This window comes from Phacochoerus africanus, chromosome 3, assembly GCF_016906955.1.
Source record: "Phacochoerus africanus isolate WHEZ1 chromosome 3, ROS_Pafr_v1, whole genome shotgun sequence".
In the NCBI taxonomy this organism is placed as follows: domain Eukaryota; kingdom Metazoa; phylum Chordata; class Mammalia; order Artiodactyla; family Suidae; genus Phacochoerus; species Phacochoerus africanus.
In genome coordinates, this window is record NC_062546.1 from 150,022,759 (window position 1) to 150,268,334 (window position 245,576).

The following is a 245,576-nucleotide window of genomic DNA, read 5'->3' on the forward strand; positions in this document are numbered from 1 at the left end:
TTGCTGGATCTTATTTTCTAAATTTTGTTAACAAATCACCATTGTTTGATTCTGACCATGGCTGTGCTAACGTGTATCTTTAGAACAGTGATTCCCAACTGGGGATGATTTTATGCCAGGGGATATTTGGCAATATCTAGAGACGCTTTTGGGTGTTACAACCGAGGGTGGATGCGCTACGGTGTCTAGTGGGTAGAAGCCAGGGAGTTGAACATTCTATGATGCATAGGACTGTCCCCACAACAAAGGTTTATCTGGCCCCACATGTTAATAATGCCAAGGTTGAGAGACTCAGCCTTAGAGGGGTACACCAGGAAAACCCGTTGTCCTTACCTTTAAGTAACTTTAGTAAATATATACATATGCTATGAAACAGTCTTCTCAAAACCCAGGCAAAACTCAGTTTCCACATAGAAAATATTCTGGCTAATATACATATAAGTTATTTTTAAAAAAGCATTCTATTAAATTAAAAGAGTAGAATCTATTTATTGCCTCTATTATGAAGCATATGCATAAGCATGTTCACCAAGTAAAGCACACCAACAATACATCCCCTTGTTTATGGGACACAAAACAGGACATCAAATAATGATTAACTGCAGTTTATGTTCTAACACAGGGTGGCTGATTAGAAAGTTGTACTTAGTTTCTGTTTGAAAATATAGCTATTGCTTTGTCCTCTGGCTCACTTTGAAAATTGGTGGCTCTGAAAGCTTAAGGTACTATTTTTACATGTCTTATTTGGCTCTGACTTGTGTTACTATGTTCCTGCTTCTCATTTTCCTTGGTCTGGTCACACTGGTAGAGGGTATGTGTGTGTGTGTGTGTGTGTGTGTGTGTGTTTAGGATGAGGGGTGGGGTTGTAGTCACTCAGACAAGGCTCATATAATTTATCTTTCAGGATTATCTTCCTTCTGAAAATGAGAGTTTATAATTTCACAAAATCAGATTTTCCCTTTAGATATGTATTCCTAATTAAACAGAGATTCTCTTTCTATGAAAATTTTAAAAATGAAGAAAATGATATCTGAACATGTTGGGCACTTAAAAATATTTTTGTCCAGGCTTAAGTTCAATTTAGAAAAAAAATATGAAGTGTTCTAGTTGTAATTACTCGAAATGCAATAAAAAATATTGTTTAAAAAAGTGATTAAACACAGTTGTTTCTCCCTGACAATGAGCTAAAGTAGATCAAAGTGAAATCAAACAATAAATTTTTTTTAAAAAAACATTAATTTATAAAGCCATTTAGAAGAAAGCTTTAGAAATATGTAAAATCTTATTTCAAAGGAGAGTATAAAAGAAAAATAATTTGACTTCATTTCAATATAATAAAAGCTAAAATTTTGAAAAATTTTAAAAAGTGCTACAGTTTAGAGTTCCCACTGTGATGCAATGGGATCTGTGGCATCTCTGCAGCACTGGGATGTAGGTTTGATCCTTAGTCTGGCACAGTGGGTTAAGGATCCAGCATCGCCGCAGCTGAAGCATAGGTCTCAACTGTGGCTTGGATCTGATCCCTAGCTCAGGAACTCCATATGCCCTGGGGTGGCCAAAAAATAAAAAATAAAAATAAAAATATAAAGTGCTACAGTCTTATGAGGTTGACTATCTATGAAGTTCTACAAGATTCCACATGCTAAACATGTCCAAATAACTTTTTATGTTCTATTATGCTACTACATAACTTTATACTCATTCCACACAAAGAGGATGTTCCCCTAGGGTTGCATTTCTCTAGAGAATGTCAAGATTTATGCCGATTAACTTTCTCTTTTCTAACGTAGGGATGCTTCATCAACAACTACGTGCTATGTTCTCACTTATTTTACCCTTCAACTGAGTCATAGATGGCCAACAGCATTTCTGCATTAAAGGGCACTGAGGCTGGGATTTGGGGGGGTTGAATAAGAGCCTGCCTATGCTTGGTTATACCCTGTTTTTAACTGACTCTATTTGGAGTCCTACCATAATATTTTTCTTTTCTTCTCTGTTGAATAAAGAGAATATTTTATGACTGCCAAGTCTGTGCTATTCCCAGCAAAGAAAGTTCTTCTTTGCCTTCTGCTTCCCAGGGAATTTTCTTTAAATTTTATTCTAAAACTTGGCTGGCCTCTTGATCATTTGGCCCTCAAATACCAAGTCCTTGGTAACATCATCTGCTTGTTCTAATGAGAAAATCAAGGATGTACTTGTGTATTTAATACTCCTTAGAGATCAGTGAGGCCTGGAAGCACTTTTAGAGATGTTTTAAATTATACCATCATTCACAGGCAAGGAACATGAGGGATAGAGATTTTAGTTGCCTAAATCCTCAGAGCTCTTCTGCAGCAGAGCTAGGATTAGAATTTAGGTCTTTAGCTCTTCAAAATAGTAACATTTAAAAGGAGTAGTAAAGAGAGAGAATAGCCCATATCTTTAAAATAAATGCTCATTTCTATTTCTATTTGAATGCAAGATGATTAAAACAGGCTCAAATGTGTGACATATATTTTATAAACTCAGTGTTCCACTCTTTAAAGAAGCATTATTTAAGGATTTCAATTGACTGGTAAAAAGATACATGACAACTTCAATAAAAAAGCCTATATTTTCCAATTGAAGAAAGATTCCAATGTCTCTAGGTTTCTCAGAGCAACATCAATAGAAGGGCTGAGTTTTATCTCATCTGTTTTATATCAAAATGGCATTTCTAGATTAAAATTAAATTAATATCATCATTTAAAAATTAAAATGAAAGTGAAGCTTGGTTATAATTTGCTTATTTCCAATAATGTACTATACAGCCAATGTCATATAATTTATATATCAATGACACTAATTTTTAACATATGTATCAATGTTATTAAAACAGCCATAGAGACTTTGTACTATGAATGAAATCAAAAATATACTTTAATGCTAATAACATGAACAGCAAACTTTCCTTGGTAATCTCTATTTACAGAAATGGCAGCAATAGGTGTTAGTAATATTCTAAAATTTAATTATTTTATTGCAGAATGTTTAAGTGATTATCATAACTCAAGCTTTTTAGGTCACTTGAAATAGTATGCTCTGGGAACTCATTGCTAAACTTTCCAAAGGGCACTTAATGTTGGCATTGACTTGTTGGCTATTTATGGTTGTTGGTGGGGTATACAACTTTTGAGTAAATCTGCAAGTGATTCTGATTCCTCCCGCCCCCTCCAAAGGAGTTCTAAATGAGCTGAATATTTTCTTAATTCTGAATAAATCCTTGGCATATTTTCAAACAAAGAACTGTAGTCATTATAATCTGCCTGACCTACTATGGCCCTAAGAGATTTTGTTGCCTAGCACTGTAGGCTTAGAACATAGAAGATAGTTATTCTTCTGGAGCTAGTTTTGCAGTGTTCTTGGTAGCATTGCCTAATACCACACATCATCAAAATGATCTGATCAAACATGTGATCCCTAAATCTAAATTCATTTTAAAACAGAACTCTACAGATTCAGAAAGATCCCAGTGACTCTAACTTCTTTTACTGTTTCTACTGTGAAAACCTGGCAAGCTACCTCAATGTTCCTGTACAATCTTTTGAATTTTTCCATTTTGAATCTTACAAATTTGGAGCCCAGATGCCACCAACCTGAAGTTATTGCATACAAGTCTTGAACTCTTTAAAAACCAAGGTATTCTCCAAAACAATGTTTCTCAAGCTTTAATGTGCATAAAAATGACCTGAGAATCTTGCTAAGATGCCAGTTCTTATTCAGTAGGTCTGGGGCAGAGTCTTAGATCCTTCATTTTCAACAAGCTCTGATGCTGTGGGTCCTCTACAGCAAGGTTCTAAAAGACACATCAGAAAAAGTTAAGCAGTTGACTTCAGGCAATTTGTTCTTTAAGAATTGTAGTTCTAAAGTCGTTGTGAAAAATATTTTCCTCTTACTTTATATTAATTCTTCACTTAAAGAGAATCAATTATGAAGGGGAGGGGTCGTCAAGTGTGGATACTCAATGGAGAAATGTTCCTGTTTGCTACCAGTTGGAAACTTCGAGGACTGGCCCCAAGAGGCTAAATGTTAGAGGCTTACCTGCCAGTGTCTGCATACTGCACTGGAGGAGTCATGCCTGAATCTAGCTGGCCCCAGGAGCCTCCAGATTAGCTCTGGTGGAATGGTCCCATGGAGACAGATTAGGATGCCTGAAATGACCTTCCACACTGTCTTGTAAGATTTTCAGAGGACACGCATTATGGATGCAGATACATTAGATGCGTTTATAGCCAAGTTTGTAGATATACATGGATGTATACGTGTATGTATATTTATGTGTGTTTACTCTAAAACAGAAGAGGAGGACACTTTTTTTTTAAAACCAACACCACAGAGAAGAACAGTAACACACAACCACAACTAGGTTTACATTTCCTTCAGTGGTTCCCATCCTCCATCCCATTTGTCATCTCCTTATATTGCTAGAGTGATGGTTCAACATCTTGTCTTTATCATCTCACCTATTTATTGCCTTAGATAATATTTCCTGTTTGTGTTGGCCATGGAATTCAATTTCAGTGAATTTCACCAGCACAGTTCCATGAACCTGAAAAATGTTTAATATGACCATTGGGTTAAATTATGTATGCAGTATACAATTATTTACTTAGTGTCAGGCAAAGAAATTTTTATTTCATACTTCTAAACATTTTCCCATTAAAATTAATGACATGGTGAAAAAGCATAGGAGAAACGAATTCAACAGCTAGTTTCTTTTTCATGGTGAAAGATTATACCCTAATGAGAAACCAGTACATTAGAAAACTGTCTTCACTTGATTTGATTACTATCCTGATATGAACAGATCACTATTCTGCAATAGAATGTGAAATAGGAGTATATTCCCTATCAAATATCAAATACCATGAAAATTTCCTCTCTTGAATTAAAGCAATTGACTCTATTAAGAACACTGATGAATCATTATTTACATATGAACAAATGTACCTATCTGCAAAAGGTAAATTATAAAATCAGATTAAAGTTATTACCTTTACAAAAATTTAAAGTTAAATTACATTTTAAAGGACTCCTAGTGGAGCTATGAAACAGGCAATAAACTCTACTTTGTTTCTAGGTACTAAGTAGACATAATACACATTTCATTATTTGTAGGTGTAAATCATTAGGAATAAAAAAATAAATGAACACACAAAACATTTGTTCCTGAAATAATCATATATGCTTTAATAACCTTGAGAAATGAGCTGGGAAAATCCATCTTTAAGAACCCACAATCAATACTTCATACGGAAGATACAAATACAATGGCCAATGGATTAAAAAAAAAACCTGCTGCTTCTCAAGCAAGATTTATGATACTGTTATTACATTTAAATAAAAGTAAACTCGAAGTTATATTTAAAAGTGACTCTTTTTTGAATTGTGACATGAGGAAGTTAAATGGATTTATATTTGGAGTTGATACATTTGTATCAACAGTATTTCCCCTTATCAGTAATCTGAGAATCCTCTTTGAAATATACTGGCTTTTTTTTTTTATGTTGCAAAAATATCTTTTGTATTATTATTTTTTTTACTAGTTATTCACACATTTTAAAAAATGGAGTTGTGATGAGCATTTTATCTTGTAGGATGAACATAAATATATGTCTGAATTATACCACTGTTAAAATAAGAAAAGCCTATTTTTCCATTAACTCTTGGTCATCAGCTGCTTTTGGCACTAGTACAATTAAGAAGAGGTGTTTTCCTAACCTTACTACATCATATATCACTTGGGAATTTTATATATTACCTAATCTATACACATATGAACTAATACTAAGAAATAGGTACACAAACACATACATACACAAACACATATCACCAAGATACCAAACTCTTGAAATGGTTTTTATTAATTCATGATGATATTAATGACATGTGACACTGTGCTACATAACTGTGATTAAGCCAACCAACAATTTATCACATACAAAGAAACCATATAGATTTTCCTAATTTTGAGATTCTCTGTGAGATGGTACCATCCCTCTAATTTACAGAATTTTAACTATGATGGGTTATAGTCAGAGCACAAAAGAATGGGACTCATGTGTCAAGAAAACCAAACCCATAACCTAAGACCTGGGTCTCAACACACACAGGTATGCTCTGTGAAGCCTGGGTCATTCTTCATGGTGTTCATGATCCAGTTTTAACTGTAATAGTAAATCAATATTGCTGTGATTATATAATATGCTTCCATAGACTTTTACAAAACTACAATGAATGCTTTGCTTGCATATCCATTTATAAGTCCTGGACAGGGTTGTAACAGTGCTCCACTGTTTATATGATTATGTTTACACAGCTTTTGATGAAGTATATATTTAATACTTGGATTTGAAGTACCTTGGTTTTCTTTTAAATGATAATGTGTGATACAATTATATTTTAGACAAATGATGTATATGACCAAAAATTATCTATAAGAACATGGAAATGAAGAAAGCACTTATAGTTACCACCTCGAAAATACAAAACAATTGGCTTCATTGACGTTTCCGGTTAAATGTAGGTGTCAAAGTAGTCTTTTGTATTCCATCCTTTAATAGACCCAGATATGACTTTATGAAACTGATTACTTTTTAAAGTATAATATAATGGCTGACATATTTTAGCTCTGGTTTCTACCAAGAAATCTTAAAAATATACTAGTAGCATGTGTCCATTCTTGCTAATAGGAAAAGTACTTATCCATGTGTGATACCTTCATTCTTGCAGTGCAAGAATACCAACTGATAAATCATACTCTCTGGGATTTGATGTCAGAGACTAAAAGGACTCCTTTTGTTCTAATATTCATATGCTATTGTTGGAGAAATCTCAGCTCTACAACACTGTAATTACAATGTCTTTCTAATTTTTTTCTCTTTCTCTGATAATGACAATGGCAGCAAATGACCAAATTTGATTTATGTTCCACATCAAATAGTTCCTTGCTCTGTTGAGCATTGTCTCCTTCAAATAATTTACTTCTCTCAACCGCTCCCCCCCCCCAAAAAAAAAGAAATAATGCAGGAAGCTACAGAAAAATCAAGTGTGAGATACTGCAACTAGATTACAAGTATCCATGATGGCTGTAATCTATTTATGGAAAACAGGCAAATTCATGTTGTCACCTTTGCCTTGGCCTCTAAATATGCCTGATTCACTATGATTCATTTATTGCTAACTCCCTGCCTTTTTCCTGGATACCATTGCTACAGGCCTTTTGCTCTTGGTGAGCTCGCTATATTCATTTATTAGTTCCAAGAATTTTTTCAGATTCTTTGGGATTTTTCTATGTAGAAAATCATGCTTTTTGTAAATAAAAGCATTTCTATTTCTTCTTTTCCAATCTATATAATCTTTATTTCCTTTTCTTGTCTTATTCACTAGGTAGTACAATGTCGGATAGGAGTGGGGAGAGGACATTCTTACCTAATTCCCAGTCTTAGGGAGAAAGGGTCCAGTCTCCACCACTAAGTTGATGTTAGTTATAGGGTTGTGTTGTGGGTTTTTTTGTAGATGTTCTTTATCAAGTTGAGGAAATTTGTTCTGCTACTAGTTTTCCAAGTGTTTTTTTTTTTTTAAATTTTCATGAATAACGTATTTTCTCAAATGTTATTAGTGAAGCAATTGATATAATCATATGATTATTCTTCTTTTGCCTGTAGATGTGGAGGATTACACTGACTTTTGACTATCAGACCAGTCTTGCTTACCTGGAACAAATCTCCCTTGTATGTATAATTTTATTTATTCACTGTTGGATATGATTTGTTGGTATTGTGTTGAGAATTTTTGTGTCTATATTCATGAGAAATATTGGTCTGTAATTTTAGCCTAATATCTTTATCTGGTTTTAGTACTAGGGTAAGTCTGACTCATAGAATGAGTTAAGAAAGTGATCTTTTATTTCTATTTCTTGAAAAGATCATAGAGAATTGGTATTATCCTTCCTTAAATGTTTAGTAAATTTACCAGTGACACTATCTGGGCCTAGTGTTTTCATTTTTGGAAGCTTATTAATTATATGTTCAATTTCTCATACGGACATAGGGCTATTTGGATTGTCCATTTCTGCCTCTACAGTTTTGGTAGTCTTTATCTCTTAAGGAACTGATCTCTTTCACCTCAGTTATCAAATTTGTGGGCATAGAGTCGCTCATAGTATTTCCATTATTACACTATTAATGTCCAAGGATCAGGAGAGATAACCCTTCTTTAATTTCTGACATTGGCAATCTCTTCCCTCTCTTTACTTGGTTAGCCTGTGTAGAAGTGTATCAATTTTACCTTTTTTTTTCCTCTCTCAGAGAAACAGGTTTTGGCTAAGTTGATTTTTCTCGATTATTTTCCTGTTTTCAAAGTCATTGATTTATATTCCAATTTTGCTTGGTATAGGCTTAAATAGTTCTATTTCCTCTAGTTTCCTAGAGTTGGAGCTTTGGTTATAGATTTTAGTATTTTCTTTTGTCATACATGCATTTAATGTTATAACTTTCTCTATAAACACTTCATTTGCTGTTATCACACACATAAGTTGTATTTTTACGTATTTCAAAACATTTAAGACAAAAAAAAATAAAAAGTAAAAAAATAAAAAAGGAGTTCCCATCATGGCTCAGTGGTTAATGAATCCAACTAGGAACCATGAGGTTGCAGGTTTGATCCATGGCCTCCCTCAGTGGGTTAAGGATCTGGCATTGCCGTGAGCTGTGGTGGAGGTCACAGATGCAGCTTGGATCCTGTGTTGCTGTGACTCTGGTGTAGGCCAGCGGCTATAGCTCCAATTAGACCCCTAGCCTGGGAACCTCCATATGCCGTGAGAGTGGCCCTAGAAAAGGCAGAAAGACATATATATATTTAAAATTTTCTCTTCAGATTTACTTTTCAACTCATTTTATTTAGACGTATGCTATTTAAACATTTCCAAATATTTGGAGATTTTCCAACTATCTCTTTGATTTCTGATTTAATTCTATTGTGATCTAAAAACATACTTTGTATGATCATTATTCCTTTAAATTTGTTAAATAAGGTGTGTTTTATGACCAATTATGTGGTCTATCTTGGTAAATGCTCCATGTGCATTCTGCTGTTGTTGAATACAATATTCTATAAATGTCAAACAGACCTAATTGATTCATAGTGCTATTTTGGTCATATATATCCTAATATTTGACTGTTAATAGTACTGTTTATTGAACTTCTCCCTTACCCTTTCTTTTACTGTATCACACTGCATTTTCATTCTTTGGTTCACATTTCTAACCTCAACTTCCCTTTGCTTTTTCCCCTACTGCAGAGTCCATTTTTTCCTCACTTTGATTACATTTTTTTTGTTGTTCTTTTCTTGTTCATGCCTGTGTATCATCACCAAGCAAGTAGTAAATCCACTGATGGCCTTGTCTTGAAGGACTTCTGCTTCCTTTAGAACACCTAGAACCAGGTGCACTTTGGAGCAATGTTCACATAAAAGATGAATGGTTGCTGGTTGATTGAAATGTACCAAGGTGATTCCCCCAAGTTAAGAAGAGAACAGAGGCCTTGCAGCATAACCCAGATATACCCATTGGAAAGTCTTGTTGGTGTCTATTACTAGAGAAAGGCTTGTATGGGCTTCTCTCAAACATTTTGAATTGGTTTCCTGGGGCTGCCGTAATAAAGAACAGTTGGCCTTTGGTATCTGCTGATGAAGAACCTGTGGATAAAGAGGGCTCATGCACTATGCTATTTTATATAAGGGGATTGGAGCATTGGTGGATTTTGGTATCGGTGGAGGGGAGGGCAGGTGGTAGAGCCAATTCCCTGGGGGATACTGAGGGATGACCATACCACAATATGGGTGTCTTAAAACAACAGAAATTTATTCTTTCTCAGTTCTGAAGGCTAGATGTGCAAAGTGAAGCCATTGGTGGGACCAGGCTCTCTCTAATGTTTCTAGGGAAGAGCCCTTCATTGCTTTTCTCACCTCTAGCGGTGGCCACCTTTGGGCTCTCTGGCTGCAGCAGCTGCACGGCACCAATCTCCTTCCATTGTCACCTGGCATTTCCCATGTGTCTCCTCTGCGTCTATCTTATAAGAACATCAGTTATGGATTTAGGCCTCATCTTGATACTATTTCACTCAGTTCAGTCCTCCAATTTAATAACAAAAAAATGTCATGCAGACTCATTTTGTTGTGGCCTCTCTCAGTGAGCTCACCGCATATATCTCTTGGATCTATAGCAAATTTACACTGAGAGGGAGGATGAAACCCAAAGATGACTCAGTTTCCTTACCTTGATGGTTGGCTATTCTTTTCCCTCTTGTCATACAATTTCCAATGCTTAGTAGAACACAGGAGACATATCTTTTAAATTCCCACATAGCCCATTTTCTCACAGGAATCTATCAGAGTTTTGTTTTGTTTTGTTTTTGTGAGGGAAACTTTTATTTTATTTTATTTTATTTTATTTTATTTTCCCACTGTACAGCAAGGGGGTCAGGTTATCCTTACATGTATACATTACAATTACATTTTCCCCCCCACCCTTTCTTCTGTTGCAAAATGAGTATCTAGACAAAGTTCTCAATGCTATTCAGCAGGATCTCCTTGTAAATCTATTCTAAGTTGTGTCTGATAAGCCCAAGCTCCCGATCCCTCCCACTCCCTCCCCCTCCCATCAGGAAACATTCTTATTTAATCAGATAACCCAGGCCAGGATGTGATAAGAAATTCTATTATTCCTTTAGTAGGAATTTAAGAGGCATCTTCTGAAGATGCATTAACTTGAATCAAAGGTAGGCCTCCGAGGGTTGGCACAACAACAGCTGCTAGGAGAGAGACTTTGGAGCAGTTCATCATTTAACCTTTCTGATCCTGCCAGGTACCTGCTTCCTACCTTGTCTCCATAATCCAGCTGCCCTGTCTGCCAATAGCCTGTTTGTGTAGGGGGTTTACATAATACTTACTACAAAGTAAAGGAGGCTTTCTGGCATCATTAGAATATTACAGGTTAGAGACTATTAGCCATGGATAAAGATCCTTTATATTTCATCTTTTGAATTTTTATCTTCAAAGATTTTATTATATGATGGTTAATGGCAATGAAAAATACAAATATTACTTTGTAGTAGTTTGGATCAAGACAGGTGTTGGAAAAGAACAGTTGTTGAATGACAGAAGGAAATTTTTATTTCATTAGCTAGCTTTGGAGCTATTATTTCACAAGTATTGTTTAATTGTGGGTTCTAAATGGGAAAAGACCCACAACAGGGAGCCATTTGATTATAGAATGAAAACTTTAAATTATGTGATTATTATTGTTCTGATTTAAAGAAAAACCACCAATCTTTCTAGCTACTCCTATGGTTAAAATTTGTTTCTGTTTCACCTGGCTTTTATTACTATAACTGGAAATATACACACACAAACATTCTTATCTATACAATTCTTTCTATTCCCTTGTACCATGAGGAGGATAGGGTGTTAATTTTATGGTATAAAAAAAGGATCCAAAGAATTAGATTTGTCAGGTACTGGCTTAAACAAATGAAATTTCCATTGAACAGAAGGAAGAGCTATCTGGCCAAATACTCAACCTCCAAAATCAAAGACTTGTTCATCTGGAGGAGGGTCATGCGTCCAAACTTCACTCCCAATGCTTCGGTAGTTCATGATGTTATATAAACTCTCAGCAACACAAGGAATAGTGGTGTGGGGCTTCTTGAAGGAAAGCCAAATTAGCAGCTTTATGCTTTCTGTATGAGGTTGGATTCATACACGGCTGATAACATTCAAATCTCATCTCATGTGAAGAGAGCGAAGAAAATGAATTGTTGCTTTAAGCAGGACACTGTTTCATTTAGTGAATGCAAATCTTTTGGCTCTCTGATGCAGCTCAAGATTCTACTTATTATAAATGGAAAACAGTCCGTCATGCTTTGGCATTTGCATTGACACATACAATATCAGAGTGTCCTAGGAGGAGATATTTTATTTTGTTTCAGCTAACTTATTTCATGGACACACTTAAAATACTGTACCTACAACAGGAATATTAAAAGCTTCAGATGGCAGAATGGTCATGCATAAAAATAAACAAAGTGGAACAAGGTTTGATATATTTTTCCTTCCTTCATTTGGAATTCAAATAATCTAAGTTCTTGGATTTGCTTTTTTATATTTACACTTAGGAATGAAATGCCGGTTTCAAATAAGATCTGTTCACAACCAGATTACTGAGCCCCAGCTACAAGAAAATATTGATAATTTGTGTAGTGTTCTAAAGAAGTACACAAATTTCAGCTTTGGCAGTTTGGACATAGTCACTGAGGGGGGAAACACTCACTTCTACACTTACATCTGATGATGATTTATGCCTGATTACATCTGCTTTACATGTTGGAAGAGTGATCCTGAATTTTGCCTCTTCTCTCCTCAGTATTATTTTGATTACTAGCACCAGCACTTTAAGTTTAAATTTTCAATTGGGGTGCAGCCCAGGGGATCTGGAGGGCTCTCATTTAAGTTTTGCAGATTAAGTGAAGATGTTTTATGCATACTTTATGGCTAGAATCTGATCTGACTGGTTAATGTCCACAACAAGAAAGAATAGTCAAGTGACAAATACATCTTTCTCTTTTTACATCCCCCCACCCATATTTCCAAAAAAAGAAAAAAAAAGAAAGAAAAGAAAAGAAAAGAAAAAGAAAAGAAAAGAAAAGAAAAACAAGCTAGGCTTATCTTTGCTTACCTCTGACAACAATTCAAAAAATATTTCTTGAGTGTGACTACATCTCAGGAGCTGGGGTATGATGATGAACAGGGCTGTCACAGATCCTGCTAATAAGGATGCCTCACACTCTAGCTAGGAGACAGATGCTCAAACATGTGATGCTGATGCAACTATTAAGGGACATGACATGGACAGCTCAGGTGCTGACAGGGCATGTAGCAGGAACATCTACACTTAACTCAATGGGTCAGAAGGCTTCCTGGGGGAACTTGCATCTCAAAAGGACCTGGAATGAAAAGCAGGAGTTAAGCCACGTGAGGTTGGGTGGAATACAGTAAGGGAGTTCTGGGAAGACAGGACTGGAGAGAAGCAAGAGAATGATAGGGTAAAACCTGAAGTTGAAGGTTACTTGTAGTGGGGGTCAGAAGGGTTAAAACAGAGGCTGGGATGGGATGCCAAGTCCTAAAAGGCCTTGTGTACTACTTGAAGAAATTTAAACTTGGGTGAAGAAGTTAGAAGCTTCCTGCAATAACCTGTTTAGGCCTGTGTATTGATTATAAGTGATGGTTAGCATTATTGAATGAAACAGCTAAAATGTCCTGCTTCTTCTCCCAAATATTTTAGATATTATGGAAGATTGTAAAGATTTGCAAAGAATCTTTACCATGTAAAGATTCCTACGGTAAGTTTTTTCCTTGAATTGAATGTATTACCATCAAATGTTTATATATCCTTTCATTAGTAAAGCAAAACTGGAAAACCCAGTGATTTTGCCTTAGAGGAAGCTCAAAACACTTTTTGTGTTGCATTCCTTCAAGGTGTTGAGTACATATTCTTTTTTTTTCTTGTCATCTTCATTTTCTTGTTGAACAGTGTTTTGATGTTACTAACTGTACAGAATGTATTCTAGAAGTATATGGGTATAAATTATGTATGTATCTTAAAATAGAAATATCATATCCATTTCCTAGGTTTTTCACTTTGAACCAATAATTTTGTTTCATATTATAAGGGGAAATTTTGACAAAAAATTTAACTAAAAGGATAATCACACTTAAGTCTTTGAAATTAAAATATAACCAGAAGAATAACTGAAAAGCTAGTTATTCCTCATTGCTGTGGGAATTACTAGATAGTCAACATCTCAGAAGAATATTTAGATAGGTAGGTGGGTAGGGAGGTAAATGGATGGATGGAGGATGGATGATAGACAGACAGATAGATATATAGCTATCTGAAATAAATTTTAAAATCAGCATAATGCTTTTTCCCAATATTTGATCTCTATGTATATATTATATAAATATGTGATATTTATCACACATATATAAGGTATATATATCATATATGTTAACCTTGTGCCTAATATATAATTCAAATATATCGGGGACCTTATACTCTTTACTTGGTCATACACCATGGATACACACACACACACACACACACACACATCACATTCCGCTCCCCAGGGATAAACATTAACTGACACACAATAGGTAAAGCAAACCAATAATTCCCAGGCTCTAGCAACCCCAAACTAAAAATTCAATCAAACTGACAAGATGGGATGGAATATCCCATTGAATTAACAAGAAAGAGATAGAATGGGAAAAGAATTTGTTACCTGGTCCTACCTGCCCTCTTTGGACATAAATAGGTTTTACTCTCTAGCTTCAAATGGGAATAGCGATTTGGCAAGATATGCAAAATGCTTGAAACTGGACAAAAAGGATAGGAGAGTTAAGAGACTATAAATTCCCTAGGATGCTATAAATATAAATTTTTAATAAGTTTCTGTCAAAATTTATAAAAAAATTAAGAGATTAATTTTTTCATTAAATTAAATACATAGCACAAGAAAATACATGCTATTTTTTTTACTTAGTCACACATTTCACATCTTCAGATATCAGTATCAACTATTAAGTTGAATATATTAAATACTTTTATTATTTGTAGACTGTCTTTACAGTAAGATAATTCCTTCTCTTCATCAAAAAATCTATAATGAAGATTCTTTTAACTAAAGATTTCACCCTAACATGACAAAGACTATGGTTACAATCTAAAAAGAAAGCCTTCTCTTATACATATGTCTTTTTTAAAGGAACTAAAATAATTATCATTTTTCTGAATAATATATTTCAGAAAGACAGAACATTCTTCAATATTACAGTGATAACTGTAAGAATAGCGTTTGTCTTCAGTCATCCTATAATATAATTTTCCCCTGATATCGTACTAAATGTATCATCCTGAGTTTAATTTCAAGTCTTTGAAAAGGCTATTGTCTTAAGAAATTACAAAGGAATTTAAACTCCAATGCATAAAACATCATTTTCCTACAGATTTCCCATTCCTTCCATCTAATATTCTAAGGAGGCAACATTGAAAGAGAAATAGTGGGCGGGAGGCAGTGTGATGACAAATTATATTGAACAATATAATTACCCTAGTCTTCATAGAGGACTTTCCACTTTCCAGATCGTTACAAGACATGAAATTGGTCAAGAGGTAGATACCCAACCCATTTTTCCAAATGGAAACTGACACACTACAATGCTTTAACACAGGCTGTGAAAATGGTCAGCAGCCGAATCAAGATTAGAAGCAAAAGGAACTAGTTGCAGTTGCATTTCCATAGCTGCCCAAAACACGTCAATGGGATGACAGGAATAGCGTTGGTCCACCCCTGCAGCTGTGTTCCATCTTGCTCTGTGACACACACAGCTGATGGAAGTTTCAAACTCCATTTAAAGCTGACAGCACATCTTTTTCCAATGTCAAACCCATGAAATCAACACAAGGAATGATTATTTACGGCGATATCCTCAGACTCAGGAATGTAGGCTTTGTTGAAACTACATAGAATGTATTTCAACAAATGAGATCAGGACAGGAAAAGCAAAATTAAAGGACATCTTACACAGTCATGAAAATGACAACTTCAGTTCTACAGTTCTACTGTTATTCTACAAAGAGATGTTTATGAGTACAATTAGAAGTAGATTATCAAGCAAGTGGATTTGAAATGTAACTCACACCTCCATGCTGATGTGAGCCTTGATCTGCATGCTCTTAAATTAGGAGGGAATAAATGTAGTATAATTTGATTGTGTTTTATAGTCAACACATCTCTTCCTAGAATATAAAAACATATCACTATCCATTGCTAATGATTTACCAAGCTCTTCAGATACGTTTAAAACACCAAAGAAAATTTGATCATTTCACCAAGCAGTGCTATGAGCCAAAAAAGCAATATGGCCAGAATGGAGATACACACAATGGGGGTGCTTTGTGGGAGATGCAGGCAAATAAACAGCTGTACTGTTGTCCTTTAGGCTCATGAGAATGATGTCCATGGTACCAACCCCGTGGTCACTGTGTGAGTAGCCAGTATATCAGTGACACGCTAACATAGATGACACACAGCATGATCCAGTTTATTCGTGTGATTGGCGGCCTACAGTTACCTGTCACGTGGAGGATGACATTGGAAGACAGAATGCCACTAGAGTTTTGGGCCCGAGCCACATAGAGGCCTTCGTCTGCCTTGCATACCTTCGGAATGAACACCAAATGTCTTGTCTCCTTGTGTAAAACCTGCAAGTGCTCGTCTGCAGACAATTTCTGGCCCTTCTTGTACCTAAAGCAGAGAGTCAGTTTTTAAAGTCAGGATCACTGCAAATTCATATCATTTCCAAGTTCTGACAAACATTGCAATTCAGCCCATCACTACTGCAATATTCTCAGCATTAGCAGAAAACTCTGCAGCAACCACATATTCCAGTGTGGCTGTTTCTCCTGCAAGCAGAGGCTGGCAAATGGTGGCCATAGACTCAGACCCCATTTTTTAAAAATTGAATTTTGGGAACATTTTTTGAATTCCAAAATTGAATATTGGAATATTGCATATGAAAACTCAGATATTCAACTCCTTTTTTTTTTTAAAACAAAACAAAACAAAACAAAACAAAACAAAACAAAACAGGCCATCTGGTCACACGCAAATATCCACCATTTGCTCATGGTAACTTTATCCCCAAGCTGGAAATGGCACCTTCTGTTTGGCCGGCATCACTCTTTTGGCCATTATGACATAGCAGCTTGTGGCTTCTTGGAATCTATCAGAGCAAGATTCATCTGCCCCATGATACTCATCCTACAAGATGAGTATCATCTAATTATCATCTGATGGTGCCTTGGTATTTTCATCCATATGAGAATACCAAGGTGCCACTTTAGAGGAAGGTACTTATGTACCACTTCTTGAGGATATTAGTTCATTTCATTTGTGTGAATTAATTTCATTAGCAGAAAATAATTTCTAATTATAAAAAGCATTTATGCAATTAGATGATTACTGTTAATGACACATTTCTAAAAGTTTCTAAAAGCTATGAACATGAGCAGTTAGCTGCATTGTTCTATAAAACAAATAATTTGTTTATTTTGTATACTCTAGATTCTTGTTTATTTAATTGTGTGCCTGTTCTTCCACATAGGAAGTGGTGACAACTTGCATCATTTTCTATCCCCGCTGCCTAAGTGATAATTTCGCATTTTTCTGAGTGTCCCAAGAATGGTTTCCTGATAGCTTGTCAGTTTTCAACTGAGCAAAATTGTTGTGAATTCAAGGGTAAGATATTTTTTCAAAATATTATAGCAGTTCTTCAACAGTAAATACTAATCAAGTCATTTGTTATATGGACAAAAACAAGAAACACTTCAGACAACATTTTTCTTTGGAGAGAACTGATATTTAATAATGAATTAAATATTTTTAAAATTCATGAATATGAAATTTCTGCTGTAAAAAACATGCAATTGTAAAAACAACCAAAAAAAAAAAAAAAGCCTAAATGGCTGCACTGTAACCCATGTGCAGTTTCTTTTAATAAATGGAGAAACCAACATTTTCTCACAAATTTTTTAAGTAACTGATCCACACTTCAAGTATCATCAACAGCACACACAATAATGGAAACTAAGTTAATGTCTACTGAAACATTATGATAAATAAATTCAATTTTACTTATCTTGGTTTATAAGTATAAACTCAGGCTCAAGTATGTGTAAATTTGTCCTCAAATAAATATACTTAAGTTGAAAAATGTCTAAATGTTTAAAAAAGTAACCCTCACACTAAGAAAGTTAGAACAGCTTTTATAACAACAGCCATTTAAAACCTGTATTCTGTAGTTTACTTTTATTAAAAAAGATAGGCTAAAAATAATGATGTCTCTAGTAGAATCATATTGTTCACAGCTCAGTTATTATACCACCTTTCAAAAATGGATTTATTACCTGTCACTGGAAACTGTGAAAGAAATATCTTTATTCCATCTCTCACACTGAAGAAATTTATGAAAAGAAATCTTAGTGAAACAACAAATATTACAAAAGTGGCATATATGTGACTCTCTTTGAAGAGGGAAGAGATGAAATGGATAAATGACAGGAAAGGGAAAAATTCAAATGCTTATATTTTTAATTAAACATGGGATGTTAAATCAAGAACATTTCATGCTTGTATAGAAATAAATTATAGGAAAGAAGTTTAACCCACAGTCTTTGGAAATGAGGAATGTAAAACAGCTACAAAAACAAAAAGCACAGCTAAGTTGCAGTGCTTTTGGAGTTGTTTAAATTATTTTTATATGGTTACTTTTAATTAAAGGTATTAGCCATATGGCTACAAATGTGAGAGTTGGGGGTTTGACGTGAGGCCAAATCATGCAGAGTTGCAGTGACATGGAATATTAATCAGCTGTCCCTAAATGTTTAAGTTAGTACACACAGAATGTATTTGCTCAGTGACTCAATTTGTTTCTGCTTATGGCTTGTCATTGTAGGCTACCCACCATGTTAGTGTAGGCTCTGGAAATCCTGTTACTTCAACTTCCAAAGTCACTGGAGAACCTTCCATGACAGTTACATTAGACAGGAGCCTGGAGAAATTAGGGGCCTGGCCAGCTAGGCTGACCATGCTGTTCTTTGCTGATGTACTTTTAATCTCTTCTTGGGGGACCATCTGCCTCTGACAGGGCTGGCTGGGGCCTGGTTGAAACCCGAGGCCTGAGAATTCATCCTGGGAAGCATGCAGCCTATTTCGGGTTTTAGTGATGTTATTATCAGCATGCATTTTCCCCTGTATTTCTAGCAAACTTCCCTGCGCCTGGGGGTGCTGTTGCAAAGCTGGCTCATGCACTTCACTCGGCATGCTCTCTGGAGGTTTAGCACTGATTCTGTGGAAGGCAGTACTCTTTTCCAGAAATCCTTGGGATGCTAATGAGGGCTCAGATGGGAACTGGGGGTATGGCTTCTCAAAATGACTTGAAAATGTTTCTCTCTCATCATCACAAGCATCTGCGAAAGCAGCAGGTGGTAGGAGGCCAGATTCTGGGGCCTCCCCTGGACTGCTGGCCCCGGACTGCCTTCTGTGGCTTCTTAGGTGAAAGCGTGGGGAGGGGCTTGCAGGTGCTTCCACCTCCATGTCCAATGGAGCCAGGAGGGAATCAGGGCTTCCTGGGAGTGGAGGCAGGGAGATGTCGTCCGGAGAGACACACTCATAGTCTTCTGAAAGCTCTTCTGCAGGCAGAGGCAGGCCTTGGACAGCACCCTCTTTGCTGGGGGCTGGTGTCTGCATGTCCAGTGGAAGCTGACCCTCTCCTGCTCCATCAACCACCAAGATGTCTGCTGGAGGTGCCTGCTCCTTCAAAATAGAAAAGCCAGTTTAGTTTGAGTTAGCTGTTGAGTTTTCTTTTTCCAGATCTCAAACTCAACTTCAGAGAGACAACTTGAGAAGACCTGCAGTGATTGACAGCTTGGGGCTCTCGCTCAGGCATTATTGAACTTGAAACCATTTAACCCAAGCAGTATCCTGTCCCATGACTAAGGAATTGGTAAGCTGACCTCCAGCCTGAGTGATAGGAGAGATCTTGGGAAACAGAAGGGAGCAAGCCCTGGTTCTCATCTCTAATGATGAGGCTGGACTGGACTCCTGTCTTTCAAACCATGATTTGAGGCATTTCCTTCCATCAGCAGATTCTGCTCTGGTTTATTTGTCTACACTTCATGGCACACCTGGTTTCCAAACACTGGGGACTTCCTTGTTAGGTGATTCTCAGACCCCCCCCCCCCGACCCCCGAATAACCTTCTTCCTTTCTTAGGAAAGGCATTCTTTTAAGAAAAATTATTGTGGTAAAATATATACAATATAACATTTATCATTTTAACCTTTTTTTCCCGTTTTGGGGTCACCCTGTGGCATCTGGAGTTCCCAGGCCAGAGATCAGATCTGAGTCACAGCTGTGACCTATACCACAGTTGTGGCAATGCTGGATTCTTTACCCACTGTACTGGCCAGGGATTGAACCTGCGTCCCAACACTCCAGAGACATCCACTGATCCCTTTGCATCACAGTGGGAACTCCGGTTTTAACCATTTTTAAGTGTACATTTCAGTGGTATTATGTACATTCACGTAGTTGTGCAATGGTCCCCATGGTTCAGAACTCTTCATCTTTCAAGACTGAAACTCTACCCAGTAAATACTAACTTCCCCTTCTCCCCTCCCCCAGCCCCTTGCACTTTCTCTCTTAATGAATATGACAACTGCAGGAACCTTATATAGAGAAAGCCATTTTTTATGACTGGTTTTCTTTCCTGAAAGCCCCTTAGCTTTATTACAGTGAAAATATCTACTGAGCACTATTATATACTAGGTTCCAGACTAGGCACTGGGGAGATAACTGGTGAGTGCAAGCAAACACCTTCTCCCTCTTGGAGATGACAGCATGGTGGGGAGGTAGATGTTAAGGGAGCAATCCCACATTATGCCCTTTTCCAGGAGAACACACTGAGACACCCAAGAAAAATATACGCCACTTGTCTTTCTGCCCCACGTGGAGCACAGGTCATGTCAGGATACTGGGAGAAACAGTGACCCATGCCCTGCTTACACTGTTCTAGTAATTCTCCCTCCTCATCTGCGTCCATCTCTGGTTTGAGAAGAGGTACAAACATCCTTTCCGGCACAGTCTCAAAAGAATATGGAGGCTGAAAGGGATTTCATCTATCCCAACCTGCCTGTTTTAGATCTACTTCCTTCTTTGTCTTTCCTCAGCATTTGGGGTGCATTTTCACTTAATTGACGCTATAACTTACATGTGGAATCTAAAGAAAGGACACAATGAACTTCTTTGCAGAACAGATACTGATTCACAGACTTTGAAAAACTTATGGTTTCCACATGAGACAGGTTGGGGGGTGGGGGGATACACTGAGGGTTTGGGGTGGAAATGCTATAAAATATGATTGTGGTGATTGTTGTACAACTACAAATGTAATAAAAATTCATTGAGTAATAAAAAAAAAATTACTGGTTTTTGTCCTGTTGCTACTGGTTGCACATTTGCAAGTTATGTCTTGACTTCGAGTTCTTTGTTTTAGCCTGTAGTTCCCACTCCTGACATATATTTTACAAGTGATTTTTGAGAAACAAATGTGTTTTCAGGTTGAAGATTAGAAGCAAACCAAAAAAATATTTCTTCTACTATCCCACAGATACCACTTATCCTCAGAGAAAGCATAAACCCAGCTGAGAGAAAGTGGCTACCTTCAATCATTTAGTAGAAGTTTAAATCCTAGGCCTAAAGCCAATGTTCTTAAAAGTTTTTCTCATTAAAAAATTACTAAATAAACACATATCTATAGGGAATGTTCCTCCTTCTTTCGGTTTTCCTATTACAGTTGAGCTCTGCCTCTCTGTTTGTTTTCCTTTTTGTAGGAACATTGATCCAACAACCTTCTGTTTAGTCTAAGAATCTCCTCTATGACAGCATGAGGGATTTCCCGGGCTAGGGATCAAACCCTTGCCATAGCAGCCACCTGAACCACGGCAGTGACAATGCCAGATGTTTAAGTACTAGACCACCAGGGAACAAAGGTTACTTTCTTTGAAAAGAGTTTTAGGCTTTATTTGTATTAAGAACAACTTCCTATATTTAGCAGGGATCTGCCTTCCCTCAGTACCACCAGTGGATATGAACTGGCCTCCTGGAGTGACAGGGATGATGTCTGACTGCTCTCCTCTGTCAGCAGCCCTCCGACTATTTGGAGAATTGGTCCTGCAACCTCTCTGCCTTTCTTTGTACCAAAATGCTCCAGGTCTTCTTCTGTCTCAACTCCTGGAACATTCATCCTTCTGGTCACCTTCCCAGCTATCAGGTCCTTCACAGGAGAGCAGGGACATTGTTGATCTCAGAGTCATGCAGGGGTAGGCAACTCCTTAATGACTTCATTGCATAACTTGTGCCTCTCTAGAGAAGAATAATGTTATAAATTTAAAAGTTGCAGCAAGCTTAAGAGAGAAACTTGAATAAAAGTCCAGGCTCCTCTCTCCACTCCTCACTCCTGCCTGGGGAGGAACGGACTTAGGCAATTGAGGGTTTAGAAGAAGAGACAGAGCAAACTCAGCTCTGTTCCTTTGAGGCCCTCTCTTTTGGATCTGTCTTCCACCCATAAGCAGCATCCATGCTGGCTCTAAGGAAGCCTGTGCACCCAAGTGGCTGGGTTGGCAAGTCTGTCTAAATCGGAAATGAAGTTCTCAGAAATGCCCTACACAGGTCTGAGCCCTGTCCTCCAATCCAACTTTTACTGGTTACTGATTCCTGACTCCTGTGTCTCAATTTCTGATGGTGCTGGACTCAAGAAGGGGATCCGAGGATATTATTTTTTCCACTCTCTGTAATTCCCGAAGTAGAAAAATACTTTCCACGTAAAATAACACTACCAGATAACTTCTACTGAAAATGAGAGAGTTTTCTCAAATATTTTTCTAGTAACATTTCAACCTATTAATGTTCCTCCCTTAATAGGATTTTTCGAGGATTTATTTACCTTCCAGATGGAAGGTAATCAAAGGAAACATCATCTCCTTGATCTACATGGTATGTTTTTGTGAAGATGACTTTATCCAGTTTTTTGGGTTTGTTTTTATAAGAACCACATGGGACTATCGATTCATACTGAGTTTTTAATCAACTAAAATCTCCTACATCTTCATCCATTAATACCATTGATAAAAGTCTTGGACACTGCAATATTTAGGACAAAGCCAGATGTGTCCTCAAGGCAAGGCAAACTGTTTTCCAGGTCGACACTGATGAACTACTTGACATCCATGGGCATAATTATAACCTGACCAAACACTCATTCAGTTCACATTTCTCCACTTACCTTAAAAGAGATACTGTGAGTATGTTTTTCAAATGACTTCCTGAAATTACAATGAATTTTGCTTATAGCATTAACCTGGAATTTTCTATTAAATAATCATCTCAGAAAGCAAAATAAGGTGAATTTAATACAAGATTTTCTGAGTAAATCCATGTTGGCTTTTGGCATTTCCAACATTATTCTCAAATGCCAACAATCTTTCAGTTTTAAGTCATTATGAAATTTTATAAAAATCCCTTTTTGAACTCACTGAGCTATAGTTTCCTGGATCTACTAGTTTTCCTTTATAAAAATGGTTTCCAAACATTCACATATATCCAACTATCTTTTACATTTCTCCACCATAAAGCCATTTTTTTTTCTATCATTAGAAAAAAAAGGTGTGTGCGTGTTTTCAGAAAGATGTAGATAAATCTATATATCTCAGCACAGACAGGTCATATTTGCATCAATCTCATGAGTTTTGGGAAAGTGGTTGGGAAACAGATTTAAATCACCAAAAACAGCTCATTCTCAACTTGTTTCTTTTACAGCCTTGGCTGCTCTTTGTTGTTGACTTCTTTGTCTTCCTTTTCCACCTTCTAAATACACGAATAATGTATGGTCTTGTCTTTAAGTTCTCTAATTTTCTCTATATAATTTTCCCCTCAAAGATCTCACCCACTTGCATACGAATGATCAGTTGGTGATCAGCTACTGATCAATTAATGTTGAATTAATCCTAAGTCTATACATAGCCTCAGATCTTATCTGTCAGGATTTTGAACTTTCGTTTCCACTGATGGACATAATCACTTGGCCCTACAATCACTGCCATGTAGATGAACAAAGTGAGCATCTGGAAGAGAGAATACAATGATTTTCTACATCCATTGAACTAAATGTGTAGCACCAGTTCTCTGAGTCCATAGAGTAGGGAGCCATCTCTGGGATAAATTTAAGGGAACACCACAAGACTTTATCTTCTAAAGTATCTCCACGACAGACAGTCTTATCTTGGGACAGATTAGATTTACATGAAGGTAAGTAGGAAGTGAATAAAGAGAGATATTAAACAGAGGGCTTGGTCTAAGAAAGTCATTTATGGGAAAGGCCTTGATTTGGGTGGTCCAGGGGCAAACGTGGTACCTTTGAGTACTTGGGGAGAACAAAGTAAGAGAAGAGAACAGAAAAGTGGTTAAAAATACTTTTTTCTTCCCAATTTTTCCCAAAGCAAATGTCTCAAGAACATCTTACCCGCCTACCAGGTGATCAGGATTAGTGGGAGAGGATGCAGGCACTGTCCTCACCCACTTTGATAAGAGCACGCCACTGAATTGTTTGCAATGAAAGTACTTCCATGCTACTACTTTATTAGTCACCATCTACTAGATGAATGGAAAGAGGGAAAATAATTGGCATGGGAATCTACAGTATCACATTTATATGTAATAGGTTCTTGGAATCCCTCTTTGGTCTTGTGAAAAAAAGTTACCTGGCTGACATTCAGGAGAGCTGGGCTACCTGCCCAGTTCTGATACTACTTTCTGTGATTTTTGGGGGCAAAATATTTAATCTCTTTTGGCCTCGGTTTCCTCAACTGTAAAATAAGATTTGATCAAATGATTGTTAAATCCCTTCTAGCAGTAGAATACTATAATTCTGGCACCACAAGCCTTAAATAGTTCTGTGATTTTAGGCAAGGCTCTTAATATTCCATGTCTCTGTTTAACCTTAGGGTTTTCAAATATTATTGTGGATTTAGCTTTGGTGCTCATCTTAGGGAATAAAACACCATCACTGATGTGTTAGCAGTGCAATGGGCATTGCATTTACTGAATTGTCTAATTTCACCTGCTGTATTTTTTTGGGTCAGAAAACGAGAAACACTTTACTATCTCCTGGAGAAAAATCTTGTGATGAAAACATCCCTGTAATAGTTTGGTGGAATTGTTCTTTCTGACTCAAATAATTTTCTAGGGAAGAACAATACCATTTAGGGTATTAGAACTGACTGCAGTGACTCCTGGATAAGCTTTTAGTTGGTATTTCTTGCTATTTGCTGACATGGTATTTCAGAAACTCATTACATTTGACTTATAATACAAATGATAGAGACAGTAAGAGGGTAAATGTGATTGATGTATTTAAAAGTGAAGATTACTGCCACCCTTTCATTTTGCCAATTGCACCAAAATGTATACATGAAATTAGATCAATGAGATATCTGGAAAGTTGTAATTAAGGATTTTCACTTTAATCCTAAATATCTGATGATCTATCATGTCTTTTAATTTATATTAAAATAAAAGCGATTTCTCAATGAAATTAAATCTTGATTTTTTTATTTAAAGGAATCTATTCCTTTAATTTTTTTCTAAGAAAAATTAATAAAAGCAAGAGAAGCCATTTTTACTAAGTATAAAGGAGTGTGCTTGCTTTGGCAGCAACAACTTTTGTTCCTAATCTTAGTAAATGTGTGTGGTTGACAATGTAGAAAAATCTTCAGGGTTTTAAAAAATAAATAGGAGTTCCTGTCATGGCTCTGTGCAAATGAATCTGACTAGTATCCTTGAGGACGCAGGTTTGATCCCTGGCCTCGCTCAGTGGGTCAAGGATCCGGTGTTGCCATGAGCTGTGGTATAGGATGCAGACTCAGCTTAGATCTGGCATTGCTGTGGCTGTGGTATAGGGCAGTGGTTACAGCTCTAATATGACCCCTAGCCTGAGAACCTCCATATGCCTCAGGTGCAGCCCTAAAAATACAATGATGATGATGATGATAATAATAACAATAAATAATGTGATGTTGGGTTTAGTATGTCTTGTAACTTAGTTAAGAAAATGTGATGCATTTAATGTTACTCTTTATTATTTCTACTTGTCAGTCTCAATCAAGGCTGATTTTTTTCCCCCAGGGCACATTTGATCATTTCTACAGACATTTTTTGTCACAACTGGATGAGGGCAGGTACTGTTCGCATCATGTCAACAGAGGTCAGAGTTGCTGCTAAATACCATATAATACATAGGACAGCTCCCACAACAAAGAATTCTTTGGGTCCAACAGTGCTGAGGTTTAGAAATCCTGGTTTAGACAATCAGAGTAACCAAAGAATTTTTGATATAAGACTTGATATAACCTTGATATAAGATCAAGGTTTGGCAGCTTTCCTTTGCCTCAGAGAGGAATCAGTATTTAGATGCTACAAGGCCATTCCACAAAAAAAGTCAGTGTGCTTAATTAATGGTACTTGCTACCTGGTGGTTGTATAATTGCACTAGACCTTGATATAGATTTAACCCGCAGAAAAGGACCTCTAAAGAAGCTCTCAGAACTATATTTACTTTAAGGAAAGATAAGTCTTCCTCCATGAGATGACTGCAACAAGTGGGAAGATTTTTTTGAACTCTTAAGTCGTAAAACATATACTTTATTTATTTGGGAGCAGTTGAGAATAATATTGACTCTGCTTGTTTCTTTAGTTCCTTAGGAGGGATACAACATGGGGAGCAACCCTTGGCAAAACATAAAGTCAAGGGCTAATTATAGTCCGGAAGCTATGAATAGATAGTGAGCAACTTTTACCGAAAATCCATAATGATGTGATTTAGATAATGTTTTCCAAATGCATTTGCATTTTGTGAGTATTTGCAGTTTTTGCTACATGCTTAATTTATCTGTAATGATCAGGCTTGAAAGTAATTTAAACATCTCTCTAAACACTTTAGTATTATATTTCATTTGCATTCTATGTTTTAGTACATGTGCCCAGAAATACCATCTTAGAGGTAGAGTTCTCTGGAAACAAGATACAATCTAGTTTCATTTATTAAGATTTTCCAATGAGTACTGTAAAACAATAAAATCATAGCTTGGTGGTATGATAAAATTTGAAGTTGAGATTGAAAGGACAACGAGAAAGGCAGCTAAAGATGGGAGAAACAGAAAATAGTTTGGGACAACACTATGGTGTTTGAATGGCTGTCCCAGTGCCGCTGTGAAATGCTATGGTTGCTGTATTCAATAGGAGGGACTCAGAGGGAAAGAGCACAGGTGAAAGAAATGGACTAAGTAAGGGACAGAAAAGAAGTAAGGGATGAGGACTCTCACATTTATATTGGAAGATTCAATTCAGAGAGATAAGAAGGCTTCGGTTCACATTTTTTTCTTTTCTGTAATGCACAAATGACTCTAACTTCAAACAAAAGTAATGAATATCTGAGTGTACATAGTTTTCTTTACCTTATTTCTTCCTTTATCAAATATTGTCTGCTTATTTCTCGCTGGTTCTTTTAATAGGTCAACACAATCATTGTGGAAGTCTTCCAAACTCAGATTCATCTTTAAAACATCTTCCTGCTGTACAAAGCGATGGTTAGTGAGAACTTGGACCAGGAAAGTTGAGGGAACACTGCCACGCAACAACCACATGGAAGAAAACATAGGCTACTTGCAATCTTTCAGTACATGTATCCCACAAGAGGCTGATTTGATTTATAAAACTGTCCTTTCAAGCTCAGTTCCCTTCCTATCTCACTCCTTTGATAAAATTTATTGCCAGTAAAAACTAGTTGTTCAAAGGCCCAGCAGGGGAAAAAAGTCATTGTTACAATAGGAAGCACCTACAGGAGCATTCTCTAGAGAGAAAAGCTATGTTGCTTGGCATTTGAAACCACTGGGAAGTTCTAGGGGAGAAGCCATGAGGCAGAAATGATGGAAGACTCTGTTGGAGAACAAAGAAGGAAATCCAGAGAATTTATACAAGCAAAATGTTTGGGAGACTCATGAAAAGAGGAAGGAAATATCACCAAGTGTGGTAAAAAAAAAAATTGAGAACAAAGGGCACTTTGTGGGGAATGATATTTTGCTCCTGCAATTCATGGGGCTCTGTTTTTGTCATGGACGTAGACAGGATTTACAAACTGCTCTGGAGCCAGTATGAGAGCTGCAATGACATTGTGACGCTGACAGGAGCCACAGGCACACCAAGGGCAGGACACCAGTTTGGGATGAGGTCATATTGCAACAGAAGGTACTCTGAACTACCTGGGGCAGGCACATTAGATGGGCCTTAAAGAAACAGGCACGATTTTCAAGGTGTACATGTCACTTCAACTTGGAGGACTTGGGGAGATTCAACTTTTACCCTTAACTCTAAAACTTAAATTGGTTTGTGTTACTGAATAAACCACTCTGCTTTAATTGGTACCTAATTCCAAAGTGGCAGTTGTGGGCAGAGTACTAGATTCTGAATTACACCTAAATTCATATCCTAGATCTACCACTCCTGACTGTGGAGCCCCAAGCAAGGCATTTTTACCCTCTCTGAACTCCACTCTAAAACGAAGAAAACAACATCTGCCTTATCATCATCACAGAGTTATTTGGATATCACTGACGTAATATACACGAAAATCCTTTATAAATCTCAAATTGCTATATAAACAGAAAGGATTATTATTATGGTTTCAAACTTGACAGGGATTTCGAGGCATATTTTCAACAACCCCTATAAAAGAGAGTCATAGCATCAATCTTAAAAACATAAAATTTAGATATTTCTGCTCTCATACCAACATCTGCGCAGTGTTAGTCAGCATTCTTGCACAGGCTTTGGTTCAGGCTATAACTTGTAAGGGTAATGCTGATGCCTATTTCTTTTGCCAGAGAGGCTCTTCTTCATTTTTATTTTATTTTATTTATTATTTTTATTTTTAGGGCCACACCGCAGCATATGGAAGCTCCTAGGCTAGGGGTCCAGTCGGAGCTGCAGCTGGCATTCTACACCATGGCCACAACACCAGATCCAAGCTGCATCTGCGACCTACACCACAGCAACAACGGATTCTTAACCCACTGAGCAAAGGCATGGATCAAACCCTCATCCTCATGGATACTAGTTGGGTTTGCTACTACTGAGCTGCAATAGGAACGCCTCTTCTTCATTTTTATATCTACCCAAATCACACTTTTGAGCTAGTGAGTGATTCTTTTTTCCTGTATTAATCTTTTGAGCTTTAACTACACATGCCAAAACCCTTCCTGGAGAACCTGTTTTAGGCAAAGCATAGTGTTCAATGCTGTGTGGGGTGCTAAACTCAAGTATAGAAAAAGAGAGTCTAGGACATAATGGGACTTATGTGTGATGCTTATAGGTAGGAAGAAACACAGATGCTTTGAGAGATCAGAGAGGGGGTGACACAGCTAAGGAAGGAGCTGTAGAGGAGGTAGCATTTGGGTTTGACTTTACATATAAAGGTGTTCACTATGGTATTTTGTAAAATGGTAAAAAAAAAAAAAGTTGAAAAATCTAGATTCTTAAGCGAAGGACAAATATCATTTGAGTCAGAGCCCAATGATTGAAAACCTTAGCAAACTATTTTGAATGGGAGAGGTACTCAGATCTATGATATGGAAATTCACATAGAAAAAATATCGTTAGAAGTAAATAGAATTCTGCCCTGAACTGCAAGAACACTGATATGTCTCAATAACAACGGCAATCGCAACAAATAATCATGGCTGTCTTCACATCCTATCTTTACACTGTGAGTAGCTTCCTCTATATCCTCCATTTTATAGATCAGGAAACTGAGACCCAGGGCCATTAGGGAATTCATCCCAAATACAATTCCAATAATTTGGAGAGTTGGTATTCCTAGGTGGCTGTGTTTTACTCTAGAGCCTGAGCTCTTAATTTCCTTGCCATTCTTTCTGCCTAAATAACTGGTTTTTTCATCTTTCAGCCAGTTATAAAAATAGTACTAATGGAGTTCTGGTTGTGGTGCAGCAGAAAAGAATCCAACTAAGAACCATGAGGTTGTGGGTTTGATCCCTTGCCTCCCTCAGGGGGTTAAGGATCTGGTGTTGCTATGAGCTGTAGTGTTGGTCGCAGACATGCTTGGATCCTGTGCTGCTATGGCTCTGGCATAGGCCGGCAGCTGTAGCTCCGGTTAAACTCCTAGCCTGGGAACCTCTGAATGCCGTGGGTGCGGCCCTAAAAAGCAAGCAAACAAACAACAAACAAACAAAAAACAAAAACATCACTAATGAAATCAGTTTTGGCATGACAGAAAAAATAACACATATGTACACACACACACACACACACACACATTACATCTCTCTCTTTTAACTGGATTTTGCCTAGACCTAGTCATAAATGTATTTCCTCTCTATTTTTTACCATCAGTTTTTTTTATTCCATAAAAGAGGCTCAGGATCAGTTTAATATGTCTATGAAGCTAAAGAGTCAATGAATAATATACCTGAAGATTAGTTTTCTCTTCTCTGAGGCCACAGTTTGGGGGGAAAATATTCATTATTTATGAATGAAAACATAAGGTTACTTAATATAGACTTTACTTTGATTTTAATGACACACGTTTATCCTTTAGGATACGATCCATGAAAATGTAAACGAGACACCTTAATTGTGTTTAGCCCTCATTCTCAGCAATATTTTTCTCAGCAGTGATGGAAAAGAAACAGAATTAATTATCAGAAACACTCAGATAATTATGTTAGAAAGCTGTGAAACAAATGTGCATGTTCTGTCCCTTGAGAATTTCCATTAGAACATCTTTGCACCAGAAGACACTTGCTCAACACATTTTTATTTATATCACTTAAAAATTCATATTCTGGTAAGAAGAAATTACCTTCAGCTTTTCTTCAAGCTCCGTGAGAGAGCTACATAATTCAGTAACAGATTCGAGAATCTCCTTGTGCTTAGCCAATATTTTCTCGGTATACTTCTGCCCTTCTTCAAAACCTGGGGAAGAAAAGGGATAAAACTATTGTTAAGGGTCAAATCTTTAGGAGAAAAAACATTCCCAGGCATTAACTTATCTCCCCCATGTCCAGCATAAGGGTTGGTAGATAGCAAGTGCTTACTAAAAAATACTTGCTAAACAGACGAATCAAGGTGTTTTTGGAAAAACTAGGTATTCTAGAAAAATGGTTACATTTGTTATGCCAGGTCACACTTATGTAACCTAAATAGTTTTGCTATATTAGTATTCTTAAAGGTCCATTTTAATCAGTTTTTTCCTCTTCAGAGCATTCAATGGTTCTTCAAAGGCTAGAAAAGTATACATTCAAGGCCTTCCATAATATGGTTTCAAATGGCCCCTCTTAAAGAGATGTCACCCTAATTCTCTCACATATTTAATCTCTGACCAAACTGAACCAGTAACTCTTCCTTCAAAATCCTTAAAACCACTGAGTCTTCTTTACTGGGAATACCCTCCAATACTCCCTATTTCTACATGACAAATCCACCAACGCCTCAAGGTCTGCCTCAAATGCCACCACCTTTGTGAAAATGTTCTTAATCTTTCTCAACTGGATTTTATCTCTCCATATTAGAACAATAATACAAATAGCTACCATGTCATGAGTGCTTATTATTGCCTGTGGCTAGGCATTTTACATGCATTTGCTAACATAATCCTCCTCTGATAGGTCCTATTGAATTTTCCAAATGAGGAATCCAGGGCTCAAAAGAGCCTCTTTGGGTAACCCAGACAATAACTGGAGAAGCGGGGAGTTAAACCTGAAGTATTACCTGACAAAATTTAGGCTAAATTAGTATGGTACATTGTTGTGGGCTGAATTGTGTCCTACCCAAAATTAATATGTTGAAGCCCCAATCCCAGAATATGACCATATTTGGAGGTGAGGTCTTTAAAGGGTGATTAAGTTATAAAGAGGTGATTAAGTTATTAGATGGGCCCCAATCTAATACAACTGGTGTCCTTACAAGAAAAGGGAAAGACACCAAGAACTGGGGTGCTTGTGCACAGAGGGAATTTCATGTGAAAAGGCAGAAAGAAGAGAGAAACCTCAGTAGAAACCAACTCTGTCATCTAGATTTTGGACTCCAAGACTCTAGAACTGTAAGAAAATAAATGTCTGTTGTTTAAGTCATGCAGTCTGTGGTATTTTGTTATAGAAGCCCCAGAAAGCTAATACACATGTTTTATACCTTTCTCATTGAATTTACTGTACTGTGATTTTTAGGCATAGACTGTGGATTCTTGAATGATGGAACTAGATTTTATATGTCTTGATATCCATCATAGCGCCTAGCACATACTAGGTATTTAAAAAGGTTTTTTTTTTTGAGATAAATTTATTTACATTAAAATTCTAGGTTCAATAATGCCTGTGGCCTGTATGAGTTGATATAATATTCCCAAAGTATCCTACTTGATGAAATTTATAAAATGAATAGCATAGCTTCCATACTGAACAGATGAAAACTCATGCCACTCATTTATTCACTAGGTGATTCATTTATTCATTAACTATTTGTTAAGCACTTAGTATGTACCATTAAGCCTGAACTAACAGGCAAAATCCCTTCTTTCAAGAAATTTACACTCTGAGAAGGAAAGCCAAATAGACAAATAACTATACAGTATGTCAGCTGACGAGAAGGGCCAGGGATTTAAAGAAAGCAGAATATGGGATTGTGCATGTTAGGAAGGTAATGTAACTTTTTTGGGGTCTTTGTGAGTACTTCCATGTGCTGAAATTGAATAGGCATTGACATATTGGGATAAAATATACTTCCCTTGCTGTCCTCAAGGGGCTTATGGTCAGTTGAGAAGACAGATAAATGAAAAGGTAATTATGCTACAGGGTGAAAAATACAGTAATAGAGGAAAATATAAACCATTTTATGGGAGTGGAGAGGCTCCAAAACTTTTTAGTACACTTATACATATAGTAACAACAATAGGAATGAAACTTAACAGTTTCCATTAATTTTTCAATCAATATTTTATATTTTTATGTTTCTATCCTTTTCTTTTGGAAAATCATTAATAATTCACCCTCAATAATTTAATATTAGGTAGTGCAGTATATATTGTTCTATAAAATTTTTTATGGCTATCCGTGGATAGTGCTTCATGTAAGAAAAGAAAATATCCATCTGGCTGGCAGCAGCTGTGGGCAGCCAAATGAAGCACTTTGTAGCACCTGTTGTACCTTCTTTTGGGCTAGATTTGCCCAGTCACTAGGAATTACTCTTGGCCTCATAGTTAACAATGTCAGGGAATTCGTGAATCTTATTCCTCTGCAACCTCAAGGGCTGTCACCTCCAGGGGTCTTTTAAATGGGGGCCTCATTCAGATAAGAAGACTTCTTAGACCAATAGTCACCATGGAGAAGAGGGAAGTATAACCCGTGAGATGATCATTGGAGTTTTCCCATTTATTCCTCAAGCGAGAGGAAGACAAGGGAAAATCAGCCAGCTCTATCCTCTATCCATGCACCATAATCTTCATGGAAATGACAGGGCTGTAGGTTTCAGTCTTAGCTTTCTACCTAAAGTATCATGGGAGTTTTGTATGTTTTTTTGAGGAATCACTCCACTGGATAGCAGATTTTTTTTTTTTTTTGTCTTCATAAACTGAGCACTGTTCTGGTTTTATTGCCATGAAGATGAACAACAGGAAAGGGAGAGAAAAGAGAAGAGAGAAGGGTTTACAAATGGTGGTTAAAAATCCACAGACTTCATCTCCTACAGCCAGGCGTTCCTTCCTCTATTCCCTATTGTTCACTTTGCTCTTATCTTGAAACTTTTCCCTGAATAGGTTGGTGGAGTGAGGAACTTGAGGGCTTTCCATGCTGTTTTCTGCTGGATGAGATTCACTAGAACATTGTTCAATGGTGACTCACTGTGTATCTTAAAAGACACCTCACCATATAAGCGCTGAGCGAGGTCATTGATCTCCTGAATCCTTTCTTCTTGCTGAGGCACTGAGGGTGTGATAAACTTTTTGAACTGCTGGTGGAGAATTTCCACAGCTTTCTTTGTCTTGCATTCTGTGGAATATTTTCCAACTCTTACAACTGTGGCACTTGCATCTTCATACCAAAAGTGACACTAAATTAAAGTGGGACAAAGCATGACACTAAGTTAAAGTGGGACAAAGAGACATCATCCTTCCAAAGGTCTCTATTTTGACCACTGAAATATCAAATTTCAGTTTCCTCAAACTTTATTCTCACATGAGCGTGAATTCTCTAAGTCCTACGAAAGAAAATATTGCAACATAATCATATACTTTCTCACTTGGAAATTAGAGTCAGATGAGAAAGCAGACATATGGAAATTCATTTGGTGCCCTCTTGGATTTGCCTGAAGCATAATTCCAAAGAGGAATGTTGCAAACCTACAAGAACAGGCAGTATAAAAAGCATATGGCACTAAAAAGAATCCAAATATCAGCTAAAGGAAAGAAAAAAGCTCAAACACAAAACCCAACCTAATTAACTGAAATCATTAACAACAAATGGATAACATATTGCCCAAATAACACTCTAAGAAATAAATTCTCTTTTAGGAATAAGATTTAGTCTATATATTGAGGAAATATCATTTGAAGTGTAACATCTGACCTTTTCTTGGTAGAAGATAGTCATATTTTCAAAGCACAGAGGAGAATTGAGACAGTTTTTCACTAAAAATAAATAATGGTGATGGAAGAAATATGTCTGACCAAGGCCAGGAGCTCTTGTGCTGAGTGAGAAATGGAAACACATTGACTCAGCTAGGAGCTACTTTAAATAAGTGCCACAGAAGAACAGCAAACCTATATATCAGATATTGAAGAATAATCGTCTCAGTCTTCCTTAATGTGCTGTTAAGTTTAAAAGCTCATTGCATTAGTGAGAGAGATGTTTTGTATCTCAGAATAATGGGCTCCAAAGAACGTTCAAGAACTTCAAGTGTAGTTTCTTCAGTATGAAGTGTACAAACAATAACTTTAACTTGCCAAATTTCAAATAATTTTTGTATACTTTTCCATTGATCCTCTTGACAAAACAACACCAATACCAATGTCTATACCTGAAAAATCCAAGTATCACCTTCCTTTCTAAACATTCTCAAACTCTGTGTAGTAAATAAGTCATTTTGAGTATTTTATCAGATATCCAGCAGTGAACATATCACGATGGCTAAAAATCTTAAGTTGATGGGGTTATGGAGAAATAAGAACCTCTCCTTTGTTGCTGGTAAGAAGAGCAAATTAGTGAAATCTTTCTAAAGAGCAACTGAACAATACAATCAAAACCTTGTAAGCTGCATCCCCTTTGGTCCAGCAATTCTGCTTTAAAAAATTACCCTAAGGAAATAATCATGAAAAGGATCAGCTATTATTGTCATTAAATTCATGTATCATTTAAAAAAAACAACATTGCAACACATATGACATTCCAACAAGAAGAGGATACCTCCTCTATCAACTCCTGGAGATGCTCCGTCAGGTCCAAATTCTTCCTGTAGTCTGTCACAACTCTGTCAAACTCTTCCACATATTTCTGCAAATCCTTAATGGCTTCCAAAAGGACATTCACTTTATTATTTGGATAATTGAAGAAAAAAGTTTTATTCTCAACTTTTGCCATTTTCCTTTTCAAAGCCTAAGCAGAAAAATAAATTTAATGACATACAATTCTTATTTTACCAGCCTAGCTGGTGATTAAATATTGAGGGAAACACTTGGGAATATTTTTGTAGTGTCTTCTATTTAATGTTAAAATCATAATTATAAAAATACATTTTGAAAAGAATATTTTCTTCCAGATAGTTTACTGATTCAGCATTCAGTGAACATACAGGAAATTTACCATATACTGGGATCTATTCCATATTTTGAGAATGACGTTATGATTTTAAAAAAGACAATGATCGTAAATCAAATATTGTATTACCTTCAATAAATTCACTGCCTCCTGAGAAAGGCAATCAAATAATCCAGCCAGTATATGTGATAATCAAGGAAGGTATACAGAGCTGTAGGAGCGGTGGAGGAAGCTCCTGACAAAGGTGGGCACAAAGAAAGAAAGAGGGGTGTACAAGAGGTGTGTGTGTGTATGTGTGTGTGCATGTGCACACGTGTGTTTATGGTGGGAAGATTGGAAGCAGTAAGGCTGAGTAGAGTAGGTTTGGCAGAAATCATTCTGGAGCGGCTTCAAGAAAAAAATCTATTATGTATTTTACATGAAGTAAAATACAATTGTTACAAAAATTAAAAACTATCATTTGGATCCTAATGCTATAACAAAAGCCCAAGGGTTAGGCATCTAGAATTGAAATGCAAAATAATTTTGCAATAATTATAGTAGCATGCACACACACACACACACACACACACACACACACTCTCTCTCTCTTTCTCATTACCTGTAATTTCTCAGCATACATATCAACTTGTTGAATTTGGTATTTGAGAGCTTTCAGATTTCGAGCTTTTTCATTTTTCTTAGTGTAATTAAACTTCAAATTATTGAATTTCTTTTTGATATCTCTAAATGACTCTTTGAGCTGCAGTTCAATAAAAAGAAAGAGGTGATTTCCTTAAAAAGAGATACTAATATTCACTTGCAATAAATCAAAACATCTCTATTTCAAAATATTCATGATGTTCAAAATGTATTCAGAGGGATTTTCAATAGAAATCAAGTGTGCTAAATGAATATATAATGTAGATTTAAACATATCTCCAAGATATAGGGGATTATAAATTGTTCTTGGTACTTTTTGGTTTGTAATTTATAATTAGGATTACAGTTATAGAATGTCCTTTGGCCTTTGATCAAGAAATTTTTTTCCCAGCTATAAGTGATATCATATAGTATTTGTCTTTCTTCTTCTGACTGACTTCACTCATTATGAGCAAAGTGTAGATCTTGCTGTGCAGCACTGGGAACTATGTTTAGTCACTTATGATGGAGCATGATAATCTGAGAAAATAGAATGTATACATGTATGTGTAACTGGGTCACCATGCTGTACAGTAGAAAAAAAATTGTATTGGGGAAATAATTAAAAAAAAGAAAAGAAAATTTTTTAAAAAATAAAGTTTTTTTAACATATCATAGATTTTTGACAACTCTAATTTTCTTATTTGTATTAATTTGACATCATTTTCCAACCCACTCTGTTCTCTGTGTGCTAATATTGTCCTAGATCCTTCCATATTCCAGTGCTCTTACAGCCATCATGAATAAACTTATTAAGGCTCCAAGGAGCGGTTCATGTGGCAGAGGTCAGTGGAGTGTTGACATTTAGACCAATGAGGACATTGGTGGGGTTGAAGAGGAGACCCAATAAGAGAGTCAGTAGGAATAGGACTTTATTTGCCTAAATCCAGTTAAAAATTATTTTTCATTGGCAGTTTCCAGAGGAGATCTACTTTTTAGATATGAGCCAAAAGAAGCTGAGAAAGAATGGATATGTGTATATGTACGGCTGGGTCACTTTGTTGTACAGCCGAAATGATCACAACCTTGTAAATTAACTACAAGAAAACTTTTTAAAAAAGTCATTAACATCAGAGGACCTTTAAAAATGGCATGTAAAGTGACAGTTGTTTCCCCTGCTGGCAATGCTAACTTATGTATAAACAGAGTATATGGCTTTACACCAAAAACAGGGCATAGAGTATGACTGTCTTAAAAACAAACAGTTCAGCTTTCTCAGTGAACCAAAATTCTAAGCCATCTAGTTCCATTAACCATACCACTTTCTGTGCCCTTCTCCATATTCAAGAAGGATAAACAAATTGATAGGCAACTCACTCTTTATATTATCAGCAAAGAGGAGTACAGAGAAAACATAAACATTCTCAGATTGTATAGAAGCATTTAACAGCCAAGAATGAACAATGTCATGGATGATAAATTTGAGCTATGACAAGGAGAGTCAGAAAAACATTAAAATTCCTTTCAATGACAGCAAATAAATTATTTGGGAGGGAATAAAGGCTATTCACATGCTGGATTTTAGACTAATAATGCAGACAAATATATCTGCCCTAGAAAATGCTTGCTTTTTCAAAATGCTTATTTCAAAATCTACATATTGTTAAAACAAAACCTTGACCTTATCTTTAACGCTTCCCAAAGACAACGACCTATGAAGCCCCAGCCTAATTGCATACATGGAAATTAAACTGATGTAATTTTTGCACCTGCCACAACAATACTTAATCAGTGTTGTTTATTTTATATGGTAAACGAAATTGTTGAACATGAGTTTTAAATTACAAGCAAAGAGACCACATAAAACATTTAAATTGACAAATCAATTTAGCAATATTCTAAAGTAGAAACTTCAAAGTTTGGAAATGATTTCTCTATTAGGACTCAGGAAAATATTTAAAAGTATTATTTGGTTGGTATATTTATGAAATAAACAGTATTTTTGACAGATTATGTTTTAATATACACGTATTTGATATTAGTGGGAAAGGAAAAATGAGGTCAATTTTATAGGATTAAGATATAAAGGGACTATATCCTTAGTTAATCACGTAAATGTTTGGCAGGAACTTCTTTTTTCCTGAAGTCATAATCTGACTATAGGTGTAATAACTACTAATCTGAGGAAACCAGAGATTCTTGCATTAAAAACATGCCCTCAACATAGTTATTGTTTAATGAGTACAGAGTCCCTCTTTGGGGCGATGAAAAAGTTCTGGAAATGAATAGTGGTGGTGGTTGTACAAAAATGCAAATGTATCACTTAATCATTCCCTTAAAATGGTTAAGATGGTAAACTTTATGTTATGTGCATTTTAGTATAGTTAAAAATACAATTTTTATTTTTAATACAAATAAGTAAAAATAAAATAATAAAATGAAAGAAAAAAATATGTCCTGTCACTAACATGTATCCACTGCGAAATAAAACTTTGTATTCTTTTTTCCCTTATTGGACCCTGATTTATAAACTTCAGTTTAAAGAATAGAAGATTTGCATTTCTCTAATAATGACTGATGTTGAACATCTTTTCATGTGTTTTTTGGCCATCTGTATGTCTTCTTTGGAGAACTGTCTGTTTAGATCTTCTGCCCATTTTTGGATGGGGTTGTTTTTTTGGTATGACCTGCAGAAGATGTTTATAAATTTTGGAGATTAATCCCTTGTCAGTTGATTCATTTGCAAAGATTTTCTCCCATTCTGTGGGTTGTCTTTTCATTTTGTTTAGGGTTTCCTTTGCTGTGCAGAAACTTTTAAGTTTGATTAGGTCCCATTTGTTTATTTTTGTTTTTAGTGTCAATACTCTAAGAGGTGGATCTGAGAAGATGTGGCTGTTGTTTATGTCAGAGAGTGTTTGGCCTATGTTTTCCTCTGAGAGTTTTACAGTGTCTGGCAGACTGAACTTCTTTGCAGAACAGATGCTGACTCACAGACATTGAAATGCTTTTGTTCTCCAGAGGAGACAGTTTGGGGGTGGGGGGATGTGCTTGGGTTGTGGGATGGAAATCCTGTGAAATTGGATTGTGATGATCATTATACAACTACAGATGTGATAAATTCATTGAGTAATAATTAAATTTAAATTAAATTAAATTAAAAAAATAAAGAATGGAAGAGGGGCTCTGTTATAAACCTGATTATCACTGGGTTACATCTACCTGTTTAAACAGGAAAGGTCAACATCTATTTGAAAACTATGTGATGAATGATGGAAGGCTAATCTTTAACACTTTAATTCTAAGCCATGACACTTTACGTCTACTTTGGATTAAGAAATTTAAGACTGATAAATGATGAGTACAATTTTATTTCTGTTTGCCTCAGAATGTATGCACCTCCACTGAAGATGATTTATAAGGCCAAAGAATGTTCATGCCGTTATGGGTATGTGAAATGGGATCAGTTTCTTTCTGACACATGAGCTCCTTTGACAAAGTTGCTGGCACTTTTCTCTTTTGGTCCCACTGGAAACTCACTTTAAAATCCTGTGCCTTTCCCAGCTCAAATTCAGAATTATTGCAAATACAAGGTGGAAGGCAGAATGCATGAACTATCTTCAGCGATCAGATTTTCAGAAAAATCTAGCCTTGCTTAATTTTCTTACCTACACATTCCAATATGAAAACTTAACTTCCCATCTAATCCCCACATAACTTGTGATCATATTTTTAAAGGAACTGAGCACTGTGATTGCTCGGCTATGGTATCGTTGTTCACGCAGCTGTTTCTAACTTTAGTTAGCTTGTCAACAATGGGGAATGGTGGAGATGGCTAGGGTAACTGCTCAACTGGAGCTCAGAAGCAGGAAAAAACACCCAAAGCTGTGGGCAAGAGAAAGTGCACTATATTCAAAATCTTTAAATGGTGTTATAATTCATATTAAGAAAATTTCTGAAAATCTTCAGAAAATCAAGAGAAAGGTATTTTCCCAAAAGAATAGTGTGATTTTTCTATTTTTCCACTTGTTCAGCTCCTCCTTATTTGCTGTGGAATAAGCAGACTAATTTAATAGAGCTATAATTAGAAAAAAGTCATTAAGACCTTAAAACTGTAGTTCTTCTGAAACTTCTGAACCTATAGCAGAATAAGCATCTTTCTCAAATTTCCTAGGGAGCACTAAGGCTCTCTCGGGTTCAGGAATAAACAAAACTTCTTAGAGAAGAAGCAAAAGGGCATAAGATGGTTGAGAATGAGACAGGCTTGCTATTTTTATTCTTGACGAAGCTGGTTGAGGCAACTTTGGCACAAGAATGTATTATTTGTGAGGCAAAGCCAATTTATGTGAGGGACATAGGACATTTTACAGCTAAGAACATGTATTTAAAACAAAAGCCTTTCACCATAACTATGGCCCGTAATTGGTCAGAAGCAAAAAATACAAAACAAGCAGTCCATTTTTCTTAATGTCTATATCTTGCCCACCATTTTGCCTGCTCCAGATAAAAAGCTTTCTGATGCTCATTTTTACAGAGCAAAAGCTGCAGTTATCACTTCCCAGCCATGCTTGTATTTGAAATGAAGGGACTGAAAGTCATAATTTAACCTGAATGACTTGCTATAATAATTAATAATAGAATATTCAGCTTTAGTGCTGGAGAAATTTTAGGACAAGACTTTCTTGGCCTCTGTCCATTCAGCAACCACATGGCTATCTTCCTGTGCTTAGGACTAGCCTTGTAGAAGCAGGAAGTGGGGCAGCTCAGACGGAGAAGACAATGGCTCCATTTGAAATTGCAGGTGGCAGTATTTCTCATTAATAGTTATTTTATCCCTTCTGAAAGTTCTGTGTGTTCACAGTATATTTACATTTTATCTTCTGGAAAAGTTAACCATGATTTTAAACCTCAGCTCTCAGCAGAAATGATCACAACCTTATCAATCAACTGTACTTCAATCACATTTTAAAAAGTGAAAAAAAAGTCAGCTCTCTATAGGAATGGTGGTTTTGTAGATGTTAAACACCAAACTTGTAACAGATTTTAACCCTACAGGATGGGCATTTTCAGAAAAAACTGTAATCTCTCCTATCCTCTTATGTATACTGTCCAGACTCACAGAGGGGCCTAGAAATGAGTGGCTGTGACTGTGAATTCCCCTGGGCTTTAAGTTGCCCTAGATTCTTAGTTTCCTAAGGACTTTTGTGTTCTTATGGTCTGGCACACAGTAGCCATATAATGATATTTGTTGAACAATGATAATTAATTTTTTTTCTTAAAATAATGAATTAAGGTCATCAATCTGGAAAATAATAACTATCTACACTATACCACAGTGCTGCTCCATCAGGTGTTTTGCCCATCTACACCATCTTTTTCTTCTTCTTTTCCTGCCAGCCAGTGGCTGTCCATAGTCATTTTGTCAACAGCAAAGCACTATACAATATGAGAAGGTTTAATGCTATCAGTTGTGTATGTGTCTATAGCCATACCATTCCCATATCCTAATTTACTGCTGCTAATCTGCCTCATCTCCCTGGAACTTAGGTGACTGACCTATCCAAACTGACAAAAGAATCTGTGTGACTGGAACAAAAGACTCTGGCATATGTAGAACATATACCTACAGGCATGTATATATTGTCCACTTCTGTTCCCTTCCTGATGGGTAAGAGGTTGCTACAGTGTCAAAATCTCAGGCTGAAGTAATATAATTATACAAAAGCTTCCATTTGCAAAATTTATTTGAGAAAATGAATGCCAACCCAATTCCGTCATTACTATTCTTTTCAGCAAAGTAATTGTTTGTGACCCATAATGAGACTCCAGTGACAAATTTCCATTAACATCATGTAAATGTAAAGGTGATTTTTTTTCAGTCAGTTTGCAAGAATAAAACCTGCTCAATATTAAGTTATTACATTTCTAAAGAAGACGTGTAAAGAATAAGTAACTGATGAAGTTCTGTCATGTTAAATGGCAGAGAATGTCTATAGTGCTTTCTGTATTAACAAATTATTTGTATGGCCAGGCCAGCAAATGTATAGCGAGAGTCGATCTTCATGCATAAAAATGTACCTTTATGTGAAACGAGTAGAAAAAACTCCACAAAACCTGGCTATTTTAAGTCTGTTTTCAAGAAGACGTGGAGAAAATGAGGTTTTACAGTTAACTATGTCTTCTATACTATACAAATTAGACATAAATAATATTTTACCCAAAGACAATCAAGGCAAAAAAACCCCACAAAACACGTGGTTCTTTGTCTTTAAGGAATATCATATCACATTAAAAAAAATTACGCATAGAACACCTCACTTTATTTTGCCTTGAGGTATTGAGTTCTTTTCTAAGGGCCTTTAGTGCTGTTAAAACCATGTAAATTATGGCATCTTCAAAAAGTAGTCTGGTTGAAATAACCAGGTGAACTGTGGTACTATACCAGATCATAAGAGCAGTTTGCAAAAAAATACACTAGAAAACAAAGATAGAAGAAGAAAACATAGTTAAAGGATACATTTAACATCAGACCATGCAATAGTTGAACAGACTCAGGCAGTAACAGAATGATGAATTCTGTGTTTAGCAGGTGACAAGTTGGTGCCCAATAAATGTTGGTGCCCAATAAATGAGCTTCTGGCCCAAAGCCAGAAACACTATGAGCAGAAACTCTGCAGTCCTGCAGCACGCTGCTCAAGTGAAAAATGTGTACTCTTCAATTTTCTCATCTGAAAAATGAAAATCCTCCAAAATCAGTTTTAAATCAGAATCAGTGAAGTCCCAAGAAGCACTTGAAGCACATTGGAAGCAAAACAATATGTTTTAAAATCAACTTAAAAAGTCAAATGCTGTGCTTGGTCTAGTTCCCTGGTGGGATATTTGACTTTATTTTTTTATTTTTTATTGATTTTTTTGTCTTTTGTCCTTTTAGGACGGCACTTGTGGCATAAGGAGGTTCCCAGGCTAGGGGTCTAATTGGAGCTGTAGCTGCCAGCCTATGCCACAGCCACAGCAATGCCAGATCCGAACCATGTCTGTGACCGATACCACAGCTCACGACAACGCTGGGTCCTTAACCCACTGAGTGAGGCCAGGGATCGAACCCGCAACCTCATGGTTCCTAGTTGGATTCGTTTCTACTGTGCCATGACAGGAACTCCAAGACTTTATTTTTTTATATAAAAAAAATAGTATAACAAATTTCTTTTAATTTTAATTTTTAAGCACATGTACCAAATACTAATAATGACAATAATAATAAAAATGTCTAGGTGTCAAATATTACGACATAGAATCTGGCTCTGACATTCTCAGTACAAACTGGAACATATATGTCTTCTTTTTTTTCTTGGCCATGCCTGCAGCATGGCGAAATTCCCAGGGATTAAACCCAAGCCATAGCAGCAACCCAAGCTGCTGTAGTGACAATGCTGGATCCTTAGCCTGCTGAGCCACAAGGGAGCTCCAACACATATCTTTATTTTACTAAAGAGTGCTGAAAATATTCCTTCTGATTATTGTGCCATTAGGCTTGTGCTTGGAAAGTCCATGTTGTGCATGATATACTGTGACATGCCTTCTAAGTCTCTATAAAAAGGGATGTAGAAAAGGGCCAAAATTTTTCAAAGATCCTTTAAATAGGAAACTGCAACTTTCATCAAAGGTTAGTTAGATATGAAGTAGAAGCAAATGGGAAGACTCACTCTCTTAATATTTAAGTTTCCATTTAAGAGATATCTGATTCCTAAATCGAACCTGCAAGTATCTGGTTTCTTGCTCCTGTTACGGTACAGACAATCCTGGGGTATCCCTACCATGACTGGAAGGGACATCTGTCTTCCCAGCCGGCTGGCTCCCAGCACAGGCTTATCACGAGGCAGCCCTGTAAATAGAACCACTGTGGGCAGGGCTTGAACAGGGAGACCCAGCTCCATAAATGCCACAGCGCTTCAGGAAGAGGGAGACTGAGCCATAGGCAGCTGGTAATCATAACACTTAGCCTGCTCTCTTGTGCTTTCAATAAAATAGGGCTGCATATCATAGCAGGGAGAGAGATTTTCAGCAAAAAAAGTTCGCAAATGTTTATCCAAAAAAAGAAGATAAGGAAGAGGGGGATGGGGGTAGGAGAGGAGGAGAAGAAAGAAAAAGAGGACAGACAATAACTTTGGGAAAAGACAGTAAAAAAAAAATTATTTCTATGGCTGTGAATCTAAATTTTATAGCCCTGGGGAGAATTAAGGTTGTTTTCCTTAACGATACCTGGCTGAAGTGCTGTTAAAGGCAGCACAGACACTGGAAAAGGTTATTATCATACAGGCAGCAGGCTACATTAGGGGTTTAATGCCGAGTGAATTAATGACTCTGGGCCACAGTGACTCCTGGAACATGGACTCTGAGCAGAAACCCTCCAGTCTGGTGGTACATTGCTAAACTGAAAACCACTGTTGATGTGAGTTCCTGTTTCCCCCCTGCTGAATGTGATCCAGGCGGCCTCTCCTGCTCTCTCCCCGCTTTCTTTCCTTCCAGCCATGCTCCTTTCCTGCACTTGCCTGTGGGCTATAAAAAGGCTAGACCAGCATTCAAGTTCAGTTACTCAAAGTTAAGTCCATGCTCTAATGTTGTTTGATAGTATTTGATACTCGCTGGGCCTAGATTGTGTAAACTGAGCATAAACACAATGATCAGGGAGGTTTACCACTTCTTCCCGTCCACTCAGTTTCCTAATGGACTTGTGATTCATGGACTTAGAAACTTCTTGCCCTAAATAGAGATAAATCTGGAATTACGGTACCTTCAGGTCTGCTGTCAATTCCAGTCAAGAATCAGGACCCTTGTTATCCCTATATTTTCCCCTCAAAACAAATCAACCTTTGACTGTGAAGTTTAACTAGGGGAGGGTGGTGATGTGGTTCAGTATGTGTCTGGGCAATAGGAATTGGGGAAGGGGAGGTAGAATTACATATGTGGCCTCAGAGGAAAATCTTTCATCTGTTATTTCTTTTTCTCTGGCAGTTGTTTTGCCAGAGAAGTCACTCAGACTGAGTAAATATGAAACCAGCCACTTGACTCTGGTGATAATACTTTGCAGCCCTGAGGCAACAGGCCTATTACCCTGACCCTCAGCACCCCCTTCATCATGAGTCAACCTTCGTAAATAGAATCTCAGCAGGCTGGAGCTGGACACGTAGGGATGGTATCACTCTTTGCTCTGATAGGCTGTATTCACTCAAGCAAAACAACTGCTATAAGAGTTTACAGGAGGGTGAGGGTGGGGAGAGGGGTAGGAGCAAACAAAAAACCCTAATTCTATTTTCTAGGTTCTATGCGTTGACACCATACTGAATTCAACAAGTTTGGGGGTTTAAAATTTAGTCAAACTTTCTGAGTGCTGAGGCCATTGCTCAGTGGATTAAAGGTCAAGGGTAAAAAGAAAGTGCCCTGATTCACTGTGTGTGCGTGCGTGTGTGTGTGTCTGAGTGACGCACATGGACAACAGGGCACAAGCTTTAAGTTCAGAATGGCTTCAGGCACCATGTCAGTTCCCACCTCACTTATCTCATTCCTTGTGGTGCAGAGCTGGACTCTGCGGGCCAAGGCTCGCTCATAGTCCTCTGTTTGGGCCCGCCAATTCAGACCATCCGCCTCAAGGACGTCCAGCTGCTGCTGCAGGTTCTTTGCTGAAACGTTAGAGCAGTTCTAAAAATGAAAGAGAAGTGGAAGTGACTAAGGGAATGGGCAGAACAGCAAGGAAAAGACAACATGCTATTTACTTGCATTATTCAACTCATAAATGACATTAAAAAAAAACAGTCTCCTGATTTATTTTACCTTAAGCAGCTTTGAATATAATGATTTCAGAAAGAAGCCAGACACAATACCCAATGTTGGAAAAGACAAACCTTTACATTTCCAGCCTCGAAACTTAAAAAGTTTTGAAGATTTGCTCATCACATCCAAGTCCTCAGAGACGCCATTCATTATAAGGTATAATTTTTACTTCAAAAGACATAAGATATGCATTAGAAACATTTGGCTTTCCGCACTATAATTTTCCTGTCAACTTGAGCTTAACCTCATGTTCATTATGCAAGTGCTCCAATCTCTACTCAGCACAGAGGGCGGCCAAGGCCAAGGCCAGACTCGGGTTAGAGAACAATTTATATTACTTGTGCAAAGTGAGATGACTTACTTTTTTTCTTTAAAAAGTAAATTTATTAATACAATAAAACTCTTTAGAAAGCTCCTTCTTGGTAGAAACAGATTCTATTAGCAGCAACAGGTATTTTGTATTTCTATGTCTTTTCTGTTAAAAAAAAATACCTTAGGTTCACTGCATTCCATATAGTTTAGTGGATACCTTAAATGAATATTGAAATAAAATTGGCCATTATGATTTTTAGTAGTGTTATACATACTGGTTACAATTAACATAATCTTTTCTTCCCTCAAATTAAGAACTTAGAGAAGCCTTTTTTAAAAATGAGAGCCCACTGTGTTATTTATGAAAATTTGATCTGGAATAATTTCCATCTCTTATAGGCTCCTTTGTTAAGGTCAGTCCATTGGAATAAAGCAGATCCAATGATTAGTGCCCAGAGCCTTCAGGCGGCGGGGTGGGAGCCAGGATGCTTAGGCTCCTCCACTCTGAGCTTTTGTGGATGAAGCAGCTTCTCTGGGATCAGATTCTTCATCTATAAAATGGGAGTCCTGGGCCAGATGATCTCTAGAATATCTTTCAGATTTGACGTGCTACAGCAGCATTGTTCGAGAGAAATACAATGTAAACCATATAAATAATTTAAAATTTTCTAGTAGTCATATTAAAAAGTAAAACATTAGATGAAATTAATTTTCATAATATAGTTTGCTTAACCAAATATATCCAAACAGCATCATTTTAACATGTAACAAAATATTAAAAATATGAATAAGTTTTTTCATGCTGTCTTTGAAATCAGGTGCATATTTCACACTTAGATAATATCTTATTCTTTTTATTTTGTTAACATATAGTTGATTTACAATGTTGTGCCAATTTCTGCTGTAGAACAAAGTGACCCAGTCATATATGTATATATATATATGTATATATATATATAATATTTTTTCCATTAGGGTCTATCTCAAGAGATTGGATATAGTTCCCTGTGCTATATACTAGGACCTGTTGTTTATTAAAGCATATCTCAATTGTTGCTAACTATCTACCAGAAATATTTGATCTATACTTAAATTTCATAGTTTAAAGTTTAAAAAGTAAATTCACATGCCTCAATTGTTCCCAAAATGCTTAAAAGTTTTACAATAACTATTTTAGGTATCGGTTTTAAATTAAAATTAATTAAAATTAAATAAAATTTAAAGTTTAGTTCTTTAGTTGCATTAAGCACATTTCAAATGTGAAAATCAACAGTTATAACAGACCGCACAGCTCTATCATTTTTTTAAATTAGCATGAGAATAGATATATTAAACAAGACTTTTAAAATCAGAATTTTCTCCTTAAAATTTTTCTTTCAACATGGTAGAAACAACAAATGAGTATCCCAATGGTTTAATATAATTTTAAATATACACTAAGCAACCTCCCTGGTTTCTTTCACATTACAACCCAAGTCTAGCTATAATTAGGTATCAGTGATGGTGTTTTAAGTTGCTTACAGGCCGCTGCACTGATGAGATGACATCCACTCCCAAGGAAAGGGCCAGTTTGTGGAGGTGGTCCACGTGCTCCTGCTTTTCCCGAGAGCGACTGAGGAGAACCTGGGCATCATGAGCATCCTCCATATCCCTTGGCTGTTCTAGAAACTCCAGTTCTCTTGACGTGAAGAGTCGTCCCAGCTGGAATTTAGGGCATTAGCAACTAACCTGAGTTTCATGCTTTGATAAAGACAGATTTTTAAAATTGAAGTATAGCTGGTATACAATACTATATAAGTTACAGGTGTAAAATATAGTGATGCACAATATTTAAAGGTTTGGGGTTTTTTGTTTTTGTTTTTGTTTTTTTTTTTGTCTTTTTAGGGCCACACTGTGGCATATGGAAGGTCCAAGGCTAGGGGTTGAACTGGAGCTGCAGCTGCTGGCCTACACCATAGCCACAGCAATGCAGGACCCAAGCCCCATCTGAAACCTACACCACAGCTCACAGCAATGCCAGATCCTTAACCCAGTGAGCAAGGCCAGGGATCGAATCTGTGTCCTCATGGATACTAGTCAGGTTCATTACTGCTGCTCTACCACGGGAACTATGGACAATATTTAAAGGTTATACTCCATTCATGGTTATTATAAAATATTGGTTATATACCCTAAGTTGTACAATGTATCCTTATAACTTATTTTCAACCTAATAGTTTGTATCTATTAATCTACTCCCCCTGTCTTTTCCCTCTTCTCTTTCCCTATTGATAATCACTAGTTTGTAATCTGTATCAGTGACTCTGCTTCTTCTTTGTTATATTCACTAGTTTGTTGTATCTTTAACTTCCACATATAAATGATATCATACTATATTTTTCTCAAAGACAGATTTTTTCTTTTTTTTTCAGATTTTTTAAAAAGCTCATTTCCTGTAACACTAGACAGTAAACTGCTGGCAAGCTCATCTAAAGTTATTAGTGTATTAGTATTATAGACAAATAAATATTACAATGCTGCAAATCAATAGGGTAAAATTAAGGGACTAACACTGCCAGTTGTATTAAAGAAATTACTCTGTTTACTCATAGCCTAAAACCTTAGCAATATGTAGGCCTGTGATCTAAGTAAATTCAGAAGCTCTTTTCAAGGGATTTCAATGACTCCACTTTCTGTTAATAGAGGCTATTAACTATGAAGTTTTACTGAACACTCTACAATATCTGGTACTTGGAATATTAAAAAATTGGTCCCCATGCTGTATAGTGGAAAAAAAATTGTATTTGTTTTATTCTCTCAAATAGCTTGCACTTGAGTTAGGGGAACAAAAGTAATTAAGAACCAAAGCACTAAAAATGACAGATGTGTGGAATAAACTGTAAGAGTCTGAGGAATTTAGAAGAGAGAAAAATCCCTCTGAGGGAGGCAGGATTGTTATATGGCGGGACAGGGTTTAGGAGGTAGCGAGGAGAGAGGAGGACCTGCCAGATAATAGCAGCCCCAGAGTCAAGGCCTGGAATTAGGAGTGTGGGCACCATCTCTGAGGGACTGTGAAGAGCCCAGTCTGGCTGGAACATCATTGAGGATGGGGCACAGTGAGAGAAAAGGCAGCGGCCAGATTGCGGAAAGCTTCTAACATCAGAAGAAGCAATTTGGCCTTTATTTGTTACATAGTCATTTATTTTTAATTTCATGGTTTAAAACTGAGAGTCTTCCAGACATCTGTGATAGGTCTTACCTCTTCTCTGACTTGGTGGAACTGGATAGTCTTATACAGGATTTCCTCGTAATTTCGAATTCTCTCTTTCTGGTTTTGATGGAGGTGAATGAGGTCCTTCAGTTGTTGAGACCTCTCTTTCACAGGGGCTCCTTTGCCACTTAACTCTTCTGATTCTTTTATAATGTACTGAACCTCATCATTCAGTTGCTAAAAAGTTGAAAGCAATGAATGAAACATAGCTTTTGGAGAACCTTTTGATATACAACTGACTATATGAAGGTCTCAGTAATGAATCGCTCTCTGTTTATTAGCAGATGCTTATTGTGAGTCTCACCCTCCAGGAAAATCCAGGCATGTGCCTGAGACTAGGGATATATTCTTCCATCCCTATCTTCTCAGAATTTTTTTTTAATTATGAGCAATGCAAAAAAAGTGTTTCAAAATTAGGTGGTGAAATGGAACACCAGATATGCTAGTCATCTGTTAAGTCAATGTATTTTAGATACTCTAGGAAGCTGTGATCATCTTTGATATCTAACACAACTAGAATTAGGTGGTATGTTAAAAACACTGAAAGAAGACAAGTATAAAAATGTATTGCTTGTCCTCTCTGATGAAAGAATGATCGGAATGAACTACCAGCTGAGAAGCAGAGTAGCTATGCTGCCTTAACAAGTCCATCACAGAATCCACAAATAGCCATCACCTGTAGGGAGGGATAAACCCATTTCTTTTTATCTAGCACTGCTCAGGTATCCCTTAGACAAATCTAGATCCTCCCGGAAAGCTCAAAGAGGAAGCCACTGTTAACATCTGAATTGAATTTTATGTCAAAAGTAATGGAAATGATTTAGGCTAAGGAGACAGTTTTCAGAAGAGCGAACTAGTAAGGGTCTTAAAGTTGAAATCAAGCATGTGGGCATCAAACATACACACATCACTGTGACAAAGCTAAAGAAGCTTGAGAATGGTCTCTGATCGAGAGGAATTTATACATATGCACTTGCTCATGGCAGGGGTGTGCACACATGAAATGCAGATACATATGACACAGGGTATAATGAAGAATCTAACAGGTGGGCTACTAGGATTTTCTAAGAGTTTGGAGGAAAAAACTCACTGTGGGTCACAATGGTGTGTGCACTTTGTGTGGGTATGGGGGGTGGTGGTAGTGGAGAGGTATTACATCAGTCTTAAAGGATCCATGCAGGAGGATGACAGGACTGGCACACGCTTTCGTGGTTGAGTCAATCTCAAGAGGAGGGGGAGGTGGGGGTGTGGAATGTACTAGCAGTCAGGGCCTGGGAACATGACTCATGGTTTTTTCTCTTACATTCTGAGGCCTCCCTGAGAGGGAGAAAGAGAGAACACAGCAAAATTGCTGAGATGGTGGTAGGAGCCTGGAGTGCCAGTTGGGGGGGGGGGCAGTAACATCACCATGATAATTGGAGGGACAGAGGACAACAGAACCTCTGTGAGAGGTTACCCATCCTTGCTCTGAGATGTTTGAATCTAAAACTGTCTATACCTTTAGGAAAATAATTAAATATACATGAAAATATATTAATAAGGAAATAATTTAATATAATTTAAAAAAAAAACCTAAGATAATATATTAAGGACATTTTGTAGCCTGGTTGGCTGTGTATCATCAAATACATAATACTGTAGTAAAACAGAAAGGAAAATGTGGGGGGGTGTTCTTTTTTTTTTAGGGCCACTCCCATGGCATATGGAAGTTCCCAGGTAGGGGTCAAATAAGAGCTGCAGCTGCTGTCTTATGCCACAGCCACAGCAACGCAGGATCTGAGCGAGCTGAGTCTGTGACCTACACCATGGCTCATGGCAACACTGGATCCTTAATCCACTGAACGAGGCCAGGGATCAAACCCTCAGTCTTCATGGATACTGGTGTGATTTGTTTCCACTGAGCCACAATGGGAAGTCTGAAAATGTGTTTTTAAAATGGATTTTTAGACAAGCAATGCTTTGTTTTTTTAAAATAGCAATTCGTTAGACTATTAAAATTAATTGGGTAAGCTTCAACTGAACGGTTTTTAATTATTTTTCCATTCACCCAAGTCCATCAGTTGGTTTCTTCACCTGGAATTGAGGCTTCATTTCATTCCACTTTTTCCGTAGACCTAAAATGGTCTGGAGACTCCCTCCAAGGTCAAGTGCAGACACAGGCATAAGTGCTTCTTGAAGAAGTTTCAAGTTGTGAGTAGTCTGAAATACACATTAGATAGTTATGCGTATGTTTTCTTTGATACTACCAGCAAGTACATCACAATCATTCCAGTGATGACATGGTACATCATCAAACTTTTCAATTCCCGTGAAAACACGCACTACCTAAAGTGGGCTTGTGGTTCTAAACCACCAATGAGCAAATGCACAGCCCCTCTTTTTACTATGGTAAAGTATACAGAACAAAATTTACCATTTTAACCATTCTGAAGTGTGCAGCTTAGTGGCATTAGTACGTTCATACTGGTGTGTGGCCATCACCACCATCCATTGCCAGAACTACCCCGTCCTCCCAAACAGGAACTCTGTATCTGCTAAATACTAACTCCCACTTCCCCCCTTCACCTCAGCCCCTGGTAACCTCTATTTTGCTTTTTATTTTTATGAACGTGACTATTCTAGTGATCACCCATAAGTGGAATCATACTATTTGTCCTTTTGTGTTTGGTTTCTTTCACTTATGTTTCCAAGTTTCCTCCATCTTGTTGCATATGTCAGAACTTCCTTATTTTTTTTTTCTTTTCAGAGCCATACCCAGAGCAAATGGAAGTTCCTAGGCTAGGGGTTGACTTGGAGCTTCAGCTACCAGCCTATGCCACAGCCATAGCAACGCCAGATCTGAGCTGCCTCTGCAACCTGTGCAGCAACATCGGATCCTTAACCCCCTGAATGAGGCCAGGGATCAACATACATCCTCATGGATACAAGTCAGTCTCTTAACTCACTGAGCCACAACAGGAACTCCCAGAACGTCCTTCCTTTTTAAGGCTTGATGATACCCATGGCCTGGCCCCTCACCTTTCTAAGTTGCTCTTTGAACGCTCCCCACTGCTGTTTCATGGGCTTGCTTGAAGAGGCTTTAAGTTGCCAGGCCATCCGAAGGTGACTGAGTTCTTCCCTTTCTGCCTTCTGGCTCTCCATGGTGTTCTCCATAATGAGCACTTCATTTTTCGCATTTAATATTTCATTTGCTTTTGCCTGTTAAATTAATAATCTATATAGTAGCTTTTCTTTCCCAGGAAAGACAGCATTTTTGCATACAACTATTTTAGGGGCCAAATGCTTCATCATCGCCAAAGCAGCACACAGTTCAGATATCAAGACAAGCCTGAAAGGTCTTTGCAGAGGCATAGCTGGGCTCTCAGAACCCACACTCTAAGCTTGGACATCAGGTCCCCAGTTTTTCATAAACCCACTGGTGTTTAAATCCCCTCTTATTTCCTGGGGCTTAAGGAGCACAGGGATCCAGAAATTTTCAAATTGAGATTGTTTTCACGCATAAGTTTTGAAGTGGATTCCATCTTTTATTTTAACACACATTAGAATACGTCAAAAATCTCAGTATCAGGGAACATGAGGGGGTAGATTGCCCTGGGTCTGCTTTTCTTTTTAAACTATCACATTGTATATATTCCAATTAGTTTAAATTTTCCTTGTGAACAGTTTCTCCAGTTACTCCCTTTTGTGAGAACTGAAATGTGCATCTCTATACAGTTGTCCCTGGGTATTCATGGGGTGGTGGGGGGAGGGGGAGGAGACTGGTTCCAGGACTCACTGTGGATACAAAAACCAGTGCCTGCTCAAGTCCCATACTTGGCCTTCCATATCCACAGTTTCCACATTCCTGGTTTCAACCAACTGTGGATGACATATTATGTTTATATCCACCGTTGGCTGAATCCATGGATGTAGAACCCTTGGCTATGGAGGGCTGACTTTTTCTATTTGTATCTATTTCTTTCTATTTGTATCTCTCTATTTGTACTGTACTTCTGTGCTCCGGAAGCACAGTATCTCAAATCTAAGACTTTTCTTCCCAACTTTCATATGTTTTGGCTTTCTGACATGAAACTCTTTAAATAATGGTTTTAAACAATAGGAAATCCAGTTAGCAGCAGGAGGATAAGAGAGGTAGAGACTAAGACATCAAAAAATGCAGAAGGATATTTGTTTGGCAAAACAATAATCTTTACTTTGATGGCCAGCCCTTCGCAGTAAATTCTTGAATTTCTAAGAAGCAATTGTTCATGGATTTCTATAATGGCATGACAGTTGGATATGTAAAAGTCAAGGGATATTTTAGATTATAGTCAGAAGATGGTGCCATGAATATGCAACAGGATATTTTAAATAATAGACCATCTTATTTTTAAATTATTTTAAATAACATGAATACGGTACACTTATATTTTTATATTAATGTAGACATTATAAAGTGTCATTTAATTGCAAAAAAATCCTTCAGGTACTAAATGCAATTTCTCCAGTGAATTTGGAGATCTAGTAACAAAATGATGTAGTCTATAATTAGGATGAACTAGATGCACATGTTATGAAAGATATTAGCCACAGCAGCACCTAAAGCAAATAATATTTTTTATCTATTCTATAAATAAAGATAGGGTATCTTTTACATATTATTAAGAAACTATTCATCAAAATGTAAGATAATATATAATTGAACGTAAACTTGGAATTTTTGGCATGTTAATGACAACTTCAGTGAAAGGAATATACGATCTGAATGAAGTCTAGAAAAGAGAGCTATGGAAAGATTTGTTGATCCCTAGGTAGCAGGATTCAAGAAGAGTGATTGTGTATTTGGCAGACTTAGATATTTTGGCCACTCAGGAAGATTAAATAATTTGCTGAGGCTTAGCTAGTAAACACATTACTCATTCTACTTCTATATATGGTCATGGGAAATTTTGCCACAATTTGGTATAAATAAGGCACTAAATTTTCTATGTAGATGGGTGGTCTTCTGACATCTTGCTTTTCAGATATCTTGATGACTGGAAGGCAGTATTCCAGGTAGCATTCTTGGTATTCGTCACAATAAATTGGTAAATTGGCACTTTCATTAAGAGGTATGCCAGATTTCTGCCCTAAATCAGTTTCCCTGATCTAGATGATTTTCAGATGAACTGAAAAAATTTTTAATTTAGAGCTTGAAAAATATGAGCCACAGCAGCCCAATCAAGAGCAGAACATGCAGCAGAAAATGCCAGCTGGACCTCTTCCTTCTTAACAACCAAACTGGTTACCACATTGCAGCAATAATGTTTGTTTAAAAGATATAAAGAGGATAAGAAATGTTTTTACTTGCTCTACCAACAATTTCATATCTCAGAATGTCACTGGGCCAATGAAATTAAGCATTATGTAGACCTTATTTCTTATCAATAAAGAAGAATTTACTTATGACAGCGGTAAAGACCTTGGGGTAAAGTGGTCATGTTTATAATGTCAAGATAAAAGACCACCAAGGTATGTAGTAAAATACATACTACTTCTGAAAACTCATAGTGGGTATTTGAATATTACAAAACCTAAGTTTATTTAAATATAGATACAAAATATAATTTTGAATGGGTTCCTGCTGCAGATCTTAAATGCAAATCTGACTGTCCAATCTTAAACATTCTAAGTAATTAATTCAAAACTTTTGTTTCTTGGTAGGATGGCGTAGCCATTGTTTGAGAATTGCTTCAGCCTAGAACAACTAGAAAAGCTGGATAAAACCCTAACCCTAACCCATATTTGAAGGCAACAAGAACTAAGAGGCCAAGACTCCAGAGAAGGATGAATCTGAGAGTGGTGAGCTCACCTGTCAGCTCTCTTACCCCTGCCAGGGGCATTTCCCAATTTCGTGCACTGACAGGTGGCAGATCATGAGACTTTACTAGGGGATACAGAAATCAGTAGAGCTTTTGACAGACACTAGTGAGGGTAAGGGGCTTCAAGCACACAGCTGATCTTCATCTCAGAACATTTACAAAATACTTGGGGCTGTACAGGACAGTGGATTTAAAAACCTAAGCAAAAGCCTCTGAAAAGGAGAGTGGAGGTTTTCAGCAGTCTTCCAAGACTCCCCAGATTGGAGATCTGCCAAGGGGGAGAGCCCTCAGAGAATGCACCAAGCTCTAAGTTGAAAACACTGAGACCCCAAGGTTGATAGAATAGATTGAGCCTTGACAGGATTACACTCTAGATTCAACTCCACCAGCTCCTGATTGGCCTAAGTGATCTTCCACCAATATCCACCTAGCAAAAAAAAAAGAACACCATCTGGAACCCCTACAGTTTTTCATACATAATGCATGATGTTTAATAGCTATTCACTCATAATCCTAAAATAGGATGACATGACTGGAAACCAAGAAAACAAGCAGATAATAGAAACAATTCCAGGAGTTCCCATCGTGGCACAGTGGAAACAATCCAACTAGGAACCATGAGGTTGTGGATTCGATCCCTGGCCTTGCTCAGTGGGTCAAGGATCTGACATTGCCATGAGCTGTGTGTAGGTCGCAGACATGGCTCAGATCTGGCATTGTTCTGCCTGTGGCATAGTCCGGCAGCTACACCTCCAATTCGACCCCTAGTCTGGGAACCTCCATATGCTGAGTGTGGCCCTAAAAAGACAAAAAGACAAAAAAAAAAAGAAAAGAAAAAGAAACAATTCTAGATCCAGATGCCAGAATTACCTAAGAAACGCTTTAAATCCTCATGATACATATGGTCATGGAAATACAGAAAAGGAGATAAAAAAGCAAATTTCACTGACAATACAAATCTAATCAAAAGAGCCAACAGAAAATTCCAGAACTGAAAAATAAATCTTCTCAAAAGGAAGTTTGCAATACAAAGAATAGACAAAAAAGTGCAGTTTGCAAGTATGTAAATTACATTATGAGTTCAAATTGGAGAAGTACACAATCAAGAGACAGATGTAAAGATATACTGAACAAAGTATAAACATGTAAAAGATAGATAATATTCATTCTAAATGTTTTAAAAGCACCTATGTAACATAAGAATAGAGATAAAATAATCAGCAAATTTTCTCTGATGCTTAAGGACAGAATTAGATAAACTAGAATTATTTGATGAATATTTTATTTCCGTATAGATTTAAGAGGAACTGTCTTGAAACAATAAAGTTTGAAACAATTAAGATAAAGAGAAAATTGTAGCTCAAAATAGATGAGGATTGTTAGAGTCTAACTCTTCCAAAGGAATTCAGGATCTAGACTTAGATTCATCACTCAGTCAAGGTCAGAGTACTAAGGAAATTGCAGGTGTCAGTCATCTTTGCAAATCTATAGAAAAGTAGGAGAAGGGCTGGAAAACCAGAGAAAGGAAAATGCCCCATTTTTCAAATTTGGGAAAGGGATGGGCCACATAATTCACCGACCAGTAAGCTTTACACTGAAAACCAGTTCAATAAAGACAACTGATCAAGTCGATTGTGAACACTTTGGAAAGAACTCCTTGATCACTAGGAGTCCATCTGATTCATGCCAGAGTATATTTATATAATTGATAGGTTACTAGGTAGAGAGCCCTTCCTTTGAGCAGGATCTTCCATTATAGACCTACGAAAAAGGTTGTGAAATGTGGTTAAATTAAAGTACTATCAGGGACCATCAATGATTGTGTAAAAAACTGGTTAATCAGGAGTTCCTGTTGTGGCACAGCAAAAACAAATCTGGCTAGGAACCACAAGGATTCAATACCTGGCCTCGGTCAGTGGGTTAAGGATCTGGTGTTGCCCTGAGCTGTGGTATAGGTCACAGATGAGCTCAGATCCCGTGTTGCTGTGGCTGTGGTGTAGGCTGGCAGCTACAGCTCTGCTTCGACCCCTAGCCTGGGAACCTCTATGTGCCATGGGTTTGGCCCTAGACCCCCCTCCCCCAAAAAAGACCAAACAAAAAAAACCAACTGGTTGATCAACAAATTATGTAATGCATTGGATGTCAAAGTGGCCCTCAGACACTTTTTTTGTTTGTTTGTTTGGTCTTTCCAGGGCCGCATCCCCTGCAGAGTGTGGAAATTGCCAGGCTAGCAGTCAAATTGGAGCTATAGCTGCTAGCCTACACCACAGCCATAGCAACACCAGATTCTTAGCCCACTGAGCGAGGCAAAGGATCAAACACACGTCCTCATGGATACTAGCTGAGTTCGTTACCACTGAGCCACGATGGGAACTCTTCAGACACTTTTAAGTAAAGATCTAATTGCAGCCAGAGGAGACTGACTTATTGATGAATAGTATTAAACCCAGGCTAATGTAGTAGACAGCTGGTTCAAAATTAGTGTAACGAGATGCAATCATGAGTCAAAACTAACAAAATGACATGAAATAAGGATAAACACAAAGGTTCACATTTGTATGTAAAAGATAAATAGGCAACATGGATATAAAACGGAAGAGCCCTAGCTTGGCAGGAACTGCAATAAAAATGTAACAGGAGTTATATTCTATCACAAGCTTAATATGAACCAACAGAGTGAAATTACTACTAAAGTGCTAGCACAATCTTAGATCTCATTAGTAAAGAATGATAACCACTTTTGTATGTGTTTAAGTTGTACCTTACTTTTTACTTAGATTTTATGAAAGATTTTGACAAACCATGGAAAATTCTGAGAGGGTAGATTAGGATGAAGAGAGAAATAAAGCTACCTCCTAAATGATAGAAAGGATGTATTTCTAATTATCTGTAGAAAAGATTCAGGTTAGACATTGCAACTTCAAGGTTTGAAAAAATTTCACGTGTAAGAGGAATGAAATATGAATGCCACCCCACCCCAGCCCCATGGAGCTAGAGAGGGTTAGAATCAGATATGAAGACAGATTTGACTTAGATTAAAAAAAACCCAAAAACTCCTAGGGAGTTCCCGTCATGGCACAGCGGAAACAAATCCAACTAGGAACCGTGAGGTTTCGGGTTTGATCCCAGAGGGGTAAAGATCTGGCGTTGCCGTGACCTGTGGTGTAGGTCACAGACACGGCTCGGATCTGTCATTGCTGTGGCTCTGGCATAGGCCAGCAGCTGTAGCTCCAATTCGACCCCTAGCCTGGGAACCTCCACATGCTGTGAGTGAGGCCCTAAAAGGCAAAGCAAAGCAAAACAAAACCAAAAAAACACACTTCTAGTAACTGGCATTTTCCAACAAGAAAATGAAGAGTTTCATTAGGAAGAAACTTGAGTTATTGAAGGAGAGATGGATTAGCCATCTTTTAAGAATTCTGTAGAGAATTTTATACAGGTCTGAGATTGATATAAGGATTACATTTTACAGATATAACTTGACAACTAAATCTTAGAGAACATTTCTAAATGTAATGGAGCTTCATTATAAAAAGATCCGCTAGAGTAAGAAATTCTTCAAAATGAAGATTCATCCTAGATGTTGCCTTTAGCCTCTGGAAATTTTGTAAGAATCTTACTGTATTCTCTCAACACAACTGGGAACTTCTGGGTGAACTTTATGTAATAATAACAAGGTTGTGTTTGGAGTATAGTCACTCTTTCTTGTTAATAAAATAGCCTTCATGTGATAAACTAACAAGAGGTCTAGGACCAAAGAAGCAAAAAAAATGCTGGCCTTCAAGATTGTTGTAGGTTCAATGAAACTAAAAAGAACTTCCTAACCAGCCCAGCTGCATAACAGACCATTGAACTTTTGAATTTATAATTTTGACTTTGACAAGTAATCCTTACAGAAGGTGGGATTCATTTAATGTCGTTCTCACCATATTTATTAAATTAAGGCACTCAAGCCCTAGGTCCTGAGTTAAAAAGCTCTTCTTTAAAAATAGCTGCCACTGCTTCTCCACTGAGTCAGACCGACGCTTGGCTTCAACATTATCCTCTTCCTTTTGTGGGATTTCAGTTTGGTAAAACTCCTTTAGCCTCTGACATTGCTCCTCTGCCTGAAAAAAAGAATATAAATGAAAGTTAAGAACACTTAAAAAGATTTTTAAAGGGAAAAAATTCAGATTCCAATAAAAGCCTCTATAGAAATTAATTGGAAACTATGTTTCAGATTTCTTTAAATAGTGATTATACATTGTCAATTTACTGAAAAGACATGAAAATCTATTTAGGTTGTTGACAGGCCAGACTGACTACCACTGAGTAGTAAATGAGCTGACCAGTTTATTACCCATAAAACTTACTTACTGTAGCCAAAATCAGATTGATATATTATATACGTGTATGTTTTGCATTGGGGGATAATTTATGTCAAAAACCATTGTGGTGCCATTTAAAGCTGATTTTATAATTCAGAAGAAAGATAAACCTATATAATCAAGAAATACAAATCAGAAAGAAATGTAAGTTCAGTGAAAAATTATTCATAATTAGTAAATCACAACTTGCTTTTAATCAGTGGTGAACCAGAACAAAAGAGTACAAATAATTGTGAATTTTCCATATGGGTGTTAGTATTAAACTGTCTCCATGAGCTAATCTTAGAGGTACCTTACTTCACCTCCCCAGAATTATATTTTCTCATTTTCTAACCAATGTAAGTAGGGCTAGATTATTTTAAATTACTCTCTTCAAACAGGGTTTATATAAAATTAAATGTGCCTGTAAAACTATAGATTAACATGTAACTGGGTGTTATAGAAATAGATTTTTTTATTGTAGTTGATTTACAATATATAGCCAATTTTTGTTGTACATTAAAATGACCCATATATCTTCTTTCTTATATTATCTTCCATCATGTTCTATCCCAAGTGATTGGATATCATTCCCTGTGCTGTATGGCAGGACCTCATTTCTCATCCATTCTAAATGTAATAGTGTCCATCTACTAACCCCAAACTCCCAGTCCAACTCACTTCTTCCCTCCCCCTTGGCAGCCATGAGTCTGTTCTCTATGTCTGTGAGTCTGTTTATGTTTTGTAGATAGGTTCATTTGTGCCACATTTTATTTTATTTATTTATTTATTTATTTTGTCTTTTTGCTATTTCTTGGGCCGCTCCCGTGGCATATGGAGGTTCCCAGGCTAGGGGTCCAATCGGAGCTATGGCCGCCGGCCTACACCAGAGCCACAGCAACGCAGGATCCGAGCCGCGTCTGCAACCTACACCACAGCTCACGGCAACGCCGGATCATTAACCCACTGAGCAAGGGCAGGGACCGAACCCACAACCTCATGGTTCCTAGTCAGATTCGTTAACCACTGCGCCACGACGGGAACTCCCTGTGCCACATTTTAGATTCCACATAGAAAATCTTTGATACAAGTTTTATGCATAATACTTAATGGCCAATAGGACCAGAGTCAAAGAGTTCATAACTACTGAAGGCAAAAGAGGATAAGAAATTTTAGGCAACGGGAGTTTCCGTTGTGGCGCAGTGGTTAGCAAATCTGACTAGGAACCATGAGGTTGCGGGTTCAATCCCTGGCCTCGCTTGGTGGGTTAAGGATCCGGCGTTGCCATGAGCTGTGGTGTAGGTTGTAGACGCGGCTCATATCCCACATTGCTGTGGCTCTGGCATAGGCTGGTGGCTACAGCTCCGGTTCAACCCCTAGCCTGGGAAGCTCCAAATGCTGCGGGAGCGGCCCAAGAAATGGCAAAAAAAAAAAAAAAAAAAAAAAAGAAAGAAAAGAAAGAAATTTTAGGTAATGGCTAATCACTATATTTTAAAGATTTTAACATCATTCCTAATTGAAATGAGTGCCTACAAATGACATCCAGAAACAGAAATTCTTTCCTCTTTTCCTATATTCCATTTATTCATGCCTCTGGTTTGCTAATGCTTGTTTCCTCAGCCCAGAATGATCTTTCCTCATTTTTCTGCTTCTACTTATACTTCATGAGATAGTTAAAATGCCACCTCCTCCATAGGGTCTCCTAAGATTCCATAGTAAGGATTAAGCCTTTAATTCTTGGGTTCCCAAAGGTAGTTCTGGGAGAGAGAAAACAAAAAGTAAATTATTACAGCACAAAGACAAGTCCACGCCCAATGTCATGGGCACATGACAGAGAGCAAATGGGGATGAACTTCCCAAAGGAATTGATGCTTGATCTGGATCTTACAGAATTGTCCAGGGTGAGAGGGAAGAGGAGAAGGGTGGCCCCAGATGGGAGGAAGAACAAGAGTGAAGGCACAAGTGTCAAATATTGGCTGGTTCGGAGCATGATAAATGATCTTGGTATGGGTGAAGAATGGGTAGTAGCAGCTGAATGGTAACAAAGAAGCAAGAGTGATCACTGTGTTGTGATAAAACTGGCTGGTAGGTTTCAACTTGTTTTCTAGTATACTCAACATGATGTGACACATTCTTGTTAGCCTGAGACAACCGACAGCTATCACAATGACTCAGACTCAGCATGACAACCACAGTACTTCAACAGGATTGTGCGCTACAGGCTGGGGTGTCAATTTGACAGGCTGTAGGTTCTGTGAAATACTCAAAACATAAACTTTTATTCAACCTCCATTTCCAACTGCTTAAAAAAGCCTCCTTGAGCGTAAGTGAAAATGATGTCATTACAGGAATTCCCTTGAATTTGGACTATTTTCTTTTTTTTAAGTGAATTAACGAAAAACTGTAATACTTTATCCTATCCATTTTTTTGGCAAAAGTTTTATAACTTGCTTCACAAATTACATTTGTCAGGTAACATGAATTTCAGGATGTGACCTGATCAGATCTGCTTTAGAATCACCATTTTTTTGAAAGGCATGAAGGGGGGGATTATAGGAGGCAGAGAGAACATGTAGATATGATTTCTCTAAGTGGAGCCAGAGATGATGAGGACCTGAAAGGAAGAAGTGATGGCACAGATGAAGAGGAAGAGGGATTCAAAAATTTCTTAGGTGGTCTCTGAAGACAGATGTGGCATAGCATGGCCTTTGGAATATGAAAAACCAAAGGGAGGAGACTGGGGATTAAACGTCAGCTTTGAGGTTTATACCTGTTTGGCCTTATAAACCTAACTTCTCAGAGCCTCAGTTTCCTCTTTTGTTAAATGGGGATAATAGTAAATAAACATAGGGGTATTAGAATTAAATGAAATCAGGAATGAAAAGCTTGGGGCCCAGCACAAAATAAGTACTCATTAAGAGAGAGATTGGAAAAGACTCTGAACTTCTATACAGGACTTCTGAAAGACAGGGGGGTCATTTATCCAATGCCAAGATATGGAAGGAAAACATGTTTGAGGAAAAGATAGCCAGTTGCATTTAGTTGAGTTTCAGGAGGCATAGGTGATTAGGATGACTGGAAGTTGAAAGCAATGGCCTGGAGCTCAGAATACTTGGTGCTGAGGAACCAATTTTGAGTTATTGCTGAATTGAAACTATAGGTGTGGGGGGTTATTTTTTGTAGGGAAAGTAAATAGAACGTACAAAATAGAGGCAAGAACTCTGTGACGCGCCACACTTCAGGAACAGAGAACTGAATCAGGAAAAAGAAGGAACAGATAAAGACGTAGACAGACTTGTGTGAAATATCCAAATAATTCAATTCTATAGGGACAGAAAACAGATCAGTGCTTGCCTGAGGCTGGGGGGTGGAAACCAGGACTGACTAAACGTACCCACTAGGGCTCTTTTTAGATTGATGGAAATATACCAAAACTGGAGTGCAGTGATGGGTGCACAACTCTATAAATACACTAAAAGTCATTACATTCTAAAACAGGTGAATTTTATGCTATGCAAATTATACCTCAAAAAATCTGTTGTTTTTTTTTTTAAGTCGAAGGTGAGTGTGAGTAACTGGGTTAAATAAATGTGGCAGAGGGAGTGAGTGGGATGAATATTGAAAATACATTATTTCAGGAGGTTCCCTTGTGGTTCAGTAGGTTAAGAACCTGACATGATGTCTGTGAGGATGTGGGTTCAGTCCCCGGCCAATGGGTTAAGGATCTCTGATGTTGCTGCAAGCTGTGGTGTAGGTCACAGATGAGGCTCAGATCCTGTGTTGCTGCGGCTGTGGCATAGCCTCAGCTACAGTTCTGATTTGACCCCTAGCCTGGAAACTTCCATTTTCTGCAGGTGCAGTCATAAAAAGAAAAGAAAGGAAAATACACCATTTCATCTGTCAACTAGAAAGTAGTAGGTGTAAGCTTATAAGAAAATTTTCAATGGAGTGAAGAGGTGGCAAATGGCTGGATTGGAAAGGGGATAAACTAAATGGCAGTGGGATGAGGATTGGTGAAGATCAGGAGGAATAGGAAAGAAACATCATCTTATCATCCCAAGAGTCCAGATATGAAGAGAAGGAAAACTGTACAGTGGTAGCCTTAGTGAGGGCAAGACTGCTTGGGCATAACTGTAGACCAAGAAGGAGGAAGCAATGGAAAAAGCAAAATTTTTAAATTACTATTATTTTGTCTCTTCAGGGCCACGCCCACAGCATATGGAAGTTCCCAGGCTAGGGGTTGAATCCAAGCTGCAGCCACAGCAATTCCAGATCCTTAACCCACTGAGTGAGGCCAGGGATCGAACCTGCGTCTTCATGAATAGTAGTTGGGTTCATTACCATTGAGTCACAACGGGAACTCCACAAAATTTTAAAATTAGAGGATGGATACTGAAGCTAGATTCCCTATGCAGGAGCACATAGGGAAAGACTGATAGCTGATTAGTGCTGGACCCATGTCCACTTTATTGGGGACAGTAGAGGAAGAATGAATATGTTAGTGGGTTTGGAAACTGAAGGAAATTAAGGAAGTTAGGCTCAATGGACTCATTTGTTTTAGTCCCATATAAGGTAAGGACATAGACTAAGATTTAGGAATGGAAACTGTGGTAAGAAGTTTGAGAATTGCTATTGAATGGGCACTGACTAGGGAGCTTATGGGGGAGCTCGGCTGAGGCAAAGCCCCATAAATGCATAAGAGCACCAATCAGCACAATTGTGTGATTTTCCACAGGAGCATCTGGAAGCTTAAAAAGAGAAGCTAAGTAAACAGAGTGTTGGAATTATCTGGTATGGGGAAGTGGCAGAGTTAGGATGGCAGGCAGGGGGCTGAGGGTATAGGGAGTGGAATGGAATTGAAAAACCATGAGCTGGTGAGGAAAGAGGGAAAGCCTGAGGGGGTAGGAGATTGCCAGGCTGCGAGCACTGCCAAGGTTGGGCCAGAAGGCTCTGCCAGGTGAGAAAATTGACTGAGTGACAGCTGGGAGGAGGAAAGGATAGGCAGTCCCTCTGGGAAAGTGTTGTTTGCAAAGCTAAGGTTCCAGCCCTCACCCCAAAGATGTTGGTCCCAGAGGCCAGACTGGACCGTGGAAGTAGGTGCTGAGCTAGAAGCTAAGAAGTCACAAAGATGCAAAAAAAAACAGGCACTTCCTTGTACCGTCTCCAACATTTCAATTTCTAATAAAAATGCTCGTCAACAGAAAACCTATCAGTTGTAATACTTCTGCCAAACGCTGAGAGTTTGAGGCTAAGAAAAATTAACAACAAACAACAAACAGCCAGAATAACGAAAGATGTGGAGAAGGAGGCAGTGGTCCCCTGAGATTTCCTGGGCGTGACCTTCCTCCACATTGGCGAGAACTCAGAATATTATGGAAGGAGAGCTGACAGAGGCAATGTGAGCGGGCAGGATGGGGGTCATGTGAGGTAAAGGTGAGAGTGTTGGGAGGATGGGGGGGGGACAGAAACTGGGAATGCCACCTAACTTTGGTTGGCTTTGCCCCCAGGTAGACCTTGCCGGCTCTATCTCCCACTCAACCTGTACCTGCCTCCCTGAAAGGGGCATGAAGGGCATGTACCTGCGAGCACTGGGACTGGAGTTAAATGTGTTGAAACTCTAGCACTTTTCTATTACCGATGTCATCTTCGAGAAGCTGGGACCTTTGAGAGATGGAATCCTAGTCTACCAGAGGGAATGTTACAGATTATTTAGCACAAACCAGTCAAAATAATGCCTCAGAAAAAGCTCTCAGAAGAAACTTATTAAAAAAGCATCAAACCAGGAGTTCCCATCATGGCTTAGCAGTTAACAAACCTGACTAGCTTCCGAGGATGCGTGTGTGATCCCTGGCCTTGCTCAGTGGGTTAAGGAACTGGTGTTGCTGTGAGCTGTGGTGAGGGTCACAGATGCAGCTCAGATCCCCCATTGCTGTGGCTCTGTTGTAGGCTGGCGGCTACAGCTCCAATTGGACCCCTAGCCTGGGAACCTTCATATGCCGCAGGTGCGGCCCTAAAAAGAAAAAAAAAAAAAAGAAAAGCATCAAACAAGACAGATTTGAGACTGGACCAAAAGTCTTTAATTTCCAAGTCTGTATATTTTAAAGAAATCACATGAACTACTTGGGTATTTAAAGAGATTCATGATTTATTTTTGAATATAAAATGACTTTTTATGGCCACACCACAACCCAGCCCAGGATTGAATCTAAGCTGCAGCTGTGACCTGTGCCACAGTTTCAGCCACCCGGATCCTTCAACCCACTGCATCGGACCAGGCCATTGAACCCAAAACCTTGGCAGCAACCTGAGTCACTGCAGTTGCATTCTTAACTCACTGTGCCATGGTGGGAATTCTGAAAATGAGTTACTTTTAATTAATTTTGTTCTATGTTTAGGACACTATAAAAATTTGTAGACCATGGTAAAAAGTGTTCCAACACAGCCACTTTGCTTATTTGTAAAAATCTACACATACACACTTGTATTATTTTGTGGTAAAATAATGTACTCTTTGAGTCTCTGTATGGTGCCTTGGAGTATAAAGGGGCCCTCGATGAGAACATGCACTGGGGTGGAGCATCTGGAACTACCCAGAGGGCTTCTATCCCCTTAGAAAGCAGGAAGACAGGCAGAGGCCACGCTGCCAAAAGGGGAGAGCCCATAGGTACCTCCTCTGATGACTTGAGAAATGCCACATAAGTTTGCAGGACTTGTGACCTGGAGCTGATGCTTTGGCCAAGTATGTTTAATTCTTCCTCTAGCCATTTAGCTTTAGAAGAAAGCAATGACACTTCATCAGGTTCAAAATCATTTGTCTCCGTCAGGAGTTTTGCAGCTGCTTCTAATTCATGTGATGTCTCCTACGAAAGCAAAGCACAGGGGGTCAGAAGCTGACAGGGGAATCATGAACATTCACATTTCATTACCTCCTGTACAGCATCTATTATGATTATTAATTGAACTTGTACCAAAGCTCTCCTCAATAAAAAAGGCACATATTTCAAAATTTGGGGGAAAAAAAAGGCACCTTAAAATGAAAACCGTCTCAAATTATTTTTCTATCAGCTATATATCTTCTTCAGAAAATTGTATTTTCTATTTTACAAATAGAAGTAAATTTGTTTAGTAAGAAAGGTTATAGAACAAACTGGCAGAAATGTTTAAAATAATTTACGTGAAATAATTATATGTGATAACTGCTTTATGAAATTTACCAATAGCTCTAGAAAAATCTTAATTTTGTTATATGAGATGACAAATTTATAGAAATTGTTTACTCCTTTTCCAATTTACAAAAAATGCCATATCAATTATGCAGTCTTATTAAAGTTTCCATCTACAAGAGTTTTCTAATAATTGTAGGGAAAATAGTACAGATGAGGTTGGGATAACCTAAGAGTCAGTGAATTTGACTTGATAGGAGTTGTTCTCTTGTGTTTTCTTTTGAGTGCCATTTCTGGCACATGAAATATAACCACTGATTTAGTGGATGGGTAGGTAAGGTAGGCACTACATATACAATAACTGCCACAGAGCTGTGTAAAATTTCACATGGGACCAAGGTAGGATTCAAGTGAATATGAAAGAAAAAAGCTCCACTCTCATTTAAAGCAAGGAGGGATTGCTCTCCTACTTGTATTTAATATGCTTCCCAAGGACTCCACTGAATGAAGGTAATTTTAATTTACAAGTTCTGCACTTGGGGAAGGAGGAAGCAGAGGGGTTTCTCCCTTAGGCGATTTCCTCCTTCCTTCTAAAATCTTGAAAGCAAAAAAAATGAAATTGTGTTCAGGCATGCATTTCATTCTAGACACTTTAAATAATGAATTAAAAATGCCCCATTAAAAAAAAATGGTTCATTTGTGAGTTTCAGGTGGGGGCACTATCTAAGAAGGGGATTTTTTTTTTTTTAATTTTCAAAAACTGATGGAGTAGCGAAGCTGTTTCTTGCAGACCTGGGAACTTGCCTCACCTTCTGAAACACCTGCTGGGGTAGGCAGGGACTTGAGTGCAGGTTTGGAGAAATATGTGAACATAAGTCCCATGTGAAAGGGGTAAGAAAGTGCCAGAGAAGGTGCTAGGTAAAGGAGGGGGCATCTTCTGTCTCTAAATGTTGGGTGTGCAAACAAGATTGTGATTTTTTTTTTTTTGGCCTCCTAGAATCTTGCAAGCACTCTTCCTGCCTCCTCTGGCATCCCCAAAAGGAGTCGCTAACACCTCCCAGGCAAGGAAAGCAGGCCAAATGAGTGTTTAACACTACTGGGCTATAATGATGGGTTTCAGTGAGCTCGAATGTCCTAATAAATGCTCATATAAACATAAATAATTTATATACACATAATAGTAGGAGTTTTTAATTCATTATTTGCCACAGTACTTAGAATTGCAACCCTCACAAGAGCTAGTATTGTTTTATAGTTACTGAATATAAAGAAATCATATTTACAAAATCATAACCATAATAATAATAATTCTTACTTTGTTTACCTTAGCTTGGATATCTAGTTCCAGATATTTACTCAAAATCTTCTCTGATTCTGAAAGGCTGGAACCAACATCTATTGCATTGGAAAGTATAGCACTGATTTTCTGAATGGACATTTCCACCTTTAGAAATAAAGAACGTACTGTAGACTTAGTCATATTTATTGGCACATACGTACGCATATATAGAGAGAAGATAAATATTACTCCAAAAATTCCCATTAAACTTTAAATATATATCAATTAAATCTAAAAATAGTTTTAAATATTTCAGAGTTTTGTATTTAAATTAAAATAATGATCTTTATATGAGGTAATACTACTAACTGACCAATAGAGGGTATGTTTACAAATATTTCTTTTATTAAGAGATGAGATATAGGCATTAATCCACATTCTTTAAGAATTTATTCTCCATATTACCTAGAAAGGATAATTGTGTGTCAACACATCAATAGAGATAAGCTTTTCTGGTTCATTAAGCCCCAATCATCCACTGTAAATTGAATGGGGCCCAATTTACAGGTACATTTTGAAGCAGAGGTCCTGCATAGGTATTAGATCACCTTGTGGGTTACTATATTTAGGGCTGAGGGACCCTGGGACAGTACCACATGCTGTGCATGTGATAATAAAACACAGGAACAGGCTTAGGAGATTTAATTGATGAATGCAGGGGACTGTGATTTGATCTTCAGTACACATGAATCAATGAATAGTGACCTTTAAAGGGTTCTATTCAATTCAAGTTATTGCTTTGCTCTAACTAGAGTCCATACTTCCCAGAGTCAAATTGGCTCTGAATTAACAAGACAAGTAGCAACAGCTGTTTGAGTTCCTACAGTGTTTTCCACCACCACCAAATTAGCTTGGCTCTCAAGCTCTAGGGAATGCAGCACCACAGCTGCCACCATATTTGGAACCTCCCTGGACCCAAGCATCAGAATAAGGCTCAAATTCCCATCTCTGGATCAATAACAGTCGAGAAGGCAATTTAGATAGTGATGTAGTTATTTAATGACCTCTCCTGTGAAGTCTATTAACTCTACTTGTGTTAGTCAGGCATAGAAGTCTATTGTAGCAAATGAAAAGAAAATGTCATTGAAAATCTCAGATCCAGCCTAGGCATCAGCATTAATGGTTCATCAGCATTAATATCACTGAGATACTATTAGTTTTTGCTATATATCCCACCTAGAGATAAGCCATTTTTTATTTAGCCAAATAGTAGCTGCCTGGTTTTATTCCACTTTGAAAATGGGAAATAAAATTCTCCCATACAAAGCCAGGTATTCCCTCTGCAGAGAGGATTTTCACATGTGTGCTTTTATTCCGAGTGACCATGTCCTCTGCACTGGCTTCATTTAATAAAGGACGATGGGAGTTCCCATTGTGGCTCAGCAGGTTAAGAACCCACCTAATATCCATGAGGATGCAGGTTTGATCCTTGGCCTTGCTCAGTGAGTTAAAGGATCCGGCATTGCCACAAGCTGCAGTATAGGTTGCAGACATGGCTCGGATCCCAAATTGCTGTGGCTGTGGTGTAGGCCAGGGGCTACAGCTCCAATTCAACCCCTAGCCTGGGAACTTCCATATGCTGCAGGATGTGGCCCTAAAAAAAATAAAGTATGATAATGGCAATTCATTCCTGGAACCCCTAAAACTCATTTTGTGTATCTCTCTGCTGTTTTTGTGTTGTATGGTGCCATGTTAACCAAAATATGCATACTAGACCATACACAGAACCATTTAAATCAAGGAAGACACAATCCCAGTATGCACATGGTTCAGTTAACACAGTTCTGTGCAAAGTAAGACCTGCCTTTGTGTAACTGTGTTCAGAGCTAGAGAGGAAGGTAGGATGACACATCTAGTTTTGGCGACCTGGGGCAGGGATGGCTGTTGAACTGGAGTGAATTACAACTTCATCCTGTTTGAATATAAAGCCTAATGTGGGATGAAGAGAATCCTGGAGACACGCCTACCTTCCCACCATCCCACATGCTACACTCGCCATCATCTGTTATCACTAGGTAAGGAACTGCATCTAAGCAGTAGCTTAAGGAGGACACATTTTATGAAATTACCTTTCTTAGGTGGCCCTCCACTGAGGCTGTTAACTGCTGTCTCTGAAGAGCAAATTCCTTGTGTGCTGAACACTCTTTGGTCAGATGATCTACTCGTCTCCTAATGAATCCCATCATCTCATGGACACCAGTCACCTGAGAGCTGAATGAAATAATCCAGCCGTTAGTTCACGCTACCCTCCCAAAGAAGCGCCAGGAACAGTGAAAATTTGGAAAGGAATCTTTCATGATAAGTATGGGTTGATAAAAGTTATCAGGTTTCAGGCTTTAGGATAATAGAAGCTAGATAATAGTATATAATAGATATATAATAGTATATAATAGATACAATAGATAATAGTAGCTAAAGTCCCAGTACAGCAGAGAGCAAAACCAAATTATGTTCCTCTGTTTAAATCAGTCAGTCCTGAGGGAAAAGATGACTTATGGGTTGATGCAACCAGGTCTAATCTTCTTGTTTAAAGGTTCACTTTTTAATATTTCTCTAAGATATTTTGGGGCCTTATGGAAAAAGCGGTACGTTTGCCAAGGGTGTTCCTGGTGGGGGTGGGGAGGGTGTTACTTAAAAGCTTCATTTATCTAAAGAGGCTCTTTGAATAGAAATGTGGACCAGCCAATTAACAAAACATTTACTGATCCAGTAGGATAAAGTATTTATGTAATAGTAAGGTTCTTGTTCTTGATAATTACAAATGCTCAATGCTGCATTCATTAGATAAAAACCAAGCTATCACCAACAATGAGGAATTGAATGTACTTGTTCATAAAAAGAAACTAAGCTTCACATTGTTGTTTTTCACTTGTGCTGTCCCTCATGAGAAAAAAGTGACAGGAGAGCTTATGAAATGAAAATGCCTTTAAAACAACAGATGAACTTCGAGCTGGACCCCATTTGCTATGCTCTAGACAGATGAGTCAGTTTCCTAGCCATTTCCAACTTATTAGCAATGCAAGATTTGTGCTTACCTGCAATGCAAGACAATTAAAGAGCATTGCTGGTGGAACGAGCACTTTTTAATTTTTCAACCTAACTCTGAGATGGAGCCTCTCCTCCCATGTAAGAAGTTGAAGTCTTTAATTTCCCATCAGTCATTGCCTTCCAATACTCATAAAGATTAGCATGATAACTCTTACATTTAATTACCCAGCGCTTAAAAAAGATCTTGGAAGGTGATACAGATTTCAGGAGTTTTACCTCAAATAATTAATTTATGACTCTGTAAAAATGAATTTAATTAGTAATGAAATGAGGGCAGGATCCCAAATGCCTGAGAGGTAAAATGACTTCAGAGGAATGACAATGAGGCTGCCAAAGAGTTGAGAGTTCATCAGGCAGCTTGAGACCCTTGTCAAAGGTGCATAGGATTCAGGTGTGTCCTGTGGGACTACAGGAGTCCCAGCGACATTTAACAAGGGGTAGGGGGAGGGAGGGGGTAGGGGGAGGGAGGGGGTGGGAATCTTATTCCTGACATATCATGTTCCAGAGACATTGGACTTAAAATAATTTGTGTTGCATTTTAATAACTCAGAGACAGTGAAGAGTATAACCAAGAAATCAGGAGAGTTTTAGAAATAATTTGTATAGTTATAGCCACAATCTCTATAAAAGCAGTGTATTGGTAATACTAATCATATTTTTAGGAGTTCCTGTCACGGCTCAGCAGTTAAAGAAGGTGACCAGCATCCATGAGGATGTGGGTTTAGTCCCCGGGTTAAGGATCTGGCATTGCCGTGAGCTGTGGTGTAGGTCACAAAAGCGGCTCAAATCCCAAGTTGCTGTGGCTGTGGTGTAGGCCGGTAGCTTCAATTTGACACCTATCCTGGGAACCTCCATATGCCACAGGTGCGGCCCTAAAAAGATAAAAGACCAAAAAAAAAAAATCAAATTTTTACTGCATCTTAGACATCTCAAAGACATTGTATGCTAAAAAGACACTTAAAGAATGTATACATGTATGTGTGACTGGGTCACCTTTCTGTATAGTAGAAAACTGACAGAACACTGTAAACCAGCTATAATGGAAAAAATAAAAATCATTTAAAAAATAAAAAAATAAATAAAATAAAAGACACTTAAAAGCCCCGTTGTCCTGTATGTTATAATTTTCTGCAGAATATGCAAATTTGGAATGAGAAAGATAAAATAAAGTGAATAAGCACTGTGGAAAGAAGGTACAGAGAATAAAGCTTGTCTAAGTAAAGGGGTCAAACTTTTCTAAAAACAAGGCACCATTTTCAACATTTTAAGTAATCTCTTCTAATTCTCAGAAACACCCTATGATGTGGGTATAATTGTTATTTCTATTTTGCAGGTGAGCAAAATGAGGTACAGAAAAGCTCAGGAACTTGCTCAGGTGCCATTTATTAAATAATGGCAGGGCTGGGATTTGAACCTTTTCATCTGATCTCAGAGTCCACCCTCTTTACCACCTTACAGTACCTTTTCTGGGCCATGACACATGATGGGGGTGGGGAGTATCCCTTCTAAAGTTTCACTTTCCCTTGAACTGAGTGTTGAAGGGAACAGAATTAGCCCTGCTGGCCTGCTCTTTCAAAATTGGCTGGGTTCTCTAGGTAATGCAAAGTTTGTCTGTAGTTTGCAAAGTGACCACTAGAGGGGCACAATATCTTGTTCAAATTCACGTTTTGAAGGCCCCTCTTGCACAGAAAAATGACAACTAAAATCCAAATCAAGCATTCCTTCGTTAAAAATATTGCTTTTTAGCATTCACAATTTTAATCTAGATGAATCATAGCCAGTCAAATAGGATCTTTTTCTCTGTTTTTAGTCAGACCATTCATTTTCAATTTTATAACCACCTAGGAGATTCGGTCTCATTTTGTGGTGATTTATGCCTTATCCTGTAAATCTATTGCATTATAAATACTTTAAGGGAAAAGACAACATTCTTTTCATTCAGTTATCCTCTGTAGCCCTGAGCACATAGCCTTGTTAGAAGTAAATCAGTGTAAGAGTTCCTGTCATGGTGCAGTGGAAATGAATCTGACTAGGAACCATGAGGTTGCAGGTTCGATCCCGGGCCCCGCTCAGTGGGTTGAGGATCCAGCATTGCCTGCTGTGAGCTGTGGTGTAGGTTGCAGATGTGGCTCGGATCTGGCGTTGCTGTGGCTGTGGTGGAGCTGTGGTGGCTACAGCTCCGATTAGACCCCTAGCTTGGGAACCTCCATATGCTATGGGTGTGGCCCTAAAAAAGACCAAAAAAAAAAAAGGTATATCGATGCATATTTTCAAATTAAATAAAATACACTTTGATCAATATTTAAGGGAAGATACAGATTTAAGGAACAAGAATATATGCACAAATAGCTACTGTATTAAAATGTCACTCATAGCAGTTTGGAATAGTTTTTAAACAGAGGTGATTTTATCCTTTGCCCACTTAGAGAAGTTTCAGGCTATCCAAAGACTGCCCGATTTCGCCTTTGATGGTTTAGGATTTATAATTAGGTTGACTTCCCTCCTCTGTGTCAAGCCTTATAGGGACAGACTGAATTACCTGTCCCCTGTGCATCCCACTCTTATTTGTGGCTTAGATCCCTTCCTCAGTGTGAGAATTTCTCATTTATCTCGCTCACCCTGGCCAGCTCCTCTTTTCCTCTCTCTTCATCTTCAGCTAGATCATCATCTCTGATTAGGCTTAATCTCTTCCCTCTGCCTAATTCCCAGTTGGAATTGATCTGTCACTTTCCTAACTGCAGAGCTGCTCCCTCTCATTCCATCTTGGTGAAAACCTAATCTACAGGTTATAGCCAGCCCTCTTCATTTTCAGTTAGAAACTTGAAATACTGATTCCAGATGTTTCTTTTGAACATTCCAAAACATTGTAAGACATGTATAGAAAGCATATTGTCAATTTCCTCAGAGCCTGAAATGCAGATGGTTTGATCAAAAGAAAAATATGACCGCACACTCTGCCAGCAATCTGTACATGAACTTAAAAGTAAATGAACAGAATTCCACCAGCCACCCAGAAATGAATCCTATTACTTCACGGGAATGGGACAAACACTGTAGGAGGATAACAGAAACTTGGTTGCAGGAAGCACTAGGGCTATTTATTCTGACTCTGAAGCCATGGGTGGGGGGGACCAGCAGACTAGCCTTCCAGGTCTAACACTGTGGCTCTGAAATTTGCATTGGAAATACTGACTGACCTTTGTGCTCTTTGTCTAAATGCATTAGCTGGTTCCTGTCTGTAGTCTAAGCCTGAGGAACATCAGGTTATTCCTGACTTTGACTCCTTCAAGCATCACCGATCCTCAGAAATGACAGACTGTGAAGGCTTCCTTAGACATTTGTTAGAAACTCCATCCAGGGAGCATTTTCTCCTCTATTCATTGAGCCATAGAAAAGAGGGAAGGGGGAAAGAAAAATGACTGATTTCTTCCCCCCCCCCCCCAGAGAGCAGAGACATATTGATTTCTGGCTCAAAAACAGGCTGTTATATTTGCAGTATGGAAGCAGTTGCTCTGTCTCTGCATTTGTTACAAATTGGGGCTGGGGGAGGGGAGTAAATCCCAATGTTAATGTGTTCTAATGATTCTTTCCTGAAAGCGGCAAGTTGCTTTCAAACCTTTCATAAATGACTATTGGCAGCCCATCTGGGTTAGGAGCTCAACCAGATGGTAAGCACTTGACAGCTTACTCTGTCTCATCCCAAGGAATCAGCTGGTCCTATTTTTTTCTTTTTGTCTATGGACAAATTATATTTTAAAAGTGGGAAAAAATCTTCCTTATCTTTAGCTCGCTACGTGTCTTAACAGGAATGCCTCATGTTTACCACATTGACTTTGGAGGAAACAATGGCCATTCTCTAGCATTTATCCCTACTTTGAAAAGGTGCCATTTGGACTGCAGAAGTGAAATGCATGTTTTTGCAGTAATTTTTTCTGACTCAGTTTTACACATTGAGAATCATGGCCCACCAAACAGATTTCACCTCAACACACATCTCTGATATACACAGGACAATAAAGAAACAGTGGGTAGTAAGTAGGGCTGAAGCTACAGGTTCCTGGGTTCTGGTCCAGATCCATGCAGAGATGCCCTCAAGTTCTCTTCCTATGAAGCCAGAGGGACCAAAATGTGTCCTACTTGAAGGTACCATAGTTAGGATATTACCTGAAATCAGCAACAGATGGGGTTCTTCCTCCTTGTAAAAGAAGGTTGAAAAACACAAGATCTAATTGCTACTGAAACCAAGGAATCAGACACAGCAGGGCAGTCGGGAATCCCTAATCCTCCCCAACCTGATTTTCTAGCTACACTTCTGAGAGCCATAGCATCTCCAAGGGAGCTTGGGTGACCCTGATCAAACATAAAAAGACTGATTCTGGGAGTTCCTGTCATGGCTCAGCAGAAACAAATCCGACTAGGAACCATGAGGATGCGGGTTCAATCCCTGGCCTTGCTCAGTGGGTTAAGGATCTGGCATTGCTGTGTGCTGTGGTATAGGCCAGCAGCTGTAGCTCCGATTTGACTCCTAGCCTGGAAACCCCTAGAAAAGATAAAAAGACAAAAAAAAAGAAAAAGGACTGATTCTGGACTGGAGACCCTGTGAGTTCAGGTGGAAGTCATCACATAGCTGCTGAGAAGGAAAGAGAAAAGAGACGTGAACAGAGTAAGGGCAATAAGCCTGAAGAACAAACACTTCCTATCTGAGGAACAATCTAAAATTTTAAGACACATGAGGAAAATGAATCCTAAGAAAAAACACTCAACAAACAACAGCTAAATATAATCTTATCTGAAACAAAAATAAGTAGAGCCATCGGAAAATGACTTTAACATAAATATATCTGACATCTACAGAGAGGAAAAACCAATACCCAGAATAAAAAAACCCCCAAGAAACTCTAAAACAAAAATGGTCACAAATAAAACAAAATTTGGTATGAAAAAGAATGAGTTAGAAATCCTAGAAATGAAAATAATATAATTATGGAAACAAAAGAATTCAATGGTTGAAAACAAAGGGGAAGTTAACAAAAGAGAAACATCAATCTGAGAGATTCACTGAGAATGCAATGCAAAGAGATAAAGGAATGAAAAACACAAAAGATGGTCCAGACAACAGAGGGATGGACAGAAGTCTCCAACCTTCTTCTACTGGGACTTACAAGAGGAGAGGAAAGAGAGAAAAACAGAAGATCGCTATTTCAAGAGATAATTGCTGAAAATTTTCCATAATCGATGACATAGGTCCTCAGATAAAAAGGGCACAGCAAGAGCTAAACAGACAAGTATTCTCATTTGAGGTAATTTGGAAAATATAAAAATGCATTTTAATGTATTTCCTTCCAAAAATTTTTTCTTTTTGCAGCCTTATCACCCCTCCCCCTCCAGAGTTACTATGATTCCATAAAACGGATCCAGATGGTGCTTGACCCTCTTAACATTACATTGTGAGGGTTCTCTCCATCTTCAAATATTCCTCAAAAACACTCTTCTGATACTGGCTTAGAATAGTCCTTACTGTGCTAGACCTTAAACCATTCAAATGTTTTCCTATTTTCTGGGAATATCTAGTTGGTTTTTAGGTTTGCACTATTGTAAAAGCACTGTGATGGGCATTTTATTCATAAATATATCCATTCCCATCTCTTTCCCTCTCTTTTCTATATTCTTTCCTCTCTAAGACCTCTCATCAGAGAGAACCGCCCTTCAGTGGTCCAAGGCACAGGTTTCTGGCCCTCTGTTCAGGCCTCTTCTATAGACTGCAATCCCAGATCTTCTTACTTCAAGATCCTTGCTGTTTCACATCACATCACCAGCACAATAAATGAATAAATTCATATTGTAATGAGTGACTCCTAAATATTTTATAAGAACCAAATCTAATTAGTCCTAGATTTAATGGAAAGGGTAAACTTTGGGTGCCTTCCATACTAAGAATTTCAGAGTTATAAAAGCCTTAACAATGGTAACAGGCCCAGATTGCAGTTTTGACATTTACTCAACCTCTAAAGAGAACAACTTAATATAGACATGAAAATATTTAGAAAGTGACTGAGCTAACACTGTCATAAGAACTCAACTTTGCAATTTACTAAATTTCGGTATCTGACATTTACCATCTAAATACATCATCAAATTTTAAAAAAAGTTATTTTAAGTTTTTAAATGCTTGGTAGAATTCCTACAAAATGTGACCATAGATGACTCTATGATAGAAGGAGACTTCTGGTTTTGTTTCATTGTTTCATTTTGTTGAAGGGTGGGGATTATTTTTGTTTGTTTTCCACTTAAGATCTTTTAAAATATTTTTGCTAAGACATAAGCTTTCCTTTAAGCCACACCAGCACCATAACTTTTGAAACCAAGTCACGTAGTATGTAAATACTGAGATAAGATAAAGGAGGTTTTCCATGTGGTTGACCTTGAGGGCTGACCTCAAGGTGATGCCATGGTCTGGATGAGGAGGTGATGCTGTCTCAAGTCACACAGCTAAGGAGTGAGTCAGAACACCACAGAGTGAAAGGTGAAGCCAGGAGAGGAGGGCTGATGAATACATAGGAATTAAAAAAGTATTCTGTTCATCTTGGCTGGAAGATGGAAACTCCTCACCCATCTTATCAAATCCAACAAAGTCCCTCTCAAGTGTGACTCCTTCACTTGACCAACCTGGATCACAGGAGTTTGGGATTGTCCCCTTCTCTGAAGAGGTGGCCCCAATACATGCTGAACCTTGGCTTCCTTGGACCTAAATCACACTCCCTCGATTATCATTTCCTGACTGAGAGGGAGGTTCTAGGGACTTGGGACAGGTTTATGAATTTTTGACTGTCCTTGAAGCCCTGAGCTGGTAAGTCACAAGAGATGCTTATCCATATGTTCAATAATGTTTTAAATAAACTGGTAGAGAGGAAGGCAAGATGGCACAAGAGTAGGGGGATGTGCTGGCCCTCTCCCACAAACACAACAAAAAAAACCACATCTACATGTTAAACAACTGGCACAGAACAGCAGCTAAACGCTGACAGAGAACTTAAACTTCCAATAACAGCAAGAATCTCGTGACATAACTGGGTAAAACAAGAGAAAAGAGGAGAGTGAGAAAAGGGAATCAGACCAGATGGGCACGCCCAAAAGGGAATTGTGAAGGAGAGAGGGAACACACACCCTGGAAGGTCACCTAATCCACGGAAAGATCAACCGAGTCTAAGGAATCTCCAGACACCAAGAAAAGCAAAGCAGTAGGTCTGAGAACTGAAAAACAGAATGAGAGCCGAACAGATCATCTGAACTACTGACACAGTCACCAAAAACCAAGACGCTCGGGTGGGGGCTGGGCATGGAGACCTCGGCTCTGGAGGTTAGTCTCTGGGAGTGGGCTGGGGTTGGTGGTGCAGAGACAGCCTGGGGGACTAGGAAGCAGTGCATTGTGGGTGGAGGGAGCAATATGCTAAGGGCTGGGAGTGGAAAGCCACAACAGAGGGAACCTGGGAGAAGAAGTGGACCCGCAGGAGAGACAAGGCACCAGTGTTGGGGAGGGGAGAGGAGGAGGGGTGGGCCGTCTTGCGCCCCAGCAAGTGCACTTTCCCACCAGCTAGCAGAGAGGAGTGCTTCCAGTGCATCCTCCCTCCCCCTACTCCATGCAGGCCCCTGACCTGAGGCCACCTGCCATCCTGGAGGGCTGGCGTCACCACTCGTGGAAAGCAAGCCACCTCAGGGGTTGTCCCTGCCCTGACCTGCCTGCCCTCTGGAGGGGCTACACCCTGGTGGAGCAGGGCCCAGCACCGCCAGGCCTCTGGAAGAGCCCTACAGTCCAGAAACACCAGAGCAAGTTCTGCCAGTTCCAGCCGCCCTGGGGAAGCACCCCTTAGTCTCCCAGCAGCCCTACTAGCTGCTCCTGACCTCGGGAGGTGCTGCACTCGCATGGAGCAGCTGCTCAGAACCACACACCCTGTGGAAGAGCTCCACAGCCCAGAAATGCCAGAGCAAGCTCTGCCCAGCCACGGGAAGTCTGCATTCATAGCAGTGTGGACCTGCCAGTCCCGCCTGCCCTGGGGAAGTCCATCTTTGCTTCAGAGTGACCCTGCTAGCCCCACTCACCTTCTGGAAATGCCCCACGGCCTCAAAGAAAACTGGCCAACATCGCCAGCCCTTGGGAAACACTCCACAGCAGTGCCAGGGCAAACCCTGCCCGGCCATGGGGAGTACACCTACACCAAGAAAAAGAAAATAACAAGCAAGATGAAGAAGCTCAGAAGCCATTCCAAGTTAAACCAACAGGAGAACTCACCTAAAGCAGCCAACAATGAAACAGAACTCTGCAGTCTGACAGACTTGGAGTTCAAAAGGGATATACTGAAAATACTGAAGGAATTAAGAGAAGATATGAACAATAATGCAGACTCCCTCAGAAAGGAACTAGAAAATATAAGGAGGAGCCAAGAAAAACTAAAAAATTCATTTGCAGAATACAAAATGAGCTAAGGGCAGTAAAAACCAGAATGAATAATGCAGAAGAAGGAATTAGTGAAGTGGAAGATAGAATAATGGAAATCACACAAATAGGGCAGCAGACAGAAAACCAAATGAAAAAATATGAAAGCAATATAAGAGACCTATGGGATAATATAAAGTGGGCCAATCTAGGCACAATAGGAATTCCAGAAGGAGTAGAAAAAGATAAGGGGATTGAAAATGTATTTGCAGAAATCATTGCTGGAAACTTCCCAAATCTAAAGGATACTGAATTCAGGATATAGGAAGCACAGAGGACCCTCAAACAAGTTGAACCCAAATAGACCCACACAAAGACATATTATAATAAAAATGGCAAAAGTTAATGATAAAGAGAGGATCCTACAGGCAGCAAGAGAAAAGCAAAATGTTACCTATAAGGGAACCCCCATAAGGCTATCAGCTGATTTCTCTACAGAAACTCTACAGGCCAGGAGGGAATGGCAAGAGATATTTAAAGTGCTGAAAGGAAAAAATTTGCAACCTACAATACGCTATCCAGCAAGAATATCATTTAAAATAGAAGGGAAAATAAAAAATTTTTCCAACAAACAAAAGCTAAAAGAATACAGCAATACAAAACCCATTCTAAAAGAAATACTGAAAGGGCTTCTCTAAATCAAAAAAAAAAAAGAAGAAAGAAAGAAAGAGGAAGAACTAGGATGGAGGAAACCACAGTCAGAGAGCAGTCACTCAAATAAGCCAGCATACAGATCTAATCATGAACATGTTTAAAACAATATAAAATTAAAAAGAAAAAAAGAGACATCAAAAATCTTAAAATGTGGGCAAGGGAAGTAAGGAAATAAATAGCTTCTTTTCTTATTTTTAAAAAAATTTTAGTATGGTAATGAAGTGTTTGAACCTACAGGACTATCAGGCTAAAACATGCAATTATAGGAAGCGGTTAACATACTTTAAAAACAGGGCAACCGCAAATCAAAACCAAACGTTGTATTCGCAAAAAAATGAAAAGAAAAACACTCAAGCAGAAAATAATTGGAGACCATCCAACCAAAAAGAGAAAGAAAGAATGGAGTATCATAGAATCAACCAGAAAACAAGGTTTAAAATGGCAATAAATAATCATCTATCAATTATCACCTTAAATGTCAATGGACTGAATGCTCCAATCAAAAGACACAGAGTGGCAGATTGGATAAAAAAAAGCAAAAACTTCAATCTGCTGCCTACAAGAAACTCACCTTAGGACAAAGGACACATATGGATTGAAAGTGAGGCAGTGAGAAAAAAATATTTCATGCCAATGGAAATGACAGAAAAGCAGGAGTCGCAATGCTCATATCAGACAAAATAGACTTTAAAACAAAAGACATATAGAAAGACAAAGAAGGACACTACTTAATGATTAAGGGATCCATTCAAGAAAAAGATATTACTATCATCAACATACATGCCCCAAATAGAGGAGCACCCAGATACATACAACAAATATTAACAGACATAAAGGGAGAAATTGATGGGAATACAATCATAGTAGTAGGATCTGTCCACTCACATCAATGGACAGATCCTCTAGACAGAGAACCAATAAAGCAACAGAGATCCTAAAAGAAACAATAGAAAAGTTAAGACTTAATTGACATCTTCAGGACACTACATCCCAAAAAAATCAGAATACACATTCTTCTCAAGTGCGCATGGAATATTCTCAAGAATTGATCACATATTGGGCACAAAGCTAACCTCAACAAATTTAGGAGCATAGAAATTATTTCAAGTATCTTCTCTGACCACAATGGTATGAAACTAGAAATCAACCACAGGAAAAGAAATGAGAAAAAACCTACTACATGGAGACTAAACAACATGCTACTAAAAAAACCAATGGGTCAATGAGAAAATCAAGAAGGAAATTAAAAAATACCTCGAGACAAATGATAATGAAGACACAACCTCTCAAAATCTATGGGATGCTGCCAAATTGGTGCTCAGAGGGAAATTCATAGCAATACAGGCCTTCCTCAAAAAAGAAGGAAGATCTCAAATTGACAACTTAACCCACCACCTAAATGAATTAGAAAAAGAAGAACAAAAAAGACCTAAAGTCAGCAGAAGGAAGGAAATTGTAAAGATCAAAGAGGAAATCAATAAAATAGAGATTCAAAAAATAATAGAGAAAATTAATAAAACCAAGAGCTGGTTCTTTGAAAAGGTAAACAAAATTGACAAACCCCTGGCTAGACTCACCAAGAGGAGGAGAGAACCCAAATAAACAAAATTAGAAATAAAAAGGAGAAATCACAACAGATACTGCAGAAATACAAAAAACCATAAGAGAATACTATGAACAATTATATGCCAACAAATTTGACAATCTGGAAGAAATGGACAACTTTCTAGAATCTTACAGCCTGCCAAAACTGAATCAAGAAGAAATACACCAACTGAACAGACTAATCACTAGAGATGAAATTGAATATGTCATAAAAACACTCCTTACAAATAAAAGTCCAGGACCAGATGGCTTCACAGGTGAATTCTACCAAACATACAAAGAGGATCTGGTGCCCATCCTCCTTAAATTTTTCAAAAGGTTGAGGAATAAGGAACACTCCCAAAGAGATTCTATGATGCCACCATCACCGTAATTCCAAAACCAGACAAAGATACCATCAAAAAAGAAAACTATCGGCCAATATCTTTGATGAATATAGACACACACACACACACACACACATATATATATATATATAATTCTCAACAAAATTTTAGCCAACCGAATCCAACAACATATCAAAAAGATCATACACCAAGACCAGGTGGGGTTCGTCCAAGTTCACAAGGATGGTTCAACATATGCAAATAAATCAACATCATACACCATATTAACAAAAGTCAAAAAACATATGATCATCTCAACAGATGCAGAAAAAGCATTTGACAAAGTCCAACATCCCATTTACGATAAAAACTCTCACCAAAGTGGGTATACAGGGAATATTCGTTAAAATAATCAAAGCAATTTATGACAAACCCACAGCAAATATAATACTCAATGGAGAAAAATTGAAAACCTTCCCACTAAAATCTGGAACAACACAGGCATGCCCACTCTTACCACTGCTGTTCAACATAGTATTGGAAGTCCTAGCCACAGCAATCAAACAAAAGAAACAAAAGGCATCCAAATAGGAAGAGAGGAGATAAAAGTGTCACTGTATGCAGACGATGTGATACTATACACAGAAAACCCTAGGGACTCAACCCAAAAACTACTTGAACTGATCAACAAATTCAGCAAAGTATCAGGATATAAGATTAACATTAGAAATCTGTATACTAACAATGAAACTTTAGAAAAAAATAAAAAAATACAATACCTTTTAAAATTGCACCCCCCCCAAAAAATCAAATGCCTGGGAATATACCTGACCAAGGAGGTAAAAGACTTATATGCCAAGAACTATAAAACATTAATTAAGGAAATCAAAGATGATGTAAAGAAATGGAAAGATTATTCCATGTTCCTGGATTGGAAAAATTACTATTGTAAAAATGGCCATACTACCCAAAGCAATCTACAGATTCAATGCAATCCCTATCCAATTACTCATGACATTTTTCATAGAACTAGAACAAACCATGCAAAAATTTATATGGAACCACAAAAGACCCAGAATTGCCAAAGCAATTCTGAGGAACAAAAACCAAGCAGGAGGCATAACTCTCCCAGACTTCAAGAAATACTACAGAGCCACAGTCATCAAGACTGTGGGGTACTTGTATCAAAACAGACAGACAGACCAATGGAACAGAATTGAGAACCCAGAAATAAACCCTGACATCCATAGTCAATTAATCTTTGACATAGGAGGCAAGAGCATAAAATGGGGAAAAAAAAGTCTATTCAGCAAGAATTGCTAGGAAACCTGGACAGCTGCATGCAAAGCAATGAAACTAGAACACACCCTCACACCATGCACGAAAATAAACTCAAAATGGCTTAAAGACTTAAATGTAAGACAAGACACCATCAAACTCCTGGAAGAGAACATAGGCAAAACATTCTCTGACATCATCCTCATGAATATTTTCTCAGGTCATTCTCCCAAGGCAACAGAAATAAGAGCAAAAATAAACCAATGGGACCTAATCAAACTGACAAGCTTTTGCACAGCAAAGGAAACCAAAAAGAAAACAAAAAGATAACTTACAGAATGGGAGAACATAGTTTCAAATGATGCAACTGACAAGGGCTTAATCTCTAGAATATACAAGCAACTTATACACCTCAACAGCAAAAAAGCCAACAACCCAATGGAAAAATGGGCAAAAGACCTGAATAGACATTTCTCCAAGGATGATGTACAGATGGGCAACAATCACATGAAAAAATGCTCAACATCCCTGATTATTAGAGAAATGCAAATCAAAACTACCATGAGATACCACCTCATACCAGTCAGAATGGCCATCATTAATAAGTCCACAAATAACAAGTGCTGGATGGGGTGTGGAGAAAAGAGAATCCTCCTGCACTGCTGGTGGGAATGTAATCTGGTATAACCACTATGGAGAACAGTATGGAGGTACCTTAGAAATCTACACATAGAACTACCATATGACCCAGCAATCCCACTCTTGGGCATATATCCAGACAAAACTTTCCTTAAAAAAGACATATGCACCCGCATGTTCATTGTAGCACTATTCACAATAGCCAAGACATGGACTCAACCCAAATGTCATTAACAGATGATTGGATTAGGAAGATGTGGTTGTATATATACAATGGAATACTACTCAGCCATAATGAAGAAAAAAATAATGCCATTTGTAGCAACATGGATGGAACTAGAGACTCTCATACTGAGTGAAATGAGCCAGAAAGACAAATACCAATTGATATCACTTATAACTGGAATCTAATATACAGCACAAATGAACCTTTTCACAGAAAAGAAAATCATGGGCTTGGAGAATGGACCTGTGGCTGCCCAGGGGGAGGGGGAGGGAGTGGGAGGGATTGGGAGCTTGGGGTTAATGGATGCAAACCATTGCTCTTGGAATGGATTTACAGTGAGATCCCGCTGTGTAGCATTGAGAACTATGTCTAGATACTTACATCGCAACACAACAATGGGAGGAAAAAATATGTATACATGTACATGTAACTTGGTCTCCATGCTATACAGCAGAAAAATAAATAAATAAAATAAAATAAATAAATCACTGTCTCAAATGCAAGTAAATAAATAAATAAATAAACTGGTAGAAAGAAAACTTTACAGAGAAGGTGAGACTTGAGTTGAAACTAGAAGATGGAAGGAGAGCATTTTAAGTGCACTAGAATAATAATAATAAAAAAAAACCCACTTCCCTAAATGACCAGGTTCCTTGCTAGCGATTGGGTTGAATGAAAGGAGGCAGAGAGCTAGCAACCCAGCACTGGTTCAGACCTCTATTCACTCTATGCTCCACCATGGGCGACAGGTGATAGGGCAAGTGATTTGAACCTCTCTGAGTGCCAGCTTCCTCATGTGCAAAACAAGGATGATGATAACGAAAATACCTATATAACAAAGTAGTTTGAGGATAAAATTTGTCAACATAGATAAAGCACATGAGCATTTGCCTTTATTGCCAATAAGCATTTGGACAGAGTCTAACACCCACGTAACTCTTTGATCTTGGTTACCCTTTTTGCTCTTTCCCTCTTCTCCAGCCAGCCACAGTCGTGCTTCTTTCTGCTACACCTTGGCTGTTCTGCCCGGTCCACTCACCACCTGGCTATTTGCATGGTAGCTCTTTCTCTTTAAAGAATCCTTTTCTGACTACAATGTCTAAAATGGTCCCCTCCCCACAGTCATTCTCTGTCCTATTTCACTTTTTATTTTTTTCATACACTCATTGCTATGGTAGAGCATTTCATCTATCGATTTATTTGTTGGCTATTTCTTCCCACCAGAATATAAACAGCATGAGGACAGGCACTCCGCCTATTACATTGGATGCTTGAGAGCACCTGATTACAAAAGACACCCAATAATACTTTTTGGAATACACAAATGAACAGCTGAATGAACCATGATCTATCTAAAGGTCACTGTCATTCACAACATCAATCAGGGGAAATAGTGGTAATCAACATAAATGAAAATTGTGGGAAGAGAATGCAAAATCCCAATTTACTCCTGTTTTTATTTCTCTGTAAAATATGAAATTATGAACAATTAACATTAAATAAATAACAATAAAGGTTAGATCAAAACGGGCAATTCATAAGGCTATACCAAAGCAAAATATTCAGTCAGGATGAGGTTTATAAGCTTAAATTCACCTCAACCAGGTTAAATGAAAATTGGAACAGCGTTTTAGGCAGGGATAGAAATTCAGTTAATACTGAAGCATACTGAAGATTTATAAGTTTACCTTAGAAATCTATACATAGAACTTCCATATGACCTCGCAATCCCACTCTTGGGCATCTATCCGGACAAAACTCTACTTAAAAGAGACACGTGCACCCGCATGTTCATTGCAGCACTATTCACAATAGCCACGACATGGAAACAACCCAAATGTCCATCGACAGATGATTGGATTCGGAAGAGGTGGTATATATACACAATGGAATACTACTCAGCCATAAAAAAGAATGACATCATGCCATTTGCAGCAACATGGATGGAGCTAGAGAATCTCATCCTGAGTGAAATGAGCCAGAAAGACAAAGGCAAATACCATATGATACCACTTATAACTGGAATCTAATATCCAGCACAAATGAACATCTCCTCAGAAAAGAAAATCATGGAGAGACTTGTGGCTGCCTGATGGGGGGGGGAGGGAGTGGGGAGGGAGGGAGGGAGTGGGAGGGATCGGGAGCTTGGGCTTATCAGACACAACTTAGAATAGATTTGTGCTAATATCCAGCACAAATGAACATCTCCTCAGAAAAGAAAATCATGAAGAGACTTGTGGCTGCCTGATGGGGGGGGGAGGGAGTGGGAGGGAGGGAGGGAGTGGGAGGGATCGGGAGCTTGGGCTTATCAGACACAACTTAGAATAGATTTACAAGGAGATCCTGCTGAATAGCATTGAGAACTTTGTCTAGATACTCATGTTGCAACAGAACAAAGGGTGGGGGAAAAATGTAATGTATACATGTAAGGATAACCTGACCCCCTTGCTGTACAGTGGGAAAATTAAAAAATTATATAAAAAAGATTTATAAGTTTACTTATAAATCTTAAGTTAATTCTAGCAGGCAGGAGAAGCCAAATATTTTACAAGGTAGTCTGGTCTGGTTGGGTGTTTGTATGTTTTTGAGTTCTGAATTGGTAACTCACTGAGAAACTAGGTTCCTAGTTTTTCTCCTATTACGGAAAACTTCACCCTCACACAAGGTCTCCAGCCCAGGACTTCCAATCAGCACAGCTTCTTGCGGCTTAATAAATGCAGAACTCTGCTAGGTAGCAGGCCACTTTTGGGCTATCTTTACACTTGGTGCTCAGAGATGATGCCAAGCAAAGCCTGAGAGGGCAGTGAAGGGGCCATAATCCAGAGCTTTGCACCTGACTCTAAGTTGGGTTTGACCATTATCAGATCCCATGAGAGGTAACTCGCATCATAACTAAGTAGAAATGAAGGCACTAAAATACCTCTCATATTAAAGTCTATTTAGGTTATATGACAGATAAAATACTCTGAAAAAATAATAAACAATGACTCAGAATTATCACCCGAGTGTAGGGAGGAAATAGAAAGGCAAGAAAACATGTAAGTAACCATGATTTATTTTGTGAAACTGCTCCAATATCAAAAGGTATTTGATTCCAAGATAAAAAAAACAGTGTAGATCTGTTCCTTATAAGATAGTAATTACAGAAAAATAATGACAAAGCTCTCATATTTACTGAGAAGCTTTATCTCAGATAAATGCGAACCTCTACAGTTCTACTTTATTAACTGACAGAAAAAAAAAAATAGATCTAAGGGTCTCTGAAATTCCCATCTGCCCTAATACTAAATTTTGCCTTTTATTACCTCAAGATAAAGTGTTCACGAGCCCTATTTCTAACACAACCTTCCCCAGTTAGTGAAAATGAATATGACTTGGTGCAGCTGACTGTTGTAGTCACCTGAAACCACCATGTAACTCTTAGTATTTTTGCTTTTAAAACTTTTTGTATAGAAGGTAAATAGATGAGACGACTATTTATTGGGCACTCTCTAAGTGCCAAGAGCAGTGTTATCATATTTGATTTTAAAAATCCTCTATAAAATGTGTATCTCCGTTTTGCTGACAAGGAAACTGAGGTTCAGAGGAGTTAAGTTTAAAAGTCATTGCATTGTTTTGGCTCTCAGAATGCATGAAACAAAACTTCTTCGACGCTAAGTCTCAAGTTCTTTATCCACGCCAATTTTCATATCTCTGATAGTAGGAACTTGAGCGCTTTGTGTCTTGGTGGTGTGACTGGCAGTCAGAAGTCTAGGAAGCCACCACAATGCTCAGTAACATTTATTTTTATCTATGGAAATTTATGTTTATTTCTATTGCCATGATTCTAAATTCCACCTTACTCCCGCCGTGGCTGCAACTTGAAATCTCCTTCTTAGGTTGGGCTTTTTCCCATGATGGTGACCTAGGGTACTGAACAGATAAATCATTAGATGAGGAAGGGCAGCAAGTCCCAAACAGAATTTGGGATGAGGTCTGTAGCATGTGTGGCTCTGGGTTTGCAGCTGAGATTCTAATGCATTTCAATTCAGCTTTTAATGGATTTCTAGTCTACATCTATCCGCTGAATCAAAAATGTCCTTTGCTAAGTAACAATTGCACTTTACCTTCAGTTTCCCCTGCAAAATGGAAATAGTATGGATTTGTAAAATATTGTGAAATCTCAAGGCAACCAAACACCTTGGAACTACTGTGAAAGCTCATATATTTAGGATGTTGACAGAAACCATACTGCTAATTATTTTTTAAATTGAGTTACATAATCATTAATTCAAGTTTCTTGAAATGGTCCCTAACTATTGCTTCTTCTATCAAGACTGCATGCAGCCTGAAGAACAGAGCTGTAGATGCTCCTTTGAAAAACAATGTATGTGAAAAAATTAAGTCTAGAAGGAGCAAAGGTGGAAAAAGGAATGAGACTAGCTAAGTAAATAAAAATGTCCACCATTACAAAACAGATGGTCAAAAGCAGTCACTAGAACTCTGAAACCAGCACTTCTCTTATATTTAAGTGTTGAAAATAAAGCATCACCAATAAGCAAGCATGGTAAAATTTAGCACTAATAAATTGTGACCAGCTTTCCAACTCCAGGACTTAAGCATCAAAACTAAATAGGGGGAGTTCCCATTGTGGCGCAGTGGTTAATGAATCCGACTAGGAACCATGAGGTGGCGGGTTCAGTCCCTGCCCTTGCTCAGTGGGTTAAGGATCCGGCGTTGCCGTGAGCTGTGGTGTAGGTTGCAGACACGGCTCGGATCTTGCGTTGCTGTGACTCTGGCATAGGCAAGTGGCTACAGCTCCGATTCGACCCCTAGCCTGGGAACCTCCATATGCCGCGGGAGCGGCCCAAAGAAATAGCAAAAAGACCAAAAAAAAAAAAAAAACTAAATAGGGAACTTCAGTTTCTGACCAAGAAGCAGGGACTGGACTTACCCTCATGCCTTAAACTAGAAAAATAGATAAAGCACAGGAAACAGTGGTTCTCAGATACTGAAGCACAAGTAGCACAGGACAGTGACCAGAGAGAAGGGGACGAATGAGGTAAGCCTACAGTTGCACCAGCCTGCTACCTGGGAGGTAATTTCCAGACCAAATCTCAGGGAGGTGGAACCTAACAGAGCCCAGAGGTCATGCTGATTTGAGGAGACAGAGATCAGACTTCGAGGAGGCCAAGACATAGAGAATTTCTGGGGAAGTGTCCCAGGGACAGATCTTCATATCTGGGGAGATACTTGGCTGCCTCCTGATCTACCAATCTCCAGTTACAACTGGAGACCTGACCACTAAATCCATCATCACATGACTCAGATACATGTCCAACATGTACCCTGAGTCCCGGCACAAGTCCAGGCACCACATAGGATTTCTTCTGCACTGTCCAAGACACTGAGGTGTTGCGGAAGACTGGCCCCTTAGCAGAAGATGGGAGAAGGGAGCTCTCAGAGCCATACTTTGGGGCCAGACATGGCACACTGGGGCTCCTAGAGCTGATAGACAAACCATTACCTCATGCATGGTTTGTAGCTGAAGAAACTTAGTAACTACAATTATTGTCAGTTTTTCCAAGGTGAAAATCATTTACCCTTCTCACAGTCTCAGCTTTTTAGCTGGAAGATCTTGGATTATTTCTGATCTTGGCTTTGCATGGTCCCATAGCAACCATCATAAGCCCTAGTTAAATATATCTGTTCGGACTCAGACTGTCTTCTGAAAAGAAAACTCCCTAAACCCAAATTCACCAGATCAACAATCTTAAATACAGATAAAACAAAGCAGAATGAAGGTTTAAGTAGAAATAAAACAGTGTTTACCACATTTGACCTATTTCATTGCTCTTCAGAGGGAATTTTTTGAGTTTCAAGGAGATTGTGGACATGGAAGATAAAAGCTTGGCTTATCCCATTTGTACAAATCTTTTTGTGTCTTTCTCTCACTCAAAAATGTAAGCCCTGCCACCATTTCTTCCTAGCCAATATCTGTGCCATCATCTGCTTTTTCTGTCATCTCCCTTTGTTTTCCAATCCCTATTCTTTCTCGTATGTTCTCACCACATTCTCTTTCTCCTTCTCAAGGTCCTCTTGCTCTTCATTTCCACCCAACACTAAAGCTCACACTGATACGTTCAACTAATATGCCCATTAAAAAACACGCCCTAGCGCATTGGTTAACATGAGGTCTAGGATTCACTAGGCCGTTAATTTGGATTCATCACTTGGATTCAAATTTTGGCTCTGCCATGAACTGGCTGTGTGACCTTTTGCAAGTTACTGAAACTCTCAGTGTCTCAGTACCTTGTAAAAAGGAAACATTAAAGTATATTATATGCTGTATAGAGCTGCTATGAAGATTAATGAGAAAATACTCTTAAAGCTATTGAGACAGTGCCGGGCAAGTGAGAGGCTCTCGATTTTTTAAAAGTGAGTTATTATTATTACTTCTATTATTATCATCTATTACTTAGGGTTTTTCTTGGTGAGCCATCAAGGTCATAAGTGCAAGAGAATTCTGGAACTTTATTTTTTCCAGAAAGGAAAAAGGGACAGGGCAGACTCAAGGTTCATGAATTAAAAGGGAGGAAGAAATCCCATGGAGGTGCTAGGATATGAAAAGTATACATTAGAAAAGTCCTGTCTCTTCTTTTGTCCTTTCCCTCTCCCCTCAGAAATGCAGCTTTAGCATCTTCAGGTCCTCAGGTCAGAATATGGCCTCACTTCTGGATGGGCAATGCTATGTTCACAGTCACTGTTGATGAAAATTCAATAGATCCTTTTAAGCTATGTCATAATGCAGCAAAACATCAGAAAGAGGAAAAAAATCATGCAACTTATTTTTTTTAACAGGCTGTGGGAACTGTGAAAAAGCTTGTTATACTGAGGAAGAAACAGACTTCACTCACCTGCAGGAGGCTACTTGGCTGATTAAGGCTTGTCCCTTTTGCAAAGCATCAGCTGTGCAGTCTTTAATTTCTCTGTATAATTCCTCATGCCTCGCCGCCAAAACAGGCAGACTTAAACCCTCTGATTTAAGGAGCTTAAGGTAAGCTTCAACTCTTCCAAGTACATCAAATGCCTGCCAAAGAAAACATAGTTTCATTTTCTGCTTGTCTAGTTTAAAGTCTACATCAATGTGTACACAGAATACTAGAGATTAAACCAGCATGTTCAATTTATTGGTTTGATCATAACCAAAAACAACAATCTCAGTCTTAGAAAACAGCTGGACAGTTTTAAGACTCCATTTAGGGGAAATGATCACAGCTTAGCTCCATACAGATAAAAGTCAATACCATAAAATTACCAAAATAGTTTATATTGAGAATGTATCTATACAACACATTTAAAACTGTATAGAATTTGGAGAGCCAAGTTTATTTTTGATGCATTCATTCTATACTGTATACAACTAATAGATGAGATGTTCTAAAAATATTATGCAGACTTTCATAACCTGAACATCTCTGTAATATTCTTTTTAAAAATTCCCAATAAATTGCACTTTGAACCTGAAACACTATGGGGGAAGTATTCTAGAAATTTTGCAAAATCTTCTGCTTACTCCATCCAAGGCACTGTCTGTCTACAGAGAAGACTGGAACTTGATTTTAAAGCAGTGCAAAGACTAAAAACAAGGTAATAGTTAGCTTCTGGCATACAAAATAAGATTATGCAGAAAAAAATCATCTTGCAGACCAAGATACTGTCTTGAGAGAAGATTTTGAATTTCTTTATTTTCTTCCTTTATTAGCAGATCAACAAATAAGCATGGGGAGTTAAGCTTACAGAATTAATAGAGGGTAGAGAGGAGCTATCTTTTGGATATTAAGGCTAGTTGGCTTTAGGAAGAAGGAGTACAAGACATAAAAGCAGTAAAAGAGGACTGTGGTAAGAGGAAGAAAAAAAGAGAGCAGAGTGCCATGGCCTTAGAGGGCTCCTGATAGCCCAGCTGTGAACCTGGGCATGGAGAGCAGGAGATGAGTTAGGGCAGTTGAAGAAAGGTGAATAGCAAGGGAACTCTTGCCATCTTGCACTTTGGAAGAAGCCACATTCCAGGACACTCCACACCACTCTGAAGAACAGCCCTACCCCAGGAAGCTTGACTCAGCCACCGTCAGCTGGGACCTTAAAGCCTTGACTTCCTGGGTTGTTAAATTGGAAGCCAGTGAGCTCAGCAGGGGGCCACCAGGTAAAGTAGGAAGATCCCATGGAAAACTCAGGAGAAATGAGAGTGATGGTCTCATTGGTCTAATACCCCTGAGACCTGAGAGTGGCCAGGGAGGGGAGCAGGAAGGGCTGATGCTGAGGGAACATGGTTTAAGCCAAATGCAGGGGCTCCAGCCCTGGAGCTGTGTAAACTTTCCCATGCCTCTGCAGCTGGCCACCACCAGAGGGTGTGAGTTTGAATGGCAAAACTGGAACTGGACTTTACAAAACTTGAATTTACCTATGAAATCTTTAAAAAACCGTCATAGTACCTATAAATTGATATTCTGTTTTCCCACCAGTGTCCTCATATCTCCTGAATCTGCTCTTTGCATTTACTGAGAATGTATAAGGCAAATTCATTCCCATTTATTTAGTAGATGATAGGAATTAGCACAATCACTACAGTTTAATGAAAACTATGTGCTTCTTCTACACTATGTGTTTCACAATTACTTTTCATTCAGTCAACAAGTATTTCAAATGTCTGCTGAGTGCCAGACATATTTCTTTTAACAGCCATGGGAAGGAGCTAGAACTTATCCCCATTACACGACTGGGGAAACTGTGTCTCCGAGAAGTTAAATAGATTGCACAAAGTCATACTAAGTTGCCGATTTGGTATTTGCACTTGCTGTGTCTAGTCTGGGCGCTCCTGCTCTTAAATCCTGGCCTATGGCCCCTGTAGCAAAGTATTGCTCTGGAAGGCTTAAGAGAGAGAGGCATTTCCAAAGAGACTGTTAATCTTAGGTGGAAAAGGTACGATTTAAAAACTTACTTTTGTAAATGGTGTCTACTTTTCCTTCTTACAGGTGAGAAAAGATACAAAGATTGAGCAATTTCTCTTATGATATCTAGGACTGTGAAAGAAAGATAGACTTATTAAAGAAAATTTGAGGGTATTCCCATTGTGGCTCAGTGGTAAAAAACCTGACTAGTATCCATGAGGATGTGGGTTTGATCCTTGGCCTCGATCAGTGGGTTAAAGGACCTGGTATTTCTGTGAGCTGTGGTGTAGGTCACAGACATGGCTTGGATTTGGTGTTGCTGTGGCTGTGGGTGTAGGCTGGCAGCTGTAGCTCCAATTCGACCCCTAACCTAGGAGCTTCCACATGTCATAGGTGTGGCCCTAAAAGGAAAAAAAGAAAAAGAAAATTTGAACCTAAAGAACTTTTCCATATCTGATCCTTTTTCTTTCCTACAGTTGGCAACAAAGCCAAATGTCTCAAGGTGCTGGTGTTAGAAAAGATATGAATTGCTTTCTCAATCTTTGCATAGCATATTGAAACACCACTACACAATAACCAATGTTTCTGGATTTTGTTTTACATTTTTAATTTTATTGCTTATTTTGAGTAAAGTGGAGCCTCTTGTTAATCAAGGGTTCGTTTTAAAGTCAGTGCCTAAAAAAAATGTGGCATATTCAAAATTATCATGAAACCCCTCAAATCATAAAGTTTAAAATATATGAACTAACACAGTAATACATACACTTCTGAGTGAAAGTCAGAGAAAGACTAAAGGAAGAAATGAGGAAAAAGTCATATGTAGATGTTAGAACACTCACTTCATTCTTTAAGATAATTCTCAAGTTCTCACTGTGAATAGGGAAAGGACAGAGACTTTAAAGTGCTTTTTCTCTTATATGTATAATAGATATGTCACAAGGACCTACTGTACAGCACAGGGTAATCTACTCAATACTGTGTAATAACTTATGTGGGAAAAGAATCTGAAAAGGAGTGGATATATCTATATGTATAACTGATTTACTTTGCTGTACAACTGAAACTAACACAACTTTGTTAAGACGACTATAGTCCAGTAACATTTATTTTTAAAAAATGCTTTTTCTCATCTACAAGTTTAACTCCATTCTATCTTAATATTAAGCCATTATAACCTTAATACATATCAGTTTGCTGTGTTGAGAATTAAAGAAGGAAAAATGTGAAAGTAACTAGAGGAGGATGGTAGATATGTAGTAAGGGCTCAGAAAATATTTGCTGGCTCATTCTAAATCTTGATTGTTTGGATATCTCTTTGGAAAATCACTGAGAAGAGCATGGCTACCTGCTGCCTGTCACTCCCCCTACATTGGTTTTTCTCCTTGGGGCCCCACTGAACAGCTGCTACTCTCAGATCTCTGGTCCTCGGTGCCATCTTCACTGGAGTTAGACTCTAAGGCTACACATACATTGAGAGCATGTGTGACGTGACTCCACCCCATTCCCGAATGTTATCATAAAAGTATCATTTCCTAATGGCATGGAAATAAACTGAAGGCTACAGATTCACTAGGAGGAGAATGTGATAGATCAAGGGCCCATATAACCCATAACTTAGAATTAAAATGGCCACATTTTCTTCCAGAATTTTTTCCCAGAAAGATCCAGGTGTTAGGAAAGCATTTATTTATGAATTTCTCTATGTATCACACTTATTAGAACTATGGTAGTAGAAAGGAGGTAGATGATTTCTTTCCTTCATTAGCTCAACAAATATATTTTAAAAAATCTACTCTGGGTAAGATGGGCTGGATGCTCTGAGAGCTTATTCCTTATCCTTAATCCCAACTTAATCTTAATGGGAATAATCTATAGACTTTACCTGATATAGGTAAATTTCTTAATTTTAAGAGGAGACCACTTTCAAGGTTATATTGTCTGTGACTGTCTGAATCATATGCAAAACTCATTTCTCCTAGTGTCACATAGAATTTGATTAAGTATCCATTAGCCAATTCCAGAAATGATCTAAGTATCATTGTTATCAATCTACCCCCAGAATAGAACTGAGTGTTTTTCTATTTACCAGATCCTTAAGCAACCTGATATACTGGATCCAGCCTGGAAAGAATCTCTTTGTTGCACACACAGTCCAGAACAGGTTATTTCCAGCAAGAACACTGTGACCTCCACATAAAGGCCTCTATAATTAGTTTTTTATATTTAGGTTTTTTCCTTCTTTTCCTTTTTTCCTCTTTCTTCAAATTTTGTATGTGATTGTCAAATAGAGATTTCATGACTGAATTCCAATAAACAAGGATGTAAGCACAAGGATGATATTTTCTCCCTTTGAGTTCTCTCTTTTTTTTTTTTGGTCCACCTGTGGCATGCAAAACTTCTCAGGCCAGGGGTCAAACTCACACCACAGCAGTGACAATGCCAATTCCCTTACTGTTAGGCCACCAGGGAACTCCATCTTCCTGACTATTTGATATGACAACACTCAGTTCTCAGGTAGACAAGGAGGAGATGAATCAGCTCCTTTGGCCCTGGTTTGAGAAAAAGTAAGGGTTGCTTGGGCTTTGTACTCCAAGATCCTGATAAAGATCTTTTCTTCTCCCCTCATTAAGTACAGGATCTAAAGCAGGCTGTACCAAATCAAATAGAGATGGTATCAAGACTTGGCACATTTTATTCTTTTGAAAATATCTAGAAGAGTAATATGTTAAGCCAGAACCATGAATCATCCAGTGTAACTCTTATATTGTGCTGTTTCACAAAGATGTTTAATAAGTAATGTAGTTTTCTTCTTGACTAATTTGAAGAGAATCAACATTAGGACAAAACAAAAACAAGAACAAAAAACACTGCAGAACCTTGAAAACTTCCTTTCATGAATCATAAGACTGTTGATTGAGTTTCATGGGAACTCTTATAATGACCAAGAATACAAAACTTAGCTCCTCATTAGAGCCCTGAATTCTACTATTTACAGAGATTGAGTTTTCTCCTGAGTTCAGTTTTTTTTAAAAGACCAAAGCCTTCCATTTCTTTTCCTAAACATCACCTGAGATAACTTCTGGTGGCTCTCACTTTGGCAAGCTGATTCCGGATTCAGGTCTTGCCCAAATCTGCCCAAGGTTTCAAATGCCATGAAGGCCAGAGGCAACAGGGTGACATGATTTTCAGCTCCAATATTTGCTGCCCTGACTGCTGTTCAGACTTACTCCTTGCCTCTCCAAGATTGCTGCTGCTGGGCCCCAGCACTCCCTGAGTGCTATGAGTGTTACAAGCTAGATTAGTAATGTTAAGGAGAGGTGTTTAAAATATTGAGTCCCTGGAGTTACCGTCGTGGCACAGTGGTTAATGAATCCGACTAGGAACCATGAGGTTGAAGGTTTGATCCCTGGCCTTGCTCAGTGGGTTAAGGATCTGGCATTGCCGTGAGCTGTGGTGTAGGTTGCAGATGCAGCTGGGATCCCGCGTTGCTGTGGCTCTGGCGTAGGCTGGCTGCTACAGCTCCAATTAGACCCCTAGCCTGGGGAACCTCCATATGCCGTGGGAGCAGCTCAAGAAAAGACAAAAAAAAAATTAAAATAAAATATTGAGTCCCTAAAGCAGTTTTTGCCTCACAATGTGAAAAGTTAAAAACAAAACAAAACAAAAATACTATAAAAGGAGGATTTGGGGATTGAAAGTGGCATGTATCTGATTAACAAGGAATGGAGGAACTTTATGTAGTGACCATTTCTTATTTTTTCTGAAATGAGTCCATCAAACTAGACCCATAAGGATAACTTTAGCCAGCTAGTCACTGTTTAAAATTTCTGTTTTTCTTTCATTTAAATTGAACAAAACAAGGTTTTAGGATGATCTTGGGAATATTGACATGGAATATGTTCATTTGCAATGTGCAAATCATTTACTTTTTCATTTTTTCAACAAAAATTTATTGAAATCTATGGAGAATGTACTCTGCTCTGTGCTGAGGATATGAAAATGAACAAAAGCACTGAAGTCATGTTAGACTGGCAAGTACAGTATTATATGCACATAAGACAAAACAACAGCTAACTCATAGTGAATACTTAGCTCTTCTATGCGCTAGTCATGTATCAACCCATCTAGATAGACCAAGGACTCTGTGAGGTACATATTATTATTATTTCTATTCTACAGGTTAGAAAGCCAGGTAAACAGGGAAGTTAAGTAACTTCTCAAGGTCACAGAGCTGATAAATGTCTGAGACCAGATTTATACTCAGACAGCCTGGCTCCAAAATCCATTATATTATTTTACAAAAGTGTCATCCTGGCAAATGTTTCTAAACATTTGCTTAACACTTCACAATTCCATTCATTTATTTACACCCCAATTCTCCCCTGAAAAGATTTTGGACATTTATCACCAACTTTAAGGACTTGCATTACTGAATATTCCCTGAAGTAGCTAGGAATTGTTAGACCATTTTAGAAACGAGAGAACTCAGACTCAAAATGTAAATTGAGTTGTCCTGTGGCCAATCATTTACTCATTCATCCAACAAAATGTTTGGAACACTAGGTGGCATCCGAAGATGATTAAGACATAATCTCCCTCTAGGGAGCCCAGAGAAATACTATGGGGATAATAAGAAACAAGCAATGAATGCTGCCTTGACACCTCTCAGAGGAGGTGATATGGGTGATGACAAGTCTCTTTCCACAGTGCTACTCTCTTTCTCAGATATGGCAGATATGGCACAGAGACTGAGCTTGACCTTTGTGTTCCTTGTGTATTCAAGTAATTCAGCTCTCTTTCAAAACGATCTCATCCCAATTACCCTGGATCAAGACAATCTCTTACTAACAATGTAGTGTAGTTAGTTGGCCTTGAAACTCCATGGTGTCTAATATTCCACCACTTTCAATCACTCAAATAATTACCGAGATGTACTATCTGGAAGACACTGTTCTGAGTGTTCTAGTAAACATAAAGTAAAATGGACATGCTTCTTTCCATGAAGGAATTTTAATTTAGCAAAGGGAAGTAAATCTATCCAGAAATATCTGTAATACAAAGAAGAATATATTTATTGCCAATGGAGGGGTGAAACAGTCTGAAATTATGCATGGAAGGGAAACCAATTAAAACATTTATGCCTTAGATGTCGGTGAATAACTTTATTGTGAAAGATACTCATGAGTGAGTGACAATAAAATTGAGTGTCTTGATTACAAGATTATTAAATATAATAATTATTAAATTATTAAATAAATATAAAGCCCCTGAGTTGGGGGCTATCATGAGACATGTAAGATGTTAAATGTATTCCTTGATTTTGGTAATTTTTCTATTTTAGATAGATATTTAATAATTATATATCAATGATTTAGCTGTGTTTATATCAAATATTTACTGTAGTTTAAATAGCCTGTCCCTGAGCCCTAAAACCAAAGCTTTTAAAACCATTCTGAGGGGGAGTACAGGAGGAGAGTAAATTAAGATATCATCTACTTATATATGAGGAGGCTTGTCTCATCATGACTTTTTCAAGACCTGAATACCTCTGCATATATAAGGACATGTTTAACACTAAATAGAAGCTCCTTAGCACCTTCCTGATCCCCCTGCCTCTTCTATCACTTTTTGCCTCTCATCAATCTCAGCTTACATCCTACACTCCTGGCAAAAAAAATTACCTTAGGTTCCCCAGACATGGCACAGACACTCTACCATGCAGCCTTCCAGATTTAGCTCACTGGTCTCCTCGTCTAGAGAAGCCTTGCTTGACTCTTTCCCCGGGTCAGGTTGGGATATCTTCTCTGTGTTCCCTGACGCTCTAGGATTACTCCATCTTGACCTTTCCCACAGCACACAACACTTCTGTTTCCCTGTCTCTCCTCTAAACTAGGCTGATGGGTCTTGAAGGCAAGGATTATATATTTCATTGCTTTAGTTAGGTACTCATGACGCATGACAACAATGGGATATAACATATTAACTGAATGCAAATGTGAAAGAAGGGAGGTAGTAAAGCAAACTGTTTTTCTAGGAGAAAGGGAATTGATTTGGAAATAAGAAATCTGGGGCAGGCTGCTTAAAAATTATGCAGCTGAAAGTAATTACACTTTCCTTGATGTCTAATGACAATTAGTTTAATTTCTTGAATTCATTTTTATCACCTCAACAAATTCCTTCTGGATAATATTTTTTGGATTCTCTACTTGGACAGATTTCTTCTTTCCATCTGTCCTGAAACTGGACCATTATAAGTGTGCCCACCTCTGGGCTAAATGTATCTATTTGGAAAAAAAGTAGAATAGTGTGTATTCTAAAAATGTACCAAACTCAAAGCTTAATTATTTTGTTTTCATCTGAAACAATACTGCTATAGGTATTACTTTTATGTATGTATCACTATCAATATCTTGAAAAAGCAACAACATCTTTTTAAAAGACATCAACTTTTCAGCGGTGATGGCAGAAGCAGTAGAAGCCATGATAATTAGCACATTTAAAAGTGCTTCTTATGTGTTTTTCTGGCTGCCCCAACTTTTGCTTCATCTGAGCTTATAGGCTGATCACCCAAGAACCAGATCATGTGGTTTTGGACTCAGTCTCCCCTGCTTACTATCCCCAATGAAATCATATGCCTGGGACTGGAAAGCATGGGAGTGAAACTTTGTGACCCATCAGCCATGATTTATAGCTTTAGGTTCAATCATTACTATCATATAAATAGAGGCTCCTACTGTTCTGCTTTTGAAATATATATATTTATCTCTGTTTGATTCAAACCACATTTCCTAAACAATGATAAATAACTTTTCAGGTAATCAATACATGCTAACTAGAGATTCTTTTTTGTCATCATGCTAGAAATATAATAAATAAGATCATCTATAATCATGAAAGATGAAAATTTGAGGAGATCAAGATGAATTATTATAATAGGTGTTATGTTCCTATTTCAGGCCAGGTACTCATAACTCTTAGCAACATCTGGTAATTAGAGAAACTTTTCTCCAGTCAGCTCTCATCCAGTGCTGACAAGCTATATTTGTATTTGTTACTAAGTGATTTAGCAAATAGGATCACTAAACACAGTAGATAACTTTAAAATGAAAAGGGAGGATCTTAGGTTCTTGAATTACATGGCTCAATCTCCACTTGAATCTGGTTACAAAAAGCATCAGTAGCATTCAATAAAGTTGCAGGATACAAAATTAACATACACAAGTCTGTTGCTTTTCTGTACACTAATAGTTAACTACCAGAAAGAGAAATCAAGAAAACAATCTCATTTAAAATCACATCAAAAAGAATAAAATACTTAGGAATAAACTTAATCAAGGAGGTGAAAAACCTGAACTCTGAAAACTATGAAAAACTGATGAAGGAAACTGAAGATGACCCAAAGAAGTGGAAAAATATCTTGTATTAATATTACAAAATGTCCATACTACTTAAAGCAACTCATAGATTTAATGCAATCCCTATAAAAATACTCATGATACTTTACAGAGAACTAGAACAAATAATCCTAAAATTTATATGAAACCACAAAAGACCCCAAATTGCATGAGCAATCTTGAGTAAAAGAACAGAGCTGGACCTATCATGCCCTCTGACTTAAGATTGCATTACAAAGCTACACTAATCAAAACAGAATAGTCTCAGCACAAAAACAGACACATAGATCAATGGAGCTCAGAAATACATATATATATGTGTGTGTGTGTGTATATATATATGTATGTATGTATGTATATGTGTGTGTGTGTATATATATATGTATATGTGTATATATATATATTTTTTTTTGGTCTTTTTTAGGGCCACACCCATGGCATATGGAGGTTCCCAGGCTAGGGGTCTAATTGGCCTACACCAGAGCCACAGCAACGTGGGATCCAAGCCACGTCTGCGACCCACACCACAACTCATGGCAATGCTGGATCTTTAACTCACTGAGAGAGGCCAGGGATCGAACCTGCAACCTCATGGTTCCTGGTCAGATTCGTTTCCGCTGCACCATGATGGGAACTCCTGGAGCCCACAACTATAAACTCACACACCAACAGTCAAATAATCTACAACAAAGGAGGCAAGAACATGCAATGGAGAAAAGACTTCAATAAGTGATGCTAGGAAAACTGGCCAGCTACATGTAAAAGAATGATATTAGAATATTTCCTCACACCACATACAAAAATAAACTCAAAATGGATTAAAGACCTAAATGCAAGACCTGAAATCATAAAACTCCTAGAAGAGAATAGAGGCAGAACATTCATTGATATAAATCATAGCATTGTTTTCTGGATTGGTCTCCTCAGGCAAAGGAAAAAAACAAACAGAACAAAAAATAAATAGAATCTAATTAAACTTAAAAGCTTTTACACATTAATGGAAACCATAGACAAAAAAAAGACAACCTGCTGATTGGGAGAAAATATTTGGAGACAATATGACTGATAAGGGGTTAATAGCTGAAATATATGAACAGCTGATATAATTCAATATCAAAAAAACACCCCACCCTGATTAAAAAATATTCAGATGACCTGAATAAACATTCTTCCAAAGAAGACATACAGATGGCCAATAGGCACATGAAAAGATGCTTAACATCACTAATCATCAGAGAAATGCAAATTAAAACTACAGCGAGATATCACTTCATACCTGTCAGAATTGCTATCATCAAAAAGACCACAAGTATGGTGAGGATGTGGAGAAAAGGAAACTTTAGTACACTGTTGGTGGAATTGTAAATTGGTGCAGCCACTGTGGAAAACAGTAGGAAGTTTCCTCAATAAAATGTAGAACTACCATATATGATCCAGCCATTCCACTGCTGGGTATATATCCAAATAAAATGAAAACATTAATTGAAAAAGATACATAAACTCCAATGTTTATAGCAGCATTATTTACAATTGCCAAAATATGGAAGCAACCTCAGTGTCTATCAACAGATGAATGGATAAAGAAAATGTGGTGTATATGTATGTGTGTGTGTATATATTAATGTATAATGGAATATTAATATTAATGTATAATTTCAGCCATAAACAGAATGAAATTTTGCCATTTGCAACAATGTGGATGGACCTAGAGAGTATTATGCTTAGTTAAATAAGTCAGAAGAGAAAGACAAATACCATATATTATAATTTATGCATGGAATCTAAAAAGTTAAACCAATGAATGTATATAACAAAATAGAAATAGACACACAGATGCAGAGACCAGGAGTTACCAGTGGGGAAAGGGAGAGAGGATAGGCAAGATTATGAGATTAAGAGATACAAACTATGTATAAAATAGGATCCTTTTCAAATTCTTCCAAAAAACTGAAGAGGAGGGAATACCAGTCAGAATGGCCATCATCAAAAAGTCTACAAATAATAAATGCTGGAGAGGGTACGGAGAAAAGGGTTGGTGGGAATGTTGGTGGGAACACTGTTGGTGGGAATGTTAATTGGTGTGGCCGTTATAGAAAATAGAAAACAGGAGTTCCCTTTGTGGCTCAGCAGTTAGCAAACCCCACTGGGATCCATGGGGATGCGGGCTCAATCCCTGGCCTTGCTCAGTGGGTTAAGGATCCAGTGTTGCCATGAGCTGTGGTGTAGGTCAAAGACATGGCTTGGATCCCATGTTCCTATGGCTGTGGTGTAGGCTGGCAGCTTTAGCTGCATTTCGACCCCTAGCCTGGGAACCTCCATATGCCGCAGGTATGGTCCAAAAAAGAAAATAGAAAACAGTTCCTTAAAAATACTAAAAATAGAATTGCTATTATGATCCAGCAGTCCCATTCCTGGGCATATATCTGGAGAAAACTCTTGATTCAAAAAGACACATGCAACCAATGCTTGTTGCAGCGTTATTTACAATAACCAGGACATGGAAACAATCTATATGTCCATCAGCAGAGGAAAGGATAAAGAAGATGTGGTACATACATGCAATGAAATATTACTCAGCCATATAAAATGAATGAAATAATGCCATTTATAGCAACATGGGTAGACCTAGAGATTATTACACTAAGTGAAGTAATTCAGAAAAAGAAAGACAAATGTCATATGATATCACTTATACGTGGAATATAAAATATGATACAAATGAATAATTTACGAAACAGAAATAGACTCACAGACATAGAAAATAAACTTATGGTTAGCAAAGGAGTTGGGGGGGTAAATTCGGAGTTTGGGATTAGCAGATACAAACTTCTATGTGTAAAATAGATAAAAAACAAGGTCCTACTATATAGCACAGGAAACTATATTCAATATCCTGTAATAAACCATAATTTAAAAGAGGATGAAATCATATTATTTTAAAATATAACTTAATTCACTTTGCTGTACACAAGAAAGTAACACAACATTGTTAATCAACTATACTTCAAGTAAAAAAATAAAAACTGGTAAGCAACAGGGAACATTATACATTATATAACATTATACAGGAGCTCCCATCATGGCGCAGTGGTTAACGTATCCGACTAGGAATCATGAGGTTGCGGGTTCGGTCCCTGCCCTTGCTCAGTGGGTTAACGATCCGGCGTTGCCCTGAGCTGTGGTGTAGGTTGCAGACGCGGCTCAGATCCTGCCTTGCTGTGGCTCTGACCTGGGCCAGTGGCTACAGCTCCGATTGGACCCCTAGCCTGGGAACCTCCATATGCCTCTGGAGCAGACCAAGAAATGGCAAAAAGACAAAAGAAAAATATATATATATACAGCACAGTGAAATATAGCCATTGATTTGTAACAACTTTAAATGAAATAAAATATATTTAAAAAATCACTTTATTGTATACATGAAACTAATATAATATTATAAATCAACTATATTTCAATTTTAAAAATGTATCAATAGCAACACTACTCCTGAGGTTCTGTGTGCCAACATTGCCACCTACTGCTCATTCCAGGTATAAACTGTTGCACTTGAAGCCAAAGACTGGATAGACATTATGTAAGAAACAAATGTTGAGCCTTGGGTAAACCATCAACCTCTAGCGGGATTAAAAGGATTTTAATCTCACTCCTGAAACCACAGAGTAAAGGCAGTGTGGTACTCTTGCCAATGTGGACAATTAAATGATAATTATATTTTAGCGAAATTGGAAATACATTGACTTAAAGTTTTTTTATGTTTTGTTCTCTGCTGAACCTCCAGCATTTAGAGCAGTGCCTGACTCATAGTAGTTGCTCAATAAATATTTATTAAGTAAATGAATTCCTGAAGAAAAAGGGTAATTATTTTCATAAATTTGCTACACTACTTATTTAGCAACTTCAATTAAAAAAATTATTGTGACTTTTTCCCAGGAAATAAGAATACCCCTAACATTTTTTTAAGGCCCAACTTCCTCTCTGGCTCACAGAGATAACTTCCAGGTTTGGGTGTGTGGGGTAAGCAAGTCTCCACTTCTCTCCATCTTACTGGTGTGTCAAGAATGTTTGACTCTGACCTTCTTTATCTGGCCCATTTCTCAGTGTTGGGTTTGCAACCTTCAGGCTTGAGGAAACGTCTTCCTCTGAGACAAAGAACAGGCTTGCTTACTGTTTATTGTAAAACAGCCAATTCTCCAAGTTTCAGATTCTTTGTCTGGGGCACCACTGCAGTGGTGCCTTTGTCCATTGGGCCCATCTGCATGGCCCCCTGGAGAACTGATGTGCCTCTGACACTCCATTTTCTGCTTTTGCTGTAATAAAATCTTTCAAAACAGATTCAGAAGTCATATGTCTTCTATGACTTCCATAAACTGTGACAAGTTAAGATGTTAGCTAGAAAGCTGGGTAAATGTCTTGAACCCCTCACAGCTGTCAGCAGCATGGCTTCAACACAATTAGAAAAACCCAGTATATCCAAGGCATGATAAAGTGAATTTTTAAAAGGAAAGTTCAGTGCTTTGGAGATAAATTCATATTACTAGCTGAAAATATGCCTTCACTAGTGAAAACAGATTCAGATTAGAAAAAAATATTTGAAGGGATTTTGAAATTCTATGAATATCTTAAATCCAGTGTTTTATTTTATGAGTTGTTATGCCCCAAATGGGGAAGTGGTAAGAATTTTATAAAATTTGGAGATTCTACAATATAAGTTAAAAAGAAAACTGTAATTTACAAGTCTTAAGAAGAGTTTCCATCTTCAATTTAAGTGATTTTACTCACTATATTATTTCATCATTTATTGCTTCTTAATAATGGTAGATAATTCATTCAAGAGTCATGATTTAAACACCCACTTTCCAAAATCCAGCTTCTATTTTTGCTGAGGTAAAATTACCCCTCATTTTTCAAACTGAATTCTTAGATTTGGAGTCAGAAATTATTTCCTTAATGTTTTAGAAAGGGAGAATGAATTCTGTACCTTTCTAAGTGGTCCTTGGCTATGAAGAATACTATAGTGTGGATAAAGTTAGTATGGATATGTCCCAACTGAACTAATTACAGTTTGGATGCCATGGCATTCAAAGGATGAAACAGGGAATCTAGAAGTTAAGTCTTTGGGGTTAAGAAATCAGATTTACTAGGGTTTGACCTGAATTACTATATAAGCCTGAGAAAGTAACCGCTCTGTTCTTCAATTTTTAAAAATTACTATTGCAAGAGATACCATTCCTTTTCCCTCAAGGTCTAGGAATAATGTCAGAAGAAAAATTTCCCTGGCAAGTTACCAGATAATGAGGGCAAGAGTGAGAGAATGGGAATGAAAGAGAGTGGAAAACTTCATTCTGAAGGGCTATAAAGCACAGAGTTTGTGCTAGAAGCACTGTTTTATCATAGTAACATGTTCTCTGTTTTCCTTAGAAACAGCATCAATTAACTGGCAGATAACCCACTCATTTTGTAGAATTACAGTGTAATGTAAACTTAAAAATCTCTTATTCAAAAATAGGAGTGTTGAAGAGAAATTTAAGCATCATTTACCATTTACTTAGTTCAATAGCTCCAGAAATACACTATGTCTGTTTCTTCCCTTAAAACAAAGAAATTCCAAACAACAAATAATTTGACAAATATTCCTCTCTTTTTTTTTTTTTTACCATAATTCTAGTACCTCTATGTTGGGACTTTTCTATTCATGCTTTCCAAATTTCCTGTTAGTAAAGAAATTCAAAATTAACTATTTTAATATGTACCAGGACACTGTATTCAGTTTGTTGATGTCATGACCTTAAATCACAATATATCTAGCTTCTGGGGGATCCCTATTCATTTCCTATCACATCGCCCAATTTTAAAAACATCAGTGAAATTTAAGGTTTAACTCCCATAAGGTAATTTGAGGGCTTCATTCCAATAAGGCAAGATTAGATCGGGAAAGGTAGAACATTTTTCAAACAATATCACCATCCTCAGATACTCAAATGATGTGAACCCATGAACATTACCGCTCAGAAAGAGACACCTGCTATGATCATTGTTAAATGAATCAGGGGTTCCTGCTGTAGAGCAGCAGAAACAAATCTGACTAGTATTCATGAGGACAAAGGTTCGATCCCTGGCCCCACTCAGTGGGTTAGAGATTTGGCATTGCAGTGAGCTGCGGTGTAGGTCGCAGATGAAGCTTGGATCCTGCATGGCTGTGGCTGAGGCGCAGGCTGGCAGCTACAGCTCTGATTCCACCCCTAGCCTGGGAACCTCCATATGGCTCAGGTGCGGCCCTAAAAAGAAAAAATAAAATATTAAATGAGTCAAACAAGAGAAGCAGAGCACTTCTTCTGCTTGAGAAGACCTGGAGCAGTCTAAAGCAAGACTTCCCTGTGACTGACTTAAAAAGGCAAAACCAAGCTGGGGTGGTCAACCAAAGCCTGATGGTTTGTATGCCAAAGGCTTGCCATATTTAGTCTCTTTACTTGATAAATGAAAGACGATTTTGAAAGATTTTTTTGGTAAAAGTTTCAAGATTGGTTTGTTTGTTTTTTAACCTTGATAAATTTTATGATAACTCTCTTCCTCCAGGAGAAACACTGCTGTGTTTGCACAAGTATCTCCTTCAAACTGACCAATGGGAGCTCCAAGATAAAACCCTCCTGGTTTTGTTTCATTTTGTTTGTTTGTTTGAAGTGATCCTTTGCATCTCAAAGCACAGAGTCTCTTAGTTTTGAGAACCAAATAATGGCCATGGTGGGAACAGGTTTTAAAAGCTCCTTTGGCTGCCAAAAATTTTGAAACTCTATGGGGAGTCTGGATTTCTATGATGTGTGCCAGCCTGTTGGTGTAATGGATCTCTTCCTGGTTTGTCCTGATGACCTAAAATTACCTGCTTCCCCTCCCACCTACCTTGTTGGCACTGTTAAAAAAATCATTTGCCTTTTGTAGGCAGGTTCTCCTTTCCACCATGAGCCGGCCAAATTCTTCTTGAAGCCGATTCAGTTTCTGGTTCGAGAGCTGTAGGTGTTCTTTCTCCACATCCTCCTTGAGGAGCAGAAGCCCAAGCGCCTCACTCTTCAGTTCCTCAACAGAGGAATTCCATTCCTGCAAGAGATCACTCTTCAGTTGACTTTACACTTCCTCCTCTTGGTAATCTCTGGGGAGACTCAGAGGACAGTTAGACATGTTGAAGGTCTCAGAAGCCTGTCATTATATTTTCAAGTCATAAAGGAGTAAATGCTACATTCTGGGTTTGAGTACCAAGGTGTAGCTTAAAAAGAGAGAGAGAGAGAAGGACAGAGAAAGAAGGCTAAAAAGGGAGAGGGGGAGTAGGAAGGGGCAGGTCGACTGGGACGTGGGAATGATGGAGAATCAGGCTGCCCTGAATGCAAGTCACTTGCCATTTCTGTTAACACTACCTGAAAACATACCCCAAATGCAGTCATTAGCGGTTTTCAATCTCTAACTAATTTTAACCTATTTTCATTCATTTAAACAGAAAATCATCTCTCTTCCATAATTCAGTCTCACTGCCAAGGTGGACAAATGTTCATAAGAAAGGAAGGGATATCTCATATTTTATGGCTGTTGTCTGTACATCTTCCTATATTTAGACCTGAAGTTAAGATACGTTATTCCCAAAGTGAAGAGATGTTATTGGGCAGTATTCTCTTCTTATTGACCCCAGTTTCACTTCTCAGTGTTTCACTACTAGTGATTTATAAACAATTCCAAAAAGGAAAAGAGGTGGCATTTTACTTTTTGTTGCATGAGGATGAGAAACAGTAAATAAAAAAAAAAAATAAGAGTTGAGGTAAACTGAACATATTCATATTCAATTTATTTGAAAGAGAAATTCAAATTTCTTGCAAAAGAACTGAAGCCAGATCCAGTGCCATAAAATAATGCTATGTCTAACACAAGAGTCTTGTAAGTGAATTTTCCGATACTCATCTCAGTTGCGACTGAGTGATAAGTATAGAATGTTTGTTAAAGCATCAAAAATTTGGCACCAAATTTCAAAAATCAGTGTCTGACCCCATCCTGGCCTGTTCCCCGGAGCAAAATGTCCTATTATTAAGTTACACTTGCTATATCATACAAGATAAGTATAATTTTAGTGTAATTTACCACTATTATTTTTATTCACTCATTTCACAAGACAACCAAATACTGTGTACCTTGGACCATACCAGGATAGATGTCTTGGGGAATATAAAGAAAGAATAAAATATAGTTCTTTCCTTTAACAATACCTAAACTGCTATTTCATGTAATTTTACAGATATTTACATTATTAAAAAATATTAAATATATGCTGGTCCTACAAACACACACATACATGTACACATACAAAAAATGGTAGTATTTTAAATAACAATGAGTTGTTGAAAACAGAAATTGTACATATAATTTTACGGACTCCATAAAACCTGTTCTAGTAATTGTGTAAGAGAAAAATATTGTGATCAATGGATGTAAGAGTAAGCATGGTAGATTACGGAATTGGCTTTTTTTTCTTTTTTTTGAGCACCAATTTTATAAGCCTATGGTTTGTAAGTATACCCCTCACAAACCAGATGTCACTATTTTCTCACCAATTATGCAGGCTCAGAGAACTTTGTTATTCAAGGTTACATACCCAATAAGTGGCAGAACCAGGACTATTCACAGGTCTGTATACAAGGCTGCATTCCAGGAGATTAAGGGTAGAGAGACTCCAGGATCTCCAGCTTTCTCAGTAAGTGCAAAAGCAATACCCTTAGGCATGAAGATGGACTACATGACTTTTCAAAAGCCTTTATTTTTTTAAAGAGCTCTTTTGTCCCCACTTAAGGTCCGCTAATACGTGCCATGACGTTATTTTGTAAAGCACTGTAAATATCCCTCCCACTTAAAAACCAGTATCTTAACCCTAGTGGGAAAAAGCAAATATTTCTAAAGCAGTTAGCATAATTTCTGGTCCACCTAATAGGCACATAAGTGTTAGTCCCATTTTTCTTTCCATCAGTTTGTTCATGGCTCATTAGCACCCCCAAATTTGTTCCTTATTTATGAGAATTCCTGTTTCCCAGTTCTAAAATAACAATGGTAGAAGGATTCTTCAAATATTCTTGGTCAGTGTTATGTATTGATCAGTATTACTGGATAAACAAAATAAAACAGGTTTCTTTACTGTAGTACTTTCTAGAATTTTTTTTTTTTTTTTTTTTTTGGTGGGACCACATCTGAGGCATGTGGAAACTTCCAGTGCAGGGATAAACCTGCACTACAGGACACAGTCTTTAGGGCATTAGTCTGCTGTGGCCCTCTTTGCCTGGCAAAGCAATAAAGCTATCTATTTCTCCTTCACCGCACTCCCCCCAAAAAAGCTGCACCACAGCAGCAACAATGTTGGACCCTTAACCCACTGAGCCACCAGGGAACTCCTACAATTTTTAATATGTTAATGTGCATTGAGACTCCTAGAGGAAAACATGGTGTGAAGCATTTTGGACAACATTTTTCTTTTGACCGAGACATCATTTGTTTGCTATCATTTCAGGGGACCCACGATCCCACTGAGACAATGTTGAGAAATACTGTAGTTGTGACTAAAAGCAGCTGAAAAACTTCCAGGTTCACAAGTCTGTTTCTTCCCTTTTTTGTTTTATCCCTATCCTTCCAGCTACCCAGTTAGTTCATGTCCTGTCTTCTGGATCTGCTCTCTCATTTTTCCGTTATGATCTGCAGGATATTAACCCCCAATAAACTCAAATAAGAAATGCTTAATATGTGAAGATATAAAGTAAAGCAGGTAATTCTTTCCAAACATTCTTTCCAAAATCATCTGTGTTCATTAGAGGACGACCACGTAGCTAATACAGAGAACTCCGGAAAGGCCAGAGAGCTAGAGAGGGAAAGTGGAGAACAGGTCAGGGTGTGGAGAAATAGGTTACAGTCTTTATGTGTTCAGCTTAGAAATGCTAAACTCTATGGTGTTGGTGTCATCACTGTCTGCAAGAGAGGAAGGGTTGATTTTTCTTCCTGAGCTAGCACAGTGTTAAGTGCTTTACCTGTAGAGCATCATTTCATCTTCACCACACCCCTACAAGGTAGGAAGTAATATCATCCTCATTTTACAGATGGCGCAACTGAGGCTCAGAGGTATTAAGAGCTTGCCCCATAGGGATTAAGACCTTGCCCAAGGTCTCCACATTAGTTAGAAAGAGCCAGAACCCAAACTCAGATAATTTGACGTCAGAACCTGCTTTCCCAACCAGTATCCTGGCCTCAGCTCTTGAGAGGTGATAAACAGAGATTTTTAAACCACAGAAAAATTAAACACATTAACTTAGAATTATAGAGGTGAAACTTCCACGGGGCCTGGAAAAGGCCTTGAAAAATGATAAAATCCTTATATGGCCCTTGGATTTTCTGATTTGAAGTCAGAAGTCTCCTTATTTCTAAATAAACAATGCCTTACATATACAACTGAGAATTTACAGTCAAATTCAAGCTCTATTTTTGCTTAGCAACTAGCCCAAAATAATAAAGCTCTTCTCTAGGAATAAGAAGAGAAATACCTATTTTCTAACAGAATTCATAAATCTGCCTTTAGTATAAATTTTGCAAACAACATTAAAGAGAGAATTCTGGAGCACAGCCAAGTCTTTGAAAACCCACTTTAACCTGTGCTTCATAATGTGTTATAAAAAGTGGGCTGTGACCTTCCGAGGAAACTGTAAAGGACAATTTTGTGCCTCCTATCTTTTCTTATTTTCCGTCCCCAGTCTTCTTAATTACTTTTTCCCGTGAACTCTGAGGGCAGTAAATGAAGCTGGGTCCATTCAATATTTCTATTCAATCTTCTCAGAAAATTGGTTCTGTTTTCTTTGGGCAATCTCGAGGCAGTTTCTGATGCACTTCCATGCCATTCTGATGATGTATTTCCCCAGCCATTTTTCTTAGGGGACGCTCCTACTATTTTATTTTTGAGGCAAAACTTTCCAGAGTCATCTGAATCCATCACTATTTAAAAAACTGAAGTTGTTGCTGTGGTCCACGCTGGAGGAGCCGAATGGAGAAAATCTTGGTCTTTTTTCTCTAAGCTATCACTGCCTGCCTGCTAAGTGTTAAAATTCTGACTGAATTTCAGTCACTTTGCAATACAATATTTCCCATACTTCTCCCCACCAGCAGAAAGCCAAAGCCTGCCATTTCCTTGGTTTGACCGGTGGACATGCATATCTTTGACCCAACAAAGACGTGTGGCACTGTGTGTTCTTGGGCTCAGGGTGCCCCCACAGGTCACTCCGTTATTTTCCTTTTTCACTCACAGTGGTAACCCTTTTAAACTGTACCTTTCAGTATTCCATTTGCTGAGGAAATTAAGCTTCTCTTGGATCCTTGATTGAAAGGGCACTTTTGAGAGGATTAGCGTGGATAGACAAGAAGGTGAAATGATTTCTTCTCCCCCACCCCTGCTTTTAACAGTCCTAGGTTAGCTTTTCAAATTAAATCATGGATGGGTATAAAAATTGTCCAGAAATTCAATTTAGAAAGTAAAAAATCTTAGCTACTTCAATGGAAAAGAAACAATAAACTCACAACATGTTTAGTAAGGTTTTATTCACATGAAAACTCCTGTGATGAAGTAGATGGGGGGATTTAATGACCCAACACCATATGGTAAATTATTTTCATTATAAATTTGACTTCTGAATATAATTTTTAAGTGGGAGAAGATGGACAAGAAACAGTAGGGAACATATTTGTAAACTACTAAGAAAAAAATCAGTTGCAGAGAAACTGGCCCAAATCACATCTGGCAGAAACATGTGTTTAGCTCGTGTGTAGTTCCCATAGCACGGCAGTTTCACAGGACAGCTCATTAGATACAGCTCATTTCTTGTTCAGTCTCTAAGTCTACAATCCCGTTTGGTTTGGCACAGAGGAGAATTAACTCACTGACATCAAATCATAGAATTTGACATGATTGCATTAACAGATGGTACAAACAAAATAAACCAGGCAATTTTAATCAGAGAATATTTGAAAGTCTGCTTTGAGCAGGAATTTTTTAAGAAGAAATGTTTATGGTTTTGAAGAGTGAGCCCTGGAAAAGCTGAACATCTCTGGTTATACTGAGCTGGATTGCAAATAGGGCCACTGTTTCCTCTCATGCTCCTTTCCTGGGCATTTCTAGCTGACTGTGCAAGGCAAGAGAGACCCTGGAGAGATGGGTCTCAGCCAACTCTTGGATGTGAGCCGAGTTCAGAGTCCACAGGCCACATGAACTTCTCCCTCACTGTGATGCGTTTCAGCAAAGACACAGACTGCCAACAGGGGAGAACTGTGATTTTTGTGTATTACCTAGAGATGAAAGAAGTGTGGTGTTTTGCGTCCCAGCCATAAGGCAGTAATCATAGCTACTGAGTGAGGGAGAGCTTGCAGGTAAGAGCAGAGAAACAGAAATACACCTTTTATTCCAAACTTAGTAAGTGGTCTCCAGCAGGGCATTTTGCTTTCCTGAGCCTGACTTCCCTGCAGTGCAATGCCAGCTACCACCATTTCATTTATGCTTTTGCTTCTCTAGTGAATCCACAGTAAATTCAAGGATGAATTGGCTGTGCTTTAAATTCCTGGACCCCAGAACCTACTAAAAGTTGGGGTTTGGCTATATTTTCCACAGTTAGCCTACTGGGATTGGGTCTGACAGTCTACAGCAGAAATGATGGATGTCACCAAAGCAATCTTTGAATAATAGTTGCTGCTTCCTTTTTTTCTCAATCCACTCAAATATTTCAAAAGATGCAGAAAAGAATATGGCTTGGAAGTTTTTCATTTCCCTTATTCTTTTCAGTGCTTGGCCACCAAGTGGAGCCTGGGATCCAGCTGCACAGGGCAGGGTGCTGTGGCTAATACTGAAGCAAATAGATGTGGGGCAGAATACATCTTTTAAATCAAATAGAATCACAACAAATTACACTCATAAGCAAATCTTCAAAATAATGTTTGGAGTAGCAATACATTTATTTCTCTTTCCTTAGTTCAGCATAGTTTTTAGATAAAAATTTAATTACATGGGAAGTCGGGAAGAAACTGTCCCAAGATTTGTGTTTTCTGAGAGTCATTATTTTTTCTTTAGTGTTTTGTCCTCATTTCTCTTAGATTTTTGTTCCTCTTAATCACATTTTCTTCAAGTTGATGAAGTAAGGAGCAGAGGCAGATTTGGGGGTACTGATGTTTCCATTTTTTAAGCAAAATTAACAAAGTCTAGCCAAATTATTTTCATCTCACACAATCTGTCTACAATCAGAGTGTCCCACTGGCTGACTGCATGGTCCCGCCTTACATTAATGTCTTCAAAAGTCTTAACTTTTTAATCTTCTAGAGAATCTGTTGACGCTATTTCTAGGATCTCAATATATAATTCAGCTGTGGGGGAATTATTATGTTTTGATGTTTGTTTCTTATGAAGATTTCCTTAAATCAAATAAATTGTTGGGAAGGGGGTATCCATATATTTTACCCACAAGGAACATCAGATACAGATTAGAACAATGACTCTCAGTGCAATACCAATATAAGAAAACCAGTGACATTCCTACGTAGCAACAATAGCCAATTATCTTTAATACAGATCCCATTTACAAGCACAATAAAATCTATGAAGTAGTCGTTAGTTCAAATATTTATCTGGCAGGCCTAGTCTTTGTGAAGCATTCTTCTAAATACTTCATTCTAGGCCAGGGAATTTAGTAGCGGAGTGAGGGGGGCACTTCAATGTTAGAGATGGTAGTGGTTTACAATGTATTTTATTTTGCTTATAACTGCCAAGCATGATAAGTCTGTACATTGTCTCGTTAGTTTGAAGATGGTCACGCTGTAGAATAAAGGCAAGTGGAGCAGGTTAGGGGACTGACAGGGGCCCCCATGGTATGGGAATTGTGTGCAGTATTGACTGTGGTGGGCAGGGTTATGAGATTGGAGCAAAGATGGGGAGGGAGGGAGGAGTTGAGCCAAGAGGGTCTCTGGAGAAAGAATTTTTCAGGAAGAGGATACAACTAGAGGAAAAGGTGGAACATAGAAGTGACATCAAACAATGTAACTTCCCTTTACTGCTTCTTGTGATCATTTCTACAAAATGAGAGGTTTCCGATTACTCCCTCAAAGCCCCCTGGTGAGTAATTCCTTGAAATCTTTGTCAGTCCGGGTTTCCAGAGACTTACTGTATATGTGAATGAAAAACTGTAAGTCTCTTTATCACTTAGATGTGGAGTTCAAAGTCATAGGAACAGAGTAGAAAAGTGATTGCCAGGGGCTGGGAGAGGGGTGGGGGAAATAAGGAGAGTTTGGTAAGAGCATTAAACTTTCATCCATAAGATAAATAAGGTCTAAAGATATAATGTAAAACATGGAGATGACAGTTAGCACTGTGCTATCTAACTGAAATCTGCTAAGAGAGAAGACTGTATTATATAACTGAAATGTACACACACACAAAGATAAACAGGTAAGGTGATGGATGTGTTCGTTAACTTGATGCGGGGAGATGCTTTCACAGTGTATAATATATCAAATCATCATGTTAAACACTTTAAATATACTACAATTTTGTGTTGATTACACCTCAATAAAACTGAAAAAAAAAAAGAAAAAGAAAAAAAGTTTAAATCTCTGGTTGATGATGGAGGGAATCCTGGAATACAAATAGCAGGTTTGCAAAGAATCCAAAGAGCCCGCACCACCCTTTGTGTGTGCATATTCCCCATCAACACCCTACTGCCATCACAGGAGTGTTCAAGGATGCAGCTTCAGAAGATAAAGCATTGTGGTACTTTGTCCTTAACAGTAGGTACGATTTGATTTTGAGGCAATGTTGGTTTTGGCTACTCTGCAGATCATTTTCAGTGTGACCTGAAATTGCACTCTTATGATTGGGTTAAGAGGTGGGATAAGATAGGATGGGGAGGTAGAGAAGAAAACAAAAATGAAAATCAAAAATCAAGGATGGTTAAGAAGTTGGTAGACATTCACATTTTAGTGTGAATCAGATTGCTTTCCTCTTAATACTTGAGAACTGCAGCATTTTGCTCATTATTTCTTTGTTGCCTCAGAATCAAGAGTGTTCTCATAGAATTGTGTTTAATTTGTAGTCTAGATAATGATCATGCAGTAGATAGAGTGACTCATGACTTCCCAACCAAACTGAAAGTCACTTCTGAAGAGCAATTTAGAAGTCTAGCCACGGCTGACTCAAGGTAGCATTTTGCTGCCAGCTTCCTTTCCAGTGGAGTCATCCACTGCCCCAACAAACACTAGCTGTGTTTAACTCATGTTCCAGACCCATCTGCTGGGTGTTACAGGAAATCCAGAAATGAAGGTGTCATGGCCCCTGTTTTTGAGAATTTCACAGCCGTGGGGAAACCAGGCATGTGGAAAAATCAGACATGTGAACAACTGAAATTCCAGGAAGGCATTCAAGGTTTTAATTAAGCAATGAGCAATGCTCTGTGAGAAAAGAAGGGAAAGACAAGTACTGGAGGGATTAACACTCATTGGTTGTTCAATGGTTAAGGAATCTGGCCCCGTGCTGCGCCTCAAGATTACTAAGATCATCCTCTTGGATGGAGTGGAGACATGGAGCTTTAGACAGACCCTCTCTGCCCAAGGTACTGACCTCAAGATATCATCCAGACATCCTGAATGTAGGTGCTTTGTCTTGTTTCTTGGTCAGTTTCTGTTGGACACATCTTGAATTACATACCAAACTCTTCATGGCTGCTGTTTTTGCTTAGCGTTTTGGACTCAGCTGCTAACACTTTGCCCCTGATTTCACTTTGACAGTACTGCTTTCATTCGACTTCTCCTCCCCTTTGGTAACAAATTGTGACCTCAGCCTTGCCTGTTTCTTAGCTCTATTTTTTTCCTCCCTGTCAACTCTAACATCATAATTTTTGATTAATTTTGAAAAAGAAGAGGAAAGAAATAAGGGGAAAGAGATTCTATACTGAATCTCTGTGTGGCATCAGACTAAACCAGGACTCAGGATGAGCAAGTCTGTGATGGGCATGTGAAGGAAGAGCATCCAAGGAAGTTCAGATTGAGGGAGACTTACAGGTTGGGGGCAGGCAGAGGGCATGTCCTGGAGGGCTTTAAATGTCACATGAGTTTGTATTTTATTCTATGTCCATAGGGAAATTTAGGAGACACTTGAGAGAAAAGCTGCCTAGGCTCGGCTGGTCTGAAGGTAACTTTGATGATGTTACAAAGGACTAATGGCAAAATGGAAAGACCAGAGGCCCAGATGCCAGTTAGGCATGTGGCAGGATCACTGATCTTGTTCTTCCTATATTGTCCTCTCTGCCCTATTTCAAGAAGAAAGTCAATATTTCCTATGCCCCTCCTGCCTAGTAAAGTTTCCATGAAGACCAAGAGCAGAATTACCCACAAGTCATTTCCCCTTCTGTCTTTTATAAAAAGACTAAGGCCAATGTAGACATCTTGAGAGATGTGGGAAGGAGAAGGAGATAGGGGTGAAGGCCATCGAAAGACAGGGAGATCCAGCTAGCACTGGATGCGAGGAGAAGCATGGAGAGAGGTATGGGCCTCCTGGGGCGGTGCAGTGAGGAAGTGCATGGCTTTCTTGGAGATGGCTGTGTGCTCCCTCCAGGGAGATTGGAAATCAGAAGAGCTGGGTACTCCAAACAGGCATGATGGCACAGAGCCATTGTAATCGAAGCCTCCATGCAGGCTGAGACAATGATGACCTCGGGAGAGGCAAAGCCATTTGATGATTACAGTGGCTTCCCCAGCACTGTGGTGCTGCTTGGGCCCAGGAACACTTACAAAACCCTGGAAAGGGGGCTCCAGTAACAACCGAGCTTCAGTGTCTCACCAGTCATATGATGGGAGCTCAGAATCAGGCTTATATTGACCTAAAAAACAATGTTCAAACAAACCAGCAATGTTTCATACAAACATGGTAGTCTGTAGGCTCAGAGTGATGATTCTATACAATGTAATTGCAGTATGAGAAACTGAACAAAAGAAGTGGGCCTGGGAGGAGAAGGCAAGAAGGAGGAGATAGAGGTAAGAAGTGATCTCAAGTGAGGGGTGAGGAAAAGCAATGTGACTTTGAGGTCTCTGACCTGGGTGACTGAAGGGCTGTGATTTATTTAGCCAGGAAGAAAAATGGGGGAAGGTTTGAAGGAGAAAGTGATAATTTTAGTTGAGTTAGAAGTACTGGTAAGAAATCTATGTGTAAATTTTCCATGGGAACTTCTAAAAAGGAGGCTGAAGGTAAGCAAAGATGTAACAGTTGGAGATCTTTTTAAAAGTCTAAAAATCATTAAGATAAAACCTGTATTCATCACTGTAGGATGAGAACTCCAGATGGGGCTAAGTATGAAAGGCAAAGAGAAAAGAGCCAAAGATTAAGCAATGAAGGAAAAGATGGCATTGAGAGAGGCCATAGAAGGAGCCAGGAGCCACTGGGGAGATGGGAGAACTAGAGAAGGTGGGGTCTCAGAGGCCAAGTGCACAGAGAGTTTCAAATCATCTGCTACCTGAGAAAGACAGCTTCTCCTAATGCCGGTAAGGGACAGTGGGAGGCGAGGTTAGGAAGGCAGAAAATTAAGTTGTATTCATTTCCTAGGGTTGCTGTTAACAAAGTACAGTTGACTCTTGAACAACATGGGTTTGAACTGTGAGAGTCCACTTATACAGACTTTTTTCAATACATAGACTGCTATGTTTTTGACCTAAGGTTGGCCAAATGTGTGGATGCTGAATCCATGCTTAAGGGAGGTGACAATGAGACTTGGGCATCCATAGATTCTGGTATCTGCAAGGGATCTTAGAAAAACCTATCCCCCATGGATACTGGATACCAAGGGAAAACTGTTCAACAAACTCAGTGGCTTGAACAACAGAAATTTATTCTCTCACAGTTGTGGAAGCTAGAAGTCTGAAATCAAGGTGTCAGCAGGGTTGGCTCCTTCTCAGGGCTGTGAGTAATAACTCTTCCAGGTGTCTCCCTTGGCCCTGCACATGGCTATCTTCTCCCTGTGTCCTTCATATCACCTTCCCTCTATGTGTGCCTGCCTCTGGGTTCAAATGTTCTCTTTTTATACGTCATATTGGATCAGGGGCCACTCTAATGACTTCATCTTAATTAACTATATCTGTCATAACTCTATTTGCAAATAAGCACACTCTGAGAAACCAAAGGGTTAGGACTGTGATATATAAAGGTTGGTGGATACAATCCAACATATAACAGTCATGAAAACATTGGAAGAGTATCTTAAGGGTTAAAGAGCAATACTTTTGTTTTCTGTTTTGCAAAAGACTAATATATAATTGAAGGAAGAGGAGAAAGGGTGACTCAAAATGATGTAGTAAAAAGGAAGCCAGACTTAAAATGAAAAGATAGGAAAGGTGGGATTTAAAATAGTGGATGAAAGCTTAAATTTGGAAAAGAGGGGAAGTGGAAATACATTGGGAGAAGATAATTGAAAAAGAGACAGAAAGGACAGAGAAGAGTCAAAAGATTTCACTCTGTGACTATAAAGGTAGGAAAAACTTAACAGCACCTGAAAGTCTTGCACTGCTTGTTACAGGGACAAAGCAGGGAATTAAAGGCTGATAAGGAAAAGGATTTGTAAGGCTAACTGATAATAGATCATTTACTTTTTAAATAGAGCTAATCAGAAAGAGTATGATAACTGTTTCATCATCTTTGAAAGGTAGGAAAAAAAATAGAGAAAGTGGGCGATTGAGTATACTCACAAATAGCCTTGGTCCATGCTAAATAGAACAAGGAGGGAAGCCAGGAAAAGGCAAAAGGAAAGGGGGAGTGCATGAGATGACTTTTGGGGGATGCCATAGAAACAAGTGAGGTCACAGGAATGAGAAGCTGAAATGAGCCCTCTGGAATAAAGAATGTCACAGGAATCTAAGGCCACACTACTGAATGTCACCAAATGGAAGCTAGCGTAGCACAGGAAGGTTGTAGAGATTTAAGGTGTGACTGTATATTAAGACATAAGAAAATGGGGGAGTTCCTGTTGTGGCTCAGTGGAAACGAATCTGACTAGCACCCATGAGGACATACTGGCCTTGCTCAGTGGGTTAAGGGTCCGGCATTGTTGTGAGCTGCAGTATAGGTTGCAGATGTGGCTCATGTCCTGTATTGCTGTGGTTGTGGTGTAGGCTGGCAACTACAGCTCCAATTTGACCCCTAGTCTGGGAAACTCCATATGCCATGGGGGCAGCCCTAAAAAGACAAAAAAAAAAAAAAAAAAAGAAAAAGAAAAAGAAAATGCCTTTTCAGGAGTTCCCGTCATGGCTCAGGGGGTTAAAGATCTGACATTGTCTCTGTGAGGATGCAGGTTTGATTCCTGACCTTGCTCAGTGAGTAAGGGATCTGTCATTGCCACAAAATGTGGCATAAATTGCAGATGTGGCTCAGATCCAGCTGTGGTGTGGGCCTCAGCTGCAGCTCCCATTTGACCCCTAGCCTGGGAACTTCCACATGCAGCAGGTGCGACTGTAAAAAAAAAAAGAAAAAAAAGAAAAAAAGAAAATACCTTTTCAGGTATCTATTTCATATAGACTCAATTTCAGTATTATTATTATGATAGTAACATTACCTTTAGTTAGAATAGTAAGTGTAAGAAGCTATGCTTTGTAGGAATTTTTGTTTAAGGGATGACAAAAAAAAAAACAGGAAAGAGGAGGAGGGAGAGAGAGAAAGAAAAGAAGAATAAGAAGAAAAGAAAAGAATATGTATGAAGAATTTTTATAAAAATCATAGCTAAAAAAAAGATACAGAAGAAATTTTCTAAGCATTTAAACTTAATGAGCTGGTGAAGTTTCCATAAGCAGTGACAGCAGGTAGTTTTAAACCTAATGATTATAGAGGACAATATTCTTTATTGGTTTTCTTAACTCATCCCCTTTTAGATGAGCGTAAACATTTCTGAGAGACTTTCTAAGTTAAATTTCCCTTGGAAATGAAAGCATATGGTTCACCTAGCTTTATATTAACCTGTAAGTTAAGGCTAGAGAAGGGTTACCAAGTGAAAATCCCACCATTTTATAGATTTTCCCAATGCTTGCAGGCAAATTCAATATTATTTATAAGTACTTTGCCTGTTAGTAATAAAATTGTTTCTAATTTATGTTCTGTGAAAAATGACATCTGCTTTTCATTGGGAAGTTCATTAAAAAATCAGACAAGTAAAACAAATTATTCACTAAAGTGAAGACAGAGGAATTGAAATGCACTAGGGCAGGTGTCTCTATCTTTGAAGACACAGTTAATTTCTGCCTTGAGACCCCACTTTATTTTTTAAATTAGAGGAAACATTATAAAAGTAACAAACTCTGCTTCATTTTGTAGATTATCAGAGATGGCGTGAGCTGATTTACTGAAGTAATATTTTTTAAGTGGTTTTACCAGTTTTTCACATGCCTTCAGAGAAGGAATTGCAGGATGTAATGAAAGTTCAAATAGCAGAATAGTCAGCTTCTTTATACAGGTTAATATATACCACAATGAGAAGAAAATAGCTCAACGACAGCTGTGAAGTACTTTGAAAATATTTGGACAACCCGGGAGCTGTAATTATATGAACTCTAGATATTGCTACATAACTTCCTGAACAACCCAAGAGATGTATAAGCAGCTTCTTTTGTATGAAATAGTTGAAGTGCTATTTCTACAGAAATATTTCTATTTTTAAAAAGGAACAATTATAAATTTTAAATACTTGTCTTTTGATCTTTAAATTACCTGGACAATGAAGGCAAGCAACAATATAAATCAAGTTCTAAGCTCAAACAATCTTGCCCACATCTTAAAATGACTCAGATTTACATCTTCCACATTCGTACAATGATCCAATATTTCAACTCCATCACTTTAACTCTCTTTCATTCTTCTGCAGTTCTTTCTTTCCTTCATAAACTTTGTTGCCCAAAAGGTGGTCCAGAGACCAACAGCAATGATATGATATTGGATTTTGTTAGAAATGCAGATACTCAAAGTCCCACCTCAGAACTGGTGAATCAGAATCTGCATCTTCAGATCCCCAGGTAATTCATGAGTATGTTAACAATTGAGAAGCTCTGGTCTAAAGTACACTGAAAGAATGGCTTTTCAAAATGATTCATTTGTTCAAAAGACAAACGAATATGAAGGAGAAATTTGCAGATGATATGATCTTATATATAGAAAATCCTGGAGTTCCCATCGTGGTGCAGTGGTTAACGAATCCGACTAGGAACCATGAGGTTGCGGGTTCGGTCCCTGCCCTTGCTCAGTGGGTTAACGATCTGGCGTTGCCGTGAGCTGTGGTGTAGGTTGCAGACGTGGCTTAGATCCCGCGTTGCTGTGGCTCTGGCGTAGGCCGGTGGCTACAGCTCCGATTAGACCCCTAGCCTGGGAACCTCCATATGCCGCAGAAGCGGCCCAAAGAAATAGCAAAAAGACCAAAAAAAAAAAAAAAAAGAAAAAAAAGAAAATCCTAAGAATCCTCAAAAAACTATTAGATCTAATAAATTAATTCAGCAGAGTTTCAAGGTATAAGATCAAAACACAAAAATCAGTTGTGCCTCTATGGACAAGAAATAAATAATCTGAAAAGGAAATTAAGAAAAACAATTTCATTTACAATAGCATAAAAAATAATAAAATACTTAATAAAATCAACAAAGAGGGTGCAAGACCCATACACTGAAAATTATAAGACATTGTTGAAAAAAATTAAAGAGACCTAAATAGGTAGAAAGATATCTTATGATTATGGATCAGAAAACCTAATATTGTTAAGAAGGTAAAAGTCCCAGAGTCATCTACAAATACAATGCAATTCATATCAGAATCTAATGGCCTTTTTTGGAAGGAATGGCAAAGCTGATCCTAATGTGTAGAACTGTAAAGAGATGCTAGGATTTAACTCTAGGACCTGGGAGTGTACCATTCACTCAACTGCCATATTCTGAAATACTATGTATTTCCGCCTCAAGTATGTGCTATATCTACATGGTTTAATAAATGCAATTATTAAAAACATATTTAAAATATGTGTTTGAATAGGAGAAATGCTTACGATATTATGCTAACTGGAAAAACGACACTGCAAAACAACACATAGACAATTTTGTATATAAACACACTCACATACAGTGTCTACATATATACATACACACAAAGGTTTGGAACACACAATTTTTTATGTTTTATATTTCTCACTCATTTTCCTATATACCTACACACTATGAGGGATTCTAATTTTCTTTAGTTTTACATGTTTTCTAATTTTTCCAAAATGAGAATGTATTATGTAATCAGAAAAAATAAAACAATATACATATTTTTAAAGAGCCACATCCACATTCTTGTATTGGTTCTGTTGATTATAACTATGCATTTAAATTATTCAAATAAGCTTGCAAGAGATTCTGCTTTACTTCCTTATCTCACAGTCATAAATATTTTGTAATTTTAAGCTTGGTGCTTTCCTCTGAATAAAGTTTCTGTAGGATTTAAGTGTTGGTATTCTTTTTTAAGATCTCCAAATAATATTATCTGAAGAAACTTGAGGCCAAGATCATAAACCTAATTTATGAAATCACTCAAACTGGAAAATATTTTCAATGACTTGGAAAATTGGATTACATGATGAATCATGGAAGATGGTTTTAATCTTGAAGCTGAGGGATGTGAATTTTACTATATTAAAACATTGAAGATGATGTTTCTTTACATCATTTTCAGTTTGCTTCTCTCCCAGAACTTCAATTATTATTTGTTAATCAATTACTTTATATACAATATATAATCATCTATGAAAATTAAGGAAAACATGGACATACATTGAATACATGGGAAAATCCTCAACTCAGGGTCTCTTAAATGTTTGTGTCAATACAAATCTTCTGAGGAAATTTGTTAAAATACAGATTCTGACTCAATACGTTTGACCGGTGGAGTCTGAGTTTCTGCCCTTAGAATGACTCCCCGATGCCACTTTTGGGAGCTGTGCATTGAATAAGGGTTTAAGTCTCCTTTAAGCCTTTAAAATGGGCACAATAACCTCCACCTCAAAAGATATCATGCCCCATCTAAAGTTACTCTCATTCAGACTTCAGTAGTTTTCTAGAAGACTTTTCTAACTTCAATATCATTTCCTCCCTCCACACAATTAAGTGTGAATTCTTATCATTCACACTTGTCCCACGTTAATCTTCTAAAATGCAAATTGGTTTAAACTACAACTCCACTTAAATTGTACCTCATTACTCATCAGGTCTCAAACCCAAATGCTTACAGAGGCCAGGCACTTAATGTAAATGAGTGAAGCAAAGGCACTGAGAGGAAGTTTAATGATGAACTGTGGGGACTGTGGCAAACTGAAGTACATGCCTTTTCTAATGGAAATAGCTATCTCTGGGCTCTAGCAAAGAGATGCTGTGTATATATGGAAAGATCAGCCTGGCATTGCCAGATCTAACATTTTCAGAAGAAGTAGGAAATCTGGATTTCTTTTTTGATAAAACTTCAATATTTTAAGATTGGCAATGAGTTTTTTTTTTTTTTTAATTCTAATTTCCTAAATTACATAATCTCTTTGATCAGGAAATTCAGTCTTTGCTCCAAGTCCCTGTGTGATTCTGGTGAGCACCAAATGAAAAGGGCCTTTCCTGAACCAAGGGTTGACACTATAGAAGTGCAGGAACTAACAGCCAACCACGGTGGTGTGAAAATTACTTTAAATTGAAAACAGCTGAACAATTAGCAACAGAAAGGAATATTACCTAAACTTAAGCAGAACCTCCTGAAAATACAGCTGCCATTGACCTCTTCCCAGGGAGTTTCCTGATTGAAAGAAGACTGACGTTAAGCACCAGGAAGTATGAATTCAGTTGCCATAAACCCTCCCACTGGGAAACTTCCAGTCAGGAAATAGACTGTTCATTCTTTTATCATCAAAAAGTCCAACAAAGAATTCCATACTCTTCCACTGAGGTCCTAAAAATTTCCCTTTTGTTAAACTGATTTTTGTAAAGCTTTACTTTGGGTTATCCCACAAGTTTCCCATTGCTGAGAACTTCCATTGCAGGAATGAACCTTGTCTTTATTCCTGTTAATTTGCAGGCCCCAATCATAGACCCAAACTGGAAGAGGAAAATTTTCCTCGCAATAGAAGTACAGGTTTGTTCCTGAAGGCAGATTTTGGATGAACATTATTTCTGATGTGTAGAATATGGAATGATTATGCCTCCTCAAAGAAGACAATAAGGAAGTGTTTGTTAACATACTATTTTACTATGATAGAATTCGTTCCTGAATGATAGAATTGCAGTTTCCTTGGTCCCTGCCCTGCCACAGCAAAGCATTGAAACAAGGGGCATATTGCAAATTTCTTAAAGTGAAAGTACCTTTTTGGGGGCAGGGAGAGGTGGGGAAGAGCGCTCCCAAGGACACGTGGCCCACCTCACTTTACAACTGTTTTTATATCACCATGCAAGACACCTTATTTGCATGGGGAACAGGTTATGAGAGGCAGGAGGAATAGGCAACATTCCTTCCCTAATAGAGAGTGAGCAGCCCAAGTTGCTCAAGGTGAGGGAAGGGGCAATGAGACATGGCCAGAGGCTTTTGGGTTTAATATCCTTGAAGGGGCCAGAGACTTTTGAGTTTAAGGGGACTTGAAGCCTACAATAAATACACCCTACAACCAACTCTGAGCTCCAAAGTTTGAAGGCATGCCTTGGAGTATCAAACTGATATAAGAAAAAATCTAAGAGCACTTAAAGTTCTTAACCAAAGGGTGGTTTATAATCATCCATGTCTGCTATTTCTTTATCTCTTATATATGTAAAAGGAAATTTTTTTTCATATTTAGTAAAGGAAGTATAATTTCATACAAAATTACTCATAGTCAAAGGTTGTATTAAAAAATCTTTTCAGTTCTTTCAACATGTTCTGAATAAGGTATCACATTTATTAAGAGGTATAAAAATTGCCATATTTCTAATTCGAATGCACTCCAGTAGTAAGTGATGGAGGAATTTGCAAAGTTTATTTAGAAAAAAACTTAGTGAGTACACGAACAAGCAAAATAGAACAGTTGGTTCCCTGCTGTTAGATTTAGCTGTGGGGAGAAAAACAAACAAACAAACAAACAAAAACAACAAAAAAAAACCCCAAAAAACCCACCTACTTTCTCTGTGTTACCAGATCATTTATATACATTTCACTAATGAACCCCCAGCTTGAGGCCTTATTTCTATGTTAAATCTCCTTTGAAAGAAACATTCTCCCTTCTTTTCCTCATATTCACATTAAACAAAAGTCCAAAGTATGATATGCTGCTTCCTATTTAATGACATATAAAATAGGATTCCTTCTCTAAGCACAAGAAATGACATTGTTGAAAAAACACAGATGAGAAAGGAAACACTTTTTTTTTTGTCTTTTGTCTTTTTTGTTGTTGTTGTTGTTGTTGTTGCTATTTCTTGGGCCGCTCCCGCGGCATATGGAGGTTCCCAGGCTAGGGATTGAATCGGAGCTGTAGCCACCGGCCTACGCCAGAGCCACAGCAACGCGGGATCCGAGCCACGTCTGCAACCTACACCACAGCTCACGGCAACGCCAGATCGTTAACCCACTGAGCAAGGGCAGGGACCGAACCCGCAACCTCATGGTTCCTAGTCGGATTCGTTAACCACTGCGCCATGACGGGAACTCCAGGAAACACTTTTTTGAGCACAACTAAAATGTGGGTGCCTTCACAAGTATTTTCTAGTTGAATTGTCACAGTTTCTCCTTACAAGGTGAGGCTGAGAGAGATCAAGTATATTTAAGATTGCACAGGGAGTGACAGGAATGCAAACCTGTTTTTTCCTGTGTAGATGCAACTCGATATAGTATTGTAATCTTTATTTTTAGAAAACTTGCAAATCCAGGTGGGAGGAGTTTAGTAAAAGTGGCTAGGGAAATGTTTGACCAGCAAAAGTTTCTAGGTGTTTTTAGAAATCCTAACATTGTAAATAGGACCAGCTTCACGTAAGTGACCTGTGTCATCACGATGACCTTTGTTTAGAAAGGCCCTAGGCTTTAATGTTCTGCTGTTGCTGTATTGAAATCTCAATAACTTTTTTTTTGTCTTTTTAGGGCCACACCTTCGGCATATGGGGGTTCCCAGGCTAGGGGTTGAATCAGAGATACAGCTGCCGGCCTACACCATAGCCAGAGCAACACAGGATCCGAGCTGCATCTGTGACCTATACCACAGCTCATGGCAACGCCAGATCCTTAACCCACTGAGCAAGGCCAGGGATCGAACCCACAACCTCATGGTTACTAGTTGGGTTCATTAACCACTGAGCCACAATGGGAACTCCTGAAATCTCAATAACTTTTTAAGAAAGGCCTCCATATTTCCACTTTAAACTGGGTCACACAAACTATGTAGCTTGTCCTTCCTTCAAAGGACGACAAAGTGAGGATAAAGTTTAAAGATAAGAGGGCATTCCTTGAGAAGACAAAATGTGGTTAGCTCTCCACCTCAGGGTCACATGGCTTTCTGGAATACAATAAAGTCAGATGCCTTTGACAGGAGATATTCTAAGGGAGAACTTTCTGGGTGTGACGCTTTCTCTCCCCATCTACCTAGTCATTGTTTGTTGATGAACCTTTACAGGAAAAATTTAGTAGCCCAGCCCAGTACCTGCCAGAGGGGAGAAACAACGTCAGGACAGCAATGGGATCTGACCAGGTAGATAGCTAATATATGAGAGGGTAGCCACCTGACCTGCCTCTTAGTGTGCCCTCCTCAACTCTCCATCATGTGAGCTGGAGAGGCTATGGCAGATGGGCCTTGGAACAAAGCAGGGTCCAGAGTCCAATCAGTGGGAGGTCCTCCAAGGGGTCACCTCCTTTGTACATGTCTGGGGTAGAAGGGCAAGGCAGAAATAGTTGATCCCTAATTCTAAGAATAGAAGCATTCGTGGGCATCTCCCTGCACCTCCACCCCCATTCACCCAGAAAAGGACAACGAAGAGCACTGGCTTTCATACCCCCCAGGCCCTACCAAGTGGAGTAATATTAACTCACAGGGAAAAACAACATCTGATGAGCATAAGGAATACCCTGATGTACCTAAATCAGAGGACACAGAATTAATTTTATATATGAATAAAGCTCACCTTAGGATATAAAGAAGAACATTAGAAAGATGAAACAGGAAAAAAGTTATGAAGAAGAATCAATGTGAGGGACTGGGAATGAAAAATGTAATAATGGAAGTGAAGAACTCAGCAGAAGGGCTAAATAGCGGAAGGAGTGGAGTAGAGAAGTCAGTGAACTAGAAGATCAGGTATTAGAAGGGATAAAGAAATGGGAGGCAATAAAAATTATGAAGGAGAGAAGTAGGACATTGATATCAGTGTAACAGGACTTTCCAAAGTTATATGGCATCTAGGAATTACCATAATGAAGAACACACAGGACTACGCAAGCTAGATGCAACCAGTGTTGTGGGAAGAAGCACAATGAAATCTATGCCTTAATACCATATATGTAAATTGAAAATATGTAACTCTATATATTTTAGGGAGGGAATATATCTAAAGACACTGAATCCATTAGGGTAGGGTGAGAATGGAGATGTGAGAAAAACAGAGAATGAGGGCAAAAATAATAAGATAAACCAAGAGAGTAGGCAACCCAGAGATCTAGGATGAATTAAAGAGTTGGTGTAACTCTACACTGAGGCCAAACATTAAAAATCAATCAATCAATCAACAGCTGGCTAGATAGGTAAAAGCAGGCTAAGTCACTATCTAAAGTCACCAAAAAATCACAGAAAGTAACTAAAAAGAATACTTCACTCTTTTGCATAGAGGATTTAAAAAACAAACATGAATCAAACATCTTTTTTAATACCAGGCTCTGTCCTAGGAGCTGAGAATACCAGGATGAGTAATACACTGTCTCCACCATTGAAAAATGTTTTTCTGAGTCTAGTCCCATCATTTCAGCCAGTTCTGAAAAGGTGTTTTCCACACACATGTTGCTTTAAATTTAACAAGCATAACTGTTATGTTAATCTAAATCTTGTCTCTTTTGTGGGCGAACCTTAAAGAGAGTTTTGAGGTCACCTAGGCCCACCTTCCATGGCCTCAGAATTCTCTTCTAGTTTCCAGCTTTTGAAATTTACTTCCGTGTCGTGACCATGCACTGTTAGTATTTCTTCTCTATGGAATGGCTGTGGATAAATATTACCTCTGAGACAACTTCCCTCAGTCTCTCCTGTTTGGATTGAACACTGCTAGGACCTTTAACTCTCTCATCATAGACAAACTGGTCTGGTCATTGTTTTGCCTCATTCTGCCTTATTCATGAATAATCACCCTCACCTAATCAACCAGTCATACTCCGTCCATCTGCTCAAACCCCGTCCTTCTGGAAAGCCATCCTGAATCACACCAGAACAGAGTGTCAACTCCCTTGTCTACATTTACACTGATAAAGTCTCTTTCACTTATGTGACTCAAGGACCCCTGTTGCCTTGAATAACCAATTAACTTGCCATTGGAATATCTAGTGTCCCAAACTGATGACAACTATCTTAAAAAACCTTTTTATCAACACTTATGTTTGAACATTATCTCTAAATAGATATTCAATGATTCGATAATCTCTAAAGATGGCAATGAGATTAGAGGTTCTACAGGCCAGCCCATAGGTGAAGAAAAATCTTTTTTTTAATAAATGTTTTTATTATAGTTGATTAACAATGTTCTGTCAATTCCTGCTGTACAGCAAAGTGATACAGTCATATGTGTAATTCTTTTTCTCATATTATCCTCCATTGTGTTCCATTACAAGTGACTAGATACAGTTCCCTGTGCTATACAGCAGGATCTCATCGCTTACCCACTCCAAATGCAATAGTTTGCATCTGCTAACCGCAAATTCCCAGTCCATTCCACTCCCTCCCCCTCTCCCTTGGCAACTACATGTCTGTTCTCCTTGGCCATGAGTTTGATTCTTTTCTGTGGAAAGGTACATTTGTGCCGTATATTAGATTCCAGATATAAGAGATAACATATAGTATTTGTCTTTCTCTTTCTGACTTACTTCACTTAGTATGAGAGTCTCTAGTTGCATCCATGTTGCTGCAAATGGCATTATTTTGTTCTTTTTATGTCTGAGTAGTATTCCATTGTGTATATGTACCATATCTTCTTAATCCATTCATCTGTCATTGGGCATTTAGATTGTTCCCATGTCTTGGCTATTGTCAATAGTGCTGCAGTGAACATAGGGGTGAATGTATCTTTTTCAATGAAAGTTTTTTCTGGATATATGTCCAGGAATACATTGCTGGATCATATGGTAGTTCTATATTTAGTTTTCAGGGGTACCTCCATACTGTATGGTGTCGTCGCACGTTAAATTTTAAATTTTAAAGCCATTTTGAGTTTATTTTTGTGCATGGTGTGAGGGTGTGTTCCAGTTTCATTGATTTGCATGCAGCTGTCTGATTTTCCTAGCACCACTTGCTGAAGCAACTGTCTTTTTCCCATTTTATATTCTTCCCTCCTTTGTCAAAGATTAATTGGCCATAGCTGTCTGGGTTTATTTCTAGGTTTTCTATTCTGTTCCATTGGTCTGTATGTCTGTTTTGGTACCAGTACCACACTGTCTTGATTACTGTGGCTTTGTAATATTGCCTGAGGTCTGGGAGAGTTATGCCTCCTGCTTGGTTTTTGTTCCTCAGGATTGCTTTGGCAATTCTGGGTCTTTTGTGGTTCCATATAAATTTTTGGATTGTTTATTCTAGGTCTGTAAAAAATGTCATGGGTAGTTTGATAGGAATTGCGCTGAATCTGTAGATTGCTTTGGGTAGTATGGCCATTTTTATGATACTAATTTTTCCAACCCAGGAGCATGGAATATCTTTCCATTTCTTTGAATCCTCTTTAATTTCCTTGTTTTAATGTTTTATCGTTCTCAGCATCTAAGTCTTTCACCTCCTTGGTCAGATTTATTCCCATGTAGTTGATTTTTTTGGGTGCAATTTTAAAAGGTATTGTATTTTTGTATTCCTTTTCTAAAGTTTCATTGTTAGTATACAGAAATGCGACTGATTTCTGAATATTAATCTTATATCCCACTACTTTGCTGAATTGTTGATCAGTTTGAGTAGTTTTTGGGTTAAGTCCGTAGGGTTTTCTATATATAGTATCATGTCATCTGCATACAGTGACATTTTTACCTCTTCTCTTCCAATTTGGATGCCTTTTATTTCTTTGGTTTGTCTGATTGCTGTGGCTAGGACTTTCAATACTATGTTGAATAGCAGTGGTGAGAGTGGGCATCGTTGTCTTGTTCCAGATTTTAGTGGGAAGGCTTTTAGCTTCTCTCCATTGAGTATAATATTGGCTGCAGGTTTGTCATAAATGCCTTTTATTAACGTATATCCACTTTGGTAAGAGTTTTTTTTTTTTTATCATGAATGGATGTTTGATTTTGTCAAGTGCTTTTTCTGCATCTATTGAGATGATCATGTGGTTTTTGACTTTTCTTTTGTTAATGTGGTGTATGACATTGATTCATTTGCCTATGTTGAACCATCCTTGTGAACTTGGATGAATCCCACTTGGTCGTGGTGTATGATCTTTTTTATATGTTGTGGATTCAGTTGGCTAAAATTTTGTTGAGAATTTTTACATGTATATTCATCAAAGATACTGGCCTCTAATTTTCTTTTTTGGTAGTATCTTTGTCTGGTTTTGGTATTAGGGTTATGTTGGCTTCATAGAATGTCCTTGGGAGTGTTCCTTCTTCAACCTCTTGGAATAGTTTAAGTTCTTCCTTGTACGTTTGGTAGAATTCGCCTGTAAAGCTATCTGATCCTGGACTTTTGTTTGAGGTAGTGTTTTTTTTATTACATATTCAATTTCATTTCTAGTGCTCAGTCTGTTCAATTGATCTATTTCTTCTTGATTCAATTCTGGCAGGCTGTATGTCTCTAGAAAGTTATCCATTTCTTCTAGATTGTCCAATTTGCTGGCATATAGCTGTTCATAGCATTCTCTTATGGTTTTTTGTACTTCTGCAGTATCCATTGAGATTTCTCCTTTTTCATTTCTTATTTTGTTTGAGTTCTTTCTCTACTCTTCTTGGTGAGTCAATTTTGTCAATTTTGTTTACCTTTTTAAAGAACCAGCTCATGGTTTTATTGATTTTTTTCTATTGTTTTTTGAATCTCTATTATATTGATTTCTTCTATGATCTTTACGATTTTCTTCCCTCTGCTGGCTTTAGTTTTTGTTTGCTCTTTTTCTTTTCTTTTTTTTTATATAATGATTTTTATTTTTTTCCATTATAGCTGGTGTACAGTGTTCTGTCAATTTTCCAGTGTATAGCATGGTGACCCAGTTACACATACATGTATATGTTCTTTCTTCTCACATTATCATGCTCCATCATAAGTGACCAGACATAGTTCCCAGTGCTACACAGCAGGATCTCATTGCTAATCCATTCCAAAGGCAATAGTCTGCATCTATTAACCCCAAGCGTCCCATCCATCCCATTCCTCCCCTTCTGCCTTGGCAACCACAAGTCTATTCTCCAAGTCGATGATTTTCTTTTCTATGGAAAGATGCATTTATGCTATATATTAGCTTCCAGATATAAGTTATAACATATGGTGTTTATCTTTCTTTTCTGACTTATTTCACTCAGTATGAGAGTCTCTAGTTCCATCCATGTTGCTATAAATGGCATTATTTTGTTCTTTTTATGGCTGAATAGTATTCCATTACAATAGTATTACAATAGTATTCCATATAACCACATCTTCCTAATCCAATCATCTGTTAATGACATTTGGGTTGATTCCATGTCTTGGCTATTGTGAATAGTGCTACAATGAACATGCAGGTCCATGTGTCTTTTTCAAGGAAAGTTTTGTCCAGATATATGCCTAAGAGTGGGATTGCTGGGTCATATGGTAGTTCTATGTATAGTTTTGTAAGGTAGCACCATACTGTTCTCCATAGTGGTTTTACCAGCTTACATTCCCACCCACAGTGCAGGAGGGTTCCCTTTTCTCCACACCCACTCCAGCATTTGTTATTTGTGTACTTATTAATGATGGCCATTCTGACTGGTGTGAGGTGGTACCTCACAGTAGTTTTGACTTACATTTCTCTAGTAATCAGTGATGTTGAGCATTTTTTCATGTGCTTGTTGGCCATCTGTATATCTTCCTTGGAGAAATGTCTATTCAGGGTCTTTTGCCCATTTTTCCATTGGGTTGTTGGCTTTTTTGCTGTTGAGTTGTATAACTTGTTTGTATATTTTAGTGTTCTTCTTTTTCTAATTCTTTTAAGTAGTGTTATTCTTTTTCTTATTCTTTTAAGTTGTCTAGTTGAGATTCTTCTTCTTTTGTGAGGAAGGCCTGTATTGCTATGAACTTCTCTCCAAACACAGCTTTTGAATCATCCCATAGATTTTGAATTGTTATGGTGAAGGAAAATTCTTACATCATACAGAATTCTTCATGGGAAGTGATAAAATAGGAACTCCCAGTAAAGCAAACATCCTTTTTTTTTTTTTAGAAAATAAATTTATTTGAAAGGATGCTACAGAAAAATAGGTTTTTTCTCCTCAGTTTCCCAAACAAGTTTGGCTCAAAAACTACTTATTGAGTACATGGGTGCAATACTGAGCTTCTGCATGAGTTCTATTGCTGGTTTCTGAGTGGCTTAGGACCCTGAACAGAAACAGTCAACTTGTCTGAAGTATGATGAAATTTATCAGGAATTCATATTCTTTTTAAACAAAATTTGACTGGGTACTCAAATGGCTTAGCTTATCCACAAAATGTGTTATCTGGCAATATGAATTCATCCACAATAAGAAGTATTTTATATTTAAAGGATATTAGGTTACATGGGAAAATATTTATGATAAAGTTGTAAATGAAAAAAAGCATGACTCTAATGCTGTGAGTTTCTATGGTTATGTATGGAAAGACTGAAAGTAGTGCACAAACACTTTAATAATGGTTATCTTGAAGAATTCACTTTATTGTCCCTTCATTTTTCTTACAGTTAAGTAATTTTCTATGATGTAATTTATATAATAAAATATATATTATTAAAATGTATTTCTTAAATCTTTATCCATACAACATAGGGATAATGATGCAAATAATATCTACATCTTTCTATTTATGTACCTCTGAGCTACAAAGTTAAACTGTAAAGTATGATATAAGCTAAACTGAGGTTATTTGCTAATGAATATTACCAAATTGTTCTCAGGGCTGTGAGAAACCATAATAAATCCACAGTTACTGTAAATATCACCCCAAAGTATGCCTAGGTTATATGAATATACCATTTTTTAAATTCATTTTTAAAGGAAGCAAACATCCAACACAATTCAGGTCACTTCTTTCACTTAGCATTTAGGAATTTGAATAGAATTTTCATTGATAAAACTTGAGAATCACACATATGGAATAAAATGCTACATAACTTCAATGAAAAAATTCTCAGATAAACTAAAAGCTGAAAAACTTTAAAGAACTTAAAAAATCATTACCCATAACAGCCTTTCAAAACCGAGTCTGTTTCAATCAGGCAAATATTCAAACCATACAGTATGAATAGCTGTGTATACTGCAGTGTTCAAAGAAAAGCAAAAACCAACAAATGAAAGCATTGTGATCCCTGTGAAGGGATTTCAGTCTAGATAAAGGCAACCTGCTGTCTCCTCTGCCCTCACCCCTCCAAATCCCATCCTCCAAAGTATGTCCACATTTAATTGCCTTGTCTTCTGTATATTTGCCCATTGTCTAGTCATGTTGGCCCATTGTTTCCCAGAGCTTCTCAACTTAGCTATACCTACAACTGTCAACTACCCAAGATATTAATGAGAAAGTTCTCTAAGTCTTTGATATTAACTAAAGTATTCACTAAAGTATCCATTCAAATAGATCTTCGTTTTCTTGTAGATCAAAATGGAGTACCCAAAAAGAACTTTGAAAAATATTTATACACCCCACATGTACAAATTAGTCAATTTCCAAGTAAAAAGACACAATGGCAAGAGGAGAACATGGCTGTTCTGCACCTCCTGCTTTCAGGACTTCATGGTTCCATTTTGTACATCCACACACCTATAAATGGTTGCCAGGCTAGTAGCCAGCACTTTTTGCAAAACTAAGAAACATAATGCAAGTTAAACAACTATGGAACTATATATGGGAATGGCAAGCAAACTGCACAAAGGGAGTTTTCAGTACTCCTCTAAATTAGCTATAGAAGTGTATTTAACAAAAGTCCATATAGTTTTAAATTATTTTTTAATGTCTCTTACCTTTGCTTTTAGTATCAGTTCCTCATGCTTACGAATTAGCTCTTCATTATCTGAAAGTGATGAACCCAGACTTTGTTCCTGTAAATCTCTTATAGCTTTCTGAAACCAAGAAGTAACCTAGGTAAGAAGTAGCAAAGAGAGATAAAATTTCAGATGATTAGAATTAGTGAATAAAACTTCAGAAATACTTCCCTAAGCTTTCAAATTTAAGCTACTTCGATTTCTTTCTATATAAATTCATCTCATGTATTAAATTAATATAATCAGGTTTTTTTTTTCTTCATTTCAATCTCTCACATGCTTAAGAGAAAAAGCAAAATCATACCCAGAATTCATGAAAACACTATATCATTTCAGTGGATGACAGAGCATGAAGAAAATAATTCAAAATTTCCTAACAAAGAAGAACCAAAATAAATTCCTATGCAGTCTACAAACCATGCTTTTAGAATATAAATCTTTCCTGTATAAGATTATGAATCTGAGCATAGTTACATAGACTCACATGAAGATATTAAATAGCATATATAGACTTATGTTTCTACTATCAAAAGACAATGCAAAATTTGTTTGCTGCAACTGCTGAAAATCTGTATTCAGAAAATGAAGTTATTAAAATTCCATCGACATTATAAATGGCTAAGGGCATAACACACTCATTTAGACTTGATTTACAACATGTGCCTTACACAGTGTCCAAACAACAACTAACAGAAGACTTGAAGGAAGCTGTACCTTTAAAATGATGATATAAGTAGATAAGAGACTGATAACATGTGGCCCCGGGATTCAGTTTCCTTATCCCAATTAAAGGAAAGAGTTGGGTTTTTATCTCAAGTACTACACAGCACTGTCCTCATGATCACATCATAGCTACTGATTCCTGAGGACCCACTACATGCTAGGTGGTTTGCTAGTTGCTTTGCAGGCATCATTTCCATAAAAAGTATGGTATCAACATTGTAGAGATGAAGAGAGGTTAAGCAACTTATCCAGGGCCATATAGTAAGTGGCAGAGCCAGGATTTGTACCCAAACCAATATTATTCCAAAGTCGATGCTCTTTCAACTGTGCCCTGCTGCCATCCTTGGGTAACCAAAGGCTTACAGCCCTGGGCATCAGGGGAAATTACTGCAAACCTGAAAAATAAATCCAAGCAGCCCACTCAAAATTGTGGGAACTGCCCAAGCATTATACTATGTCTTTGTCCAGCCTCACTTGTCTTGCCTGCAACAGCCTCAGGATTTCTCTGAACTCTTAGCAACATGGAGAAATGTGTGAAGCAAGTGGCCAAGGAAGGAGCTAGGTTAGTTCTGAAGTGCCGCACAACAAACAAAGACACCCCCCCATACACACACACCATAAAAGGTAAGTTATGGGTTATGTAGAATAGTACACTGCATTACCATTACAAGGCTGATGTCCCAAAGCTGACTGTGAGGTCAAATGCCTATACCAACACTTAGCATTTTTCAACATGGAACAGGCAGTAAAATAGGCAGCGGGAGGGTTCCTCCAGCTTTCTGCTAATTAGAAATCTTTGGTAACAAGAATTTTAGAATACCATCAATGGAAAGAAAAGAATAATGGTGACCCTGCAGCAGTTTTCGTGTGAAGTGTGTCTCATTTTCTTCAGAACATTTGGTAATCTCCGTACAATACACACATCTACAGTCACCACATCTACAGTACCATGTTCATGTATTTATAATTATTTGAAGATAGTTTGTCTTTCTGTTACCCCAGTTAGAATTAAATGATATGTGATATATGCCTATTAGAACACACAGTATTTTGTCGAGTTGTAAAATTTCATTAGCTTATTAAATTTTTATTAAAATTTCTCACAAAAGATGCAGCGAGCCCACATAAAAACAACCAGAGGGGGTGATTTAAGAGTTTCATCAAAGAAACATGGATCATGAATAGAACTAACTCTCAGAGGCCCTTTATTTTGTTAAGTACTGAGAGTGAGTTTTAATTATCTTAAGCTAAAATGAAAGGAACTCAGAAATCTCAGGAATGCCTTAATAGGGGAAGTTAATATAGAATCTGAGTGAAGAAAACATGGGTACAAACAGGTGTTCACTAATCTCTAAAAACAGGTGAGAAGTCTGAACCCTCAGATAATCCTATTCAATTCTGTGAGTCACAGGTTTGTCATCTAACACATGCCAACAGTGATGAGGCAGGAAAGGAGTGAGTTGTTTTGATTTTTTAAAGCAATCTACCGACCTCATCCCCTAGATTTGGCAAATATACTTCCACCCCCAAAGAATACTATTCCTTTGGGCATGGCAATACCATTACCTGTAGGAGGATGTAGTTGAAGGTCTGCGGTAGTGTACCATATATCCTGATCACAATAAACTTACTGACGCTCTAGAGCTACACATTTTTACTATCACATGCATGCTGAGAAGAAACATGAAAATGTGGCACAAAACTCAGAAGAAAATAGATCATCATGGGGATGTTATGTATCATCATGAGGCATTCACACACGTGAGCAGCCTCTTAGAGCAATGTTAATATGCGTGCTGTGAGATGCACACAGAATAGACTCTCAGAGTCCTTCTGCTATAAAACAAAGACACCCTCAATAACTGATGGCATGCCAACCATAATGTAAACCTGTCACTGCATCCTGTGAGCAGCCACTGCAGACAGCTGCATAGATATTCCAAGAGCACTTTTTATAAGCGTTTAAATTATATCAGCTGCTGTCCTAAAGCCTGGGTGATAAGTACATAAATGATGTATCAGGACATTCTGTAGAACATGGTCCCCGAAAAAGGACAAAAATATGAGCCTAGGGTGGGCGGGATGTGGAAAGAAAGGAAGAACAGAAAGCATTCAGGGTATATGCTGGAAATTGGTTCTGGGCAATGATGAATTAAAGGGGGAAAATAAGAATATTTTTCCTTTTTCTTCCTAGTTCCTACCTTTCATACTGATCTAAGTGATGTGTTTATGGTCATCCCGCCTACCTGTTTGACATGACATTCTAAGCACTCTGTTCAGAGGAGGTAGAACTAAGGCAGAGACAGAGTGGGGGAGGCCTCATTTTATTTTATTTTTGCAGAGGGGAGGTGGGAGTTGGAGGGGAAATACCTGCCAGAGAGTGCAGGGAGACAGAGAGAAAGGGAAGGGAAATCAGCAAAGATGCAAAGAAGGAGCAATGAGCGATATTCAATGAAAACCAAGAGCTGCCTTGGGAGTTAAAGAGAGATGAAAATTCAGTCAAATGAGACAAATCTGTGTTGTCCTACACAGTAGCCGCTAACCATAGATGGCTATCAAGTACCTGGAATGTGACAAATCCAAACTGAGATGTGCTAAGTATAAACTTTCATAGATTTAGCATAAAAATAATGAAAATATCTTAAGAATGTTAATTTTGATTAGATGTTGAAAAAGTATTTTAGATCTAAAAAAAGTATTTTAGATCTTTTGGATTAAACAAAATATGTTACTGCTTTTCACTTTTTATGTGGGTATTTACTTTTTCAATTTTTTTTTCTCTTTTTTGGTCTTCCTCTCTCTCTCTTTTTTTTTTTTTTTTTTTTTAAGGGCTGCACCTGTAGCACATGGAATTTCCCAGGCTAGGGGTCAAATTGGAGCTGTAGCTGCTGGCCTACGCCACAACCACAGCAATACAGGACATGAGCCATGTCTGTGACCTATACCACAGCTCAAGGCAACGTCGGATCCTTTACCCACTGAGTGAGGAAAGGGATCAAAATCCTCATGTGTACTAGTTGGGTTCATTACCACTGAGCCACAATGGGAACTCCCTAATGGTTCTTTCAGAGAAGGTTATTTGCTAAGGAACCAGGGGATCAGATGATGGCTTTGAGGAAAGCAAAAGTAACAAAGGGGTTCACTCCAAGTTTTTATTTGACTAGATGAGACAGCATCTTTTGCAGATGCAGGAAACTGAAGATGCATTAAGGAGAGTTGAGGCAGGAATGTACCAGAAAGAGAGGGAAGATTGGAAGAGAGCACTGCTGAACATATCAGTTGTGAGCAAGCAAAGCCTAGTTTTTGCTTGTTAAATAACCCAATCTCACCTCGACCCCTGCTGGGAGATAAGAATGAGGAAAGTAAGAGAAATGAACAAGACCTTCCCAGAGAGGTGGCCGTGCTACTCCAGGCAGATACAGGTTATCTCATCTGATCCTTACACCTCCTACGAGGGATATACTTGCTTTTTCCACAGAGAAGGAAACAGACCCAGTCAGTGTAAGCAATTCATCTAAGGTCACACAACCAACAAGAGGAAAGTCCCATAGGTTGAGGCAGAAATGCTGTAGTCAGAATTCATGATTTTCTTTCTGGTGTTTTTGTTTCCCATCATAGCCAGCTATAGAACAAAGGATACCAGGGAAGAGAGATGGTTCTCATTAGGCCATGTTTATGAATGTTCTTAAGATAAAAAAAACAAAATGCCAACACTGTGTCTAACGTGGAAATAAGTTCTGTGAATAATCACAGGGGCTCAATGGAAAGATTGTATTAGAGAGTAGAGGGATGGTGTGTTTTAGAGGAAGAGGCCAAACACAGGACAAAAACACATGGGAGAATAAGCCAGAAAAAATTTTCTGATGGTCAAGGATAAACAACTCAGGTGGCAAGAAGGTGAACTTTTGCTGCAGCCCAAAGTTAGCTATCACACTACCATAAACTATCACGGTCTCTTTTTCTGCAATTTGTTCTACAATCCATGATCAGATTTTATTTTTTGATCTTTGTTTAAAACTATGCTGGAGGAGGTGAGCTAGCAATAAGCAATTCAAACATCTTAACAGCAGTGCTTAAGGGAAGATGAAAGTCTCTCCAAATCACTTTCATTTTCTTTTCCACAGGCAGGACAGCTCTTGTTGGATAACCAGGTGCTATTAGAGACAAAATACTGATAAAGGGGAAAAAAGGCTTCAGTTATACATCTCCTTTAACCCAAGATGTTTGATAGTCTCTCTTCCAATTATCAAAAATGCACACATATACAAAGGTGTTTTCAATTATAGTTAATAGCCACAGCTGACAGTTCTAATGTCTACTTTGATTTTGAAGGCATGCAAGTATTATAACAACAATGCTAGCTCCCATAAAGTTTAGTTCCTTTTCTTTTTTACAGTAGGGGACCAGTTGTCATAATTTTGTATTAGGCAATTTCGTCAAACGTGCTCTGTATTTAACTAGGCAATAACTAGACTTCAAATATCCATTAGCTCCACTAGGTGATATCAGAAGAGGCATAAAAATTGTGTCTCTGAGGTTTGTACCCAGACTTGGGAGCAGGGAAAGAATGAATTTCCACCAAAATGTGAATTGAGTTTCTTTCTGGAGGTATTCTAGGATTAATCTAATTACTGAGTTATCATTACCTAGACTTTGGCTCAGAGATTCTAAATGATAAAGCTCACAATCTTTTTTGTGGAACTTGGAAGCCCTCCATGAATTACTGAAGTCAACTGGAAGGTATTAGTAGCCCCTCAACAAATGATGGAATCCTAGTATTCTCTATTTCAGGCAGTAGGAAAGCTAAAATACATTGCTTATGTCTTGAGGCAAAATTTTTGTTACTTTATTAACAGCTTCACAATCTATCTCCCTGTCTGGGGAGCACTTAGCGGTCTATGCCAAGATATGCTCTAAGTATTTTAACATCTTCAATCTCATTTTTTTTTATTTCAAAGCTTTGTTTTTTAAATTTATTTTTTATTGTTATTTCCCCCAACACACTTTTTTTCCCCACTGTACAGCATGGGGACCCAGTTATACATACACATATACATAATTTTTTCTTCCATTGTTGTGCTGCGTTGTAAGTATCTAGACATAGTTCTCAGTGCTACACAGCAGGATCTCATTGTAAATCCATCCCAAGAGCAATAGTTTGCATCCATTGACCTCAAGCTCCCAATCCCTCATTTATTTTTATAACAAATTTATAAATAAATGCGGTTATTATTTCCATTTTACAGAAAAGATGACTGAGACACAGAGGCTGAGTAACTTGCCCGAAGTCACATAGCAAGGAAATGTAAAAGCTGGGATTGATATCCACCCATCTGTACCAGAGTCACTCTGACTACTTCTGACATGCAGCGTCATTGAAAGGAAGGGTGGTGGCATGTATTCTAATTAAGAAGGGGCCCCATTGCTTTTAAAATCACATGCTTCCCCTACAACCACTTTAAGATAGTTTGCATTTATCCTGGCATAATTTAGAGCGAATTCTGGAGTCAGCTCATGTGCTGAAATGAAATTATGTGATAAATTTTAATCTACAAGTGGCTGGAAAGTCATGTGCATCAGTTACTGGACCAAACTATGGGATATAGTATTGACTCTTATTTTGGTTTTATAACACCCAATGTTCAAAAGCTACATGCAAAGACAGATTTAAAAAAAAAAACCTTACTATGTGGTAGCCACTAAGCTAGGTACTTTGGTCGTTAACTCATTAAATTAAGCTGATCAATCATTCAAGCTACAAATCTTAGAAGGTAGCATCATATAAAGGAGAATATACACATGTGTGCATGCATCTGAGTGTGCATGTGTGGTGCGTGCGTGTGCGCGCGCGCGCGCGCGCGCGCACACACACACACACGGAGAGTTTTACAGTTGTCCAGCAGGTACAAGACTGTTGCCCTGAGGCTGTGCTTTTATGTGTCATCTCAGATAGCATTTTAATTACCTATTGACAAAGAATATGATTACACATGGCTACATGACTATGATACACATGGTATTCAAATTATAAAACCTTCCAAATGTGAATTCTATTACCTATTTTTTCCTCCCACAGAGATGTGTATCTTGTAAGTATATGTGATTGGGAAGTAAAAAGAAACTATCTGCCCTTATGTCTTATTTGATTCCCCAGATGTCCTTGATACTGTCTTATACAAAGAGACCATGAATAACTTAGTCTTAATTTATTTGTTTGTCTCACTTATTCCTGATTGGAGCAATTGAGAAAAATTACATTCATAAATCTTCTTGCCAAGATAATTAATTATGCACGAAATACTCCAAGCTGCTTCTGATTTTCATTAATGAAGGAGATTATCTGCAAAATAAGACACTGCTGGAGTTGGGGAAAAAGGTCAGCTGCTCATCTTCAAATCTAAAACAAGTACACATTTTTACATCTGAAAAACAATGATAGAGAACATGCTATGATTATGTTTTTCAGGCTATCTGTGGTTTTTATTTTCATTTTTTTCTTTTTTTCTGCAATTGATGAAAATCTTTTTTTTTTTTTTTTTTTTTTGGTCTTTGTCTTTTTAGGGCCGCACCCATGGTGCATGGAGGTTCCCAGGCTAGGGGTCTAATCAGAGCTACATCTGCCCACCTACGCCACAGCTACAGCAATGCTGGATCCAAGCCATGTCTGTGATCTAAACCACAGCTCACGGTAATGCCGGATCCTTAACCCATGGAGCGAGGCCAGGGATTGAACCTGAAACTTCATGGTTCCTAGTTGGATTCGTTTCTGCTGTGCCACAATGGGAACTCCTGAAACAAATCTTAAGCTGCTGTTATTCTGGTCACCTAACTTCTTTGCCAAAGGAGAATTAGCTGAACTATTATAGTTCAAAAGCATTGGGGCACTGGAGTTCTTGTCATGGTACAGAGGGAAGGAAGCGACTAGGAACCATGAGGTTGCAGGTTCGATCCCTGGCCTTGCTCATTTGGTTAAGGGTCTGGCATTGCTGTGAGCTGAGGTATAGGTCACAGACACGGCTCAGATCCTGCATTGCAGTGGCTGTGGTATAGGCCTGTGGCTGCAGCTCCGATTTGACCCCTAGCCTGGGAAACTCCATAAGCCACAGGTGCAGCCCTAAAAAGCAAAAAATACTAAACCAAAACAAAAAACAAACAAACAAAAGCATTAGGGCATAAAACACTTAGAAACAGAGAAGAACTAAATGCATGTTTTAAATGGCTCTTCTGAAAGAAGACGCATTATATATTCAGACATCCACATTACTATTCATCAGTAATCTTTGCTCTAATTCTCCATTTAATTTTCCTTCTTCTTACATGGTTAAGATGATTGACAAAGCTGATACTTTATTAATGTAAAGTTTGATAGCGCCTACGTTCCCTTAAAAAAATCACAGAACTGACAAAAATATCTTTACTCTCCAATGAAACATGCACTTCTGTGGTTCCATGGTGTGCTAGGCTTAGCAGGTAGATCATGTGGGAACTTGATGGTCATAGAACTCAAAATTACTCAGTCACCCTCAATTTGGTATCCCTGCTGCTATTCTTACTCATTGCATCATCAACAAAACTTTAAACAGAACACTCAGGAAAACAAAAACTTAGGTAATTATGTTTGTGCCTACCTGGATTTTGAAATATTTCCCTGTTCACATAATTATCAACATGGTAAATACTAATTATTGTTTATAACACTGAGAAACTGAAAGGACTCTACTTCTTCATCAATAACATATTGTTTAAATTATGCTACATTCAAATAGTGAAATACTACAGGAAAATTATCTATGGTACTTTTTTTTAGGGCTGCACTTGTGGCACATGGAAGTTCCCAGGCTAGGGGTTGAATTAGTATCTCTTGTACTTTTGACACAAGACTATGTCTGTGACTTTTTCAATTTAATACAGATTAATTAATTAAATAGTAGGCATAGTTTAATTCCATTAGTTTTGTTTGTTTTGATGTTTCTTTAATAAGTGTATATGTGCCTATGACTAGGCTTATGCATGGATAAAGGTCTAAAAGGTAGGAGCATGTCAAATGCTAAGTGCAACTATCTGTCTGGATAGTGATCTCATCTACATCTTAAACTCATTAATAAATGAACATTGCTAGGTCACAAGCAGAAAAAAAATCAACCACCTTTTTGTTTTAAACTATTAATTGAGTGCCCATGAAGTATGGCTGGTAAGATTCTAAAAATGACTTCTATTTGATGATACCTTGTGAATAGAAAATAAATAATGAAATTAGCCTTTAATGTAAGATCAGCCTTTATGTGAGCAGAGGAGTAGGGCTGAGGGGATATGTCATATGTTGGGCCTTCACTGTCCTTTTTAGACATGATGATAAAAAATGCTAATACTGATACAGAAGTCTCCATGTGCCAGGTACTGTTCTAGAAACTTGATATATAATAACACATTTGATAATACTAATAACACTTTGGTGTGGGTATGATTAATCAACATTTTATAGAAAACTGAGCCTCAAGGAGGTTAAATAATTGCTGGTAAATGTGGAGCCAGGATTTGAACCCAGCCCACAATCTGGCCCCAGGATTTGTGCTCTTAAAAGCACACGGAAACAACAGTGACTGTATTAATTACTCCAGCTGCTGCCGCTAGTATTAGCAAAAGAAAATACAACATGGGATGTTGTAAAATTAAGAGCCTACTTTTTTTTTTTTTTAGGGTTACACCCAAGGCATATGGAGGTTCCCAGGCTAGGGGTCTAATCAGAGCCGCAGCCGACAGCCTACGCCATGGCCATAGCAATGCAGGATCCAAGCCACGTCTTCGACCTATACCTCAGCTCACGGCAACACCAAATCCTTAACCCACTAAGCAAGGCCAGGGATCAAACCCACAACCTCATGGTTCCTAATCAGATTCGTTTCCACTGCACCACGATGGGAACTCTGTAGAGCCTACATTTTATATTTAAAGAAATGATTATCTTATTTATTGACTGATTTTATTTAAAATAATATTTATCTATAAGACTATGACTAAATTGATTTTGGTTCTAGACTATCAGGAGTCTAAATGAAACACATCTGTGCCTTCTTAAAGCTTTACTATACCTATGGCAGCCTCTGATGACTAAAAAGTATTAAGAGACTTGAACACATATGACAACAGTAATGCCAAACCCAAGACAAAGTATAGGAATCAATGAGAAAGTATTCAGAAATTGTAAGGTTTAATCAAGGAGAGGGATGACAAAGAAACTAATACTTACTAAGCATCTTCTAAAATGGTAGGCATTGTGCTACAGGTTTTATACATGTTATTTCATTTAATCCTTAGAACAACTCTGTGAATTGTTATTATTTCCAATTTAAAGATTGGACTTACTAAAACAAGGAGATACCAGTGCACATCTGTCAGAATGGCCAAAGTCCAAGACACTGATAACACCAAGTGCTGGCAAGGATGTGGAGCAACAGGAACTCTTTCAAAAGTGGTACAGCCACTTTGGAAGGCAGTTTGGCAGTTTCTTATAAACATACTCTTATCATGTATCATCCAGCAATTGTGTTCCTTGATATTTACCCAAACGGATTAAAAACTTACATCTATGCAAAAACCTGCATAAGGATACATAGAACAGCTTCATTCATAATGACCCAAACTTGGAAGCAACCAAGATGTCCTTTAATAGGTGAATGAATAAACAAACTGCAGTAATCCAGACAATGGAATATTATTGAGTACTTAAAAAAAGAGTTATTAAGCCATGAAAACACATGGAAGAATCTTAAATGTATACTTAATAAACAAAGAAGACAATCCAAAATGGCTATATACTGTGTAGTTTCACCTATATGGCATTCTGGAAAAAGCAAAACTATAGAGACAGTAAAAAGATCAGTTGTTGCCAAGGATTAGGCATGGAGGGATGAATAGGTGGGGCATAGAGGAGTTTTAGGGCAGTAGAATTATTCTGTACACTTCAATGGTGAATACATCATTACACATTTTTCCAAACCTATAGAATATACTGCACCAAGAGTTAACCCTGGTGAAAACTATGGATTTGGGGTGGTGATGGATAATGTGTCGATGTAGGCTCACTGACTGTAAAAAAATGTACCACTCCAGTGAGGGATATTGATAGTGGGAGAGGTTGTGTGTCTATGGGGGGAACAGAGGACACCATGAACTTCTTACTCAATTTTGTTATGAATCTAAAATCACTCTAAAAATAAATTCTGACCTGGGAACTTCCACATGCAGCAGGCATACCCAAAACAAAACAAAAAAAAGAAAGCACCACCTCAAAAGAGAGCACACACTTCCCCTCAAATATGAAACCCTATAAGTTAGAGAACTCACCAAGTCAGAACTCTTCTGTAATACCTTAGTTATTATAAAGACATCTTTCTGCTTCCTAGGGTGGGCAAAGTATTAAGATTTCCCTTAAGTATATGACTGGATTAGACAGTTAATTTTGCATCTACACTTTTTTTTTTTTTTTTTGTAACTGCAGAGGATTCGACTGGATGATTACTGACATAGTCTTGAAGCGGAAGGGTAAAATTGCTATCTTAAAAATAAATAACCAAATAAATAAATAAATAAAACATTGTAGATGCTTTTTCATTCTTGGGAAATTGTTCTGTGTTTGGGAAGCCTCTTTACAAATACAAGGTCTCTGGATAAGAGAGGTTGTGGTTTAAAAGGGATAAAACACTCTAAATGATAAAGTAAGGAATTTTTAGTGTGTTCTTGGAAGCACTAGAGGCAGAATTGGGGGTTATTAATTCAATAGAAAGAGGAGAAAGGTTCTTTTTAAAGAGAGTTCTGAGAACGTAGTGTCTGATCAGGATTTGCAGAGAGAGAGGAAGAAAGAGAAGGAAAGAATGTCATAATGGACTCACTTATGATAAGGAGGAACTTTGGAAACAGTTGTCTCATAAACAATTTTAAGTTTATTCTTATCCTGAGTCTAATTCTCCTGTGTTTTGCCAGTATCATCAGTAAAAGACTACTGCATTCTGGGCAATGAGTATGTGAAGTTTGGGACATGGTGGAGAGCTAAGCTGGGTGGGGGCTATGGGTTGGCAGACAAGGCACAGCAAAAGCGGGACAGCAGCTGGCAGTAGTCAGGGCAAAAGGGCTGAAAGTGGAGGTGAGTTAGGAAGTATATAGTGACTTGGAGGAGAAGGTGACAAAAGGCAAGCAGTCTACATGGCTAGAGGTGTGCATTTGGGTGTCTGCTCTATGCTACCTCCTCAGACAGGACTTCTATGATTCCTTCTCTGACTCAAAGTAGACCAACTCAAGTCCAAAGTCATTGTCTTCATTGATTTTCATTACAAAATTTATCATTGTTCATTTAACTATCATACATCTTTCTCTTTGCACTAGAACTCTGGCTCTCTTCTGTGGGTAATTTTACCCCTCAAGGAATATTAGCAACGTCTGGAGACATTTTTAGTTGTCAGAAATGGAGTATTTTCTACTGGCATCTAGTGGTTAGAGGCCAGGAATGCTGCCCAATACCCTAGAGTGCCCAGGACAGACCCCAAAAGGAATTATCCAGCTCCAACTGTAAATAGAATTGAGGTTGAGAAAATGCACCAGAAGGTAAATTTCTGGAGTTTCAGTTGTGGCTCACCAGGTTAAGAACCTGACTGGTATCCATGAGGATGCAGTTCAATCCCTTGCCTCACTCAGTGGGTTAAGGATCTGGCATTGCCATGAGCTGTGGCTCAAGTTATAGATGCGGCTTGGATCCAGCATTGCTGAGGCCGTGGTGTAGGCTGGCAGCTGTAGCTCCAATCCAACCCCTGACCTGGGAATTTCTGTATGCCACAGGTGTATCTCAAAAAAGAAAAGAAAAAAAAAAGGAAGAAAGAAAATTCCTAGAGGAAAAAGACTTGATCCTGTGTGTTATGTACCCCCAGGACTTAAAGTAGGATCTGGTATGTAGTAGGTACTCAATAAGTATTAGTTGAGAGGTTGACTGTCATTTAAATCTTCATTTTTCCTACTTGAAAGCTGGATGCATATTTGCTACCAGCTCTATGTCTATCTCTCCATACAGTTTAGATCAGAGCAATAATATAAAATTTTAATAATGTAAAACTCTAATAATATAAAACTCAAGTGACGAGACCCCTTCCTATGCATCCAGACCGGGAGACCACCTTCCACATCATTTCCCCCTGAAAATTCCCTCCATATGATCTGCACAAATTAAATCATGGGCTTTGGGTAGTTAGAATATAGCAGTAAATACCCTACCTATTTGAGTTGGGGAGTTGCTAAGAGGGTTCTATGCATTCTTACCCTCAAGTGGTTGGGACAGAAGGAATGCACAGTAACCACATTGACAACCACTCAGACCTGAGCCTGTGGTTTGGGTAATGAGCCCTAACAAGCCTGCAAACTCAGCAACCTCCCACTCCAAAGCCCTCTAACCACTGACATCGCCATAGGCCAAGGCCATATGACTTCATTGGTATCAGACTGCTCTTCTACAAACATTATCTATATTTCATGCCAATAGACTTTTTCATGGACATCAGTAGCAATCTAGCACAAGTCAGCACCATCATCCCTCTCCAACATTCAAGAAAATTGCAATGAATGTTTCAGAAAGTCAAAGAAATGTATCTGAACGTACTGACCTGGAATGAAGCGAGAAAGAGAATCCAACAACAGAATACAGTCATTTTCAAAACTGCTCGTGGATATTCTCCCACTTTAAACATCAATACTATAGTGAGAGGAAATTAAAATCTTTGTTTTTATATTACTTGCTTGGGAAAACAAATGGTAGTTTAGATCAAAGACCAAAGTTCTTGACCATGATGACTGAGAAACTGTCCCAGGAAATAGCTCATCCACATAATTAGCCCAGGTCAGGACATTGTCAACGACCCCTTGGGTTACCTGACTTTCTCGTTGGTCCCACTGACATATCTGCAGAACCTGACGTAATTCCTGCTGCTGTTGCTTCAGGTACTTGTCTAGTTGTCGTCTCCTGTCTTGCAGAAATTCAAGAAGACTGTCAATCTTCAGGCAGCTGTTATGAGCTCCCTGAATCATCTCAGGATTTACATTAGGTCCATCACACTTAAATTTCTCTATGAAGTCAGTGAGTTGCTGACTTTTGTTTAAAAGGGCTAGAGATCGTTCTAAGAGTTCTAGAAGAAAATTAGAAAAAAAGAAGAGTGATATGAGCAAGCTTTTTCCTAGTAATATTTGAACTCTTCACATAATTTAAAATATATCCAAATACGCAAACATAAAATGTCCACAATACAACTGGTCAAATACTTCCACCTAACAATTGCTATGGCACTAACCATCAAGTGGTAGGATGCTAAGCTCAGCCATCATGTGATTCAGTATGGGGAGTAGAAAGACTATGAGATCTGGGCATTGGTTCAACTGGTTTTTAGTGGTGTGATGTTGGTTGTGGTGCCTACTCTCCTCGGAGCACTCTACATCCTGAGGTGATGGGACTAAATATGAGGTTTAAAGGCCAATACCTACAGTGAGCAAACAAAAACTCAGTGCATGTGCTGGCCAGGTGCCCAGATGTCAGGGACTATGGCGAAGTGGAAAATGCAAGCTCAGTCTCACAGGACCAGCCGTCACCCAAGGTCTGACCAACTGTGGACATGAAGGAATGCGGGTTCAGTATTGATGAGGCTTCCAATTTTTAAAGAATTATAAACATGGATTATGTAAAATCTTTTGATTTTTAAATGTTTAATAATTTGTATTTTCTAATTAAAAAATACAGAATGATAAACAAAACATGGCTCTCTGCCAAATGGGCCACTAGTTTGTGCTCTTGCAGCAAAAAGCACAATAGGTTTGGGCAACATCTTGTAGAAGTGGAAGTTTAAGCCTGAAAATGGAAGGACCAGCAAAGGGGAGAGTATAGAAGGGGGAATTTGGAGTAGCACTTTGAGGAGCACCCACTATTGGGGATCAGTTGGAGGAGCAGTTGGGAAACTACCCACTCTCCACAAGCCAGAGCCCAGGAGTCATTCATGATGCATCCCTCTCCTTAATCCCACCATTTTCAGGACCTGTCAATGTCACCCTCTGTCTCCTGCATTTGTTTACTTTCCTGTGCCTACTATAGAAAGCACCATCTCCTTCCTGGACTTGTGCAATATCCTCTTAATTACATCTCCTCTCCTCCATTTCATCATTCCCCATATGTTAGCTAGGAAGATCCTTTCTTTTTTTCTTTTCTTTTTTTTTTTTCTTTTTAGGGCCTCACCCATGGCCGTTTGGAAGTTCCCAGGCTAGGGGTAGAATCAGAGCTACAGCTGCCAGCTCACACTACAGCCACAGTAACACAGGATCCAAGATATATCTGAGACCTACACCACAGCTCATGGCAAGGCCAGATCCTTAACCCACTGAGCGAGGCCAGGGATCAAACACGCAGCCTCGTGGTTACTAGTCAGAATTCATTTCCACTGTGCCATAAGGGAACTCCTAGAAAGATCCTTTCTAAACATTATACGTCATATGCACAACAACAATGGCTTTCCATTGTCTTAGAATTAAGGACAGACTCCTTAATGTGATTTCAGTGCTGGCCTGGTATGGTCCTTATCTTCCTTTTCAGATTGTCTCAATCTCTTTACCTCTCTCCATATCTTCTTTAAACAACTCACACATGCTATACTCCCTTCTGCCCCAGAACTTTCACTATGTTCTCTGCCAGCGACACTGTTCTCCTCAACCTCTTCCTTCTCTACTTTATTCACACGTCAGTCTTAAGTCAGTTGTCAATTCCTCAAAGCGCAAACCATACTGGACCAAATCCTCCTGTTACATGTTCTCATAGCACAATGTCGCTCACTTACAGCTTTTATCACAGCTATAGTTCTACATCCATGTGATGGGTTAGCTGACTGTCTGTCTTTGTCACCAGGCTCCAGGGCAATATGACAACAGGGATTATGACTGTATCCTCAGCACGAGTGTAGTGGCTGGCACAGGGGAGATGTTCAATAAATTCTGGAGAATGCTTGAATGAAATCAAATGTATTTTTAATTTGGGGGAAGAATTAGAAGAGCTATAGGTGCTAGAGATGAGCAGTTCTCCAGAGATATAAAAGAGAGATATTGGGAAGACTTGGGGCTTTATGAAGGGTAGGTGATAGAAACAGAAGCCAAGTTACCAGGTTGAGAAGGGGGAAGTCAGTGAAGTAGTGAAGTCAACAAGAAAGGACTCTCTTGGAGACATTTGTTGTTAGAAGGAAAAAAAAAGGGTGTAGATGATCAGCAGGGTTGAATGCACTACTTTTATTTTTAGGTGGGAGAACTGTGAAGAGCACCCAGAGAGCAAATGCATCACACTATTAGACATGGACTAAAAGCCACACATTCTGGTTAGTAGCTCAGGGTTCTTCCCACTGTGCTCAAGCACTCTAGCACTCACAGTTAACAACACAGCCGTGAGTAGGCTGTGGTAGCTGGGTCAATTGTCTCTTTTAACTGACACCTTTTTCAAGAGCTGGAAGAGAGACAGTAAGTGAAGATACTACAAAGAGATATTTTGAAATAGAAAAGGAAAGAATTTGAAACAGTGTATGCCACATGACCTAGATCTGTCCAATAAAGCATTAGATGGTGTTATCTGTGCAGAGTGAAAAAGGTATGATGAGGTGTATGAGGCAATTTGATTGGCAATTAATAATACAAAGAAACAAACAACAAAACTAACTGCTGTCTTAAAGCCGGACAGGGGATAAGGTAATTCACACAGAAGCAGAAAAGTCAGGGAGACCATTAATATTAAAGTATATTTCTTAAATGGAGTGGAAGTGGAAGAAAACATGAACAAGATGGGAGGGGCAGCCAAGGGCAGGGGAAAAAAACTCTGCCTAGAAAAACTCTTATGTGGAAGGGAAAGGAGGAATGTGAAAATGAGGTGAAAACAGGTTTTAGAAGTTCTTGCCTATTAAACTGAAGAGTTTGGTTTGTATAATCTTAACTTTATCATCACTATGACTGATTCTCTGTATATAGGTATAGGTATTTCTTTTGCATTGAAGAGCTTGTTATGATATTGTGAACAGTTACACACACACACACCACACACACAGAAGTGTGGGCAGGTGGTGGGCTTTCCACATAGTACCCCCTTCCTTCCTTTCATTAACTTGCTCTTACACAGTAAGCTTTTCAAAGAAAGGAGGGAAATACAGCCTTATGTGCTCAGGTTATTGCACACTGACAGTGGGTAAGGCCAAACTGTTCTGGTCCCCAGAAAATACATATAAATATCCCAAATTTCCATTTGCAATCTGTTTCTATTTTCTGTTTCAACTTCTGCCAAAACAGCATAATCACTACCAAGGTACCACCAGGCATGCAGACTCCTGAGCCAAAGTTGACTTGCAAAATGCAGGCCAACTACCTACCCTCAGTCTATTACCTGCTACCACTATGGTCCTTAAAGTGGATTAATTGGTCTCTAAGTTTCCTCTGTCAGTTCCTTTGGTTCTTCCTCTGTCAGTCTCTTACTTTTTTCTTTTTTTCTTTTTTTTTTTTACTATTTGTATTTTCCTAGCTATTTATTCCATCAGTCGATGTATTCTTCCTCAAGGGTAAATTGTCTATGTACCTCATGATCTTTAAGAAATACAAAATCTCTACAGTGCATTTATTTTAATGATTGTATTTCTTCTGCATATATAAAATGCTTCTTGCTGACATAACATCTTGTGATGTGAGGCTAGTACATACCCAATAATGTTTATTATTTAATTATTTTGATTATCACTATAACTAAAAAGCAATATTAAAGTACATTATATACTAGTATCTTTTATAGTTTGCCATCATTATCAAGTATAAGTAGGATAAATGAGGGATATATACAAGTTAAAGTAAATTTATAGCTTGCTAAATAGCCTTTCCAAGTGAGTATTTCTAAAAAGCATCAAGGTTACATTTTGACATTGAGATCATGGATTCCAAATACATTTTTAAATATTCCAAATGTTACTCAGTGAGATGGTATTTCTTAAACTCATTCAATGGGCATTTTCAAATATACACAAACACAGAGAAAACAGTAAATAAATCCCCAATGAACCTATATTTCAGCCACATTTAAAATACATAGAAACTCAGAGTTCTCTTCGTGGCTCAGCAGTTAACGAACCCAACTAGGATCCATAAGGATGCAGGTTCCATCCCTAGCCTTGCTCAGTGGGTTAAGGACCCAACATTGCTGTGAGCTGTGGTGAAGTTTGCAGAGGCGGCTTGGATCCCACTTTGCTGTGGCTGTGGCATAGGCTGGTAGCTGTAGCTCTGATTCGACCCCTAGCCTGGGAACTTCCATATGCTGTGGGTGCAGCCCTAAAAAGCAAATATATATATAATCTCTAAGAAAAAAAAACTAATAATATAATTGTTCCTGTGAGGAAGCTTCTTAGGTATTACGTTCATTTTAAGAAGGCCATTGGAAAACTGAAGGGTTCAATTATGATTCTTCAGAGCTTAGAACCAATAATTTTCTTCTCTTAATGTCTCTGTAGTACCGGTTTATTGCTCACTTTTGCATCCTGCTACTGAGTCTTAAATAGGGACTATACACAAATAACACTCAATAAACATATTTGGAGTTGGATGCTATTCTAAACCCTGGAGATTCAGAGATGTACTAATCCCAGTCCTCCAGAGTCAGAATCTGATGATGAAGACAAATAGGGAAATAATTACAGCACAGTGTCCTGGGTGGTGTAACAGAGGAACCTACAGAAATCACAGAGATTCTTCACTGATAAATGTATATGTGCCCCACCAAACTGTAGCCTTCCTAAGGACAAGGGCCATGTACTCTTCCAACACATATGACTCTGGTTTTGTCACCTGGCGTGGGTTCAGGAAACATTGTTTAATTATGTCTTATTGAACTGAAAGCCATTAGGCTGGTAAATAGTCTGGAAGAGACTTTAACTAGGCATGTGTCATCCAAAGAAGAGATGATTGGAGAAGACATGCTAGTCTTTAATTGTTCTAAGAATTGTGATGTAGTGGAGGGAACAAACTTATTCGGTAACTTTCCACAGGGCAAAACCTCCAACCCATTCATCCTGGCTCTGATCTCTGAAATCCTAGAGAGTAAGTCTCTCACACACATCTCAGCCTTAGCATTGCTGAAGAAAGAAAAGTTATAGGTTTTGAAATATAATAAATATTAAGGATAAGTTTAATTAGAATTATTCCAGTTGTATTATTAACTTTTGTCATCCTAACATTCACGTTTCATGCTACTCACTGATCAACATCTCGGGAACTTATTAGAATTGCCAGCTGTTGTTACAGAAGTCACTTATTTCCTTAAATTTAAAGATCATAGATATTGCTATGATCTGAATGTGTGTCCCCCTAAAACTCATATGTTGAAATATCAATGCCCAATGTGACAGTGACAGGAGGTGGAGCCTTTGGGAGGTGCTTAGATCCTGAGGATGAAGCCCATATGAGTGGGATTAGTGTTCTTACCAAAGAGACCTCACACAGCTTCCTAACCCCTTCTGCCATGTGAGGCCCCAGTGAGAAGTCTACAGTCAGGAAGAGGGCCCTCACCTGACCATACTGTCCCCCTGATCCAAAGCATCCAGACTCCAGAACTGTGAGAAATAAACTGCTTCTGTTTATAAGCCACCTAATCTGTGATATTTTGTTACAGCATCCTACACGAACTAAGACAGCTATGATGTCCTTAACTAAAAATCAGAGTTTTGTCCTTGAACATGCATTTCAAATCAGCTAGTCCTAATCATATCCCACTGAATTAGTTGATTAATAAATTTCACCAACTCTCTATTTATGAAAAAAAAGCCCTGGGAGCCACCCTCAGGCAAGTATCCTGACTAGAGTCTCCTGTGCTTCAAGTACCACACAGAAGAGCACACAAATGTCACAGAAAACATTCCATCAAGACGGAAGAGTATTTTGCCCTCCCGAAAATAAACTGTTTGCTGTTTTTGGCTTACATTGCTATCCATCTCTTCAGATTAAGAGGAGTTGCTGTGGGCACCCCTGCAAGGCAGGGCATTGGTCTCAGCTCCACTGGACGCCAGGGTCCTGCAGCCCAGGTCTCCAAACAGAGCAGCACATGGCCCCTGAAAACTGGCTCACTGAGCCGCAGATCCTGGTAACTAAAGGAGCCAACATTAACAACAGCAAAACAGCATTAAGGCATTTCCCTTCTTGCGGCTCCATCCCCAACTATTGATGGGGAAAAGTCCCTACTTCCACAATGCCCCTTCCCTCTCCAGTCCCTCTAGAAAATGCTGTCATTTGATTGCCTTAGTACTGAACCTCTGGAACAAAAGCATCAGTCACTGTCAAGTTATCACAGGTGAGATTGCTGTGTGATCATGCTGGCGGGATGAAGATTGCATTGAGACCACAGAACCCATCTCAGTGGCCTGGAACTGATTCACTTTCCAGTCACCTAAAAGGAATTTAATGTGAGTCTGTTTACCCCTTTGGGCCCAGCTAGACTGCCACCACTGCCAAAAAGTGGGCAAACTGCTGCTCTAACACTGATACTTTTGTTGCTGTTTGTTTATTTGTCTTTTTAGGGCTGTACCAGGGGCATATGGAGGTTCCCAGACTAGGGGTCCAATCAGAGCTGCAGCTGCCAGTCTATACCACAGCCACAGCAATGCAAGATCCAAGCTGTGTCTCCAAACTACACCACAGCTCACGCAACACTGGATCTTTAACCCACTGAGCAAGGCCAGAGATGGATGCCAGCTGGGTTTGTTAACCACCGAGCCATGACAGGAACTCCTTTTTTTGTTGTTGTTGCTGTTTATAACCCCTGTTAGCGACAGGCCCCATAGACCAATAAGCAGTTAAAATTCTATGTACATATGTGGTAGGGTCTTATAAAATTTATACAAGAAAGAGTGAGTCTTTTAATCTTTGGATTTTAGAAAAATAATGATCTACTATGGAGGGTTCTTTGGAGAGTTATATAAATACAAAATCTATTTGTGGTTTTAAAAACACTTTTGGCCCCTGTCCAGCATGATCAGGCTTGTGAAGCTAGAAGGTGAGTTGGAACTGTGACAAATGAGTTCAGGAAGCTATCCATCCACTTGTACTTGGCTCTATTTGGCAGTGATAATTAGAAGAACCCATCAAGAAGAAAAGAAGTGACCCTTTCTACCTATTTATCTAAACTGCTTCCACAGAAAAAGATTACAGTAAACAGCTACTCTTCCACAAATGCCTTCCTTATTACAGTCCTGGCCCAGCCCAAATTCTGCCGCAAATGGCCGAGCATACTAATTGCTAAACAACCAGACTATCTTGTTGTTTCAGAAGGAGTTGAAAAATATTTTCTATTCTTTTATTAGATGCTTATCTAGAGAAAGTTCATTACCATTTTTTTTAAACTGAAACAGTAAAAGGAAATTTCCTTATCCAGGGCTGTTATTTATAAAGGCTGACTTGTATTTCCTGATCCTTAGAAGGAATATAATTCAATCAAATATCCAACCTTAGAAGGAAGAGAATTCAATCCTTATTCAGTCCTTGGAAGGAACAGAATTCAATCATTTATTCAACCAAGAGAGATTTCGTGAAGATCCACCACATGCTGGCATCTCACTAGATGCAGAGGCTACAAGGATGAGACCATTGCAAAAGACCCCTCTTTAGGAACTGAGACTCAGCAAACTGAATAACTGGACCTTCCAGAGGCTCTTTCTCTAATGCCTCTGCAAATCATTTACAACTAGTTCTTCCTTGCAGAAAATGACCAAAAGTAAAGCTCTGCTTAACCCTACTTGGAACAAGGTGACGTATATACAATCATATAAATTAAAAATATACTGTATTGCATAAGCACTCTTTGCACTCTTTTTTTTTTTTGTCTTTTTAGGGCTATACCCACAATATATGAAAGTTCCCAGACTAGGGGTGTAATCAGATCTGCAGCTGCCAGCCTACACCACAGCCATAGCAACACAGGATCCGAGCCACGTCTGCGACCTACACCACAGCTCAAGGCAACACTGGATCCTTAACCCACTGAGTGAGGCCAGGAATTGAACCTGCATCCTCATGGATGCTAGTCAGATTCATTTCTGCTGAACTCCCCCATAAGCACTCTTGTATTAACACCCTTAAAATCTTGAACTTGTGTGAGAAAGAGACATGTTTCTTGCCTTTGGTGTGATGTTCATGAAGTTGAAGAAGTGATTTCAAGGAGTCAGTACTCTCAAACTCCTGAGTGTTCTGGAGGAAATCTTCCGCTTGGTCTATTTTAATGGCAAACTACAACAGAAATACAGGGAAAAGACATTTGAAAAAATAAAAACCACCATGCTACTTTTAGTTATTTGCAAATTTTTTGTGTGTGAAATAATGGCCGAGCTGACTGTGTATGTATTTATCAGTTTGTGCAATGATGTGTGTGTTTGTGTAAGCATGTGCTATCTCAGGTGTTTGTATGAGGGTATGCGTTTGCCTGTAGTAAATTTTTCACACCTGGAAATATGCTACATATGCTGAAGTAAACCAATCTGTTTACTGTTCCAATGCCTACTGAAATTTTCAACTAAAACTATTGTGTCCTATGAAATAAACACAGCCACTGCCAACATTTTAAAGCAGTTTGTCAAAGAGTAACTAACTAGAAAGTTTACTAAAAGAAACCAACCAAATCTGGCTAACCGGTAACATAATTATTAGTAAATTTAACTTAAGAATACACTTAAGTTGAAATACAGTTGGCTTTTTTTCTCTATAATTATACCTAGAACCGAAAAATATGTTTCAAAATAAAACAGTCTGATTCCATTTCTACTCTTGATTTTAGCCAAAGGGTTGAAAAGTGATATTTAATTCTATTTATTTTTTCTTTTTTTCTTTTTTTTTAAGTGTTAGGGCCATACCTGCAGCATATGGAAGCTCCTGGGCAAGGGGTTGGATTGGAGCTGCAGCTACAGGCCTACACCATAGCCACAGCAATGCGGGATCTGACTCACACCTGCAACCTACATTGTAGTTTGCAGCAACAGAGGATCCTTAACCCACTGAGCAAAGCCAGAGGTCAAACCCACATCCTCACAGACACTGTGTCAGGTTCTTAACTTGCTGAGCCACAACAGGGACTCCCTAATCCCCTCTCTTATATGAAGCAAAAATACATACATTTGTACAGGAAGTGGTCCAAAAAAATACCTATGGAAAAGTTAGCTTTATGAGAAGAAATGGGACTAGAGTTAGGGGAGGGGAGGTAAACATTCAGCTTTTAAATCTAAAATTTGTAGTTTTGTTTGCATTTTTATTAATGATTTTATGTACTTTTATAGAAATAAAAATGAAATCAGATGCAGCAAGGATGAAAAGTGGAAAATTTCCCCTTTTTCTCAAGAAAAAAAGGAGCAGCAATTTGACACCTAAATAGTGAGGAACATGACCAGTCTCTCCTTGGGTTCCTCCACAGAAGAAGTAGGAAAGGGAGATGCTCAAACCAATGTCAGACTTCTCAGGGGAATAATCTCAGAAAATATTTTAGAAGAGGGCAAAACATACTTGGTTATGTTAGTACACTATATCCACAATAGCAGGCAAAACACTGCTTTGTTTTAGCCTAAGGTTCAAAGGTAATTATTATCGTTCATAAGAGCATTTTAATCAACATGTGCATCTTTGGATCAAGTACAGAATAAACTCACAAAGGCAAAGTATCAGTGAGAAAGACATCAAAGCCTATCACAATGGTTGTCTTCTTTTCCAAGTTTTATCCAAACTCTTATCTCTGGAGTTAGTCATATTTAATATTTTTATGTGACTGTTTGATTAACAAGATCCACTATGCTTTGCTTATTACAACAGCCATATACAATCCAGTTATGAAAGCATGGAAAGATGAGAGAGAAACTGTTGAGCACATCTCCTGAAATGCAGAGAAGGCTTCCACCACCCTGTTAGAATGACGAGATGGACACCAGTCACTGTTACTTAGGGGTCACTGTTCCTAAAGAGAAGCACAGAGTTTGAGAAGAGACTTACCTATGTGATGATTACGTCTGTGAGCCTGAACCCATCTTGTACTACTATCAACTACACCATAAGAAGTAATTTTGTATTTCTAAAGAACTCCTGAACGCACATAGTTCAATAAGGGATCCTGTCTCCACATCATTTACATTTTTAATTCATTCTATTTCTAAAAACTGATTCTAAGGACATTCTTTGAAGAGAAACTTCAAAGAGAAAGAACAAAAGAAAACTCTGGTAGGTGATGTGATTTTCCCTGCAGAATACTACAAGAAGTTTTGGAGCCACTGTATAACTTACATCTCTATTTCAACTTGTTATTCGACATTTAAAAAAAAAACACAATAAACAATAAACAAACAATGCTTTACTCAGAAAAATATTCCCAAAAGTTTTCTTTCCCCCACTTTTCTTTTTCCTGCAGCTTGTACAGAATAGAATAGAAGTGACAACAAGGGGACATTTTTCAAAGACCCTATTCTTTTACGTTGGAGTTTTCCTTCAGTCAAGTATGAAGTGGTCCACAAAACTGCAAGCAGGATAATATAAAAACAACTCATCTTTTTACTAGGAATCAGAGTGTTAAGTTGAATAATGGGTTGACTTCTTTATATTTCATGTAATATTTGTAAGGCATTTTTCATCATACAGAAAATCTGCTAGCATTAATGCTCCTACACAGTGAGAAACAAATATTGGGCTGAATGTTTGAAAATAACTGTGCTCAAATGAGCTTAATTTTAAGGGCAGTTGATACCTATACCCCACCTACTAAGAAAGAAATTAATCAAATGTATCTATAATCCAACCCCTATAAGTGTATTTCACCTGGTTTATTTCTTCTCAGGAAAGAAAATTGTGTGTAGAACTTTTTCCTGAGAAAATCTATAGAAAGATTTGAGTTGGACTTCAGTTTTCAAATTGTGAAAAACAAACCTTGAAGGTGACAATACAGTTTTTGCTCCTCCTTGTAACTTTTAAATGAGTTCATGATGCATGAGATTGTCTAGCCCAATTTTGATGTTCTATTACTAATCTTCTTTCCTTCATTATTTTGAATTTAAGTCCTGAATTTTCAGTTTGGAAATGTCATATTTTTCAAAGCTGCTGCTTTATCATAATGAAGCAGTGCTCTCACATCAAAATGAATGTATTGCCACTTGACAGAGAAGTTAAAAGTGAAATTTCCAATAACTATCTTATACTAAATATAACACCTCTTTTGATAATGTTCTTTTGAGTCTCACATTTTGAAATTGGGTTCCTCAAAAAAAAAAAAAGCCAAATTCAATAAAAACCATGACCTTCTTAGGCCTGGGACTTTTTCCTTCTCTTATATTTTGATGAGCTCAAACTATGGAAACTCAGCTTAGTACTTAGGAAAGTATGCTATAAAATGCTTTGCTTACAAGTCCAGTATTCTATGGACTATTATGCAATTACCTTTTCATAAGTAGCAGAGGAAATTGTATCCTCCAACTTATAGTTAACAAGAACATACTAGACCAGCATTTCCTAGTAATCCTATAATCAGGGGTAATTGTTTGATTTAGTAATTGGAGTACTATTTTCTAAAGAGGGAAGCAGATCAAAATGACTTATGAATAAGAGTTCCCATACTTACTTAATATTTATCAATTTTAATTAACAGTACTTAGTTTTTGTTTGAGGGCCTACATTTTAAATATTAAAAATCTTACTTTTAGACAATCAAAAATTAAAAGTATTGTGTCTATCTTGGTTTTTCTGCCATTTTTTGAACGGACTGCAATGTCTATTTGTGGAAATAAAACATTTTCAAGAGTGCTCTCCATTTGCTCTTATGTAAAGGTAAAAGTTCTTCTGAACACAAACCTCCAAAGCATTTTCAAAAAACTCAGAAGTCAGCCTGAGAAGCTCCCTTCTTCTCTCAAGCATGGAGACCAGGGCTGCCCATGCTTCACCCAGGGTTTTGGCCATGGCATCATAGACCTGGCTTTGATCCTTGTTCTCTTCAGCTGTCTTGTCTGCTTCCTGAAGGAGTTCCCAAACTTGGTCTTCCAAAGCCTAAGTCCAGAAAAGAAAAGGCAGAGTGTCACCCAATGTAAGAATTTGGGATCTTATAATAAACACTTGGATCTTTGAAATCATATGTGGTCTAGGAAGCTCTAGAAGAGAATTTAAAAATACAAGTTGTAAAAATACAAGGCAGGTAGATAAAGAATCCAGGAGAGTGCAGTGGAGACTGTGGTAAACTGGGGAGCATGGGCAGGCTAAAGGCATCCACATTTAAGCACTGTTCAAACACTGTAGAGATTTATCACAAATATTATATATGCCTCGGAGTTCCCGTCATGGTGCAGCGGAAATGAATCCGACTAGGAACCATGAGGTTGCGGGTTTGATCCCTGGCCTTGCTCAGTGGGTTAAGGATTTGGCATTGCCATGAGCTGTGGTGTAGGTCGCAGACGTGGCTTGGATCTGGCATTGCTGTGGCTGTGGTGTAGGTTGGCAGCAATAGCTCCGATTCGACCCCTAGCCTGGGAACCTCCATATGCTGTGGGTACGGCTCTAAAAAGACAAAGAAAGAATATATATATGACTACATGCCCAGGGATACAGAATATTGTGCTGACTTCACATTTCAAAAAGAGAGAACTGAATGGAACACATCTAGAAAGGAGTAACTGTAGTAAAAATCATGAGAAATGAATCGGTATCATTTATTATTTACTCTAAATAATTTTTGTTAATATATTTTTGAAGCTTAATGTAAATGTTAAGAGTAAGTTCTTGAAAGTGAATGGTCATGATGCAAAAAATGGAATATTCATAACTGCATTTTATGGTTCAAAAAATGCAGAAGATGAGGGAGATTATGTGCTTACATAATTGTCCCATTTGGGGGTAGGAGGGGGAATACCATAGATTCTGTTTCATTCTTGATATTGGCACCAAAATAAAGGCACAATTTTTAAATATAATGAACTAAAAATAACATGAATAAACTCTAAAAATATCAGCAGAAAAAGAAACAAAACATGTGATAATGAAAAATACAACAAAGAAAACAAAAGAAATAAGAACACATTTATTGGGACATACACACACACAGAAAGAAAATAATGATAAGAATATGATTAAATATCAGTTAATACCAAAAAATGTGTTAATTTTTTCAATTAAAAGACAAATATTATCAGATTAAGGAAAAAAAATTTCAACTAATTTATGTTTGCTAGAGTTATTACTAAACTAAAAAGACATGATGTTTGAAAACAAAGAGATATGTTATAGCAGGCAAAGACAAACAGAAATAAGGGAAGACTAACAATATTAATCTCAGACAAATTAGAAATCAAAACAAAAATCATTGAGATTAAAAAATGGCACTTTATATTAATAAATAGCACAACCCACAGGGACAATAAGGCACTCATGATGTTTATATTTATGACATTGAAATATTTAAAGTAGATACATCCAGTCAGATTACAATATAATAAAGGTAGAAATAGGAATTTTAGCTATGACACAGTAGGTTAAGGATCTGGTGTTACCACACCTGTGGCATAGGTTGCAGATGCAACTTGGATTCTATCCCTGGCCCAGGAACTTTCATATGCCATGGCTGCAGTTAAAAAATGGGGAAAAAAGAAAAAAGAACAAAATGCCAGAGAATAAAAAAAAATGTTTTAGAAATTAAATAAAATACTTTAAAGAATAATTCCTAGATCAGGAATTCCCATTCTGGCTCAGGGAAACTAATCCAACTAGGAAACATGAGGTTGTGGGTTCAATCCCTGGCCTCGCTCAGTGGGTTAAGGATTTGGTGTTGCCATGAGCTGTGGTGTAGGTCGCAGATGCTGCTCGGATCTGGCGTTGCTGTGGCTGTGGCATAAGCCAGCAGCTAAAGCTCTGGTTCAACCCCTAGTCTGGGAAACTCCATATGACGTAGGTGCAGTCCTAAAAAGCAAGTAATAATAATAATAATAACAATAATAATTTCTAGATCAAATGAAGAATAAGTACTATAATTACAGACTATTTAGAAAAAAATAACAATCAGGCTACTGTGTTTAAAACCTGAAATACACAAATAACTTTATGCTTAGATGTATTTCTTAGCATTAGAAAACTTTGTTTTTAAAGAAAGACATATATTAATTAAACATTCAAGTCTAAATTATAGAAAAAGATTCATGAGATAAAACAAAATTAAAGGGATTAACTGATTAAATACAAAATTAGAAATTAATAAATTAGAAAAATATAAAAACTGATTTTTTTAAAGGATGACTCATTAAAAAGCCAAATGAAATGTAAAAACATCTGACAGGTGGGATCAGGATGATAGAGTGGGAAGATCCTGAGCTCGTGTCCTCCCATAGACAAACCAAAACTGCAATTATGTATAAAACAACTCTCTCTGAGAAAGACCTAAAGACCAGCAGAACAGCTCTTCCACAATTAAGGATATTAAAAAAAAAATCACATCAAGATGGAGTAGGAGGAACAGAGATACAATGTAGTCAGGACCCACACCCCCAATGAGATCACCCATGAATGGGAAGGGATATGACACTGAGAATTCCTCTATGAGGACTTGAAGCCGGGGTGAGTACCACAGGGCACTCCAGCCTTTAGTACCAGCACTGGGAGGACAAGCCTTTGAAATTGGCTTTAAAAACCAGCAGGGCTTATGTAGATCTAGAGGGCTGTAAGAAACTAAGACTCCACTCTTAAGGGGCTTGAACACAAATTCATCACTCTGAGTCTCAGTGCAGAGGCGGTAGTCTGAAAAGCCACTGGTGCTCTACCCAGCTTGCCAAGGCTTCCCATGCTTGCTCCAGCTCCAGCTGGCCTGCCAAAGCTGCCTGGCAATGCAGTCTACAGAGGAGATGCTACTACTCAAGACCACATCTTCAAGACTGGGAGAAGTAACTATTTTATGTAATTCATAGAAACAGACCCAGAAAATCCAATAATACGAGAAGACAGAGGGATTTGTTCCAGATGAAAGAATAAGATAAAACCCCAGGGGAAAAAATTTAATGAAAGAGATAAGTAATTTACCTGAAAAAATAGTCCAAAACAAATCACAAAGTCACACACCGAATATGGGAGAAGAATGGAGGGACACAGTGAGAACTTTGACAGAGTTAGGAAATATAGAAAAGAACCAATCAGAAAGAATACAGTCAATGAGTAAAAAATACACCAAAGGGTATCAACAGCAGATTAGATAATACAGAACATATACACAGCCTGTATATGTTTGTCCTCCAGACAAATTAGTGGAAATGACTCAATCAGAACAACAAAACAACAATAACGAAAAAAGAATTCTAAGTAATGAGGATAGTTTAAGAAACTTCTGGGACATCATCAAGTGCATCCGCATTCTAGGGCCACAGAAGGAGAAGAGAGAGAGAGAAGAGGAAGAAAACTTATTTTAATAATGGCTGGAAACCTTCCTAACCTGGGGGAGGAAACAGAGCTTTCCTTTAAGACATGGAACAAAAAAAATGATGTTTTTATTGTTTTGTTTATTCAACATAGAATTGCAAGTCCTAGCCATATTTTTACTCAACAAAGTATTCAAAGTCCTAGCCAGAGCAATCAGACAAGAAAAAGAAATAAAAGGTATCCAAATGCAAAAAGAAGTAGTAAAACTCTCACTATGTGTACATGATATAAAACTATATATAGAAAGCCCTAAATTCCACCAAAATCCTGTTAGAACTAGTAAATGAATTTAATGAAGTTGCAGGACGCAAAATTAATGTACATAAATCTGTTGTATTTGTACACATGCATTATTAATAATGAACTATAAGAAAGAGAAATTAAGAAGGCAATTCTATTCACAGTTGTGGCAAAGAGAATAAAATACCTAGGAATAAGTTTCGGGCAAGGAGGTGAAGAACCTGTACTCTGAAAACTCTAAGACACTGATGAAAGAAGTTGAAAATGACACAAAAAATGGAAACATATCATGCTCATGAGTCGGAAGAACTAATATTGTTAAAACATCCATACTATACCCAAAGCAATCTACTAATTCAGTGTAATCTGTATCAAAATACTGATGGTATTTTTCACAGAACTAGAAAACATAATCCTAAAGTCTGTATGGGATCACAAAAGGTCCTGAATAGAAAAAAATAATTTTGTGAAAGAAGAAAGAAGCTGGGAGTAGGGGACTAAGCAGTACAAGCTATTATTATAAAATAAATAAGCTACAAGGATATATTTTAAGGCACAGGGAATATGGACAGTATTTTTATAACTATAAATGGAGTGTGAACTTTAAAAATTGTGAATCAGTATGTTATATATCTAAAGCTTATATAATATTGTAAATCAACTATGCCTCTGTAAAAAATTTTTAAAATTCCCTCTATTTTTAATCTATCTATGCCTTTTATTCAAGGAAGGTTTCTTGTAGACAACATATAGTTGGGTCTTATTTTGTTTCTTTTTTTTGTTTGTTTCTTTTTTGTTTTTTTAGGGCCACACCCATGGCATATGGAGGTTCCCAGGCTAGGGGTAGAATTGTAGCCACTGGCTACACCACAGTCCCGGCAATGCAGGATCTAAACCATGTCTGCAATGTACAACACAGTTCACAGCAACCCGATCCTTAACCCACTGAGCGAGGCCAGGGATCAAACCTGTCACCTTATGGATGCTGGTCAGATTCATTTCCATTGAGCCACAGTGAACTCCTTTTGTTCCTATTTTTTATTCACTCTAAGTCTCTGCTGAACCCAGGAGCAGGTGGGCAGGGTAAGTAAGAATATCTCAAAACTTTTCTTCTCAAGTTGCTTTTTTATTTTTTTTATTATTTTTTTCTTCTTAGGGCTACACTTGTGGCATATGCAAGTTCCAGGACTGGGAATCGAAACGGAGCTGCAGCTGCTGGCCTACACCACAGCCACAGCAACACCAGATACAAGTTGTACCTGTGACCTACAGCACAGCTTGCAGTAATGCCAGATCCTTTACCTGCTTAGTGAGGCCAGGGACTGAATCCACATCCTCATAGACACGATGTTGGGTTCTTAACCTGCTGAGCCACAATAGGAACTTCTAAGTTGCTTTTTTAAAATTTCAGCGTGTACTTGATTCTGTAAACGTTTGCCCCCTTTCCAGAGTTCTGACAATGTTGACTGACAATTTTGGCTTGCTTTTTTGGATGTTTCTATAGAGGGATGGACCATTGGAGCTAACTATTCTCCTATTTTCATTGACATCTGTCAGATATTTTTATTGAACAATATTGACTTGTAACATTAATTTTAGATGTATAACATATGATTTGATATATTTATACATTAAAAAATGATCACCACTATGAATCTGGTTATCATCTGTCACCATACAAAGTGTTACAATATTATTGACTATATTCCCTAAGGCTTACATTATATCTCTGTGACATTTATTTTATAACTGGAAGTTTATACTTCTTAATCACCTAAACTTTTTTACCCATCTCCCCAACCTTCCCTTCTCTTTGGCAATCACTAGTTTGTTTTCTGTGTCTATGAGTCTGCATCTGTTTTGTTATGCTTGTTCTTTGTTTTGTTTTGTTTTTTAAGGGCCACACCTGCAGCATATGGAAGTTCCCAGGCTAGGGGTTGAATTAGAGCTGCAGCTGCCAGCCTGTGCCACAGCCACAGCCACACCACATCCAAGCCACGTCTGAGACCTACACACAGCTTACAGCAGCGCCAGATCCTTAACCCACTGAGCTGGGCCAGGGATTGAACCTGCATCCTCATGGATACTCGCTGGGTTCATTACCACTGAGCTGCAACAGGAACCCCGTTTTGTTTTTTAGATCTACATATAAGTGAAATCATACAGCATTTGTCTTTGTCCATCGGACTTACTTCACTTAGCATAATACCCTCCAGCTCCACGCATATTGTTGCAAATGGCAAGATTTCATTCATTTTTATGATTGAATAATATGTATATACCACACCGTCTTTATCTATTCATCTATCATTGGACACTAGGTTGCTTCCAATTCTTGACTACTGAAAATAATGCTACAATAAACTCTGGGATGCATGTTATGCTCATTTTTACAATTATATAAAATAGACCTATTTTAAAACACACACACACACACACACACACACACACACAAACTGCCATTGCTGTACTAGAACAGTAAGCCTGAATTACTCCAATTAGAATTCTGGGTGAGTTCTTTCCTTCCTTACACTTTTAAATTATATTCTAAGATACTTTGCACACTTTAATTGCGTTATTCCCAGTTACTTGCTGTTTTTTTCCTATAAAAGAAGTATATTCTCATGACTTCTAACATCAGACTCATCCATGTGACTTGCTTAAACCAGTGAAATTTGAGCAGGAGCTTTGTGGGCCATTCCTGAGTGGAAGTTTTATGAACTAATGAGGGATTCCACCATTTCTCAATTCACTGAAGGGGTTGCTCCTTCAGTCTGGATCCTAAGATAAAGAAGACATGCAAAACAGAACCGTAATTACCATGAAGCCTCTATGTAGCATAAGAAATAGAATCTGTTACTGTGAGCCACTGCTGTTGGGGGTTGTTTGTTACCCTAGCATGACCAGATAGATTCACAAATGTAAAATCATTTGTTATGCATTATTCATCTGAGGTTCCTTCATGTTTAATAAAGAAGGAAAATAAATTCATAAGGCAACAAAACAAAAAAACTAGACCAGAGCCTGACAATTACATAGCTAACTCAAAAAAGTCTCTGGCAGAGTGGATTGGATATGCCAATAAATTCTTTAGAGACATCCACTGAACACACGCCGGATCTGTTCTCTTTGGTGTCTGGGCTAAAACACACAAATGATTATCCAAATTGCCAGTTAGATCAAATCTCCATACTTTCTTATATATTTGAGAGCATATTATATGGGTATTTTCCTTTCATATGACAAGCTTTAGAGCATCTTGAGGGCTGGCTAATTTTGTATTCCTTATGTTTTTTTTTCACTATGTACTCTTTGATATTAAAATGGAATAACTTGGCCTCAGTTTCTACTTATGATGGGTGTTGGCTCAAGAATTATATTAGTAGTTTTTGGAGTTCCCGTCATGGCTCAGTGGTTAGCGAATCCAACTAGGAACCATGAGGTTGTGGGCTCAATCCCTGGCCTTGCTCAGTGGGTTAAGGATCCAGTGTTGCCATGAGCTGTGGTGTAGGTTGCAGATGTGACTCAGATCCCGCGTTGCTGTGGCTGTGGCGTAGGCCAGCAGCTACAGCTCCAACTGGATCCCTAGCCTGGGAACTTCCATATGCCGCGGGTGCAGCCCTAAAAAGATAAAATAAAAAATAAAAGAATTATATTAGTAGTTTTAAATTCTGCGATATCTCAATCATATGACAGAGACTACTAAGAAGTCAAAGTAGAAAACCTTGATAATTCTGTGGCAGAGATGCAGAAGAGAATAAGAAACAATAGGCAATGAATTCATTCTAGTCCAAAACACATAAACACTTGCAATCTTTCAGTGATATTACTTGGGTTTGACAATAAGGTGATAAGATAAATCTGAATGTTGGTTATATCTATATATAATACGGTTGTCTTTGGAAGTATTTCTAGCCTTATTAAAGACATATAAAAGAGTTGTGCTTATTACTCTTCTTTTCCCACTGAAGCAACACTTTATAAATCTGTGATGCAGAAGTTTTAGGAAAGAGCAGCTTAAAGGACTATAATTTTGGTTTCCAGTATTTCCTTGGGACTTTCTCATGATCTCCAGTGTGAACAGCAAAATGTTCTATTCATTGTAATCCCAAGGCCAGAACATTCCTGTAGAACCCTCTGAGTTTAATTTGGTACAAACTGCACTTGGGATGTTCTCCAAGAAAGCAAGAAGACATCTGATTTGAGGGTTAGCAGGAAACTATCTGGTCCAAATTCACTTGGAATTTAGATCAATACTGGAGTGCTAGGATCAGAAGTCATATACAGTTCAATGTTCACCTATCAAACAACACCTGAAATAGTGGAGGACAGAGGGACTCAGAAACAACTAGGCAGGATTCATACAACAGGGATATTTCTCAACCAATCCAAAATCTGAACATAATAATCCATTGAAGAACATTCCTGGGAGATTCCTGGAATAGAGGATGATCTGTACCCAAAGCCAAATTCCACTATCCAGGTGTTTGATGTATAGCACTTGGGTCTCTCTGATCTTTCTCCAGCCTTGGTAAGGTATTAGGAAGGCCACAGAGTTCTTTTAATGTTCTCTAACTTTCTATCATTTTCCATGTACCTTGTCACCAGGCTTGGCCAGGCCTTCCCTTCTGAATCTGGTGCTCACTCATATCTTGCCAGTACTGAGGAAATGCTATTCTATTTTAATCTCTGTTGTTGAGCCCTCAAGGAGAATTTACCTCTTTCTTCCCTCTTCCCCTCAAGGAATAGGATCTATCAGTTGAACAATCTGAAACACAAACCAAGTAATGTACTAACGGAGAGGGCTACAGGGCACACTACCTGTTCATGTTCATGATAGTGATTTCAGTTCATGAAGGTGACACAAGAGACCTAAATTCAATCTCATTCCTATTTACAGCTCCAGCACCGGTCCTGCTGAGGCATTTCTAATTGTCACAGTGTGTTTGTATGATTTGTGGAGGAGGGGTTTGACGAAGGAGTGTCCCACCAAATACTAGCCCTACAGAGAAATACTGAATGCCCCACACAGAGCAGGGGCTCAATAAATGTTTGTGGCAGAATGTGTGGGAAAGCTCTAAGAGGTTTCATTCAACTTCGTCAAAAATCATTTTGGTTTATTTCACAGCTTTTAGAGAAGAGTTAAGAAGCCAGTTGTTTCCACCTGACATCAACTACAGGAAGGGTCTCTAATAAAACTGCAATATAGCACCCGTTGTAGAGCAACAGGACTCCTTTCGTTTTTGAGCAAAGCCTTTCACAGTTATCAGAAAGAGTTTTCTTAGATGGGACCAAAGATTCCCCAGAGTGCCACAGCTCCCAGCTCTTCTGTGGTAGAAAACATATGATAACACCTCACAAGTCTTTTCTTCCTCTGACTTCTTATCTAGACCTGAAGAGTTCTTTTAAAAATTTATAGGATTCATGTACCACGGAAATTAAAACCAGCGATATAATTCTGAAGTCCTGCAGTGAGCCTGTTGCTGCTCCCAACACCACCTCCATCCCATTTCTTCAAATGGCCTGTCTCAGTTGCTGTTGGCTATAGATGGACTTGTACCTAATTGGAGAGAGGCAGCTCGTCCAGGCTAAAGACTATCAAAACCATGAGGTGAAAAGATAAATTAGTATCTGAAGGCATACCTAAGAGGGGAGAAATCTCATTTTGGCGTGTCTTATTTATTAATGCAGTAATAATATTATAATATAAATAATGATATTTGTATAATGTTTTACAGCTTAAAAGTTTATATATATTATCCCCACAGTATTTAAAACATTCTCAATCAAAAGGGATTTGTAGAAAGTACTTCACTTTAACGGAAAGTTGCTTTTATCTCCCATTAAAGCTAAAAACCAAACAATCACTCATTCAAATACAATATAATAATACTCTCAGTGACTCTTATGGTTCAAAGAGGATAATATCTAAAGGAACCTGAAGTTATTCAAGGATATATTCACTTATCCACGCTCTCACCTATTCAGCCAGGATTTTTCAAGCATCTCTTAAGTGAATGGTACAAATTATGTTAACAATATGAAAAATTGGGGAGGGAAGCATCTAGTTTCGATTGTATTGTTTTCCTCTCTTTGATGCTTCAGCTTTTTCTTAATCCCCATCCACTTCTCTCTTAATTCACTCTGAACATTTTCTGTTCCCACCATCCTACTGAAAAATTCTTGTATGGATCCACGATGACCTCACATTTGTCAATGCCAAAAATCTTCACTTAATCACTTTTTTGTGATTAATATGTTTATGTGCTCCTAGTTTCTTTTTCTTTTTCTTTTTTTTTTTTTCTGTTGGCTACCAGTATACTCTGTGTTTTAGATTTCTTTTATAGGTTCATTTTCTCTGCCTATTTTAAATGTCCAGGTGTCTGTTGGGGGAGGTCACTGAGGGGACATGACCTGTGAGCTGGACCCAGGAACTGGAGGCTCCTTACCCTCAGCCCTATTTTTGCTACGTTCCTTCCCTGCTCCCAAAAGTTGCCCCCACAGACATGGCCTTGCAATAGTGAGGTGGTATGGTAGGCATGACTGAACACAGATTTGAAAGTTTGGCAGACAGGGCAGAGATCTTGTCTTGGAGCTGCCTAAGACAAGCCTCCTAAATAAGTCCTTTGCTTATTAAACCTACCACCTACCAATCTGGAGTGGTCTGCCTCTTTCTTCTGTCTCTCCCTGCCCTCTGCCTGTAGGGGCCAGTATCAGATTATACCCAGGAAGCTCCCTAGGTTATAAAGCAATAATGCGCCAAGAGACCATGGTCTTTGTTCTTTTCTTCTCAGTCAAGGTGTCAGAGATGGGACTAGGAAGATTCTAACAAAGTCATTTGTGTGACTTTTTCAAACTATACTCAACTTCTTCATGAAATTTTGGTGTGGTCCCAAGAGCAGAGGGCAAGTGACCTCAAAGTTTGCATGGACTATCTCAGTGAGCCGCCTATACTGATTAGATTATATCTACATATAATTTATGGGGGAAGGGAGGTAAAGAAAGAAAAAAATTATTTATGTTCAACACCTTTTTCCAAGTGAATACACAAAGAGATCTCCAGGTTTTTTTAATTGTATTGAAAAATTTCACCCAAACTTCCAATAGTTACCTCAAACTCAAGACATCTAAAGATGATCATGTCATCTTTTACACTAAATCTCTAACTCGCCTGGCTTTCAGGAGCAGAAACGTGGAATACAACTTTTACTTCTCTCTCCACCATATTTCCTTCAGTTTCAAGATCTAATCAGTCAACGTCCCAAATATCATTCAAACCTTCTCCTTCTTCTGTTTCCACCCCCTTACCATGGTTTAGTCTTCTATAACTTCTCACCTGGATTCCTACAATGGCCTCTCAATGTTTTCTCCTGCCTCTGTCCTTACCCTGATGGTAAAGATTCATCCATCTTCTGCCACGATGTCATATAGATCTTTCTAAATATGACCATGTCATTCAGCAACTCATAAATTTTTTAATGGCTTTCAAACGATTTTAACATAAAAAGTTAAAAAAGTGCAAGCATAGCAAGTAAGACCCTCAGTGCTGGATTCTCTTTCTAATGTTACTTCTCACTGCTCACTCCCTCACAATGCTCTCCAGTCTTCTGAAATTCTTGTGGTTCCCTAACTTTGTCACAGCCTAACCCCGAAGTCTCAGCCTGAATGCAGTCCCTTCTTGCCTCCCTCTCACTACCATCCTTCAACACATTGTTCAGGGGCTGACCCTTTCAGCAAACCTTTCCTCATCCTTATCCTCCATGGATCTGAGGTACTTAACCTTTCAAAGTGCTTTCCAGAATTCCCGTTTTGGCTCAGCAGTAATGAACCCGACTAGTATCCAGGAGGAAATGGGTTTGATCTGGGGCCCCATTCAGTGGGTTAAGGATCTGGAGTTGCCATGACTTCTAGTGTAGGTCACAGACATGGCTCAGATCTGATGTTGCTGTGTCTGGCATAGGCCAGCAGCTGCAGCTTCAATTTGATCCCTAGCCTGGAAACTTCCACATGCTGCAGGTGTGGCCCTAAAAAGAATAAATAAATAAATAAATAAATAAATAAATAAATAAAGTGCTTTCTACTATTATAGCAATGATTACAGAGAATTATTTTTTATTTTTCTGATTATCAATGTCATTTCATATTAAAATGGGGAAAATACCCTTAAAACCATAAAAAAATACAATTACCTATAATCTCACTGCCCGGAGATAACCACCATTAATATTCTCATGATTTTACACACACACACACACACACACACACACTTAAAATCATATTGTATAGATCAGAGATCAGAAAACAATGGCCCACAGTCCAAATCCAGCCTGTCACCTGTTTTTATATGGTCAGCAAACTAAGAATGGGTTTTACATTTTAAGAGATTGAAAACAAAATTTTTAAAAATACCACTTCCAAAGATATGAAAATTATACAAAATTCAAATTTAGCTGTCCATAAGTAAATTTTATTGATATACAACAATGCCCAGTTTTTAACACATTGTCTGTAGCTGCTTTCATACTATAATAGCAGGGGTGTAATGGTTTCAACTCTCAGTCATATGACCTACAAAGCCTAAAATCTTAACTATCTGACCTTTTACCAAAAAACATTTGCTCATCTCTGATAGAGCCATGTGTTGTTTTTCTGCTTAACATTATGAGTTCTTTCTTTTTCAAAATTTTATAGAACTATTATTTTTAACTATTATAAGTAATATTGGGCTAACTAAATTCCAACAATCCTCGTTTCATTTGACTTCTTGATACTTTCATATAAATCTTTGTGGATCTCTCTTATTTCCAAAAAATAAATTCCTAAGAGTGGAATGACTGGGTCAAGGTTTATTCCACATTTTCAAGGCTCTTAATGCAATTGCTAAGTTGTTCTCCAGAAAGTTTGTGTCAACTGACTACCACTATCACAATAAATTAAAATGGTCTTTTTGTGTATCTGACTTTCCACTAATCCTTAAGGACAGGGACTTTTAAAATTCCCAGTATGGGAGTTCCCATCATGGCTCAGAGGTTAATGAATCCGACTAGGAACCCTGAGGTTGTGGGTTATCCCTGGCCTTCCTCAGTGGGTTAAGGATCCGGCATTGCCATGAGCTGTGGTGTAGGTTGCAGATGCAGCTTGGATTCCGTGTTGCTGTGGCTGTGGCACAGGCCAGCGGCTACAGCTCTGATTGGACCCCTAGCCTGGGAGCCTCCATATGCCATGGGAGCGGCCCAGAAATGGTAAAAAGACAAAAAATAATACAATAAAATAAAATAAAAGTAAAATTCCCAGTATGAAGCAGAGTGCAAGGCTCACAAGATGCACACAACAGATGTATGAAGAATGAGTAGCCAGGGCCATTTCCAGTACAGCAGAGCTGTGTTTCTCAATCTCAAGAACTCAGGAATTCGGAGAACAAGTTTGTGGACCCTCAGTTCAAGAAACTACTAAAAAACTCAAACTGCCACTCCAGTGACTCCAACTGCAAAACATAAGCATGAGTGTAAGCTCTGAAATTTAGCAGCTTATATTAAATATTTAAGATGATCATTAATATTTTGAAATTATTTCAGTTGCTCATGGATCTTTGAAAATGTACCTCTGAACTCCCAGAGAAGCACAGTTTGGAAACAATGCAACAGAGGAAGGAGGGTAATGAGTGGGTCCAGGGCGTGGGGCATCTTTGTGCAATGCAAAGCTACAGCGAGAGCAAGATGCACCATAGATGCTCTATACTGACGAGCTGTGTGATCAATACATTCTGACTAACATGAAACCACTTCTGCCTATCCAGTCTTATAGTTGCACCAATGGGGAAGGTGAGAAGAGGGGAGAAGCCTCAGGTGAAAAAAATATCACAGGGTTGAACCAAAAAGATAAGATCAGGGGAGTACGCTAAAAGAGATGTGTAATGTGTTGGACAGCAAAACACCTGGAAATCCGAAAAGCTCAAGAACTGAGGCAGAAATGGTGAGATTACCAGAGCCAGGAAGTCAGGTGTCATTTCAGAGTTTGATGCAGGAAGGCTGAAGGTTGAGGACAGGGTGATGGATGATGTGGTGCGTCACTTCAGAGTCTGATGCAGGAAGAATCACAAATGCATCAAAATGATACATCTCACAAAGTACTTGATATTCTTCTTGTGGAATAACAATAGCTATTAAGTACATGCTCCCAGGAAATATAAGTGAACAGTTAAGCAATTACTCAGATGATTTGATTGAAGCATTTAGTTAATCTGGGAAATGAGACAAAGATCTTTTTCGCTCGGTGCTTGTTTCTGAATTGATTATTTCAACTATTTATTTTAACATTCCTGATGAAATTAAAAATTTTACTGCTCACAAGATGAAACAAAGTTTGCTCATGAAGAAAATTTTGAGTAAGATCCTGTCTTCCATGTATAAAGATAATGCTTTTCTAACCAAGAACAAAAAAACCCCATGTACATTGAAGTGTTTTTCTATTGGTGGAGATGAATTTGCCTCCAGTGGGCACATTACAAAGTAATAATGTTTCCTTCAGGATGTAAGGTATGAGATATAACAGTGATTAAGACACAGAAGCTGAGGTCCACATTCTATTTCACTAAGTAGCACTGAACATTTTATAAGTTACTTTTTCTCATTAAGTCTTAGACCATTATAAAATGGGGACAATAATACCTATCTTACAAGGTTTTATGAAGACTAAATGAAGTAATCATGCTAGCTCTTAGCACAGTGCCTGGTATATAGTAAGCATTCAATAAAGGTTAGCTGTTATTTTAAATATGTTTATAGATACCTTCTTACTAGTATTATTATTGGGCATTTATAAAACCACTGAGTGGAGAACATATTGAGGTCCTTATAGGGATAAATAAAATGACTTCAAATCCCTAGTAGAAAACAAAAAGGCATTGTCCTGATTTGAAGTGGGTACATGACATGCCTATCACTATAGCCTACAGTAATAATCTCAGAACCGATAAAAGTTCAAAACATAAGATATTTAAATCTGAGTCCAAATAACAGTGATCCACTTTAAAGGAACATGAATGTTAGAATATATTTTAGAAAATTACTCTTTCAGAAAAATTCTCAATTGCTCCTTTTGTCCTTAAATTTTGCATTATTTCCTATGGCGAAATTTATTTATTTATTGTTTTTTGGGTTTTTTTTGGGCCACATGTATGGCACATGGAGGGTCCCAGGCTAGGGGTTCAATCGGAGCTGTAGCTGCCAGCCACAGCCACAGCCACAGTAGCATGGGATCAGAGCTGCATCTGTGACCTACACTACAACTCACGGCAACGCCAGATCCTTAACACACTGAGCAAGGCCAAGGATCGAACCCATGTTCTCATGGATACCAGTCCCGTTCGTTAACCACTGAGCCATGATGGGAACTCTGAAATAATTTTTTTTTAATGTATGAAAACAATTGTATCACATACATGGATGAGATGGATAGTACAAACATTTACTACTTAAAGTAGAATGGAGAAGTGTAGCAAACTTGACAAAAGTCTATGATTTGAAAAGTTCAAGTCTTAGTAGTTTGGGCTTCATAGTAAATCCAATTATCTCATCAAATGGGGCCCATTAGTTTCTGAAATCCACTTTCAAGTCAGAATGGAGTGTTATATTCTGGGATTTCCAGTTCCCTTGGGCGCAGGACTGTGAAAGACTAAGAAGACATCAACATATTCCTTTTTATTCATCTCTGGAGCATCTCTCACTAAAACAGCATAAACATATGAAAACAAACATGTTCTATCATTATCACAACCACATTGCTAATGCTGATATAAAATGTATTCTAAATCAAAGTTTAGAGTCATCTCCTGCTATTTCCTCTAATGCAGCTAATAATGGTCCTAACAAATTTGTTTTCAAAACCCATCATACAACATATACTATTTTTAAGAATAACAGCCATTTGCTGATGAGTGAATTTTGTCTTTCTACAAAAATAACAGTTTTTGAATTAATAAATACCACAGTTTACTGTCAAAATGGTTCTAATTCTACTGCCAAGCATTTTGGATATTAGATTACATTTCAGAGTCAGGATTAAGATACCATCTGAAATTTCCTTCCTACAGATGAGATCAGAATATTGACTTTCTGAAGTTTTCTTTTTTTTCTTATTAAAGTATAGTTGATTTACAGTATTTCATCGATTTCTGTTCTATAACAAAGTGAGCCAATCACACACATTTCCCTGTTCTATACAGTAGGATCCCACTGCCCATCTATTCCAGATATAACAGTTTGCATCCCCCAAAACCTCCAGAATGCTCATCCCTCCCATTCCTCCCTTGCCTCCCCCCCCAGGAACCCCAAGTCTGCTCTTCTTGGCCATGCTCTGTTTCTGTTTTTTTGTTTGTTCATTTGCTATTTTTAGACAGGATCATCTGTTCCATATTTTAGATTCCATAAATAAGTGATATCAACTGGCACTTGTCTTTTTCTTTCTGGCATACTTCACTTAGTATGAGAGTCTCTAGCTCCATCCATGTTGCTGCAAATGGCATCAGTTTGTCTTTTTTATGGCTGAGTAATAATCCATTGTATGTATGTACCACATCTTCTTAATCCATTCATCTGTCAATTGCATTTAGGTTGTTTCCATGTCTTGGCTATTATAAATAGTGCTGGTATGAACATAGGGGTGCATATATCTTTTTCTTTTTTTTTTTTTTGTCTTTTGTCCTTTTAGGGCCACGCCAGCAGCATATGGAGGTTCCCAGGCTAGGGGTCTAAACGGAGCTGCTGCTGCTGGCCTATGCCAGAGCCACAGCTACACCAGAGCCAAGCTGCGTCTATGACCTACACCACAGCTCATGGCAATGCCGGATACTTAACTCACTGAGTGAGGCCAGGGATTGAACCTGCAACCTCATGGTTCCTGGTTGGATTTGTTTCTGCTGCACCACGACGAGAACTCTGCATGTATCTTTTTCAATGAAAGTTTTCTCTGGATATATGCCCAGCAGTGGAATTGCTGGATCATATGGTCGTTCTATATTTAGTTTTCTGAGGTATCTCCATACTGTTTTCCTTAGTGGTTGTACTAATTTACACCAATGGAGGAGGGTACCTTTTTCTCCACATCCTTGACATTTTCTTGAAACCACATCTTATCCTTTTGTTTGTTTGTTTGTTTTTTGTCTTTTTAGGGCCACACCTACAGCCTATGGAAATTCCCAGGTTAGGGGTCTATTTGGAGCTGTAGCTGCCAGCCTATGCCACAGCCACAGCAACTGCCAAATCCGAGCCTCATCTGTAATCTACACCACAGCTCGCGGCAACGCCAGATCCTTAACCCACTGAGTGAGGCCAGGGATCAAACCCACAACCTCATGGTTCCTAGTCAGATTCGTTTCTGCTGTGCCACAATGGGAACTCCTGTATCCTCTTTATCAAGTATTCTAAAATATATCCCAAGTAAAAAAGGGCATAAAAGTCTAGTTTTAAAATCCACAGAATTTCTTTCTTCTCTTTGGCTTCTTGAGAGTTTTGAAATTACCAAATTAACCAAAATTCAGACAGTATTTAAGGGTGTTTCATTCAAGTCAAGAATAGAGCAAAATAATTTAACCTCCAAATGGGATGTATTTAGAGATTGCCTATATGCCAGACTTATTGATGGAAAAAAATAACAACTAGAAAAATGTAATTTTGAAATGAACAAGCACTCTGAATTCTAAGTAACTTTTGTTAGCAGAGGTAACAAATAATAATACAAGAGGTATGGGATTTTGCTTCCCATGCCAATGCCCTGCTTCAATATTGTGTGTATTTCTACTATAAGATGCCTCTCTGGGATATTTTGTACTTTCCTATCTCCCAGATGAGGCAACATCTAATTTCCCTCTTCTTTGCAATCCCAGTGAAAATCCATTTCCACCAGCCACAAGGAAGCCTCACCAGCTATCAGTCCAGGTGTCAACTACCCAGTATAGCCATTTCTGCAGCCTTCTTCTCAGGCAGCTCCAAGACTGCTCTTGAGGGGTCTGCACCTGAAATAATACCCAATGGCCTCCTTCTCTATATCTCTTCAATCAATTCCTTGGCCAGAATTCTCTCCATATTTCCCTGAGCAAAGGCCAGCTTGATCATCTGAGTTTCACTGGCAGGTAAACTTCCTTGAGATATCACTTAATCATAATTTATTATTTGCATTTTATATACATGGAGCATGGAGGGAGAGAGAAAAGCAAAAGAAATAGTGTGAATGCACATTTGTTCAATGTTATCAGCTTCTAAATACTTTATAAGATATTAATATATAGCAGACAAATCCCTGAGAGGTAAACAGTAGGGGTTTTCATATGAAAGTGTCCACATAATGGGAGTTCCCAGTGTGGCTCAGTGGTAACAAACCCAACTAGTATCTATGAGGCTGCAGGTTCTATCCCTGGCCTTGCTCAGTGGGTTAAGGATCTGGGGTTGCCATGAGCTTGTGGTGTAGGTTGCAGACACAGCTTGGATCTGGTGTTCTTGTGGCTGTGGTGTACACTGTCAGGGATAGCTTCCATTTGACCCCTAGCCTGAGAACTTCCATATGCCATGGGTGTGGGCCTAAAAAGACCAAAAACAAACAACAAAAAAATGAAGTGTCCAATGCCCACTCTGCAGGATACTGTAGGAGATGTCCACATCCACTTAAGAAATTAACTATACGACTTCTAAGGTCCCATCAAATCCCAGGGTTCTGCATCACAATAATCCGTTAATTCACCCAGTATTTATTGAATAGCTACCATTTGCAAGGCAAAAGAAGTAGCTGAAATCAAGAAACTTTGTGTATGACATGTTTAACTTTGTTTTCTATTACATCTCAGACAAGGGATTAATATTAAATTGGAGATTGGTGAGAGGCTTATAGTATCCAAGACCTTATTGAAACAAAGAAATAAAACCATTGTTTATACTGTTGAAGAAATACATTTTTTTCTCTATTGATAGGGCATAATTTGTTTTTGCCATTAAAGACTGTACCTTTTCTTCCTTTCCTAGATAAGCAAACACTAATGAGAAAATTAAGTCACTGTACTGATTTCTTTTCTTTTCCCAACAGAACAGCTCTTTTCTTCTTTTCTGTGAGAAACCTGGGATATGTGACTTTAGGAAGGGCAACCCTACTCCCTCACCCACTGATAAGGGATGACAACTACATGGGGCTTACAAAGTTACTCATCCCACTTATGAACTGTTTGATTGGTTTAAGGATGAAAAGGTGATTGATCCAGGGATGGAAAATGATCCAAGCTTGGAAAAGCTGATTGTCCAGAGTCCTATCTTTGGGATCTATCCAGAAAGACTTTTCGCCAAAGTTACTAAGCCAGTCAACGTGAGCTTGATGTAGCCAATTGACCATCCTACCAGCCATGTGTGAGAGCTTTTCCAGGAGATGGAGAGAAAAAGCCATGACAACATTACTGTGTTTCTTATCCAGTTGGGCCTGATCCTCCTACTTACTCAAATAAACACATTTGGAGATTTAGTTCACAGTTTTCATGGCTTCTCCAAAATGAACTTAATGAATATGTGAAACAAAATCACCTCTGTCTTTGAACTAAGAGTTAGCAAAATAACTGTATCTAATAAACATTATTATTTAGCCACTTTAAGATACAAGGTAGTCAAGGCAGTTTATATGTTATGATTTACTAGTGAAGTTTAATTTTAAGCAGAAATGGGAAAAAAACTGACATATTTAGCATACCAATTTATATGCCTCTATGTGAGATTCTGGTGTTACTGATAATAATTTTGTTAATAATTTACTGACTCTAGCCAATTTGCCATGTCAGCAAAACTATAATATTATTATTATAAAAGACATTATTTTCTGTCATAAATACTCAGCTTTCCCATTTCTATCTTCTAATTTTTTTTCTAAATTTTTATTGAACCTAAAAATGTGAAGCAAATGTAGGTTTTTAAAAAATAAAGTTTTGGGGGCATTTTTTTTTGAAAAAGAAAAAACATGTTACTCTAGAATGTGGTTTTTGAAGAAAGAATCAGCCCCTGAAAATCAGTTCTTTTCCCCAAAAAAACATTCTAACTGCTCATTCAGCCCCTCCCTGTATCCACAGTGTCTGAATAAAACTGTTTTACTTTAAATAGCTGAGGGTGAGAAATAAAAAGACTTAAATTTTTAAGGTCTAACAGGAATCTTAGTTTTGACAGCTATAATGAAATTTTAACTAATGATTGTACAGTGATACCATCTCTTCTATTACCAAATAAGATGATAAAATATTTCCAACATTTACTTCAAAACAGTTTTGAAGTAAACATCATGGGATAGCTGTCAAGTTCAGTGTTAAATGACTTTCCCTATCTCCACTATTTAATATATGTCTGGATTAACTACTATTATTACCTCCACCTGTCATCACTTAGCTTCTCTGTTACAATCACAGGGTAATGATAATTGATTCAGAAAGAGTCCCAAGGAATACATTTTCCTAGTTTGCCCATAACATCTTATGCGGCAGTGTTCATAGCGTGACTGATGTCATCCCCTGCATTCTGTTATCTTCTTTAGAGCAGATATTTTATCAAAATGGCTGTCTCGATTTTTTTAAGAAAAAATTAACACGGTTGCAGAAAAATCTGAGTGACTATCTAGGCTTTAGTTTATTTATATCTTCAATTTTAGTGTTTTGGCCATAGATACACAACAGACTGCCAGCCACCTCCTTCGGTAACATTAGGGTTAAGCAATGCTCATTCATCAGATATTTGTGGAGTCCTTACCATGACCCTGACTTTGTGATATTTTCCAGGGTCACAAAGAGACAAATGACATGACATCTTGAGCAAGGCAGGCTGGTGAGATGTATGTTTTCCCATAGCATTTAGTAGAGCTGTCCTGGCCACCAACCAGTTCTGAGCCCTTTGCAAAGACCTCTGCAGCTGAATCCTCCTCATCCTCCCTCTACTGCTCAGTGCTCCCAAACCTCAGGCAGGGAACTGGCTGCACAAGTGCCATCTGGGACAGATTTGGGGGAATGCAGGCTCCCAGGCCCCACTTAAGAAGATTCTGATTCAATATATTTGGAGAGGAAAACAAAAACAAAAACAAAACAAACAAACAAAAAAACCTACCAACAACAGGGGATCTATGTTTCTTTAAGAACAACAACAATAACAGCAAAAAACCTTCCTCACTTGATTATGATGTACAACCATGTTTGGGGAGCACTTTTTCCATAGGCAAACCTTGAGTACAAAAAATATATTCCCTATAGGAGTTCCCGTCGAGGTGCAGCGGAAACAAATCCAACTAGGAACCACGAGGTTGTGGGTTCGATCCCTGGCCTTGCTCAGTGGGTTAAGGATCCAATATTGCTGTGAGTTGTGGTGTAGGTCGCAGACGCAGCTCAGACTTGGCATTGCTGTGGCTGTGACATAGGCTGGCAGCTGTAGCTCTGATTAGACCTCTAGCCTGGGAACCTCCATATGCTGTGGATGCAGCCCTAAAAAGCAAAAAAAAAAATTATATAAATTTATATATAAATTCCCTACATCAGACCTCATGCTTTGAGATTTTTTTTTTTGGGGGGGGGGGGGAGGCTGGTGAAGATACTCATAAAAATGCATTCCCATAAAAATGCATACACTCTTCATCTGGAATTTCAATTTTTTTGAGATATTTTGAACTTCTAGTAATTACTGACAACAAAAATCAATGCCTACCAGTGACCAACTTTCCAACTTTCCCCATATTTTACTTCCTTGATTTGTACCTAAATAATAGTTGACCTTTGAAAAAAACACATAATAAGAACTTTAGTTCTATCCCCACATCTTACTTCCTTGATTTGTATCTAAATAATTGTTGACCTTTGAAAAAAACACATAATAAGAACTTTAGTTCTATCTTTTGACAGTGTTAGCTGTGCTAAGGAACCACATCACTGCACTGTGAACTGGAGGACTATCCTACAAATAACGCCTTCATTTGGGAGAAAGCTGCTCTGTCAAGGAGTGAGATGGTGGTAAATGCTCCCTTCAGTTCCTGATTCCTGCCTGAGGAGATAAAAACACCTCGGCCTGCACCTCAAGCATCTTCTCTGACCCTTCTTTACATCTTCATTCCCTGACACCTGCTTTAAAGCATAATATAGCCCTCCCATCAGCATGGTGTCTTCTTTAAATTGGAAGAAAGTGGCAGGTATGTCACACAAAATATCACAAAGAAAAATTAGTTACATATTATCTGAGGTGTAAAAAAAAAAACATTTAAAATTTTCAAAGTCTAAGGAAAAAAAATCAATTTCTTGACATTACTTTGAAAAAATACATATTCTCAGATAGAAAACATTCATTCTTAGGTTAAAGAATCCTCAGGGCAGTCACCAAATAAAACACTTAGATTAATTGACAGTAGCTGTAATAACAGGTTTTGGTTTTGCTTAGTTTTGTTTTTTTAAAAAAAGCTGGCTGTTAAACAACAAAATGGAAGGCCCAGTTTACAGTGTAAGCAGACTTTGTGTTGACAGTGAGATATGGAGCTTCTAAGATGAGCAATCCATGAAAAATGGCTTGCCTCAGGACTCGGTCAAGGCCAGCTTAATTTAAGTTTTCCTCTCCCACTTGGTTAGTCATTAAACTCAGGAAAGTATTTTGGAATTGGATCTGAGAAAAAGACACTCTGGCCAACATCATAAAGCTGGTTATTTAAAGAGATGCTAAAAGGCACTACTTTTCCTTTGGGGTTCCAAAAGAATAGGAAACCAAATCTATTCTGTGATACTTGAAAAATGTACGCTATCTTTTTAAGTGTAGCTTTGAAATCGCTGGTTTTCAGTATAGCATATTTTATGGACATTACACCACCTCAACTGCCAAAAAGGATTATAGATTTTCTCTTCAGTGGAGCATTAAATGGTCCCCTGAATAGCAATTTTCTAAAAGAGCAAATACATGTGGCATATCCCACATGTATTTTCCCGACACTGCAGAGTTCATCTATAACATAGACTATAGGATAGACTGTAAGATTTTCTTGTTCATGGGGGGAAAAAAAATCTTAGTTTTATCACTAAATTGAAGGTAATTAATTTAGGACCCTTAAGAACAAAGAATGAAATTTGTAGAAACTTTTGAAAATAGTAGATTTTTTAACATTTATTACTTCTGTCAGTCTCTTTCATATAAAATCACAGATTTGTCTTGGCCTTTGCTGCTCTTTTTTAACTAGAATATTCTGCACTTCCCTACCTACCTTTCCACAATTGTTAGTCTTTATATTCCAATTCTAATACTTTCTTCTCCATGGAGCCCTTCCATTCACTCCAGCCAAAAGCAATTCCTACTTATTTCACCTCTTATTTGGATGTTACATTTCACTCAATAGTATAATTGTGAAATAGCAAGATTTAAGTCTGTAGATTATAAGTTAGGTAAGAGCAAGAACTGTTTTATCCATTTTTGTATTTCCTATAGAACACTATTTTTTTCTTTTCAATTGTTCAAGATGAAGCGACCCCAAAAGGTAACTGGCAAAAAAAATAGGTATGATCAGTGCCTCAATACTGATATTCTGAAAAAGCTTTGAATTAAAAAGTCATCAATGGAGTTCCTGTTGTGGCTCAGTGGTTAATAAATCCAACTAAAATCCATGAGTATGCAGGTTCGATCCCTGGCCTCTCTCAGTGGGTTAAGGATCCACGGCTATGAGCCGTGGTGTATGTCATGACATGGCTTGGATCTGGCATTGCTGTTGCTGTGGCGTAGGCTGGCAGCTGTAGCTCCAATTCGACCCCTAGCCTGGGAACCTCCGTGTGCCACAGGTGCGGCCCTAAAAAGGCAAAAGAATAAATAAACAAACAAACAAACAGCCATCAGAATACCTATGTCATTTTAGTGATTCATGGGCTTCTTATCAAGTATCCCTTTGTGTCTAGAAGTGTAAGATACTATAGCAGTCATTGAGAGAAGGATGTTTGCTTACAAATGTCAGTGAATCTGCAGCAAAGAAGGTAGGTTAGGTTCTTTCAAATGACACCCTGGTTCAACATGTTCATGTACTGGCTAACGATACAGAAAGCCAACTCAGAGAACAAATAGAGCTAGAAAATATGCTTATTGAACTTTGATTATTGCATAGATATTTCTAACATGGCAATTTTTTAACTACATATACATTGTAAATATTATGGAGATATGAAGGAAGAACTCATTTTTTATTATTGATAAAGACAACTAGCTTTCAAACATAGAAAATGAAACTGATTGCACTGTCAACAATATATTTTGAAATTTAAGTTTTGTGGGGGAATGTGTTCTGATGGCACAACTGAAATGACAAGAAACTATCCTAGACTCACATTAAGGAGATTTGCAGGAATGGAAATCAACATCATGCTTCCTTTATCAAAAAAATCTAGCTTTGGGAAAAAAAACAAACTTTACTAAACAGTGTGCTTAGTGACACAATGAAGACTATAGATTTATAAAGGCTAATGAATGAAATTTAATATTATTTTCTTTACCACATGATCAAATGAAAGCTGGCAATGCCCAACCACTATTGCCTGATGAGGTATAATAGTTTCTGGGGGAAATTTATTTCAACAATGTATAACTACAAAATAAAGTCCTAGTGATTCTAAAAAGTAAAAAAATTAAGAAAATTCATATTCTGAGAAGATGGGTCATTAACATTTTCTTTCAGATAATAGTTCCTTAAAAGCCAATTTAAAAAAAAATCCAGTTTCCATTAGATTATAAGTTCCCCAAAACCAGACAATGTTGTCCTTCCTTTGGTCTCCCACAGCTCCAAGTACTTTGCCCATGTTAACTATTATTTTAAGATTCAAAAATATATCTGTCTCCACTGAGCCAAAGTTACACAGTTTACATGGCACTGTCTACTTATGATTTTAAGATTAAAGTTTCATGGAGTTTCTGTCATGGCACATCAGAAACGAATCCAACTAGGAACCATGAGGTTGTGGGTTCGATCCCTGGCCTTGCTCAGTGGGTTAAGGAGATCTGACATTGCTGTGATCTGTGGTGTAGGTCACAGATGTGGCTTGGATCCTGCGTTGCTATGGCTATGGTATAGGCCAGCAGCTGTAGCTCCAATTTGACCCCTAACCTGGGAACCTCCATATGCCACAGGTCGGGCCCTAAAAAAAAAAAAACCCAAAAAACAAAAAAAGATTAAAGTTTCTTTGGATCCCAATACTTGATAAAATCCAAATACTTAATACTGATCCCAAATATTTCTATAATCTTGGCAGTTCTCCCTACAGACTTTAGGAACTGATAAAATATATTCCTGGTTTTACCACTGATGAGTGAGGCACCCTCATATGTGGAAAAATAAATGACTCCTCCAGCCTTGTTTTCATATATGCAGAATATTCATGGTGAGAAAGATGCATTAATTTTATGAAGTTCCATCAACACTGAAGCCTCACTACTGTACACTTACTCAGTACCACATATTTCTTTTTCATGTGACAGTAATTCTAGTTCAACCACATAATACTTGTTTCATAAAGAAATGCTTTTTTTTTTTTTTACTTTAACCAGCCCATTATTTTTTTATCAAACTTTGAGTTTTGCGATACCTCTAGATTCACAGACGGTTGTAAAGAAATGCTTTTAGCAGTATTCAGGTAGGCAAAACTACTTATCAACTATTATGAGTTTTCCTTCTATTTTCTTTACTCCACACATCACTTTATATCAAAAGTCAAATGATTATCCTATAGTAGGAGATGACACTTTCATAATTAATACCACAACATACTAATCAGAAGAGCTGAAATAAAAAAGTAATGACATGGAGTTCCCATTGCGGCACAGCAGAAACGAATCCGACTAGGAACCATGAGGTTGTAGGTTCAATCTCTGGCCTCACTCAGTGGTTAAGGACCTGGCCTTGCCACGAGCTGTAGTGTAGGTCACAGACATGGCTCAGATCCTGCATTGCTGTGGCTGTGGCGTAGGTTGGCAGCTGTAGCTCTGATTCGACCCCTAGCCTGGGAACCTCCATATGCTGCAAGTGTGGCCCTAAAAAACAAACAAACAAACAAAAGTAATGACAATATTAAATGTTAGTGAGGATGCAGAGAAACTGAAATCTCTCAAAATTGCTGGTAAGAATGTAAAATGGTACAGGCACTTTGGAAAACAGTCTGGTATTTCCACATGAAAATAAACATGGAATTATCATAAGACTCAGCAACTGTATTTATTCCAAAGTGAAAACTTATATCTACAGAAAAAACTATACATAAATGTTCACAGTAGCTTTATTTATAACAGCCAAAACTTGGACACAACTAAAATGTACATGAATGGCTGAATGATTAAACAAACTGATGCCTTCATGCCATTGAATGCTACCTAGCAATAAAAAAGGAATGAGCTATAATACATAAAACTTGATTGGATCTCAAGGGCTTTATGCTGAGTAAAAAAGGCTAACTGCAAAAAGCCAAATCAGTATGCTTCCATTTATACAAATAACATTCTTGAATAATTAAATTATAGTGCTATAAGACAGATTTGTGTTTGCCAGGGATTGTGCCTGGGAGGGGATAAAGGGGTAACAGCGGGAGATCTTTGTGGTAAAGGAATCCTCTGAATGTTGATTGCAGAAGTGGTTACACTAACCTATATATGTGATAAAATGATATAGCACTATTCTAACACACTGTACCAGTATCAAATTCCTGGTTTTGTATATACTGTAAATTGTATACATTGTAACCATTGGAGGAAACTGGATGGAGGATTCCCCAGTCCTTTCTGAAGGAACTTGTCAACCTCTTACTAATCTAACTTCTAAAAATAGTTAAAATTTAAAATTTATAAAAAATAAAAGAGTTCCTGCTGGGGCATAACAGGATCAATGGCATCTCTGCAACACCAGGACACAGGTTCAATCCCTGGTCCTACATTGCCAAAGCTGCAGCAATAGGTCGCAACTATGGCTCAGATCAGATGTGAACCCTAGCCCGGGAACTCGATATGCCACAGCACAGCCAAAAAATTAGAAAATTAAATTAAATTAAATCTTGTAAATATGTAAAACTGGATGGAACACAATGACAATTAGCATATACTGGGACTCTCCTGGGCATCTGGGTCTACTTTGTTCGTCTATATTTATCTTTTGTGTACATATATATTCTCCATCTTCCTCTACAAGACTGTGAATTTGAGGAGGAAATGACATTTGTCTGTTTTTTCCATTACTGAATCCCAAGAGCTTAGATCAATGCTTGCATAAATAATGTATTTAGTCAAAATCTATTGAATGAGACAAGTGAGATGGTAGATCCATTGCTTTAATGTGCACAGGTAATGATTTATGGTAATAGATGAAAAGATACACATAGTCTCAGATCCTACTCATGAGAATTATAAAAATTATACCAAAACATCTTTTTCTCTCCTAACTTTCCACTTGACCTTTGTTTCATTTACCCAAATAAGTGCAGACACACAGTTACTCTAACTGTTCCTTATGTAACTTCTAAGTCAACAATGACTTGTCAGCTTTGAAGGATATAACAACACTGTAAAGCACAAAAATAATTTTATGGGGGATGGGATTGGCATATACACATTGCTATGTATAGAATAGATAACTGGCAAGGACCTGCTGTATAGCACAGGGAAATCTACTCAATTTCCTAAAATAACTTATAACAGAAAAAAGAAAGGATATATGTTTAACTTATTTACTTTGCTATACACCTGAACTAATACAACATTGTAAGTCAATGAAATTTTTGAAAATAATAATTTTTAAAATATGAAGTTCTATTACATTTTTAAAATAATAATTAATATTAACTTTAAAAAGGTGAAACAACATAGTTTAAATATATCAGTATAGCTCTTGGTCTATTATACTGATGAGAAAATTATTTAAATAGATAAGACATGAGAAAATAACTGTTATTTTATTATGATAAGTAAGAGAACATAGGCAGAAGGCTCTTTGCCATAAATCACAACAATATTTTGTTTGATCCACCTCCTAGAATAATGACAAAAACAAAAATACACCAATGGGACCTAATCAAACTCAAAGGCTTTTACACAAAGGAAACCATAAAAACAACAACAACAACAACAAAACAAACTAAAAGACAACTCACAGAATGGGAGAAAAGCTTTGCAAATGAAGTAACCGTCAAGGGATTAATACCCAAAATATACAAACAACTCATACAACTCAACAACAAAAAACAAACAACCCAATCAAAAAATGGGCACAAGATCTAAAGAAATATTTCTCCAAAGAAGACATATAGATGGCCAGCCAATAGGCACATGAAAACGATGCTCAACATCACTAATTATTAGAGAAATACAAATCAAAACTATAATGAGCTACTGTCTCACACTGGTCAGAATTAGTCTGTAAATAACAAATTCTAGAAGAGGGCGTGAAGAAAAGGGAACCCTCCTACACTGTTGGTGAGAATGTAAATTGGTACAACCACTATGGAAAACAGTATAGAGGTTTCTCAGAAAACTAAATATAGAACTACTACATGATCCAGCAATCTCACTTCTGGTCATATATCTGGACAAAAATACAATTCAAAAAGATACATGCAGGAGTTCCCATCATAGCTCAGTGGAAACAAGTCTGACTAGTATCCATGAGGATACGGGTTCCATCCCTGGCCTTCCTCAGAGAGTTAAGGATCCAGCCTTGCGTGAGCTGTGGTGTAGGTTACAGACACTGTGGGCATCTGGCATTTCTTTGGCTGTGGCATAGGCCAGCAGCTACAGTTCCCATTCGACCCCTAGCCTAGGAAACTCCATGTGTCACAGGTGTAGCCCTAAAAAAAAGACAAAAAAAAATATTCATGCACCCATATGTTTATCACAGCACTGTTCACAATAGCGAAGACATGGAAACAACCTAAATGTCCATTGACAGATGAATGGATTAATACGTGGTACATAAATACAATGGAATACTCCTCAGCCGTAAAAAAGAAAGAAGTAATGCCATTTGCAGCAACATGGATACAACTAGATACTCTCATACTAAATGAAGTGAGTAAGAAAAAGACAGAGAAATACCATACGATAGCACTTATATGTGGAATCTAAAATATGGCACAAATGAACCCATCTAAAAAAAGAAACAGATTCACAGACATAGAGAACAGACTTGTGGTTGCTAAGGGGAGGGGGAGGGAGTGGGATGAACTAGGCATGTGGGGTTAGTAGATGCACACTACTACATTTAGCATGGATGGACAATGAGGTCCTACTGTATAGCACAGTACAGAGAACTATATCTAGTCTCTTGAGACAGAACATGATGATAAATAATATGAGGAAAAGAATGTCTATATATGTGTGACTGCTAACCTTGCTGTACAGCAGGAATTGGCACAACATTGTAAACCAGTAATACTTTTATTTTTAAAAATTCTGGTTAATTTTAGTTTCCTTGTTTTTCAACTATCAAAGATGATATCCAGCTATGCTAGAACTATTTCTTATAATCATGGCCTTATGCTTTATATCTGGGGACATAATACTTAAATTTAAAGAAATGAATGGTTCTATAATAACATAATTTCAGGTGTTATGGTAGGCTTATTAAAGAAATGTCCTTGTGTAAGAGGGCCTTTTCAAGCTCCTCAAATTTTACAAGAGTGTAATAGAGTGGAATAAACACCAGCTAGAAGCTAAAAACCCAGAACAATCCATGTAACTTTCTGTCTCAGTCTTTTCCTTCATTAAATAAACCTACTATTATTCCATTTCATCATAGGGTGGTTGTGAGGGTCAAATGCTGAGGTTTTTCTGAAAGTGTTTCTTATACTGTATATTACAATTCATGATATCCTACCTTGTGATATCTAAGTGTAAAAATGCATTAAAATGTGTCAATTTACCTTAAAGAATAAAAAGTTTAATTCAGATGTATCAATAACATGATTTCTAATTTCCCTGTTGGCCATCTAGTCATGTTATTTAAACTGTTCATCTCTCTTTCCACATACATGGCTAACAATAAAAGGTCCCCATAACTTTCAGGCATAGTGTGGGGACAAATGGGAAAACAAGTTGGAAAAGGCTTTGAGGAGGGCTGTGCTCTAGGATTAGGACTAGTCTTTCCAGGTTCCTTTTGGTGGACAAAACATATGCTTCTGCAACATCTAAGGAAGGCTTTCCATTTTCTTTCCATGATAAGGGGTAGTGAATCCAGTCCCTTTTATTCTAGGGATCAGGAAGGTAAATAGGATAAATATTCTGTAAAATAAAAGTCACAAGGACTGACAGAATGTACATGGACATAGGAAGGTGGAATACAGGGAACAGACAATTTGGGCTTCTTACAGGCCAGGATGGTAGAATAAAGTGAATAAAGGAGAAAAGGGAGAATGACACATATACTTAGTCCAAGTGAAGGAACTGTAAAGGAGAAGAAGAAAAAAATTCTGATTAATCAATAAGTAACTTTATTATAATACTGTCATAATATTATAATAAAATTATAATAAGTATATAATTATAATAGTTTAATTGTAATAATAAAGATATTACTATTACTTAGAATCTAAAGAATTTCATAGAAAGCATTTGTTTTTCTCATTAGAGGGTGTATTTTTTCTCCTATTCAACTATAAGAGGGGCTTTAGAACTAAAAATCTAAAAATATAATTTTACCAGGTTTTGCCCTTATCCCTGTAGATGAGTATGTGACATCCCCCACCAGGTTCTCCTCTGGGCTGATCGACACTGCCTTCACGTGGATCTTAAGGATCTGCACTCCAGAATCCTCCAAGTTGGCACTGGATGAGACTTAGTTACCCTGCCCCATCGGGGACCAAGACATTTTCATTGTTGGCTCTGATGTGCTGGCACTTTCCCTCCAGTCAAGTGTACACTTCTAGATAGGATGAAGCTTGAGTGCTCAGCTTATGCCAGGAGGCCTCAGGATAGAGCATAGTGGAAAGATCATGACAAATTGGATTTTAATCAGAGTGGAAGTCCCAGTTCAGTCAGTTATCCACCCTGAGCAAGTCATCAAACCTCTCTGAGATCAGATTGGTGCCTACCAGAGGCAGTGTGCTTTCCAAAATGAGATGATGCATGGAAAATGTCGAGCACAGTGCCTGGCCACTATTCAGTGTTTTATAAGGGGTAGAAACTGTTAGCATCCTCATCATGACAAATGGTTACCAAAATGTAAGATACTGGTAAGATAGTAAAGGTTTTGTAAATTACATGCTTCCTTTTATAGGCAGTTAATGCCTTTATTTCACTATCAACATAGGTTATACCCTCCTCTGTAAATCATAGTTATTAAATTTAATGTTTAGTTTAGACATACAATATGGAAGCAAATGGATTTTTGGTTTAAAATATTTTCTGATATAAGAGAAATGAACACGGCACACCTAATTCCAGCTGTAAAAACCAAGCTGCACACACCAGTTTGACAGTTTTCTTATCCTACCCCATTTGTAAGGGCTGCCCCTAGTCTAAACTGGCACACAAATAACAGAACTAGATGTCTGCTTGGCTTTCAGTTTGAAACAGAAGCTGCAGCTAACAGGCTGCTGAAAACCCTAAGGCCCACAGCTGTCCTGGGTGGAAATAGCCTTTAACTGAAACTAACCCCAGCTTTCATCCAGGGGCAACTCTTTAACTTTCAGTTGTTCCTGTGCTAAAACCAAGTTAGTAAAACATCAGCTGGTTCTGTTGCCACTGGAAAAGGTCAGTAACATAAGCTGTGACAGAAAGAGACAAAATTAAGAAAAGTAACTTGGAAAATTCTGACATTGTACTGAATTAGTCAATTTGGATTAAAAAAAAAAAGCAGACTTTTTTTAATGGTCATTTTTCAAGCCAGAGCCTGATTAAAGGCCCATAAAAGGCCCATTTTACTATAAAATCTGCTCAGAAAGGAAGTGCCAGAACAAACTTTTTCTTTCAGAGTTACAACTTTGTCCCCTTATAATTAAATAGAATCAGATATTTTCTTTTCGTTGATTTACTGCAAAACAATTTTTGTACAAAAAAAGATTTCTTTTGTACAGACCCAATAAAGGCATTATTCAAAAGATTTTAAATCCACCCAAAGAGCTCTACAGCATTATTTTTCATAAACACATTTGCTTAATTTGTCCTTCTTGAGTATTTGCATATAAATGACACTTCCATGTCTGCTCTGTGAAATGAATAACGTAATTAGAAATAATCTACAGGTCCATGGATTAGATTATTAGCTGTGCTTTCTCTTGTTTGAGGGATGTCTGTACCCTTGGATTTGTTTTGATTTTACCTTTCCCCCTTTCAGTCATGTAGCTTTTTACGTGACTGAAAAAACAGAGTCCTGGCGGCTTATCAAGAGTACCACTGTGTGTTTTACTGAAGAACTTGAACTCCACCATGCTTGAATAAAAAACCAAAATAACAACAAAGAGAATGACACATTCCCTAAGACTTGATGAAAGCTAGAACATTGGGAAGTTTTTGTACCAAACATAAGGATAAATAAATACAAATATAAAACTAACATTTGTTCACACAATGAAGCCAAAGGAGAGGAAAGAGACAGAGGCTTCTGTCTTAAAGAATTACCTCTCTTGCCTGCCCCATTATCCCAGAGCCGCATATTTCAAGGTCGACCTTAAATTCTACATTCTCCATAAAACTACTCCCACTAAATTAATTTCTCTTTTCCCCTGAACTTGCCTATAGTACTTTCACTACCATCAGCTTTCATCTGGGGACTTAATTAATCATCCACTGCCTTGATGTTGTGCTTTCACTGTTATTTAATTGCTTCATGGGTCTCCCAGGGTCATTTCCCACTATGTTATTATACATTATGAATTTCCGGAGGCCAAGGATGTCTCTTACATTTTTTTCGTGTCTCCTCCCCCCACACAATGCCCAGCACAGAGCTAGGAATGCAGCAGACGGAGAGTCTAGCCCAGCAGAGCAGAGCCATCCTGATGCTACCATGACTAGACTCTTGCAAATCCTGAAAGATCCACGACTGTAACATTGATAAGAAATCACTGAGTGCTCCTTTTTTGTCAGTTGAAGAGTGACATCGTTATAACTCTCAAATGCATAGGATTTTAAACTCCCACTAATGGTTACAGCATAAGTGCAGACATGGCACAGAGGCACACTGCTGCAGTGGTATCCCAGCTTCACTGCTTCCCAGCTATAATGGCAAATGGCTTGTGTGTTCATTACTTCCCTTGCTTATCAAATGGAGATTAAAAATAATAGTATCTGATAATCATTCAACACTTACTATATTGTAAAGCCCCATTCTAAATTCTTTAAATGTTTTAACTCATTGAATCCTCACACACACCTTAGGAGGCAGGCACTATTAGTGCCCCATTTTACAAGTGAAGAAACTGACATAAGAGTTACACAGTAACTGTCCCAGAGTTACACATTTAAGCATCAATATTGGGATGCATATCCAGGCAGGCAGAACTTACACGGTCAACTACAAAGTATTATTGCCTCTCATAAAATTTACCTCTCACAATTATTTTAAGGATAAAACAATTAGTACATTTAAAATATTTATTAATACTTGATATTAAATATGAAATTTAATTTAAATATTAAATTTAATAAAGTAGTTTACACATTGTAAGCACTCAACAAAAGTCCACTGTATTATGTCTATATGGATGTCATAATTTAGGCTCCAAAAGTTTTGCAACTAATTCAGACCAAAATAGTCCAGATAATAACTTAAAATGTGCTGACACAATCTCTGCCCAGAGGGAAGAAATACGTGCATACACACATACACTCTTAGAAGAAATACATACATCCATACAGTCATGAAAAGAAAAGAAAAGAAAACAAAACAAAACCTTAGCAAACCAATGTTAAAAGCTCCACCAACTGATGAGGAAGAGCCCATGAGAGCTGCAGGTGGCAAGGGTGGCCTGCCCATGCCCTATCCAGTCTTATCACACAGGACTCTAGGTAGCTCCCTTTAGCAGGTACCCAAGATGATTCTAGTGTAAATGCTCATAAATCATAACTTTAAACACAGTACATAGGCCACATTTGAATAAGTACCATATTAGAGTGTGAGACTGTACTTATGTGAAGATGTGCCTCTTGAGAAGCCCTATGGGAACCAAAGGAGAGAAATGAGCGCAAGGTGGGGCTGGAGCCCAGGGAATGCTTCCCAGAGGAGGGGAGCTTAGCATTCCAAAATAGGGATATCAATAATTCACTCGGAAACGTGTCCTCCAGCTCAGTTAAAAGAAGAATGATGACACAAGTCAGAAAAACTAATAGTATGAATAATTTATCAGTTCCACCATGTTCTCTTAGAAGCCCAAATGTTCTGTACATTAATAATTGAGTCTTCTTAAAACCCTCAGAACTGTCGTAAGCAAGAAGTGCAAGGTATAGGAATACTATTAAATCATCGCTATTTTGTTTCTTTACTACAGTCCTTTTTTACACGTTTCTTTTTCTACTACACAGAGAGGAATGGTTCCTAAAATTATGTGATGGATACATGTATTCATTCACTCACTCATTCATTTATTCATTCATTCTACAAACATTTATTGACTATATAACTCACACACAGTGCTGGGCCCTAGAAGGAAACATTTTTATGGAATAATGAAGACAACCAGAATGAAATATAGATGGGTTCATGAAAGAGATATTATAGTAGAGGGAGTCAGGCTACATGTCACAGAGGGGGACTCAGAGGAGGATGTGGTCAGGAGCATGAATGGGGAGCATTCCAGACAGGTTTCAGAGAGCAATAATAATGCATCACTGTCAAATCTCATGGCCAATTCCCCAAACACGCTGCTGCTTCCTACACTACCCAATGCTGTCTTGAAAGTAGCTTTTGCCCAAACTCTGTTATGGGACCCTGATTATTTTCACCTCTAACCTTTCATGGTCCTTTCCCAATTCCACTGGTTGCACCTCTGTTCAAGCATTTTAATGTTGTTTGATGGTAGTTCTTTCTTCTAGTTTGGGTCAGAGTTTCTTATTCCTCATTGTACATCAGAAACACTGCAAAATCTTTTAAAAATGTACAAGTATCCCAGCATTCTCTTGACTTGGGGTTTGGGGCCTGGGCATATGAGCCATATGCCCTTTTTTTTTTTTTTTTTTAAACCTCCTAGGTGATTCTTATGCCAGTCAGGATGAGAACTCCCTATATAGACCTGCTTACCTCTGACTGCCCTGCATGGAAGACTGTTCATTCTCATATTATTCCCTTCCATTGGCTTTTTTTTTTCTTTTCCTTTTTTAGACACCCCATGGCATATGAAGTTCCTGGGCCAGGGATCAGATCCAAGCCCTACACTGCAGCTGTGGCAATGCCAGATCCTTCAACCCACTGTGCCTGACCAAAGATCAAACTTGCCTCCTGGTGCAGCAGAGACGCTTCCAATCCTGTTGCGCCATAGCTGGAACACCCACTGGCTTCTTGAACTGCCTCAGTTCTGGGACGGGAAATAGCCATCAGACTGAAAACACTGGAGCGTTAAGTTAGGGTCCCAGACTTCTCACCCAGTTCACCATAAATACCAGTTCTACGTAATCATTTGGAAACTGAGAGCTGCTTCCCACACCTCTTGCCCATTGTCACTTGTGTAAGGCTCTCTGCTTATCTGTCCTCTTTATAATCCTCTCACTGATCCCTTTTCTTCCAAATTTCCCCACTGTAGTTCATAAAAATTCAGATTCATAGTAGACAAACTCTTCACTAATTCTCACACTCCAAAACTTAAGTGAAAGCTGCTCATCTCCCATAATACTGGTCTCTCTTATTTTAATAACATTGTGTCTCTCAGTCAGTATCAGCTTCTTGCTTCAAGGCGTTACAGAATGGGCTACTCTTGCTATCTCTGATTCTTTTCTTCTCCTTTGTTCATTCATTAAATGACCATGACTTGGTGTCCAGTATCACTGCTCTCCTGAAACTACTCTAGCAAATCTCAGTAACCTCCAATGTGTCAAAGGGAAAGAACATTCCAATTCAAAATGGCACCCCTTTGACAATTATGTGATAATATCAGGAGGACCTCTATTTTTTTGTTGTTGTTGTTTACATGCTATACACTTTAAGGTTTGAGGTTATCATGGACATTTCCCCCACTCTGGAAGTTGTCTTCCTTTTGTAATGTTTTATGCCCATAACCCTTTGTGTATCCAATTCTGAGCTGTTACAAAGAGGACATCCTATAGCTGTATATTGGGTCCCTAAGCTAAGGATGAAAATTCTGGTAACTATGTCGAAATCCTATTAGCAATTTTAGCTAGCTCGAGTATAAACCTGAGTTATTGAAGTCCTCTCTCAGAATGATTAATGAATTGACCAAACTGGGAATTTCAGGATTGAAAATATTGTTTGGTATTTCTGTGTTTACTTAGTGAACTTTTTTGCAGGCCATTTGTCTCAGGTAATGTGGAAAACTTTTTAATTCTTGGGGAAAAAAGAAAATCCAGATTTTAAAATTATTTGTCCTCCTAATCTTGATGAATTATCCAATACTTTTTCCAGGTGGCTGGCTTAGATCTGAAATGCAGGGTTTCCCAGAGATTTCAATCTCATTTATATAAGTGACCACATATAGACTGTGTGTGTCCTTCTCCAAGCACAAAACACTAAATGACAATAAAAATTGGTAGACCACTCAAGTTATTAGAGATCACATTTTTTTCATAACACTTGCATGCCCTCTTTTGTTTAGAACTTGGGCAATCACTTACAACCATAAAGAAAAACTAGTCTTAAGTAAAATATTTACAAATGAATTAAGCAATACAAGAAAAATTCTTTGTTAGTCTAAGCTTTACAAATACACTAATGAAAAGTATATCCTTGCTCTATATTCATCACTCAAGTGAAAAAATACACACTCTTTAATGATCTGTTAACCAACATTAAGTAAAATTAACCAAGGCATACCAACAGAATCCTTACAGCTATTTTTAGAATCTAAACTGCATCTGGCCTAATATGTTATTAGCATTACTAGGCTAGAAAACTGGAAGAAACCCACTGAGCAATATCTGAGTAATGGATGAATAATGAACAACAAACTAATTACATATAAAAAAATATTACTGCAATGTGCAATGATGCTTCTAGAACTTACAACCAGACATTCACCATTTAATTACTGCCTTCGACTGTCAGACTTTCAAACTGGATTAATACAAAGTTTTCATTGTTTCAAATGTTAATGTAATTAATCTTCTTTAAATAAATTACTTTTTCAAGTCAAATCAATTTCAATACTTGAAACACATGCACAAATACATTTACACTATTTTTTTAATATTACATCAGGAAAAAATATTTCTATACCTGTGAAAGTACCTAATAACACTGGTTTATTAATCACCTTTAAAAATATTATTAGAACTATTTTGGCCTATTTTTCCATCATTTATTGTCCCTGAAAGAAATTTCACCTCATAATGATCCTTTTCAGATTCTCCATACCTTGGCTTGTTAAAAGTAGACTTCTCTAAGCTAAAAAAATTAGAAAAATATTTTTACTCCCAGAAGATTTAGTCTTCTTTAGTCTCTAAATCTTCATTATCCAATATGGTAGCCATTAGCCATTTGAATTATGGCTAGTTCAAATTGTGATGTGCTGTAAGTATAATATACATACTGGAGTTTGAAGATTTAATAGAATAAATTAAAATTTTCCATTAATAGTTTTCATAATGATTACATGTTAATTGAGAATAATTTAGATATAATGATTCAATTAAATATATTACTATATTAATTTCACTTTCTCAAAACTTTTATTGTTGGGTGAGTTTTGGTAAGCTATGGCTTTTAAACAATTGATCCACTTCATCTATTTTGCTGAATTTATGTGCATAGAGTTGTTTACAGTATTCCCACTTTTTTTTTAGGGCCATACCCACAGCATATGGAAGTTCCCAGGCTAGGGGTCGAATCTGAGCTCTAGCTGCTGCCCTACACCACAGCACACAGAAATGTCGAGTCCTTAATCCACTGAGTGATGCCAGGGATTATACCTATATCCTCATGGATACTAGTTGGGTTCTTAACTTGCTGAGCCATAATGGAACTCCCCACATTACATTTTTAATGTCTGTGGGGTGTATAATCATGCTCCATTTTTCATGCCTAAGGCTGGTTGTTTTTGTTTTCTCTCTTTTTACACTTCTCAGGCTGGCTAAAGGCTTATCAATTTTGTGGCCTTTTTTTTTTTAAGAACCATTCACGTCTCCATTGCTTTTCTGTTTTCAGTTTCATTAATTTCTGCTCTTAGCTTTATTTTTTGCCTCATTCTGCTTGCTTCAGTTTTAATTTGCTTATTTTACTAGTTCCTTAAGGTTAAAAACTTAGATTGTTGATTTGAGATATTTATCTTTCTTTTTAATTAAAAAAATTTTAAGTAGAGTTGAGTTACAATGTTGTTTTAATATCTCCTAGAAAAGAGAAAAGCAGATAGGGGCTGGACTGATACTCACAGGCAGACCAAAGTATCCAGCACAATCTTGAATGTTGACTACATGGTCAAAAAGGGTTTATCTCTTTCTAAATCTAAGGTCTGATGCTCTAAAATCTACATGTGGCTATTAGAAAATTCACAATTACATATATGTTCAATAAATCATCCTCGGATAGTTGGATATTTACATGTAAAAGAATGAAACCGGACCTATGTCTTACACCACTTACAAAAAGTAACTGAAAAGGGATGGAGGCTTAAATGTAAGATTTGAAACCATGAAACTCCTAGAAGAAAACATGGGAACAAAACCCCTTGACATGAGTCTTGGCAATAATTTTTTGAATATGACCTCTAAAGCATAAGCAGTAACCTTAGGAGTTCCCGTCGTGGCGCAGTGGTTAACGAATCTGACTAGGAACCATGAGGTTGCGGGTTCGGTCCCTGCCCTTGCTCAGTGGGTTAAGGATCTGGCGTTGCCGTTAGCTGTGGTGTAGGTTGCAGACACGGCCTGGATCCTGCGTTGCTGTGGCTCTGGCGTAGGCCGGCGGCTACAGCTCCGATTAAACCCCTAGCCTGGGAACCTCCATATGCCGCTGGAGCGGCCCAAGAAATAGCAAAAATACAAAAAAAAAAAAGCATAAGCAGTAATCTTAAACATAAGAAAGTGGGACTACATCAAACTAAAAAGCTGCTATACAATAAAAGAAACCATCAACAAAATAAAAAGGCAACATATAGAATAAGAAGATATTTTCAAATAATATTTCTGATATGGGGTTAATATCCAAAATACATAAAGAACTCATAATCAATAACAAAGAAATCAAATAGCCCAATTTAAAAATGTGCAAATGACCTGAATAGACAGTTCTCCGAATTAGACATATGAAAGGCCAATAGATATATAGTAAAAGATTCTCAACATCACTACTCATTAGGGAAACGCAAATTAAAACACAATGAGATATCACCTCACACCTGATAGAATGACCATCATTAAAAATAAAAGAATAAATAACTGCTGGCGTGGATGTAGAAATAAAAGAATCTTCATGCACTGTTGGTGGGATTGTAAATTGGTCCAGCTACTATGTAAATCAGTATAGAAGATTCTCAAAATGTTGAAAATAGAACTACCAAATGATACATTTCTATGAATATGCCCAAAAGAAATGAAAATGGTATCTCAAAGATATATGTACCCCCATGTTCAAAACAGCATTATTTACAATAGGCAAGACATAGAAGCAACATAAGTGTCCATAGGTAGATTACTAGATAAAGAAGTTGTGGTATATACATGCAATGGAATATTATTCAGCCACAAAAATGAGTGAATCCTACCATTTGCAACATGAATGAACCTTGAAGTTATTATGCTAAGTGAAATAAGTCAGACAGAGAAAGACAAATACTGTATGTTATCACCTATATGTGGAATCTGAAAACAAAACAAACAAAAAAATTGAGCTCATGGATATAGAAAACAGATTGGTAGTTATCAGGCAGAAGGTGTGGAGAGGGGGAACTGGAGAAAGGTGATCAAAACTACAAACTTCCAGTTATAAGAATAAATTAGTACTAGGGACGTAATGTACAACACGAACACGATGTATACAGCTAACACTGCTGTCTGATATTGGGGAAAGGTGATAAAAGAGTAAATCCTAGGAGTTCCCATCACAAGGAGAATTTTTTTTCCTTTTTCCTTTTCTTCTTTCTTTTTTAAAAATTGTATGAGCAGATGGAGGTTAGCTGAATCTATTGTGGTGATCGTCTTACAATACACGTAAATCAAACCATCATGCTATATGCCTTAAATTTATACGGTGATGTAAGCTAATTAAGTCTCAACTGGAAAAATAAATAAAATTACCTATGCAATTGCATTTGTGGTTCACATTTTATATTTATATTTACTGCTGCTCTAAGAAGTATAACACACGGGCAAAGCATTTTATTTCCAACACATTGATAAAAGTTTAATAGCCTATGGGATCACTGAATCAAAGAATCTCAGGCTCCCAGAAGGCAGTCAGCAATAGCCTTCAGTGGTTTGGGTCTCTCTAGTTCCAATTATGTAACAACTTGGGATATATTTTGAGCTGAAACTTAAAGCAAAAAAAAAACATGTCCTATGAAACTGAATCTTACAGCTCATGGTTCTTTAGAGTTCCCTCTCTACTGACAGAGTAATTAGGATTTCTTTAAGAAAATCATACAGCCATATGATTATATGCATGAGTTATGGAGCTGAAATGTGAAACTTCTCTCACCTTCTTTGTCTTCTCATTTCATTGGTTGACCCAGTGCCTAAAATTTGTGCCACAGAAGCCCTCATACTGGTGCTCTGGCCTGAAACCTGGGGCTTTGGTTTCCCTCCCATCACTGTGTCTATGAGACAAAGCAGTGGGGACAACAGAGAGAGGAAAAAAAAATGTAAATTTAAGGCAAATTCAGGGACCATAGTTCCTCTGGTCAGAGACAGGACCCCACTTTCAGAGATTTAGGCACCGCCTGGCTGCCTCCACCCTCACCATCACTGCTGCCTTTGGAGGGACTGCCCAGGCTGGGGCAGAGTATCTGTCCTACTCACAGAAGTCCTCGTTCTAGTGCTCAGACCTGAAAGAGAAGACTTTTTTGGAATTTTTCTGTCCATATCTGATGCATACTTCACAGTGTCAACTTGCTTTGAATCTAAGCTGGGTAATCCTGAAGAGAGAAAAAACACTGCTGGCTTGGTGGTCTTCAGAAATCTGATCTTTTCCCCTAATCTCCTTGCTAGTCCCTCCTTTTCAGCACCCTCAATGTACACACATTCTGCCAAGGTTTGTAGCTGCACTTAGTGGAGACAGGATGGAGGGTGCTTATTCCATCTTGCCTGAGACTGAAAGAGTATCCCATTTTAAGACAATTTTTTTTTTTTTTGGCTTTTTATGGCTGCACCTGTGGTATATGGAGGTTCCCAGGCTAGAGAGTAAATCCCGAGCTGCAGCCACTGGCCATGGCAACACAAGCCATGGAAACATGGGATCCAAACCATGCCTGCAACACACACCACAGCTTGTGACAAAGCCAGATCCTTAACTGACTAAGCAAGGCCAGGGATCGAACCTTCATCCTCAAGGACACTAGTCGGGTTCTTAACTTGCTGAGCCACAATGGGAACTCCAAGACAATGGGATCAATGGCATCTCTGCAGCTGCAGGACGGGTTCAACCCCCAGCCTGGCATAGTAGGTTAAAGGATCCCACATAGCAGCACCTGCAGAGTTGGTCACAACTGCGGCTCAGATCTGATCTCTAGCCAGGGAACTCTATATGCCTGTGGGGCTGCCAAAAAAGGACAAAAAATGAGCAGAACACTTGAATAGAAATTTCTCCAAAGAAGATAGACAATTGTCCAGTAGGTACAAGAAAAGATTTTAAACTTCATTAGTTATTAGAGAACTACAAATCAACACCACGAGACACCACTTCACATATAATAGAATAGCTATCATTAAACACAACACACACACACACACAAGCACACACAAACACAGTGAGAGAGAGAGAAAAAATAACACGTTTAGCAAAGATATGGAGAAATTGGAATACTTGTGTGTTGTTGGTGGGAATGTAATATGGTACAGCTACTATGAAAAACATTTTGGTGTTTCCTCAAAGAGTTAGAAGAAAAATGCCCTATGGGAGTTCCCTTCATGGCACAGTGGAAACAAATCTGATTAGGAACAAAGAGGTTGAGGGTTCGATCCCTGGCCTCACTTAGTGCATTAAGGATCAGGTGTTGCCGTGAGCTGTGATGTAGGTGGAAGACGCGTCTCAGATCCTGCATTCCTGTGGCTGTGGCCAGCAACTGTAGCTCCAATTTGACCTCTAGCCTGGGAAACTCCATATACCACAGGTGCGGCCCTAAAAAAAAAAAAAGGAAAAGAAAAAGAAAAAAAATGCCCTATGACCTGGCAAGTCCACTCCTAGATATACACCCAAAATAACTGAAAACATGTATTCTAACAGATATATGTGTAAACCAGTGTTCACTGTAGCATTATTCACAATAGCTGAAAATAGCTGAAAACCCTATTGTCCATGGACAAATGTACAATGTGGCATATCTATGTATTTCAATATTATTCATTCATAAAAAGGAATGAAGTTCTAATACCGGTGACAACATAGATGAATGTTGAAAACAGCATGCTGAGTGAAATAAGCCAGACAACACAAGGACAAATATTATATAATTTCATTTACATGAATTCATACGGGTGGAAAGTAGATTAGCAGTATCAGAAAAGGGAGAGTGGGAGTCATTGCTTAATAGATACAGAGTTCCTATTTGGAGTGATGAAAAATTTGGGGAAATTGATACTTGTGATGGTTGAACAACACTGTGAATGAAATTAATGCCACTAAATTGTACATTTAAAAATGGTTGAGGAGTTCCTGTCGTGGCTCAGTGGAAATGAATCCAACTAGGAACCATGAGGTTGTGGGTTCGATCCCTGGCCTCACTCAGTGGGTTAAAGATCCAGCATTGGTGTGAGCTGTGGTGAAGGTCGAAGATGAGGCTTGAATCTGGCATTGCTGTGGCTCTGGCATAGGCTGGCAGCACCAGCTCCAATTAGATCCCTAGCCTGGGAACCTCCATATGCTGCGGTTATGGCCCTAAAATAGACAAAAACAGACAAAAATATTGGTTGAAATTGCAAATTTATAATATATATTTTACCATAATAAAAATTCTTAAATAATGCATTCATAGTAAGTACTCCTGTTTACAGAAAATCCCACTATTCCTTCTTTAAAGAATACATTTTAGTAAGACTTTAAACTTTACTAATAATATATTCTATTCATTTTTAAGTAAACAGAAACAGGACAGAAATAAACATTCACTGAGTCAGAAATTTAGTTAGAATCAGGGAGCCAATAGATTTATGAGTAAATCAGAGATGACATTTTTTAGTATTTTATACTCTAGAGTGCCATTCTTCACTGAAGGCTAATATCATTTACTTACAAATATAGGAACCACGGTCTAGAGATTTTCTTGGTTCTTACAGTCCTAATTCTTTTGGACAATAGCAATGTAGTTGCTTGGAAGACAGATGCTGAGGGGACGAATGCCCTCAGCAACATCTCTACGGAATTTCCAGCTCCTCTTTTCCTGAACCACCTGAGGACACAGTACTGACAGTGGCACAGACAGCGCTTCTTTACCTGCTTACATCTCCCTATCCCCTTTCTTGAATTTTTTTTTCTCATGAGAAATAATCAAGTATGGGAGTTTCCATTGCAGCACAGCAGAAACAAATCTGACTAGTATCCATGAGGATCTGGGTTTGATCCCTGGCCTTGCTCAGGGGGTTGGGGATCTGGCATTGTTGTGAGCTGTGATGTAGGTCACAGACGTGGCTCAGATCCCTTGTCGCTGTGGCTGTGGCATAGGCCAGTGGCTACAGTTCCAATTCGACCCCTAGTTTGGGAACTTCCATATGCCGTGGCTGCGGCCCTAAAAAGAAAGAAAGAATCAAGTATGATTTGGGAATCTAGATGCTTTCAGGGAATGAATGCTTTTCCACATGATAATGTTTTCCCCACTGAAAATAGGGAAATATTTTTTTCTCTGGATGTTCCACTGGAATAGTTGAGTACATTGCTGAAAGGAAAATAAGATCTCTGGGGTATAGACATTACCAACATTAGAAACACTCATAAAAATTCTGTTTTCAGAATTTTCCCTTTAGTCTAAATTATTAGGGTTTGAGATAATTTTCAATGGAAGGCAGAAAACAGCTTTTCTATCAAATTAAACATCCAAATTTCTCTGATATATTAATTCTTAATGGAACAGTTACACCACTTTTTCTTTTAAAGGCAGCAGGCACTTCCATAAATCATTGTGTTCCTCCCCAAGATTTCCTTTTTAGGTATTTAAGGGTCTCTGTTATTATCATAATTTTTCACACAAAGAACCTGAGACCAGAGAGGCTAAAATGCTTTGTCTAAAGCAGAGTAGACTCAGCAGAATATTCCTACAGCCTCCCAACACTTGTAAGAGTACATTCCATTTTATAATTAGAACAAATCCCAGGGCCCTGTGCCTAGGAAAAGAACTGGAATGAATATTAAATATTAAACATTATTGGCTTATTGAACTACTAATGTCCCTATCATTCAAAAAGCTCATATTAAAACTAACTTGGCACAACAACTTTCTGCTACAGTTAAGAGTGTATTTATCCCAACAGCATAATAACTAGTAAACTGATTAAATTAGTGATCTGCAATACAGAATTCACATTTTTCTCATTTAAAAAAGTCTCCTGCCAGAAAATCTGAAACTGACTTCAGACTCCTTGATTTTTAAGTCAATAGTATTGGAAGATGAGGCTACTACTTAGAATCTCTTGAGGGTAGGTGGCTGGTTTGGTAGGATGGGTGGTGAAGGAAGATACGGGAGATGGACATAAAGAGGTCCTGCCTGGAGGCCTATGTGAAACCCAAAGTCCTTTTTATTTATTTATTTATTTATTTATTTATTTATTTATTTATTTATTTATTTTTATTTTCCCACTGTACAGCAAGGGGGTCAGGTTATCCTTACATGTATACATTACAATTACATTTTCCCCCACCCTTTGTTCTGTTGCAACATGAGTATCTAGACAAAGTTCTCAATGCTATGCAGCAGGATCTCCTTGTAAATCTATTCTAAGTTGTGTCTGATAAGCCCAAGCTCCCGATCCCTCCCACTCCCTCCCCCTCCCCCTCCCATCAGGCAGCCACAAGTCTCTTCTCCAAGTCCATGATTTTCTTTTCTAAGGAGATGTTCATTTGTGCTGGATATTAGATTCCAGTTATGAGTGATATCATATGGTATTTGTCTTTGTCTTTCTGGCTCATTCACTCAGTATGAGATTCTCTAGCTCCATCCATGTTGCTGCAAATGGCATTATGTCATTCTTTTTTATGGCTGAGTAGTATTCCATTGTGTATTCAAAGTCCTTTTTACTTGTAACTTCACATTCTCAGACCCACATGCAGAGAGAGAGAATGGTCCCAAAGATTCCATTGCCCATTATGGCAAGATCCACTATAGAAAGGAACCTTTGATTCATATTTTCCCAATCATTTTTATAAATAAAAGGCCTAGGAGGCTAGCCCACAGCAGGAAGACTGGCATAAAAGGACAAAACTTTACAACTGAGAAGCACAAGCAACTTCTGAAGCTGGAGCCTGTAAAACATAAAGCGCTTTTGCAGCTGAGCACGTGTAGGATTTAGGTGTGCAAATTTGTGCATACTTGTTAAGAGCAGATCAACTGCTCTGCTACATAAAGAATTCTCCCCAGAGTTGTGGGGCTGGACAGGAATAGGTTCGGGGAGAAAGAGGTTGCCTTTGAGACCCAGACTGCTATGCATTTCCCAATCAACCATAGTTCATCAGTGGCCCTGAATGTGTTGCCAGCTGTTAGTGGGACCTGGGGAAGGGATGAAGTTTCAAATCCAGGTTAACTTCAGAAACAGTTGACAAGTGCATATTGGAAGGGCTGAGAAAGTAAACCTCTGGTGACAGGCAGGATTGTGAGAAAGCACTGGGTTTCCACAAGCGCTAAAATTGAGCTTTTTCTGTAGCACTAAGACATTGAGTTGTTAGCCAAATTACATGAGTTAGTGGCATAATTAGTGCTGAAATATAGATATTTTGATTCCTGGTTCTATGACTGCTCACATCATCATGTGTTTTTTTTAAGATACACGAAGAAGTTCCTGGTGGCCAGAGATTTCTACCTTGAAAGATAACTGAGAGCACAGAGTTGTCTACACAGGAGAATAAATTCTGGATTCTCACAGCCCCCGGCCTCAGTTATAACTCTTTCTTCGACTTCTCAGCCTGATTTACCCACTTACTTTGATTACTGTCCAATCAGAAAGCCACTGCTGGTATGACACATCGGATGCAGATCAGATCTGTTTCTAAATCTAGGAAGCAAGTGTAAATTCCAACCTAGATGTTCAAAGATGCCAGTAATATTAAAGTACTAAAGCCACAGAACATCTAGTCTTTGCAGGCTTCTGAATCAAAGCTCTTTGATCTTAGTGATGACATTCATTTGCCTCTGAGGGTTATTACTCACAGCATTGGCTGCAGCACATAGCTCCATTCTCAGAAGGGGAAACCACTTGGGGTTTAGTGCTTTACCTGTCACCATCTTGAAGTTCTTAACAATTTATCTTTGAATGTGTTTTATAAGTGAAGTCCAGTGGGACAACAGAGGAAATGTTGGGAGATGGGAGCCTCATCTCGCATGTGGTCCTGCCTCCCAAGGAAAGAGGAGAGATTCTGCTATCCTGTCTGCTCCCCGTCCCTGCTCAGTGACCTCTGCCATCTTCCTTGGCAGAGGTCAGGGCACAGCTTGGAAGACTGGCCTGGCCCACACCTTGTGCACTGGGCCAGGGCTGAGGCCCAGCACCTGTGAGGGGCTGCACTCACCCCATATATATCCCCATGCCTGAAGGAGGTAAGAAGAACACCGTGAAGGGCCAAGAAAAAGCTTTTTCCTACTTTTTGAACAGGAAGCCCCACATTTTTCCTTTGTGTTGGGCTCCCAAATTACATTCCTATACCTGATTAGATACCTTATCTGGCAATCTCAAAGCCAAGTTGTTTTTAGATTCTTAATAACTACAGCATTATATGCTATAACTCTGAATTTACTAAAAGTATTCTTCGGTTTTAAGAATACTTTTTTTTTTTCTATTTTATTTATGTATTTATTTATTTTGCTTTTTAGGGCCACACCCATGGCATATGGAAGTTCCCAGGCTCGGGTCTAATCAGAGCTACAGCGGCTGGCCTACACCAGAGCCACAGCAACTCGGGATCTGAGCCACATCTGTGACCTACACCACAGCTCACGGCAACACCACATCCTTAACCCACTGAGCAAGGCCAGGGATAGAACCCACAACTTCATGGTTCCCAGTCAGATTCATTTCTGCTGTGCCATAACGGGAACTCCAGAACTCTTAATAGTAAATATAAAACCAGATATTTTTAATAGCTTAAGAGAGGGAATTATTGCTAGCAACAAAAATATTATTAACAATAGAAAAATTGGAACTGTTGTAATTTGACAGTATGTTGAATGAAATGGAAAAATGATGGAATTTCTTTTTTTTCACTGAAGGAGCCAGGGGGGAAAAAAGTACTTATTTATCTATGGCAAAAATATTATCAGTCCATATTTTCTACCACATTGAGGAAAGTTAAAAAAAAAAAAAAAAAAAAACCTCGGTACACCTCTCCAATGCTGGTGTTTGCTCATAAATAACTATAGTGTTTTTCCATTATCTATGTTAAAATGTCCATAGGCCAGTGACATCAAAGAAATCAAAAGGAAGCATAAGAAACAAGTATTTTGTATCTGCTTCACATCTTAACATCTTACCTTGAGTTTGGCCAAAAGAAGTTCATGATCATGAAGAAGTTTTTTGGTTTCATCTTGATTACGTCCAATTTCTAGAAGATTGGGCTGTGATTCAGCCAATTGAAGTTGCACCCATTTGCCACACTAAAAATAAAAATGAAATAAAATGCACTTTTAGTTCCTCTTGTTCCTTCCCTTTCACCCTTCTCCTTTTTTCTTTTTTTTTTTTAATTTCCAGTTATACTGTGAACACTTTATTCTTTCCACAGAGATAGGCCTTATATAAATTGAAATAGAACAGGTCTAACATAAATCCATGCCCTGCCTTTTCTTTTTTTTTTTTTTTTCCTCTTAGCATAAATTCTTTTCTCTTAGCATATTGGATTTAAATTAAAACCTCCCAAATGAGGAACATACACCATAGACTATTATTATGCAATAGACTATTACTATTCTAATAGTACAAAATTATAGAACAATTCACAAATTTTACATTCTCTGACTCACAAAACTGAATTCTCTAAAAATAGTGACTTGAACTAGTAGGGGGCAAGCTTCACCAAGAGGTAAAGGTTCCATATGTTCAACTCAGGCCGATTAGTGTCTTTACATGGACCTTCTTAATCAGAAAGAATAAATAGCAGATCAAGATTTGTTTAGCTTATTTCAAAGTTAAAATGTAATATCTTCCAAATTTTGTGGTTGAATATTTAGCAAAGTATGGACAACACTGTCAGTGAAATTAGATATCTGACAACTGCCATTTGAATAGTCAATGTTTTCCACATTCAGGACCCTTCCACTACTCTAAGATATAATGTATCATTGCATTTCTTAAGGACTTGCTTTTCTAAGAAACAATAGTCAGTTAAACAAGAGGAACCACCATCAGGCATGTGCATGTGACTGGGTGAATGGTTGAAGAGAAATGAGAAAACCATGTGTTTATTCCAGATCATTAGTGCCCTGAGATTGGAAACAAGAAGCCCATATAGGTCAGACAAGGCACTTCTATTCCTTGAAGATGGACTTTCCACTTCGAATAGCTTGGGGTTGGGTTTATTTTATATGGAACAGCAGTGAATTAAGGGAAACAGGGAGGGAGGATGGAGGGAACGTTTTTAGAAAAACAGTTCAGTTAAAATAAGAGTTTCCAGTATAATTTTAGAGGCTTTTTTTTCTTACTGCCAATTTACCTATGATTCTTTATCATTTTGTCTATACCCATTCTTCCTCACCCTACTCTAAAAAGTGTTTCATATCTCAGGAAAAGAGAAATTAACCTTTTTTTTGTTTGTTTTTTTCTTTTTAGGGCCACACCCACAACATACGGAGATTCACAGGCTAGGGGTCAAGTTAGAGCTGCTGGCCTATGCCAGAGCCACAGAAATGCAGGATCCAAGCCATGTCTGTGACCTACACCACAGCTCACGGCAACCCTGGATCCTTAAACCACTGAGTGAGGCCAGGGATCAAACCTTCATCCTCATGGATGCTAGGCAGATTCGTTAACCACTGAGAGACGACAATGACTCCAAAGTCAACTTTTTTAAAAATAGTAATTTTGCCTCTTTTCCCTCACTGCTAAAATCTGCAGTTACTCAAAGCATCATAAAATCACATGTAAATTATCAATTTTTGCTACTTTTGCTTCAGGCTTCTTTCCAAGACCAGTCATTGCCTTTGAAAATAGAGGTCAAGGGAATCAGCAGAGGCCCTGTTTATGTGAGACCAAGTTTAAAGAACCCTGGGGAATCTGTCTTGGTCAGAACACTTTGCATTCAATGCTTCTAGAGTGAATCATTTTGCTCAATGTCCAGTGCTGCTTTTCTGTTACAAATTTTCACATTAACATAAAATTCTTCAAAGCAATTAAGTGAAATTAAACAGGACTTCTCATCCATGCTTCTTACAAAAGGGCAGAAAAGACATTCAGGTAAGCCTGGGGGGGTCTTGAAAGTTATCGGCTGGTGGGCACCAGCTTGTTTGCTGGATCCCCTTCATTAAACACTGAATTCTTGAGGTCTAAATCTAGGCATAATGCTTCAGGGATTTTTGCAGGACATTTCCATAGGAAATAAAATCATAGATGCCTTCTTTAACCTTAAGATGTGTGTCATCTGTACAAATAAATGGCCAAAATGCTTGACATAAAGTATGCAAAAACTTTTAAGCCCCAAGTGGCTTCAACTTCCTGCAGTTGAGAACAAAACTGACACATGCCCTTTGCACCTTCCCTGGTAGGGTCTTCATTCCCCCAACAATGTGACAAGGATTTACTAGTGCCTCTGCCACCTCAAAACCAATGCTTCAGAATGCACATGTCACGGTCTCTTATTAGGTGTTCCCTGAGCCCCGTCATGTTCGAAACAATGCCACCCCTATGTGCTGGCATCCCCCTCTTTCCTCCTTCATCACATCCACTCTTAAAAGTCACAAACATTTCACAGGTCCACTGGACTCTTCAGCCTGGCAACCAGGAACTTGTAATCACAAATGCTTGGTCTTTAAAAACCAAAGTATATGTAGAGTTTGTTGTTGCTGGTTGTTTTTTTTTTTTTTTTTTTAAATCAAGCTTCTATAGATGTTTCCTGACCAGCTGATAGAGAAACTCTAGTAACTGTCTGAAACTTAGAAGAGGTTTCTCTTAGTTGCCAATTTAAGAAAGCAATTAAGATGTACTTGCTAGGTTTTCTTCTAGGTGCTGTAACTGCCAGTGATGTGGAATGTTGTTTAGGATTATTAACACACAGCAAGAATCCCACAGCCACCCAGAAGAAAGGAAGTTGTTAGCTTACCTTTATGACAGCTATAACGATTTTGGAGTCCCCAGCCTGCACAGCTACTGAACTGACTGTTGTCGTAGAAAATTCCACACCGGGACTTCCACGGCTGGACATGGTATGTTAGAACCAGCGTTTATGCTTTGGGCAGCCTCTGTACAGATGTTTGTCTGCTGGTCATTTCAGGAGGCAACCACTGGGGTTACTTGGATTCATTCAGGGAAAGAGCTCTGCTCGCACTGATTACTCTGCCAAAAGGAAAGAACAGGAGGTTAAAAATAGACAACCCCATTGAGTTTATCATGAGAGAGAGAGAGGAAAGAACGAGAGAGAATAACCACACCCCTAGTATGGTAACACTGAGTGCCTGTTATTTTAGCCATTATCTTAAATGCAGAGGGCAGCTTCTAGCTCTCTTCCTATCAGCTGATGTTTGATAGCAAATGGAAAAAGAATTACATCCTGACAACCCAAATTACTTTAGTCATTGAATCTATACAGTATGGTGGACTTTGAAACCAAGCAGTCATTAACCAGGGTATCAATCTTTGCAAAGTTTTTGAAGTCTCCTTCATGCAAAGAAAATTCCCAAAAATGTATTTTAAAAAAAGTTCTGGTATTTGTTTGGGGATTAAGCCACAAAACTCTTTGAAACACATTTTTAGATTAATCTGCTTTTCAAAAACGTACTGTGCTTTGAAATGCTCACATTTTCTCAGAGTCTCAAATTTCTTAGGGACAGTTAAAAAATATTTAAGTGAGTATTTCTGAATAGATATTTACCATTTCAGGGTTTCTTTGCAACCCTATATTCCACTGAACAGTATTTTCAAGTTGAGTTATCATAACCACTAGGAATTAATATACTTTGCTGTTACCTTTTAACTGCAGCAGGAAAACTTTTAATTTTTTAAGTTTAACATTATATATATTCTGCTACACTTTTTTTAAAGGATATCATTGTACTTCAGATTTGATTTTCATTTTCTCCCACATCCTAGGCACGAAAATTATAGACAGCTTAAATCAGAGCCCAAGATTGGCATATTAATCCTATTGCTAGAAACTCAGCGTGTGTCACAAGTTGTCTGTGGTATTAAACAGCAGCTGTTGGATTCCCTGTCAAGGAACAGCTGAAAATAACACTGAAGCTTAGGTCAGAGGTCAGATGCAAACACATCAGAGATACTGACTCCAGAGTTGCTAGAGCCATCGGAAATCTCTGGAACAGAGCCAGAAAGGAGGATATAGCAATAAACAGAGTTAAATGAGTCCACTCGCTATTTAAGCCCTTAGCTCAATTTAAAAGCATGGTCAGGTTCCGGGCCAATATTCAGAAGACTAAGTCAGCACTAATGCTTTTTCTGCCGAGGTTCTTGATAGCATTCTTGAACCAAAGGCAAAATAGTGCTTTTACATATATTTGGGTGTTCAGTAATTATTTTTGTTTCCAAGAACATGTCCTGTCTACACTGCAGTTATATAGCCATGAGCCAGTTGCCTGCTGCTCCTAGGCTCTAGGAACTTCACCTGAGGCCATGAAGGGAACATTTGGAATGGGCCCAGGAGAGCAGATGCCAAGAGACACCATGATGGAGGAATTTTTATAGATGGTTTCATTTTATGGTGGGGATGGAGGGCTTGCAGAGAACCAACCTGACCTCTCTGTAAGGCTTGCCTCCAAGTTGAAGGCAGACTCCTTCTGCTTATGCAAATAGTTGGTTCAAACAAACCAAAACAAACTGAGTGAAACCCGTTTTCAGCTAATTGCCCTCAAGAAGAAACAAGAGTTGACAACTGTGTCACATAATCTCCACACCCTAAACTAAAATGCCCGGGGGAGCCTTACTTAAGCCATTGTGTACCCTGCCAACCAGAACAGCATACAGTGCCCAGCACCCAAAATACACAGTGCACTTTCCCCCAAAGTTAATCCTATTGTTAGAAACTCAGTATGTATCAGAAATTCCATACAGACCCTCAAGAGGCCAAGGGATCTTTTGTCAGCAGGCTGCCCAGACCACAGCTAGAAAAGAGTGGTTGTGTCCACAAAGCCCCACTTCTGATGGATGATTGTATAAAGGGTGTGGAGGGTGGTGTGGAATGTGTGGAGTCATAGGCCCACAGGAAGGAAGAAGGAGGAGAGAGGGGAGGAGAGAGAACATTGTTGAAAGTCTGATTAATTCCAGGGCTTAAGAGCAAAAGGAATTTGAAATACTTACGATTTTGCTGAAAGATTAATCCAGTGATTCTGAAGCAAAAGTAGTGTCTTTTCTGTGTATAGATGACCTTTCTTTCTATTCAAGAGATGAAGCAGGTCCAGAGTACTGCACAGAAAATATTTTCTGTATTGTTGAGCATGAGCAATAATGCAAACCGCATACAGGAATGTAAGTGGTTTCTAACTTATTTTCTTTTAATTCAAATTCTTGGCTTTAAAATATTTAAAAGACTTGAATCACTTTTTTTCTTCCCGTTCTTTGCCTTCTATTTATTTCCTCTTCAACTTTTTAGTCCTTCTCCCTTCAGAAGCTCTGTTGTTCGGACCTGTCCATCCACATCTAGCTCATTTAGAACCTTGGTCTTTACCGCTTCATCTAGCACCATATTTAATTAAAAATTGCATTATTAACCCTGGAAAACAGTTTAGAGAACAGTAAGTCTAAAATAACTTGTACTAAAGAAATTGCTGCACTATAATTAGATGGATTTTTTTTAAGGTTTTTTGAGCTAGTTTGTTTATATTCCACGTCCCCCATCATCACTGAAAAAAAAAAATGAAAACAAAACAAAAAAAAACAAGATAAAACAAAACCAAACCAAATAAAACACAAAAAAACCTTACAGGCATTCTCATATTCTTTGAAGTTTATAGAGGATCTTGCAGAGGTTATTATGCCTTCTCTGTTTATCCCTTTAGGAAACGCCTGTTTCTATATCAGCAAAATTTTAGTAAAAAATCCTCCATGGGGAATCAAAAGCTATAACTGGATTCTATACAGTTGCAAATAGCACTTTCCTCCCAATTTTTCTTTTACTGTGGTAAAATACACAGCAAAATTTACCATCTTAACTAGTTTTCAGTGTATAGGTCAGTGATAATAAATCATTCACAATGATGTGCAACCATCACCACTGCCCATTTCCGTAACTCTTTTAATCTTGTAAAACTGCAACTCTATATGTATTGAACAAAATTAAAAAAAAAATTCCATTCTCTACTCTCCCAAACCTCTGGCAACCACCATTCTTTCTACTCTCTATCTATATGATTTTTGACTACTCTCAGTATCTCATAGAAGTGGAATCCTACAGTATTTGATTTTTTGTGATTGACTTAATTTCAGTTAGTATAATGTCTTTAACTTTCATCCATCCTTTAGCATGTATCAGGATTTCCTTTAAGGCTCAATAATATTCCATGTGTCTATATTCCACACATTGCATATCCATTCACTCATCCATTGATGGACACATGAGTGATTTCCATGTTTCAGCTTTTGTGAATAATGCTATCTATGAACATGGATGTACAGATTATCTCTTTGAGATGCTACTTTCAATTATTTTGGATATATACCCAGAAGTAGAATTGATGGATCACATGGTAATTCTATTTTTAATTTTTTTAGGAAACATCAAACTGTTTTCCACAATGGCAAACAGCACATTTTAGTGAAATATAAGTAGTTGATCCTATGAAAACATTATCATATGATTATTTTTTAGCTCTGTCTATCTAGAACACATTTTCTTTTCTGGAGTATAGGTGGGATCCACTCATTTTTTCTTCCTGAGCGTTTCTCTTAATCAATACTATCATTGATTGAACTGTATTTAACTTTATAAAGACAAATTATATAGACCTAATAACCCAGAATAAGTCTATTTATCCAGATTAAAAATTCAAGGCAAAATTTTCTCTGTTATTATTGTCTGTAACAGTGACAATTTAGTGACAGCTAACTCTGACAGGAACTAAGTACTTTACACTCTTTATTGCATTTAATTCACACACTTAAATGGCTGTAAAGACTTATTTTTCTGACTTCATAAGTCACTCACACACACAGGCACACATTCACACACAGTGATTCACTGATTCCAACTACCTCGGGTCTAACATTTTCTGCCTGGATTTCAAAGCTATCTATGATCTGGTCCCTCCTACTTATCTAATGACATATACCATTATTTACAGGCCCCCTGAATCATCTTTATTCTCTACCTTAATTCAGTTGTTCTATTCAGAAATGCCGTCTTCTTTCCTTCAGCTATCGGAATTCCGCCTGGTGTTTTAAGACCAAAATAAAGCATCAACTCCTTTTAAAAGTTGAAATACCTACTTATATTCCCCTTTCCTCTAAGTTTAATTATATAACTCACAATTTCATAATCATATGCTTGCATATGCTTTATTATAAACTTGTATTGTTTTCTAATTAGTTCACTTCCATTGGTATTATTTCTTAACTAGATTTAAAGTGGCTTACATAAAGGAATCATGTCTCAGCTTCTTTAAAAAAAAAATCTTTGGGAGTTCCCGTCGTGGCTCAGTGGTTAATGAATCCAACTAGGAACCATGAGGTTGCAGGTTCGATCCCTGGCCTCACTCAGTGGGTTAAGGATTCGGCGTTGCTGTGAGCTGTGGTGTAGGTCGCAGACTCGGCTCGGATCCCATGTTGCTGTGGCTCTGGTGTAGGCCGGTGGCTACAGCTCCCATTAGACCCCTAGCCTGGGAACCTCCATATGCCACTGGTGTGGCCCTAGAAAAGACAAAAAGACAAAAAAAAAAATCTTCCCAGACTACCTCAAAGGGTTATTGTTATTGTAAAGATACATAAAGTGTTTAGAAGAGGACCTGACATTTAGAAAATGCTATATACATAGAGCACAGTACTAGGCACAGATTTGTGCTTATAAATATTGGCTGATTGATTGAAAAAAAAAAGATAGTTTTAATATAACTTATTCACTCAGTATTTATTGATGAAACCAACAGTTATCAGTATTTGCTACATATCAGGTACTTACACATTAGAAATATGGCAGCAGCTGAAACAGTGGTACCTACCCTCAAAAAGGTGATATTCCAGTGAAAAAAAGACCATAAACAATGAAACATATAACCAAGGTAGAAATACGCATGGTAAAAGCTAGAGGGAAACACAACTGGTATTGGTTAAATAGACTGACTCACAAAAGGTAATATTTAGAATTTGCCAGAAAAGTCAGGGAATACTTCCAGGTTATTTCTATTGGAATATGGAGATTAAGAGGAATAATAAACTGATAGTGATGCCAAAACAACAACCAAAAAAAAAAAAAAAATCCAACTATATGGCAAAAGCAATGGGTTAGGGGCTGTGAAGTTAGACTGCCTTTACCTCTCTGTGCTGCAGCTTCTTCAGTGCAAACTAGAGTAATGGGACTATCTAGATCATATAGGTTCGTTGGGAGGATTAAAGAAAATGATCTTTGTAAAACACTTAAGGCCTAGCACATAGGTGGTGCTCTGAGAGTGATGCATTATCATTCCTAAGAAAACAGCTGTTAATGGATTTCTCAAATCTAGTAACCACTACAAAATTCGAAATAAATTTTTTAAATTAAGTGGAATTACAACACTTTGTAGGCAACCCACATGGGTTAAATATATTAGAAAGACACGAAATATGTACTACCAGGAAGGAAATTTTTTTCAGTATAAAAAAGATGGTAAAAAATTTCAGTGAGTCAGAATTTTTAGATTACCATATTTAACCATTCACTTTGGACAAATTTTCCCTAACTCATTCTTTGTATCAAGTAATGCTCTTCCTGGCACCTCTCACATATTTCTTGGATTACAAGTATTATCATTTAATTAACACCCATAAGTTAACTGAAGTGGTTTTTTCCTCTTAGCCTCCATTGTAACCATCAACTTATTCTTCTATGTTGTATTCATTTGTCCTTATGCTGAGTATGATTGAATATCGACTGGGTGTCAGGCACTGTTCTAGATGTAGGCACACAACCCACATCTAGAAAACAAAAAACTTCATCCAGGGATGGAGCTTGCCTGCTGGTGGGGGAGACACAACCAATTAGAAACAAATAAAACAAAAATATACGTATAATCATGTAAGGATGTAATAATGGTTATAAAAAATACAAGGCAGGGAAGATGGTGAGAGTGATCTGAGGAAGAGGGATACTGCTCTAAGGAGGAGTCAGGAAAGTTCTCCTGAAGAGATGAGATTTGAGTAGAGACCAAGATTAAGTGGAAAAGAGAAAGACATACAGATATCTGTAGGAAGAACATTCCAGGCAGCTGGGCTTGCTGGTTATACATCTGAAAAGCATCCAGGAGGTCAGTGTAGCCAGAGCCAAGCAAGGACTGTGGGAAGAAGACACTGGTAGAACATGACATGTGTCAGGTAGCAACTTGGTTTGCTTGGAACAATCATGGTTTACAGCTATTTCCTTGACATAATTACTCTTCCACTCTTGAAAGAGTCCTGTTTGGATGATAAATTATGTAGTAACCTTACTCTTATGCCAAGGTAATAATAACTTTGGATTTCATTCTGAGTGAGATGAAACATTACTGTAAGGTTTTTATCCAAGGAATGACATCATTTGACTTAATATTTCCCCTTAACATTTTATTTTTCTTTTTTGGCCACCCAATGGCATATGGAGTTCCTGGGCCAGGGATCAGGTCTGAGCTGCAGTTGTGACCTACAGTGCAGCTGTGGCAATGCTGGATCATTGTTAACCCACTGTGCTGGACAGGGGATCAAACCTGTGTCCCAGTGCTCCAGAGATGCTGCTGACCATGTTGTACCACAGCGTGAACTTAACATTGTTAAAGAAACTCCATGGAGCTGAGACTGTAGGAATTAAGAGTGAAAGCAGATGTAAGATGAATTCCATAGCACCCAAAACACAAATCCCAATATAATGGTTTGGGGGATGTTTCTCTATAGACACTTATGTTTCACTTAAGAAATACCGTGACTCTTTTTAATAGTTTTATACTCTCTGTATGTATATTGATGGCCATAGATTTCCTTACAATTAAATGTGTTTAATGACATAAATCCTTAGACTCTCCTTAAGACCTGGGAGAATAATTATAAACAAGCAACTTTAATATCCAGCAAATTTCCCTTTATAAGTAGTAGGGAAAACAAAGCAAAATATAACTTGGGAAAGATCAAAGAATATCTAGTTTGGTCAATGATCAAAGATGGCTATATTTACTAATTTTAAGCTACCATTTACCAAAATGATGTGTGAAATGATAGAAATATCTGTTTAATTATCATGTACATATTTTCCCAAAATTCTCTATTTAGACCTATTGTCTATTCACTATCTGGAAAATTGTCAAACATTTGTGCAGACTCTAGTTAAAATAAACAGCAAATATATGGCTGTTATTGACTTGGAAAATTTTTTTTCTGAATGAGAGAAGTATATAACACTTCAAGCTAGAAAAGATTTTTTAAAAATCACCGAAATGCCTTCATGTGCAAAGTTTATTTCTAAAATTTAAACTCAAAAGACCTCCTACCTGTATTGAGTTGTGTACCTAGGCTTCAACAGAACAGGGTTCTCTCTCTCATATAATTCCTGTTAACATAATGAAGTGTCCTAAGAATTACCCATCCCAAGGGAAGTTGAGTAAATGAGAAGACAGAAGTTTTAGTCAACTTGATTTTGGAAAATTACACTTTTGTTTTTCCTTACTGTTGCTAAACTCCAGTTAAGGCTGAGAATTTCTATCTCAGAGTAATCCCCAGGGAGGCCTAAAGAGTGTCGGTCCTTCCAGCTGCTTGGGAACTCAGCAGTGATACTGAGGGTGAGCTGTCACTTCTCCATACAGCTGTAACTTTTGCCAAGGAAGGAAAAATAACATAATGTAAAACTCAAGGACATAAAGATTGGATATCCTAAACAGGATGGTATTATCCATGGATTCTAATAGGAGGTATTATCCATGGATGCAAAGAGGTAAAAACAGAAAAATTTTAAAATATGACATTTTATTAAGAAATACTGTCATAAAGAAATTAATGTACATCTGGAGTTTCTATACTGGCTCAGTGGAATCAAATCTGACTAGCATCAATGAGGATGCAGGTCTGTTCCCTGTCCTCACTCAGTGGGTTAAGGATCTGGCGTTGCCATGAGCTCTAGTGTAGGTCGCAGATGCAGCATGGATCTGGCATTGCTGTGCCTATGATGTAGGCTATTGGCTACAGCTCCGATTTGACTCCTAGCCTGGGAAACTCCATATGCTGTGGGTGTGGCCCTAAAAAGACAAAAAGGAAAAAAAGAAAGAAATTAATGTATGTCTGTACATATTTTATATATAATTTATATATATGTGTGCAGATGATTATATTGTATATAATAAAACTTAAGTGGTGTTACAATGGGCTTTCTTACTTTCTCAGTATGGCATGATGTCCTGTCATTTATTGACAGCTTATTGGCATCAATTTAACGACAAAGCCATTTTAATAGAATTCTCCTGTAGATCATATTTTTGAGAACTTAGCTGAGTTTCTAACAACTTCATATATGTTTTGAGGATCATCCCACGTAAGAACGCCTCACACCAGTGTTCATACAGAAGTCCCTTGCTATCATAATCTTCGCTTTTGTTAATACACACTCACCTCTATAACAGAACTCACATGAAAGGCAGTGACTGCTGAGAATGGTCCGGAAGGATAAAGAAGTTACCAACACCTGCAGGAAAAAAGATAGGCACATACTCGGGCTTTTAGGAAAAACAGGAAACAAGATGAGAGAAACTCATAGAAACCTGGAAATCAAAAATGGAAACAAAAGTAGCAGTTCGTTTGTGCCCCACCCCACACAACTCACACCACCCTAAGCAAACCGGTTTCCTATCACAAATTCCACCCTCACAAAGGAAGGACTTCAAAAGCAAAGTCAATTTACTTTATGTAGCGCTTAGATTCTGCTCTGGCATGTCCCTGCCTTAAGTTCCTGCTATCAGGGTGAGTTGAAGGCCTCACCACTAATGTTTGCTGAGTGCCTGCTGTACACAGGCTCTGATTTCCTCTATCAGCTCCATCCTCATTAAATCTCTTTAGCTTTGCAAAACTTATAACCAGTTCATCTGGTTGGACCTCTCACCAACCTTGTACAGTTGGCCCTCCCTTTCTGAAGATTTTATATAAGGGGCTTAAGCATTTTGGTATCCACAGGAGGTCCTGGAACCAATCCCTCATGGATACCCAGGGATGACTGTACTTTAGTCAGGGCAGGACAGTTAATTTTGTCATATGAATTGGAGAATTGAGGCATGAGAATTTAAGGGGCTTATTCAAGTTCATGATGTGCATGAGTCAAGAACACAGCCACTTCCCTCTACTCTCTTGCACCAAGGCCACAGGGAGTAAGTTCTTCTATCCTAATTTTAGATAAAAAATTATACAGATGTACATACAAACCTGTCACTCAGCTAGTCCACATAGGTTGAACACTTGCTGGATGAAGTGCTCTGAGTCAGGTCACTTTGCCAGGCACCATTCAAAGGCAACAACAGAAGTACAAATCAACATCTCTATTCTCAGCTTTCCACCTTAGAAAACTAAAAGTAAAATACACACATGAAGCAATTTGGCCAAAAAGCTTTCTAACACAGGAAATATACCAAATTAAAATGTCCCAGGAACAATAGAAATTCTTTCAAAGAATTTTCCAAATCAACAAGAGCAATTGTTACACAGAACAGTTTTATGCATGGATGTAAATTAACATAAAAACTGATTTTGGTTTGTGCCATAGTTTTTTTTTGTTGTTGTTGTTAAAATGAAATCACATTATTAAGGATTTATCACATAGAAGAATGGAAATCAATTCTTTTAGTAACATACACTACAGGGTTGTTTAGTGATTTGTATAGCAAATTATATAAATTATGCATTGATAGTCATATTTCCTGGACTTAAAAGTATCTGCTTTTCAAATGTCTGTTTAAAATATATCTTATATACTTTTAACTTCTCAGGTTCCTAATTTATTAATTTCTCCATAGTTTACACAGGTGAGTGTAAATATAAATAATTAAAATAAGATGTGATTTCCTTAGATTTTTTTTTTCTGTGTACCTCACTTGTATTAAAGGAAAAAAATTCATGGGGAGAGGAAAGTGTTTAGGAGAGTATTCAGCATTTATTGTGAAATTTACCAGTACATTGAATATTCAATCTATGTTTTCTTGTCATTTCATTGGATTCTGTTTAGATAATTTTAATATAGATAAAAATATAGGCATATAGGACCATGTTTAAACATGAGGTGACTCCTCGAATATCACTAACCTTGGCCTTTCCACTCGTTTTTCAGAATATATCTTAATGTAATCATTTCCAGCCTTCTTTAAACTACCACACCCTGGTTTAGTCTATGAAATTATTAATTTATCACTACCTCCTTCTTGCCAATGGTTATCATATAGTAAATTGTGTGGTAATATTAATTAGTTTTTAAAAGTTGTTTTGGAAAAATATTTAAATTCCTGTGAAGATGTTTAAAGATACTTTGAGGTATCACAGATTTTAGGCTTAGAAATATTAGTATTCCAGGTATTAATTTTTCCAGCTCATTGAGATATACTTGACATGTAACCTCATGTAAGTTTAAGGTGTTCAACATATTGACTTGATACGCTTACATACTGCAAAATGATTATGACGATAGCATGAGCTAACATCCCCATCACATCACATAATTAACATTTCTTGTTATTGCGAGAGTATTTAAAACTTCCTCTCTTAGCAACTTTCCATATATATATAGCATTGCTAACTACAATTACCAAATTACCATGCATGTTGTGTATTAGATCCCCAGAATGTATTCATCTTCTAACTGGAAGTCTGTACATTTAACCAACATCTACCCATTGCCCCAGTCTCCCAGCTCCTGGTAACTACCATTCTATTCTATTTCTATGAGTTTTATGAGATTTTACATATGAGTGATAATAATACAGTATTTGTCTTAGTCTGACTTATTTCACTTAACAAAATGTCCTCCAAATGACAAGATTTGCTTCTTTCTCATGGCTGAATAATATTCCATTATATGCATATAAACATATATGTAAACATACACACACAGATATATATATATGTATATACACATACACATACGCACACATGTACACACATGTTCTCCTACCTCCTTTATCCATTCATCCAGTAACAGGTTGTTTTCAAATCTTGGCTATTGTACATAATACTGCAATAAACACAGAAGTGAAGATATCTCTTTGAGATCCTAATTTCATTTCCTTTAGATATATACCCAGAAATGGGATTACTAAATCATGTTAGTTCTATTTTTAATATTTTGAGGACATCCATACTGTTTTCCATTAGCTGCATTACTTACATTTCTACCAACAGTGCACAGGGGTTCCCTTTCCACCAAATCCTTGCCACCACTTTTTATCTCTTGCCTTATTATTATTTTTTTTAATGGCTGCACCCATGGCATGTGGAAGTTCCCAGGCCAGGGATCAAATCTGAGCCACAGCTTTGACCTGTGCCATAGCCGCAGCAATGCTGGATCCTTTAAACCACTGTGCTGGGCCAGGGAACAAACTCAAGCCTATATGGCAAACTGAGCTGCTGCAGTCAGGTTCTTAACCCACTGTATCACAGTGGGAACTCCATCTCTTGTTTTTTTTTGTTTTGTTTTGTTTTTGCTTTTTAGGGCTGCACCTGTGGCATAAGGAGGTTCCCAGGCTAGGGTCAAATCAGAGCTGTATCTGCCAGCCTACAACACAGCCACAGCAATGCAGAATCCGAGCCATATCTGTGACCTAAACCACAGCTCACAGTAATGCTGGATCCTTAACCCATTGAGCAAGTCAGGGATCGAACCTGCATCCTCATGGATGTTAGAGTTGTTAACCACTGAGTCATGATGGGAACTCCTTTTGTCTTTTTGATGATGGCCATTCTAACAAGTGTGAGGTGATAATCCCATTTTGGTTTTGTGTTGCATTTCCGTGATGATTACTGATGTTGAGCATCTTTTGATGTTCTTGTTGGCTATCTGTATGTCTTCTTTGGAAAAAACATCTATTCGTTTCTTCTATTTTTAAAATTGGATTATTATTTTTCTGCCATTGAATTGCATGAGTTCTTTACATACCTTGTACATTAACCACTTATCAGATGTATACTTTGCAAATAATTTCTCCCATTTCATAGGTTGCCTTTTTATCTTGTTTCTTTTGCTGTGCAGAAGTTTTTCAGTTCAATGTCATTCCACTTACTAATTTTTGCATTCATTGCTTTTTGGTGTTGTATCTAAAAATTGTTGCCAAGACTAAGGGAGCTTTTCCCTGATTTGATGATTTTTTTAGGGATTTTTTTGGTTTTTGGTCTTATGCTTGAGCTTTTGTCTACCATAAATTAATTTTTATGAGGGGTGTAAGACAAGGGTACAATTTCACTTTTATGCTTGTTATTATCTCAACACCAACTATTAAAAGAGACTATCCTTTGCCCCATTTAATCTTCTTAGTTTCCTTGTCAAATATTAGTTGATCATATATGGGGTAGTTTATTTGAGGGCTCTCAATTCTGTCCCACTTTTCCATTGTTCTGATTACCATAGGTTTGTAGTATAGTTGAAAATTGGAAATGTGATGCCTCAGGCTTTGTTCTTTCTCAGGATTGCTTTGGCTATTAAGAGTCTTTTGGAGTTACACAAATTTTAGGTGTGTTTCTTCTAGTTCTGTGAAATATACCATTAAAAATCTGATAAGAATTGCATTGAATTTATAGATGGCTTTGGGTAGTATGGACATTTTAATAATATTAATTCTTCTGATCTGTGAACACAAGATGTCTTTCCATTTATTTGTGTTGCCTTAAATTTTTTCATCAAACTCTTCTAGTTTTCAGTGTACAAATCTTTCACTTCCTTAAAAGTGAAGGAAGTGAAATTTACTCCTAAGTGTTTTATTATTTTTGATACTATTGTAAATGGGATTGTTTTCTTTCCTCTTCAGACACTTTGTTGTTCGTTTATAGAAATACAACCAATTTCTGTATGCTGATTTGGTATTATGCAACTTTACGAAATTCATTGATTAGTTCTAACAGGTTTTTGTTTTTGGTGGAGTCTTCAGAGCTTTCTGTATATAAAATCATATTATCTGCAGAAAAGACAATTTTACTTCTTTTCCAATTTAAATATATTTTTCCATTATCTTGCCTGATTGCTCTCATTAAACTTCCAGTACTATGTTGAATAAAAATGGTGAGAGTAGGCACCCTTGCCTTGTTCCTGAACTTACAGGAAAAGCTTTTAATATTTTACCACTGAGTATTAGCTGTGGGATTGTCATATATGGCCTTTATTATGTTGAGGTATACTCCTTCTATATTGAATTTGTTGTAAGTTTTATTTTAATTTATTTTTATTTATTTTTTCTTCTTTTTTCTTTGAATTTGTTGTAAGTTTTTAATCGTAAAAGGAATTTGTATTTTGAAGATGGTTTTTCTGAATCTCTTGAGATAACCATATGATTTTATCTATTATTTTTATTATTCTATTAATATGCTGTATCACATTGATTAGCATGGGTTGAAATTTCTTGCATTCCAGAGATAAATCCTGATTCATCATGATGTATGATCCTTTTAATGTGCTCTTGAATTAAATTTGCTAACATTTTAGAGAATTTTTGCATTTATATGAATATTTTCATTATTATAAATTTCAGGTACACAGAATCATAATTCAGCATTTGTATACACTTTAAAGTGATCACCACAAGTCTAGTTACCATAATTTACCACACAGTTTGACACATTCCCTCATTTTGGTCACTCCCTAACCCTCTTCTCCTCTGATAAGCACTAATCTGACTTCTATATCTGTGCATCGTTTTGTTTGTTCATTTGTGCTGTTTTTTAAGATCCCATATATGAGTGAAATGATACAGCATTTGTCTTTTTCCAACTGATTTACTTCATATAGCATAACACTTTCAAGTTTCATCCATGCTGTCACAAATGGAAGGATTTCATTATTTTTATGGCTAAGTAGTATTCCATTGTGTGTGCATGTGTATGAATATAAAATTTCAGGTATTACATTCAGGTCTTCAGTCCATTTTGTGTTAACTTTTGTGTATGGTGTAAGATAGGGTTCTAGTTTGATTCTTTTGCATGTAACTGCCCACTTTCCCCAAAACCATTTATTGAAGAGACTATCCTTTCTTCATTGTATCTCTTTACTCCATTGTCATAATTATTCATATATGTGTGAGTTTATTTGGGGGCTTTCAATTCTGTTCCATTGATCTCTGTGTCTGTTTTTATGCCAGTATCAGAGCATTCTGATTACTATAGTTTTGTGGTATAGTTTGAAGTCAGGAAGCATGATACCTCCAGCTTTGTGCTTCTTTCTCAAAACTCTTTTGGCTATTTGGAATCTTTTGTGGATCCATATGAATTGTCGAATTATTTTTATTTTGTGAAATATGTCATTGGAAATTTGACAGGGATTACACTGAATCAAGGGATTACTTGGGTACTATGGTCATTTTAACAATATTAATTATTTCAATCCACAAGACATGAAATATCTTTCCATTTATTTGGGTCTTCAATTTCTTTCATCAATGTCTTATAGTTTTCAGTATATAGATCTTTCACCTTGGTTAAACTTATTCTTAGGTATCTCATTCTTTTTGATGCAACTGTAAATAGAATTGTTTTCTTAGTTTCTTTCTGTTATTAGTGTATAGAAATGTAAAATATTTCTATATATTGATTTTATATCCTGCAACTATACTGAATTCATTTTTTATTTGTAACAGATTTTTGGTGGAGTTGTTAGGATCTTTATATATAGCATCATGTTATCTGCAATAAGTGGTGGTTTCCTTTCTTTCTTTTTTTATTTCTTTTTCTTTCCTAAGTGTTGTGGCTAGAACTCCCAATACTATTTTGAATAAAAAATATCAAGAACAACCTTGTCTTGTTCCTGATCTTAGAGGTAAAGCTTTTGGCTTTTGACTGTTGAGTATGACATTACCTGTGAGTTTGTCACATACAGCTTTTCTTATATTGATATATGCCCCCTCTATCCCCACTGTGTTGAGAGTTTTTGTTATAAATTGATGTTGAATTTTGTCAAATGCTTTTTCTCCATATACTGAGAGGATCATATATATTTTACCCTTCATTTTGCTAATTGATGTATCACATTGATTGAGTTTCAAATTTTGAACCATCCTTGCTTCCTTGGAATAAATCCCACTTGAGAGTAGTATATGATCCTTTTAATTGACTGTTGAATTTGGTTTGCTAATGTTTCATTGAGGATTTATGCATTTATGTTCATCAAGGATATTGATCTGTAATTTTGTGAGTTTTTTCCTGATGCTTTATCTTGGTACCAGGGTGATACTGACCTTACAAAGTATGCTTGGAAGGTTTCACTCTTTTTCAAATTTTTAGAATAGTTTGAGAAGGATAGGTATTAATTCTTCACTAAATCTTCAGTTGAATTCTCCTATGAAGATGTCTGGTTCTGGGATTTTGTTTGTTGGCAGATTTTTGATTACTAATTCAGTTTCAAGAATAGTAATTGGTCTGCTTAGATTTTCTAGCTTCTTATGACTCAGTGTTGGAAGATTATGTATTTCTAGGAATTTATCCATTTCTTCTAGGTTGTCCAATTGGTTGGTGAATAATTGTTCATAGCAGTCTCTTAAGATTCTTTGTATTTCTGTGGTTTCAACTGTACTTACCTTTCATTCTTAATTTTATTTATTGGATCCTCTTTTTTTTTCCCTTGGTTATGCTAGCTAGAGGTTTGCAAATTTTGTTTATCTTTCTAAGGAAAGCAGCTATGAGTTTCACTGATCTTTTTTATTTATTTATTTTTTTAGTCTTTATATTTGGGATTTTTCTTGTCTTTTTTTTTTTTTTTTTTTTTTTTTAGGGCTGCACCCACAGCATGTGGAGATTCCCGGGCTAGGGGTCAAATCAGAGCTGTAGCTGGTGGCCTACACCACAGCCACAGCAACATGAGATCCAAGCCACCTCTGCAACCTACACCATAGCTCACGGTGACGTCAGATCCTTAACCCACTGAGCAAGGTCAGGGATCAAACCGCAACATCATGGTTCCTAGTCAGATTTGTTTCCACTGTGCCATGATGGGAACTCTGGATTTCTCTTGTTTCTTAAATTAAACCCATATTGCTGTGAACTTCCTTCTTAGCTACACCTTTACTACACTCCATAGATTTTGGTATGTCAAATTTCTGTTTTAATTCATCTCTAGGTATTTTTTTATTTCTCCTTTAATTTCTTTTGACAACTCACTGGTTGTTCAGTGGCATGTTGATTAACCTCATATTTTGTGGGGGTTTTTTTCCATTTTTTCCTTGTGATTAATTTCTAGTTTTATATCGTTGTGGCTGGAGAAGATGGTTGATATGATTTCAGTCTTCTTGAACTTATTGAGACTTGTTTTGTGACCTAATATATGATATATCCTAGAGAATGTTCCATGTGACCTTGAGAAGAACATGTATTCTGCTTTCAGGTGGAATAGTCTATACATTAAGCCTATCTGGCCTAATGTGTCATTTAAGTCCAATGTTTCCTTATTAATTTTCTGTCTGGAGGGTCTATCTCCTGATGTAAGTAGGGTGTTGAAGTCCCCTTCAATTATGGTACTGCTTTCAATTTCTCCATTTTAAGTCCATAAATATTTGCTTTAGGAGTTCCCACTGTAGCTCAGTGGGAACAAACCTGGCTACTATCTATGAGGATGTGGGTTTGATCCTTGGCCCCGCTCAGCGGGTGAAGGATCCAGCATTGCTGTGACCTGCAGTGTAGGTTGCAGATACAGCTGGGATCTGGCATTGCTGTGGCCTTGATGTAAGTCAGTACCTGCAGCTCCAATTCGACCCCTAGCCTGGGAAGTTCCATATGCCACAGGTGGGGCCCTAAAAAAAAGAAACAAAAAAACAGTTGATTTATATATTTTGGTGTTCCTCTAGTGCATATACATTTATAAATCTTATACTTTTTGTTTGACTGCTTTATCATTATGCAATGCCCTTCTTTGTCTTTTATTGCAGTCTTTGCTTTGAAATTCATTTTATCTGACAGAAGTTCTGCAGCTTTCTTTTTATTTCTATTTGCATGGAATATCTTTTTCTATTCCTTCTCTTTTAGTTTGCATGTGTCCTTTCTTCTGAAGTAAATCTCTTGTAGGTAGCATATAGATGGATTCTGATATTTTAAATCTATTCACAACTCTATATATTTTGATTGGTGAATTTAGTCCATTCACACTTAAATGATTAGTGATAAGTATATACTTACTGACATTTTGGTAACTGTTCTCTAGCTATTTTTGTAGTTCCTTTCTGTTTCTTTCTTCTTTCTCTCTTTCCTTGTGTTTTGGTGCTTTTTTTATTATTAAATAAGAAAGTTCCAAATTAGATGATCCCAAAGCAAAACACATCACGACACATTATAATTAAAATAGCAAAATTAAATATAAAGAGAAAATCCTAAAAGCAGCAAGGGAAAAAAAATTTACATAGGAGAGAAACTCCATAAGGCTATCAGCAGATTATTGGGCTGTAGAGTTTCTGCTAAATAATCTGCTAGATTACTGACCCTGGATGTCTTTTGCCTCCCTCAGATTAGGACGTTTTCAGCCACTAATTCTTCAAATAATTTTTCTGATCATTTCTCTCTCTCTTTCACATCAAGTATCCCATAATGTGAAAGTTTTTCCATGAGATGCTGTCCCACAAATCTCTTGTCTTCACTTTTTTAAATTATTTTTTCATTTTGCTGCTCTCTCTGGGTGAGTTCTATTGCTTTGACTTCCAGCTCACTGATTTGTCCTTCTGCTTCTTCCAACCTGCAATCAAACCTGTCTGGTATATTATTCAGTCGTTATAACTTGTTTGATATTTTCTTTTATTTTCTATCTCTTTGTAATAGTTCTCACTGCTTGTCCACTCTTCTACTGAGTTCAGTGAGTATCTTTATGATCAGTCTTTTAACGACTTATCAAGTAGATTGCTTACTTCCATTTCATTTAGCTTTTTTTCCCCTAAGGTTTTTGTCTTATTATTTCTATTGGAACATATTCCTTGGGCTCCTAATTTTTGCCTAATTTTCTGTTTGTAAATATGTATTAGGTAAATCAGCAATCTCTTCCAGTCTTGAAGGAAGCTTTATTTAGGAACTGTCATGTGTCACTGAGATGCAATCCACCTGTACATCAGATCCAAGTGCTCAAGGGGCATCCTCTTTGTGGGCTATGTGTGCCCCTCTGCTGTGATGCACTGGTGAGTGGGACTGGCTCCCATACAAGCTGCAGGGCCCAACCATGGCTACTGAATGATGGTGGGCAGGGCTACTGCTTGACTGGCTGTGAAGTTCAGCTTCAATCTGTTTTTTGTTGTTTTGTTGTTGTTATTGTTGATTTGTTTGGGTTTTTCTTGCTTTTCCAGTTGAGTGAGCTGCAGGTAGGCTCTTTATGAGTGAGTTTTCCATTCCCAGCAATTTTTAGTTTTCTTAGACATGTTCCATGTTGGTTTTCAAAGCCAAAAGTGTTTTGGGGGGCTCATTTCTCTTGTGCAGGGTTTAGGGGATGGGGTGCCTGTTGTGGAGTTCAAATCCCTCACAACTCATGGAAAAAGTCCAGACACTTGTGATTATTCCTGATTGTGGATTGCTGTGGCTGAAGTGTGTATGAAACTGTATCTCATCCCTCCTACCTGTCCTGATGTCATCCTTTTATCCTTTGTTGTAGAAGCTCTGTCCATCCAGTTTACAAGTACCTCTCCGAGGAAATTATTCCAAATGTTGTAGATCTTTTGTGTCTGTGGGAGAAGGTGAGTTCAGGATTTTCTATGCTGCCATCTTGAAACTTTTCCTCTACATTCATCAGGGATTTTGGCTTATAGTTTCCTTAAAGTGTTCTTATCTAGTGTGGTATCAGAATAATGTTAGCCTTGTAAAGTGAATTTGTAAATGTTCCCTCTTCTTCAATTTTCTGGAAGAATTTGAGAAACAGTGATGTTAATTCTTTAAATGTTTGTTAGAATTTACCAGTGAAGCCATCTGGTCCTAGAGTTTCCTTGTCAAGAAGTTTTGATTACTGACTAAATCTCTTCTACTTGTTGTTGAACTGTTCAGATTTTTTTTTTCATGATCCAGTCCTTGTAGGTTCTATGTTTTTAGAAATTTATTCATTTTTTTAAGGTTATCCAGTTTATTGGCATGTAAACTGTCATAGTAATTTCTGTCATCCTTTGTATATCTGCTTTCGTTTCTGATTTTGAGTCTTTTTGTGTGTATATGTGCGTCTTTTTAGGTCTGCACCCTCAGCATATTGAATTGGAGCTACAGCTGCCAGCCTATAACACAGCCATAGCAATGTGGGATGCAAGACACATTTGTGACCTACACCACAGCTCACAGCAATGCAACATTCTTAACTCATTGAGCTAGCCCAGGGATCAAAACTCGTCCTTCTGGATACAAGCTGGATTCATTACTGCTGAGCCACAATGGGAACTCCTTTGTGTGTGTGCGTGTGCACTTTTCTTTTTTTTCTTAATTTAGCTAAAGCTTTATCAGTTTTTATCCTTTCAAAAAGACAGCTTAGTTGGGTTAACCTTTGCTACTATTTTTATGGACTCTATTTCATGCATTTCGCTGTGATCTTTGCTATTTTCTTCCTTTTCTTAACTTTGACCTAGTTTGTTCCTTTTCTTCTAGTTTCTTGGATGTAAAATAAAGTTTCTTATCTGATATCTTTTTCTCTTCTTATCCAGATGTTTATCACTATAAATGTTCTTTTTATAACTGTTTTTTGCAGAATTCTATAAATTTGGGTATGGTATGATTCCACTATTGTTTCAGGGCGTTTTAAGATTTCTCTTTTGATTTCTTCTTTGACTCAGGAGAATCTTCCTCCTGCTTTTAAAATCACTCTTGTCTACCTTGGTTGCAGATCCTTGAGCAGGATGGGAGGGTGATTTGGCTGTATCACCAGTCACTCATAGATCACAGGTAGATTTGGCTGAGTGAGCCAAACAGGCCTGGTCAAATAGGTGCTAAAACAAATAATATGGTTAATCTGAGTTATAACTCAACTCAGAAAATTTGAGTTATTACTACAGCTACAGTATGATACCCCCTCACCATTAGCATCCACAGACTGGTTAGGCTTGAGGACATATGAGTTATAAAATATCTGGACAGTCTCCTTAATTTTCTCCTTCATGGCTGTCAGGAAGCCTGGATAAGAAACATGGTTGAAACAAAGGTATGTTTTCATCAAATTCAAGTATAAATTCAAACTCATTTCTTTAAAAACAAAACTTTGAGATTAACAAATTAGAAGGAAGCTTTTTGGTTCAGAATGTATTCTTCAGAATAATGAGTAGTGTGTGTTTTATTTAGAATCTCTCCACAGAATTCCATCTCCTAAATACATTTAGATGTGAAAAATTTGCAGAATAAAATAGACCAGTTCATGGAGACATGAAGGTAAAGGTCTGTTTTTGTACTCTCATACTCTAGGTTCCTTCCTCGTTTCCTCTGCACAACATTTGCCATGGGCCCCTTGCATCTGTGCTATCCACTCATGCCTTAAACTGCCTGTTAAATAGTCCTCACCAGGGGATCTTAACCTAATACGTTAGTTGATGGTGGCCCCTTCTAGATAAAGCTACATTTAGAGAACACTCTTGATAAGAAGGGATGGCATTTTTACATCCAGAGAATTTGTCCTCAAAGAGCAAACCTGTGGGCTTGTCCTCTCTCTCCTCTCCTATCATAATATTTGAATCCTTTACGGAAAAGTCCTCTAAAAGGGTCAAATGGGTTAAAAATATAACACAACAAAAATCTGACAACATTAGATTCCATGTAAATATTCATTTATTTTTTTTTTCGACAAACACTTATTGAGCACTTCTGATGTTCTAAGCACTGATTTAGGTGACAGCAAAGTACTAGGGAAGGAGGCACATGGGGTCTTTGCCTTCAAGGAATTTCCAGTCTTGGAAGCTCACAGCAAAAAATTCCAATATAGGGCACTGCTGATGTGCCACTACATTCTTAAAGAGTTTATAATCTCATATAATTACCAGAGAAACACTTTCAGGTATTTCCTTTTATTTTTAATTTTTTGTTATTATTATTATTATTTTTGTCTTTTTATGGCTGCACCCATGGCATATAGAGGTTCTCAGGCCAGGGGTCAAATTGGAGCCACAGCCGCTGGCCTATACCACAGCCACAGCCATGGCAGATCCGAGCTGTGTCTGCAAGCTACACCACAGCTCATGGCAATGTCAGATACTTAACCCACTGAGCGAGGTCAGGGATTGAACCTGCGTCCTCATGGATACTAGTCCGATTCATTTCCACTGAGCCATGACGGGAACTTTGATATTTCCTATTATTAGTCTCATTTTATTGAGGAAATTGATCTAGGTACATTAAATAACTTACTCAAAATTACAAAGTTCACATGGCTTAACTCATGCTAATCCAACACCCAAAACAAGACTGTTAACCTCTGGCTCTAGACAATAGGGCCAAAGGTTGTGTAACTCAAAAGTAACTTAAAAACTGAAAAATTATAGTTAACCTTTAAACAACATGGATTTGAACTGCATGAGTCCACCTATATGTGTATTATTATTATTATTATTATTATTATTATTATTATTAATGGCTATACCCGCAGCATATGGAATATCCTGGGCCAGGGATTAAATCTGAGTGGCAGCTGTGACCTACACTGACCTACACCACAGCTGTGGCAATGCTGGATCGTTAACCCACTACACCAGGCTGGGGATCAAACCCATACTTCCTCACTGACCTGAGCTGCTGCAGTTGAATTCTTAACCTACTGCACCTCAGTGAGAACTCTTTGATTTTTTTTTTTTTTTTTAATGAATACTTAACAGCATTTGGTTGAATCCATGCATGTGAAACTGTGGATATTACGTGCTGACTATAATATATATGGATTGCCAGCTGCAGCAGAGGACTGGTGCCCCTAAAACCCAGGTTGTTCAAAGGTCAACTCTCTTATTAATAATTTCAGGTATGTCCAGGCAAGCTCTATACTTACAAATTCTTTTTACCATCAGTCCAATCACAAGAGAGAATTGGTTGTGGTGTTCTAGTCTGGGGACCTGGGTTCTTGTCTCTCCATTAACGTTATATAACATTCTGTTCTTGTACGTCTTTATTTACCTCATGGGTTGGGCCTTGTTACATTTTATATGCAAATATACTATTGTAAATATACTTCCAATATTTATACTGTAATACTATCATCATTGTTATTCTCTTCTCACAAATCTTCATGTTGTTTCTCCACTTTCTCCTCCCCTTCCATCTTTGCTATTTCCTGGCTGCTTTGTGTTCCTCTTTTATGTTTTTTCTTCTCTGCATACTGCTCCACATGGTCCTTGTCTCTTTCCATGGGGTGTACTGCACCCATTCAAGAAATACACTCCAGAGCTACTGCTTCTTCACTTCCCTTCTTTTTTAGTCTTAATTATCTTTTATTTATTTCTTTTATTTGTCTTTTTGTTGTTATTTGTTGTTGTTGTTGTTGTTGCTATTTCTTGGGCCGCTCCTGCGGCATATGGAGGTTCCCAGGCTAGGGGTGGAATCGGAGCTGTAGCCGCTGGCCTACGCCAGAGCCACAGCAACGCGGGATCCGAGCCGCGTCTGCAACCTACACCACAGCTCACGGCAACACCGGATCGTTAACCCACTGAGCAAGGGCAGGGACCGAACCCGCAACCTCATGGTTCCTAGTCGGATTCGTTAACCACTGCGCCACGACGGGAACTCCAGTCTTAATTATCTTTAAGCATATAACTTCTTTTCTTCACTCCCCTAAATGTGCTGATACCTATACTCATCCAGGGATTTTTTTTTCTTTAGTTACTTATACCACCAAAAAATTATTTCAGTAGGAAAGAGCTGCTTCTATGTAATGCTATTGAAAAGAGTTTTTGACTTTGTTTTGTTTTGAAAGTAGTCTTAAAAGCAGTGGAGTATGGGCAAAATAAGATGCACACTAATCAAGAGAATAGAACAGCAAGCCCAGAAACAGGCCCGGGAAACTTAATAAATCAATATATTTTCAAGAGGGTATCCAAAGTCAATGGGAGGGATAAATTAGTCAGTAAGTAATGCTGATAACACTTGAGGTTCATAAATATCATATTCGATCATTATCTCACATAATATGCCAAAATTTCTTTTGAATTTAAAAATAAAAAATTAAACTGCATGAGAGGAACAAAATTTAAGCTAATGGAGAAGGATTTTTTCAGGCTTGAAGGCAAGGTAAGAAATCCAAAAGAAGGTTGGTTAATAGATTTTACCATAAACATATTAACATCACCAAAATTCATAAAGATAAAAAATGACAACCTAGAAACAATACCGCTTTAAGTATGTTGAAGGATTACTGTCCTTGTTGCATATAAAAAAATCTACAAATAAGGAAAAGGGCTAAGATTCTAGAGGAAAAGTACGCAAATCATCAAGGGGAAATACAATGAATACTACTAAATTGTTAAATTATTTTTAGCCTCATTGGCAGTTAAAGAAATATAAATTGCTTTTTTCTAAAATTTGCAAAGACTTTTATAAATAACACTTTGTATTGGAAGAAGTGCCATGAAAAGGGCCGCCAGCTTTTGATGGGAAGCAAGATTTTGCCTCACCTTCTGAAAAGCAATTTGACCATAAATATCAAAAGCTTTAAAATATGTATAATTCCAATCTAATATTTCCACATTCAGGAATCAATCTCAAGGATAGACGCAATCAAGGTTAAGAACAAGGATATTCCAAGCAATTCATATAACTCAAGAACAACAACAAAAACCCAATCAAAAAAAAAGAGCACAAGACCTAAATAGGCACTTCTCCAAAGAAGACATATAAATGGCCAGTAGGCACATGAAAAAATGCTCAACATCACTAATTATTAGAGAAATACAAATCAAAACTACAATGAGGTACCACATTAATAATGTAGACTTATCATTAATAAGTCTACAAAAAACAAATGCTAGAGAGGGTGTAGGAAAAAGGGTACTATCCTGGGAATGTAAATTGGTACACCATCATGGAAAACAGTTGGGAGCTTCCTAAGTAAACTAAATATAGAACTATCATAGGACCCAGCAATCCCACTCCTGGGCATATATCCAGACAAAACAATTCAAAAAGTTACATGCACCCCTATCTTCATAAGAGCACTATTCACAACAGCCAAGACATGGAAACAACCTAAATGTCTATCAACAGATGAACAGATTAAGAAGATGTGATACATATGTACATACTTACATACAATGGAATACTACTTAGTCATAAAAAGAACAAAATAACACCATTTGCAGCAACATGGATGTAATAGAGATTCTTATATCAAGCGAAATCAGAAAGAGAAAGAAATAAATACCATATGATAGCACTTATATGAACCTAAAAAATGGCACAGATGAACCTATTTACAAAAACAGAAACAGACTCACAGACAGAGAATCTTGTGGTTCCCAAGGAGGAGGCGGGGGGATGGACTGGGAGTTTTGGGTGAGTAGATGCAAACTATAACATTTAGAATGAATAAGCAATGAGATCCTACTGTATAGCATAGGGAACTATGATAGCCAGTCTCTCTTGGGATAGACCGTGATGAAAGATAACATAAGAAAGGGGGACTTCCTGTTGTGGCACAGCGGAAACGAATCCAACTAGGAAACATGAGGTTGCAGGTTCCATCCTTGGCCTCACTCAGTGGGTTAAGGATCCAGCGTTGCCATCAGCTGTGGTGTAGGTTGCAGATGCAGCCTGAACCCTGCATGGCTGTGGCGCAGGTCAGCAGCCTTAGCTTCGACTGGACTCCTAGCCTGGGAACCTTCATGGGCCACTGGTGCAGCTCTAAAAAGCAAAAATAAATAAATAAATAAATAAAAATAAAAATAAAAAATGAAGAGAAATGTATATATTCATATATACACACATATATGACTGGGTCACTTTGCTGTACAGCAGAAATTGGCGTAACATTGTAAATTAACTATAATTTTTTAAATATCACTAAAAAAAGATTTCCTCAAATTGGAAAAAGAAAAAAAAAGAACAAGGATATTCACTGTAGTATTACCTGTTGGAGCATTAAGAAAAAGAAAAAGGAGTGAAATAGTCGGCCTAACAATAATAGTTAAATTATACTATCTACTTATGGAATATTACATAGCTGTTGACTTGCACTGGGAAAAAATAAAGGAAATTTTTATGTTACAATGATTATAAAAAGCAGAAAATAAAGTTGAATAATGGTATAATATTGTTAGGTAAAATACAGAGGAAACACAGCAAATATTACCTGTATGTTTTCTACATTGATGAATTATGGGCAGTTTTCACTTTCAACATCTTTTCCTATTTCCTAGGATACTTTTTAAAGACAATAACTACACTTTCTTATATTTAAACTGAATTTTAAAGAATAAAGCAAAAAGGCATAGTTTACCATAATCATCAGTCAATAATGAGATAATGAGAAATGTTATTTCAGGCTCCACGCTGTTTTGAATTTGCTAAAATTTAACTTATACAGGATGTGTGTTTTATGAATCTGGTGACTTCATAAATATATTTGACTTCTGATAGTCCCAGAATTATTTAATATGCTCCCCAAAATGTCACCTTTACATTTTTTTCTTTCCTTCTTTTTTTTTTTTTTTTTTAATTTATGGCCATACCCATGGCATATGGAAGTTCCCAGGCCAGGGACTGAGTATGAGTCATAGCTGTGACCTACACCACAGCTGTGGCAATGCTGGATCTGTTAACTTGCTGCGCTGGGCCAGGGATCAAACCTGCACTTCTGGAGTGATCCAAACTGCTGCAGTCAGATTCTTAACCCACAGTGCCATAGTGGGAACTCCATCTCTACCTTCTGTTATTTAAAATGCACAATCTAGGAGTTCCCACAACAGATGGGCAGCATCTCTACAATGCCAGGACACAGGTTTGACCCCTGGCCAGGCACAGCAGGTTAAAGGACCCAGTTGCAGAGTATGTCACAACTGAGGCTTGGATCTGATCCTCAGCCTGGGAACTCTGTATGATGCAGAGTGGCCAAAAATAAAATAAAAAAATTAAAAAATAATAAAAATAAATAAAATTACAGAAATTAGATAATTTGAAAGATGATCAGATACTGCCTTTGGAAAACCCATATACTCATTTTTTTTATAAAAGATATCCTAGAATCTTGCCATTTAAAGTGTGATCTGCCAATAGGCAGCATTAACACCTAGTAACCATTTGGAAATGCAGAACTTCAGGTCCTACCCTAGACTTAACTGAATCACAATCCACATTTTAATAAGATCTCCAGCTGATTGTAGGTACAGTCTGGTTTGATAATCATTGACCCAGAACACATGTTCCAGTTTTAACTGCATGTTTAAAATATATCTATGTTCCTCCTTTGACACTTAATCTATGTTTATATCTTAAGTACTAGAGAGATATCTTTATGGTTTATGAGCACTAAATATTTTCATAGAACAAAAGCAGTTTCCAACTAATGAATTAAACATGTTCTAAAAATCTATAGGTCAGTTGTTAACAACTTGGAATATATTAATACTAACTAAATTTCTAGGTCATCCAACAGAGTAGCTTGCTTAATCCACAAAGCAGCTGAAAACCAATTGTATTTTAATCATTTTGACGTATTCTTAGTTATAACAGAATACTCAAGGAAAACCTGGTCCTGTCATTAATACAGGACTTCCCCAGAGATGCAACTGTAGACAACTGGGTACAACTAATAGTCCCATTCTGGAGTGTTCCAGATACAAGAATAAAATAGATTAGAAAGAGGAAGGTTGAGGGTTGGTACTGACTCATTAATGTTCTCTCCCAGTCTTTATTTTAACTAAGAATAGACACTGGCAAGATTACTTATCTTCAGGATTTGGAGGAACCCTTCAATCCAGGACTGTCTTCATTATCATCAACCTGCAGCAAGAGTTATCACGGATACCTCCATACAGAGTATCTTCTTTGCTTGTCCATTCTTAAAATGGAGTTTTGTCCTACACAAAATATTTTGCATGAAATAGACTTGAAGAGGATGTAAGCAGATTTCAATGCACATTATCTCTTATATATCTCAGACATTAAGACTTCAATGAGACTGTTTTATATCATTTTGAAAATAAAAAAATATTGATTTGTTTTAAAATTCTGTCCTCCCAGCTTTCTATATGTATTTTTCCTACTTTATCTTGTTGCAATAGATATTTTAGAACATAATTGCTAAGCATTTTATATTTAGCTTTTTAAATATACACAGAAAAAAGTAACAAATTTTTACTTTAAACAGAAATGGTAACAGAAAAAAGTAACAAATATAAGAAAATTATGATGATCTACTAATTCTGCATTTCAAAGATAAACTTATTCAAATTCTATAAAAGGTTATTTTTATTTATAAAATGGATCATATTATTTCTACAGTTTTGGAGTGTGCCTTTGCCTTTTTTTAACCCAGTAATATATCATAAACATCTTTCCCTTTCAATAGACTTTTACCACTTTTAACAAATATACTTCTATAAGAACATAGTATTCTTACCTTACAGGATAAATTTATTCAAACCTTTATGTTATTTTCAATTTTTTGTTCTTATAAAGATTTTTATAACTGAATCTTTTTAGGACTAGATTCTTTAAGTGGAAGGTAAACCTCCAAAGGTAGCTAAGTTATAGCTGGTGTAGCGCAAAGCTATTCAATTAAGGAGTATGATTCATTAACCAGTACATTTTATTTTACCATGGTCACAAACTAGCTTTTATGCTTACTTTTCCCCTAGTTTTTCCATCTATGCTTTTTTAGATAATTTTGACTTATCACTGTAATTCTCTTCCTCTCAGCCCTAGCAAAAACTGAATATTTCTTGTGCTCATTTTAACTTCCATGTAAGAATTTATGCTTATGAGAATACTTGTGGGTAGATTTTATGCAGAAAGTAGAACAACTTTGTGGATGCATCAAGTGTCTAATGGGAAATCTAGAGATGAGTTTGGATACACTAACTAGTAAAATGAAAATAAAGGTACATTCTCTCTCATATTCCTCTTTTGTTTGTATGTTGAATTGTCAGTCATATGTACTTAACTTGGACAAAGCGTAGGACTTGCCAACTTCCAAATTCAGCAACTCTAAATTCTTGGGAGCCATTCTAGAGCTGCTATTTTTTTTGTGTTTTTTTGCTTTTTAGGGTCACACATCCAACACGTGGAAGTTTTCAAGCTAGGGGTATAATTGGAGCTGCAGCTGCCGGCCTACACCACAGCCACAGCAACACCAGATCTGAGCCATGTCTGCGACCTGCACCACAGCTCACAGCAACGAGTGAGGCCAGGGATCGAACCTGCATCCTCATGGATACTAGTCAGGTTCTTAACCTGCTGAGCCACAAGGGGAGCTTCCTAGAGCTGCTATTATTAATTGTATTACTTTAAATATAGCTAACTTTGTTCTAACATGCATTCCCCAGCCTTAAATACACATTCATCTTTTCAATCTTAAAAACAGACTACTTGTTAGGAACAAAAGATATTTAACCACTACCTACTGTGATGATAACTTAACATTTTCTGACAATGTAGGACTTAAGAAAGCCCTGAGTTTCTGTGCCAAGCATGTGGGAAGGTGGGAAGGGGGCTGTTGAAGAAGGACAAGCACAAGGGTAAGTGTGTTTATCTTCTATCTTCTAAGACTCCCAACTATTTTGGAACAAAGGAGTTACATTTTTGTTTTAATCAAATATTTTAGACAATATTGTCAGAAAAAAAATTAAAGTTTTATAAAAAATAATTTGAATAATAATTCAAAGATGCAGAATTCATCGGATTATGTTATAACCAGTGTGACTTAATTCTCCCTAGCTTTAGTGAACAATCTTATTGACAGGAACCAAACTTGTTGTCCAAAGCGATAACATATCAAAGAAAAACATATCAAAACATGCTGCCATTAATTATATTTTTAAACATTTTTATTGCATTTACAATGTGTATGGAACATTATAAGGATTTACAGTAAAAGCCAAATATCCCAGCCCTTAAAAATCAAATAGTAAAGACTGGATGAACTATACACAGATATTTTTGAACACAAACACTGAAAACATACATATGACAATAACTTTATAGGCTTATACAGATAACTGCTATATGTAGTAGAATAGGTGGGAAGGATAAGACAAGGGGGATAAAAATCACTGCGGTGTGAAATAACTATAGCTGGGTGGTACTGAATAAAAAGACAATATTGAAAATACGATTTGTAAAGGCTAAAATGTCCTGCAAAAACATAGCTATCCCTTATGCACAACTGTGAGGTAGAATTCTCCCCACCCCATTTGGGGGATTTTTCCCATCCAGATGGTTCTCTCACAATGCTGTACCTGTGACTGACTAGCAGTACCTGTTTTCTACTATCCCTTCTGCCCCCATTGAACAGAAGTAATCTTTACTGTTCAGTTATCAGTCTTATTTTACCTACAGCAAGTGGGTGGCAAAAGTTAGTAACATAAACCAGTGCTGTATCTTCTAGTTAATTTCATCACCACACTTGGGTAAGTGCTTTAATCTTTCAAGGAGTGAAATGAACGCTAAAATTTCAGGAGTAGGAACCACCTGGGGTGCTGTTTTGGGCAGACAGGCATTTGTTTTCCTCAAATAACACCAACTGCCAACTGTGAACAATGCCATTTCTATCCCAAACCCACTTCTAATATTTCAAATATGATTCATAAAAATAGTTCACACTTTTCTACACATCCAAAATATAGTGGAAATCCAGGACGCGGCACAATCACATTGAAAAAAAAGTATGGCAGTTTCTTTGAAAACTACCCTGTAACACAGAAATTCTAATCCTAGGAATTCATCCAAGAGAAACGAAAGCCTATATTCACAAAAGACTATATTAAGAATAATCATAGCAGCTTTATTTAGAATTGCCAGTACTGGAAACAGTCTGGGTATTTATAAATAGGAGAATGGATAAACTGTAATATAATCACACAATGGAATACTAGTCGGCAATTTAAAAGGAATGAACTATTAATACCACATGGATAAATCTCTAAAACATGGTAAGTGAAGAAGCCATCTAGAAAGAGTATTTGCTGTGTAACTATTTACACAAAGATCTAGAAGAGACAAATCTTATTTATGGTAGAAAAAAGAAGAGTGGTGGCCTATGGGGGTGGGGTGAGACAAAGACTGACTAGAAAGGGCCATGTGGGAATTTTCGGATAACATCTTTTATTTTGATAGCACTGTATGCATTTCCCAAAACCCAACAGATACACATTTTAGATTTATGCATTTCATTGTATGCTAATTTTAGATAATGATAAAAATGTAAGCAAATATTGAACTCTAGTTAATGATATGTATGCTGGTGCAGGAAGTATGCAGTTTTTTGCAATTTAAAATGCATCAAAAATAATCTGGATTGATGAATTGATGTATGAATAGATGTGATAAAGCATAGTGCTAACTATCGACTGGATGGTGAACATTCTATATAATTTTATTTTTGAAAAATTTTATTATAAACAGAGAAATCAAGAGTGCAATGCTTACCAAATAATGCCACTGTTGCTTGATCTCATAGCAACATAATCATCAAATTCTTCCCAAAAATGTCAACTTGGAAACTAAAGAGCTTGTGAAATGATATTCCTGAGTGTGAGATGGGCAATCAGTTCTCAAATCTATGCTGGCTAAAAACTGTCAAAGTGATATTTCAATCTCCTCACAACTTAAAAAAATGTAATACATATACTGATTGTATATTCTGAGCTAATTGTTGGTTCTATAGACTAACATTAAGAGTTAAGATGAAAAAACAGTCTTGAGGGAAAAATCAAGCATAGACATTTTCATCCTGACTACTAAAACTAAGGAACAACCAGGTAGCTGTAACGGAAAAGATGTGTACACCCAAAATGTGATGTGAGGCTTGATCACAGTGAACAGGCCCCTATTTCTGAATGGAAGGACACCCGAGTCATCCTCCTGTCTCTTCAAGGAGGGAAACATCTGGGGACATTCTAAAGAGATGGCATATAATTTGTAAATATTTCTATGGTGACACCTTGAGATTCACTAAGAAAGGCTTCAGGCTTCAATAGCCTTGTGTCAGAAATAGTTTTCCACATGCCTGACTTAAGACCCATAACACCACCACTCATATCTGGAAATCCTGTCGTGGTTCAGTGGTTAACAAATCTGATGGGCATCCATGGGGATGCAGGTTCGATCCCTGGCCTTGCTTAGCAGGTTGGGGATCTGGTGTTGCCACGAGCTGTGGTGTAGGTTACAGACGCCGTTTGGGTCCTGCGTTGCTGTGGCTGTGGCGTGGGCCGGCAGCTACAGGTCGGGTTTGACCACTAGCCTGGGAACCTCCATTTGCTGAAGGTGTGGCCCTGAAAAGAAAAAATAAAAATACAAAATAAAGTTCATAATGATTTTCAGTTATTCGCTAAGAATTCCTGTATCATTATATGTGGGTATTTTGTGTATTACCTCCTAAGAGTTTTCTAACAAAAATCATCTTTTTAACTTTTAAACTTTTTAAAAGTTTACTTACTGCTGTCAAACTATGTGGTCTTAGTTCTGGCTTTTCTTGTGATCTCTAATAAGTTTTCATGTCCTAGTACAGGCTCTGTTTTATCTGGAAGAACATAGACTAGTTTTGTCACAAGTCTGCTTTAAAATATAAGTCATGTTATTCAGCATCATATGTATGAGCCTTTTTAAATGTAAAATGTATTAACAGTTCATGGAGCACCCTTAGTTCTATCAGTCTCCATTACAGGACCAGTCTTTTTTTGTTGTTGTTTTTATCACTGCCCAGGTTTACAAGATTGTTCTTCTCTATCACAGCACAAAGGTGGTCAGATTCCTGCTCTTCTTTCTACAAGTTGGTGCCAACTCACTAAGATCGAGTCTGAGTATGGACTTTTCCTAACTTTCTTACTTATTAATGGAACTGTGATGGTATCCTGTCAACGTCAAAGTAGATGATATGCCTCACTTGTCCTCCATCTGACTGGCCTATCAGCCTGCCGTAAGAGTTAATTTGTCAGATTTAAGTCTTGCTATTGACTGATGAGCTGACTCCACTCTGGGTATTTTCAGGATGCAGTTATGGATGGAGGAGAACGGAGCACTGGGAGATGAGCGCAATGTTCCCTTTCCCCCACGACCCCATGCCTATCATCTGGGACAAGAGCAAGATTAGATCACACTCCCTGTTCTAGTCTGAAGATTATAGTAGTAATACCTTCAATTTTGAATTACATTTTAACATGACTGTACTTCATTCTTGAAATTATTTCATATGATTTCTGCATTTTACAGATCCAGAGAAGTTTAGCATTTTTTTTTTTAACCAAGGTGAGTAAACAGCAAAGCCCAATTTTGAAAACAGGTATTTAAACGCTGAACTCTTTACATTATATTCACTACAGTTCTTATTTGAGCCTTTATGCTCTTTTCTTTACTATCCTTGCCATTCTGTACATTAGCTAAACCTAGATTTTATGTAGTACATACTGAAGTCAAATAATGTCAGCTGTTAAATCTGCACTTCATTTTGCCTCATCAAGGTATTTATTGCCCTACATACTCTGAAGCATATTTTCCACTCCCAACTGCAGCTTTTTATTTTTAGAACTGCAAGTTAACACTGGTTAAGTTTGCTGATTAGGCTAACTGGTCAGCTACATTCTAGACAATCTTCTTAGAGAACTTTCCCTTTCAGGGTTTAAGCAAAGGCACGCCAATCATGTAACTCCTGTCATTGATGATATTTACTTATGTTAATTTCCTATACCATTTTCAACAGGCTCAAGATGTGGAGGGACTTCAGCAGCTATAGTATGTTTAGTTTTCAGAAACCACAGTATTTTACTATGGTTCTACGAGGATGAGAAAAGTACACAGTAACTTTCAATCTCTCTGGCAAGGAACTTACAATGCAGTAGAGAATTCTGAATTTTCTCCAAATTCAGACAGTACGGTGCGATAGGGTCAACTAATGTCATAATCATGCCATTGGGTACAATGGGTTTGTGTATGATTTACTCAGCACTATTACAAAATTAATTATCAGGTTCATCTTAAGGAGTATGCCACTAACAATAATAACACAATCAATAGTATACCCCATACATCAACTGACAGGGTAATGAAATGACAAACACATTAATACTGTGTAACACTTGCAAGTACTGGCCAATTTAAAGGCTTAAAGGGTAAGAGAAGTATCCAACCTTCTACACATCAGAATGACCATCAACATCCTAGCTGGGAGGCTTGGCAGTTTCATCAATATTGCCAATGAGTCACCATAAGTAGAATAAGGTCACCTACAATGAGGACTAGGAATAAAGTCAATTTTATCTGAAATGAAGTTCCTATCTTTGCATCATAACTCTACTGGGTTGGACCTGTGAGGAACAGATGCCAAAACTACCCTTCAATATTGAGCTTACATGGGAGCGAACAAATGACTTAGAGACAAAAAGAAAACCCAAACCAAAAAAACAACACCAAACAAAGCTAGCCCAATTCAGATTTCAATAATTCCCTGAGATGCACTAAAGTAATGTGGAAAGCTGTGGTAAACTAAACACCAGTTAGAAATGATCATTCTTTCTCTGTTATATTTGTTGGCCAACGTTAATTTATGATGCACAAAGAACTGATCATTTCAAATAGATGCAATCACTTCCTTCACAGTCCTTCAACAGGTACTGTGGCCTTATGAAAAAAATCATTAGCGCATTGTTGAGTTTTCATTCACAACTGCCTGTGCGTATATGGATATACACATAGAAAGTAGAGCAAAGTTACAAATGAAAAGCAACAATATTTACGTTAAAAGCATATTCATCTTCATTTAAAATACTCAAGTTACAAACATGTTCAGATGTGCCTTATTTCACT

The 245,576-nt window shown here is 37.7% G+C and overlaps 1 protein-coding gene across 6 annotated transcripts; it reads right to left on the minus strand.

Annotated features, from left to right (window-relative positions):
* Positions 1-4,447: 4,447 nt before the first annotated feature.
* On the minus strand, positions 4,448-211,688 carry CCDC141 (coiled-coil domain containing 141). 6 transcript variants are annotated; one of them, XM_047772988.1, is made up of 25 exons: positions 211,435-211,685; positions 208,658-208,780; positions 160,873-161,064; positions 157,179-157,287; positions 148,897-149,150; positions 135,244-135,360; positions 107,748-107,942; positions 91,426-91,598; positions 70,332-70,473; positions 68,239-68,367; positions 66,429-66,620; positions 59,341-59,520; positions 52,593-52,772; positions 51,648-51,773; positions 49,563-49,751; positions 47,846-48,025; positions 45,731-45,880; positions 36,168-36,308; positions 35,216-35,404; positions 33,680-33,863; positions 30,625-30,737; positions 27,206-27,322; positions 18,602-19,452; positions 16,299-16,383; positions 4,448-4,567 (listed from the first exon to the last, which is right to left on the minus strand). In XM_047772988.1, exons 1-25 carry the CDS (start codon positions 211,534-211,536, stop codon positions 4,478-4,480), a joined length of 4,503 nt encoding a protein of 1,500 aa, XP_047628944.1. In that variant the 5' UTR covers positions 211,537-211,685; the 3' UTR covers positions 4,448-4,477. The 6 variants fall into 6 exon arrangements, with proteins under 6 accessions (XP_047628944.1, XP_047628943.1, XP_047628945.1 ...); XM_047772987.1 differs by lacking the exon at positions 4,448-4,567 and having other exon boundaries at positions 14,509-16,383; positions 68,248-68,367; XM_047772986.1 differs by lacking the exon at positions 4,448-4,567 and having other exon boundaries at positions 14,762-16,383; positions 27,206-27,319; positions 211,435-211,686.
* Positions 211,689-245,576: the final 33,888 nt, after the last annotated feature.

What these genes read in the sequence shown, in the direction of transcription:
- CCDC141 (XM_047772985.1), bottom strand. Translation starts at nt 211,536, where the DNA reads ATGTCCAGCCGTGGAAGTCCCGGTGTGGAATTTTCTACGACAACAGTC. An exon ending in TCAAAGAGCAACTTAGAAAG is followed by an intron (nt 51,774 to 52,592) that starts GTGAGGGGCCAG and finishes TGTGTATTTCAG; the next exon opens with ACTACTCACAACTTGAAACT. An exon ending in CCTCGCTCAGCGCTTATATG is followed by an intron (nt 30,738 to 33,679) that starts GTGAGGTGTCTT and finishes TTTCTTCCCCAG; the next exon opens with GTTTTGAAGAAGGGCAGAAG.